The 288,358-nt window shown below is 45.9% G+C and overlaps 2 protein-coding genes across 7 annotated transcripts; one reads left to right on the top strand and one right to left on the bottom strand.

The window, feature by feature from the left end:
• The first annotated feature begins 61,079 nt into the window (after positions 1-61,079).
• hmga1a (high mobility group AT-hook 1a) lies at positions 61,080-188,421 on the top strand. Of its 6 annotated transcripts, none has more exons than XM_038820107.1 (6): positions 61,240-61,638; positions 61,857-61,968; positions 66,003-66,086; positions 89,640-89,690; positions 131,663-131,713; positions 188,178-188,421. In XM_038820107.1, exons 2-6 carry the CDS (start codon positions 61,867-61,869, stop codon positions 188,238-188,240), a joined length of 351 nt encoding a protein of 116 aa, XP_038676035.1. In that variant the 5' UTR covers positions 61,240-61,638; positions 61,857-61,866; the 3' UTR covers positions 188,241-188,421. The 6 variants fall into 6 exon arrangements, with proteins under 6 accessions (XP_038676034.1, XP_038676035.1, XP_038676037.1 ...); XM_038820108.1 differs by lacking the exons at positions 131,663-131,713; positions 188,178-188,421 and adding exons at positions 104,468-104,502; positions 105,488-105,736 and having other exon boundaries at positions 61,242-61,638; XM_038820106.1 differs by lacking the exons at positions 61,240-61,638; positions 131,663-131,713; positions 188,178-188,421 and adding exons at positions 61,080-61,219; positions 105,488-106,155.
• A 28,741-nt stretch (positions 188,422-217,162) lies between these two features.
• smim29 (small integral membrane protein 29) lies at positions 217,163-242,200 on the bottom strand. The gene is made up of 5 exons (XM_038820579.1): positions 242,105-242,200; positions 229,697-230,012; positions 226,865-226,890; positions 224,932-225,037; positions 217,163-217,877 (listed from the first exon to the last, which is right to left on the bottom strand). The coding sequence occupies exons 2-5, from the start codon at positions 229,805-229,807 to the stop codon at positions 217,809-217,811; spliced, it is 312 nt and encodes a 103-aa protein (XP_038676507.1). The 5' UTR covers positions 229,808-230,012; positions 242,105-242,200; the 3' UTR covers positions 217,163-217,808.
• Between the last annotated feature and the right edge of the window lie 46,158 nt (positions 242,201-288,358).

Raw genomic sequence — 288,358 nt, 5'->3', positions numbered from 1 at the left:
TGTATATGCTGATTAGTGTGAGGTGTGTGTATGCTGATTAGTGTGAGGAGTGTGTATGCTGATTAGTTTCAGATGTGTGAGTGCTGATTGGTGTGAGGTGTGAATGCTGATTGGTGCGAAGTGTGTGTATGCTGATTAGTGTAAGAAGTGTGTATGCTGATTAGTGTGAGATGTGAATGCTGATTGGTGCGAAGTGTGTGTATGCTGATTGGTGTGAGGTGTGTGTATGCTGATTGGTGTGTTGTGTGTGTATGCTGATTGGTGTGAAGTGTGTGTGTATGCTGATTAGTGTGAGGTGTGTGTATGCTGATTAGTGTGAGGAGTGTTTATGCTGATTGGTGTCAGATGTGTGAGTGCTGATTGGTGTGAGGTGTGTGTATGCTGATTGGTGTGTTGTGTGTGTATGCTGATTGGTGTGAGGTATGCGTATGCTGATTGGTGTGAGGTGTGTATATGCTTATTGGTGTGTTGTGTGTGTATGCTGATTGGTGTGTTGTGTGTGTATGCTGATTGGTGTGAGGTGTATGTATGCTGATTGGTGTGTTGTGTATGTATGCTGATTGGTGTGTTGTGTGTGAATGCTGATTGGTGTGTTGTGTGTGTATGCTGATTGGTGTGTTGTGTGTGTATGCTGGTTGGTGTGTTGTGTGTGTGTGCTGATTGGTGTGTTGTGTGTGTATGCTGATTGGTGTGTTGTGTGTGTATGCTGATTGGTGTGTTGCGTGTGTATGCTGATTGATGTGAGGTGTGTGTATGATGATCGGTGTGTTGAGTGTGTATGCTGATTGGTGTGTTGTGTGGGTATGCTGATTGGTGTGTTGTGTATGTATGCTGATTGTGTGTTGTGTGTGTATGCTGATTGGTGTGTTGTGTGTGTATGCTGGTTGGTGTGTTGTGTGTGTGTGCTGATTGGTGTGTTGTGTGTGTCTGCTGATTGGTGTGTTGTGTGTGTATGCTGATTGGTGTGTTGCGTGTGTATGCTGATTGGTGTGTTGTGTGTGTATGCTGATTGTGTGTTGTGTGTGTATGCTGATTGGTGTGTTGTGTGTGTATGCTGGTTGGTGTGTTGTGTGTGTGTGCTGATTGGTGTGTTGTGTGTGTATGCTGATTGGTGTGTTGTGTGTGTATGCTGATTGGTGTGTTGCGTGTGTATGCTGATTGATGTGAGGTGTGTGTATGATGATCCGTGTGTTGCGTGTGTATGCTGATTGATGTGAGGTGTGTGTATGCTGATTGGTGTGAGGTGTGTGTATGCTGATTGATGTGAGGTGTGTGTATGCTGATTGGTGTGAGGTATGTGTATGCTGATTGGTGTGAAGTGTGTGTGTATGCTGATTGGTGTGAGGTGTGTGTATGCTGATTGATGTGAGGTGTGTGTATGCTGATTGGTGTGAGGTGTGTGTATGCTGATTGGTGTGCGGTGTGTGTATGCTGATTGGTGTGTGGTGTGTGTATGCTGATTGGGATGAGGTATATGTACGCTGATTGATGTGAGGTGTGTGTATGCTGATTGGTGTGAGGTGTGTGTATGCTGATTGGTGTGAGGTGTGTGTATGCTGATTGGTGTAAGGTATGTGTATGCTGATTGGTGTGAAGAGTGTGTGTATGCTGATTGGTGTAAGGTATGTGTATGCTGATTGGTGTTAGGTATGTGTATGCTGATTGGTGTAAGGTATGTGTATGCTGATTGATGTGAGGTATGTGTATGCTGATTGGTGTTAGGTATGTGTATGCTGATTGGTGTGAGGTGTGTGTATGCTGATTGGTGTGAGGTATGTGTGTGCTGATTGGTGTAAGGTATGTGTATGCCGATTGGTGTGAGGATTTTATGCTTATTGGTGTGAAATGTGCGAAGGAATATTGGTGTGAAATGTGTGAGTGCTAATTGGTGTGTGAGTGCTGATTGTTGGGAGATGTGAGTGCTGATTGGTGTGGGATTTGAATGCTGATTGGTGCGGTGTGTGTATTATGGTTGGTGTGAAGTGTGTGAATGCTGATTGGTGTGAGATGTCTGAAAGAATATTTGTGTGAAATGTGTGAAGGCTAATTGGTGTGCGATGTGAATGCTGATTGATGTGAGTGCTGATTGGCGTGAATGCAGATTGTGAGAGGTGTGAGTTCTGACTGGTGTGAGATGTGTGAGTGCTGATTGGGGTGAGGTGTGAGTGCTGATTAGTGTGAATGCTGATTAGTGTGAATGCTGATTGGTGTGAAAGGTATTTGTGTGAATACTGATTGGTGTGAGCTGTGAGTGCTGATTGGTGTGAGGTGTGAATGGTGATTAGTGTGAGATGTGAATGATGATTGGAGTGAAAAGTGTGAATGCTGATTGGTGTGAGCTGTGAGTGTTGATTGGTGTCAGATGTGTGAATGGTGATTGGTGTGAAATGTGAATGCTGATTGGTGTAAGATGTGTGAATGTTGATTTATGCAAGATGTGAATGTCGTTTGGTGTGATGTATAAGTGCTGATCAGTGTGAAATGTGTGAGTGCTGATTGGTGTGTTGTGTGTGTATGCTGATTGGTGTGAGGTGTATGTATGCTGATTGGTGTGAGATGTGTGAGTGCTGATTGGTGCGAAATGCGTGAGTGCTGATCGGTGTGAGATGTGAGTGTTGATTGGTGCAAATTGTGTGAGTGCTGATTGGTGTGAGATGTGTGAGTGCTGATTGGTGTGAGATGTGTGAGTGCTGATTGGTGCGAAATGTGTGAGTGCTGATTGGTGTGAGATGTGAGTGTTGATTGGTGCGAATTGTGTGAGTGCTGATTGGTGCGAAATGTGTGAGTGCTGATTGGTGTGAGATGTGTGAATGCTGATTGGTGTGAGATGTGAGTGTCGATTGGTGTGAGATGTGTGAATGCTGATTGGTGTGAGATGTGAGTGTCGATTGGTGTGAGATGTGTGAGTGCTGATTGGTGTGAGATGTGAGTGTTGATTGGTTGAGATGTGTGAGTGCTGATTGGTGTGAGGTATGAGTGCTGATTGGTGTGAGGTATCAGTGCTGATTGGTGTGAGGTATGAGTGCTGATTGGTGTGAGGTGTGTGAGTGCTGTTTGGTGTGAGTTGCGTGTATGCCGATTGGTGTGAGATGTGAGTGTTAATTGGTTGAGATGTGTGAGTGCTGATTGGTGTGAGATGTGTGAACACTGATTAGTGTGAGAAGTGAGTGCTAATTTGTGTGCAATGTCAGAATGCTGATTGGTGTGTGGTGCCTGTCTGCGGATTGATGCAATATGTGTGAGATGTGTGTATTATGATTGATGTGAGGTGTGTGTATGCTGATTAGTGTGAGGTGTGTGTATGCTGATTGGTGTGAAGTGTGTGTATGCTGATTGGCTGATTGCTGTGAAGTGTGTGTATATGCTGATTAGTGTGAGGTGTGTGTATGCTGATTAGTGTGAGGAGTGTGTATGCTGATTAGTTTCAGATGTGTGAGTGCTGATTGGTGTGAGGTGTGAATGCTGATTGGTGCGAAGTGTGTGTATGCTGATTAGTGTAAGAAGTGTGTATGCTGATTAGTGTGAGATGTGAATGCTGATTGGTGCGAAGTGTGTGTATGCTGATTGGTGTGAGGTGTGTGTATGCTGATTGGTGTGTTGTGTGTGTATGCTGATTGGTGTGAAGTGTGTGTGTATGCTGATTAGTGTGAGGTGTGTGTATGCTGATTAGTGTGAGGAGTGTTTATGCTGATTGGTGTCAGATGTGTGAGTGCTGATTGGTGTGAGGTGTGTGTATGCTGATTGGTGTGTTGTGTGTGTATGCTGATTGGTGTGAGGTATGCGTATGCTGATTGGTGTGAGGTGTGTGTATGCTTATTGGTGTGTTGTGTGTGTATGCTGATTGGTGTGTTGTGTGTGTATGCTGATTGGTGTGAGGTATATGTATGCTGATTGGTGTGTTGTGTATGTATGCTGATTGGTGTGTTGTGTGTGAATGCTGATTGGTGTGTTGTGTGTGTATGCTGATTGGTGTGTTGTGTGTGTATGCTGGTTGGTGTGTTGTGTGTGTGTGCTGATTGGTGTGTTGTGTGTGTATGCTGATTGGTGTGTTGTGTGTGTATGCTGATTGGTGTGTTGCGTGTGTATGCTGATTGATGTGAGGTGTGTGTATGATGATCGGTGTGTTGAGTGTGTATGCTGATTGGTGTGTTGTGTGGGTATGCTGATTGGTGTGTTGTGTATGTATGCTGATTGTGTGTTGTGTGTGTATGCTGATTGGTGTGTTGTGTGTGTATGCTGGTTGGTGTGTTGTGTGTGTGTGCTGATTGGTGTGTTGTGTGTGTCTGCTGATTGGTGTGTTGTGTGTGTATGCTGATTGGTGTGTTGCGTGTGTATGCTGATTGGTGTGTTGTGTGTGTATGCTGATTGTGTGTTGTGTGTGTATGCTGATTGGTGTGTTGTGTGTGTATGCTGGTTGGTGTGTTGTGTGTGTGTGCTGATTGGTGTGTTGTGTGTGTATGCTGATTGGTGTGTTGTGTGTGTATGCTGATTGGTGTGTTGCGTGTGTATGCTGATTGATGTGAGGTGTGTGTATGATGATCCGTGTGTTGAGTGTGTATGCTGATTGGTGTGTTGTGTGGGTATGCTGATTGGTGTGTTGCGTATGTATGCTGATTGTGTGTTGTGTGTGTATGCTGATTGGTGTGTTGTGTGTGTATGTTGGTTGGTGTGTTGTGTGTGTGTGCTGATTGGTGTGTTGTGTGTGTCTGCTGATTGGTGTGTTGTGTGTGTATGCTGATTGGTGTGTTGCGTGTGTATGCTGATTGGTGTGTTGTGTGTGTATGCTGATTGTGTGTTGTGTGTGTATGCTGATTGGTGTGTTGTGTGTGTATGCTGGTTGGTGTGTTGTGTGTGTGTGCTGATTGGTGTGTTGTGTGTGTATGCTGATTGGTGTGTTGTGTGTGTATGCTGATTGGTGTGTTGCGTGTGTATGCTGATTGATGTGAGGTGTGTGTATGATGATCCGTGTGTTGAGTGTGTATGCTGATTGGTGTGTTGTGTGGGTATGCTGATTGGTGTGTTGTGTGTGTATGCTGATTGTGTGTTGTGTGTGTATGCTGATTGGTGTGTTGTGTGTGTATGCTGATTGTGTGTTGTGTGTGTATGCCGATTGGTGTGTTGTGTGTGTATGCTGATTGGTGTGAGGTATGTGTATGCTGATTGATGTGAGGTATGTGTTTGCTGATTGGTGTGAGGTGTGTGTATGCTGATTGGTGTGAGGTGTGTGTATGCTAATTGGTGTGAGGTGTGTGTATGCTGATTGGTGTGAGATGTGAGTGTTGATTGGTGCGAATTGTGTGAGTGCTGATTGGTGCGAAATGTGTGAGTGCTGATTGGTGTGAGATGTGTGAATGCTGATTGGTGTGAGATGTGAGTGTCGATTGGTGTGAGATGTGTGAATGCTGATTGGTGTGAGATGTGAGTGTCGATTGGTGTGAGATGTGTGAGTGCTGATTGGTGTGAGATGTGTGTATGCTGATTGGTGTGTGGTGTGTGTATGCTGATTGGGATGAGGTATATGTACGCTGATTGATGTGAGGTGTGTGTATGCTGATTGGTGTGAGGTGTGTGTATGCTGATTGGTGTGAGGTGTGTGTATGCTGATTGGTGTAAGGTATGTGTATGCTGATTGGTGTGAAGAGTGTGTGTATGCTGATTGGTGTAAGGTATGTGTATGCTGATTGGTGTTAGGTATGTGTATGCTGATTGGTGTAAGGTATGTGTATGCTGATTGATGTGAGGTATGTGTATGCTGATTGGTGTTAGGTATGTGTATGCTGATTGGTGTGAGGTGTGTGTATGCTGATTGGTGTGAGGTATGTGTGTGCTGATTGGTGTAAGGTATGTGTATGCCGATTGGTGTGAGGATTTTATGCTTATTGGTGTGAAATGTGCGAAGGAATATTGGTGTGAAATGTGTGAGTGCTAATTGGTGTGTGAGTGCTGATTGTTGGGAGATGTGAGTGCTGATTGGTGTGGGATTTGAATGCTGATTGGTGCGGTGTGTGTATTATGGTTGGTGTGAAGTGTGTGAATGCTGATTGGTGTGAGATGTCTGAAAGAATATTTGTGTGAAATGTGTGAAGGCTAATTGGTGTGCGATGTGAATGCTGATTGATGTGAGTGCTGATTGGCGTGAATGCAGATTGTGAGAGGTGTGAGTTCTGACTGGTGTGAGATGTGTGAGTGCTGATTGGGGTGAGGTGTGAGTGCTGATTAGTGTGAATGCTGATTAGTGTGAATGCTGATTGGTGTGAAAGGTATTTGTGTGAATACTGATTGGTGTGAGCTGTGAGTGCTGATTGGTGTGAGGTGTGAATGGTGATTAGTGTGAGATGTGAATGATGATTGGAGTGAAAAGTGTGAATGCTGATTGGTGTGAGCTGTGAGTGTTGATTGGTGTCAGATGTGTGAATGGTGATTGGTGTGAAATGTGAATGCTGATTGGTGTAAGATGTGTGAATGTTGATTTATGCAAGATGTGAATGCCGTTTGGTGTGATGTATAAGTGCTGATCAGTGTGAAATGTGTGAGTGCTGATTGGTGTGAGGTGTGAGTGTCATTGGTGTGAGTTATGTAAGAGGTGATTGGTGTGAGGTATGATTGGAGTGAGTTGTGAATTCTGATTGGTGTGAGGAGTGATTGGTGTGAGGTATGCAAATGCTGATTTGTGGGAGGTGCAAATGCTGATTGGTGTGAGGTATTTGAATGCTGATTGGTGTGAGATATGATGCTGATTGGTGTGAGGTATGATTTGTGTGAGGTGTATGAGTTCTGATTGGAATGAGTGCTGATTGGTGTGTGTGTGAGTGCTAATTGGTGTGACATGTGTGCTGATTGGTGTGAGTGCTGACTGGTTTGAGGTGTGAGTACTGATAGGTGTGAGGTGTGAATTCTGATTGGTGTGAGATGTGATTGCTGATTGGTGTGAGGTTTGAATGCTGTTTGGTGTGAGATGTGAATGCTGATTGGTGTGAGGTGTGAATGCTGATTGTTGTGAGGTGTGAGTGCTGATTGTTGTGAGGTGTGAGTGATGATTGGTGTGAGGTGTGAATGCTGATTGTTGTGAGGTGCGAGTGATGATTGGTATGAAGTGTGGTTGTCGTGGGGTGTTATTGGTATGCAGTATGATTGGTGTGAGATATCTGAGTGCTCATTGGTGCGAGATGTGATTAGTGTGAGGTGTGTGAGTGCTGATTGGTGTGAGATGTGTGAGAGTTGATTGGTGCAAAATGTATGAGTGCTAATTGGTGTGAGGTGTGAATGCCGATTGTTACGAAATGCGTGATTGCTGATTGGTGTGAGTTGTGAATGCTGATTTCTGTAAGATGTGTGAATGCTGATTGGTGTAATATGTGTGAGTGCTGATTGATGCGAGATGTGAATGGTGATTGTTGTGAGGTGTGAGTGCTGATTGGTGTGAGGTGTGCGAGTTCTGATTCGCATAAGCGGTGATTGGTGTGGTGTGTGATTGGTGTGAGGTGTGCATGCTGATTGGTGTGAATGCAGATTGGTGTGAGTGCTAATTGGTGTGAGCTATGATTGAGGTGGGGTGTGAATGTTGATTGGTGTGCACGCAGATTTGTAAGGCGTAAAAGTTGATTGGTGCGAGGTGTGTGACTTGGATTTGGTGCACAATCTGAAACAAGCAATCTCGTTGTAGAGTACGACATTTGAAGATGAATTCAGTACATTGATGACTCATGTGGGGCCACCAAACTTGTTTGTACCTTGACTCTTGCGGTTTGACACATGCCACTGATCTGCCCCAGTGCCTGCTGTGCATTTATCTGGAGTGCCTCCAGACTTTCTGTGAATCAAGCGCATCGCTCATACTTTGCTCTTTCTCATCCAATGGTCTGAGAACCTCGGATATAGCTCTTTCCCAAGTTATTCCATTATTCAGTCTTTTACACAAGAGTGACTTATACAAGTAAGTCCACCACTTGTTTCAGCCACGACAGGTCTCACATTGAAAAGATATAGGCAGTCTTTAAGTTGTGTCAGTTAGTTTTAACTCTCACTTGTCTCTCAATGATTTTGGACCCCCTTCTGAGGTTTGCAGCTAGCCAACAGAGCAGTTAGCACCAGCTTCAATCACAGTGAAGAGCAAACACCAGGGAGTTGGTATGCTGACTGTAACACATTGACCAGCTGTGAGGTAATCGTTTATGGTGAGCCCTGTATTCATTCGCATCCAAATTAGCCCCCATCCTATTTTTGTTTTCTTTCATAAGTGAGCTAAATATTAGACATTGTGGTGAAAAATTCCACTTGATTTCACATCTGGTAGAAGTTATGAACTGGCGGAAAATAAACTAAAACTGAAATTTTGAAACTTCTGTCTAAAATTCAATGTTCTGTCTAGAGAATTTATTGGCAATGCTCGCCAAAGGATGGCAGCTTTTGTGGACAAAAGATTAAGGTGCAGAATATCCTCAGTAAAGTATAAAACAGAACATGCTACTGCAGGAATAGTTGAGGGGAATAGCAAGGAAATGTTACATATACCCACGAGGGACAAAGGAAAGGAAGATTGTGGAGGCAGTGTTAGATGAAGTCCGTAAGTCCGTAAGATGTAGGAGCAGAAGTAGGCCATTTGGCCCATCGAATCTGCTCCACCGTTCTATGAGATCATGACTGATCTGATATTATAATCAACTCCACTTTCCCACATTATCATCATAACCCTTGATTCCCTTAATGCTTAAAAATCTGTCTATCTCAACCTTGAACATACTTAACGATTCAATCTCTACAACTCCCTGCGGTAAAGAATTCCACAGATTTAGTCTTTTATGAGAACAGAAATTTCTTCTCATCTCTCTTAAATGAATAGCCCCTGACTCTTGAGATTACACCCTCCTGTCCTAGACTTTCCCATAATAATAATAATCTTTATTATTGTCACAATTAGATTTACATTAACACTGCAATGAAATTACTGTGAAAAGTCCCTATTCGTCACACTCCGACACTGAGGGAGAACTCAGATTGTCCAATTCACCCAACAAGCACGTCTTTCGGAACTTGTGGGAGGAAACTGGAGCACCCGGAGGAAACCCACGCAGACACGGGGAGAAAATGCAGACGCTGCACAAACACCCAAGCCGGGAATCGATCCTGGGACCCTGACGCTGCGAAGCAACAGTGCTAACCACTGTGCTACCGTGCCGCCCAGGATAAGAGGAAGCTGGTGTGGTGCATAAACATTGTCGTGGACCAATTGGGCCTGTTTCTGTGGTATAAATTCTAAACAATTCCGTGTAAATTGCAACCCAATGTAAAGCACGATAGACACGGACCTTCTTTCTACTGCTGTCTTGTGGGCAATGTGTATTCTGAGGAAGTTTAATCTGGTTTTCCCATTTACAATATAGCCAGAACTTGGGATGTATGGGGGCTTTAGATGGTTACACTGATGTTTGAGCATTTTTAAAATAACTAAATGCAAAATGCGAGTTTGGTATTTCCATCCCTGTACATGTATCTGCAAGTTCTCTTTCAAGTGGTTTCACCGACTCTCTCCGAAATACCACAGTTAAAACCTAGTTGGAATGAAATCAGGATTCCTGCACCAGCTGGCCTGCATTTTCAAAACAGTACTCATAAAGGAACATCTGGCTCTGTTTCAAAAATAAAATATGGAACCAGCAGAAGAAAAAATACACTGGTTGAAAGTAACATACATCAGGGTAGCACATGCCAAGAATAACATACGCTGCAGAAGATGGAATTTATGAACTGGGTTCAGAAAAAAAACATGAAAGTGGTTTTAGTTCCGTACAAACTGATATGACTACAGAAGTCACTTTTCTTTCCTGTTTTGCTCTAATGTGTCTGTATTGGTGGGGCTCCAGGTGGTGAATTTGAGGAGACGGAACTATTGTTGGGTGAGAGGCGCAGTACTTTCAAATCACTGTCAGCAAAACCTAGTCTGCACAACACTCACTTAACGGCAACTTTGCTTCTTTGTTAAAACAGCACTTTGGAACGGTATATTTTGTGCAAGGCTTTCCAAAAAATTTGCAAAATAATGCAGTCCTGATTTCTAAATTAGTCTTAAAATAAGAACAGTCAGAAGTATTTACCTTTGATTCAGTCTAATCATTTATTGCACAGTAGAAACCTCTCAATGGGAACAACCTGATGGTGAATGAAACATTCCCTTTACCCAAATGTTCCGACTTAACAAAGAGTGTTGCATGAATGGGAAATGAGTCAGTTCCTGAGTAAATGTTCCAATAGCAGGGTGCCCATTAACGGGTATGTATTGTAGCATGGAATGTCATTACAATAAACGTTAGGTGATGAAAAATGAAACTGTGGCCTGCAAAGTGATGGCTTTAATAGATTTTAGATCACAAAGATGATAACATTTACTTTATAGGTTTGAGTTGGATATTGTGCTGCACTATTGACATTTTCATTCATTACAATTGCGTACACCAATGGATTTCTCATTGCGACACTTAACAGATTTATTGGCAAACATCCTTACTTTCCCTTTGTCACATATTGGACTATGTTCACAGTAATTTGCTATCACCCATGGTTTGTGCAAATGCGTGTCTCTTCAATGTGGATATGTATGATTTTCCTTCTAGCAGTCAGAACTGACGTAGAAACATAGAAAATAGGAACAGGAGGAGGCCATTCGGTCCGTCGAACCTGCTCTGCCAGTCATTTTAATTATAGCTGATCATCCAATTTAATAGTCTGATCCCGCCTACTCCTCATATCCTTTCATCCCATTCACCCAAGGACTATATCTAACTGCTTCTTAAAAACATACAAGGTGGGATTCTCCATCGGCCGACGGCGGAATCGGGAAACAGGAATGAGCAGAGAATTGTGTGTCAGCTACAGATCGAGGTTGGCACCGGGTGCTCGATGGAATACCATGCTCCGGTGCCCAGGCAGTGGCGTGAATGCGTTCTACCCCTCAGGCAGAGTGAATGCCGTTGGCATACCATTAATGGGCCCCTGCGGTATCCTCCGGGGTTCCCGCGATGCTACGCCTCCGCCAGGAGGAATTACCGACGATTGGTTCAGTTGAGATTTTAAAAATCGGGAAACATTTGCAGTGGCTTCCGAGGGAGAGAGCGGAGGTAGGACATGTTCCCAGAGGTGCTACCATGGCTGGCTGAGTGGTATGGGAGGCATCTGCCAGAGCCAGCGGGTAGTAGTGGCGGGTGACCAGGGGATGAGCCATGGTCTCGAGGTGACTCCCAACACCAGGGTGTCCAGGCACGGACAGCCATTACCATGGCCTGCAAGGTAGCCGCCTTACTGTGCACCCCACTGACCGCCCACCGTAGCCAGTGGTTACGTAGAGTAACACAGGCCATATGAGTGCACCCACGCAACCCCTTCTCACACCCCACCTCCACCCCACAAACCCCACCCCAAATCCACAACAGGCAGCACCCGTCGGCCGTAACGGTGGCCCTATATGCCTGATCGGCACAATACATCAAATTTAATATGGACCGAGCCAACCAGGATGCCTGGGCAGCTGGGTTCACCACCATTGCAGGCATGCGCCAGGTCCAGGGGGTGATCGACGGGACGCATGTCCACCTACGAGCACCAGCGCATGACGGGGCGGTCTTCGCAAATCAAAAGGCGTACCACTCCATGAATGTGCAGCTGGTGTATGACCACGGAATGCACATCATGCATGTCTGTGCCCAATACCCAGCACTGTGCACGAAACCTTCATCCTGCACACTCAATGTTTCCTGACACCTTCAAGGTGCACCTTCCGGTGAGGGGTCTTGGGTGACAGGGTTTATTCACTGTGGCCGTGGCTGATGGCGTCTATCCGTAGGCCACACACTGACGCAGAGACCCACTACAACGCAGCTCATACCACTACCAGGGGCATGATCGAGTGGTGTATCGGCATCCCGAAGATGCGGTTCAGGTGCCTGGACCACTCTGAAGGGGCCCTCCAGTATAGGGCTAGGAGAGTCTCACATATCGTGGTGGCCTGCTGCATCCTCCACAACACTGCGTGACACCAGGGTGACATGCTGGAAGAGGGGGATGAACACCAGACCTCGTCTGACAAGGGGGATACGGGAAAGGGCCAAGATGGGCAGGGCATGGGACCTGGGCAGGCACAAGAAGACACACAACATGTGCACAAGGGCTGGCTCTAATCGCCTTGGGGTTCGCTGACTAGGTGGCCTGGGCGAAGGCGAAATGAACATCCCACCCCACCCCACCCCCACATTTCCTCCCCCTGCCCCCGCACTTGCAGCCCCCTCTGTTATTTCTATCTGCCTCACTATGGGTCTGGTCCACGGGATGGAGGATGATGACCACCCGCTCCGTGATGAGCTCTGGTGCTCCGCATCATTCGACAATGTCTGACTCCTGTCCATGGTAGTACTTTCCACTGTCCACCTGGGTGATCCCTGCATGTGAGCTGACATTCCATCACACAGTCCCACCAAACCCTTGGGGTGGCGGAGGTGAGGACGGGGTGCTGTATGGGGGGGTGGGGGGTGGAATGGGGGTAGGACTGGGTACCGGGGTGGTGAACAGTGGCTGACCTAGGGGCCCTGGCCCGTACCCTGCTCTAACAGAAGCCCACCCCCCTCTCCATACCCTCTCTGCAGCCAGCCCAGCCCATCCCTCACACCCTCTGACAGAGCACCAGGACAGGTCGATGTGTTTGCGAACAGGTGTTTCTTGTGAACAGGTGAACACGTATCAACATGTTTGTGCCCTAGCCCGTCATGCTATCCTGCGTGCTGCACCCATGCCAACTTAACTAGTGTCTACATTTCTGACCCTATGAGCCCTAACGCTATGTTTGCGTGGTCCCCATGCATTACATCAGGCATGGAGGTGGCCTGCTGCGATTACCGCCCTGTGAACGGAGGCCGCTTAGGTGCCGTCCTTTAGAGCGACCAGGCCTGGATGGGCCAGGCAGTCTCTTGGGCGGCCCAGTTGGCAAGGTGCCACCCTGTTCTGCCTGCTGCCCATCAGATGCTCAGGGAATATTTAAGCCCCACAGATCCTTGGGGGACACCGTTAGTCTGATATTTCCAATTTCAGCATATGCCCTTTGGCTGGAGTTTGACACCCTGTCCCCTCCACCAGCATAGGAATGGTCTGGGGGAGGCTGGGGGGGATGGGTGCATAAAATCGGGTGAGATGGTGTGGAAGGTGATGCCATAATATACACCAGCATATCATGGTGCAGACACACACTGATGGACACACACAGGGACCAATCAACATGGACAAACATCGCAGCCAATCACCAATTAGAATACACACACTATAAAGGCAGAGGGCACCACGGTTCCCGCTCATTCTGGGTGCTGCCTCTGAGTGTAACAAGAACTCATCCAGCCCAGCACAGACTCAGAACACGTGCTGAGAGAATCAACTGGTTCGGACAAGGCTTACGTTTCTAGTTTAAGTTAGCATCATTTAGACCCACAGTCATCGTGTGTTAGTTAGTTAGAAATAGTTAATAAAATTGAGTTGAACCTTCATCAGTGTTGGAAGTGTCTGTTCATCTCTCAAGTCTACACTAGCCAACACTTCATAGTACCAGGAGTTGAGGGACGCTCGCACTTCTGAGACCTACCTTTCAGTGATCTGCCTTCCACCAGTCTCGCGCCATCCTACAGAAGGGACTCCGTTTGCCCGCCGCCGCCTCTCCGCATTGCAGGGAATCTGGGCTCGAACTGGAAACTTTTCAAACAGCGCTTCCACCTGTACCTCGAAGCCAGGGACCTGGAAGCTGCCTCGGACGCACGGAAGATTGCTCTCTTCCTCTTCATAGCTGATGACCACGCTCTGCACATTTACAACTCGTTCACCTTCGATGAGGGGGAGGACAAATCGAAGTTCAAGACTGTAATTCTGAAGTTCGACAGCCACTGCGCGGTCGCGGTCAACGAGAGCTTCGAGAGATACATGTTTCAGCAGCGAATTCAGGGTAAGGACGAGCCTTTCCAGTCCTTTATTACCCACCTCCGCGTCCTTGCGCTGTCTTGCAACTACGGGTCCACCTCTGACTCCATGCTCCGTGACCAGATTGTTTTTTGTGTTCAATCTGAGCCCTTGCTCCAGCAGCTACTAAAAGTAAAGCAGCTCACCCTCTCTACGGCCATTGAGACCTGTGTACTTCATGAACATGCCTCCACGCGCTACTCCTGCATACAGGCCGCTGAAACGGCGCAGCAAGCCCCTTACGAGGCAGAACGGGTCCAAATGATTAAATCTTTTCAGGCTCTGGATCTGAACGATGGCAGCCATTTTGCGCGCTTTTCGAGGAGTCCCGCGCTTACACGCAGTGAGCGTGCTGACGTCACCGACTGCTTCGTGCAAGTGCGCGCTACGCTGGATCGCCCGCACATGCGCAGTGGCGCGACGAACGTCCCGACGCTCCGGTGTGCGGCAACTGCGGCTCCGCCCACTTAAAGCAGCAATGTCCCGCGAAGTCCCGACACTGCCTGCAGTGTGGCAAACGAGGCCACTACACTACAATGTGCAGATCTTCCATGCCTGCTATTTTTAGGAGGTCCACCCAGCCCCACAGAGACGTCAGGGATATCCAGCCTGCCATCAATAAACCTACTCTAGACCTTGATTCTGACTGTGCCTGTAATGACCCACAGGTCCCGTTCCAAATCGAAGTTGTTACTACGAACAGGATGTCCCCCAAGCGTGGCACTGAACCCGTCCACGTTCACAGCGTCAGCCAGGACGATGAGTGGTGTGCCACCCTTACGGTCAACCAGTCCCCTGTCAGGTTCCGCCTGGACACTGGCGCTTCTGCCGATCTCATCGCGTCGTCTGATTTTCGCGAGCTCTGCGTACAGCCTGCTGTCCTGCCATCTGCGTGTAAATTGCTGGACTACAATGGCAATGCCATCGCCGCCAGCGGCTCCTGCCGCCTTGAGGTGACACATCCTCTGACACAGACTTCAGGGCGCAACTCGACTCCATCATCCAGCAATACCATGATGTTTTCGAAGGCATGGGCACGGTCCCGTACACGTATAAAATCTTACTCAAGCCCAACGCCACGCCTGTCGTTCACACACCTCGCAGAGTCCCAGCGCCCCTCAAGGACAGCCTCAAGCAACAGCTCCAGGACCTCCAGGACCAAGGAGGCATCTCTAGGGTCACGGAACCCACAAACTGGGTAAGCTCCATGGTCTGCGTCAAGAAACCGTCCGGCGAGCTGCGGATCTGTATTGATCCTAAAGATCTGAATCAGAATATCATGCGGGAACACTACCCGATTCCGAAACGGGAGGAGCTCACGTCCGAGATGGCCCACGCCAAGCTATTCTCAAAACTGGATGCCTCGAAGGTGAGTCAAGCAGGAAGCTGTGTACGTTCAACACACCCTTTGGCAGATTCTGCTACAACCGGATGCCATTCGGCATCATCTCTGCGTCCAAAGTTTTCCACCGGATCATGGAGCAGATGATGGAGGGGATCGACGTTGTCTGGGTTTATGTCGATGACATTATTATCTGGTCAACCACCCCGCAGGAACACATTGCCCGCTTTCAGCGTGTTTTCAGGCGCATCCACGAACATGACCTCCACCTCAATAGGGCCAAATGCTTCTTCGGCCAGTCGAGTATCAAGTTTCTGGGGCATTACATCTCCCACCAGGGGGTGCGTCTGGATGAGGACAAGATTGCAGCAATCACGTCCATGAAGACGCCCGAGGACAACAAAGCGGTCCTCCGGTTCCTGGATATGGTGAATTTCCTCGGGAAGTTCATCCCGAATCTCGCCTCACACACCACGGCCCTCAGAGACCTGATTCGCAACACCACAGATTTCCGATGGCTCACCCCTCACGAGCGTGAATGGCAGGAGCTGAAGGCCAAGCTTTCCACGGCCCCAGTGTTGGCCTTTTTCGACCCGACCAAAGAGACCAAAATCTCTATTGATGCCAGTCAGTCGGGGATTGGTGCCATGCTCCTGCAACGAGACGAGGCCTCGTCATGGGCCCCTGTTGCATATGAATCATGGGCGATGACTCCCACAGAGCAGCCCTATGCGCAAATTGAGAAAGAGTGTCTCGGCCTTCTCACTGGAGTCGTGAAGTTCCACGACTATGTCTATGGACTTCCGCAGTTCACGGTTGAAACCGACCACCGCCCCCTTGTAAATATTATCAAAAAGGACTTGAATGACATGATGCCTCGCCTCCAACATATCCTACTCAAGCTGCGCAGGTACGACTTTCAACTGATCTATACCCCTGGCAAGGATCTTGCCGTTACCGATGCCCTCTCAAGGTCAATCACAACTCCGTGTGATCATGACGGCTTCATTTGCCAAATAGACGCTCACGTTCAGTTTGCAGCCTCCCATTTGCCAGCTACGGATGCATGACTGATGCGAATTTAGCGCGAGACAGCGGCTGATCCACTTCTGCAGCGGGTGATGCATCTAATGTCAGTCGGGTGGCTCAAGGGCCAATGCCCGCAATTTTACAACGTCCGCAATGACCTGGCGGTTGTCGATGGGGTGCTCCTGAAATTGGATCGCATCGTCGTTCCACAAAGCATGCGCCAGCTACTGTTGGAGCAACTCCATGAGGCTATTTAGGAATCGAGAAGTGCCGCCGCAGGGCCAGAGCAGCCGTCTACTGGCCGGGCATCAATGATGACATCGCCAATGTGATGCTCAACTGCTCCATCTGCCAGCGCTTTCAGCCCGCCCAACCACGGGAGACCCTGATGCCCCATGAGCTCGTCACATCGCCTTGGACCAAAGTGGGCATCGACTTGTTCCATGCATGTTCCGACTTGTTCCGACTACTTCTCCAGTTACCCGGAGGACATCAGGCTGCACGATCTCACATCCTCGGCTGTGATCTGGGCTTGTAAGGAGACATTTGCCTGTCATGGCACTCCGCTGACGGTCATGTCGGACAATGACCCCTGTTTCGCGAGCCAGGAATGGGCCGGCTTTGCCCGACACTACAACTTCAAGCACGTTACGTCCAGTCCCCTATACCCCCAATCCAATGGGAAGGCGGAAAAGGGGGTCCACATCGTAAAGTGGCTCCTCAGCAAGGATGCTGACGCCAGCTCAGATTTCCATCTTGCTCTGCTAGCCTATCGCTCCGCACCGCTCTCCACCGGCCTGTCGCCTGCTCAGCTGCTAATGAACCACACCCTCAGAACGACGGTGCCATCGATTCTCGCTCCCAACCTCGAATATGTCTCCGTGCTCCACCGCACGCGCATGTCTCAACTGCAGCAGAAAACTTTCTACAACTCACGGGCTGCTGACCTTCCCGACATCCATCCAGGCGATAAGGTTCGCATCCACCTCCCGGATGGTGGCTGGTCTGCGCCTGCTGTCGTTCTAAGGTGGGTGCCCCCCCCACCGCTCCTTCCTGGTACACTTACCGGATGGATCTATTCGGCGCCGCAACAGGGTCGTCACGGGATCCTCCGACCAGCTCTCCTACTGATCCCGCCGTGGACTGTGTGGCGCTTCCGGTCACTCTGCCTGCCCCTGACAGTGCTGCAGCCCTCCCGGCTCCTGAGACGCCAGCCATTGCCCCACCCTTGAGACGGTCAACCAGAGTTCGTCGCCCACCTCAGAGACTGAACTTATGAACTCTGTATACATGTGGACTCTCTGAAATGTTCTTTTTCCTATATCCTTTATTGTTGCATTCGTTATCCAGTGATTTGTAAATAGATTTGTTGGTTGTTCCAGTTCATGGTAGTCATCTGCACCAGGCACCTTCTTCTGTAAATAGTCTTGTTCCCTGTATATAGTTTTGTACATATGTCTTTGCGCCTCACATGTAGCTAGGTACAATCACCACACACCCACACTATTTATTATCACATGCCTATATCTACATTTTTTTAATAAAAGGGGGATGTCATAATATACACCAGCATATCATGGTGCAGACACACACTGATGGACACACACAGGGACCAACATGTACAAACACCGCAGCCAATCACCAGTTAGAATACACGCACTATAAAAGCAGAGGGCACCACGGTTCCCGCTCATTCTGGGTGCTGCCTCTGAGTGTAACAAGAACTCATCCAGCCCAGCACAGACTTACAACACGTGCTGAGAAAATTAATTGGCTCGGACAAGGCTTAGATCTCTAGTTTAAGTTAGCATCATTTAGACCCACAGTCATTGTGTGTTAGTTAGTTAGAAATAGTTAATAAAATTGAGTTGAACCTTCATCAGTGTTGGAAGTGTCTGTTCATCTCTCAAGTCTGCACTAGCCCACACTTCAGGTGAGACCCATTACCTTCCCGTCTCCAGCCGTTTTGCAAATGAAGTTGGGCCTTTAAGCCAATTGGAACCAGGTGGATGGGTCCTTCATCATCTGGGCAGGCTGCCCAGTAAAACCTGGCAGCCTCCCTCTTACACAGGGGGGGGACATTGCTCCTCATGAGCACCCACTCCTCCCCCCAAACCAGAACACCCACTACCGCATTGCCTCCAGTCATGTGCCTCAGGTAGCAGTGTCAGTGGGCAGGGCCTGAATCCTGACTGAACATCCTGCAGCCCACAGAGGGCAACCCAGCACTATGCTGCATCTGCTGGAGTTCCCCCCCCCTCCCCCCTCTCCTCCCCCCCTCTCCCCCCTCTCCCCCTCTCCTCCCCCCCCTCTCCCCCCTCTCCTCCCCCCTCTCCTCCCCCCCTCTCCCCCCTCTCCTCCCCCCCTCTCCCCCCTCTCCTCCCTCTCCCCCCCCCCTCTCCCCCCCCCTCTCCCCCCTCTCCTCCCCCCCTCTCCCCCCTCTCCTCCCCCCCTCTCCCCCCTCTCCTCCCCCCCTCTCCCCCCTCTCCTCCCCCCTCCCTCTCCTCCCCCCCTCTCCCCCCTCTCCTCCCCCCCTCTCCCCCTCTCCTCCCCCCTCTCCTCCCCCCCCCCACACACACACACACACACACACACACACACCACCTATGCTCTCACAATCTACCCCCCTGCCAGAGCCTGCGTGGTTGGCCATGGGGAGCGCTGGCCATGCATACTTGCTCACAATTGCACCGTTATCACTGTTCTGGGGACAGCTGTAGGCTCAACAGTGGCTACTGCTTCCAGCGGCAGTCCTGGGACTGAACAGCTGCCAGCCCTCTGATTGGCCAGCAGCTCTCAGAGGTGGGACATCCTGCCTCAAGGGAGCAGAAGCCCTGACTGTAAGCAACTAATTACCTGAACAATTTAGAATTGACTTGTGACCAAGATGACCGACTATCTGGGAAAGAAATACAGGACACTTTGGCATGGGGGACTGTACCTGCGGGGTTGGGGGGGGGGGGGGGGGGGGGGTATGGCTAATGTCCAGACAGTAGGAGTGGGTGGGGGTGCTGGTGAAATTTCGTGAGGGAGTGGGGTGCAGGTGTAACTGGGAGCAGGGGGTTGTTGCTGTTCAGACGGTGGGAGTTGGGGTGCTGGGGACATTCCCATACCAGCCTCCCTGAACAGGCGCTGGAATGTGGCGAGTAGGGGCTTTTCACAGTAACTTCATTTGAAGCCTACTTGTGACAATAAGCAATTTTCATTTCATTGCCCCAATACAATGACTTCCCACATGAATCACAGTTGGGAAATGCAGGACAGAGGCACTGATGGCAGCAAACAACCCCAGAGATGGGACACTAATCTCAAGTCGCTTGAAATCTGAGCCAACGGAGGTGGACTTGCCCCAGCAAGGCCTCTGCCTCCATGCAAAATCCTGGCCTTTACCTATCGTCTCTGTCTTCAACCTCCTAACTAATCTCATAACTGAGTCAATATTTAGTCTTCAATGCCATGAGCTTTACTTTGAACGGACACTGTCTTTTGAGGAACTTGATTGACTGTCTTCTGAAAATCCATGTAAACTATATCCACACATTCCCCGATCTATTACTTCAGTTACTTACTCAAAAAATTCCATTGGTTCATTGAACATGACCTGCCCATTACAAATATTTATCATTCTCTCCAATTAACTGAAATTTCTCAATGTACTCAGTCGCTCTGGTGGATTGACAGGCTGTCAGGCAAGGATCGACAGGCTGGGTCTCTTCGCTCTTGATAACAGAAGACTGAGGGTGTGGCCTAATGGAGGTATTTAAAGCTATAAAAGGAGTTGATCGGTTGAATGCAGAGAAAATATTTCCTCATGTGGGAACAGCATGACCACAGGCCATAAATATAAGGGCCGGGATTCTCTGACACCCCCCCCCCCCCCCCCCCCCCCGCCGAGTAGGAGAATTCCGGGGGGAGACGCGAATCTCGCCCCCGACACTGGCTGCCCTATTCTCCGGCACTGTTTTTCGGGCGGCAGCAGGATTCCCGCCACGCCAGTCGGGGGGCGTTGACAGCGCCCCCCCCCCCCCCCCCCCCCCCAGTGATTGTCCGGGCCCCGATGGACTGAGTCGCCGTTCAGTCTTGGCCAGTCCCGCCGGCATAAATTACTTACCTCACGCACGGCAGGACCAGGCAGGTGAGTCGGCGGCGGCGGTCCTGGGGGGGAGGGGGGGATCCGACCCCGGGGGGGTGGGGGGGGCGCCATGGTGGCCTGGCCCGCGATCGGGCCTACCGATCCTGTGGGCGGGCTGTTTCCTTGGGGGGCCTTCTTTCCTCCACGCCGGGCCCCTGTAGGGCTCCACCATATTTCCCGGGGCCCGGCGCAGAGAAGAGATCATGCGGGCGTTCCGCGCATGTGCGAACTCCGCTGGCTGGAGCAGCGGGGATGTCTCTGGCAGCAACCTAACCCCCTAGAAAGGCAATAATTCCTCACCTTGGGGGGCCGTTGACGCCGGAGTCATTGGCGCCAGATTTCCCGCCGTCATGGGGACATAGCTCCATTTTCAGAGAATCCTGCCCAAGGAATCCAATAGGCAATTTGGAAGAAACAAGAATAATCTTTAGTGTCACAAGTAGGCTTACATTAACACTGCAACGAAGTTACTGTGAAAATTCCCCAGTTTCCACATTCCAGCGCCTGTTTGGGTACACTGAGGGGGAATTCAGAACGTCCAATTCACTTAATAAGCACGACTTTCGGGACTTGTGGGATGAAACCGGAGCACCCAGAGGAAACCTACCCACACACGGGGAGAAAGCGCAGACTCTGCACAGACAGTGACCCAAGCTGGAAATCAAACCTGGGACCCTGGCATTATGAAGCAACAGTGCTAACCACTGTGCTACCGTACCGCCTGACAGTACCATGCCAAGACTGGCAAGAACACGGAACTGGGTGAACACAGGGAGTCATTGAAGTGAATGGTACCGATGTATATAAGTGGAAATTAGACAAGCTTATGCAAGAGAAGCGAGCAGATGATTTTGATGGTGGATTTATATGAGAAGTGATGATCGGAGTTTTGAGTGTTTTTTTCTGTGCCCATATCATATATATTCCTGGAGTAATGAGGGAATACAATGACTTCCCCACAGCAGATAGCTAAAATTTCCTGGTCTCTCTCTCTCAACTTTCTTAAATAATGGGGATAAATGTGCAATTTTCCAATTGAAATGGGACAATTCCTGAATTGAGGAAGCTTTGGTGAAAGCCCCTGTAATTCCTCACTTAAATTCCTTTGAAACCCTGCAATGAAAAGTGACACGTTCTGTTGTTTAGTCTATTGTCCAGTATTTTTTCTAATACTGCTTTCATGATTATGTTAACTTCATTGTGTTCCAGTCCTTGATTCATTATTAATTTCCCTGGCATGTCCTGCAAACTATCCTCTTCCTCCATTGTGAAGATTGACACAAGGTAATAATTCAATGATCGTCTCCCATTTCCTTATTTTCCTTTTGCAATATTACCAACATCTGTTTTTAAAAGGCCCACATTGCTGTTGACAACCCTTTTTCTTCTCGCATACTTATAAAATGTTTATTTTGATTTTGAGAACATCGCAAGTTTCTTTGTATGTGTGTTTATTTGCAGCTCTTACTATGGGCTGGATTCTCCACCGGCAGGATGTTCCGTTTTACCAGCAGCCCAGGGGTTTCCCAACACCGTGGGGCTGCCCCACAATGGGAAACCCCATCGACTGGCCGGTGTAATGGAGCATCCCGCCGGCGGGGTGAAGCAGAATGTGGTGCGGTGGGACGGTGAATCCAGCCCTATATGTTTTTGGCTTCCTCTACTGTTCCTTATATCTATCCCAGTCCCCATGGACATCTACCATACTTTGCATTTTTATATATTCTTTCTCAAGTTTTATGTTGCCTTTCACCTCTTGTGGACCACAACTATTTTATTCAACAAAGACAGATCTTGCCTCTTCATGGTATATACACATGTCTGCATTAAGGTCAATTATTTATTGAACACCTCCCATTGTTCATCTGTAGTCTTACCCAAAAACAGTTTCGAGCAGTTTGCTATTATCAATTTCTATCTCAATCTGTAAAAATTGGCCTTGCCAAAACCAGGATTTCTGGGCCCAGCATGCCAGGTTCCCCATAGCAGATGTGGCAAGCCAGCTATTACAGCCCCAGACCAGACCCCAGCAGTGGCTAGGATACTGGACAGAAATCCCAATATTTTATTTTAATTTTGCAACTGTGAGACTTTGAGGAAGGGATACCTCGCTCCGGGAGTGATTTCACAAAGAAGTAAGGATACGGTATATTAAAACAACCTTTATTGCTAACACAATATTAAAATATCTTTAACATCACACCAGAAAATAGCTTACAATGCAGTGAATACAGTAACCCTTAACTGCTATCTTTATTCCCACTCAAAAAGCAAAACAAAACATCTCAGCTCTCAATCCACTGTTAAATACAGTTAGCACTTAGGAATATCTGCTTTACAGAGATGCCTGGATACTCTACTTTGAGAAAGAGAAATCTTTTCACACTGCTTTAAAGAAAAGATCTGAATACTGTTAGAACCATGCAGAAACCCCGTCTGTATTTCTTCAGAAGCTGCTTCAGCTCACGTTCTAACCACACTCTTCAGAACTGCCTAGAAAGAAACTGCTAATCTATCTACATACATATCTTTTAACTGAACTGAGATGCTTGACCTCTGCTCACATCTTCAAGCAACACTCAAACTAACACTGCTTTTCTGCAAAAATACCTGATACCTTGGCTCCTCCCAATAATTACATCGCCTTACCAAGCTGGAATTTAATTAACTCTTCCAGGAATCCCCTTCATCCAAACAACATTCCATCAGCCCAAGGTTTTTACAATGCTTGTTTTGGCCTTGGGAACATTCTCTCTGCCGAGTCTGCACTTAGAAGGATTTCCTGCTGTTGAACTGAAGCTTGCAAGCAGGAAAGGCTACTCGCAGATCAGGGCATCATTTTGTCTGGCAGAACAAGGTCCCCCCCCCCCACTTGACTTTCAGGACCCTCCCTACATATTTAACCCCCCCCCCCCCTCTTCACCCTGCCAACTTTGTGGTGGCCCCGGAGAACCTCCCCTATCCCTGCTCCACCTGGCAAGATCCTCCCCCTGTGCCAGGCTGGCAGTGCCTAGGTGTTAAGGTGCCGGGAAATGCCAGGGTGCCACCCTGTGCTGGCCCCGACCACACGAGGCTCGCCAATGACCCAGGAGACTCCCTCAGGTACCATTACGACTGCTTCACCTTTGTGTGAACCAATACTAAATGGCCCCCCCGCAAGGTCTCCCAGGCACCGGGTAAATCCGGCTTCCGGGTATCTAAATGAGCAATTATGCTAATTTAAATATTCAGATTTGGATCTCTCCCAGCGAGAGCGAGATCCAGATCACGCTGGGCGGAGCAAGTCGGGTGACCCATGATTGGCCTGGAGCCCTATTTGGGAGTCATGCGTTCAGATGTGCGACAGACTCAACGGAGTCGCTGAATCGCACCCATAGTGCATTTGGATTTCTAAAAAGGTACTCAATGAGATGCATCATAAAAGGTAAGTGTTCATTGCAAGGAGGGTGTTGAGGGTGATATATTAGCTTGGAGGAGAATTGAATAACTAACAGGAAACAAAGACCCTGGGTAAATTGATCCTTTTCAGATCGGCAAACTAACAAATGGAGTTCCACAGGAATCAATGCTGCGGGCTCTATTATTTATGATCTATATTAATGACTTGCATTAATGACCGACTATGTTGCAGCCAAATTTTTTAATGGTACAATGATAGGTAGGAAAGCAAGGTGTGAAGAGGATACAAAGAGTGTGCAGAGGAATATAGATAGGTTCAATGAGTGGTCAAAAAATTGGCTGATGACATATAATGTGGGTAAATGTGAAGTCTTGCTACAACTGTAGGAAGGGCGTTGGTGAGAACGCAAGGGTACTGTGTACAGCTTTGGCCTATTCACTGAAGTAAAACTACTGGGGAGACTTTCTTGTAAAAATTTATAAAACTGTGCCACAGAATTTCAAAACTCAGCTTGCAGAACCTCTGCTAAGGCAAAATACTGCAGACACTGCAATTTGAAATAAAAACAGAAAATGTTGGAAATACTCTGCAAGTCAGGCAGTATCTGTGGGGAAAGAAATAGAGTGAGCATTTCAGGTCGATAGCATTTCATTAGAATTTCAGAATTTCTACAATTTTTATACTCAACCGATTACAGTTGCTTGTCAATTAAAAGAGGCAGTAAATGCTACCTTCCTAAAGTGGCACCACTAACAAACTAACTTAAGCAGGACATTTAAAGAAAATTTCACCTGAGGGACCATTGCTGAGGCGAACTAATTTCTAAATCTTTTAGAACATAGAACATAGAACACTACAGCGCAGTACGGGCCCTTCGGCCCTCGATGTTGCGCCGACCTGTGAAACCATCTGAAGCCTATCTGACCTACACTATTCCATTTATAGAACATATTTTCTTCAACCAAAGATGACAGGAATGAAGGTGATAGGTGCCCTCTTCTTAAAGGGGTACATATAGAAGGGCATGGCTGCAGAATTGTCTTTCAACGGTTCAACTCTTAAAAAAAGTATTTAGTAGCATTATCCCTGAGAACTCAGTGATATACGAGTTTAATGGTTTTGGACTGGTTTCTTATCACACTGTTACTAACTTTATCTTTGAGCAAATGTTAAGTACACATTCATATTTATGTATATTTATATATTATGCTATGAGTAATATTTTTAACAGAGGATTTCTACTGTTCTGCAGTGTTGAAGCCAAAGATTGGGTATCTTTTCCATTTTATTGATAACAAGAAGAAATCACAAAAAATAACATGTGGAACATGGGAAAAAGTAGTTAGTGTAAATAAGAACAAAGGCTAGTCTCTGAGATAAGACCGGAGGGAAAATCAGAAATAGAGATGGAAAATTCACTGTGTGGGGACAGGAAGTATCCAAGCAATGGGTGTAGTTAAGAATGAAATTTTACTAATACAGTGAATATTTGCATTCGTTCTTATTAGCTCGAGCAAAGCTCCGTTGTATTGATGTATTCACCGGACGTGGCATCATAAGTCCTATTGCGGGAAACAGAGAGAGAACAGCTATGTAAGAGATAACATACTGTATCTAAAGCTGTGTTGTTTTAAACCTCCATGCTCATCTAAAAGTCTAAAACTTTAAAACTCAACGGCAAGAATTCGAGTAAGAGCAATGGGAATAAATATTCAGTTACTATCAGAGCAGCTACTGTGTCAGTTCTGGATCAGTGGTACTATGTCCAGAGGTTGTGGGTTTGGGTTCAATGCAGGTGCTCATAAAATCTCAGCTGACATTTCAATGCAGGACGAAGGGACTGCTGCACTGTTTGAAGTATTGTGTTTCAGATGTAACATTAAAACTGAGTGGACACAAAATACTCCATTGCATCATTTCAAAGAGCAAGGAAATCTCCTGTGTCTTGACCACTGATAACCCCTAATAAGCACATCAAAAAACATCTGGTCATTAGCATGGGCTGAATTTTCAGGATGGCGAGTGCCGAGCGCAACCTGTCCCCATCAATTCTCAGAAGCCCACAGTGCCATTTCATGCTCAATTGAGCTTTGATTAGCAGTGAGTGGGACCTCAGTCCCTGCCCCTGGAAGAAAGTCCCATCTTGGAGAACTGTCGGTCAATCTGATTACCTGTCAGCTCCCAGGCATCAGAGCATAGCGCTGCAGTGGCCAGAAGAGGTACTGCAGTGCTCTGCCTGCAACTAAGTTCTGGGACCATTCTTAAGGTGAACCCTGGAGGTGGGAGGATAGGGCATGCCCTGGGGAGATGATCATAGCATTGCAGGTAGGCCAGAGTGATTGGGAGGAGGGGAAGAAGGGCCAGAGCTCCCAGGTCCTAGACAGCAGAGCACCCCAAATCTGAAAAAGGGCCTTCAGATTGAGATACCTCCTTCCCGCTCAAGATGGAGAATCATTTATTTTCTGCTTCCCACCCTGCTCTGACTCGTGCCCGCTTGCCTAAAAATTGAGGCTGGATGGGAAACGGCCCTTCGGTAACCATAAATTGGTGACTTTAAGGGCCTTAATAGGGGAAATGCTGCAAAATAGCACAGTGGTTAGCACTGTCACTTCACAGCGCCAGAGTCCCAGGTTCTATTCCCGGCTTGGGTTACTGTCTGTGCGGAGTCTGCACGTTTTCCTAAATCTGCGTGGGTTTCCTCTGAGTGCCTCCCCCAAGTCCCAAAAGACGTGCTTGTAAGGTGGATTGGATATTCTGAATGCTCCCTCCATGTACTCGAACAGGCGCCGGAATGTGGCGAATAGGAGCTTTTCACAGTAACTTCATTGCCGTGTTAATGTAAGCCTACTTGTGACAATAAAGATTATTATTATTGAAGAGTATTATTAAATGGTGGGTTTCCCACCTGAGGCCTTGTCCGCCAAAGAGTGAAGAGTGTATGAGCTGAGATGGGCAGGGTCGCTGAGGGAATCGCAATTTTACGCTCTCCCCTACACCTAACCCCTCAGAACCTGCCAGGGAGAGCATAACAATCTGCCCTATGTTGTCATTTATGGGATCTTGCTGTGTGTAAATTAGATATCACGTTTGCTACATTGCAACAGTGACTGAACTTCATTGGCTGTAAATTGCCGCGGCACACGAGGTTGTAAACAATGCCAAATCATTTCCATTTTTGTTACTGTAAGGAATGCTCCCTCACAACTGCTTCATTATTACTATTGATAGTCCTACTGTGAAAAATATCATTTTAGGTTCTCCCTTTCTTCTCTATTGAATACATTCAGCCCTTATTGAGCGATGTCAGCCGAGGTTCAATGATAACAATCTTGTCTCTCCGTTGGAAGCGTTGTGGGTTCAAGTCCCACTCCTTCGGGCGGAATTCTCTGACCCCCCTCAGGGTCGGGGAATCGCCCGAGGCAGGCGGAAATCCCGCCCCCGCCGTGGCCGGAATTCTCCGCCACCCGGGAATCGGCGGGGGCGGGAATCACGGCGCGCCGGTCGGCATGCCCCCCGCAGCAATTCTCCGGCCCGCGATGGGCTGAAGTCCCGCCACTGTCAGGCCTCTCCTGCCGACGTGGTTTAAACCACCTCTGTGCCAGAGGGAGCAGGCGGCACGAGCGGGCCCCGGGGTGGCGGGCGGGCCTGTGCCGTGTGGGCACTCTTTTTCTTCCGCCACCGCCACGGCCTCAACCATGGCGGAGGCGGAAGAGACCTCCTCCACCGCGCATGCGCTGGTGGTGATGCCAGTGGCCACTGACGCTCCGGCGCATGCGCAGACTCACGCCAACCGGCGAAGGCCTTTCGGCCAGCCCCGACGCCGATCGGCGTGGCGCCAAAGGCCGTTCGCGCCGGCTGGCGGAGCGGGAGCCACTCCGGCGCAGGCCTAGCCCCTAAAGGTGCGGAGAATTCCGCACCTTTGGGTAGGCCCGACACTGGAGTGGTTGGCGCCATTCCGCTACGCTGGGACCCCCCGTCCAGCCGGGGTAGGGGAGAATTTCGCCCCAGAGACTTGTGCATAAAATCCAGGCTGTCGCTCTCAGGGGGGTACTGAAGGAATGCTGCACAGCTCAAGATCATTCCATTTTGGTGAGACATTATTTCTGTCTACCCTTTCTGGTGGATGTAAAAGATTTTGTGGCACCATTTCAAAGAAGGACCGGGCAGTTCTCCCGAGGGTACTGCTCAATATTTAGCTCTCAATCAACTTTATTAACACAGATTATCTGCTTATTATCACATTTCTGTTTGTGGGGACTTACTCAGGTGCAAGGGTTTGCTACACTATAACAGTGACTGCACTTTTAATGTGTTTCATTGGTTGTAAAATGTTTTGGGATGTCTTTGTAGTGCTGAAAAGCACTATATACTTGCAAGCCCTTCTTTCTTTACCACTTGCCAGAAGCTGTCTGGATTACTTTGCTAGAGTGGTCATTCTTCTTGTCAGAGTCTCAATGCAGTTAGTAATAATAAAAGCAAAATATGGTGGATACTGGAAAGTTGAAATAAAAACAGAAAATGCTGGAAAAGTGCAGCAGGTCTGGCAGCATCTGTGGAGAGAGAAACAGAGTTTTAATGTTTTGAATCCATATGGCATTTCTTCAGAGCTTAAAGAGTGAAAGAAATGTAATAGATTTTATAAACGGATCTGGAGGGGCGGAACAAAACAGGGGATAGGTGGGAACAGAGAAGATTGGCCTAAGATATTTGGGGCAAAGGATAAAGTGCTAATGATAGTTTCAAGGACTGAATAAGATGCTAATGGCGGCATAAAGGTAAAGCAGCAGAATGTGTTAATAGCAGAACAAAGGTCAGCGCTGTGTGAAAGCAAAACTTAAGAAGAAGTGACAGTTGGTCCTAGTCAATGCTCCTTCAGGGTCATCAGAGCTGAATTCGATCTTATCCTCACTCATTTAGACACACATGTTCTTCCAACAAGAGTACAGAATTTTTCTCTTTTTAATGCGAAACTGATGAGACCAGTCAGAGCAGCCCAACCCCTTTCTCAGCTGAGATCTGCTAATTCTACACTTCATGGTCAGTATGCCTAAATTACTTATATCTTAAAAGCCTGAGCCTTTGGGAAATATGTATCGGCCACATTTCTCACTAAGCAACTAACCACTAGTAACATTATCAAAATATTTTACCGAGGCCAGACCTGGACACAGATGAAGGCAGCCCTGTATCCTGCATTGATACATTTTTAAAAAGGAAACATGTGCAAGTGATTGATCATATGTTGGCATGGAAGCAAAATACTGCAGATGCTGGAAATCTGAAATGAAAACAGAAAATGCTGCCAATATTCAGCAGATCAAGCAGCATCGATGGGGAGAGAAAAACAGTTAATTTTTCAATTGTTAATCTTTCAATGATCACTGACTTGGAAAGTTAACTTTGTTTCTCCCTCCACATATGCTGCCTCACTTGCTGAATATTTCCGGTGTTTCCTGTTTTCAAACTATGCATTGACACTGTTTCTGACTTAAATTAGACACAGCAACACTCAGAGAAAATCAGACAGAGAGACAAGCTGAGAAAAAAATTATTTTTAGAATATGATAGATTGCACGATTTACAATTAATTCGACTGGAAAGATCATTTGAAGAAAAAAAATAAAGACTTATTGGCCTCCATATTCAAACATAGAAATTCATCTGTTCTGATATAAGCTTCAAGAAACCAATTATCCATCACTGAGAAGGAAACTTTATTTAAAATGCAAGTTTGAAACCAACATTCACTGTGCCTGTTGCAACATACCTGAAGCTGTGATTCTACAGGTAAGTAATTGTATTAAAAATGATGCCGAAATGTCAGAAGACTTAAACCCAGAACAATAATACTTTTAAATATCACATTGTTTGTCTTTTTTCTGTACGTGATTCTATTAGTAGCACTCTTGACTGTGAATCACAAGGTCCTGGGTTACACAGAAACATATATAGAAAATAGAAGCAGGAGGCCATTTGGCCCTTCGAGCCTGCTCCGCCATTCATTATGATCATGGCTGATCATCGAGTTCAATACCCTGATCCCGCCTTCCCCCCATATACCTAGACCCCTTTAGCCCCAAGAGCTATATAAAATTCCTTCTTGAAATTACACATTTTGCCTCAACTATTTTTTATGGTAGTGAATTCCACAGGTTCACCACTCTCTGGGTGAAGAAATTCTCTTCACCTCAGTCCTAAACGTTTTATCTCTTATCCTCAAACTCTGACACCTAGTTCTGGACTCCCCCACCATCAGGAACATTCTTTCTGAATCTACCCCATCTAATCCTGTTAGAATTTTATACATTTCTATGAGAACCCCCTCACTCTTCTAAATTTATGGAACATAATCCTAACTGATTTAGTCTTTCCTCATATAACAGTCCTGCCATCCCAAGAATCAGCCTAGTAAACCTTCGCTGCACTCTCTCCATAGCAAGAACATCCTTCCTCAGATAAGGACACTAAAACTACACACAATACTCCAGGTGTGGCCTCACCAATGCCCTATACAATTGTAGGAAACATCCTTATTCCTATACTCGAATTCTCTCGCTATGAAGGTCAACATTCTTAACTGCCTGCTGTACGTGTGCATTTACTTTTAGTGACTGATGCACGAGGACACCAAGGTCTCACTGAGTATCCACCTCCCTCAATTTACACCCATTCAAATAATGATCTGCCTTCCTATTTTTGCTACCAAAGTGGGTAACCTCACATTTATCCACGTTATACTGATCTACCACTCACTCAGCCTGTTCAAATCACACCGAAGCATCTCTGCATCCTCCTCACAGTTCACCTTCCCACGCAACTTTGTATCATTTGCAAATTTGGTAATATTACATTTAGTTTCCTCATCCAAATCAATAACATTTGGGGTCCTAGCACAGATGTGCAGCCCAGTAGCATAGTGATTAGCACGATGGCTTCACAGCGCCAGGGTCCGAGGTTCGATTCCCGGCTTGGGACACTGTCTGTGTGGAGTCTGCATGTTCTCCCCGTGTCTGCGTGGGTTTCTTCCGGGTGCTCCAGTTTCCTCCCAGAAGTCCCAAAAGACATGCTAAGTAATCATAGAATTTACAGTCCAGAAGGAGGCCATTTGGCCCATCGAGTCTGCACCGGTTCTTGGAAAGAGCACCCCACCCAAGCCCACACCACCCTATCCCCATAACCTAGTAACCCCACTCAACCAACACTAAAGGCAATTTTGGACACTAAGGGCAATTTAGCATGGCCAATCCATCTAACCTGCACATCTTTGGACTGTGGGAGGAAACCGGGGCACCTGGAGGAAACCCACATGGGGAGAACGTGCAGACTCCGCACAGACAGTGACCCAAGCCGGGAATCAAACCTGGGACCCTGGAGCTGTGAAGCAATTGTGCTAACCACTATGCTACCGTGCTGCCTACATGCTGTTAGGTAATTTGGACATTCTGAATTCTCCCTCTATGTACCCGAACAGGCACCGGAATGTGGCGACTAGGGGCTTTTCACAGTAACTTTATTGCGGTGTTAATGTAAGCCGACTTGTGACAATACAGATTATTATCACTAGTCACTCCTTGCCAATCGTAAAAAGACCATTTATTACAACTTTTTGCTTCCTCTCTGCTAACCAGCTTTCTGTCCATCACAAGACACTACCCGCAATCCCAATGTTTCCCAGTCCAACATGGCCAACTCATGCCTTATACCACTATAGTTACCTTTATTGAGATTTAGGACCATAGTCTTAGAATCAACAACCTCACAATCCACCATGGTAAATAATTCTATCATATTATGGCCACTCATCCCTAAGGGTTCTCTCACAACTAGGTTGCCAACTAACCCTTTCTGATTGCACAACTGCCAGTCCAAGTTGGCCTGTTCCCTTGTTGATTCCTCAATGTGTTGGTCTAGAAAACCAACGCACTCCAGAAATTCCTCCTCTATTGTACTGTGATTAATTTGACCCACCCAATCAATATGCAGATAAAAGTTAGCCATAATCACAGATGTTCCTTTCACACATGCATCTCTGATTTCCTGTCTAATGCTATTTCCAACATTACCACTGCAGTTTAGTGGTCTGTACACCACCCCTACGAATGTTTTTTTCCTTGTGGTGTTTCTTAACTCAACCCATACAGATTCCACGTTGTCTGTGCTAATATCTTTCTTCAATATTGTATCAATATTTTCTTTAATCAACAATGCAGGTTCACGCCAGGTCTTGAGCACAGAAATCAAGATTGATTCCGCAGTGCAGCATTGAAGGTAAAGTTGCCATAGTCCCAGATGACCATAGACTGCTTTCCCCTTTGAGGGGGAGAGCTGACTTGGGGTGATTTAACCTGAGGATTACCATGCCTCAGGCGAGGGGCAAGGTTGAGAAGACAGGGACTTCATGAGTACTACACACCATTGGAGATGCCAGCTTTTGGATGAGATGTTAAACTGAGGCTTCATCTGCCTGTTCGGGTGGATGTAAAAGATGCCATGGCGCAGGGGAGTTTGAAGTGACTACACTTCAAAAGTACTTCACCATTTATAAAGTGCCTTGAGATATCCGGTGGTTGTGAAAAGCGTTATATAAGCGCAAGTCACATTTCTTAGACCTCGTGACTGTCAGCATGCAACAATTAAAAGTGTAAATCTGTTTTCAATAAGTTCATGATTTTACTTTGAGTGAAACAAAAAAAAAATCTGTCCCACCTAGCGTATGTGTGAACCAGTCACAAACATTCAGGGCAAAAACAAATTCTCACAAACCTGAAAACTATTATTTGATTTCTGAGGATGTTTTTAAAGATAGATTTGATTTTTGGTTGGTTCCTGGACGCAACATACATCGCAAATTCCCAACAATGTCAATGCTTAATGGCTGTCTTGTAGCAATGTGACAATGTTGATGTGGTACATGAAACAGGAGGTGATTCCTTGAGAACTTGAGACACTCTAATAGATTCTAAATTCAACATTATTGCACCCATTTTATTAGCCTAAAGCAAGCAGAGTGAAAATAATTTTCCCAGCACAATGAGCCGCACCCAATTTGGACCTTGGTTGTATTTCAAAAATTGTAACATCACTATATATCCATCACTTATTGTGATAGAGTGGTTGTTTGTCACAGTATTGTTTACCAGACATTAGCAATTTTAATTGGAGGAACTGTAAGAAATAGATTTATCCTTCCAGGATGCACTGAACAGCAAAATGACCACTTGAGTAAATAAACTACTCATCAAAGCGACTGAGTTATTTACCTATTGCATTTTGTGTGTTAAAAGACGTGGAGCAAGCCCAGCCAGCTGTGTCAGGAATGTTTCTCTGACTTGTCCTTGATCTGAGTAGGAATAATTCCTAAAGGAGGTATGCTGGAGTCTGCATTACTCAATAAGGCTGCTTGGGGTTGCAATTTTGAAACGCGGGAGAGATGTTTGACTACAATGCTACAGACCTCCATTATAGAACCACACAAACTGATGCCTATGGCATATTAAAATGTTAGTAATCCTGTTATCAGAGCCTATTTGAACATAGAATAAGACCAATTACATTAATTTAACTGAATAAGTAGGAAGGCCCAAGAGGCTGTTATGAAGCCTTTGATGGTTTATTTCTTTCTCAGATTGAATATTATCAGTACATTATCCGAGACTTGCATTCTTAAGGTGGTTACAATTTGCATTCATGCTTAAAGATTAGAATGTCTCGGAAGTATTTTTTTAAAGTGAATTTTAAAAATGTTTGTTGATTTAAAATTAATCATTGAGAATCAGTTTGACCAGTTTGTTGATCCCTCCACCAAGTATAAATATTGCTGCAAAGTCGGAAAGCTCAGACAATCTCCTTTGGAAAGAACTACAAAAGGATTTCTAAGTGGTTTTGGAAGTTGAACGGAACTACACAATTTGGAAACTGACTTTTTTTTCCCTCAGCAGACGGCATCAGAGTTTCCAAGTTATTTCGGAAAGTTGCAAGTATACCTATTTGGATATTTTACAGAGTGCCAACATTTAGTTATATCATCCAAGTTTAGCTCAGTTGGTGGTATTCTTCCGATGCCTGGACCAGGAGATTGAGTATGAGTTCGATCACCCATACTGAACGAGTGTCGCATGTTGCGGGCACTATTCTTTGAACCGTGCTTAGAGTGTGACTTTCCAACTTGCCAAAAAGTGATGTCTACTAGTAGCACATATCAAACGTTTGGACCCTTGTGGCATATAATTTGGTGAACAAATAACTTGGTGGTTGGAAAATCGTGCACAGCGCGTGCATTTCTAGTATGCACCATCCATTGTAACGCTCCCTACTGGAAGCAAAACGTCAGAAAATACACACAATTAAACCAAGGTCCACGGTGGCCTTTTCTTGTGTTTTTTGAAGAAGGCAAGGCAGTTCTCTAAATGCCATTGTGGAAATAATCTTATTAACTCACAATCAACCTCATTAATCCAAGTGCAGCATCTCTCCCATGTTTGGGCTTCAAAACATATTCTGTTACATGCAGTGCACGATACCTTTTGATGCCACAATGTGCTATTTAGATTTTATTTTAAAACTGTCTTAATAGTGCAGAAGCCACAGGAGATCTTGTTTTGCTTCATATAAGAATAGTTTCAAAAGATACAAAATGGCAAAATGGTGAAATAATGGGCAGCACAGTAGCTGCTTCACAACTCCAGGGCCCCATGTTTGATTCCCGGTTTGGGACAGTGTCAATGCAGAGTCTGCACATTCTCCCAGTGTCTGCGTGAGTGTCCTCCGGGTGCTCCGGTTTCCTCCCACAGTTCAAAGATATGCAGGATACGTGGATTGGTCATGCTAAATTGCCCGGAGTGTTCAAAATGGTTAGGTGGGGTTACTGGGATAAGGTGGAGGCATGGGCTTAAGTAGGGTGCTCTTTTCAAGGGCCGGTGAAGACTCGATGGGCCGAATGGCCTCCTTCTGCACTGTAAATTCTATGGTTTTAAGATTTCAGAAATGTTGTGCTTTGAAGTGTATTAATGTTGTTGGTAGGCAATTTGCACACACTAACGCAGAAATACTGCACCAACGACAAAGGCCCATAACTTCCGGTTTCCCGAGCGGCACAACTGAGAGTCCCTCTCAGAAGCTCTCACGTAAGGGTTTACTCGGAAATTGCCTAGAAGAGCTAACTTCCCCTGGACAATTGCGCTGGGAGCTATCCGACAAAGCGATTTAAATCAATGGTTCTGCCAGGTATTTACTCTGAAAAAGTTAGATGGAAAAAAATTCTAACTCCAGAGTAACTACTTAAACATCCAAACATAACCTTCCACGGGACAACATACACATTCACGACATCCCCCCCCCCCCCGCCCGGCTCACGGGACCGATCTCACCACCCTAACACCTGACCCAACGCCCCCGTGGCCTGACCCAACCGTACCGCCCCCCCCCCCCCCCCCCCCACCCCACCGCCCTTGGCTATACCCATGCCTAGCTGCGCATCTCCTCGGCCCAACCCGACCCCCCCCCACCATCCCATCCTGACCTGAGCCTCTCCCTTGTCCAGCACCCGCCCCGACCAAACCCCCCGGCCCGACACTCCCTGTCGGTACGACCATGTCCAACCTCCCCCTCACTCCCTCTCTACCGGACCGACCCGCTCCCCTTCCTCCCACCCATCCTGCGTTTGATACCTAATCCCCCCCTCCCCCCGGATCTGACAACCTCCGCTGGGTTCGGACCTCCCCCAACCACTAGTTTGACCTCCACCCCTCCGCATCTGACTCCCTCCCATTCCCTAAACTTTAAAACTTACCTGTTCCCTGTAAATTGTCCCTTTATGGTATTTCCTGCCGTAAAAAGGGGGAGTAACATACCTCTCTGTGCCCCAGTTGCTCCATAACCATCCTGTCGCGGGAATGCTTTGTTGCTCCTGTCTCACCCAGCCTGAGTGAGGGAGATTGGGGCGAGACAGGGGCTTTGGAATCCCAGCGAAGGTAAACCTGGTGAGAGTGGCAATCTGCCAGAAATTGTCACTCTGAGGAAGCTACGGGCCATAGCGTCTTTAATGAAATAGAACATCACAAGGTGCGTCACAGAAGCAATATAAAACCAGATCTGACACCAGAACACACAAGCATAGGGGTAGATTTGACTGTTTAGATACAGTGGAGCAGTCGAAAGAGGTGGTGGCGGTGAGGTAACGCTGGGTGTCATCATCATATTGATGTTGTGCTTTAGGCTGTGTAGTAAGAGGAACTCCATCCAAACATCAGCGCAAAACAGCAACAGATTTAGAGGCAAAAACTATTTACAGAAAGTATAAAGGAACATTACAATACCAGCCAGCCACTCCAACTCTTCTCCTACACTAGATCTAATCTGCAGGTTTTAAGGCCCCCAGCTTGTTGGAATCGCTTTGCCCTGATAGGCTGGACATCACATGGCCTCCGGGGTTTGATGAGGCCTCGTTTGGGGAGGTCACGTGACCCTTGATGTTGACTGCAACATCCTTCCCCCCTCAGATCCACTAGAACTTCCCTCCAGGTACTGGAGATCTTGGTCTCAATAGCTCAGTCTATCGGGGCCTCCATTCGCATTGGGAATGACAAAGTACCGCTGGTTGAGGTTCTTCCTTGGGAGTTGTCTTGCTTGGGTCAGACTCTCCAATTTCTTCTGTGGGTATGGGTAGGTCCTTGACCTACGACCCTCCTTGCTCTGTGACCACAGGTTCTGGAGTCATGATGGCCTGTTTGGCCAGTATGAGCCCCTGATCAGTGCTAACCATGGGTAGGTTGGATGTTGAAGAGGCTACCGCCTCTAGTGAAACCAGTCTTCTTAAATGATCCGAATGCTTCTGCAGGATCTTATCATGGGTCCTTACCTCATATGACACGGGGCCTGTCTTGGCTACAACAAACCCAGATACCCTGCAAGGTCCATTTCCAAGGTTCCTCATGAAAACCGGATCATTTATTTCAAATGATCTCTCTGCCCTCGACGAGTCATAGTTCCATTTTTGGAGGTCTTTCCTGGACTCCATCCTCCCCGCCAAATTCGGGAAGACCAGGCTCAGTCGGTTCCACAAATGATGGCCCATACGCAATTCCGCCGGGGCAACTCCCGTGGTGGAATGTGGAGCAATCCTACACGGCAACAAAAACCATGAGATCTTGGTATCCAAGGAAGCCGGTGACGGTTTCCTCATTCTGGCTTTGAAGGTCTGAATAGCGTGTTCCACCAACCTGATTGACGATTGGTGGTGACGATGGGTGGTACGGGGTCGATTTTATGTTACTGATCCTATTGAAAGACTTAACCTGCTGAAATTCCATATTGGTAAATGCAGTACCATTGTCCGAAATGAAGACCTCAGGTACACCATGGACTCAAAAACACTGGTGCAACTGCCCGATGGCTGTGAAAGTTGTAGTGGACTTCATCTGGTCCACATCCAGCCATTTCGAGCAGGCGTCTACCACCAAAAGGAACATGGTCCCCATGTACGGCCCCACAAAGTTGACATATACCCTCACCCAAGGTCTACCAGGCCATTTCCAGGAGTACAGAGGGGCAGAAGTGGGCAAGTTCCGCTGTTCTTCACACTGGCCGCAATGCTCAACCATCCCAGTAATGTCGGCATTGATGCCGGGCCACCACACGTAGCTCTGTGCCAACATCTTCACTTCAGATATGTCCGGGTGGGCATTATGTAACTCCTCCAATAACAACTGTCTACCAGGACCTGGAACGGCCACATGCGATCCCCACAGGAGCACACCGTCTTTGCAGCTCAACTCGTGTCTCATGTCAAATAAGGCTTTAAATTTTCTGAAACAGGACAGGAAACCGATACGGTCTTTTTGTGTCCACGACCAGATTTGTCTCAAGGACACCGGTAACATCTCAGGAAGTTTAAAGTCATCATGACTTCATCAGGCACCAGTGGGGATTGGAGTTTACGGTAATGGTAGATAGCTCAAGGCATTGGCGTGACATATCTGGACCCCAGGCTGGTTCTCCAAGGTGTATATGTAGGCTGACAGTAGCGACAGCTGGTGTTGTATCCGGGCAGAGGCAATGGGGGGTGGTATTTGCTTATCCTCCTTGAATAAATGTGAAATGCCGTCAATGGACGTATTGGTGGAATTTCTTAATTCTGAACACGACCGCCAATGCCTCCTGTTCAATTTGAAAGTACCCTTTTTCTGCCTCAGAGTGGGTTCGGGATACCTAAGCGATGGGCCTGTCTGTTGCATAGGGCAATCGGTAAGAAAGAACAGCCCCAACTTGTCGAGGTGAGGACAAGTTCATTGGAGGGTCAAAATGGTTCAGGAAACTAATGGACTGAAGACGCTGCTCCTGGGGTGCTTTTCAAAACCATTTCTGGTGTTTCTTCAACAAAGCATGCAATGGTGCTGAAGGATGGCCAAATTTAGAAGGAATCTACCATAATAGCTAATTATCTCCGAGAAGGACTTCACACTTTTTGGGGCAGGAACATTTCCAATGGTTTTTATCTTCTCTACCGGGTGCAACCCATTTGTGTCGACCCTGTAGCCCAAACAGGTAACCTTGTTGGCCTGGAATGTACACTTTCTGCTTTTCAAGTGTCGCCAGTGTTTGAGAATCATTTTAGCACTTCTTCCAAGTTGGCTAAGTGTACCTCTTCCATGGAACTGGTAATTAGGACATCATCTAAATAAACAACAACTTTGGACAGTCCTCCAACAAATTTTCCATGGTGCATTGAAAAATTACGCACATTGCCGACACCACAAATGGTAACCGTGTCTACTCATACAAGCCTTTGTGCGTGTTGATGGTAACATCCTCTCGGAATGCCTCATCTAACTCCAGTTGCAAGTAATCATAGCTCATGTCCTCAGGGAAGGTGATAACAGAGTGGGAGGGGTGGCATTGTTAGTCAAGGACAGTATTACGGTGGCTGAGAGGACATTTGATGAGGACTCGAATACTGAGGTAGAATGGGCTGAGTTAAGAAACAGGAAAGGAGAGGTCACCCTGTTAGGGGTTTTCTATAGGCCGCCGAAAAGTTCCAGAGATATAGAGGAAAGGATTGCAAAGATGATTCTGGATAGGAGCGAAAGTAACAGGGTAGTTGTTATGGGGGACTTTAACTTTCCAAATATTGACAGGAAACACTATAGTTCGAGTACTTTAGATGGGTCCCTTTTTGTCCAATGTGTGCAGGAGGGTTTCCTGACGCAGTATGTAGATAGGCCAACGAGAGGCAAGGCCGTATTGGATTTGGTACTGGGTAATGAACCAGGACAGGTGTCAGATCTTCACGTAGGTGAGCATTTTGATGATAGTGACCACAATTCGATTACGTTTACTTTAGTGATGGAAAGGGATAAGTATATACCGCAAGGCAAGTCATATCTGGGGGAAAGGCAATTATGATGCGATGAGGCAAGACATAGGATGCATCGGCTGGAGAAGAAAACTGCAGGGGATGGGCACAATGGAAATGTGGAGCATGTTCAAGGAACAGCTACTATGTGTCCTTGATAAGTATGTACCTGTTAAGCAGGGAGGAAGTGGTCGAGCGAGGGAACCATGGTTTACTAAAGCAGTTGAAACACTTGTCAAGAGGAAGAAGGAGGCTTATGTAAAGATGAGACGTGATGGTTCAGTTAGGGCGCTTGAGAGTTACAAGTTAGCTAGGAAGGTTCTAAAGAGAGAGCTAAGAAGAGCCAGGAGAGGCCATGAGAAGTCTTTGGCAGGTAGGATCAAGGATAACCCTTTCTATAGATATGTCAGGAATAAAAGAATGATAGGGCCAGTCAAGGACAGTAGTGGGAAGTTGTGTGTGGAATCCGAGGAGATAGGAGAAGTGCTAAATGAGTATTTTTCATCTGTATTCATACAGGAAAAAGACAATGTTGTCGAGGAGAATACTGAGATACAGGCTACTAGACTAGAAGGACTTGAGGTTCATAAGAAGGAGGTGTTAGCGATTCTGGAAAGTGTGAAAATAGATAAGTCTCCTGGGCCGGATGGGATTTATCCTAGGATTCTCTGGGAAGCTAGGGAGGAGATTTCTGAGCCTTTGGCTTTGATCTTTAAGTCATCTTTGCCTACAGGAATAGTGCCAGAAGACTGGAGGATAGCAAATGTTGTCCCCTTGTTCAAGAAGGGGAGTAGAGATAACCCCGGTAATTATAGACCAGTGAGCCTTACTTCTGTTGTGGGAAAAGTCTTGGAAAGGTTTTAAAGAGATAGGATGTATAATCATCTGGAAAGGAATAATTTGATTAGAGATAGTCAACATGGTTTTGTGAAGGGTAGGTCGTGCCTCACAAACCTTATTGAGTTCTTCGAGAAGGTGACCAAACAGGTGGATGAGGGTAAAGCAGTTGATGTGGTGTATATGGATTTCAGTAAAGTGTTTGATAAGGTTCCCCACGGTAGGCTATTGCAGAAAATACAGAGGCATGGGATTCAGGGTGATTTAGCAGTTTGGATCAGAAATTGGCTAGCTGGAAGAAGACAATGGGTGGTGGTTGATGGGAAATGTTCAGACTGGTGTCCAGTTACTAGTGGTGTACCACAAGGATCTGTTTTGGGGCCGCTGCTGTTTGTCATTTTTATAAATGACCTGGAGGAGGGGGTAGAAGGATGGGTGAGTAAATTTGCAGATGACACTAATTTCGGTGGAGTTGTGGACAGTGTAGAAGGATGTTACAAGATACAGAGGGACATAGATAAGCTGCAGAGCTGGGCTGACAGGTGGCAAATGGAGTTTAATGCAGAAAAGTGTGAGGTGATTCATTTTGGAAGGAATAACAGGAAGACAGAGTACTGGGCTAATGGTAAGATTCTTGGTAGTGTGAACGAGCAGAGAGATCTCGGTGTCCATGTCCATAGATCCCTGAAAGTTGCCACCCAGGTTGAGAGGGTTGTTAAGAAGGCGTACGGTGTGTTACCTTTTATTGGTAGAGGAATTGAGTTTCGGAGCCATGAGGTCATGTTGCAGTTGTACAAAACTCTGGTGCGGCCGCATTTGGAGTATTGCGTGCAGTTCTGGTCGCCGCATTATAGGAAGGATGTGGAAGCATTGGAAAGGGTACAGAGGAGATTTACAAGGATGTTGCCTGGTATGAAGGGAAGATCTTACGAGGAAAGGCTGAAGGACTTGAGGCTGTTTTCGTTAGGGAGAAGAAGTTTAAGAGGTGACTTAATTGAGGCATACAAGATGATCAGAGGATTAGATAGGGTGGACATTGAGAGCCTTTTTCCTCGGATGGTGATGTCCAGCACGAGGGGACATAGCTTTAAATTGAGGGGAGATAGATATAGGATAGATGTCAGAGGTAGATTCTTTACTCAGAGAGTAGTAAGGGCGTGGAATGCCCTGCCTGCAACAGTCGTGGACTTGCCAACACTAAACGCATTCAAATGGTCATTGGATAGGCATATGGACGATAAGGGAATAGTCTAGATCGGCTTTAGAGGGGTTTCACAGGTCGGCGCAACATCGAGGGCCGAAGGGCCTGTACTGCGCTGTAATGTTATATGTTCTATGTCCAGCTTGCTGAAGGTCAAACCCCCAACGTGTTTAATGTCAGGGCCTCAATCTTAGATGCAGAGTGCCAGTCCAATTTTATTTTCACAGAATTACAGAACTGTTACAACATAGGGGGCATTCAGCCCATCCTGTCTGTGCAAGCTCTCCAAATGAGCATTATGATTTAGTGCCATTTGCTTGCTTTTTCCCCATTACCTTGAATATTGTTTCTGATCAAATAATCATCCAATGCCCCCTTGAATGCCTCGATTGAACCAGCCTCCAACACACTTCCAGGCAGTGCATTCCACTCGTGTTAAAAAGTTTTTTCTCACATCACATTTGCTTTGTTTGCAAATGACTTTAAATCTGCGCCCTCTCGTTCTTGATCCTTTTACAAGCAGGAACATTTTCTCCCTATCTACTCTGCCCAGACTTTTCACCCTTTTCAACACCTCTCACAAATCTCCTCTTAGCCTTCTCCTCTCCAAGGAGAACAGTGCCTACCTTTCTAATCTATCGTCATAAGTTTCTCATCCCTTGAGCCATTCGGGAAAACCTCTTTTACATCCTCTCCAATGCATTCACATCCTTCCTATAATGTGGCATCCAGAATGGTACACAAAACTTCAGCTGAGGTCTAATCAGTGCCTTATATAAGTTCAGTTTAACCCTTTGCTCTTGTACTCTAGACACCTATTAATTAAGCTCACAACACTATATGCTTTATTAACTGCTCTCTCTACCCGTCCTGCCACCTTCAATGATCTGTGTATCTGTTGTAGCCACCTGGGTTGGCCACTTCCCGAGTTTAAAATGGAGATTCGCTAAGAATGCAGGGAAAAATGGACAGGCTCAGAAAAGCAAGCAGAACGCAAAGTGTCCTGTATATTCGAGTTGCACAAAGCAGACAGCACTGAAACTGATGACCATCTACATATTAATGAGCGATCCCTGGGAACAATAGCAACAGTTAAAGATAATCGAGTTAACAGTTAAACAGTTAAAGATAATCGAGGTAAAGCCAGACTCCTCGACGCCAGCAGGAGCCAACACAAAAGAAGCCAACGGACACTTAGGAACCGCCCAGCGATCAGGGAACAGCACCCCTTTAAGAATTGTCCCAGTTATTTTATATTGTCTCGCCATGTTCTTCCTACCAAAATGCATCAAGTCACATTTGTTGCACAGCTCCACGGTCCCAGGTTCGATTCCCGGCTTGGGTCATGTCTGTGCAAAGTCTGCACATTCTCCCCGTGTGTGCGTGGGTTTCCTCCGGGTGCTCCGGTTTCCTCCCACAGTCCAAAGATGTACAGGTTAGGTGGATTGGCCATGCTAAATTGCCCTTAGTGTCCAAAATTGCCCTTAGTGTTGGGTGGGGTTACTGGGTTATGGGGATAGGGTGGAGGTGTGGACCTTGGGTAAGATGCACTTTCCAAGAGCCGGTGCAGAGTCGATGGGCCAAATGGCCACCTTCTGCACTGTAAATTCTATGAATTTCTCCGTCTTGAACATTTACTGCCACCTATCTGCCCACTTCATCAACTTGTCTATGTCCTTTTGAATTTCTACACTGTCCTCTCTACAATTTAAAATACTTCCAAAGTTTATATCATCCGCAACCTTTGAAATTTTTCCCTGCACATCAAGATCTAGGTCATGCATATATGCTGTCATGAGAATGTCATTTTAAGAAATGTCTGTCTGCTAATGTTACTGCAGTGATGTCAGAGTGTGGGTGGAGCTGAGCTCTGGCTCTGCATTTTAGTTTCACTTTGAAAAAAGCTTGTGTGTCTGTGCTTTTTTGGTTTTGTTTTCAATGTTGGAGCTGAAGCCAGACAGAGCAGGTGTACTGCTGTTCTCTCTGCCATAAAAAGACTATCTCTTGATCATTTGGTGAATTCAGAATTATAAATGTTCTCAGTAGTGAATGTAAACCTGATATGCTTCTGTTAAAAGGTGTTTCTTTTGTCTTCTGGATGTTGTTTGGGAAGTTATTAAGGATTACTTAGTGTTGTATTATTTGGGGGTTGTATTCTTTGGGGGTTGTATTTGAATTAATAGTTGCTAAGATGTTCACTGTATGTTTTAAAAAGGTTGTCAGTTCATAGAATACACATTGTTTTGCTTTAAAAAATACTTTTCCATTTCTGCTGTACCACCCCTGTAGAGTGGACCACGTGTTCCCATACCACAATCTATTAAAAGTTGTGGGTCGGGTGAACTCCATGATACACTTTGGGGTTCTCTAAACCCTGGCCCATAACAAACTGGGGGCTCGTCCAGGATAAAAGTCTATCTATTGGATTGGCTTAGCGAACTTGAAGACAGTGAGGAGTGAGCATATTGTAGTTGTTTTTCAGGTGTGGTATTCCAGTTTAAGTGGGGAGTGTGTTGTTGACATTGGCTCTTTCAGAGGCTTTGAAGTTTTTGGGGGTGGAGATGGTCACACGCAGTACCTTACGGACAGAGACTAAAAGCAAACTGTTAGATTTGGCAAAAAACACTGCAGTTAACACTACCTGACAAAATGCGAAAAGGCAAGGTAATTATGGTGGTGGCTAAACATTTAAAATTGCCTGAGATACAGTTTGACTCATTGGAAATGACAAAAATTCTGTTACAACTTAAACAAATGGAAGATGAGAACAAATTAAAGTGGCTTGAATACGAAAGAGAGAGAGAGGAAAAAGAAAGAGAGAGAGAAGAAAAAAGAAAAGAAAGAATAGCCCTAGCAGAACAAAAACAAAGTGAAAGGGAGATACCGATCAGGGAAAGAGATAAAGAGAGAGAGTTTGAACTTCAGAAAATGGCCATGAAACATGACAGTCAGATAGAATTGGCAGATGTAAAGGGAAACATACAGTTGGATGATAGTGATGAGGATAGTGAGAAAAAGTGTCATAGATGAAGGCTTGGTGGGGATCTATTTAAATATGTCCAAGCATTGCCAAGGTATGATGAGAAGGAGGTAGAAGCCTTTTTCATTTCATTTGAGAAGGTAGCTAAACAAATGAAATGGCCACAGGACATGTGGATATTACTGATTCAAACAAAGCTGGTAGGTAGGGCTAGTGAAGTGTTTGCATCATTACAGGAGGAGGTATCTGCGGCATATGGGAGGTGAAAAAATTCAACTTAGGTGCATATGAACTAGTGACTGAAGGCTACAGACAAAGGTTTAGAAATTTAAGGAAAGAATTTGGTCAAACATACATGGAGTTTGAAAGGCTCAAACAGTAATTTTGATATGTGGAAAATAGACCAAACGTATGAAGCTCTCAGAGAAATTATACTTTTGGAGGAGTTTAAAAAATCAATTCCTGATGTGGTGATAACTCATGTGGAAGAGCAGAGGGTTAAAACTGTGAGGCTAGCAGCAGAAATGGCAGATTATTATATATTAGTTCATAAATCAAAGTTTGGATTCCGACATCAGCTTCAGCCTGTGAGATATAGGAAATGGGGATATGAGAAATAATCAAGTGGCAGAAGCAAAGGTGATCTGATGGGAGATAATAAGGAGAGTGTACCTCAGATGAAAAAGGAAATCCAGGAGGGTGTAAAAGAAATGAAAAGTTTAAAATGTTTTCACTGTAATAAACTAGGCCATGTAAAGTCAGAGTGTTGGTGGTTGAAGAAAAGCACTGGGAAGGCTGGCATGAAAAACAGTATAAGACAGTGGGGTTTGTAAAAGTGGTAAAGGAAAGCACAAGTGAAGTGAAGGAGGTGCAAAAGATTGTGCAGCCTGATCAAGAGGTGATTGATAAGAAGGTGCCAGATGTCTTTAAATAATTTACTTGTGTGGGTAAAGTTTACTCATGTGTATCAGGAGGAGCAGGTACAGAAGTCACAATTTAAGAGATACGGGAGCTAGTCAATCTTTAATGGTAAGGGATGAGGAGTTATGTAGTTTGGAAAGAATGTTGCCAGAAAAGGTGGTAATATGTGGAATTCAGGGTGAGAGGAGTAGTGTTCCATTATATAAGGTAAGGTTGGAAACTCCAGTGAAGAGTGGTAATAGGAGTAATAGAGAAACTATCTTGTCCAGGAATACAGTTTATCTTGGGTAATGATGTAGCTGGATCACAGGTGGGAGTGATGCCTACTGTGGTTGATAAGCCAGTGGAAAATCAGACAACTGAAGCATTGAAGGATTTTTTCGGATTGTGTAGTAACAGGTCGCAAAGTCACAGGTTAAGACAAGAGGAGAAATCAAAGAGTGAAGATGAAGTGGAAGTGCAATTATCAGAAACGAATTTTGATCAGATGGTGGAGGATGAGGCGGATATTTTTAGTTCAGGAAAATTGGTGAAGTTACAACAGAAAGATGTACAAATAAAACGGGTGTATTAGAAAGCATATACGGAAGAGGAATCTGAGTGTATAACAGAGTATTATTACTGTAAAAGTGATGTCTTGATGAGAAATGGAGACCTTTACACATGCAGGCGGATGAAAAGTGGGCAGAAGTTCATTAAGTAGTATTGCTGGTAGGGTAAAGAAAGGAGGTGTTGCGAGTTGCAAATGAGGTACCACTGGGAGGTCATTTGGGAATAAGGAAAACTCAAGCTAAAATCCAGAAACATTTTTATTGGCCTGGACTACATAAAGATGTACTTAAATTTTGTCGATCATGACACACATGTCAAGTGATATGGAAACCTCAAGCAGTGATAAAACCAATGCCTTTAATACCCATTCCAGCATTTGAAGAACCTTTTACAAGGGTCCTAATTGATTGTGTAGGACCGCTTCCTAAAACAAAAAGTGGAATCAATATCTTTTGACAATAATGGATGTGTCTACGAGGTTTCCAGAGGCCATTCCAGTACGCAATAATACAGCTAAAAAGAGTGTGGAGGAGATACTTAAATTCTTTACGAGATATGGACTACCCACAGAAATACAATCAGATGAAGGATCAAATTTTATCTCAAGGTTATTCAAAGAAGTTATGGATAGCTTCAGAATAAAACAATTTTAATCAACTGCGTACCATCCAGAATTGCAGGGAGCGTTAGAAAGGTGGCATCAGACGTTAAAGTCAATGTTGAGGGCTTATTGTCATGATTATCCAGAGGATTGGGATAAAAGAATTCCATTCGTACTGTTTGCAATTAAGGATGCACCGAATGGGTCAACCAAATTTAGTCCTTTTGAACTAATTTTTGGTCATGAGGTAAGAGGACCACTTAAATTGTTTAAGGAAAAATTGGTGAGTGAGAAATCAGAACTTACATTATTGGATTAGTGTCAAATTTTAGGGAACGATTAAATAGAGCAGGTGAATTGGCTAGACAACATTTAAAGGTTGCACAAAATGTGATGAAACGGGTAGCGGACAAGAAATCCAAAGTTCGTAGTTTTGCCAGTGGAGATAAAGTTTTAGTGTTGTTACCAGTGGTCGGTGAATCTTTAAAAGCTAGGTTTTGTGGACCTTATCAGATTGAAAGGAAATTAAGTGAGGTGAATTATGTGGTAAAAACACCAGATAGAAGGAAAACTCACCGAGTGTGTCATGTGAATATGCTTAAAAGGTACTTCGAAAGTGAAGGAGAGAAAAAGGAGGCGGTTTTACTGATTCTAACTCAAAGTGACAAACCAAATCCAGATGACTGTGAATTTGACACACCTCAAATTAAATTGGAAACTGAGGATGTTCTTAAAAATTGGGGATAAATTGTTGAGTTATCTTCCAGCGGAAAAACGGACTGACCCGAAAGAGTTATTTATATTACATAGGCAAGTTTTTAGAGATTAATTGGGAAGTATTAAAATGGCTATAGATGATGTAGATGTGGGAAATGCTGTTCCAATCAAACAACATCCATACGCTTTTAAATTGGCACAGGCTAACAAAGAGATTCAGAGTATGCTTAAAAATGGCATAATTGAAGTGGGTTGCAGCCAATGGAGCTCACCCATAGTGATGGCACCTAAACCAGACGGTACCCAACGGTTGTGTGTGGACTATAGAAAGGTTAATGCAGTTACAAAAACGGACTCTTATCCTATCCCACGTTTGGAGGATTGCACCGAGAAAGTGGGACAATCAGCTTTTATTTCCAAACTGGAATTACTTAAAGGTACCTTTATCCGAAAGGGCGAAGGAGATTTCAGCTTTTGTGACTCCAGATGGTATATACCAATTCAAAGTTATGCCATTTGGCATGAAAAACGCCCCAGCCACATTTCAACGGTTAACTAAAAAATTGTTTCAGGATTACCCAATTGTGCGGTATACATCGATGATCTGGTCATTTTCAGCCAGACATGGAAAGAACATTTAAAACATCTGATGGAGTTATTCGATTGACTTCAGGAGGCAGGCTTGGTGATAAACCTAGCAAAAAGTGAATTTGGAAAAGCCCAAGTCACTTTCCTTGGCCATGCAATGGCAGAGTTAAATGATCACACGGGAAAAAAAAACCCAACAGTTATTGAGGACTTTCCGATACCCTCAAGGCGAAGGGAAATAATGCGATTTCCTGGCATGAGTGGATTTGATCGAACATTTGCGCAAACGCTTTGTAGCGTGATTGCTCCACTGATTAACTTGCTGAAGAAACATCAAAAATTCGAGTGGACAGCAGACTTTCAACAGTCCTGAAAGCTGTGATAACCAATGCTCCTGTGTTGGAGCATTACAAGAGACTCTGTGATCAGATTGAACTAAAGTATCTGACTTTAAAGAGACACGCCGAGGTGTAGAGAAATGGATGGATTGTGCAGAGACCTTCTTGTTCAAAGAGACTGTCAATCGAGAAGGATTTCAGTTGGAGGAAGAACAACAAAAAAAAGGACTATATTATTATACCTGTTTGCGTGTGTTGTTGTTTGGAACTAGAAAGTATATTACTGTGTGCATTTCTTAAAGGATAGTGAGAAGGTGAAAAATGAAACCATCTTGAAGTTGGGTGGCTTTTTTTTCTTGGGGGGAGGTGTCATGAAAATGTCACTTTAAGAAATGCTGGTTTACTCATGTTACTGCAGTGATGTCAGAGTGTGGGTGGAGCTGAGCTCTGGCTCTGCTTTTTAGTTCCACTTTGAGAAAAGCTTGGGTGTTTCTGTGTTTTTTTGGTTTCATTTTCAGTGTTCACTGTATGTTTTAAAAAGGTTAACTTGAGTTCATAGAATAAATATTGCCTTGCTTTAAAAAAATACTTTTCCATTTCTGCTGTACCACACCTGTAGAGTGGGCCATGCGCTCCCCATTCCACAAACTATTAAAAGTTGTGGGTCAGGTGAACTCCATGATACACTTTGGGGTTCTCTAAACCCTGGCCCATAACAATACCAGGAAAAGTCAGTGTCCTAATACCGAATCCTGGGGAACTCCACTACAAACCTTTTACAAACATTCAATTGACACTACATTAAGTTTATGCAAGTCTATAGCATGTTGTGCCTTCTTTGTTACCAATTCAGATTATTATTCAAAGGCTAGGAATCCTGTGGAAAGCAACTCACCTCCTGACCTCCCCCCCCCCCCCCCCCCCTCCCCTTCCCACCCAAAGCCTGTCCACGATCTACAAGGCACATGTCAGGTGTGCAATGGAATACTCTCCACTTGCCAGGATGAGTGCAGCTCCAACAATATTCAAGAAGCTCAACATCACAGAAAAAAGCATCTGCTTGATTGCTCCCCCTTCCACAAACATCGACAAACACTGGCAGCGGGGTGTACCATCCACAGGATGCACAGCAGTAACTCACCAAGGTTCCTTAGTCAGCATCTTCCAAACCCAGAACCATCTAGGACAAGAGCAGCTGATACCTGTAAACCCCACCACCTGGAGGTTCTGCTCAAAGTCACTCACCACTCTGACTTGGAAATATATTGCCGTTCTTTTACTGCTGCTGGAACAAAATCCTGGAACTCCCTCCCTAGCAGCACAGTGTGTGTACCGACACCTCTAGGACTGCAGTGGTTCAAGAAGGCAACTCACCACCACCTTCTGAAGAGCAACTAGGGATAGGCAATAAATGCCGGTCTAACCAATGACGCCCACATCCCGTAAATGAATTTTAATAAATGGCATCAATTCTATTTTAATTATTTTATTCTCCCAATGAAATTAATATCCATTTCCTAATTTTGATTAAATGTGATGGTATCATCAGAGATAAATTTTTGATCAACTACCATGTAATAAACATAAATATGAAACAAATATACTCTTTGTTTGTGAATACAACCCAATTCTCCAAAAGTACTGATTATATTTACAATTTTGGGAAAACTGTAAATAATTTTATCTCTATGATATGACTGTATAATATAGAAAGCAGAAATCATGCTGTGAGACAGTGCAACAGTGTATTTCTTTTTTTTCTGCTACTGGCTCCAACGTCACTGTGTAGCCTAAGTTCCCATGATTAAACATGCATTTGAATTGCAATGATATGAGCTTTATTTTCCCTACACGTTAAAAATAGCAATCTTTGTGGATATTATAAATTTGCATATGTGCATTCTTCAAACATGAGAATGGACAGTGAAGATATGAAAACATCATTGACCAAAAAATTAATTTGGATTCACAGCAAAAACAGACAAAAAAGTAATTTGAAGTGAATAGCAACATGGAAAGCTGATAACAGCAGGCACTGTTGGTGCATTTTAATCCCGGTAAAACCTACCTTCATCTCACTTTGATGGATGTAATATTTTGGATTCTACAGGTTTTGCAATTCTGATGAGCTTTTAATTTACATGTATCTCATTCATGTCCAATTCATTTATGAAATATTTGGGCAGCACGGTAGCATGGTGGTTAGCATAAATGCTTCACAGCTCCAGGGTCCCAGGTTCAGTTCCCGGCTGGGTCACTGTCTATGCGGAGTCTGCACGTCCTCCCCGTGTGTGCGTGGGTTTCCTCCGGGTGCTGCGGTTTCCTCCCACAGTCCAAAGATGTGCGGGTTAGGTAGATTGGCCATGCTAAATTGCCCGTAGTGTCCAAAAAAGTAAGGTTAAGGGGGGTTGGGTTACGGGTATAGAGTGGATACGTGGGTTTGAGTAGGGTGATCATTGCTTGGCACAACATCGAGGGCCGAAGGGCCTGTTCTGTGCTGTACTGTTCTATGTTCTATGTTCTATGACTGTTTTGTTATGCTCTTGATGTAGCATAAGCTGCTTCCTTGATGTGTACTCTGATAAAGGAAGGTTCAGACTTGGGAGATAGCTTCAACTCATTTATTAAACTGTTAACGATTCTCCTACTTGGATTTGACTCTCCTGTACTGAGCTGAGCAGCAACAGTGTCCCTCATGGGCAGAGTTGTACCATGTCGTACCAGTCGTTGTTCCATTGTTGTTGTTTTTGTCGTGCTTGCTGTCGACGTTGTTGCATTTGGTACGCTTCGTGTCGTTGTTTTTGTTGTTGTTTGTGTAGATTTTGTCGTTGAGTTTGTTGCGCTCAATGACCACACTCTGTGGATAATACGAGTCCTTCACACAGGTACTCGTGTCAGCGTCCTTTGTGGCATCTGCTGTTTCCTTGAGCGTGCTGTCACTGAGTTCGCGGCGCTCCCTGTCTGGAGTCATGTCCAGCTTACTTGAATCAGCTTTGGCTTGTCGATGCTCCCCGTCTGGAGTCTGGTCTGTTTCACCTGAGTCAGTTTTGGGTTCTTGATGCTCCACATCCGGAGTCAAAACGTTCAGGAATTCATTTGCTTGTGGAGAGGCTCGAGCGGATGAGGATTGAATTAACGTGGTGTCACCAGAGTCACCAGTAGTCTCACTGTGATTGTTGAGTGCCTCTGTACACACTAGCTGAGGTCTGTCACGTTGCACATCTTGTGCACATACAGTGGGCAGAGCCTCAGTGTCTTCTTGTTGTTCACTTGAGCTGGGTAGACTGTCAGAGTCTTCTTCTGGTGGCTCAAATAATCTGGGTAGACTGTCATAGTCACTTTGTTGTTCACGTGAGCGTGGTAGACTTGCATCGTCTGCTGCTGGTTGCTGAGGAGGTTGCTAGACCCTCATGGTCTTGTTCATGCAAGGACTGCGCTCTGGAGTCTTACGTTGCTTCTATCGTGGAGTCTGTCCATGTGCTCGCTGTGGAGGCTTGTGTCACTCCCTCTGTGGAGTCTTGCAGCGTTTCCTGTGTGGAATCGTGCACTGGTCTCGCTGTGGATTCTGTCATCACTTTCTGTGTGGAGGCTGGGACCCTTCATGGTGCGTGGACCACTCTCTGTGTGGAGTCGGGGACTCTTCACGGTGCGTGGACCACTCTCTGTGTGGCAGTAGGCTGCTCTTTGTGGGCTTGTACCACTCTCTGTCTTTTGGCGTCAGGCCGCAGCATAATCCTGCACTCACGAGTCGGGATGTCATATATGCTGGGCTGAGGATTCCCCAATCCGAAGAACTCATCATCGGGGTCTTCAATGTCTGACACCTCTAGTTGTGGTTCGGATTTGGTACTGGGGTAGCCACCTCCCAAGATGAAATCTTCGTCTGAGTCGTTGTCTTCCAAGACCATATCATCTTCTAGGGCAGTGCTTACTGCATGTTGCAAGGTTCTGCGGAGGTTACTTTCAGCTACGGGTCGAATTTCAGGCATTGTGCTGTCATTCCAGTTGAATGAATCGGGTTTTATGGCTTTAAAACTTTTTTTTCGTGTTTTGGGACATTTCCCCTTTAGGTGGGCGTGGTCCGGGCTTCTGACATCATGAAGCGTGTGACTTAGGTCGTAAGAAACGATTGCGCATGCGCAGATCGCTGTTCCTTTACTTGGGGCCTTTTTCGCAAATGCGCATGCGCGGCTTCTTGCGCATGCGCAAATGGACCTTCCCGTTCAGTGCGCTCTAAGTGCAGCTCCTTTTTCAAGATGGCTGCAAATCAAAACTGCCATTTGTTGCTGCAAGCCTACCTCGTGCTGAGTTTTGGCACCTCTTATACCGTTTTTTCTTGTATCTTCCTCGCAGAATTCTTGGAATTTGTCCAGGACTGCCTGGAAGTCGCTCTTGTTTTGCCCCTTTGAGTATTTGACGGTCTGGAAGATTTCAGCTGCTCTTGGACCCGCGATGGTAAGTAGAAGCTTTATTTTCTCTGCATCCGCCACGCCACCTAAGTCGGACGCTACCAGGTAGATCTCGAATCTCTACCTGAACGCATGCCAGTTTTCACTGAGATTACCTTGGTACCACAATTACATCTCAATATAATTTCATTCCTGCAGTCTGGTGAATCCCATTGGTTTTTAAACTCTGCATGATCAAGCACATGCCTTAAATCTTCACAGGTTTAAAAGTATTTCATTTACCTCTCAATTGAATGGGAAAAACTCTTCTCAATAATTTAGATTTGAATCATCCAATTCTGACTCGAAAATCAATTTGAAAACATTAATGTTCGGAAATGCAACAGCAAATTTGCACACATGGGCCCAGAAATTTAAAAAGCAGATAGATGATGACGTCATTTATTTTCAACAATATTTGTTAGGTAACAAATATTGTCAAAGACCCAAGGAGAGTTCTCATGTTCATGTGCTGCTTTAGAATATTTTCTATCTCATTCAAAGGACAGACAGAACTTCAGTTCAGCATTGCATCCAAAAGATCGGAGGTAAGATTTTAACACATTCAAAACATCATTTTGCATGGATTCATTGAATGTCTGACAGTGCACCGCCTCATTAGAACTCCATTGGAATATCAGCCTGGACGATATGCTCAAGTGCTAGAGTGTAGCATGGAGAAAGAAAGAGTGCTGCCATTAAACCAAAATTTATCATGGCATTTAGAAAATAGATAAATCATATGAATAGGGTGGGATTCTATGAACCTCCCAACCAGTTCTGGATGACCTCCAAATTGACTCCAGGATATGTTTTCTTTGAAGAAATGTGGACATTCGTGTGCAAATGAGTCATTATTTAAAATTGCATACTTTTAATGATTCAAAATGAGATCCTATCATAGAATTTACAGTACAGAAGGAGGCCATTCGGCCCATCGGCTCTGCACCGGCTCTTGGAAAGAGCACACTACCCAAGGTCAACACCTCCACCCTATCCCCATAACCCAGTAACCCCACCCAACACTAAGGGCAATTTTGGACACTAAGGGCAATTTATCACGGCCAATCCACCTAACCTGCACATCTTTGGACTGTGGGAGGAAACCGGAGCACCCGGAGGAAACCCACGCACACACGGGGAGGATGTGCAGACTCCGCACAGACAGTGACCCAAGCTAACTTATTATTTTTAAGTTGTGAAGTTCGAATAATTCATTTGGTCATCATTTTACATATATATTCCACACGTCAATCTAATCTAAAATAGAAATTCAATCTAAGAGCTATTGACAGATGTACATCACTGCAAGTTAAATGTTAATAGATCATGATGCTGCACTATCTGCATCCAATTTATTTGCAAAACAAACTGCAAAGCTCCAAATTAATCTACGAAAAATTAGTAATAAATTAGATCATGGAACCATAGATTCACAGAATGGTTACAGCACAGGAGGTCATTCAGATTGCCGGGCCTGTGCCAATTCTTTGCAATAACAATTTAGCTAATCCTATTCCCCCATGTTGCAAATTGTTGTCTCTTCAGGTGTTTCTCCAATTCCCTGTTGAAAGCTATGATTGAATCGGGCCCCACCACACTCTCAGTCAGTGCATTCCAGATCTTGACCACTTGCTGCTTAAAAAGGGTTTCCCTCATTTTGCCGTTGTTTCTTTTGCAAACCACTTTAAGACATTGTCTTCTAGTTCTTAGCACGTCCACAAATGAGAACAATTTCTCTCTACCCTAGTACTCCATCTGGGTCATTCATAACTTTGAACGCTTCTATTAAATTTCTACCCAACCTTCTCTTGCCTAAGGGGAACAACACCAGCTTCTCCAACTTATCCATGCAAGTGAAATCCCTCATCCGTGGAACCATTCTAGTACTTTCATGTTGTTGCTAAAGTGTGGCATCCTAAATTGGACACAAGGTTGCACCTCCTTTAGAATTGGAGCGGTTAATTTAGATTACCCTTCCTCATTCTTCCTACTAAAATGTATCACTTTATTTCACATGTCTGCCCATTACACCAGCCTGAGGTCTTTCAAAATCCCTACAATTCACAATACTTACTAAATTTTGTGTAATTTGCAAATTTTGACCTTCTACACCCAAATCTAATTGATTAACATATACTGAGAAAAGCAGTGGTTCTAGTGCCTACTCCTGGGGAACCACACTTTATACCTTTCTCTAGTCCGAAAAATGAACATTCGCCATTAATCTTTTTTCCTGTCACTCAGCCGATTTTGTATCCAGGCTGCCATTTTTCCTTTTATTGCATGGGATTCAACTTCAAGTAACACTTCAGTTACTTTTAGTTAAAGTCTGCACAACTTGGCATAAGAACATAAGATGTTCAGGTTAGGTGGATTGACCATGATAAATTGCCCTTAGTGTCCAAAATTGCCCTTAGTGTTGGGTGGGGTTACTGGGTTATTGGGATAGGGTGGAGGTGTTGACCTTGGGTAGGGTGCTCTTTCCAAGAGCTGGTGCAGACTCGATGGGCCGAATGGCCTCCTTCTGTACTGTAAATTCTATGGTAAGAACTAGGAGCAGGAGTAGGCAGTCTGGCCCCTCGAGCCTGCTTTGCCATTCAATAAGATCATGGCTGATCTTTTTGTGGACTCAGCTCCACTTACCTGTCCGCTCACCATAACCTTTTATTCCTTTACATTTCAAAAATCTATCAACCTTTGCCTTAAAATATTTAACGAGGTGGCCTCAGCTTCTTCACTGGGCAGGGAATTCCACAGATTCACAACCCTTTGGGTGAAGAAGTTCCTCCTCAACTCAGTCCTAAATCTGCTCCCCCTTATTTTGCGACTATGCTCCCTAGTTCTAGTTTGATCTGCCAGTGGAAACAACCTCCCTGCTTCTATCCTATCTATTCCCTTCATAATTTTATGTTTCTGTAAGATCTCCCCTCATTCTTCTAAATTCCAATGAGTATAGTCCCAGTCTACTTAGTCTCTCCTCATAAGCTAATTCTCTTAACTCTGGAATCAACCTAGTGAATCTCTTCTGCACGTCCTCCAGTCCCAGTACATCCTTTCTCATCTAAGGAGACCGAAACAGTACACAGTACTCCAGGTGTGGCCTCACCAGCACCCCATATGGATGCAGCATAACTTCCATGCTTTTAAACTCCATTCCTCTAGCAATGAAGGACAAAATTCCATTTGCCTTCTTAATTACTTGCTTCACCTGCAAACCAACTTTTTCCAAATCATGCACAAGGACACCCAGGTCCTTCTGCACAGCAACGTGCTGTAATTTGTTACCATTTAAATAATAGTCCATTTTGCTGTATTTCTGACCAAAATGGATGACCTCACATTGTACTCCATCTGCCAGACCCTTGCCCACTTACTTAAAGTATTTATATCCCTCTGCAGACTTTCAGTGTCCTCTGAATACTTGGCTCTACCACTCATCTTAGTGTCATCTGTGAAGCTGCATTGAAAAGCAGGACGTGGATCTGAACTTGTTTATTCGCCCAAATAGAATGACTGACTTAAACATGTTGCCTATGTAAAAGCAATATAAAAGACTTCATCACAGTGAGGGAAATATCAGAGTGCAAATCAACATGTGCACTATGAAGCTGCCAAATGTGGATGTGCATTACCAAAATCTCGGAATTTATGGGCATGATGCATGTGTGCGGACTTAAGAAATAAAGAAAAAAATCACGTACAAGCAACTGTCAAACACGGCAATTGAATGTACCCATTGCAATAGACCATGGTCAACAGCAAACAGTTTTCAATCATGAATTCCCTACACAGGACATTCTTATCTTACCTACCATGACAGATGCGAGTGGAAAAATGGAAATTAGCCATTTTGCCACTGGGAAAGATTTCGAAACAGAGGGAGAGTCAATTTGGACAATGTTTTTTTTTATAAATTTAGAGTACCCAATTATTTTTTCCAATTAAGGGGCAATTTAGCGTGGCCAATCCACCTAACCTGCACATTTTTGGGTTGTGGGGGCGAAACCCACGCAGACACGGGGAGAATGTGCAAACTCCACACGGACAGTGACCCAGAGCCGGGATCGAACCTGGGACCTCAGCGCCATGAGGCGGTTGTGCTAACCACTAGGCCACCGTGCTGCCCTAATTTGGACAATGTTTATACACTCTGAGCGGCTAGATCAAGGATACCATTGGCAGAAATTGGTAATTGTTTGCCTTGCCTACTTATTTTTGTCTCAGTTTATCTTGGAAATGAACCATATGGGAATGGAAAGTACTTTGTGCATTGTCTATTGTGGAAAAGAAGTAAATGTGACATATCAAGGTAGACATGTACCAACCTCTTCATAAATTAAATGCAGCCTGTTTTGCTAACTTGTGAGCTGTCATTTTTTATTCCCAAACATCAAAAATATTCAACCACTAATAATTTATAGAATAAACTTATTTTATTTTACTATAACTTAGAAGTAAAACAAAAGGAATATTCCACTGAACGTCCAGCATTAAATTGTATCTTTCATTTATAGGCAGCACGGTGGCACAGTGGTTAGCACTGCTGCTTCACAGTGCCAGGGACCCAGGTTCAATTCTGGCCTTGGGTAGTTTGCATGTTCTCCTCGTGCCTGCATGGGTTTCCTCTGGGTGCTTCGGTTTCCTCCTACAGTCCAAGGATGTGCAGCTTAGATGTACTGGCCATGCTAAATTGCCACTTAGTGTCCGTAAAGGTTAGTTAGGAATAGGGGGGGGGGCTTAGGGTGCTCTTTCAGAGGGTCGGTGAAAAGCTGATGGGCCAAATGGCCGCCTTCTGCACTGTAGGGATTCTATGATTTCCTTTATCTAAATAATATAGAAAGCATATGATCACCACTCAGCCTAAAATAAAGATCGATAAAGATTCCTGACAGCCACTTCACTTCTAATTGTTTACATATGCTCAGCTGTCTGCTGTGGTTTGCAAGCCTTTTTCATAGTTACTTGTTTACATAACCATTTAGTGCTGTGAACCAGCTTCCTGCTTTCTCAATGTGCCTGTAACATTGTATTGTATGTGACTGCAAGCTTCAAAAAAAAATCACAGAATTGTCTGAAAAATGAACAAACTTGAGGTAATAGTTTTGCCACAGGACATACCAGATTATCTTTAACGAACAAATATCTTTCATGATTTCAAAAGGCCAAATTCTTATGTTTCCAATTTAGCATGGAGTCTTTACCAAGTACAGGCATGACTCAGTTATTTGACCGCATATCCTGTATAAACAAGGGTGTAGGTTAGGAAGTCAATTTTAAACAGAAAATGACAAAACAGTTTGCATGAAGTGTATTATATAATCGAGAGTTGCTGTGCTATCTGAAATAAAAATTAATGAAGCAAATTTTTTTCAACCATAGCAATATTTCACACCAACCATTCGCAACTGAATCTGGCTAACTGGAGCACAGCCAAAGTGTGTGAATTACCAGAGGGAATTACTTTTTAATTCTTTCTTTGTAACTTGAACATTCCTGCTGGAAAAGGTTGCATTAATACCCAAAAAAATACCATGGACAGCAGCATTCCTGCAACAGTGAACTTCTCTGAAACATTTAACCATTTAAAGCTGTGCAAGTTGTTTTAAACCAGAGGTTATCTTAACACGAGGACACTAGCAGCAAGAAAATAAATTGAAAATAAAATGTTGAACAATAAAACATAATATTTTTCGACAGAGGAAAATATTCTGTTTTGCATGCATAACATCTAATTTCCCCCCAGACTCTGTGTCTTGCAAAAGGAGTCCACACAAAGGAATTCAAAACACATTTAAAATTGTCATTGTGACGAATCGGTACTGAAAATGTCCATGTTATGCTGCCCTACCAACAGTTTCATGATAATGGTATTTGTTTTAATATAAATTTAGAATACCCAATTAATTTTTTCCAATTAAGGGGCAATTTAGCGTGGCCAATCCACCTAACCTGCACATTTTTTGGGTTGTGGGGGTGAAACCCAAGCAAACATGGGGAGAATGTGCTAACTCCACACGGACAGTGACCCAAAGCCGGGATCGAACCTGGGATCTCGGTGCCGTGAGGATGCAGTGCAAGCTCTGTGCGATTATAGTATTTTGCTGTTTGCCTCTCTGTGAAAATGCACCGAGTGCCGTGGTGTTGTTGTATTTGTGCAGTAGGTATGGACTAAACTCACTACAATCATGCCATGACAAGTTTAAGTACCCTTTTAACAATGTGGCAATTAGTAACGACTAGCCACTGAACCTCACTGACGCTGAACATTAACTATTGAAAATTTGGAGTCTCACCATTTCATTTTAATAATGTCAAATTTAAATTAATTTTTCCTTTCCTTTCCGGCTTTTTTTCTCTCTCTATTAATCCAAGCTTTCGTTCCCTCTGTTTATTTCTGAATGAGTTTGTCCACTAATTACACTTCTTGCGGCATTGTTTGCCTGCTAATTTCACATTCATTCAGCTGATTGTTTAAGGACATTCACAGTTGCTGGTCCAGTTTACTCAGGTCCCAGTTGCTCGATTTTCCTCGATTTTCCTCGCTGTAATGTTACCAACATGCCCTTTCTGCACAAAATTTAATAAAAATAAGAAGCAGAGGAAAGTCCAATTGACAGCAGATGCCTTGCCACAGAAAATAAGACCATAAGATATTGGGGCCGAATTAGGCCATTCGGCCGATCGGATTTGCTCTGTCATTCATAGTAATATGAATCTTTATTATCACAAGTAGGCTTACATTAACACTGCAATGAAGTTACTGTGAAAAGCCCCTAGACACCACATTCGGGTACACAGAGGGAGAATTCAGAATATCCAATTCACCTAACAGCACATCTTTCAGGACTTATGGGAGGAAACTGGAGCATCTGGAGGAAACCCACGCAGACATAAGGAGAATGTGCAGGTTCCACACAGACAGTGACCCAAGCCAGGAATCGAACCCGAGACCCTGGAGCTGTGAAGCAACAGTGCCATGGCCCATTATCAGTAAAGTTGGTCACCAAAGTGAGAAGACAGCATTATATTGTTATCACGTCTCAACTTTGGCTTCTGCAATGCATTAAACTGCTCTGTGTTCATACTAGCTTAATTTTTACCAGACCAAGCAGAGCAAGGCACAATGTGAACATGTGGAACTGCACTTTCAATTAAAAATCAATATCTAATTATAAAAACTGGAGTTTACTGTTCAAATATTAAACTTCGTGTGAGTAACAATACTTTGATGAAATAGGTGGCCAAAATCTAAAACTGAGAGAAATAAAAACTGGGACTGTCAAATTTTTTAAAGTTAGAAATACACATCTGTCAGCATGTGAAAGGTAATATTTTGAGCATACCTCGAAATAGAAGTCAAAATAAGATTTTTTTTTTGTTTGATTTAAATCTCCATATTGAGTTTATTTTGAAATATAACTGAGATATGCAAAGAGATAACTCTTTGGCAGCACGGTAGCATTGTGGATAGCACAATCACTTCACAGCTCCAGGGTCCCAGGTTGGATTCCTACTTGGGTCACTGTCTGTGCGGAGTCTGCACATCCTCCCCGTGTGTGCGTGGGTTTCCTCCGGGTGCTCCGGTTTCCTCCCACAGTCCAAAGATGTGCAGGTTAGGTGGATTGGCCATGATAAATTGCCCTTAGTGTACAAAATTGCCCTTAGTGTTGGGTGGGGTTACTGGGTTATGGGATAGGGTGGAGATGTTGACCTTGGGTAGGGTGCTCTTTCCAAGAGCCGGTGCAGACTCGATGGGCCGAATGGCCTCCTTCTGCACTGTAAATTCTATGAACTACTGCCGAGAATATTTGGTTTGCAAGGGAAAATCTACACCACATGTCTTCTGCTTCAAACAGTGATATCAAATGTTATTCGACTCATTCCTTTCAACAGTATTTTGACATATTTAAGAATTCAATATTTATTCTATGCCTGCATTTGAAAATTATATTTTCAGGTTAGCCAAAAGAGAATTCTTGCAAAGATTGTAGTGGATTCAACCTCCGTTACATTATTACCACTTCAGAGCAGAAAGGACACCTTAAATAATAGTTTATATGCACATACCAGTGACCTCCCATACAATAAAATCCCAATCTCAGTGAAGCCAGTTAAAACTCTCCGCAGAAGGAATGTCGAAAATCAAGAGGAGCAATGAACCAAGATCCTCTTGTGCAAAAGTCAAAGGTAGAGGCTGGTGACCAGGGCAATTAGCACCCATTTAGTTGGAGTATGTGAAAAATACTTAAAATGCAAAGGGAAGCAACATTTGTTTTTAAATGAAGTGACATGAAGGTCACAGAAGCCTGATTGATGAACCCTTTTCATAGATTTAATCTGAAGGCTAAACTCTGCTCAAATGTATAAAAATGTTCCCGAGCACCACCCAAGGGCAGCTGCAGTGAAAGTAAAGGTTGTCACCTGCTTAAGAGGGTTAAAGTAGCTCTGATTTTGGCCATGTGAAGACATTCTCCTGCGAATTTCTAGGTGCAGTTCTCGCACATGCCTCGAAGGAGAAAGCGTGTGGACCAAACTGCTCCTTTAAATGCAGGCTAACGTTAATGCTGCTTGTTCGACCTGAGGAAGGCAGCGAGCAATGGGAAGCGGGCGATGGTGTGTTACTGCTGCTGGGATCAAAGGCTCGCCGGTTGGTGGGAGGTGACAATCCGAGTCCAGTCCCAGAGCATGTGATGCTGCAAAATATAAACCTATGAACATCGACATGCGTAACAGAAGCATTGCAACATATTTTAAATAGTGACAATTTGCCTAAAAAAGATTCCCTGTTGAAAATATTAATAGTAAGCGTGCATATTTGAGTGGGTAGATCATCTCTTAGGAGGATTCTGTATAATAACCTGCTGGATGGGATCCAATCAGAACTTGCTTTGCTGCTATGTAACTCGGTCCAGTCTGTGGCAGCTGCTTTGATATTGTTTAGGATTTTTATTTATATATATTTTATACAATATACCATTAGCGTTTACCGTATCGCCCGCCTTTGGATCTGAGCCAAGTGTGTGTTCCTTTTGCATTCTCCGTTTCCTTCCAGCCGCCGTTATTAGAGGCAGTGTGATCATCATTCAGGGTAGGAATCGAGCACAGGAACAGGCCCTAATGTGTGTTTGTATATGTAGACTCTGCCTTTGCACCAGCGTTTAGTTTCATTTCGACCAAGGAGCGAAAAGGCTTTTCTATTCCACACTGACGTTGCATCCTTGTGAGTGTTTTGCCATTTAAGTATAACCGTGCAGAGCTTGTTGCGGTGCACCGATTGCATGCTGATGTGTGACTGTGGGGAAGTTTCAGCTCTTTTATTTGCTGCAGCGAGGCTGTTGAATCCACTTCACCTGCCCGGTTTTCTTGCTAATGAATGGGTTACCCTTTATTTTCCCGTTCACCTGTTTTGTTTCTATTTATTTTATTTTTGTTTTGCAGGGAAATAAGGATGAGTGACACAGGTGCAAAGCCCAGCCAGCCTTTAGCGGCAAAGCAGGAGAAGGATGTCACGCCAAAGAGAGGACGCGGCAGACCCAGGAAGCAACCCCAAGTATGACATGTGTAATTTACATTTGAGTTCTGAGAGCTGGACATCGCGCACCGTCTTCCCTCCCCCCGAAAACACCCCAATTTGACCAGACAAGTGTGTGCACCCGCGTAAAACACAGTCACACGCTGTTCAAAGTTAACAACTTCATTTTTAACCGCATATTTGTTAAATTCTCTTACCGACCCAGGGACACGTTTTTGGATTTTAATGCAAGTTTGTTTGTTTTTCTCTCGCCTATGCGGTCGTCCTGTTTGTTGTTGGCTTTGGTATATTTTGCGTGTTAACAAATACACCATACAGTGAGGCCGTCTTTTGAATAATGTATCGGTGTCCCAATCGCTCCGAATTGCGGAGCACCATCCGGCTTGGGCTGTGAATGAGCCGGTAGAACATTTTATCCCGCCTTGGTTTTAAAAAAAATTTGTACGACCTTCGGAGGTGCATATATTTTTAAAATCTCTATAACAGGGATGTGGGGTGGGGTTGCCCCCAGGTGGTTTCAAAGCGCCCTCTTTTTTTCCCCCGGGTCCCCGCTTTCCTTCGCTTTCACCCTTTGTTACAATGTTGCTTTCAGCACCAGTGCAACGTGAGACCTTTAAACCATCGTGAACCGGTAGTCCCGGCCCCAACCCCTGCCCCGATTGGCCGCCAACGGGGACTGCCCGGCTGCGATTGGCTGAGCGGGCTGTCAATCAACCGGACGGCCTGTCCAATGCGAGGCGACGTTTGGCCTTCCCGTTGACGTCAGTGCGTTGCTCATGGTTGCAGGCCAAACAGGTCTTCCCCCTCTCAGGCCCCCCCCCCCCCCCCCCCCCCCAAACCCCAGTCGGCTGTCAGGATGGCAAGAGGGTCTTGTTGTTTTCTTAATCGACTTCGCAATCCCCCCCCATCTCTTTCCCACCGACTAGAATAAAACCTAACCTTAAAATTTCCACCTCGTAAAATAACCACTCCTTTCTTTCGTTCATAAGGATCATGGGAAGTTTGCGGCACAGGAGAAGGCCCACTTGGCTCTTGGTGCTTGCGGCGGCACCGGCGGCACTTAAAAAAAAAAAGTATACGTTCGGGGCAGCAGGGTAGCACAAGTGGATAGCACTGTGGCTTCACAGCGCCAGGGTCCCAGGTTCGATACCCCACTGGGTCACTGTCTGTGCGGAGTCTGCACGTTCTCCCTGTGTCTGCGTGGGTTTCCTCCGGGTGCTCCGGTTTCCTCCCACAGTCCAAAGACATGCAGGTTAGGTGGATTGGGCATGATAAATTGCCCTTTGTGACCAAAATGGTTAGGAGGGGTTATTAGGTTACAGGGATAGGGTGGAAGTGAGGGCTTAAGTGGGTCGGTGCAGGCTTGATGGGCCAAATGGCCTCCTTCTGCACTGTATGTTCTTTGTATTGTGCTTGAGTTTCCTCCGGGTGTTCCGATATCCACCCACAAGTCTCGAAAGACATACTATTAGGTAATTTGAACATTCTGAATTCTCCCTCTGTGTACCCGAACAGGTGCCGGAATGTGGCGACTAGAGGCTTCATAGATTATCATAGAATTTACAGTGCAGAAGGAGGCCACTCGGCCCATCGAGTCTCCACCGGCTCTTGGAAAGAGCACCCTACCCGAGGTCAACACTTCCACCCTATCCCCATAACCCAGTAACCCCACCCAACACTAAGGGCAATTTTGGACACTAAGGGCAATTTGTCATGGCCAATCCACCTAACCTGCACATCTTTGGATTGTGGGACGAAACCGGAGCACCCGGAGGAAACCCACGCACACACTGGGAGGATGTGCAGACTCCGCACAGACAGTGACCCAAGCTGGGAATTGAACCTGGGACCCTGGAGCTGTGAAGCAATTGTGCTATCCACAATGCTACCGTGCTGCCCTTCACAGTAACTTCATTGCAGTGTTAATGTAAGCCGCCTTGTGACAATAAAGATTATTATCATTATCAAAACCAATGTCGCAAGGGGGACGGGGGCAAGCCCTAATCCGTCTCCTCGCTTGCTCCAAAAAACAGTTCAAATTCACATTGGATCCAATGAGTGAGTGGTCCCCCAAAGAAACTGGATCCAAGCTGACAATAACAACTATTACATCTGATCTCGGGCTGGAGCCTACGCTTGATCTTAGCCAAAAGGCTGAGAACTGGCTGAAAAGAATTGAGCCACCCAGCATAATCCCACTTTCCAACATTCGGCCCATAGCCGTTGCAGTTTACGGCACTTGGGGTGCTTATCCAGATTACTTTTTTAAGTGAGGTGAGGGTTTTTTTTTGGCATCATCTACCACATTTTCAAGCAGTGAGCTCCATACCACCCCTGCCATCCTTCCGGATGGAAAAGGATGTCCTCATCTCCCCTCTAATCCTTCTACGAATCTATGCCCACCAGTCACGACCTCTCCGCTAAGGTAAATAGGCCCTTCTATTGCTCCTTCATCTCAATCAAATCTCCCCTCGGCTTAATCTATTCCATGGAGAACAGCCCCAGGCCGTCCAACCTTTCCTCATAGGTGCAAGGTTCCAGTCCTGGCAACATACTTGTAAACCTCCTCTCTATTTTCTAGTTTTAACATGAAATTGGGGTTTTAAATAAATCTTCCATTAATGAGTGTGAATCATAGTTTTTATGAATAGATGTGAAGGTTTCTAAATCAGATCTATGGTGCGGTGATTGTTTCAAAATGAGGGTAGGTGCCAATTAAAATAAGAATGTCACTGCGTGGTGAGGTCCCAGCTTGATGAATCTTGCAAATTCTTAGATCAACCTATTGAGAGTCTTAGATCAACCTATTGAGAGTCTTAGATCAACCCATAGAAAGTCTGAAAATTGGCTGCCAGAGTATGCTCATGTAGTAGTTTGGTTGCTTGTCTGCTGTTGTGAAAACCGTGGCATCATGTTGTGCCTGTGCTTTATTTAAATAGTGCATTCAGATGTCTTAGAGGAAACTTTATAGGCGTTTTCATAGAAATGCTTGTATATTGGGATGGTTTCAGGCAAGCTAATTTTCTGGAGTAACCAGTTCTGAAATGTATGTTCCTGGAGTAGGTCAGTGTGCTCTTCTCTTTTCCAATTATCGAGAGAGTTTGTTAGCAGATACAATCCATAGAAGTTCTTAATATTGTAATGGCTCATCTACTTTTTAGGGGAAAAAAACTATCTTTGGATGATGGGCCCTTTAAGAACTAGATTGCTTTCCTGGTTTTAAAAAAAGAGCAACTGGCTTCCAGTAAACAGTCATGTGACCAAGTTGCCTGGGAGATGATAAATAGGGAAAAGGGTTCACTATACTTAAATATATTCCACATTACTGACTATTTGAAACAGAATATGGGCATTAGGATTCTTGCTCTTTCATTTTTGGTATCGTAAAATTCTTTTTGATTTAAAGAATTAAAGTTGTGGCTTCATTCTTTCAGTAAATCCTTGGGGTTTGGGATTCTTAAAAACTAAACATGTTATTGGTCTCTAATGAGAGGACAATAATATCACCAACCATAGGTACATTTTCAAATCTAGTAAAATATTTTTCACTTTTATCACATGCCCATAAATTTTCTATGTTTCAGTACATTAATGTTTTATCAGGTTTATGATTCTCATATATATATTCAGAAAGCCTTCTAGTTTGATAATGTTTAAAAGAGCAACAGCAAAAATAGTGGGGGTTTGTTTATCATTCAAAACTATCAATTTTAAGAGGCTCATTTTGTTGCATCAAAATGAATATCATGACAGCTGAAATTGTAGGTGTTACATCGTGAGAAGAGCTGACAACAGGCTGATGTTCCTCCAGCAACTAATCTTTGAAAGGTTAAAAATAAAAAAAATAATAAAATGCAATGACTGTCTTGTGCAGATGGTAGAGCAATCTTGCAACAAAGCATAACACTGGATGAACCAAATAAAACCTTGTCCATTCCCTCGCCCCTTACTAGTACGGGACAGTGAGCAAAACCTACAGGTATCGACATGTAGCTCGTGGTTTGTCTACCATAGCTGTGCTATTAATCTTTTTATTCCCTCAAATTTAATAGGAACCAACTGGAGCTCCTACTCCAAAACGACCACGAGGAAGACCAAAAGGAAGCAAAAACAAAGTTTCTCCTAAATCTGGCAGAGTAAGTACATGTAGTCCATATAATTTTTAAATATTGTATACCCTATCAACGCATCATTAATTTGTTGCACTTTATTTTGTTTACCATTCCTTGACCATTGAATGATCTGATCAAATCATTCACCATTGGCAAGTGGAACCCATTTCATGCAAGCAGTTTTCAGAATAGAGAGTGGGAACAAATTGGTTGTTTTGGGGATGTTAGAAAGTGCTTGGGCCTCGACTGTATCAATTACTTGATGGAGGAATCAAATGTATTGCATGCAAAATTACGAAAATACAAAGAGAGGAGGAAAAGTAAGATGTGAGTAGGGTGCAAAGAGAATGAAAAGGGATAATAGCTTGTTAAATAAAAGCAAAATACTGCAGATGCCAGAAGCTTGAAATAAAAACAGAAAATGCTGGAAATTCTCAGCAGGTCTGGTAGCGTCTATGGAGAGAGGAGCAGAATTAACATTTTTTTTCGAATGTAACTCTTCAGAATTGGAGATATTGCCAGACATGCTGAGTATTTCTGTTTTTAGGCTGGACTAAATGATTGGGAAAGAAGTTGACACCTGGGCCAAGATTCTCCCCTACCCCAGCGGGGCGGGGGGTCCCAGCGTGATGGAGTGGCATGAACCACTCCGGCGTCGGGCCGCCCCAAAGGTGCGGATGTCTCCGCACCTTTAGGGGCCAAGCCCTAACATTGAGGGGCTAGGCCCACGCCGGAGTGGTTCGCGCTCCACCGGCTGGCATGGAAGGCCTTTGGCACCACGCCAGCCGGGGCCAAAGGGACTTCGCCGGCCGGCGGAAGTCCGCGCATGCGCCGGAGCGTCAGTGGCTGCTGACGTCATCCCCGCGCATGCGCAGGGGAGGGGGTCACTTCTGCCTCCGCCATGGTGAAGACCATGGTGCAGGCAGAAGGAAAAGAGTGCCCCCACGGCACAGGCCCGCCTGCCGATCGGTGGCCCCAATCGTGGGCCAGGCCACCGTGGGGGCATCCCCCGGGGCCAGATCGCCCCGCGTTCCCCCAGGACCCCGGAGCCCGCCTGCGCCGCCTGCTCCCGCCGGTAAGGTAGGTGGTTTGATCCACGCCGGTGGGAGAGGCTTGACAGTGGCGGGACTTGGGCCCATCGCGGGCCGGAGAATCGCCGGGGGGGGGCCCGCCGACTGGCGTGGCGCGATTCCCGCCCCCGCCGAATCTCCGGTGCAGGAGAATTCGGGACACGGTGGGGGCGGGATTGACGCCGGCCCCCGACGATTCTCCAACCCGGCGGGGGGTCAAAGAACCCCGACCCTGGAGTATAATGTGGGAATATGGAAAATTATCCATTTTGGTAGGAAGAATGGAAAAGCAGAATGTGTTTTAATAGATGAGACTAGAAAATGTTAGTGCACAGAGGGTTTGGGTGAACACAAATCACAAAGTTGACATTCAGGTACAGCAAGTAAATAGGAATGCAAATGGAATGTCAGCCTTTATTGTTAAAATATAAGGGAGGCGTTGGTGAAGTGGTATTGTCACTGTACTAGTAATCCAGAGGCCAGGATAATTCTCTTGGGTCCTGGGTTTGAATCCCAGCGTGGCAGATGGTGAAATTTGAATTCAATAAAAATCTGGAATTAAACGTGCAGTGATGACCATGAAACCATTGTCGATTGTTGTAAAAGAAAACCCATCTAGTTCTGGAAGGAAATCTTCCCTTCTTACCTGGTCTGGCCCACATGTGACTCCAGATCCATAGTAATGTTGTTGACTCTTAAATGCTTTCTGAAATAACCTAGCAAACCACTCAGTTCAAGAGCAATTAGCGATGGGCAACAAATGATGGACCAGCCAGCAACACTCATATCCCATGAATGAATAAAGACAAAATATTCAGAAATCCTTGCTGAAGTTATATAGGTATTTGGTACTGTAATGGGTCATTTTAAGAGAATTTATTAATGAACAAAAAGGAATTTATTTTCAAGAGCTTTAACTTTTGGTTAAATCTCAGGATAAGGATTGACCATTTAGTGGCAGGTTTCGCTGCTCTTATGCAGTGTGCATATATAGAACACCATGTAAAATAGCTAGATCCAATGTATAGAGATGTGCAGAAGATGTAGTCTCAATATAACCCAATCTCACTATGCCCCTATCTTCCCAGGGTGGCATTTGAGTTTCTTCCTCATGACTGAGTACATTGTCTTATGAATCGGGGCTGAAATTGTGTTCACTTGACACCAGTTGTAGGCTTAGTTCATATATTGGTACCAATATCATTTGGAGAAAAAAATGTGGTCAGCCTGCTTTAGTAATGCTTTAACATCATGATTTTCTTTGATCGTGTAATCCTTTTAATTCATCACCACACATCATCGGCAGTACTTCCGCCTCATGCTGTTTACGTCGGATTACTCACAACCAGTACAAAAGACAAAACTCATTGCTGTACTGCTAAGTGTTTATTTAGCAGGCTGAGCATGCTCATCATGAAAATTTCCCCTTGCTAAAATCCTAATAACAACCCTGATATCAACAGTAACTCAATGAAACCGGTCGCGATGTACAAATAGTTGCTTGGTGGTACAGAACTTGAATATTGCTGAAATAAAGTGATACGCTATTGAAGCTTTTCATCTTGCACTTGTCAGGACAGATGTAAGAATGTAAAATTTCTAAAGCTACCAGAGAAGGAGCCAAGGGCGAGTGTCCGCACAAATAACATCAGTTCGGAATACGTTTATCTTCGCCATGGGACTAGGTGGGGATGTCCTATGTTCCCCCCCCCCCCCCTGGTGTTTGCACTCATGACTGAGCCATTGGCCATCGCGTTAAGAAGTTTGGGGGTATGGAAAGGGATAATGCGGGGAGAGGGGATAGAGCATAGGGTGTCCTTGTATGCCAACGACTTGTTGTTATACGTGTCGGAATAGAGTGTATCAATAGGGGGAATATTGGAGCTGCTTTGGGTGTTTGGGTCTTTCTCGGGGTACAAATTAAATCTAGACAAGAGTGAGTATTTTGTGGTGTCTTGGCTGGGGATGGGGGCTGCCATTCTGTAGGAGCAGAGACTCATTTTAGATAGCTGGGGGTGCTCGGAATTGTGGGGGGTTGGAGGCGGGCTCCATAAGTACATTTCTAGTTTGGTAGGGAGGGTGAAAGCTGAAGCTGATCTGACCCTGTGTAACTGGCGGGTCAGGTACAGACGGTTAAAATGAACGTGTTGCCGCGATTTCTGCTTATTTTCCAATGCCTGCCAATTTTCCTGCCAACGGCATTTTTTTTAAAATAGAGATTGAAGGAATGATTACCTCGTTCATATGGGAAGGGAAGGTGGCCAGAGTTATAAAGGTGATCCTACAGAGAGGAAAGCAGGCAGGGTGTTTGGGTCTTCCGAACCTGATGTATTATTACTGGACGGCGAACGTGGAGAAGGTACGGAGTTGGGTCAGAGGGATTGACTCTCAGTGGGTCAGAATGGAGGAGTTTGTGTCGGGGGTCGGGATTGAAGGCGCTAACAACAGCACCGCTACCGATGGCCCAGGGGAAATATTCAGTAATAGCTTTGTTGAGAATTTGGAGGCAGTTCGGGTTGGGGGCAGGGTCAAGGGAAATGCCGTTTCGGGGGAACCATGGATTTGAGCCAGGGCACCATGGATTTGAGCCAGGGAAGTGGGATGGAAATTTTCAGTGATGGGAGGAGAAAGGCGTTGGGACACTAAAAGATTTGTTTCTTCGGGGTCGGTTTGCATGATTGAAGGAGCTGGGAGTGAAGTATAGGCTGGTGCAGGGGGAAATGTTTTGATACATGCAGGTTCGAAACTTTGCCAGGAAGGAGATGCAGAGCTTCCCGGTAGAGCCGGTCTACACATTGCTGGACGAGGTGCTGACGACAGGTGGAGAAGGGGGTAGTGTCGACGGATTACGGGGCTATTTTGGAAGAGGAGAAGGCACCGGTGGAAAGGATCAAGGCAAAGTGGGAGGAAGAGTTGGGAGAGGGTATGGAGGAGGGGTTCTGGTGTGACGTGCTCCGGAGAGTGAACGCCTCCATCTTATGCACGAGGTTGGGGCTGATACAGCTGAAGGTGGTATGTAGAGCACACCTCACAACGATGAGGATGAGCCGGCTCTTTGAGGGGATAGAAGATGTGTGTGAACATTGCAGGGGGGCCTCACAAACCATGTTCATATGTTTAAGTCCTGTCCAAAGCTGGAGGATTACTGGAAAGAGGTTTTTAGGGTAATCTCTAAAGTGGTGCACGTGAAACTGGACCCGGGTTCCCGGGAGACCATATTCAGGGTGTCGGACCACCCGGGGTTAGAAACGGTGCGGAGGCAGATGTTGTAGCCTTTGCCTCATTGATCGCCCGAAGGCAGATCCTGTTGGGATGGAGATCAACCTCTCTACCCTGTGGCCTTTCAAGAACTGGATTACATCGAACATATAGGGCGGGAAGGGGGGGGGGGGGGGGGGGGGGGAAGGGGTACTGTTATGTGTTAATGGTGACTATGGATGATTCCTGATTCCTTTTTGCTATTTGTTTGTTTATGTTAACATTTGGGCTGCTGTTTGCGAGTTTGGTGGGAGGATGGGATTGTTGGTGTTGATATGGGGATTGACATTGCATTCATTACTGATTATTGTTTATTGTTGGTGGGTGCAAACGTGGGAGAAAATGTGAAAAAGGAGAATAAAATATTTAAAAAGAAAAGAATGTCAAATTTCAACAGTAGCAACAATTTATACCACATGAGAACAGGGTCTGATTGGTTGGCAAGTCAACCTGTTCAATTTTGCCTGAGAGAATGCAACGGGGAACTATTTTCTGCAATGCTTTGATTTAATTCAAAAAAGGTGCAATGCCTGGACATATTCCTTTTGCCTGTAGACAACAGATCCCTCTGTGTGAATATATGTAGCTTCAAGTGAGCCATATTGCAAGCTTGACTGTTAATCGTAAATTGGTTGTTATTGTAATTCCAAGCACATTCTGAATTGTTCCAAAAATGTTGGCCAAGCGTGGAATCACACCTATTAGATTTGACCAAACCTTTTGGACTCTGTATCATTGAAAACTGGAGGTATGATGGGAGAAGGATATCAGGACACTGGAAGTCCTGACCTATTTGGGAATTGTCCAGGAAGTTTCAACTTCTGATGGACAATTCCCCTGTTCCCTGGGACCTCAGCAAATGTCTCTGACTCTGAGCTAGACTTGGAGATTTTGTTCTGTAAAACATACCTCAATAGTTACCCAGGAAATGTTGGATAGAAAAAAAACTAGTCTCACTCTGGAAATGACGAGGGATCATGTGGTAATGGATAGAATATGCATTTATAGTTCTGAGATGGTAATACTCATTGAGGAGTGATGTGGCTGACTCTTAAAATGCCTTCTGAAATGGCATAGCAAACCATTCCGTTCAAGGGCAATAAGGGATGGGCAACAAATGCTGGTCCATGTACCATGAATGGATATCTAAAAGATTGTTCATAAACTGATCACCCTATTGTTAGCAAAACAAATAGAGTTGACCAGTAGTTTGACATTTCGGATAGCCCTCTTGTGTATTTTAATGAACTGTATTCCAAAAACAGTGATGCTTATTAATATAGCGTTTAGAGCAGAGGTTTCTTTGTCATAACGGAGAGCAGTTCGGGCAATTGGAACTTTTGTATCAGTATCAAGAGCAAATATCTGCTGTGGAAAATGTCGCTCCTCCAACTCTCAGTTTAACATCCATCATCTGTTACCGAAAATGGCTGGTAACAAAAGGTAAAAATCAGCAATAGTTTGTAACTGATTAATTTATAAAATACTAATATTTTGTAAATGTACAAGATATGGAAATGTAGAGAACAGCAGGGTGGCATTAGTAATTAGAATATCAGCTCCTTGCAGAGTAAGGGTGAATGGACATTTATTTAGAAATTATTGTCTGAAATGAGGAGGCAAAGGAGATTGAGTATTGTTTAGAATCTTTGTGACTTATTCATTTTTGAAATGCTTTGAAGGATATTTCAAAGTGTTCATATTGATATTCCATTTAATTTCTAACACTTATCATCTAGCTTATATGTCGACATATTGGATATGAAAGATTCCATTCCAAATTGGCGAAAAAATAGTTCTTTGCATCAGTGTGTGTGGGGAAAGATTGATCGAGTGATTTCAGGGTAGTGGTCAAAATGAAGGGACTAGACCCCAAAATGTTAGTCTTTATCTTTTCCGATTTTGATGGATTTGCTGTGTTATTTCAGCATTTTTCATTCCAAATCTCCGTTAAATGTAAAAACTGGATATGATGGCCCAGGTTTGGCAGTGAGTGGTGAAAGAATGGTGCTTGCCATCCATTTCGCTGACAGCTGCCCACAAAGATTTTGTGGACTTAATGTTTATAGTGTAGCAATGTTTATAGTGTAGCCTTGTACTGATCTGGCATCGTTTTTCAGAGCAGCACTCTCTGCAGGAGATCTGTAGTAATAACGATAATCTTTATTGTCACAAGTAGGCTTACATTAACACTGCAACAAAGTTACTGTGGAAAGCCCCTAGTTGCCACATTCTGGTGCCTGTTCGGGTACATGGAGGGAAAATTCAGAATGTCCAAATTACCGAACAGCACATCTTTTGGGACTTGAGGGAGGAAACCGGAGAACCCGGAGAAAGCCCACGCAGACACGGGAAGAACGTACAGACTCCGCACAGACAATGACCCAAGCCGGGAATCGAACCTGGGACCCTGGCGCTGTGAAGAAACAGTGCTAACCACTGTGCTGCCATGCCGCCCACTGAGTGGGCAAGAAACCGATTTAGTCAATCTTCAGTGAGACATGCTGTCTAAACCAGGAAGTATAAAACAGGACATGTATGTTCGATTTAAGTGAAATAAACATTGAGAAATATAGGTAGGATTCCAAACATAAAAGAGGCAGAAAAAAGTGAAAATAAATTAGGCGGTATCCAGCACTAACTTTTTTTTCCTGCAGGAATGAGATTCACAATTTGTAAAAAGATGTTTTTTTTCAGGGCCAAAGAGGTTTTTCAGCAGTATTTATCATGCCCATTTAAAACTCACTTACTCCCAAATGTTTAAGTCCTAACGTCAATACCTATTGGGTTGCATTCATTTTAATGCTGAGTCTCTCAGTGTGGAGTGCAGCTGTTTGTTCTGTGGAGGAATACTGGTATCTATGATAGCAACTTCAGGATTTGTGTTTTTAACTGCATGTGTGAAGAGACCTGATGTTATTGTCCGATGTACCCCTGTTATAACGGTGATTGCTGCTAAAATCGCCATTACTCTTCTCACAAAATATGCCCCATTACTAATCGATTGTATTTCAATTTGTTGAACTGAAATTTGAGGCAGTGCTTTATGATTATCTGTCTATCTTCTTCTTCTGTGAAAAAGCCGGATATTTTTCATGATAGTGTGGCAAAGATCTGGAACTTGCCTTGTGTGTGTGAATCCATGCCTTGTCTTGCCCAACATCATGCATAAAAATGCTGGCACATTGACCACTTCTGCGCACACATACTACAGACAGCACTAGATGGATGGTATAATTTAATATTAATATATTCAACTTCTACATTTACTGTGGTGTGGGGAATGGTGGGAGAAAAATAAGAAAAAAGTCAAGTTGTGAAATACAAATTGTATCTTACATTTGCAGGTGACAGAAAATGAGAACAATTAAAACTGTAGCTGTCATAAATGCCACACAGAGTGCGATTTGATAAGCGGCAAAAGGTTCCTTTCAAAGGTCGTATTCTAACTGCAGGAGTTCCCTGGAATGCAGTGTGGAACTAAGACTGGTTTGAATAATGTGTACTATAACTTTGCTGGTTTGCTACTATATTCTTGACTTGTAAAACAAGAGCATGCCATAAGAAAATGTATAATTTCATTCATGGCTAAGCATGAGTTCCTCATTTAAAAAAAGAAAAATTGCTCTGCTGTAAAGCCACAATGTCAATGCAATGTGTACATGGAGGTGAAAACCTGTATGCACATGTGCAGGCAAGAGGGAAACCACAAATGATAGTATTTTATTGGGTATGGAATGGGTGGAGAGAGAAGGAATTGCTAAATATCAAGAGTAATTCATTCTCGGTACCTTTTTGCTTCAGATTGCCTGTGCACAAACAATAGAAGATTAAACTTGAGTCTGGATGGTGCAGTAGGTTATTACATGATTCCTTTCGTTTTTAGAACCTGTATTTGCATCCAGCTCTAACTGCTGTTACGGAGGTCTTCTCTCTCTCTGCCAGCTGTAAAGGTGTTGTGAAAGAAGTGTGGAAATTTGAACTCCGAAACTGGAACCTTGAGACCCATCGTACAGAATGGCATTCCTTGCCAAACTTGTGTCAAGGCAGCATGCCTGGTACAGGTAAAGGCAGTACTGAATTCCATTGGTACCAGAAGACTTGTAATCTGAAGCTGGGATTTTTTTTATTGAGGCAATGGAAGGAACCGACATCAAGAGATGACACCCTTGTTCCATCAATAATTAATCCAATGTTGAATCTCAAAAGCAGAATTTCCATTCTTCTGACATCCCTGACTTCAATACAAATCGCCAGAGTATAATGAACTTGGCAATTACTTTAAAATTTCATTTCCCTTTCTCAATTCATTAGTCCGTTGATACAATTTGAAAAGTAACAAAATTAATCTACCACAACCCCAGTTGATCAGAATCTAATGTTTCCCGTGTGATTTTTAAGTTTCCAATTGTGTGGATGGACACCCAATGCCTGTGCTCTGAAGGCCACTGCAGCACTAAAATTTATGCCTTGGGATCGTTCCCAGGGCGGTGGGTGATCTTTGCGGAGTCTCTCAGTTAGCTGCACATTGGCTGTTTGCTGCTCCAGTTTGCCTTGATGTGTCATTGAATGGTGACGAGGGTTACCCATTGAAAAGGTGGCTGAGGATGCCTGCCAGTCGCTTGAGGACAAGACGCTGAGAAAGGGTACAACCACTGCCATGTATCCACAAGGGTGGTAGTGGAGAAGGCTATTGGACTGCTGAAGATAAGGTTCAGATACCTTGACTGATCCAGCGGTGCCCTGCAGTATCTGCCTGTGCGAGTGTTGCTCATGGTAATTGTCTGCTGTTCTCATCACAATCTCGCTATCTCCAGCGGGGAACACGTGAACAGAAGTATGCCGGTGCTGCAATACCTGCCTCTGAGGCGCACAACGAGGAAGACTCCGATGCTGATGGCGGGCAGCCAGACAGTGAGGACGGCGAGGGTGCAGGAATCTTCAGAGGGGTCAGGAAACCAGGGACACCTTGATTCAATGGTTCTTCAGATGGGTTGGCATGCCCTGCATCACCAATGTACACTAGGATCATCCCAAACATATAACACTCATTTATTCCTGAGCCCATTCCGTTCTTAATAAAGTTTGACATCCCAGACATCTCTCAACAGGCAATTTTGAGGCTAACCCAAATGAAGCACACAGAACCGTTCTGGTTTGGTTTCAGTGCAATAAAATTATTTATGGTGAGAAAATTAACATGAAACAAATCAAAGTAATCCATCTGGATCCTGAACATAGTTATTTAAACGAAAATAAAACAATAGCACACAATGTGGACTCTTGTTTGTGACTAGTGTGTCTTGAGCTTTCGTTTGCGGGTACTACATCTAGGTGGCCCCCTTCACTGCCAGTGGCCTTTGAGGCAGGTTGATGATCTTGTTGCCCATTGGTACAGATGACCTTGGTAGTCGTTCTCTGGTCAGCAGGGCCTGAGCATGCACCGCTTGGGAGTTTCGCTCAGCAGCACTGTTTAGCAATCCTCAGTTGCCATGGACCTGGGAGATGGAGCGGCGACAGGCAGAGAGACTGAGGAGCTGGTGCCCTCGTCTCGGGCTCCATGAGAAGAGTCCACAGAGATGACCGCCACCTAATCGTTCAATCTGAGGTGAATCCTCACTGCCCTTCTCCCACAGGCATGGACCTCCTGATGTTAGTGCCGATGTGAGGGCTTGCAGGTCTTGAGTGCAACCCCTGTCATGTGTCATTGCAATTCTGGAGCTGCCTCTCCATGAGAGACACCAATCTCTCAACAGTCATTGCCATTTATCTCAAACTTTTGTGCAATTCATACTGGTTCAGAAGTCCCTTTTGTGATGAGAAAACCTAATAAATACTGCATCTATCATTCCTAATTACTACCTTGCAGATATTCAATAAACAAGAACAAAATTGGTCCTTATATAATGAATTGTGATGCGTAATAATAATCTTTATTGTCACAATGTGCTTACATTAATACTGTGTTTAATTACCACATTCCGGCACCTGTTGTGGTACACAGAGGGAGAATTCAGAATATCCAATTCACCGAACAGCACGTCTTTCAGGACTAGTGGGAGGAAACCGGAGCACCCGGAGGAAACCCGCGGAGACACGAGGAGAACGTGCAGACTCCACACAGACAGTGACTCAAGCCGGGAATTGAACCTGGGACCCTGGCGCTGTAAAGCAACAGTGCTACCCACTGTGCTACCGTGCTGCCCTTACTGACTTCAGTAAGAAATGGTCCAGTAGAAAGCGTACCATGTCTCGGGCTAGAATGCTACACCCGTCTTGGGCGAGGATGATACGCCCCCTCCTCCCTGGCAGGGTATTATGGTCCCGCCAAAGTAAAGGGCTATTTAAATGGCCCTGTTGCATCCAATTGGGTATTTAAGTGGCAAGTCTACGCTGTGGGCCCTGCCTGCCCATTCTTTCCAACTTGGCCTCTGGTACATAGCATTTCTCACTTCCCACTGACTGTACTTAACCCTCGAGTCACTTTTTCTGGCAGCCATATTCCATCCAAAGTTACAAGATACATTCAACACCCAACAGCACACCTGCAGACCCTCCACAGGTAGGCTCACAAAAATCTTGATGGCACAGAACCCCCAAAGATTCCCTTGTTGCACCTTTTTGGTTGGCTCTGGCAAAACTGAACCAGCAGTAGTTGTGGTCTTGGCAACAATTGTGGTTAATCCACAATCCTACTTTCCCTGTATTCAGCTCTCTGTCCTTTCCACCTCTATAACACACCATAGTAACACACTCCCTGCCATATTCTTGGAGATATCTACTTGCTTCTTCACCAGGATTAGTTCTGAACTGAAAGTTCTGATTTCAGCTGTAATTCAATAAGCTTTCTGTTTACTCTTTGCTTTATAGCTTTCTTCCCCATAGCACCATCTGGTCAAATGGGCAGTCTCGGAACTAAAATGCTTGCAAGAAGGTCCAATTACAGTCCTTTCAGAGTACAGCTTCACTTTGGAATTAAAGAGACATTTCAACAAGAAAACATGCTTTTCCCCAAAGCGCCAGGGTCAACACACAGGGATTCTACAAACACATGCAGTAGTTGTATTTGTATTCTTTGGGGTTTACCAGTAACCTATGGGGTGACTTTAATTCTGTTTGGCAATGTTGTATGGAACATGCCTATAACTAAAGCACCTGCACCAATCCAGTGGAATCCATACGCCTCAGCCTCCTTTTCATCTCTTTACCCTAGCAATCCTGCAGAAATATATTCAAATCTAAATGCCTATTCTCACTTGGTACATGTGACACAATTACATTATTATTTTAAAAAAATTTAGAGTACCCAATTCATTTTTTCCAGTTAAGGGGCAATTTAGCATGGCCAATCCACCTAACCTGCACATCTTTAGGTTGAAACCCACGCAAACATGGGGAGAATGTGCACACTCCACACAGACAGTGACCCAGAGCCAGAATCGAACCTGGGACTTCGGTGTCATGAGGCAGCAGTGCTAACCACTGTGCCACCATACTGCCCACAATAACATTATTATCTCTCATTTTGATGTCCGTGTACAGGTTAACTTGAGTATTGTTGTCCAGCATGTAACTCAATGCCATTATTTGTTAGGAATAAGGACCCAACTATCATTAAACCAATCATTCAAATCACTCCAGATTTTGGCTGTCATTTTCTTTCGGTATATACGTCTTGAAAGACCAATTAGCAGCATAACAATCCAATTAGGATTACACAGTTTTGAGGGAGTTTTTCTGCATGCGATAATAATTCAATTTTCAAAAGAATGCCTGAAGATGTTTGCCTTGAACTTGCCTGCCTCTGCACTGTGCCTGGGGATCTAACTTCAGCACTAGTCTTCAAGCTTGTGTCTTGGTATTGAACATTTCCAGCTCCTCCAGCAAATTTTGCAGTGGGGCAAGTAGGAGAATCATTGAATTCTTACAGATGCAGCAAATTTTGAAGTATTACACAGAAGGGCAAACTGCCGCCACATTAGACTGCAGTGTGACCTCAGTAAATACCAAAAACAGTGATTAAGATTCTGAATTATGCACAAAATCAATTAGTATTTCAAAAATTTACGTAGGCAACTAACGCAAAATGCCATGTTATGTTACTTGGCGAAGACACAGACCTGCCTTCATGAAAAATGCCACATTCAGCATTATTGCTCCAGCACCACAATTTGCCATCATGAATTCTGGAAATCTGAAAGTCTGATTTTTAAGCTAATCTGTATGGTAAATTGTTTGCCTTATCTAAATCTTGCTAATTCCGCTATGATGCTAGATGCATTCAAACTACTTTAAATTTCAAACCGATTTAGTAACTCCAAACTGGACATCGATGGGGTGCTGTGGGTCATTGGTGTTACGTTCCAGTGCGTTGCAATGATTGAATCAGTGAACCTAAGTACGTCTAGTTCGTGACTAGTTAAGATTTATTAAATTACAATAAGGTGGGTAGAAAACAATACTGATACTACTACTAAAGTACTGGGCGGCACGGTAGCACAATGGTTAGCAGTTTTGCTTCACAGCGCCGGGGACTTGGGTTCGATTCCCGGATTGGGTCACTGACTGTGCGGAGTCTGCATGTTCTCGCTGTGTCTGAGTGGGTTTCCTCTGGGTGCTCCGGTTTCCTCCCACAAGTCCTGAGAGACTTGCTTGTTAGGAAATTTGGACATTCTGAATTCTCCCTCTGTGTACCTGAACAGGTGCCGGAATGTGGCGACTAGAGGATTTTCACAGTAACTTCAATGCAGTGTTAATGTAAGCCGACTTGTGACACTAATAAAGATTATATTAAAAAAAACTGTAAACTGTTAACAACTAACAAGTGTTTCAAAAGCTTCCACACCTAGTAATGATTCACGATCTGTGGCTACAGCTGAAAATTTCACTTTATGGATTCTATCTTTTGACTTGAACTTCAAACTCACACATGCCTAAAGAATTATTCCTTTGACCACTGTAATCTTGTAAAAATACTGGTCTGTTCAAAATCTTGGGCTTGATTCTCATTGCTTCATAATATGAGACTGATGAGATTCGCTATTGCTCGCGTGACGAGTTTGACATATATAAACGTTTGATTTATGAGTAAAGAAACTCCAAGTATTGTTATTTACAGTACATACTTCATTATTGCTACTTCTTATGTTCGTCGATTACATTCCATTTTGCTTGGCCATGTGGTCTTTGATTTTACACTTCGCACACATTTTCCCAAAGGCGGGACACTGCCTCTGTGTAAGTGTCTTATTTCCACACCGCTTACAGAAAATGGTGACATCTGGCAATTGCTTAAAATGGTCGCCGCTGTTGAGACCATGTTTTACTTTTGGGCATCACACCTTCTATTTTTCCCTCCTAAACTTCTCATGTATAAAATGTTGATTTGCATCGCAGCTAACTCGCTGGTGTGGCAAAATTTCATTGCATCTGCGAGCTGGAGCTTATCTCCCTCAAAAGATGTTCATGCACTTTACCGTTTTTTAAATGCTAAATACGATTTGATCATTGATGATTTTAATGTGGAAAATTACAAGTCTGAGTCTTTAATTTTAGATCTGTGAGAAAACTGGCGAATGACTCACTTTTCTGCTGCATGCCCATTCTGAAAATACCTTTCAGAAGTTTTGTTCTTCTTCGGAGTACAATGCTCATCGAACTTTTTAACAATGGCATCAAAGTTCTCACTATCTGCCTCTCACTCAAATACAAACGTGATAAAGATTTTGATTGCCTGTGGACCCTGCTACAGTGAGCAGCAACGCTAATTTTGTTCATCAGGCTGTGCCTGTAAACCTAGAGCCGCTAGGTACAAGGTAAACTGCTGTTTAAAAGCGTGCCAATTTGCATCTACGTTACCAGTTACACAAAGACTTTGTGGTGCTTTCAAGCTATCCATCTTTTTCTTCAGTGACCAGTTGAGCATTGAGATGTGTTCTGCTGATGCTCTTCATCGGGGGCAGCACGGTAGCATGGTGGTTAGCATAAATGTTTCACAGCTCCAGAGTCCCAGGTCCCAGGTTTGTTCCCGGCTTGGGTCACTGTCTGTGCGGAGTCTGCACGTCCTCCCCATGCATGCGTGGGTTTCCTCCGGGTGCTCCGGTTTCCTCCCACAGTCCAAAGATGTGCGGGTTAGGTGGATTGGCCATGCTAAATTGCCCGTAGTGTCCTAAAAAAGTAAGGTTAAGGGGAGGTTCTTGGGTTACGGGTAAAGGGTGGATACCTGGGTTTGAGTAGGGTGATCATTGCTCGGCACAACATCGAGGGCCGAAGGGCCTGTTCTGTGCTGTACTGTTCTATGTTCTATCGATTAGTAGATTTTATTTAGTAGTACCAAATTCTAAGTTCTTCAGATCTTCAATTCGTAGATCATGGCTGGTACCATGTTACGTTCTAGTGCATTACAATGAACTTCTAGTTTGTGACTAGTTAAGATCTATTAAATTACAATAAAGTGGGTAGAAAACAATAACCATACTACTAACGAACTGTAAACTGTTAACAACCAGAATAGAAGAACTAATACTAAATACAACTATCCACAACAACTCCCCACTCAGATTCTCCAAGGTTGCAGTGTCACGTGGTGTAGTTCTACTGCCCCCTGCTGGTTGGAGGTCTAACATATTAACATATAGTATTATTTATGCATATCATTCCAATCAGCAGCAGAATTGTACTCTACCCCAATCTGTAATCTCATGGCCCGGCATGTCCCCCACTCTACCAAGTCAGGGGATCAACCCTGGTTCAATAAGAAGTGCAGGAGGGCATTCCAGGAACAACACCAGGCATATAGTGTTAACCTGATGAAGCTACAACACAGGAATACTTGTCTTCAAAACAGCGAAAGCAGCATGCGATAGATAGAGCTAAGCGATCCCACAACCAGCGGATCAGATCTAAGCCCTGTCATTCTTTAAAAAAAAATTATATATCTTTTAAAAAAAGAAAATTCAAATTAAGGGGCAATTTAACGTGGTCAATCCACCTACCCTGCACATCTTTGGGTTGTGGGAGTTAGACCCACGCAGTCACTGGGAGAATGTGACAACTCCACACGGACAGTGACCCGGGGCCAGGATCGAAGCTCTGCAGTCCTGACACATCCAATCGTGAATGGTAGTGGACAACTAGCAACTAACTGGAGAATGAGGCTCCACAAATATCCCTATCTTTAATGATGGGGGGAGTCTAGCACACAAGTGCAAAAGATGAGGCTGAAGCATTTGCGATGGTTTTCAGCTAGAAGTGCCAAGTGGATGATCCATCTCAACCTACTCCTGAGTCCCTAGCCAGTTTGATTCTTCAGCCAGTTTGATTCACTCCACATGATACTACAAAACGGCTGAAGGCACCGGATACTGCAAAGGTTACGCTTTCTGACGGCAATAATACTGAGGACTTGTGCTCCAGAACAAGTTGTGCCGCCAGCCAAGCTGTTCCAGAACAGCTACAACACTGGCATCTCACAGACAATGTGGAAAATTACCCAGGTATGTCCTGACCACAAAAAGCAGGACAAATCCAACCTAACCAATGACTTCCTCATCAGTAAACACTCGATCGTCAGTGAATAGATGGAAGGTGTTGTCGCTAGTGTTATGAAGTGGCACTTACTCATCAATAACCTGCTCACTGATGCTGCATTTGGATTCCGCCAGGGCCGCTCAGCACTTGACCTCTTACAGCCTTGCTTCAAACGTGTGCCAAAGAGCTGAACTCCAGAGGTGAGATGTCCGTGACTACCCTTGACATCAAGAGTGCATTTAACAGAGTGTGGCATCGAGCAGCCCTAGCAAAAATGGAGTCAGTAGGAATCGGGGAAAATTCTCCAGTAATTGGAGTCCTATTTTGCACAAAGGAAGATGCTTGTGGTTGTTGGAGGTCAATCATTTCAGCCCCAGGAAATTACTGCAGGAGTTCCTCGGAGTAGTGTCCTCGAACCCAACCACCTTCAACGGTTCATTCAATGACCTTCCTTCTATCATAAGGTCAGAATTGGTGATATTTGTGGATGATTGCACAATGTTCAGTACTGCTCGCAATACCTGGAGTACTGAAGCAGCCATAACGTAGCAGCACGGTAGCATGGTGGTTAGCATAAATGCTTCACAGCTCCAGGGTCCCAGGTTCGATTCCCGGCTGGGTTACTGTCTGTGTGGAGTCTGCACGTCCTTCCCGTGTGTGCGTGGGTTTCCTCCGGGTGCTCCGGTTTCCTCCCACAGTCCAAAGATGTGCGGGTTAGGTAGATTGGCCATGCTAAATTGCCCGTAGTGTCCTTAAGGGTAAGGTTAAGGGGGGGTTGTTGGGTTACGGGTATAGGGTGGATACGTGGGTTTGAGTAGGGTGATCATTGCTCGGCACAACATCGAGGGCCGAAGGGCCTGTTCTGTGCTGTACTGTTCTATGTTCTATAACCATATACGGAAAGGCCTGGGCTGATTAAGTGGCAAGCCCATCTACAAGACACAAGTCAGGAGTGTGATGGAATACTCTTCACTTGCCTGGATGAATGTAGCATCGACAACACTCCAGAAGCTTGATGCCACCCAGAACTAAGCAGCCTACTTGATAAGCACCCCACCCCATTCACTCCCTCCACGGGTGATGTGACGAGTGATGCATAGTGGTAGCTGTGTGTGTACCATCTACAAAATGCACTGCAGGAGCTCACCAAGGCTCCTTCAAAAACACCTTCCAAACCCAGGACCTCTTACTTAGAAGGACAAGGGCAGCAGATGTATAGTAGCACCATCGCATGCATGTTAGCCTGCAAGCCCTACACCACCCTAATTTGGAACTATATCACTGTTCTTTCACTATCACTGGGTCAAAATCCTGGAATTCCCTCCTTAACAGCACTGTGGGTGTACCTACAGCACATAGCCTGTAGAAGTTCAGGATAGCAGTTCACCACTGCCTTCTCAAGGACAATTGGGGATGGGTAATACTGTATATGCTGGCCTAGCCAGTAACACCCAGATCCTGTGAAGAAATAAAAACAAAACACCACTACTTTAAACTGACTGCAGACACGCTACTTTTGTCATCTTAAAGTGTAAATCACTTGACCTAGAATAAACTTGCCGTATCGTAGATGGACTTTAATGGATTACTTGTGTTACAGGCACCAATTTGGGATAAATATGGGGAAATGGTTCCATGTATTTGGTTAAAAGTGGGATTCAGCAGCAAGAGAGAGCCCGGCCATCTCTGCTATTAACTCTAGGACTCAACAGCACTGAGCCCCCCCCCCCCCCCCCCCCCCCCCCCCGCCCCCCCGCAAGGAAATGCTGACTGCGCCCTTGAAGCTGACAGCATGATAATGCAAAATGGGTTGGGTCATCATTTATACTAAAGAGTACAATCATCAGGGTGAGGGGGTACATGTGCAGGGCTGGTGGGCGTATGAGGAGGGGTAAACAGAAATTTTGTCTTGTATCTACAGCGGGTGGCATTTCAACAGTGCAGCCACTCTTGTGTTCCAATCCATGCCAACCTGGGACATACTCATTTGAGTAGAAGGACAAGCTGCGGATGCCAAACAATGATCTTGATATGGCTTTCCCATTCGGGCTGGATAAATTCCATCTGGTTCAAATGCCCAGGTGGCCACAGACGGATCTGGGTGGGATGGGAAGAACGATGTGAACCTAGGTCAACTGCGTCCACAACATTTTTGTCGAGCCAACTCATTTAATAATAATAATCTTTATTGTCACAATTAGGCTGCCATTAAGACTGCAAGATGTTACTGTGAAAAGCCCCTAGTTGCCACATTCTGGCGCCTGTTTGGTTACACAGAGTGCCCAAATTACCTTACAGCACGTCTTTCGGGACTTGTGGGAGGAAACCGGAGCTCCCGGGGAAAAGCCAAGCAGAAACGGGGAGAACGTGCAGACTCCGCACAGACAGTGACCCAATCTGCGAATCGAACCCGGGACCCTGGTGCTGTGAAGCAACAGTGCAAACCACTTGTGCTACCGTGCAGTCCTGATACCTAAACTGGAATCCATAATATTAATTCTGCACTACATTTACACTGGAAAATTTGTGGTCTGAAGTGTCCACTTCCCGCCACCCCCAGCGAGAAATACGATTGGGTGGAGAATAGTGCATAATGGAAAAATCGTGATATGCGCCTGCCGCTGATTCCAACACCATGCACTAGTCCCTGCTGGCGGTGTTATCGAAGTTTACACCCCGTTCCAGTGGGTCCATGCAAAACCGCCACTTGCATGTATTTAAATCTCATTAGTGGACACTTCATGCTCCACCCATAAGCGATACTCCACCGCTCTTTGGCAGAAGTCATGAGGGCAAGAATTGATGCAAGTATTTACAAGCATGGATTGGGTGCCGTGGCTGTTGAGGGAGAGCGAGAGACTAAAAAACAATCTCTCCAACGATGGTGGGGGGTGGTTGCCTGGGCCAGGTGGAGTATCAGAGAATGAGGTACTGCCAAGTTCATGGACTGGGAGTGCCTCCCTCATGATTGGGGTGGCCTGGCTCAGACTGCCATTGCTGCAGTATGTAATTTAAATGTACCAGTCTGGTGCCACTGATAGGCTCCTGGCTGTTCTCACTGCTGAGTGCTCCAGATTCTCTGGTTTGCACATTCTCCCGTGTGTGCATGGGTTTCACCCCACAACCCAAAGATGTGCAGGTTAGGTGGATTGGCAACACTAAATTGCCCCGTAATTGGAAAAAAAAATAATTGGGTACTACGAAATAAAAAAAAGAGTCTCTGGTGATGTGGGCGCCCACCCAGGCTCACCCTCTGGAGATCCTCATACCCCAGCAGTATCATCAAGGGGATGGGAGTGGCCATGCTCAATCACTGGCTCACCAGGTGTTAGCACTCAGAAGTGCAGCCCCACGGCACAGGAAGCAGGAATTAGCAGAGCTCACCCTAACCAAAGGATACCTGCACCGTGGCCTTTGGAACGCTCCCTGGCACACTGCCCCTCTCTGGGCAGAAGCCTCACCAGTGATCCCCACCCCTCAGGATCATGATCTGTCTCCTCCTGGTGAGGCGGGCCTCATTGACTGTCTCTGCCATCACCTCCCAGGCGCTGTTCAGGAGGGCGGGCTTGAGTCTGTGGCCCACCCTGGGGAAGAGGGCGTCCCTCCTCTCCTCCATTGGCATCGAGCAGTGGGTCTACACCGGACTCCTGATATTTGGGGGGGTGGGTGGGAAATAGCGATGTCAGGTCTTCTCTGAGCTATCTTCGTAGATGCAATGAGTGTTTTGTGAGTGGAGCACGTAAAAGCAGCGCCAGCTTGTCAGGCTCTTTAGCGCAAATTCTGGCCCCAGCGGTTACTGCCCGCTGGGTCGGGAATTGCTTCCAATTCATGCCGGCAGAGTGCTGGTTCGTTTGCATGTTCTGAATCGCAGAATGAATAGCGCCCCCAATGGGAACAGGAATTGCAAGCTATTCAGTTCCGGTGGGAACACTTTGCTTTCCAAACGGAGAATCCAGCCCCTTGTCTCCGTGGTGACTAACGAGAAACATTCTATTTCAGAACTCTGTGCCACATTTGTGATTTCTGCTTAGACCAGGAATGCAATTTTTCTGCAGTTGATTTTGTCTCTTTATCAGGTACACTACTGATGGACCTGTTTTCACTTGGAAGCATTTATCTATCATCTTTGAGTGGCTATCGCAGTCCTCCAAATCTGATTGTTAACCTGAATGAACAAATTCAACTATGCAGTAATACAATTTTATTGTGAAAAGTAATGAACAAAAACAGTTGTGTTAACATTCTTTAATTTGCTTGCTTCATTTGTGTGAACCAAACCCTGAGCTGTTTAGATTGCATGCATACATTTCTGAGATTGCTCTTTTTATGCAGCAGAAACTCATCTACGTTGTATATCTTTTGAAATCCTTTGCGGGAGAATTTATTTCAATGGCCAGTTTATATTTTGAAAAAAAGTCCTATTTCTGAATGGAGGTTGCTCATCTATGTCACAACTTTTGAAACCCTTTGCATGATAATTTATTTTCATAGCCAGTTGATATTTTTTTTAAATCACATTTATGAATGGAGGTTGCTAAATGTGAACTATTTGCATTGGAACTTTATTTTCTTAAAGTGCTTGGTTTGTTTTTGTTTTGTCAAAGATCGTGCCAACTGATGCATATCACATGGAATTTCGTGGCCATTTGCCTGACACCTCTGGTTTAAGATTTGGCACTGTGTTACATTCCAACTCTCTGACCAATATGTGTGGTTAACTTCTTTGTCCATTCTTTATCAAGGCAGTTAGTAAAGGAACTCTCCTCCCTTCACAAACCACAAGCCACAGTGGAATCTGTGACCTTGCTGACTAATGTCCAAGCCCAGGGATGGGATGAATTTGAATAGGTTTCAATGTAAAGAGTTTGAAAAGTGAAGTTGCTGGTTGAAAGCTCTTTGCTCATGAATATATTTGTTCCGTTTGCATACTAATTTTTTCCTTCAATCTTGAGCACAATATTTTTATCCATTGTGTATTGTATTTATTCATTTGTTATAATAAAAACTGAAAGCAATGCCCAGAATAACTATCAATCTTTTTATTTTCTCCAAATCACCTTTGTGTAGCATCTCCAAACTTTCTGTAAAGTGGAATATTGTTGTTTGTGCTTTGGAAACTGGAGTTTTTTTGATTTAAAATTTTATATATCTCAGAACTTAATTGTTAAAAGGCCACTACAGTATTAAATGGTTTGTGAGAATTTGCTACTTTTTGATTGCATGCATCTGTTGCTATGAAATGTTTGCTGCGCATAGCTCCACAATGCATTCTTGGGGCATATAGGAAAAGCAGTAGGCTATTTAACCCAGTGAGCAGACTCTTCTTTCTTCTCGAGATGAGAGAAGCCAAGAAGGGTTGTTTATCACAGGGAAGTACATAGTTTACAATGGTCTGTATTAGAACCATTAATAACCTGAACTTGGGAGTTTACAGATGTCACAAGGCTTTGAAATTTGAAATTTAATGCAGAGGGTTATGAAGTGATTATGAAGGGTTTTGGAATGAAAAATGGAGAGAGGCAATAGGTGCGATCTCCTGGCCATGCTGCTGAAAAGCAAGGTGCCGTGGCGCAACATGGCCGTCAAATGACGGGAGACTCTGCTCCCGGGATCTACTTGGCTCACTACTCCTCGGGAGATCTAAAGTGATCTCGTGGGACATTGCGATGTGAAGGCTGCCCATTGTGGGCGGGATCACGTTTTGCCAAATCTGCACGTTAGAGCAAGGCAGCCAGTCTCACTCTGATATGCAGTTCCCTGAGGTATTCTCTTCCCCTTGGAGACCTAGGGCGAGCGCCGTTCAGTGCTGCTCTCCACAAATGGGGATCAGACGGAATGGCACTCTGGGGTCCCCCAGGGGGTCGGAGGCTGCTGTGTGCTTGTCCTCTGGGCAGGGTGGCACCTTGGCACTGCTGGTGCCATCTAGGCAGCCTGGAACCATGGCCCTGCCACCTCAGTACCAGCCTGGCACTGCCAAGGTGCCAAGCTGGCATTTTTCACTTGGTGGTGATTGGGCCAGCGGGGTGCACTGTGTTGGGTGTGGGGGGGTTCGGGGATCATGTTGGGAACTGGAGAGATCGGGATGCCATTTTTAAATGTGTCCTAATCTCTCGCTGCACTAAGGAGTTCTGGCAAGCATGTTCCTCAGAGCAGAAAACCGGGTTGAGTGTGGCCTCGGCCGCGCAATCACTACTAAGGCTCCGTATCTAACCGGATGGGCGTTAGTGAGTTTCTCGGTGCTGCAAGCTATGGGACTCTGATCCCATTTGGTTAGATCGGGTCTAGTATAAATTAAATGGTTCAATTTTAAAGGGGTACAGAAATAGTAAGGCAAGGGTTTCACCTTTGAGGGTGGCTGAACAATCAGTGAAGATTTTTAAAAAGCTTATATGATCCTTTGCTACATATAGAGGCATAGCATACAAAAGCAAAGCTGTTATGGCAAACTTTCCTGAATTGCAGATTAAACCTCTCTTGGCGTCTGGCTGCTGTACTTCAGGAAGAGTGTCAAGGCTTGGAAAGGGTGGAGAGGAGAATTGCTAGACTGGGAGCGTGGATGAGGCATTTCAGTTTTGTGGAGTGACAAGAGAAATTGGGAGTTCTCCCCTTGGAACAGGTTAAGGAGTACTAATTGGAGATATTAAAAATGATGAATGATTTTAATTTAGAGAAACTGTTTCCATTTGAACAAAGGATCAGTAGCTGGTGGGAAGAGATTTAGGATATTTTAGGATAATAAAAACCCCGGAGGGGAAATGAAGAAAAATAATTTTGAGGAGGCTTGTTATCATTTGGAATGCACTACCTAAAAGATTAATGCATGCAGATTCAATAACTTTCAAAAGGGATCTTGATATATATTAGAAAATAGAGGAATTTGTAGAGCTATAATGAAAAGACCAGGGTAGTGATTGGATAGCCCTTCAAGGAGCTACCACAGATATGATGGGCTGAATGGCACGCTTCTGTGCTCTGCAGTACTGTGCATGGGCAACTCTGCCAAGGCAACATTACTTGCCCATTCGTATTAATCTTGATGCAATTAAGGCCAGAAATTGGGCAGCGGTCAGTTTAAAATGAGGTCAGGCACTTCCTACCTCTGGTCTCATTGTATTCTCTCTCTGTGTCCTAATCTTGACCTGTTTTGAGCAGGAGAACTGGACCCCCACTAGAAGACAGTAAGTGGGAATCAGTGACAGCTTCCCTGAATGTCCAGACTTGTTGTGAGGGGGCTCTTGGGTCAGATTAGCCTATCAAAAAAGGCCTGGCTGGGTTTTGGTCTCTGTAGAATATTGATTCATATGAGGCCCTGGTGTTGCATATGTCCAGGGATTGCCATCTCTTTTGGGGTTCCTTTGCACTATTCCTACCCTCCTTTTAAAATCAATCATGTAGTTTGGGGTAGAGTTCCTGAGTAGCCCCTGAAATGGCAGGGGTGGCAGGTCCCCTTGCCTTCCCTGAGGGGCCTTTTCATTATCCTTGCAAGGTTTCTTAAAAGGTTGAGAGAAAAGCAGCAGAATGCACTGTGTGATGAATATGTTTCGCATCACCTAAGTCCCTTTCAACAATATTTTCCCCATTACCCATGTCACTTAATTTGCCACTTGAAGATGGCTCTTGGGTGGATGTGCACAAGAGTACTTGTGGAATGTGTTTGTAAAGAAATTTGCACACTCTCTCTAGATTTGTTTTTTTTTCACATACCTTGTTTCTTTTCTAGAAATCTGGAGCTGCAGGAGGAGCAAAGCCCAGAGGTAGACCCAAGAAACTGGTAGGATACATGTTTGTTTCTAATGTTACAAATGGTGCTGGGTTGAACAACACTATACATTGATGATTGTTACTTCACGGAAATTGGCATCAGCATCCTAATCAGCAAAATTACGCAGTCAAGGGCATAGTGATTTCAAGTTATTCACGTCTTTCTTGGTGACGTGATACATCCTCACTAGTGAAACCCCCATGAGTATTAGTGAAGTTAACCCAATGCTAATTGTATAAAAATGTAAATCTGTGACGCTAAATATAACAAGCTCATCTATAGTTTTGGTGCGAGGTTCTTCAGAAATATGATTTGTAGGTTAAATTGACCAGATTTTGAGGCCTGTGAAACGCTGCATTTTGCGACTGTTTGTGATATGCATTTACATATGCGAAGTAGGGAAGGGCATGAAGTTATACTAACCTTTTCCACTCTGAAGCTTGCCTACTAGTCCAGGCCAAATCTATTTGGACATCAGGTTTCGCTTTTACTGTTATACCGATTGTATGGAGTAAATTCTAATTTTAAATAAACTTTGTTTTGCACTAATTCTGCTTAACCTGTTGTCCTATTACCTCCGTTTCCAATTTTCTCCTCAGATTTTAATTATTTAACCTATCCTCCCCTAACATTTTCTCCCTTTTAAGAAAATGAAGTTAAATTATTTCAGTTTCCTTGTATTTTCCTTCCGCTTGCTTCTATTATCAATTTTGATCGTGTGAGTTGATTTTTTTTTCCCCTCCCATGTCTAATTACAAACTTAAAAAAAAGCTGGGTTCCAGTCAGTCACCAATCCCGGATGTGAAGGTTAACATTGGTGCATCATACGTGCAGCTAGATCTGTCCATTCTATTTTATTTTCTTGACAATGCTCTTCCCTTCCCTTCCTCTTCTCCAAATTGTCCAAGAGATCATTATTTACATGAGCTTTGGACTTCTTGTCCACATTTGCATGCCAGCAAAGACCACTGAATAAACACACAAGTGTGGCAATCCATCCTACTGAGGCGAACTGCCTCACCACTTCCATAAACTGACTGGGACTCCGCTGATCCATCCAATGCTGTGGGTCTAACCCATAACTTCCCTGACGAGAAGAGCTCGCTGAGCCGTTGACCAGCCCCAGGTCAACCTTTGTTACTCCTGCTTTCAAACTAAGGAAAGGGATATTAAAAAAGGATGTTTGTGGTGGATTCTGCAGTCAATCAGTATCTGGATGAGGAAACTCACCTGCAGTGCTGGAAGAGTTAGAATTTGAGTTCATTTTTGTGCAGCTATGTGGACTGTGTTCCCATGGAGCTGCACAAACCTACTTGTAAAAAGGAAATAAAATGCGTTCCCTGGTCACACCTATCTCTGTATCTGCTGCGGTCATAATTTCTGAGATCTGTATTGTGCACGCCATGAAGATTTCAGAAAAGTGATGCATAATGTTGTAGCAGATTATTAATCTAGTATTGGAGTTTAATCACCTCCTTCCTGATTTTATGGGTCAGTTGTTTCATTTTTGCTCTTGCACATAGGTTTGCTACCTTCCATCAATAAAACCATTTTGTCCCTTAGCTAAACTAATTCCACAGAAGAAGATGGATTCTTATGAGCCACAACAGCAACAGCAATCAACCAGTATTTGACTACTTTCACAAATCCTGGGCTTAGTGCAGTGGAGAATGACTAAAATTAAATCTGAAAAGGATCAAACCCCAAAAACAAGAAGCCTTATGCAGGTTGTGGACTTGCTGATCTGCAACTCTGAATCTTTGAATGGCCTTCAGAGAATAGATGACATGACGGTCATCAATCACAACACCATTTCGAAGAAATGGCTGACAGCAAACATCGTTGCTGTACCAAAACCCAGAAAAGGTCCCATATGAAATCCTAGAACACCTCACCCTTATGCACATATCCCCAAATGCAGAAGAAGTCGTTAGCATTGACCGGGTTGTTTTTTGCAAGGGCCGCAGCATAGGGGAACAGGTAGCGGCCCTTACCCCTTACCACCAACATTGAAAACAGAATTCAGAAAAACTTGAAGACCAGTACTGTGTTCCTCAATCTCACAACAACCTACGACACTGGCCTCCTCTTGAGGCTGTCATGTTTCTGCCCCCCCCACCCAATCTCCCCAGGTGACTAATAGCATTGCAACATTGTTGAACAATCAACGGTTATCTTGGACAGGCAAAAAGTACATGGAAACCAATGGACTCCCCCAAGGCTCTGTACCGGCTCCAACTCTGTGCATAGAAACATACAAATTGGAATAGGAGGAGGCCATTCGGCCCTTCATGCTTGCTCCGCCATTCATTATGATCATGACTGATGATCCAACTCAATAGCCTAATCCCGCTTACTTCCCATATCCTTTGACCCCCCCTTCATCCAAAGCGCTATATCTGACTGCTTCTTGAAAACATCCAATGTTTTGGCCTCTACTATTTCCTGTGGTAACGAATTCCACAGGTTTGCCATTCTCTGGATGAAGAACTTTCTCCTCATCTCTGTCCTAAATGGTGTACCCCGTATCCTCAGACTGTGACCCCTGGTTCTGGACATACTCACCAATGGGAACTTCCTTCCTGCATCTATCCTGTAGTCCTGTTAGAATTTTAAGAGGTTTCTATGAGATCCCCCCCTCATTCTTCTGAACTCCAGAGAATACAATCCTAACCGATTCAATCTCTCTTCAAACGTCAGTCCCTCCATCCCAGGAATCATTCTGGTAAACCTTTGCTGCTCTCCCTTTCGAGCAAGAACATCCTTCCTCAGATAAGGAAACCAAAACTGCAAACAATATTCCAGGTGTGGCCTCACCAAAGCCCTGTATAATTATAGCAAGACATTCCTGCTCCTGTACTCTCATCCTCTTGCGATGAAGGCCAGTTTACCATTTGCCTACTTTACTGCCTGCTGTATCTACATGCTTACCTTCAGTGACTGTTGTACGAGGACACCCAGGTCTCATTGCACATTCCCCTCTCATAATTTATGGCCATTCAGATAATACTCTGCCTTCTCATTTTTGCTACCAAGTGGATAACTTCACACTTATTCAAATTATACTGCATCTACCATTCATTTGCTCACTCACTCAGCCTATCCAAATTCCGCTATAGCATCTCTGCATCCTCCTCACAGCTCACCCTCCCACTTGGTGACACTTGGTGTCATCTGCAATTTTGGAGATATTACATTTTGTTCCCTCATCTAAATCATTAATATATATTGTGAATAGTTGGGGGTCCTAGCTCCGATCCCTGCCATACCCCACTAGTCACTGCCTGCCAATTTGAAAAAGATGCATTAAATCTGACTCTTTATTTCCTGTCTGCCAACCAGTTTTTTATCCATCTCAATACACTACCCCAAATCCCATGCGTTTTAATTTTACACGCTAATCTCTTATGCATAGCCTTCCGAAAATCCAAATAAACCACGTCCCCTGACTCCCCCTCATCAACTTATTAGTTACATCCTCAAAGGATTCCAGTAGATTAGTCGAGCATGATTTCCCCTTCATAAATCCATGCTGACTCTGTCCAAACCTGCCACTATTTTCTAAGTTCTCAGCGACAAAATCTTTGATAATGGATTCTAGAATTTTCCCCACTACCAACATGTAGCTTATTGGTCTATAATTTCCTGTTTTCTCTCTACCTCCCTTATTCAATAGTGGTGTTACATTAGTTACCCTCCAATCTTCAGAAACTGTTCCACAGTCTATAGAAACCTAGAAGATGACCACCAATGCATCCACTGTTTCTTGAGACACTTCCTTAAGTACTTTGATTTGTAGATTATCAAGCCCAGGGGATTTATCAGCCTTGAATCCCATCAATTGCCCCAATACCATTTCTCTACTAATATTGATCTCCTTTAGTTCCTCCCTCTCACTAAGCCCTATGTTCCCCAACATTTCTGGTATCTGATTTGTGTCCTCATTTGTACACAAATGAGCTTCCAAAAACGACCTCCCCAAAATTCATATAACCCGACGACATCTGTCGATCACCTAAAGCCGCTGACTTGAACACCTTGGACCAAACCCTAAATGAGGACTTGCCAAAGCTTGAACAATACAGCAACACATGACAACTCAAGTCAAGCCCTGCAAAAATCCAGCTTAATCCATCTTTACAAGCAAAATCCAATAAAGAGCTTAACATCCAAAGGAATGGTTGCAAGTTAAAGCAGCACCCAACTCCAACATTCCTTAGAGTGACCTTAGACAGGACACTGACCTTCTAGGAACATCTAAAAACAACTGCAGCTAAGGTAAAGCCCAGAAACAACTTGATTGCCAAACTAGCTGGCTGAACGTGTGTGCTGCTACCATCACTCTCCGAACCTCAGCAGTTGAACTCTCATACTCAGTAGCAGAATACTGCACCTTGTTTGGTCTAGATCATCACAAACACACACACTTAACACCCCACTGAATGCTATCATGTGTATCACCACCCTTGGCTCCCTCTCCTGGCAGACATCACTCCTCTGTATCACTTGCAACCCACAAAATCATAAAATTTACAGTGCAGAAGGAGGCCATTTGGCCCATCGAGTCTACACTGTCCCTTGAAAGAGCACCCTCCCTAAGTCTATGCCTCCACCCTTTCCCCGTAACCCAGTAACAGCACCTCACCTGTGGACATTAAGAGGCAATTTAGTGTGGCCAATCCACTTAACCTGCACACCTTTTGGACTGTGGGAGGAAACCGGAGCATGTGGAGGAAAACCACGCATACACCGGGAGAACGTGCAAACTGCACACAGTCACCTGAGGCCGGAATTGAACCCGAGTCCCTGGAGCTGTGAGGCAGCAATGCTAACCACTGTGTCACTGTGCAGCCAAAAATGATACAAATGCACCCCACCTGCCACTTCATGATGATCTATTCAGCCCACCCAAGGTACGACTCCCATAAAGAAGGCCGATCTGAAAAAACTCTCCCACACAGGACTTCAACAGAAATTCCACTTTGGGAAATGAATGTTCATAGTTTATAGAATTTACAGTGCAGAAGGAAGCCACTGGGCCCATCGAGTCTGCACCGGCTCTTGGAAAGAGCACCTGACCCAAGGTCAACACGTCCACTCTATCCCCATAACCCAGTAACCCCACCCAACACTAAGGGCAATTTTGGACACTAAGGGCAATTTATCATGGCCAATCCACCTAACCTAATTGTGGGAGGAAACCGGAGCACCCGGAGGAAACCCACGCACACACGGGGAGGATGTGCAGACCCCGCACAGACAGTGACCCAAGTCGGAATCGAACCTGGAACCTTGGAGCTGTTAAGCATTTGTGCTATCCACAATGCTACCGTGCTGAATGGGAATCATTGGACATGATAAAGCAGTACCTGGTCTCAAACCCAACCCTACAACTACCTGGTTTGAATCAGTACCGGGTCTCAAACGCAACCCTACAACTACCTGGTTTCAATCTTCCAAGGAAAGAGTGGGCCATCCTTAACCGGTTCAGGACTGGGCATGGTCCCTGCTTGGTCAACCTCCACAGATGGGGTATTAGTGCCAGCCCCCATGTGTCTGTGGAAGACAGCAAACTACGCACCATATCATAGAAGAATGTCCAATCCACAGACTCAATGGGGGCCTATCCGCTCTCAACTCAGCAGGACCAGAAGTAGCTGCTTGGCTCAGGGACTTTGCATTCTTTAAATAAATAGATACTCTTCACTAATATTTTTCAAAACGCATACTCCACACTGTAATCTGGTCCATCCATTTGCTTGAATTTTGATAGGAAACTGGTGGGCGGACCAATCCTAAACTACAACTAAGTTCCATTACTTTTTATTTTGAAGTTGTCCTGTTTCCCCATTTTTGATTGCTGAAACTAAACATTTTAGCTCTACATTTGGAGGCTATTTGTTTCCAGGCTATTCCTGGTCCCACTGTATAATGTATATAGAATTAGCTGGAGAAAACACATGGAAGTGATGAGTTGATTTGCGTTTTCCTCATATCCATGCTATAAGATGCATCTTGCCTTTGCTCAGTCTCTCAACATGAACCCACGGCTTGAGGAGCTGCGGGCACTCTTTAATCTCTTTTCGGCTGGTAGTTCTCAGACTCGGTGTGGTTAGAGTGACTGTGCCACGTTTGTGCTTAACAGTCATAATATCGTTCAGATGATTGTGAAGTATAATAACATTGGCAGAAATTCTGAGGAAATGCAGCTTTAAAGCCAGAGCATATGCTAACTGTTAAATCAGCAATAAAAAAAAAGTGGTATCTGAACATACTTGGATGGACTGGATGATGCAGCATTGTCCCAGTGAGCCTCATTTTGACAATATGGAGCTTTTTTCTGTTTTTCTTTCTTTCTTTCTCTCCTGCCATACTTGAGGTATGGCGTTACACTGGGGTACTTGTTCCTTGAAGAGATTCTCTGGTACCATGCCTAATTGGACATCTTCATGTTGCTGCCTATACTACAAGGGTGTTGCCTTGGGGAGACTTCGTAGCTGAGTCTGATCATGTCCTTGACTGGCATTCACCCTTGCTCATGTTCCATCAGTGTGACTGGATAGCGATCGAAATGGGGAACCCCCAATAGATATTTTCTCCTCCTCCAGCATAAGGGCATTGAGGCCAATTGTAGCTGTCCCCTCACTATCTTAACTGAGCTGAAGTAATTTGTGGATTAAAACTGGGACCTTTTGCAGAGTGTATGTCTCAACAACACAATAGGACTGTGCGTTTATCCATCAAGTCATTGGGAGCAACTGAATATGGACATTTTTAAGTGACTCCTTTTTAACAAAAAAAATGCATTAACATTTTCTGAATATCTGATAATTAGCTTCACCATACGAATTGGACTGGATTTTGTTGTATATTTATGATTTCTGCTAAGAGAATTCAGCCTTGCTGCAGTTACACCACGCAAAAGCTAACTGAACAAATATGCAGCTTACAAAAATATTGACTAAGGTTTTGATGGCCAGAAATGTACAAATGTCTGACAACACTTGATCCTCATTCTCATTGCGTTCCACCAGACATTTTCAGAAATTAACACTTGACAGATAATATACAGGTTTTTTTTTAAGTCAGTTTGTGCAGTACTATATTAAAACGTTTCATGAAGGGGTTTCTCTGATACGCTCCCTCATTAAAATAGTAGAGTATTACAATTCTTAGCCCTGCTGACAAAAATGAAACCTCAATTGGCGAATGGGTTCATTTAATTGCCATTGAAGGAGTTTCATGTTTCACTAAAGCTTCATAGTAGCCTTTCTTAACATAGTAACTGGAGTCCTCAAACTCATTGTAAATGCCTCGCTCATAACATTTTTGTAGACATTTGCTGTGTAAAATGAATGTTGTAACAGTTTACCACCGATCTCCATTCAATCAACTTTAAGTTTAGTTAGCTACTGTTATATATTGGTGCATTATCTGTAAATAGGTATGAACTGATGTGTAAGACTTCCAGGGGCCACGTTTCAGTAACCATTTCTGGGATCGAGCTTGCTGAATACCTATGCCCCTGCCAGTGCTGGTGTCTCTTCCAGTGTTGAAGTGACTTGATTAAGATCTTTGGGATCAAAGCAAATTCTTAACTGTCCATTTGGCTTCTCTCTCACCAGAATGGAATTTACCCACTCTGCAGGCTCTGTGACCTTCTTTTCTTCCATCTCTTGGAGTTCTCTTTCAAGCTTTCCTTTTAGTTCTATTGGTACTTTTACACGAGGGAATGATGAATCAATAGTTTCAGTATTGGGTCAATAATAATGTGATAATCTTCAAAGCATCCGATAGTCTCACTGAAACATTCTAGGAACATGTGCACCAGATCCTTTGCTGAAATAATCTGCAGCCCTTCACAACTGCTCAAACCCAGGTAGCAGGACCATCTGTTTTGGTGACATAGAACATCTTTGCCTCTCCTTATTTGGGTTGTTCCGAGTTGTCGAATCACAGTTTCTCCATTATGCTGTTAGCATGACATTTTTGGTTTCAGAACACCTTTCTTTGGATAACTCATTTTCTTCCCAATTTTTAGGAAAGATCTTCTGGTGTAGTCTGAGCAATATGATCTAAGTCTGCACTCAGTTATCAATCTTCACCTTCAGACAAACATTGCAGGCTTTCTTACCTTCTTGCTGATCTGAATGATTGTGTAAATTTATTTTCTCTGGGAACTGTTGAATCCAGCCATTTCATGCTGTTGTATGGTCCCTATGTCTATCATTTCTCTCATTCACCATCATCTACCAGATTTGGACCTTTTTTGGTTTCTTTTCCTGTCCATTCACCCTGTTGCTCTGGTGCCTCATCTACCTCCTTTTATCTTTGTTCTATATATTTTTGCCCAATGATTGGCCTTTGCAAAAGCTTTGCAGATCAATCCGTGTGCTGGACATTTCCTGCCGTCTGTGAATTAATATGTTCATCCGTATTGGCACTGTAGCACAGTGGTTAGCACTGTCATTTCACAGCTCCAGGGCCCCAGGTTCGATTCCCGGCTTGAGTCACTGTCTGTGTGGAGTCTGCACGTTCTCCCTATGTCTGCGTGGGTTTCCTCCGGGTGATCCGGTTTCTTCCCACAAGTCCCGAAAGACGTGCTGTTAGGTAATTTGGACATTTTGAATTCTCCCTCCTGTGTACCTGAACAGGCGCGCAATGTGGCAATGAGGGACTTTTCACAGTAACTTCATTGTAGTATTAATGTAAGCCTACTTGTGACAATAATGATTATTATTATCTCCTGCACAGCTACCCCTCAGTTTGTTGCACATTCATTTGTTTCTGCATCAATTTTGCCATCTTTTTTAGGTTTACTGAAGGCTAGCCTTAGGATAGTCAGTGACTTCATCTGTCTGCTTATGGCTTTGTGTATTTTGGCAGTGTCTACAGCTCGTCCACCCCAATGAGCACTTTCTGTATTTCAGAGTGTGTAGAATCCCAAATTAGTTGATCTATCAGCCTTTCATCTGTAGCCGTAAAATGTTTAAAACTGGTTACAAAGTTCTCAATAGGCTCACCTAATTTCTGCCTGGTGCCTTGAAATTCAGACTGATAGATGTGATGATTCGACTTTGACTGTAGACGGACGTTGAATTCTTCAATATGTTTGTCCAGATTTTTGCTGTCCTCTTCAGTAAGCTTCCGGCTGTTAAGTAAATTTGTTTCGATATCTCTTGCCCAAAGAAGGATACAGCTGACCCTCTCGTCATTTCTAGTATGTTTTAGTAAACTACTGAATACCAATCCACACTTTTGGTTAAACTTTGATATCCAAGCACCTGTATGCTTATCAGCAGATGTGTCGCAGCACTGACTCGGAGCAGTGTACATCCACCATGGCAGACCAGTGGCTTTTGCATCAAGTGCTCTCACTGACACTGAAACTAATTATGCCCAGGTCAAGAAGGAAATCCTTGCCCGAGTATTCGCATGTCACAAATTTCATGATGTCATTTACGGCCATTTTAACTTCAAAACTGATCACCAGCCACTTATCACCACCCGTAAAAATTCCCTCCATGCTGCATCAACACGTCTGCAGAGGACGATGCTCCAGATCCAACACTACTGCCTCACTCTGATCTACAAGCGGGGTAAAGAACTGTAACCTCGCTGATGCCATTTCCAGGGTTTATTTACCCACCACTAAGCATGCTGATTGTAAGGAGGACATTGATATGATTCAAGTGCTGCCATCGCGTGAAACTGATTCACTCAAAGTTCCACTTCAAGTGGACCACACTTGCAGACAACTCCATGACATCATCAATGAAGGATGGGCCTCAATGTCAAAAGAATGTCCCCATCAGCTCTGCACTTTTTCACCATGAGAGAGGAGTTAACCATACAGGATGGACTGGTACTGTGTGGCCAGAGATTTGTAATCTCTTACTCTCTACAGAAATACTGCACCCAGCAGCTTCACCAAGCAAACCCACGAGTTGCAACAACAAAGTGTAGCATAAAGGAGAGTATGTACTGGCCCTCAATGTATGCTAACATAGAGAAGTGTCCAGGTACGCACCATGTAACGTACTTGGACCTCTCCAAATCAAAGAATCACTGCACTTTCATGAGACCCCAAACCTTCCATGATCACTCATGGGCTACAGCTGTACATTCATTGCTCTGCCAGGCAGCATTTTGTTTTTAGTTCTCGCACAATTCACTAGGTTTCCCTTCTGGTTGGTCTGCCATGGTTTTAAGATTAAATCTGCAGGCCTCAGAAGTTCAAACAAACAAAGAGCTTTATTAAAAGGTGTTAACACTACAGGCTGCTGTGTAACACCGCCCGTTTGCCTGCGCAAACGGCCATTGAGGATGACAACATGTGATTACGGCCATTGAGGATGACAACATGTGATTGGTCTCTTTAAAGTGCCCTTGTTCCACTGCAAAGCTGCTAGTGAGGAAACACTAGAAATACTTCGAATACATGGAAATACCGTGAGTCCTCCTTTAAATTAAAGGTTCCTGACACAATAAACAGTATAACATTAACAATCAATTAACAATAGCAGTCAGTACGTCAGGCGTTCCAGAGGCCGCGTTCTGTGTGGTTGTTGGCGAGCCTCCGGCTTCTGCCTTTTCGTGCTTGTTGCAATCTCTGGTGCCTTTAATTTGGTTTGTACGTTGTCCGTGGCCATCTTAACCAGAGTCGAGGTCGTGTTCTGAGGTTGTTCAGTGTGTAGTTCTCCACTGACATACTACTTTCCCCAATTGGTTTGATTAGTGTAAGCTTCTTGGGAAGGTCCAGGTCCGCTTGATTTGGACTCTGTCAGTTCTGTCTCTGGCAGATTGGTTCTTGTTGCCAAGTTGATTCGCAAGTCACCTCCATATTATATCGTCTTGGGTTTGTACGGTGTAGCAGAGCAGTCCTGTCTGTGCTAAATGGTGGCGGGTATCTACTTTTCACCTGTGGTACGGTTACTTGCCAGAATTTCTTCACCCTGGTGAAAAGCACAATGTTTTGCCTTGCTCTCCCACCATGTGACCTGAACCTGGTGCTTTCTCTTGACAATTTATTTTGCCTTGGGTGGTTTTAGTAAATCAAACGCTGTGCATAGTTGATGTCTAACCATTAGCTGTGCCGGAAGAACTTGGGTTGTTGAGTGCGCAGCATTCCTGTACATGAGCAGAAATTGGCTCAAGCATTTAGACAATGAACCTTGTTCATGAGTTACCTTCTATGAATGTCTCATTGTCCGTATCAGCCCATTTGTGGCAGGATGATAAGGAGAGGATATGTTGAATTCTGTTCTCCTTCAAACTTTTGCAAAAAGAACTGCAGCACATTATCACTCGCTAGTTTTTCAAGGTAACGTAATCTGCTGAGGATTTCACCCAATTTCTCAATTGCTTTCTCCGCTGACGTCTTCATGATAGTAACTCCAGGCCATTTCGAGTGAACATCAATTAGATTGAGAAACATATGCCTTTCAAGCGGTCCGGCATAATCAACATGTACCCATTGCCAGACCTCTTATGGCCATTCCCATGGGTGTAATGGGGCTAATGCCAGCAGGTTTCATACTTTTGCACAAGATTAACACATTCCTGCCTTCTCCTCAATTTCTGCCTTCTCCTCAATTTCTGTATCTAGCCCTGGCCACCATAGCCTCTAGCTATCTCCTTCATCCTTATAATACCATAATAGCCTTTGTGTAATTGATTTAATAGAAACTTTTTAATAGTGGTGGACTGATGACTCTCATTCGCAAGAGGAGTCCACCTGTCTGTACCGATAATTCAAGTCTTCAAGTAGATTATGGCATTAACTCAGGGTTTGCTCCTGAAGTCTTGCCTCACGTTTCCACACAAACTGCTTACCGACAAACTATTTGGTAATGGTAGTTGGGAAAGCCAATCTGCATTTCCATCAAGGCTTGACTGATACTCAACTGTGCATGTGTGTGCTGATAAGAGAAATACCTACCTTTGCATCCTGCCTCGCTGCCAGTGATGGAAAGTGGGGCTGGTTTAGCACACTGGGCTAAATCGCTGGCTTTTAAAGCAAACCAAGGCAGGCCAACAGCATGGTTCAATTCCAGTACCAGCCTCCCCGAACAGGCGCCAGAATGTGGCAACTAGGGGCTTTTCACAGTAACTTCATTTGAAGCCTACTTGTGACAATAAGAGATTTTCATTTCATTTTCATTTCAATACCAGTATGAGGTCCAAGAAACGTTGTTAATGGATGATGGTCCATCAATAAAGTACATTTCCTCCCTTACAGGAATTCAAAGAAGATGATAGAATCCCTACCATGCAGAAGGGGGTCATTCGGCCCATCGGGTCTGCACTGACCTTCCAAACGAGCACCATAGCTAGGCCCAATCTCCCGCCCTATCCCCATAACCCCACCTAACCTTTTGGACACTAAGGGGCAATTTATCATAGCCAATCCACCTAACCTGCACATCTTTGGACTGTGGGAGGAAACCGGAGCACCTGGAGGAAACCCATGCAGACACTGGGAGAATATGCAAACTCCACACACCGTCACCAGAGGCTGGAATTGAACCTGGGTCCCTGGCACTGTGAGACAGCAGTGCGAACCACTGTGCTACCCTGTCGCCATTGGTAGAACTGTTTTATGCCAAATAATGATTCCTCGGGCTTCTTTCTCTATCTGCGTACAATTGATTTTTGTTGTATTCAAGCTCCTGGACACGAAGACTATCAGCTTCTCTTCACCTGTGGGAATTATGTGGGAAACCACCACCCCAACCCCATACGGTAATGTGTCACTTGCCAGTTGCAGGGGTAAATTTGGATCAAAATGTGACCGGACCTCTGACTTGAGTAGTGCCTCTGTGGCTTTCATGAATGTTCTCTCACATTGATCCAACCATGTCCACTTTTTATTTAGACATAGTAAGTTGTGCAAGGGTTTTGGAACAGTAGCCAGATTGAGGACAAACCTTCCATAATAATTTGGTAATCGTAAAAGAGATGGAAGTTGTTTCACATTCTGAGGTGCGGGTGTCCCGGTAACGGCTTAGACTTTCAAAGGTGACTTAAGGAGTCCTTGACATCGATGACATGTCCCCGATATTCGACTGAAGATTGGAAAAATTCACATTTTTCTTTTCAGATTCTTGATCTATAATCTTCTGATCTCTGGACTATATCTAGGTTCCGGAAATGTTCTTCCACATTCTTTCCAGTAACCAAAATGTTGTCTAAGTAACACTGGATTCCATCTAATCCGCTTAAAATTTGATCTGTTGCTCTTTGGAACAACGCTGGTGAGGAAAGTGATGCCAAATGGTAGTCTTTTATATCAAAATAACCCTGTGTGTGTCACGATTATCAAGAATGAATCTGGATACATGTTTATTTGAAGATATACTTGACTAAGGTCTCTTTTACTGAGGTGTTGGCCTCCAGCCAACCCAGCGAATAGGTCATTAACCGAGGACAGAGAAAATTGCTCTGCAAACGGTACAGAATTAATAGTGGCTTTAAAATCGCCACAAATGTGTACCGATCCGCCTTTTTTCATCTCTGGTATGATTGCCCTGGTCCAGTCACTCACGCTAATGGGTTCAAGGACTCCTGTTTAGTCAATCCACCTACCTGCAAAACTTTGGACTTTGGGAGTAAACCGGAACACCCGGAGGAAACCCACTCAGACAAGGGGAAAACGTGCAAACTCCACACAGTCACCCAAGGCCGGAATTGAACTCTGGTCCCTGGCACTGTGAGGCAGGAACGCTAACCACTGCCACTATCTCGCTCTAATGATGTCCTTGCACCATCAATCAGCTCCAGAGTACTCGGTTTTTGCACATCGATGCAGTCTGTGTCTATTCGGTGAATGTCCTGCAATATTGCCACAATTTCTTTGTATACTTTTGTGTCTGGCTTTTCCAGCTGTACCAGACTCCTCAGGAGGTTAAATATCCCCCTCCCCCCGCCCCCCATTATGCTCAGGAAAGTAAGTACTTTTATATCTGCTGCTATTTTGTTTATTTGAGCAAAATAGTCTATTCTCTGTATATGAACTTCATCGCTCTGTTTTCTCATCAAACAGTCCCATGCAGTCAAAACCCACTATCATTTTTCATTATGGAATGACTTGCGTGTGCATGATGTGTGAAGCCAAACCTGCGCTTTTTTCTTTGGTTTTGCCATGCCCCCAAATTGAAATTTATTTTCGCAGGGTAAGGTGCTCCTGGTACTTGTACTGTTATGGATTGTGTCGGGCAGAGTGCACAGCGAACTTCTTTCCAAAGTTGTTTTCTTCTGATTCCTCAATTTTTTCCTCTGGTGGCTGCAACCATTGTTTGGTTCCAACTTTCGAGTACTGCGATTTTAATTATTTCTTTTTCTTTTTGGGTGCTTACCAACGCTGTTTGCCTACCTCGTTATGTGGTCGTTTTAAGATTAGGTCTGCAAACCTCAAAGGTTCAAACAAATGTAGCGCTTATTAGAAGTTGTTACCACTACAGGCTGTTATGTTACACTGCCCATTTGCCCATACAAACGGCCGATCCAATGACGTCCTGTGATCGGTCTTTTAAAGTGCCTTGCTTCACTGCAATGCTGCTCGTGAGGAAACACTTGAAATACCATGAACACAACAGGGTTAGTATTCCAAATCAGCACTAAATTAATTTCAAATGCTTTAAATTTACTCACAGACACTTGCTGCCACCATGCTATGTGTTCCTGTTGTCTGATTATTCCCAGATGTTGTTAATAATCACATTTACAAGCTTGGAAAGATCAAAATTCCTTTTATGTTTAATTTTGCCATGCTGTCTGATACAAAGGAGGACCAGATTGAACTGCTTCTGTTCCACTTCACGTGAGTGTCTGTACAGCTGTGAAATGTGCCCCCCGGAACACTTACACATACATATTAGTTCCTAGCTAAGTATTTTGTAGCTATTTACAGATAACACAACAATATATAAGGCTATGTAAATATGTCTGCTAATACCTTGCAGTTCTAAAATCCTTTCCGTAAAACACGTAGACGTGTTTACGAACCTTTGCTCTATATACATTTTCAAATTTGGTGTAATTTTGTTGCTTTAGAAATTATTTGTAATTAGGACTATTTTTTGTTGTTTTGCAACTGAACCACTGGTTCTTCAAGAGACATTCCATTCAAGTATATGATCTGTTTGTTCTATGGCAGGGAGAATCTATTTTGCAGACAAGGCAGCACTTTGTACAGAGAGCATCTCTGTTGGGGCAAGCTCTGTCTTTCATGTCGAGGATAGAACAAAAAAGCCCTGAGTTGAGGAAAGCTCTTCCCTTACCAAAATTCTCACAAGTGATATAAATGCAACTTCCAATAACAAAAGTACAGTCCTGCGTGATGAGAATAATCAAAGATACCACTGTCGTTGGAGGACAGGGCAACACCTAATATGAGACAGATGTGAGACTCTTCCATGTCCCTTCCCCACTCCAAATATTGAAAAATAGTTTGCAAAACTGGAATAAGTAATTGCTCATGCCTCTAGCTGAAGCTTTTCAAATGGGTGGCGGGTAGGATGTAGCATTGATATCTTCTGGTCAGACCAGCAGCAACACCCTGAGACCCAGCAGGATGCATGACGCCCCTTTCCCAAGAACGACACAAGCGCCTTGGTAGGTTTCAATCTGTTATAACACACGTTCTTGACAGTCTCTTAATGCAGTTAGCAAATGGTTTACTTGTATTCATGTGATTGCAAATTCTGTCCAAATGTTTGGCAAATCAAACCTTAAAAAGTGTGTCCGCTATGACATTAGTTCTGTTTATCTGTGATACATTGGGTTAATTTTCTTTCTTTGAATAGATGTCCCCTAAGAAATTCCAGTTCTTTACCTTGAGGCCATTGGGGAACAAACTGAATCATTGTATCGACCCCTGTAGCACCCTCCACTCCAATTCCTCTGATCTGGAGACGCTTCCTAGACGAAGAAGGAGACTAACAGGAAATTGTGCTGCTGAAGATGTCCCAATGGCAATCCAAAAGGCAGAAAGTGTTCTCCCAATACACGGCATCAGTAGGATAGAAAGGCAACTTCAAGATCTCCAGGGAGGTGTGATGAGGGAATTGGAGGGGATACAAAGGGCCATTAAAGCCCTAGAGGATACTGTTAACACGGCCTTATTGGATATCCGTCAGGTTATCCAAGAAACCTGAATCGGGCACTGGGAACGAAGTCTGGGAGGTATTGTTGCAAGCTGGCATCATGGACAGACCGTATCTTTCTGGAGTTGCTTAAAGGCACATGGCCTGTAACTGCCACCCTCTAACTTTTTTTTTAACTAGCAGGCCAATTGATTTTACTTCTTGCAGGTTATTTGTTTGGTATTTATATTATTCCCCCTCTGTCTCCATTGTTAGAACTTGTTGTGATTGTAGACTGTGCAAAAGTCCTCGTACTCTTGATTCATGGAAAATCTATTTACCGTAATTAGTTCTGAGACAAGGAAATAAAAACTTTATAAACTTACAAACTGTGTCTTTGATTCTTTTTCTGTCCGCCTCTTTCTCCTCCAAATTCTGCAAAACACTGGTATTTCTGCACTTATTTTGTGACCAAAACTGTTCAGAATAACTGTGTCGAACCGATTTAATCTCAGAATAACTCTTTATGGAACCTATCTAACCTCAGAGTAACTCTGAATAGAACCTATTTAATGACTCTACCAATCAAAGGTGTGTGACTGTGTAACAGTAAATTGCCTGAACTATGTGGCTCTCTTTGGAAAGGGGCATTGTAAATTTGTAGAAACGATAGATTGGAATCTATTAAGGGTCACTGTTCCCTGCCTGTCCGGTGTTGAGCTGTAATTTACTGAGTAGTGAGTCCTGTGGGTTCTCCAGGCACATATTCAGAACTGTCCCCAGCTCATATGGGCAAGAGAGATGAATGAAGTGAAGACAGAATGGGCATCTAGACAAGGCTGTGTCAGTTTGGCAAGGTACAGTTGGCTCTGTCGCTTCCATAGCAAGGGTTGCATATCTCAAAACCTGACCTAACCCCAATTAATAAAGCTGTCAGTGGCACCTCCTCACCAAGGTTGAGTTCAACACTATGTTGGGCTAAATATTCTACTTCCACAAAAACAGCCTACACTTTCCCTAAGTAGCATATAGATCTTGTCTGTATAACTCTAGAAATGTTTTCAAAGAGTATGTATGGATGCTATCTTTGGTCTGCTTATCAAAGCAGACATTTGGCAGAAGTCCCCAGTGTTCTAAGCCTGAATGATCCTGAGGGTGTCAGGCTCTTTCATGAAATACTATCTATCCTTATTCTTTATTTCCCATTTGAATCAGTCATGATTTTGCTACCTTTGCTCCCGTTCCATGTTTTGGTTGCAGTTCAATCAGTTCTTGGCTCTTATATATCCACTGTGAATGGTTTGAAATAGAGTAGACCTATGATTTCAAGGTTATGATAGGAAAAGTTTGAAAATGACATGGAAGTGAAATAAGACACACTTGCGACCAAACATTTATTTTCATTCAGCTTTACAAACTGGTAAATCTGTGAGAGATTATGAATATGCACATTATATTTAAAATGTACTCTAACAATGTGATCCCTATGTTACTTGACTTGAAGGATGTGCCATGTTAAATAGAATATTAGATTATGAATGGAAACAAGTTGTTGTAACAAATATAGAAACTTATTTTACATATACACACTGACTTCTTCTGCACAAAGCATATAATGCCACTATAGTCCGAGTCCGTTACTATAGTCCAAGTCCATTACTATATTTCTGGTCCTTTACTAACATTAATACCATTGAGTTATACTTATAACCAAACACTATGTCTACTGTACTCTAACATGACTGTTTACTTATACCAATTTCAACACAATGTTGTAAAGTGCTTTTTGGATGCCTGAGGTCATGATAGCAACAATTTCATTTGTCTAGCACCTTTAACCTAATTATGCATCCCAAGGTACATCACAGGAGGCTATTAACCAACACTTGATGTTGGATCACATAAGGAGTTATTAAGATAGATGGTCCAAAGTCTGCTCAAAGAGGTGGGTTTTAAGGAGCATCTTAAAGGAATGAGGAGACAGACAGAGAATTTGGGGAAGGAATTCAGAGCTTAAAGGCCAAGGCAGCTGAGGGCTATGTTGCTAAAGGTAGAAATTTAAAACCAGAGATGCACAAGAAGCCAGAACTGGTGAAACACAGGAGTTTCTTGAGGAGTTGTAGGGTTAGATGGGGGTCACGTAGCGAGCTTTGAGAGATTTGGAAAAGGGGGGCAGAATTTTATTGCCTCAAGTCAGGAAGGCTGCTGCTCCCTCACGTAAATGAAATAAGGCATGGTGACGTGCCTTCAGGTTGGCAATGGGATGTCATCATGCAGTCTCTGAAATTATACAAGATGGGCAGGTGTGGAAATCGGAAGCACACCCACCGTTTTGAAACTACTAATTAACAAGCTTGTTAACGACCCAATTGTCTGCAATTTTTTTGCCTGCTTCATTTTTCGGGTGTTGGACGTGTTTTACAGCAGCTATGAAGAGGCTGCACAAGATCAGAAGGAAAGGTCTGCTACAGGGACCATGGCTGAATGTAGCAGCAGATTCTGCTGCTGGAAGATGGCAACATCGGTATGTTTTAACATTTTTTAACAGCTTTTTTGAGCCTTCAATTAAAAATAAAGTCAGAATCAGAGATCATGGGGCTTTAAATTTGCAGCCGTGACTGACTTCCTGTTCATGTATAACCCATCTGCTGCATGACGTCCCTTCCTGGACTCTCAGTTAAGCAAGAGACCCCCACCCCATCCTCCCACTGCCCTTGCACCTTTAACTGGCTGCCTCCTTGGTGGACTAATTGGACAGTGAATGCCTGATTCTACGAGCTGTTATGGCGGGGCGGGAGCGAGGGGTACGCTCAAGGCTGGATTTTCTGAATCAAGGCAAGCAGTCGGAGTCTGGTAATTGCCGGCTCGGCCTACCTGCATTGGGAGAAAGTGCCTGCAAAGGCGGGATGTTCATTGTCAGAGTGCAAGTGTGGGCTGAATTTGAGCCAGTCGACCTGGGAGAGATCCCTGAGACCTCGGGAGGCAGCCACAGGAGTTGCCGGGTGCAGAGGCAGACTGTTTAAGAAGCCCATCCTGGTGCTGTGGGACTTTGTATTTTAATTTTAACTGGGGAAAAAGGCCATCTGGTCCCTACCCCTCATGCCTCCTCACATTGCAAACTTGTGCTAATCCCCTTCTCCCAACCCCCTTATCCTCTCATGCCCCATGCCAAGCCATATCCCCGTGCAAAGCTATGGCATTTTCACATCCACTGACCCACTATGCACCATACAGAACCAATGAATCATATAGTGACAATGCAGTGTGTAAAATAACTTTTTTAAATAAGTAATTAATTCATGTATTTTATTGTGTAAAAGGAAATTGCCATTATGTGTATGAAAAAAATGCCATTTCACTACAGGGCAATAAAACATCAATCATCCAGATCCTTTAAAGTATCAATAACAGAAACCACAAGCCCTTGAAACCACTTAACCTGGTGCAAATAATCATTGTGACATTGACAGCAGAGACCAAAGATCCTGAGCTGTCAATCAAGCAATGGTTTCTCTGGAGCTTGGGTGTTTCATCAAGAGTAATGGACTTCTGTGCTCATCGAGCCTCATTACTGCATGAGGGAACATGGGGGAGGGGTGAATGGAGTGGCATGGCTAGGGGAAAAGAGAGGCCATGAGGTGTGGGGAGGGCCTTTGCCTTGGTATGAAGGCGGCCTGCTAAGGATCTTTTAAATTGGCCTTTTAAAAGGTCTCTTCATGCAGACAAGAGTTCACGAATCCTCTTGAGTGGCTGTGAACAACGACTATTTAAAAAACCCAGCAGACCCCCTGAAAATTACAGAGGACAAAGATGTGCCTATTCCCCTTATGGAGCCAGCCAGATTGGAAGTTTTGGGTGCAGTGAACCAGCCTCACCTTTTAAAGGCACTCCTGAAAATCCAACTAATCAAGAACTGGGTCGGGAACCATGGAATCGGGACCAGCCTGTCATTTTAAAGAGCACCAGAGTCATCCCGACTCTTGTGAAAATTCAACACTCTGTTTTCATTCAGCCTTCATCACCACAACAAAAGATCTCCAATCCAGACGAAGGGTGTAAAAATTAAAATAAAAGCATTTGCAGATCAGAGCTGATTCCGGTCGGCAAGCACTAGTAATGGGCGAGCATGACCTAGGGACCAGTTAGGCTATGTGCAGCAGATGCTTAGTCCCACTCCCCTTTAGGACAGATACAAGATGGGAGGCTTTCAAGGACAAGATTGGAATTTTCCAGCCCAAAGGGATCAAGAGTACTGGATGAGGGTTTCAGTGTCAGATGAGTTAAGGCAGTGGTGGAGCTGGTCAGTGATACAGTGGTGGGAGTATGCTGTCTTGGCGATGGTGTGGATATGGGATTGGAAGCTCACTTTGGAGTCCCATAGGATGCTAACATTGTGAATGGTCTGGTTCAGCCTCGGCAAGGAGGGATGGAGTTGGTGACGGGGATTGATAATGGCTTTAGACTTCGCAATATTTTGTTGGAGGAAATTTCTGCTCATCCAGCATTAGCTATCAGATAGCAGCATGAGAAATCCGTAAGACCGGAGGAATCCAGAGAGGGGGCAATGAGGTAAAACTGGGTATCTTTGATGTACATGTGGAACTTGACGTGTTTTTAGATTATATCATTAAGGCGGCAGCATTAAGGTGAGAAATAGGGGTGGGCTGGTAGCCCAGCAGTAGAAGTGCAATATAAATATAAGTGCTTTTTTCTTTCTTACTCTTGTGCCTAGACTCCAAGCTTATTGCTTTTCCATGTTTGGTGCAAACATACTGGTTAGAAAGTGAGTTCTGGCAAAGGTAGTAGTTTCAACCTGATGTTCCTGTGGTAGCATAAGCTGCATGCAACAAAGAGATGGCAGACCTGTTGAACAAATACTTTGGATCTGCCTTCATTAAAGAGGACACCAAATAACCTTTCGGAAATACCAGAGAACAGACAGTCTAGCATGAAGAAGGAACTGAAGGAAATCCTTATTAGTCAGGAAATTGTATTGGGGAAATTGATGGGATCAAAACCCAATAAGTCTCCAGGGCCTGATGGTCTGCATCCTAGAGTACTTAAGGGAGTGGCCCTAGAAATGGTGGATGCATTGGTGATCATTTTCCAGCATTCTATAAACTCTGGAAGAGTTCCAATAGATTGAAGGGTAGCTAATGTAACCCAATTTTTTTGAAAAGGTGGGGGAGAGAAAACGGGGAATAATACACTGGTTAGCCTAACATCGGTGGTGGGTAAGATGCTGGAGTCAATTATTAAGGATGAAATAACTGAGAATTTGAAAAGCAGGGACTTGATCGGTCCAAGTCAGCATGGATTCACTAAAGGAAAATCATGCTTGACAAATCTTCTGGATTTTTTTGAAGATGTGACCAATAGAGTGGACAGTGGATGTTGTGTATCTGGACTTTCAAAAGACTTTTGACAAGGTCCCACACAAGAGGTTAGTGAACAAAATTAAAGCTCATGGTATTGGGGGTAATAGAAACTGGTTGGCAGACAGGAAACAGAGAGTAGGAATAAATGGGTCCTTTTCAGAGTGGCAGGCAGTGATTAGTGGGGTAGCTCAGGGTTCAGTGCTGGGACCCCAGTTGTTTACAATACACATTAATGATTTGGATGAAGGAATTTCACGAACTATTTCCAAATTTGCAGACGACACTAAGCTGGGTAGCAGTTTGTGCTATGAGGAGGATGTAAAGAGGCTGCAGGGTGACGGGCAGGCTGGCTGAGTGGGAAAATACTTGGCAAATGCAATATAATGTGGGTAAATGTGAGGTTATCCACTTTGGTGGCAAAAACAGGGAGGCAAATTATTATCTGAATGGTGGCAGTTTAGGAACGTACAACAAGATTTGGGTGTCATGGTGGAACAGTCGCTGACCGTTGGCATGCAGGTGCAGCAGGTGGTGAGGAAAGCTAATGGCATGCTGGCCTTCATAGCCAGAGGATTTGAGTATAGGAGTAGGGATGAAGAAAGACTGGATCGACTGGGCTTGTAATCACTGGAGTTTAGAAGAATGAGAGTGGATCGCATAAAAACATATAAAATCCGATTGGGACTGGCCAGGCTAGATATGGGAAGAATGTTCCTGATGTTGGGGACGTCCAGAACTAGGGTCACAGCCTAAAAATAAGGGGTAAGCCATTCAGGACTGAGATGAGAAAGAACTTCTTCTCTCAGAGAGTTGTGAACTTGTGGAAAACTGTTGGGGTCAGTTCATTTGACATATTCCAAGAAGGAGCTGGACATGGCCCTTGCGCTAAAAGGATCAAAGGGTATCGAGATAAAATGGGAGTGGAATGCTGAATTTGTATGATCAGCCATGATCATATTGAATGGTGGTGCAGGCTCAAAGGGCCGAATGGCCGACTCCACCTATTTTCTATGTGTCTATGCTGTAATTCTGAGGTTTGACCTTCTCACTTGTGGGTCCTAATATCCTCTGGTTTGGTGATAGGTCTGATGAGTCAGCCTGCTCTTTGTATCTTCCCGAGTGCATTGTGAGGAAATGCAGCTTGTTGCAACGATTCCTCCAAGTATCAATGGTGCTCAACTTTACTGGAACCAGAGAACCAAAAGTCATTTTATAAACTATACAGTTCCCCATGGTCCCTCAAACTGCCTAAACTATATACTAGAGTCGTTTGCTTTTAAATTTTAATTTGGAGTCTCTCAGAATCAAGTCTCATATTGTCTCACTTATCGCCCTTTTAACACATGCTCAGTGCAGAAACAGATCTAAGAATGACAATTACAAATGTTGTTCAGAACATAATGAACATTTTAAAATTAAACTCCAAGCTCTGTTTTTACCTTGTTTTCAGCTGTCTTATTTCTCTTCATTGTTGCATGATTTTTATTGATGTGATTATAGATGATGTGCTCTTGCTATTTATTATCTACTCATTAGCTGTGATCATAGAGCTTGTTCTTTTTTTGTTCACAAGTAGAATTGCATCTGCTTTGTGGAGTTATTCCTGCTGTGACTGTTTTCATGGCAGCACAGTGGTTAGCATTGTTGCTTCACAGCGTCAGGGACCCGGGTTCGATTCCCGGCTTGGGTGACTGTCTGTGCGGCATCTGCATGTTCTCCCTGTGTCCGCGTGGGTTTCCTCCAGATGCTCTGGTTTCCTTCCACAAGTCCCAAAAGAAGTGCAGGTTAGGTGGATTGGCCATGCTAAATTGCCCCGTAGTGGCCAAACTGGGTTACGGGGATAGGGTGGAGGTGTGGGCTTAAGTAGGGTACTCTTTCCAAGGGCTGATGCAGACTCGATGGGCCGAATGGCCTCCTTCTGCACTGTAAATTCTATGAATCTTCCAGGCTCCACAATTGCTAAACCTTTTCATTCTGCATGGAACTGTTGATCTGTTGCAAGCCTTCTGCTAAGGAAACAACTCATCATTGAGTGAGTGTGACCCTTAAAATAGTCTAGACATTTTGAACCAATTAACTAAGAAATGTGAGGATTCCGCTGCTAATGATCCTGCCATGGAAACTTTTTTTTGAGCTGCGTGAAGGCCTATTTACTAGATTAGAATTCTAATTTATGAAAGGAAATTGTGGGGAAACTATTATCTGACACCAATTTGATGGGTGAGCAACATTTGAAATGTTGGACTGTGTATGTTAAAAACTGGGCTGCTTCAAAGATTAAATGATCATCTTGTGAAGTCTTCTGAAAAGTAAAGATGGGTACCAGTAAGTATTAATTTTGTTAATGAATTTCAAATGACTACAATTAAAAAGTATAATGAAATAACACAGTAACTAATAAGACCAGAGATGAACATCAAAAACGATGGACTGCATTATACCAAAGTAATTAACTTTTAGAGGTCACATCCCTTTTGTAAGATAAATTTTGTGGTTCAAGATGTCTGATAATTTATTTCTTTCACACAGGATATATCGTTGTAATGACTATTTTGTTATCTTAATAACTAGTGATCCAAACCGATTACCCACAAAAAGCTGCCTTGTGGGTGGGTTTTCATGCCTGTGGCTTTCAATTAGACAAATATTGTTAACCATTTCACGTTGATTTTTGTACCACACACAAGGCGAATTAAAGAAAACTTTGGCCTCTTTCAGTGACTGCATTACACAGCTTTGTTTACCCCAACTGGTTCGAGGTTGGAATGATCAAACTGACCTTGGTTCAGAATTTCACTAAGCCTGGAACTTGAGCTGATATCAGTAGACCACAGATCTTGTACATTTAAAAGGCATGGATACCAAGCAGCTGACTAGGATTAAACACATTGCTCTTTCAGAGGCTGAGTATGGGTCTAATGGGCCAAATGGATTTCTTCAGTGTGGTAAAATGTATTGATTCTTACATCTTTAAGTGTTTATTACAGGACTTTTAAAAACATTTTTTAATACTTTCGTTTCTTCTATTTCTTTTCATAATTTTTATTTGTCATGGTTTAATTTATTTATGTCTGTTTTATTTAATTTGAACTCCTTATCATATGCAGACTCCATTTTAAACCATGTTCATTAAAGCTTTAATTCTGTTTTATGTCCTCTGCTATTGACGCACAACATTAAATTTGAAGAAATAGAATTTAATAAGTTTCCATTTTATGCCCGGTAAAAGCCCGACCTGTATGTATCCAAGGCGCAGTAACTGTTTTGTTCTGGTCTCTGAACAGTTGCATTGTATGATATATGTCTGCCTGGCATTTGTGCATTCTGCTGTATTTATGAGATGTTACATTAGTGCAAAACTTGTTCCTAATCAGATGTGATACGGATTTGATTTTGAGCAAAGCCAACCCAAGAGTCTAATCTCGGCCTCCGAGGAGTAATCATTCTTGTGAATTTTTTTTTAAATTACTCATCTCACTAGAAGGTATTTGCCTATTTTCAGTTGGTATTGAATTACGGGATTAAATTATGGGTTCCTTTTTGAACAAGGTTGCCTTACCAAACTGTTAGTTTGTGGTACTTGTAGATGGCAGTAAGAGGAGACTTTTATCTCATCAGTCTGGGCTGGGCTCAAGCTCCAGAGGATGTTAGTATCCCTGGCTTTTGAGTGTGCTAGCAATTTGCCCTATACCATTGTGCAGATCCAGACAGTGAGTTTTGGCAGTCAATGTAACTGTGGGTAAGCATCAAAATGTGGTCGAGCCCCGACGTTGCAGACCAACGTTTTCAATAGCAACCTATATTGGATAACCTTGCTGATTATCTTTCTTGCTCCTGGCACAGGTATTAAAATCAATGATAATTGTTGCGCAGATGATATCAGCTCGTTAGCATATACCTAGTAGAACCTAGGATATTCTATATGTTTTAGTACTGCATCTGGCAATGCCTTTGCTGATCAGACTCTCGGGAGTTCAGTGGCATCATTTATTGAAACATTTAAGTAAGACATTTTAAACGACTCAAGCCTACATTGATTGATTTTTGTGTTAGTGAAAAGTGATGATGTTTCCTGCTTCAAAACTATTTGAATGAATATAGCATCTTGGGATAGATTTGACAAAGTGACACTGAAGTTAGTGGTGGGATTCAAAGATGCTGGGCAGGATGTTCGCCCACAAGTGGAGGGTAGCCATTTAAGCAGGGTAAATGACCTCTTTATGCTTATTATCAGAGGCCAGATATAATCTGTGAGTGAGTATGCAGGCCCTCTGAGGCACTGGGAATATGTCAATCTGCCTGGAGGCAGCCTTCCAGTGGCAGACTGAGGCACCCATGCACCAGGCAGGTCTTCAGGCTCTTCCTGCCTACCTGCCATCAGATTGCTCTGGGGAAGGGATCGGTGGCCTGGCTGCTGAGATTGTTTTAAGTTAAACATTTCAGGATGTGCAGAGGGAGGCACCTAAAAATTAATTAATTCATTCATTCATCATTTCTCTATCGCTCTTTCTTGCCAGAATTGCTGGTTTCATCTCCTTTCAAACTGGAGGGTCTCCTATTTTTTTGTTTTAAATTACTTTTTCTGAGTTACAAAGCCAGAGCTCAGAGTGTGGACAGGAGCAAACTCCTAATCCAGCTCCTTGCCTGCTCCAAAAACCAATTCAAATTGAATCCAATTCATGGTCCCTCTCAAGCTTAACTATCTCCGCCACCTTCCTTTATCGGATGGCAAGCGCACCCTCTGGCCACTAACTGGCCAATTCAAAGAAAATCGCAGTCGGTTGACTTTCCCATACAGCCATACCCTGTCGTGTTGTGACCCTATTTGATCCAGACAAAGGGAGTCCAACTAAAAATCTTGCCCAATGGCTTTGGTCTTCTCAAACTTTAGCTGTAGAAAATTGCAGCTCATCAAAAGTGCATATCAGGCAGCAGTCTACCAAAGCAGAGCAGTGCAATTTTTGAAAAGAATAATGAAGAATTAGAGCTTCCTTTTTTAATTATTATTATTATTATTATCACAAGTAGGCTTACATTAACACTGCAATGAAGTTATTGTGAAAAGCCCCTAGTCACCACATTCCGGCACCTGTTCGAGTACACCGAGGGAGAATTCAGAATGTACAATTCACCTAACAAGCACATCTTTCGGGACTTGTGGGAGGAAACCGGGTTGCCCGGAGGAAACCCACACAGACACGAGGAGAATGTGCAAACTCCGGACAGACAGTGACCCAAGCCGGGAATCGAACCTGGAACTCTGGTGCTGTGAAGCAACAGTGCTAACTGAGCTACCGTGCTGGGTACCCTCAGGATGTATGAGAGCCTTGGTGACTATGTTATTGGAGTAGTAGTCCAGGGGCCTTGAATAATAATCCAAAGAGACAAGTTCAAAGCCAAACATGGCAGGTGGAGAATTTAGATTCAGTTAATTAAGTAAAGCTGGTATCAATAATGATGACAATGGGGCAGCACGATGGCACAGTGGTAGCACTGCAGTCTTACGGCGCTGAGGTCCCAGGTCCAATCCCGGCTCTGGGTCACTGTCCGTGTGGAGATTGCACATTCTCCCCGTGTTTGCGTGGGTTTGGCCCCCACAACCCAAAGATGTGCAAGGTAGGTGAATTGAACATGCTAAATTGCCCCTTAATTGGAAAAAATTAATTGGGTACTCTAAATTTATAAAACAAAAATAATGATGACAATGAAACTTCCAGATTGTCATGAAAACCCATCTATTGGGAAGATAATCAGTTATCCATATTTCGTTTGGCCTATATGTGCCTTGAGATCCAGAACAATGCCTTTGACTGGTCACTCGCCTAACAAGCCACTCAGCTGCTGAATGTACTCAACACCACCTCTCCGGGGCAGTTAGGGATGGGTAATAACTCCTGGCCTTGCCAGTTATTCTGTGACTGAATTTATTTTAAAAATGTTGATTAAGAGCAGAATAAGAGATTCCACAGATAAAACCATAAGACATAGGAGCAGAGTTAGGCCACTCGGCCCATCGAGTCTGCTCCGCCATTCAATCATGACTGATATTTTCTCATCCCTATTCTCCTGCCTTCTCCCCATAACCACTGATCTCGTGATTAATCAATAACCTATCTATCTCTGTCTTAAAGACACTCAGTGATTTAAAAAAAAAAAATTTAGAGTACCCAATTTTTTTTTCCAATTAAGGGGCAATTTAGCATGGCCAATCCACCGAACCTGTACATCTTTGGAACCACGCAGACATGGGGAGAATGTGCAAACTCCGCACGGACAGTGTCCCAGGGCCGGGATTCGAACCCGGGTCCTCAGCGCCGCAGTCCCAGTGCTATCCACTGCGCCACATGCCGCCCTGACACTCGGTGATTTGGTCTCCACAATCTTCTGCAGCAAAGAGTTCCACAGATTCACCACCCTCTGGCTGAAGAAATTCCTCCTCATCCCTCTTTTAAAGGATCGTCCCTTTAGTCTGAGATGGTGGTCTCTGGTTCTAGTTTTTCCTACAAGTGGAAACATTCTCTCCACGTCCACTCTATCCAGGCCTTGCAGTATCCTATAAGTTTCAATACGATCTCATCCTTCTAAACTCCGAGTACAGCCCCAGAATCCTCAACCTTTCCTCCAATGACAAGTTCTTCATTCCGGGGATCATTCTTGTGAACCTCCTCTGGATCCTTTCCAAGGCCAGCACATCCTTCCTTGGATACGGGGCCCAAAACTGCTCACAATACTCCAACTGGGGTCTGATCAGAGCCTTATACAGCCTCAGAAGTACATCACTGGTCTTGTATTCTAGCCCTCTTGACATGAATACGAACATTGCATTTGCCTTCTTAACTGCCGACTGAACCTGCATGTTAACCTTAAGAGAATGGTGAACAAGGACTCCTAAGTCCCTCTGTGCTTCTGATTTCCTAAGTATTTTCCCATTTAGAAAATAGTCTATGCCTAAATTCTTCCTTCCAAAGTGCTTAACCTCACACTTTTCCACATTGTATTTCATCTGCCACTTCTTTGCCCACTCTCCTTGCTAGTCCAAATCCTTCTGAAGCCCCCTTGCTTCCTCGATACTACCCGACCCTCTATAGATCTTTGTATCATCTGCAAACGTAGCAAAAGTGCCTTCAGTTCCTTCTTCCAGATCATTAATGTATATTATGAAAAGTTGTGGCCCCAGCACAGACCCCTGAGGCACACCACTAGTCACCAGCTGCCATCCTCAAAAAGACCCCTTTATCCCCACTCTCTGCCTTCTGCCAGTCAGCCAATTCTCTATCCATGCCAGGATCTTACCCTTAACACCATGGGCTCTTATTTAACAGTCTCCTATGCGGCACCTTGTCAAAGGCCTTCTGGAAATCTAAATAAATCACGTCCATTGGTTCTCCTTTGTCTAACTTCCTTCTTACCTCCTCAAAGAACTCTAACAGATTTGTCAGACAAGACCTCCCTTTGACAAAGCCGTGCTGACTCAGTCCTATTTTACCATGCACTTCCAAGTACTTTGCGATCTCATCTTTAATAACCGACTCTAAAATCTTACCAATGACCGAAGTCAGGCTAACCAGCCTATAATTTCCCATCCTCTGCCTACCTACCCTTCTTAAACAGTGGTGTTACATTAGCTACTTTCCAGTCCTCTGGGACCCTTCCTGCCTCCAGTGATTCCTGAAAGATCACCACTAATGCCTCCACAATTTCCTCAGCTATCTCTTTTAGGACCGTGGGGTGTAGTCCATATGGTCCAGGTGACTTATCCACCTTCAGACCTTTCAGTTTCCCCAGAACCTTCTCCTTCGTGATGGCCACTGCATTCACCTCTGAACCCTGGTTCCCCTGGAGCTCTGGCATCCCACTTGTGTCTTCCACCGTGAAGACTGATGCAAGGTAACTATTCTAGTTCGTCTGCCATTTCTTTGTGTCCTATTATTATTTCTCCAGCCACGTTTTCCAGTGGTCTAATGTCTATATTTGCCTCTCTCTTACCTTTTATATATTGAAAGAAACTGGTACAGAGTTGAGATTGGAGGCTGCTGCTGGATATGCTCTGGCAAGGATTGAAGAGGCAAGAGTGGAACTAACAGTAAATGTTATATTTATGTTGAACTTTTGATGTAAAGAAATGTTCCCAATGATGGCAACTTCAATGAACAGGGCAGAGAAGAATGGTGTAGTTGACCATGTCAAAGGATTAGGGGAAAACAGAAAGAATCGTGTGCCATGATCACAGAGAGAGAAAATGTCACATTATGAGGTTGTGGAAGGGTGGAAAACTAATTTCAGAAATTCAAATGTTGGAAAGCAAGTAAACAAAAGATTTTTCAGGAAAGGTGTGACAGGTGCAACAAGGTGAGTTGTATGCCAGTGGCGTAAGGAGGTAGCGACTATGGGTGAAATTCTCCCAACCAGCCTGCGGTGGGTTTGGTGGCGGGTGAGCACGGTGAATCTGGCAGGAGCCAAAAAGTCAGAAATCTGGTAACTTAAAATCATGATTCAATCCTCCGAATGACAGGTTAATGGCGGGTCACCCTTCCTGCTGACAAGTGGCACAAAGGCCATTTGCATCTCAGGAATGCTCATTAAAACAGCTGCCCACCGGCATCCCATCAGGCCTTTCAATCTTCCGTCACGACAACGGGAAATCACATCGGCATCAAATCAGATTGTTAATGGGTGCCGTGCACAAGGCTGTCCTCTGGTCAGCGGAAACTTTGGGGTGAGTGTAACAACTTTCTGCCATAGTGCTGCGCTATTTCTAATGTGCTGTTCACCATTCCGCCGGGGCAGCTTGTTCCATCCCTCCATCTCCATGCTGAGCTGCTCTTCATGGACAGCACCATGCTGCTGGACCCATGGACACTCCTTTGTCAATGAGTCGGATAAGTACTGTGGGGTTGAGGAATAGAGGGGTCTCCTTCCCTTCTGGTGCCATATACCAGTGTCTATCTGGACAGCTCTGAGCTGCAGGACACATAAAGCCACTGGTCCAAAGTTTGCCTGGGAATAGGGTATGAGGTGAGGCGAGGGGAGTGTGGCCTAACAAAGGCAAGGAGGGGTAATGTGGAAGGATGGCTGGAGGTGGGTGCATGAGGACGAAGGCTCTTGAATGCACACATAGGGTCAAAGGGATACTATATTGTTTACTGAAAGGGGATGCATGAAGACTCCAGATGCAGTGGGTAGAGGTCCAAGTTGGGCATGGCCACCTTGGAGGTGATGGGCTTGGGGAGAGGGAGATTGAATTGAGGAACAGATTTCTTCTTGAGGCACCGGCCTGTCCCCTATGGGTTGCTGACATCCTGCACAGCCTGGTGAAGGCAGGTGGGCTTGAAAGAGTGATATGAGTGTGCTGGACTGGTATTTAAATATGGCACCGGGACCTTCAAACCCATCAGCTAACAGCCGGTGAGCGAATCAGCTGTTGGCCCGCCAGGAGAGTCATAGAGGGGAACGCGCTTGTGAACAATTAATGAGGTTCCAAACACTGAATCTGGCTTGAGATCCTGCTATTCTTGTTAGCGGAACAGGCACTGCCAGAGCCTCCTGCTGCCTCACACTCGTCTCAAAGTGGGAGAATTCCACCCTGTGACTTGTCGATGGAACTAAGGTCACCACCTCAGTGGTCTAGGTGGGTCAAGTAGTGGCATGTATGGGGGAAGGGATGGGTGAAGCTTCAATATGAAGCAAGCTGTAGGCATGTGCGAGCTACATTTCAGTCAAAGATAAGATGCCACTGCAATCATTCACAATAGGTTTGTCAATGTAAGTCTGCCATCTCTTTGATCTTGGGAACGAATATGTTTCTGGCAGGCCGGTGTGGGTGACGATCCAAGTGGATTAGACCAAAAATCTTTGAATTGCAGGAAAGTCCAAATGGCACTGACAGGCCTGAACACTTTTAGTGCCATAATTCTTATTGTTGTATTTCTAATAGACAGCACTATTATTCAAAAACCATCATCAAGAACAACTTGTATATAGAGCCTTTCGCATAATGAAACATAAGGCTTCACAGAAACATTATGAAACGAAGTATGACACTGACCACATAAGGAGTAATTATGTCAGATGACCAAAAATGTGGCCATCGAGTCGGTTTTGAGGAGTGCCTGATAGGAGCAAAGTGAGATGGAGAGGAGTACTGAGAGGAGACCAACGCTATTGATTCTATAAATAAAGAAAGTCTTGTTGGCGATACACTTGTGAACGTTCCACATTGCCCCAGAGTTGCACAGCCTCCTGGTTCAATATCTTGTCAGTGTCGACAATAAATTGACCCAATTAATTACACGTATGCCTTCAAAAATGGACTGAACTGGGTCTTGAAAAATGGACCTGTCTGAAATTTGTAAAATTATAAATGCAGCGCTCGGGGCCAGTGATCCTGATTGTTGGAGATCTTATCATTCACTTGTGGTCGTGATTCTTGTGTACGTTCACTGATTTGCAGAGTTGCCCACATAGGAATCCAAGGGTTTAATCTGATCATGCTATCTTTTTACATTTAAGTAGGTGCCAAGTTATCTCTCCACTCCAGATCAGCTTTGATCAGCTGGGATGGTTTTTCACTTCTTGACCCAATAGTTTGACCGTTGAACCGGCATCATTTAAAAAAAAAAAAAAAAAAAAAATTTCACAGGACATGGGTAACGCTGGCTAGCATGTTATCATCGAATCATCGGACCTCTACAGTGCACAAAGAGGCCACTTGGCCCATCGAGGCTGCAGTGACCCTTGGAAAGAGCACCCTATGTAAGCCACGCCCCACTGTATCCCAGTAACCCCAGCTAACCGCTAACCTTTTGGATACCAAGGGGTAATTTAGCATGACCAATCCAACTGCCCCACACATCTTTGGATTGGTTTATCCAACCATAATTGGCATTAGTAAGGTGGTGGTGAGCTGCCTTCTTGAACTGCTACAGTCCATGTCGTCTAGGTACACCCACTGTGCTATTAGCAAGGGGTTTCAGGATTTTGACTCGGTGAAAGAACGGTGATATTGCTCCAAGTCAGGGTGGTGCGTTGTTTGGAGGGGAACTTGCAGGTGATGGTGTTTCTGTGCATCTATTGCCCTTGTCCTGGTAGTGATTTGGAAGGTGGTGTCAAGAGACCCTTGGTGAGTTCCTGCAGTGCATCTTGTAGATGTTAGACACTGCTACCACTGTGCCTCAGTGGTGGAATGAGTGTGCTGAACTGGTATTTAAATATGGCACGGGGAACCTTCAAACCTGTCGGCTGACGGCGGGTAAACTAATCTGCTGTCTGCCTGCCAGGAGAGTCCAAGTGGAACTCCCTTGTGCATAATTAATGAACCTCCCATTGTTGCACTTAGTCTCAAAAGGGGAGAATTCCACCCAATTATCCAGTGCAGTTGACAACTTAAGAAATGTTCTTTTCGATTCTGCTTCTGATTTGAAGTGAAAACTATTTCAATTACTTGGTTAACAGATAGGCTAGACTCAATCTTGTGAGTTCTTGATATTAATGAATTTTTTAATGAATTGCAATCGCAGCAGTGCGCATTTTGGAGTTTAGAGAAACATATTCTGTACCTAATTTGAAAAAGGCTTTTAGAGATCTCTGCTTTCATTCCAATTACTGATAAACGAGCCTTGTCCTTTTGAACTATTAAATTTCGATAAGGTGATTTTTGTTTTTGCTGTCTGGCCCACGCCAAATCAAGTATGGCTGGTCAACTATGCCATTCACGTGACTAAATGATATCTGCCAAGGTGATGGGTTCTTCTCAGCTTTATGTGAACAGTTGTTTAAAACCTCTAATAATTCAGTCTCTCTTGGATTGCCGAGATGCAAAACGTCAAACAGTTTTCAATGAGCTTCCAGTGTGGAAGGAGATGTAAATGTATATGTCATAAAATCCCTACAGTGCAGAAGGAGGCCATTTGTCCCATCGAGTTTGCACCGACCTCCGAAAGAGCAACAATCCCTACAGTGCAGAAGGAGGCTATTTGGCCCATCGAGTTTGCACCAACCTCCGAAAGAGCACCCTACCTAGGCTCAATCCCCTGCCCCACAACTCCACCTAACCATTGGGCACTAAATTGGACAATTTAGTCTGGCCAATCCACTTAACCTGCACATCTTTGGACTGTGGGAGGAAACCGGAGCACTCAGAGGAAACCCACGTAGACACTGGGAGAACCAAGGTCAGAATTGAACCCTGGTCCTTGGTGTTGAGAGGCAGCAGTGCTAATCACTGCCACCATGCCACCATCATACTGAATATATAGATCAGTGCAATGACTTTGGAACTGTTATATTCCAACTTTGCTTAATTTGATAAAGAGCATCGCAGATGTTTTGTCGGTGTAATTTTTTTTCCTGTTGCAGAAAATATTCAACAGTTTCTTGACTCAACCAGACACATCATTGAAGAAATATACCAGAAGGGTGGAATCATGTTGATTACCAGAACAAATTTTAGTGAATGGGAGGCAGTGTTGAATTCTTATAAATAGTATTTGATTTTGGTTGAATTGTAATTGAATCATATTTTATTTATAATTTTTATTATAAATACTTATTTCCATCACTGACTCAGAATTTTCATAATTATATTTATAAAACATTGAGATGATCTCCACCTGAAACCAGTGATAAAATGTAGCTTCAAATTGCCTTTGCAAAGCATAAGAAGGTACTACAATTTAGAGAAAATCTCTTTCCGTTAAAAGTGGAATTCACAAAGCTCTAGTGGTGAAGAATTTTATTTTCAAAGGACAGGTTATTAATCGCATGTTAAACAATATTAAAAATATGTTTATTTTAAAGTATGTTTTCATTGTTGTAAATTAGTCTTAAACTGTCCTCTTAAGACTTAAAATATGCCTCTTTGCATGCTTGAGTTCATCAAATCTTTGGAAGGAAAGTATACTTTGTGGTTTTTCCTGGCGTTATTGTGGTCAGTTATACACGCCAGAATTCCTGTTTCTGGATTTTTGTCATGCTAGGTCAGCTTCCCCACAGACTTGGGGCATCCTGGCTCTTCTGTGTGACTTGGTATTTACCACTGAATGAAAAGAAAATGATGTTTTGCTATTAATATACAAATGTAAATAATCCTGGAGAGAGAATGAAGAGGTAGATGCAAAATTACATAGGGTATAACAATCTGAAAATTATATTTTGCGTTTAGAAATTCTTTTCTGTTCTAAAGAACCAGTTTAGTCTTGAGTCTGATCTTTATAGCAGCCTCTGACTGTAAATCCGTCATTATTTCTGACTTTTTGAAAGTCTGTTGTAGCAACAATGCTGTCAGAATAACTCCGACAATCAGGGTGTTACTTTTGTCTGTTAATTTTTGATGATCTCTACCAAATTGCATCATATAATTCACAGAATGTTGCGCAGTTGTGAAATGCAATTGTACTTTGCTGTTTGTTTTAAACAGAAACATACAGGAGGTGTTTAGTGCATGTAGTTCAAGCACACATTTAGTTTCATTCTGTTCCTGTTAATTGAAAGCTTTTTCTTTTGTTCAAGTAAATTATCCAGTAATTTATACTAAGCCGTGTAAATAAAATAGGAACAAAGCTCCCAGCCTGGCATGCACACTTGCAGAATAACCCTTGAGGTTTGAGCAGGCTGTTCTTCCATTGGGGGAATCCATCACCAAGATCAGCCTCACCTTAAGATGAGTTTGGACTTGGCCACAAGTGTGTGTGCACGCATGCCCGTGTTTCAACAGGAGTAGCTGGAATGCAGTCTGCAGTGGGAACCCTGGCTTATTTCCCTCTCGCTAACCCCAATAAGAAGGCACAGACAACAGTCGTACTGCCCAACGACTGCCCTGGCAAAGATTAGATCATTCCGCTCAGAGCCGAGATTGAACCTGGCTGTGTTCTGGTCTGTGTGGCTCAGACCTATACTAGACCTTGTAACAGAATCATTAGGAAATTCTTGCAGAATTTTTAAAGGGTCTAGGCTCTTGTAGCAGCATCAAGATAATCATAATGGTGCACATCTATTGTTTTCCGTTTGAGTTGATGAGGGGTCCTGTTGCAACATAAATAACTAGAATAATAGATTTCTGCATTACTTTGTTGGACCAACATACAAATTTGGCTTTCTACGTTATTTGTCTTGGTATCTAGTGGACAGTTTTGGAGATACTGACAACTTTAAGGGTAAACTCTAACAGCACAGACAGATTGTTAAATTCTTGCTAGAGCTCTCATTTGCACAACTTTCTGACTTATGAGACATTATAAGTGTTCAAAGTATTTTGCCTATTTAGACTGATAAGGGTTCACTAGTTGTATTCCATTCCAGGATGCTTTCGCTGTTTTAGCCTAACCTCGCTCTCTCAATCTTGCCTTTTAGAATCCATTCAATTTGGTTTTAGTCCAGTCCCATCACTGAAACGAGCCTAGGCAAATATCCTGTCTGAGTGTGGTTGTGAAGGTTTATCCATCCTCATTACCTCAACCTTTTTCACAGCCTTTGCTAGTTGGTCATTCCATCTTTACTTGTTGCCTCTCCTCCGTGGTGAAACTTCAAAAAAATGCCTCTTTTAAATTTTCTTGCCATCTATTCTGGTGAACCCAGCACAGCTCTTCAGGATTCATGATTTAGTTTGGCTGAAGACGCCAACTTTCTCCCCATCCGTGGGACCCAATTCCCAATGTATTACTCTAGAACATACAGTGCAGAAGGAGGCCATTCGGCCCATCGAGTCTGCACCGACCCACTTAAGCCCTCACATCCACCCTATCCCTGTAACCTAATAACTCCTAACCTTTTTAGTCACTAAAGGCAATTTATCATGGCCAATCCACCTAACCTGCACATCTTTGGACTGTGGGAAGAAACCGGAGCACCCGGAGGAAACCCACGCAGACACTATGAGAACATGCAGACTCCGCACAGACAGTGACCCATTCAGGTGTTTACTGTGTCCGAAGTGATAGAGTGTCACTATGACCTTTCGCTTTACAAGAATCACAAAATTGTTTCAGTGCAGGCCATTTGGCCCATCATGTCTGCACAGGCTCTTTGGATGAGCAAATCCCTTTGTGTCATCCTCCTGCCTTTATCCCGTGGCCCTGCACATTCTTCGCTTTCAGGTAACAATTTATTTCCCTTTTGGAAACTTCTGCCACACCCTCAAGCAGTGCATTCCAGACCTTAACCACTCATGGCGTGAAAAAGTTTATTCTTGTATCGATTTTGCTTCTTTTGCCAGTCACTTTAAACGTGTGCCCTCACTCTCGATCCTTCCATATGTGGGAAATGTTTCTCCCTATCTACTCTGTCTGAATTTTCAAAGCTCACATCCATTCCAAATCCAAGACCACATTTTCTCATCATTGAAACATTACCTCCTTGGCCTGTACTTTGCCCCAGTGGCACTGACATTCGCAATCACCTCTTTGTGACTCAGGAATTGACCATTCTGACACCCTCTGAATTTTCATCATGTGCTCCACGCCCCTTTTAACCTCCAAATGAACCAAAATGTCAGCTTTTGTAAGCCGGCCCAAACGAGAAGAATTTTTTTCTCGGAGGGTCGTGAGTCGTTTGAACTCTCATCCTCAAAAGGTGCTAGAAAACAGTCTGAATATTTTTAAGGCAGAGGTAGGTCAATTCTTGCAAAGCAGAGGGGATAAAAGGTGGGAATGTGGAGTTGAGATTGCGAATGTGGAGAGATGAGGTTGTAATCAGATCAGCCTATGATCTTTTATTGAATAGCAGAGCAGGCTCGAGGCTCCAGAGAAGTGGAATGGAAATTTTCGGAGATGTGAGGAGAAAGGAATTAGGACACTAAAAGATTTGTTTCTTCGGAGTTGTTTTGCGGGATTGAAGGAGCTGTGAACTAAGTATGGGCTGGAGCAGGGGAAATATTTAGATACATGCAGGTTCGAAACTTTGCCAGAAAGGAGATACAGAGCTTCCCAGTAGAGTCGGCTTCCACATTGCTGAAGGAGGTGCTGACGACCGGGGGACTGGAGAAGGGGGTTGTATCGGCAGTTTATGGGCTATTTTGGAAGAGGAGCCTACTCCTGCTCCAAATTCATACGTTCGTATCTTCGTAAACCATGTTAATGCATCTGTTCTGCACTCAGCAACCTCTACTGCCTGGATTCATTTAAAAATCCTCATCCGTACTTAACAAATTTCTCCATAGTGTTTCTGAATTCTAAATCCTCCAACAACCCTATTTCCTAACTCACATCCTCCATTCTTCTGCGCCTGAACTACTACGATCCATCTATTTCTCCTGCACTGGAGATTCCTGTTCCTGCTTGTAGCCACTCCTACCAGGAGATCTGCTGTCATGGTATGTCACGCTTCTGTGCCTAGCACCATCGTCATGGCAACTACTCTGTAACATCCATCATCCAACTACACCTAGGTCGACCCCTCTTTGTGCTGCCCTCTACTTTGTCCGCGCGAAGAGATCTCTGTAGCTTTTCAAATGGTGAAATACTGACATTTTCTTATCTGGATGTCACTTTTTAGAGTTCTATTTGTGCTTGCATTTTCAAGCACAAGCAGAAATAATTGAGGGTGATTGATGGCGCTAGCGACAGCGCCGCTCCCGACGGCCCCAGGGAGATACTCTGGGAGTCCCTTAGTTTTAGCTTCGTTGAGAATTTGGAGGCAGTTTCGACAGCACTTCGGATTGGGGGCAAGGTCAAGGGAAATGCAGATTTGGGGAAACCATACATTTGAGCCAAGGAAGTGGAATGGAAATTTTCGGAGATGTGAGGAGAAAGGAATTAGGACACTAAAAGATTTGTTTCTTCGGAGTTGTTTTGCGGGATTGAAGGAGCTGTGAACGAAGTATGGGCTGGAGCAGGGGGAAATATTTAGATATATGCAGGTTCGAAACTTTGCCAGAAAGGAGATACAGAGCTTCCCAGTAGAACCGGCTTCCACATTGCTGGAGGAGGTGCTGACGACAGGGGGACTGGAGAAGGGGGTAGTATCGGCGGTTTATGGGCTATTTTGGAAGAGGAGAAGGCGCCGCTAGAAGGGATCAAGGCAAAGTGGGAGGAAGAGTTGGGAGAGGGTATGGAGGAGGGGTGCTGGTGTGAGGTGCTCCGGAGGGTTAATGCCTCCACCTCGTGTGCGAGGTTGGGGCTGCTATAGCTGAAGGTGGTGTATAGAGTGCACCTTACTAGAGCGAGGATGAGCCGGCTCTTTGAGGGGGTAGAAGATGTGTGTGAACATTGCGGGGGAGGGGGGGGGGGGGGGCTGCAAACCACGCTCATATGTTTTGGTCCTGTCCAACGCTGGAGGATTACTGGCAGGAGGTGTTTAGGATAGTGGTGCACGTGAAACTGGACCCGAGCCCTCGGGAGGCCATATTTGGGGTGTTGGACTAGCCGGGGCTGGAAACGGGTGCGGAGGCAGATGTTGTAGCCTTCGCCTCATTGATCGCCCGAAGGAGGATCCTGTTAGAGTGGAGATCATCCTCTCCACACTGTGCCCTGGCGTGGTGGGGGGACCTGCTGGAACTCATGAGTGAGAGTGTGACATGAGTGCGGCCTCAACCGGGATCTGGGATTCATGTCACATTACATTGATCCCCCACCATCTGGCCTGGGCTTGCGAAATCCTACCAACTGTTCTGGCTTGAGACAATTCACACCTCTTTAACTAGGGGTTACCCCTATCTCTGGATCTGTAAAGACTTAATTACCTGCAAATGCTCGCATTCTAAGCATTGTCTTGCATCTTTGAATTTGTCTATATATATGTTTCTGGAACATATCTCTTCATTCACCTGAAGAAGCAGCAGTGCTCCAAAAGCTAGTGTTTGAAACAAACCTGTTGGACTTTAACCTTGTGTTGTAAGACTTCTTACTCTTATCAATGAAGGTAGCGAATATTTAACTTCATCCAAGAGACTGATTTCTCTCAGCGCCCCGGAGGTAGTTTAACTTCAAATGCATGTACCCACCTATTAAAATTGTTCTGCTTTTGGGTGGCACTGTGTCGCAGTAGTTAGCACAGCTGTCTCACTGCCGGGCCCGGGTTCAATCCCGGCCCCGGGTCACTTGCCGTGTGGAGTTTGCACGTTCTCCCCGTGTCTGCGTGGGTCTCAGCCCCACAACCCAAAGATGTGCAGAGTAGGTGGATTGGCAATGCTAAATTGCCCTTAATTGGAAAAAAATTGTTCTGCTTAACCCTTTCAAATTCAAAATAAGTCTGTCCCAGCTGTTGCCTTAAATTCTGAAACCTATGTCTCTATATGTCGCCGGAACTAATTCATATGCACCCAAGAATAGACTTTGTTACTCTGTGTAATCCTTCAACACCCCCTCTGATAGGGAAGCATAAACCTCCTGCGCCTGCCCCATCAGTTTACTTTGCACGGGTAATGCCCACTTTTCCTTCAGCCACCCCATTTGAGTTGCTATTTTCTCAAACGCCACGAAGAATGTCTCTACGACCTTTTCTTCAAATCTTGGAAGGGCCTGTACATGTTTAAATATGTACCCACTAGGATTTGGACTGGGAAGGGTTACTCCTCCCTTTTGACGTTCCTCAACCTCTGTCTTTAACTCCAACGTTTCCCTTTTCCCTTTCTTCTCTTGCTCAGCTTTCCATTTCCACATCAGGTTTCCTCATTTCAAATGCTCTTGGTTTATATTTTTCCCCACATCTTCATTTCTTTTCATTCCTTCTCTCAAACTACAACCAAATTCTCCCAGATTGGGGTCCCCACCAGAAAGTGCTTTGGATGCTACACTACCTGGACTACTTGCTCATGGACTTGCCTGTGTTTTTAACAGACCCAAATACTCAACTAATTCTCACATACCTCTGCCTTCCCAGCTTTAACCGGCACCTCTACTTTTAATTCACTTGCCAATTCAATTAACTTGTCTTTCCGAACTGCTTGTAATTCAACCAAAGACACATCCTCCACCTGAAGGGAGACTTTAGCAGCTTCCAGAGCCACCCTATTATGCTAGTAGAAACATGGTGTCTCTTTAAAATATACTGTATCCCAAATCATCGCTGTCTATTGTTCGAAAGATCCCGGAGGAGCCCCCAAAAATGTCACAACACTCTGGAATAGTCCACAGTCAATTCCAGCTCTACTTCACGCGGAGTCACAACACAGCTAAAATTAGATTTTCTGAGATTTTAATAAAATTAAAATACACGAGGTCCTTGTTTGAACCTAATAAACTACAGTCACCAGGTTTGTAACTTTAAAACACAAGTAACCTTTTATTATGTACAGTATTATAAGTAAACAGACCGAAAATGTAACTATCTACTACCCCTTTCCCGAGCCCCCCTTTCCTATCTCGCCCCACTCTCTATACACACACTGACAAACAACAGAGGGAAAGGGTGGTGGAAAGGGAAATAAAGACAAAAGGATATGGATCTTTGCACTGGGATCACTTTAGTAAATATCTTTCTGAGGTTCGAGCTTTCTTTTTGGTACTTCTTCCTTCTAGGCTTGAGATGATTTTCTCTGGCAAGGTTGTCTACTTTCTCTGCAGGCTCAGCATAATTTCAGGTTTACAGCAAAGGATGTGCCAGGTGCTCACTACTTTCAGAACAATAGAGCAGTTCTTTCACTTAAACAAGCAGGAGAGAGAGAGAGTTCCTTTCACTTCCAAGGTGTAAACATTTCTGCTAATTTCTCTGAGAAAGCATCATGCAGGAACAAATCACTGACTGTTGTCCGGCAGAATGCTGTCCCTGGCCAACCCACCGGTTTCCAATTAACCAATCGAACCTATTCCCTCAAAAGCTGGCTCCTAAGGTCAACTCGATGCCAAAGAGGTTGGCTTCTCCTCTCTAAAATAAAAAACCAGGGAACACAATGTCCTGGTGGGCAGGCTGTTTGAGTCTTTGAATCTTCTGCTTAAAGGCACATCCTAATTAGGCATCCACGGACTAAAATAATAAAATAAAAGAAATGAGACAAAGGAAATAAACAAGGAAGGACTCTTACAATATGTGGACGTTTTAGCATGTGCTTTAGCATCCATATTTCAAAGCCTTCCATTTTCTTCCACAGATCTTTATGTATTGTCCGGCTTTATGAGGATTACAGGAAAGTGGCTAGAATGCAACATATTTTAATTTCTTTTCTCTTGTTATAAGTTTGATTTTTCTTGTTAACATATCCTCCACCTTCACAAAATTACTTCTGGCAATCCCTCTCCTCCTACTTTGGCATCACATCTACCATCTTTGTTTATCATTTGTCTGAAGAAGACAAACGTATCTACTTTTACCATGTGTGTCACTATCCATTTTAATCTTCACTCTAGTTCCTTGTATCTACTGTCATCTTTGTCTTTATGGATTTTATTTTATCCTCCAAACCTACCTCCTTGATTTCCATCTTTGGTCACCTACCCTGCTTGATTTGTGAAGCATCTAAGGCGTTTTTTTTTATTGCTGCATTATATGCTGCTGTGTAAGTACAAGTTATTGTGAGAAATAAACAGATTCTTAAACCAGAGTCATAACATCATTGTTTTCCATGCTAACTATCTTTTCCATGGAATTCCAGAAAGGTGAAACGTCAGGAACAAAAAAACCCAGAGGTAGACCAAGAAAAAGGGTAAGCAATTTGTTTCCCCCGTGAAAAACATTGCTTCACTAACTGTGTTTGCTACTTTTTTGCGCCTTTTCGCCAGTTTAAATCTTGCTTTGCCTGCTTTAGTGATTTAGTTGTTTCAAAGACTTGTAAATCGCTATTGCAGCTCCAAAAAGTTTATTTCCCATTCACGCCGGTATTCTGCATAAATGAAATACACAATATAAGATGCTACCTATCGTACAAAGCCAGATTTCTTTTGATATGAAACTTTGCGTGTTATGTCATGTCTGCTTTGCTTAACCCAAAGAAAATATAGAAGCAATAACTGGCAATGCATTTAAAGCAACTGATTCAATTTGTCCAATCTTTCTTCTGATTTACTTTGTTCTTTTTTATATCTACTAACTTGGTGCTTTATGTTAAATGTAACTATTTGCTTTTTGAGTGCATTGATTTTTGTATGAAGGAATTATGGCTACCAGTGTCAATTACCAGTCTGTGACACGTGCTCACACTTCTGGAGTAAGCCATTGGTGATGCCATTAATAGTGTGCAGGAAGGACCTGCTGGAAGTGCGCAGAGTAAGCAGATTGCAATGCCGGTCCTTCCTGCTGCTGAATGCAGGTTCAGCTGTGGGTGCCGGTGCAGAGCGGGCATCCATTCAGAATTACATGCTGATTGACATTGCAATCTGCGACGTTTCCAACATCTCCCAGTTCATTGTCCACTATTGCATGAGGAAGATCATCTAGGTTCTGTATTTCAAATGGGCAGAATATATTTCATTCTCTCTTGCCAGAGAGAAGCAGGCAGAATGAGTACATCACTTCATGAGGGTGAATACATCACTTCATGGTAGAGGGTGCCACTGACTACACTTTGTGGACGCTGCATGTCAACACTGAGAGGAGCCACAACCAGAAAGGATTCCACTCCCTCAATGTCCAGCGGGTGTATGACGATGAACAGTGTATCCTGTTGGATAATGCCTGGGTTCCTGGCAGATTCATGATGCCTTTATTCTGCGACATTCCACAGTGTCATTTTTATCGAGCCAGACCTTTACTGGATGTTGAGGGCTATGTTTTGATGACAAAGTTCACGGAACTGATACTAAACTTGCATAAACTTAATCCCTCGCTGAGGCATACAGCCACTCATCAGCATGTTCATTGCGGTCTGCGTGCATTTATTGTGCAAATTAGCAGACAGCATGATGTTGCAGGGCTGCAATCGTCAAGAGGCAAATTCTGCACCATGATACCAGCGCCTGTCTTCAGAAGCTGGACAGATTAATCCCATCAACCCAAATCTAATGGATGTTAAACTCCCTGCAAATAAATTAATTTTAATGCCAACCCTGAATGGAAATTAAGAGACACTGGAACATAGTTTATCTATAGAAAGTTACGAAGCATTCTCAGTTTGGTGGCCTTTGCAAATTTTACCAACAGTTATTATCTCTACCATAGTAACTTCCACCAGTTGAAATTAAATATTAGATGAAGATGTTTTTTTTTCTTCTTTCAATGAATATGCAGCCTACATAGCTGCCAAATCCGTTGCTTTCACTCTGAACCATGGTGGGTTTCAAAGGCACAGAAGTGAGGATTGATTCAAAATTTAACGATTGAGGACACGATGAGCAGGATTCTCCGCCCAGCCGTGCCACATTTCCACCCCGACCGGCCGGCGGGATTCTCTGTTACGCCAGCTGGTCAATGGGGTTTCCCATTGTGGGGCAGCCCCACGCCATCGAGAAACCCCCGGGCGCTGGCATAACGGAGAATCATGCCAGCGGAGAATCCCGGCCAATGTATTGTTACTAAGTATACACCTTATGTTTAGTAAATATCAAGGTCCCAGGCCAGATCCCAACAGTGGCTCGGATACAGGACAGAAACCCATATAATTTATTTTAATTTTATAAGACTGTGAGGAAAGGATACCTCACTCCAGTAGTAATTTCACACAAAATAGGGATATTGTATATTAAAACAAACTTTATCACTAACAATGTATGAAAATATCTTGAACATCACACAGGAGAATAGCTTACAAATACCCTTTAAATAATGCTAATCAATAGAGTGACACAATAATCCTTAACTGCCATCTTTATTCCCACTCAAACAGCAAAACCAACTCTAGTCACAATATACTTTTAAATACAGTTGGCAGACTCTGGATACTTGCTTTATAGAGATATCTTGTACACTCCACTTTGGGAAAGAGGAATCTTTTGAGTCTGCTTGAAAAAAAGGGGCCTGACACCTATTCAGAAAAATGCAGATTCTCAGCTCCCCTTCAATTACTTCAATTGCATCTCTCGTCATCAAAAAGCCAAGTTGTCTTTCAAACCGGAATTTTTTTTGAAACATGGCTGTAGCTGTCACATTCAAAACCAGGCTTTTAACCCTGACTGCATCAACTACATGTAATACGATGGGTTTGACGTTCCGTTGAGAAGGCTATCGTAATATTGCGTTCAATCTCGCGAGACATTGCAATGAGACGTATGCGATGTATAGCAAATCTGTATATTAGAGTGGGGCAGTATGCCTCACTCTAATGTGCAGATTCCCGAGGTACCTGAGGCTTGGGGATTGAATGCCTTCGCCGCAAGAGACCTGGGGCGAGTGCCATTCAGCATTGGTTCCCACAAACGGGGACCAGATGGAACAGCACTCAGTGGGGTTTCCCAGGGGACCGGGGCCCCCAGCTGCATGCCATAGAATCATAGAATTTACAGTGCAGAAGGAGGCCATTCGGCCCATCGAGTCGGCAACAGCGCTTGGAAAGGGCACCCTAATTAAGCCCACACCTCCACTCTAACCCCGTAAACCAATAACCCCACCTATCCTTTTTTGGACACTTAAGGTCAATTTAACATGGCCAATCCACCTAACCTGCACATCTTTGGACTGTGGGAGGAAACTGGAGCACCCGGAGGAAACCCACACAGACATGGAGAGAATACATAGGGGCTGATTTAGCTCACTGGGCTAAATCGCTGGCTTTTAAAGCAGCACGGTTCGATTCCCGTATCAGCCTCCCCGGACAGGCGCCGGAATGTGGCAACTAGGGGCTTTTCACAGTAACTTAATTGAAGCCTACTCGTGACAATAAGCGATTTTCATTTTCATTTTCACGTGCAGACTCCGCACAGACGGTGACCCAAGCCGGGAATCGAACCTGGGACCCTGGAACTGTGAAGCAACTATGCTAACCACTGTGTTGCCCTGGCAATGCTGGTGACACCTGGGCATCCTGTCGGTGCTGGCCCGGCACTGCGAAGGTGCCAAGCTGGCATTTTGTTGCAAGTGTGCGATGGGCCGGGGTTTCCCGGCGTGGGTGTTGGGGGGACGTGGGGGGGAGGGGGGGGGGGGTGCTGGAGACCGGGGATTGTTTCGGGGGCCCCTGAGATCAGGATGTCATTTTAAAATGCATCCCTAGCTGTCGCTAAAATGGGGAGCCTGACGAGCGGAGCTCCCCACTGTACAAAATGAGGCTATGTGCGGCCTCGGCCCCCTGTTGCCCATTCAGGCCCCTTTCTCAATGCGCGTCTTGTTGAACAGCCCAGTGTTTCTCGGCACCGTGAGTGCTGGAAAACATGCAGCTAAACACACAAACTAGGAGACTTTGTTCCCTTTTGGGAGAATCGCGCCCTGTGTTCTCCCGCCGGAGGTGAATTGGAACTGAAATCAGGAAGCAATTCAGTATCCCTCGGCGTTCAATTTTATGCATGGCAAGGAATACAAGGGAATCCCGCTATCGGGCTGCCATTTTGTGCGGCGGGCGGCCCAATAGCAAGGCCCTGCGGCTGGTCACCTACCCCCTCCCCTCACAAGAGATCCCCTGATCCCCTCCGAGATCCCTAGATAGGAAGACCACCCGAACAGAGATCCCCTCGGTCGGGAGGCCCCCCCCCCCCCCCGCCGCACAGATACATAGATAGGGAGATATCCCCCACAGCTGTCCCGTGGATAAGGAGACCCTCATGATAGGGAGATTCCCCCACAGGTACCCACTAGATAAGGAAACCCCCCCCCCAAAGACTACCTGGATAGGGGGACCCACCCTAAGACCCCCTGATTAGGGGTATACCCACTGAGACTTCCTAATTAGTGGGTCCCCGATACCCTTTACAAAGGGACCCTCACAGAGACCCCCTCAATAAAGGGACCCTCACATAGATCCCCGTAATAAAGGCACCCCCCTCCACAGATACCCACTAACTAAAGGGACCCCCCAAAAAGAAACCCTGAATAAATGAACCTCTCCCGGCGACTCCCAACGGGACCCCCCCCAAGGGACCCCCTATCTAATGGGACCCCCCCGCAGAGACCTCCTAACTCAAGATACCCCCCCCCCCCAAGACCTCCTGAATAAATGAACCTCCCCCGAAGACTCCCAATGGGACTCTTTCTCCCCGCCCCCCCCCCCCCTCCAGAGACCCACTATCTAAAGTAAACCCCCCTCACAGACCCGCTAACTAAAGGAACACCCCCCCATAGACCCTCAGAAAAGAGCCCCCTGTCTGGATGTTAGAGAGCAGTCCAGACAGGGGCAGTGAAAAAGACTACTTTTGCAGCACTCACCTGGGCATAGTACATGCTGTATCAGACAGAGGAAGCACCACGTGTCTATTCCTGGAATGTGAAAAGCAGTGACTTGTGTTTAAAACCCTTGGATCCTTTAGCTGAAAGCCAATCATTCATTTCTCCCTGTGCGCGGTGATTGACAGCTTCAAAAAACACTGGTGTCAGCCTTGCTGGCGTCGCGGGGTGGAAAATCCTGGCTAATAAAGCTGAAATTCTGACATTTATCACACAAAGAAGATGAGCTCACAACAACAGTAATTTCATATGGAGCCGAAATGTAATAAAATGTCATATGCAAGATGCTTCATAGGAGCATGATAAAACAAAATGTGACCTCAATCCACATCAGGAGGTGAGGTGACCAAAACTTCAATTAAGAGCAGCAGCTTAGAAGGAGTGTCTTAGAGGCGTAAGGTGAGGGTGGTGATAGGAGGAGATATGTAAGGAAGATATCCCAGAGCTGAGAGTTTAGGCAACTGAAGGCACAGCCACCAATGGTGGTGCGATTAAAATTGGGGATGCTCAGGAAACCAGAGTTAGAGGAGTACAGATATTTCAGAGGGTTGGAGGAGATTACAGAGGTAGGGAGGAGGCATGGCACTGGAGAGATTAGAAAACTAGAAGAGGGTAGAAAGAAAATTCTATCTCACCCAGCAGTGATCTAAAAACAGATGCTGACAAGCAGATGGTAGATTTGCTATGTGTCAGTTTTTCACATCCCACCTGATTTCTCTTGTATTGGCTTCAAAATTGAAATGCAAATCTGTTTCAATGTTGAGGTCCAGCCTCTTTGTCATGAATTTCAGGATATTTTTTCTCTAACATGGAATGCAAAAGCCTTGAAGATGAAAGAGTGCTGACTGCCAGTAATATTGAGTGTCGGGCAGTGCCTATTGGAAAAGCACCTATGCTGAACTGGCTTGATGACGAACCCTGTTGAGTTTGAAGATGAGGAGTTAGGGTCATCGGCAAACTTCCTCCCTCACTTTATGCAGTGGCCCCTTCTTCGAGAGGATTTCAAAGAACCTTTTGACCATTAATGTAGGTGAGTAAGGTGAAACAGTTCAATAGAGCTGAATGTTTCAATTACAGAAGGAGAGACAGGAAAAGGAAAACTAAGATTTGACGAATAAAATAAATTAATGAGTGACTTGGAGAAGACCTCATTTTGATGCAACTGCAATTCAACAAAATTGTGAAAACAGGTGCTAAATGCGCGTAGTGCTGGTAAATCAACCCTTTATAAGTCTGGATTTAGCAACTAATTTTCTTTCTAAATCCTTATTGCCATAATTTGAACTTGCGAGAAGGTGCTAAACCAGAAAATTGCAGGTTTAGCACTAAGTACTGATTCGGTGCAATGTTTGCGGGGGAGTCTATGTAGGTTCCTCACACTCGCTTCTACTGAAGGTTGTGATCTGATCTGGCTGGCACACACCAGCCTGCTGCAGGATGGCGGAGGTTCAGAAAAGTGGACACAAAACTGGCTGAATAATAGGAAGCAGAGAGCGACAACTAAGGGGTCAGCATTGGGACCTATACTTCTCTTGATATATATTAATGATCTAGGTCTTGGTTTTAAACACATTTCAAACTTTGAAGATGATATAAAACTTGGAGGTATTGTAAAATGTGACGAGATCAGTGTAGAACTTCAATAGGACATAGACAAGTTGGTGGAGTGTGCAGATAGATGGCAGATGAAGTTCAATGCAGAGAAGTGGGAGGTGATGCATTTTGGTAAGAATAACATGGAAATAAAATATAAAATATGAGGTACGATTCTTAAGAGGGTGCAGGAGCAGTAGGACTGGGTGTATATGTGCACAGAGCATTGAAGGTAGCAGTTCAGGTGGAGAGAGCAGTTATATAGCATATAGTATCCTGGGCTTTATTAATAGGGGCACAGAGCACAAAAGCAAGGAGGTTATCATGAAATGAAAATCGCTTATTGTCACAAGTACGCTTCAGTGAAGTTACTGTGAAAAGCCCCTAGTCACCACATTCCGCCTGTTCGGGGAGGCTGGTACGGGAATTGAACCATGCTGCTGGCCTGCCTCGGAGTGCTTTAAAAGCCAGCTCTTTAGCCCTGTGCTAAACCAGCCCAAATTTATACAAGACCCCGGTTTGACCTGATTGTGTACAGTTCTGCGCATCTTGCTACAGGGAGGATGTGAGTGCATTGGAGTGAGTGCCAAAGACGTTTCCACGAATGGGTTCAGGGGTGAGAAACTTCAGTTATGAGGATAGATTGGAGATGGTGGAAAGTTGACCTCGGGGAGAAGAAGGCTGAGAGGAGATCCGATAGAGATGTTCAAAATCACGAGGAGACTGGACAGAGTAGAGAGGAAGAAAGTTTTCCCACTCGCAAAAGGATCAAGAACAAGAGGGCACAGATTTAAAGTGATTTGCCAAAGAAGCAAATGTGGCATGAGAAAAAACTTTTCAACACAGCCCGTGGTTCAGGTCTGGAATGCTCTGCCTAGAAATGTGAATGAGGCAGGTTCAGTTGAGGCATTAAAGAGGGCATTATTTGAATAAAAACATATATGCAAGGGTACGGGGAAAAGGCAGGGGAATGGTACTAAGTCATGATGCTCGTTAGGGTGCTCGGTCATATGGCCTACTTATGTGCCATAATGGTATCATCTGTGGAGAGAGAATCAGAGATAACCTTTTACGTCGGTATGACTTCTTCAGAGCTAAAGAATGGGAGAAAGTTAATGGGTTCACGATGGGCTGGAACAGTTGGAGCAAAAACGGTCAGGGTTAGGCGGGAGTTGAGGTGAAATTTGACTGGTGTCATGCAACTGAAGTCAAAAGGAATGTTAATGGTAGCATTAAAGGAGGTGCTGATAGTTGCATAGAGATAAAATAGCAGAATGTGATAATAGCAGTACATGGGTCAGTACTCCGTGAAAGCAAAACTTCAGATCCAAATTTTTCCTGGTCTCCTATAAGGTGGAGCAGCACAGGACTTGATTTTCGGTGGGGTCCTCGGAGAAGTTCCAGAACATATGTTGCTGAAGTGTTGCTGAAGTCTTGATGAAGTGTTACAGAAAGCCTCTCAACATGTCGCAGAGGTCCTCTTCACACCTGCAGCAGTAACCAACATGAAATGGTGAACATCTCTTGAAGTAGCGCTTGCAATCAAAACCAGCACTGTGTTTACTCCCAAACAGCTGGTCACTGTTTTTTTTTTCTAATTAAGTGGCAATTTAGTGTGGCCAATCCACCTAACCTGCTCATCATTGGGTTGGGGTGAAACCCACACAGACATGGGGAGAATGTGCAAACTCCACACGGACAGTGACCCAGGGGTCACTGTTAGGAGAGAGGGTGCCAGTTGGAGGGTTAGGAGAGAGGGTGCCAGTTGGAGGGTTAAGCCCCAAAATGTTGTGCAACCTCATTAATAAGTGCTCGCAAGCATTTCAAGTGGCAATCAGTTTTGGAGGCGCCTTTGAGCAGCCGCTCCTAGCATTGAGTTCAGTTCTTTTACCAACTCTTGCGCTAAACTGGAGAGTCAGCTCAAGACACCATTGGCTGCTTCAGAGGATTGTCAGTGCCTGAATACACTATTGAAAATTCTCCTCCATATGTCTTAGTTAAGAATAACTTCCCTCAGTTTTAAGAGGTAATAAAAGCCATGGACACTTTGTCACCAATTTCCAAATTAATCTGCTCCTTCTCTCTTTCCCATTGTTTGTTAAGAACATTTGCTCTCTCCCTACCTCTGTTCTTTCTCGATTTTTCCACACCCATCTTTCCCCTCAGCTGTCTCCAAGTTCACCTCAAGCATGAGACCTAATTCCTGCCCTCTTGGCCCATTCCCATGAATCAGCCAATGACCGCATACCCTTTTCAGTCTCCCTTTTTAGATAAATGGTTATGATTCCCCCTTCTTGGGCATTGACTCCAGCTGTCCATATCCCCTCTCAGAAATACAGCCCTCTGCCCGTGTGCCCTTGTAAACTATCTCTCCATCTCCAATTTGTTTCCTCTTGTCTTTGAATGTGTTGTCACCTCCCAGATGTGTGCTCCCGTCTACCTTAACTTCCGGTGTGACTCCTAATAATTAAATCGCTGCACTTCCCCCAACAGCTATACCACCCAAACAACATCAGTGTGACAAACTCCGTGAATGTGACCATCTTTAACTTCCTTGATTTCGTTAAGGAGTTGGGCCATACCATCCTCCTTCTAGTACCTATCTTCTGTTGTTCAGCTCAGTCAGACATGCACATTTTATTACTTGGAGCATCTCTCATAATTGTTTCACTTCCGACCCCATATTCTGCTGTTATTTGATGACTTTTTCTGCAAACAAGAGGTCAGCCTCTGCATGTATGCCCGGATACCCAGTTCGACCTTTTCACCACATCTCTCAAATCCACCCCTGCACCTGTGCTTTTTCAAGACTTCTGACATCCAGTGTTGGAAGGTTTACGATTTACAGCAGCTAAGCATTGGGATGATCAATGGCTTCAGTGTCTGCCACAAACTCCACAATCTTGCAATCAATTCCGTCCACTCTTCCTGACCACGTCAGTGTCAACCACAAGTTTGCAACCTCAGCATCCTGTTTCATCGCCGTATTTGCTACTTTTACTGCTGAATCATTGCGTAACTTGATCTTTACCTCAGCCCGTCCTTTGCTGAAACCCTCATCCATTCTTTTTCCATCTCTAGACTCTATTACTCCATTGCTGTCATCTACAACCTTCAAAGGTTCTAGTTCATCCAAAACTCTGTTGATGTATTCTATCCTGCACCAAGTTCTACTCGCCCATCTTTTACCCTACTGTTAGCAATTGTCCATTCAGCTGCCTCCATTCCATCCATGAAATCCCGATCCTGGTTAATATCTATCCTTGTGATTACTTTTATGACTCAATATCTTTTTCACTTTATGAATCTATGAGTCACCTTGAGATGTTTTTGTACATCCAAGGGACATTATGAATATAAGCTGTTTTTAGTTTCTTTTATATAGTTGTAATTGCCAAGAAACTCCTTCTCAAGTGGACAGTCGAATTTTCCAACCCATAGTCATGCTGCTTTCCAGACCCCTGCGTGGACACTGCGGGCAGGGTCCGGAAAAGCTAAGAGCCACACAAATAGTCAGAAGTTGGTAACCATGTCTTATGTATTTGCATCTCTCACTGTTTGCTGCCTGATCAGCATTTATCTCATCAACTTCAAATTATCGATCATCCAAAGTGATGAGGAAGATTTAGCGAAAACTGAGTAATGGTGGGAGCTGATACTTCAGGATGTGCATAATGAACAAGATATTTCACGGAGAAACAAACTGAATCGTGAAATGTGATCCCAAAACACTAATATGAGTTTTGAAATCCCAAGTGACAATGGAATTACCCGATGGAGTGACCTTGCCCACAAGTTTTTATTCAGGCCTGCTTTTGTTTGTTGTATTTTGAGTTGTCAGACGTTTTGGGGTTATGGCAGATTTTCTAAGTTTCGAAATGCTCCGGTTCTGTAGGTTCATGGTTGGACCCATCTGGAGTAACATACTCAGCTTTGTCTACATCACCTTGGGAAGGAGTGGTTAAACTCTCAGCACATGCAAAACGCAGATTATATCAGAACAATGATGTGGTTTGTGAGGACCAGTAGTCTAATTTAAAACATTGAGGGCCAATCTGATTGAGGTGTGTAAAATATTAAAATGTTAGCTTAGATACAGGAAAACCATTGCCTCTGTTGGGAGAATCAAGAACAAAGGGACAAAATAAAACAAATTGAGACAAGCTAAGGGTGAAATCGTAGCAATCTTCAGGGTCTTTGAAGAAGACATTTGGAACACCCTCTTTCTCCCCCCCCCCCCCCCCCCCCCCCCCCCCCCCAATGCTGTGAGTGCCGGGACAATTGGAGCTTGCAAGATTGTAATTGGTAGATATTGATAGATTTTTGTTGGTTTAGATTATCAGGAGATGGAAGTGGCTAAATGGAATCCAGCTGTATATTAGTTATGCTACCACTGTTTCTAACTCCACCTGGTCATAGTAATCAGGACACTCCTTCGATCTGCTTCCAGGTGAACCCCTGCATTTCTTACAAAGTGAAGTGGAAGCAATCTCCTGGTCGGTGAATTCTAATGAGACGATTGGACCTAATCAAACCCCCAAAAGCATAACGAGGTGTTAGCACATAGAAACAAAGTAGCTAAACTGATAAAACTGTTGGAAGTATTTTGGGTTATCAGCTATATTTACATGATCATTAATTATGCAAAAATACTGTCTCAGAAAAGGGGAGGCGGGGTGGTGGGAAGGGAGCACGCGGCATCCATTTTTGAAGGAACAGAGAAAAATTTGGGGAGACTTTGAATCAGACCAAAGACGAAATATGCTTTCCTCGTTCATGAATGTTCTTTGCAAACAAGATTCCTCGCAATTCAAAAAATACCAAATTCTTGTTCTGCTAGTGTTTATAAATCGACATAGTCTTGGTGCCTAATGTAAAGTTTTCACGCACTTTTGAACTAATCAATGACCACAAAATTGTCTGGAATGTTTGTAGGAGGCAACAGAGTTGTAAATCCTTTGTTAAATCTTAGCCGGTAGTCATTGTGGTGTGTTGATGTGGGGTCTTCATAGTTTCAGGATGAGTACACCTGCAGAGTATAAGGAGCCATAATTCGGAAGACATGTTCAGACTCTGAAACAACCAAGTGTCCTCTGAATACAAAGGGAACAATTTAGCTGCATGTCCTATGAGTAAATGTGAAATTGTTCGTACCAATTGTTTGATGTTACAATTGTAATTTATATTTGTGCAAAATTATGAGGATCTCCCATCAAGGAATTTAAATTCTTTGTGTTGGATCAGGGAAACGATAAAGGGCTTCAATGACTCATGGAATTATAGAATTTTACAGCACATTTTGCTCCCATTTCCTGCCCTATTCCCATTGACGTTTTCTTTTATTTTTATGAATATTTATTTCCTTCTCTTTAAATGTGATCATGAATTCTCTTTCCATGAGTGTTCTCCTAATCTGTCCCTGCATTATTATACTGATGGTCATACACTTGTCTTCTAGATGCTGATACGCCAAGCAGCAGAAATAGCTTTTCCTTATTTACTGCATCTTTTTCAGATCTCAATTGTCTCCACGCTGATTTAAGAAACCTCAGTCTCTCTTTCCATAAATGAGAGTACCAATAAGTCCAGACCTTTTCTCAAATCCATCCCTTCGCCAGCTGCTCATCAGGCAGAACCAGATAATGACCATCAGCCAAAGTTTCGAATCCCACATCCTAGCCACTTCCAGAACTGCTTACTTCCATCTCCATAACATTGCCCACATAATTCATCTCTACTGTTGCTGAAATCCCAACCATTTTTTCATTAATGTACAGGATGTGGGCATTGCTGGTTAGGCTGGAACCTCTCTTACCAATGTACTGAATGAGCCCCTTATTAAGAGTGCTATCCTACCTCCTTTTCCTTTTCACCTAATAGTCGTAAATGCCGAATATCTTTGGGTATTCAGTTCCCAAACTTGGTCACCCTGTAGCCACTTCTCAGTAATGGCAATTAAATCATATCCAAAGATATGCTGGTTAGGTGGATTAGCCATGCTAATATTGCCCCTTAGTGTCCAAAAGATGTGCAGGTTAGATGGGGCTATGGGAATAGGACAAACTTAATATTTTCCAACCTTGGAAATTCCGACAGATCACTCACCTACAACCCCCTTCCGGTGGCTTTGAGTCCCTCCATCCAAGCAAATTCTGTCTCCGGGTTATCAGGGAGGTAAAGGATCGCTCTCTCTCACCCCCTGGGCTCCCGGATTTTCCGACACAGCAAATATTGTTACCTCTGGGCTGGGATCACCTTTACCCCCAACACCTCGGACATTATGTCCGCAAACCCCTGCCAGAAACCCTTCAGTTTCAGACATGACGAAAACATGTGGGCATGGTTTGCAGGCATCCCTGCGCACCGTCCACACCTATCCTCTACTCCTAAAAACCTACTGACACCACCCTCACTAACCGTTGCCTAACTGTAGTGATGTTAGCCACCCAGAAATAATTCATTATATTCTGCAGCGCTAGCCCTCCCGCTCCTCGCCTCCATTTCCAAAACGGCCTCTTGACCTGCGGGGTCTTCCCCGCCCACACAAACCCCGAGATCAGCACGTTGACATTTTTTATTAAAAAATGACTTTGGAACGAAGATCGGGAGGTTCTGAAATACAAACAAGAGCCTTGGCAGCACCGTCAACTTCACTGTCTTCACCCGCCCTGCCAATGATAATGGAACCACATCCCACCTATTAAAATCCCCCTTCATCTGCTGCACCAGAGTCAAATTCAACTTATGCAGCTGAGCCCCCTGCACCACCTAGATGCCCAAGTACCGGAAACTAGCCCCCACCACCTTGAACGGCAGCTCTCCTCTAACCTCAACCGGGAACACCTCGCTCTTTCCCATGTTCGGCTTGTATCCGGAGAAATGACCAAAGTCCTCCAAAATTCCGCATAATTCTGCTAATGCTCCCCCCCCACCCCCCCACAGCAAAATCCTGTGCTTGACCCCCACCCCCACACCACACAATCCCTTCCCAACCCCTCAACGCTCTAAGCGGCATTGCCAATGGCTCTACCCTCAATGCTCTAAGCGCCATAGCCAATGGCTCTAGAGCCAAGGCAAAAAGCAATGGGGAGAGCGGCCACCTCTGCCTTGTCCCACAGCGCAATCCAAAATATCCCGAGCTCACCCGGTTTGTCCGCATGCTTGCTACCGTCGCCTTATACAACAACTGGACTCAATCCACAAACCCCTGCCTGAACCCAAACTGTCCCAACACCTCCCACAGATATTCCCACTCCATCCAGTCGACAGCCTTCTCTGCATCCACTCCCACCTCCACTTCCTGCAAAATCACATTAAGCAACCTCCTTACATTTGACGACAACTGCCTCCTGTTCACAAACCCCTTTTGATCCTACCACCCCCGGAACACAGTCCTCGATTCACGAGGCCAGTACCTTCGCCAGAAACATTTAGCAACGATATCGGACGATAGGACCAGCACTGCTCTGGATCCTTATCTTTCATCAGTATCAGGGAAATAGATGCCTGCGATGGTGTAGGGGGGGAGCTCCCGCTCTCCCCAGCCTCGTTATGTGCCCTCACCAGCAGAGGCTCCAGATCCCTCCCGAACTCCACCGTGAACCCAACTGGGCCCGCCGCCTTCCCTGTCTGCATTGCCCCCATACTCTCCATCACCTCCATCAACTCAAACGGGTGCCCCCAGCCCCTCCACCAGGTCCTCATCCACATTGGGAAACTCCAACCCAACCAGAAAACGCTGAGGAGCTCCGACTCATATCCTTTCCTCAAACTCCTTGAACACTCCATTCACCCTCACTGGGTCCAGTACCGCCCCTTCCGTCCCATCCTTCACTCTTGCAATCTCCATCCTGCTTCCTAAGTTGGTGGGTTGGCATTCTGCTCACCTTATCTCCATACTTGTACATTGCCCCCCCCCCCCCCCCCCCCCCCCCCCCCCAACCCGGCCCTCTGCTAGTGCTCTACTGCCTTCTCCGTAGACTCCAGCTCAAACTCCATCTGGAGCCTCTGCCTCTCCTTCAACAACCCTGCCTCCGTAGCATACGAGTACCTTGTATTGATCCACCAACCTTGCCATATCTGCTCGTTCCAACTTTGCCCTGTGCACCCGAATCACAATAAACTCCTTCCTAACCACCGCCTTGAGTGTCTCCCAGGTTGTGGCAGCCGTAACCTCCCCTGTATCGTGAGTTCCACATATCCCGGATGGCAGCCCTCACCCGCTCGTGCACCTCTTCATCTGCCAACAACCCTACATCTAGCCTCCACTGCGGGTGATGCTACTCCGTCACTCGCAAATCCACCCAGTTGGCGCATGGTCTTAAACCACAATCACTGAATACCCCAAATCGACCACCCCCGCCAGCAATGCCTTGTCCACTACAAAGAAATCAATCCGGGAGTACACCCGGTGCACATGAGAAAAGTACAAAAACTCCTGCCGTCTCAGCCACCCAATCCTCCATGGGTCTACCCCTCCCATGTGCTCCATAAACTCCTTCAGCTCCTCAGCCAATGCCACCACCTTCCCCGATCTCTGGCTCGAGCGGTCTAAGCTTGGTTCAATGACCGTGTTAGGTTCCCCACCCCCCATGATCAACCGGTGCAAGACCAGGTCAGGAAATACCCCAGCAACCGCCTCAAAAACAGCACATCATCAGTTTGGGGCATTTACCAACACCACCGGCATCTCCTCCAGGTACCCACTAACCATCATGAACCTCCCCCCTGCAATCTGCCACAATGTTCCCCACCTCGAACACCTCCAGCTTGTTTACCAGCACCGCCACCCCACTCGTCTTCATGTCCAGTCCCGAATGAAAAACCTGCCCCACCCAGTCTTGTCTGATCCCCTATCTTTCAATGCTTCTTTTGCAAAAAAGCCACATCCACCTTCAGACTTCTCAGGTGCGTGAACACACATGACCGTTTGACTGGTCCATTCAGCCCCCTCACATTCCATGTGACCAGCCTGGTTGGGAGGTTCCACGTCCACGCCCCTACCCTCCCCTGCCGATGAACCATATCCCTTTCTGGGCCAGTCCCCGGCCCATGTCATGCGACCCTCCAGGTCCATCCTCGGATGTCCACCATCATCACTCCCTTTCCCGTTGCGCCACCACATCCTTGTCAGCAGTCCCCCTCTTTCCCCCCCCCCCCCCCCCCCCCCCCAACAGCTAGCCTGGCAGCCCGCACCCAAGACCTACTAGCCTCCTACCCCACATTGGTTCCCCTCTTTCCCCCCCCCCCATTCGCACTCCCCCACGAAACATAAAAAAGAGGCACTCATCCTTGATGCTCCCCAAACATCTCAGCACCAAGCACAACAACACATATCAAAGGAGAAAAGCTTTCCAACCATCAAAAGAAAGCATCTCCTCAAAGTTCAATGTCCTCCTTCTCCTGCCAGTCCATCGTCTCACAAAAATTCCACTGCCTCCTCTGGCGTTCCAAAATAATATTCCCGATTCTGGAAGCTCATCCAGAGGCGGGCCAGGTACATCATCCCAAACTTCACCCCTTTCTTAAAGCCTCCTCATCTGCTTCACCCATTGCAAAATCTTTTCCTTGTCCAGGAAATGATCCAGCCGCACAACCATCGCCCTCGGCGGCTCACCCACCTGTGGCCTCCTCATTAGCACCCTGTGTGCTTGGTGACCTGCAGAGACCAATCAAAGGCCCCCTCCCCATCAACTTTTCCAACATTTTGGCCACATACGTGCAAGCGTCCGCTCCTTCAATGCCTTCGGGTATCCCCATGATCTCCAGATCCTCCACCTTCTCCTTCAGCCGCTTTTGGGTCGCCTGCATTACTCCCATCTCGGCCACCAATGAGGCAAGTGCACCTCATACTTCCCCACCGTCTCCTCCACTTTTTGGATTGCCTGGCCCTGGGACTCCAACCTCTGCTCCACATGGTCAATCCCTGCTTTCAGCGGCTCTACCACCTTGGCTAGGTCCTCGTCGACTTCCCTCCTCTGCTGGCTGAACTTCTCATTTAAGACATCTACCAGCTGCTCCGTTGACCACGGGGCGGGCAGAGCAAGCCCTTTATTGTAGAATCATAGAATTTACAGTGTAGAAGGAGGCCATTTAGCCCATCAAATCTACACCAGCCCCTGTAAGAGCACCCTACCAAGCCCAAACCTCCACCCTATCCCCAAAACCCAGCAATCCCATCTAAACTTTGGACACTACGGGGCAATTTAGTGTGACCAAACTACCTAACCTGCAAATCTTTGATCTGTGGGAGGAAACCGGTGCACCCATATGGAAACCCACACAGACACGGAGAGAACATGCAGACTCCGCACAGACAGTGACCCAAGATGGGAATCGAACCAGGGTCCCTGGCATTGTGAAGCATCAGTGTTAACCACTGTGCTATCATGCCGCCCTCCGCCATCTCGACCTGTGGGACGCTAAGATTCTCCTGCTCCACCAGCTCCCTTCTCGACCCACATTTGGTCCATGGATCCATCCACCAGCCACACCAGTGGAGTTTCACTTTCTCCTATCACTCCTGCACTTTTTTCCATCCAAATTTCCACCCTACGAACAGGAAATGGTCAAAAAAATCCACCTTGAGCAGGAGCTACCAAATGTGCGACCGCTTATTCCATGGCCGCCACCGGATGTCCACCTCTTCACATTGCTGCTTTACTCCCAAGTGTTTTAAGCTTCCTTAAAACTAATTTTCCAGTTGTGCTGTCATTCCATCCCACTGTACAATTACTGTTCAGTGTCACGCTAATCTACATTAAACGTTTTGCACCATTTCATTATGTTAAAAGCATGCTAAAAATGTTCATGGTGTTATAAACATGTAGGCATTGTTGTTTGACTGGAGTCCATAGATTAGTCCAGAATAAAGATGATAATGTAAAGCATCACGGACGAGCTTATCATTCTATCTGGTTGCCTGGTCTCGGTGGAATTGAGCAAAATCGTTTACTACCTGTTGGGGTGTCCAGCAGCTCCAGTGTACTGATTTTGAAATCTCACAATCTCTTCTATCAACTGATGTTGCTGAGGAAAACTGTGTTGCCGTTAGTGCAAACCAGATTGACCCTATGTTTACAACAATCGTGGGCATTTACAAACCATCATAAAGGATATAAGTCATATAGAAAGTGAGAATTACTGTGTAAAAATACAACTTTTTTTTCAATGCATGGGATCATGATTTTGTTTATTTGGGCTTTTGTGAAGTTGCTATTTTTTCCTTTGTGCTTAATATTGAAATGTCAATGAAGAAAATCATGAGGAAATTGTGCCCTTGATATTAATCCCTTCAAGACAGACATTAGTATTATGATCTGGCAGGTAGTAATTGTTGTGCTAACCATATCCCAAGGGGAAACTAGGCAAGCTATCACAACAATTTTCAATTTGTATTTTACTACAAGAAGACAGATGTGCTGAAGTCAGGAGTCACAGATTCTAACGATACTTTTGGAAATTTTAAATAGTAAATCGAAACATATTTATTATCAAAAGAAAATAAAACTTAAACATACACAGGATTTATTTGCAGTCTTGCAAAACGTTTCCCCCAAAGAGATTTCTACTTGGTTGGACTCACAAATAAACACTCCCCTTTATGCAGCAGATAGTTAATCTATAGAATTTCTAGTGATATTGTCACAAAGCACCCACTATTGATATAGGGAGATTTGTCACAGGGATTATCTCTTTCCCTCTTGCTCAGTCCATTGCGGAGAATTCTAAAATCTTTAGAACGAAACCTGGTTTAAAAGGTTAGCACGGTTATAAGAGATGTAGGAAGAGGACCTGCAGGCGAGAGCTCGCAAAGAGTCACCATGCTCCAGTGCATATTGTGTTTACCTGTAGAATATCCAACTTGGCCCTGTTCATTTCAGGTGCCTGCTTTTCACACCTAACCTCTGTGATGTTTTCAGTTCTGTAGATGCTCTGGGCACAATCTACCGGCCACGTTGCGTCTGAACGTCAGTGTGCTGTGGCACAATGTGGCTGGAAGACTCCACTCCCGACTCACTACCTCTAACTGGGTGCCAGGCTGGAACTACCAAGGTGCCCAGGTAGCACTGCCAAATGGCAGGGCACTGCCAGGGTGCCAGGCAGGCACTGCCAAGGTGCCCAGCTGGCATTTATGTACTAACTGGACCTGGCCTGGGATGCCATGTGCATGCGTGGTGGGATGGAAGGGGGCCCCCGAGGACCCCCTTATAGGTGAATCGGGGCTTTGGGGAGGCTCAGGGGTCGTGTCGGTGGCTTGCATTTAAAAATGGCGTTCCAATTTCCCTGCACTGAGGAGTTTTGGCAGGAGGGGCTCCTCAGTGCAGGAAACGGGACTGAGTGCAGACTTGGCTGCGCGTTTCCCACTGAGGCCCTGTATCTAACTGGAGTCACATTGGATAGCGTTGTGCTTCTCGGCATTGTGAGGGCGGGGGACACACAGCTAAATGCGCCCGCTATGGGGCTCTGTTCCCACTTGTTTGGATCAGGCCCTCTGTCTTCAGTTTATTTAAATCAGTCAGTCTCACGCACACACTCATCTGCCTCCCAGAATACCACAGTAGACCCGAAAAATATTTTAAAAAATAACATTGGGGGGGATTCTCCCAAATGGAGCCCAAGTGTTTGCGCCGTCGTGAACGCCATCACGATTCACGACGGCGTGAAACGGGCACAGGGACGACCGATTCTGGTGGTTCACGCCACTCCAGCCTCCCTTCCCGGCACCAAATGGGCGCTGTGCCAATCTGCGCATGCGAAGTTGGGCCGCGCCAACCTGCGCATGCGCGGGGGACTTCTTCAGCGCGCCGGCCCCGACTCATCATGGCGTCGGTGTTCAGGGGCCGGCCGCTCAGGAAAGTAGGCCCGGTGGGGGAGAGGCCGGCCCGCCGATTGGTGGGCCCCGATCGCTGGCCAGACCTCATCGGAGGCCCCCAACCCCCCCCTCCCGGGGACCGAGCCCCCCCCTCCCCCCACAGGCGCGCCCCGTCCGTAAGCGCAGAGTTCCCGCTGGCAGCGACCGGGGGTGAACGGCGCCGGCAGGACTCTGTCCCCGCTGCTCGGCCCATCCGGGCTGGAGAATCGGCAGCCCTGCTCATTCCAGCGGCCCGGCGCAAACGGCGGCAATTCTCCGCACCTCGGAGAATCGCGCGCCGGCATCGGGACGTCGTGGCGCGGTTGCGCCGATTCTCCGGCCCGGTGCGGGGCTCGGAGAATCGCCCCCATTGTCCTCACAATTGAAAGTTAGATTCAGACCATGAAACTATCATCGATTGTCGTTTTGTAAAAAAAAAACAACCAGCTTTGCTGATGTCCTTTAGGGAAGCCAATCTGCCATCCTAACCTGGTCTGGACGACACATGACTGCAGATCCACAGCAATGTGGTTGACACTCTGAAATGGCCGAGCAAACCACTCAGTTGGAGGGCAATTAGGGATGGGCGACAAATCCTGGCCTGACCAGTGAAGCCCAGATCCCATCAAAGAATCAGAAAAATCTAGTGGGACATTCCATTAATGTGCTATGAGTGGTTTGTGCTCACTGCACGTGTAGATTAGCTGCACCAGCCTGGAAATTTACCACAAGGTGAACGTTTCACCAGTGCTCTTACACCACCACAAGACAGCATTTAAGAGCCTTAATTTTTCTCCTCTCATTAGAGGTTATAAATTGTGTAAGAGGATATCTTTTGCTTCACTTAGAAGAATTGTCATTGATAATAGCACTGCATAAATTTCAAGGCAAGCATGAATTGGTTGCATTTCAGGCATTTTCAGAAAATGCTTTATGCCGGAGAAGTAAAAGGATATTTTATTCAGCAATAGAACTGGGATATTTTTTTCCTGTCTGGAAGCTTGCATTCGTAGTTCATGATCTGCTGCTCACTCTTGCTCATCAGGGTTATCGGATTTTTAAGTTGGTAGTCAACGATGTGGTGTGAGTCTGATCTCAATCAGCATTTCTTCCTGTTTCCTGTGAGAGTCAGCCATTAGTCATAAGGGTTCCCATTTCCTCAAACTCGCCACAAAATAAACAGGGTGTCTTACTCACACTGAATGGGCAGTGAGCCAGAGTTTCTTTTGCTCGCTCTGTCGACAGAATTGCTTCCCACTTTTGGCACAGAACGTATCTTTTTCTCCGCTGGTTTAATCAACAGAATAATTTTTTTAAAAATGCTTTCATAAAAGGAGACTGTACGAATAATAGAATCGTAGAATTTACAGTGCAGATGCAGAAGGAGGCCATTCGGCCCATCGAGTCTGTACCGGCCCTTGGAAAGAGCATCCCACTTAGGCCCACGCCTCCACCCTATCCCCGTAACCCAGTAACCCCACCTAACCTTTTTGGACACTAAGGGCAATTTAGCATGGCCAATCCACCTAACCTGCACATCTTTGGACTGTGGAAGGAAACCGGAGCATCCGGAGGAAGCCCACGCACACACTGGGAGAAAGTGCAGATCCTGGAGCTGTGAAGCAACTGTGCTAACCACGGTACTACCGTGGTGCCCACAGCAACTACCATTATTTTCTGTTAACCCGTGTTTACGGAAGATAGGCTGGAATTATTTTAAGCAAAATGAAGCAGTTTTCTCATTTTAAAAAGAAAGTTGAAGATTCTGTCATTAATGTCCAGCCATCATAACACAAGACAATACCCAACCTGTGGCTGTAGGAGATTGCAGAGATAGGGAAAGAAAGGTGAAATCATGGAGGGATTTGAAAACTAGAAGAATAATTTTAAAATTTAGACATTGCTTGAGGGACAGCTAATGTAGGCTAGCGAGCACAGCAGTATTGGTGAATGGGACCTGGTGCAATTAAGGACATGGGAAGTAGGGTGACCATGGGGACGAATATGGAATAGTTAAGTCCAGAGATAGAAAAAGCATGAATGAGGGTTTCAGCAGCAGATGAAAAGAGAGGTGAAGTTAAATTACATTGCAGAGGTGGAAACAGGTGGCGCAAATATATCATTGCTCATCTCGGGGTCAAATATGACACAGAAATGTAAACAGTCTGGTTTTATCTCAGACAGTTGTTCGGGCGCCAAATATTATATGGGAGGAAATTTCTGCTCCTCTACTACTGGATGTTAAATAAGCAATCCGACAACCTCAAATATGATGGCTGAAAGTGAAAAACCTTACTTTGCTCTTTCAGTACGATGGGTAGTTTTAGTGAATGCCCAACAAACCGGATGTAGATCCTAGAGGTGGAACACACATTGAGACCCAAATCCAAGATTAGTCCATGTTGTGCACAGGAATTCCATGAGCATAAACACACTGGATTAAAAACCTTGCAAAAAATCAATGAACGCAACCAAATTGGGCTTCCTTTGTGCCTTGTGACCCATCTGGCCTCAACAATGCAAAGAACTACCATCAAGTTCACTGATCTTCAAAAGATTCCAGATAGTTGTCAACCTCGCCAGATTCTCCTCTGTAGATAGAAAGAGCAACTTCTCTCTGGAATACTGCGGGGGTGTACGCCTCAAACAGAACTCCATTCTTCAGCCCCAGGAAATGCAGCTCCTTTGTTTCAAGTGTTGCAATGGTACTGTTTTTCAATACCTTTGCCCCATTTCATATTTGTTGGATGGCATGCATGTACATTGCACCTGTGTGTATTTCACACCATTATCTCTGGAGCATATCGTCCCTTGATACATTTGAACTCCTCTCCTGCTACAATTCACGAGAGGGAAGAACGTCTGTCCGGGTGTGGAGCCATGCCAGTTTTAGTTGCAACCTTACAATAGTTGCTGAAAGACAGAAGAATTCCTAGTCACTCTTGATAGTAATAATAATGTTTATTCTTCCTTTCCAATCTGTTGATTGTTGTTGGTGATCTCTCGTGCATTCATGTCTGTGTGTAGTGACTTTGTGTAGAAGCATTTGAATCCCATATGGCATTTTTGGAAACATCACAGGGATGGATACTGGAAAAGACAGGAGGCTCTGAGTTTTGTCTATAAATGCTGACACCTAGACAGACAAAACATTAAAGCACGTCATTTGTGTCCCCACCTGGAAAGAGGTGGGGGGGTTTTTTGTGGAGTTTCCCTCCTGTGGAAACCCCAACAGTTTTTTTTTGTTTTACCCAGCGCTGGCCCTCTTACAAAGTTGCAGGGTTGACTCGTAGGTCAGGTGGTGCTGTAGGTCATAGAACATAGAATAGGTCATGCTGCTATTACACCAAATTTGGCCAAGTGAGGTGTTATATTGCAAGGCAGTTGTCGAGGCGGTGTTAAAACGCAACAGAGGTTTATTGAACTAAGAAGTACTATATACACAGGACAACACATCTACTACACAGGTCTTGTCCCCACAGCTTCCGGACTAACTCTGACCAAGCCCGAACAGCCAGACCCACACCTAAACACCTGATAAGCTAACGTTCGCCTGCTCTGTCCCGATAGGCTCAGGGCCCGTCACTTGGCCCACTAAATATCGCCCCTTAAAGGAGCCATACCACCACATGAGGCATATCCCAGTTTTAACCTACTGAAGCTTTTCTGAGAAACACACACATGAAGCACCTCTGTTCATGAGCAATTATTGAAAAAGACAGATCTCCACAGGAGAGGAAATTACCGAGAAGTCATACACCGAGTTGGCCTAATTGGTCATGCTGGTCTATGCTCCAGACAGAATGTGCTGTGAAAATGATTCAATAGCACCTATGTAAATAATACACTGAAAATACTGCCCTTTAGCTTTGCCTGCCCTTTCACCATAACAATTAATATGAAAATTCTTTTTGGGGGAGTTTTGGGCATTATTAAAATTCTTTCATGGGATGTGGGCATCGCTGGCTAGGCTAGCATTTATTGCCCATCCCTAATTGCCCTTGAGAAGGTGGCAATGGGCCGCCTTCATGGCTGCAGTCCATATGGTGTAGGTACACCCATAGTGTTGTTAGGAAGGGCTGAAGCCTATGAAGTTGTAAAACAGTAATACCCTAAGTGATACCTCTGCTGACGTATATAATGTATAAAATGTCATGGATTAGCAAACAAGCAAATCGGAAATAATGAGGGTGGGGGGGGGGGGGGGGGGGGGTGCATTTTAACCTCATGGGAAGGGTTTGTGGTGGTAAATCATCAAATATTGCAAACCACCCTTCCCAACTGGGGAGGGAAAGACCTTGGACGGGAAACCTGCCCTTACTCCAGTTAAGATCCGTAAGTGGCTAATTATTGGCCCTTAAGGGCTGTTTCCCACTCAGCCTCACTTTAAGTCTGGCAGAAGGACTGAACCTCTGTGAGGGAACCCTGAAATAAAAGTTACATTCTCTGTGCGAAAGGGTGGGCACACCCCTTAAAGTCAGTTGCCCTCTGTTCCTCTTTTACACCCTCACCCTGGGCTCTCTCCTGACATCCTAATTACGCCCTGTGCACCCTCTCCGCCCTGGGACCTCTTGATCTTACCTGGGCCTCCTGTCTCCTGGGCGGACTTCCCACCTGCAGTTACTCCATGCTCATTCAGGAGTAAAATAGCTGTGAAGCATCTGAGTCAACAGGGAAACAAGACTCCACCATCTGAAAAATTCAGACCTTTGGAGTAGATTCCAATTCCATGCACCTTTTTGCCATCATTCCTATCCTGGGGTGAGGCACATAACTGCTCCCACTCTGCTGGATAGCAGCTGGGTGAAGGAACAGTGATGACTTGACAAGGCTCCTGTCAGCTAATGTAAAGTCGTGTCTATAGTCTGCACAATGTTGTTCAGGCCTGCATGAACTGGTTTGATAGCCATGATTTGAAATGCTATGGAGGCAGCCATGACAGACATTCTCATGATGGCCTGCAACACTAACCCACAGATTATTGAGCTAGGCTCCTCCATCCTCTCTGCTGTTGTGGAGAGTGTGCACGATAAAGCTGCTAGTGTATTGTAAATTTGCTGCTGTCTTCAATGGCTCTCCTTTTCATGGACAGTCCTCAGAGGCTAGTATCTATGTCTCATGGAGTAGAGTTTGTAGAGGATTGCATCTCCCCTGACATCATTTCTCCACAGCTGTTACAAACATACAAATTAGGAGCAGGATTAGGCCACTCAGCCTCTCAAACCTGCTCCACCATTCACTAACCACATGGCTGATCTGATTGTCGGTGCAGACTCGATGGGCCGAATGGCCTCCTTCTGCACTGTATGTTCTATGTAACCTTCTACCTACCGTCAATAACCTTTCGCCCCCTTGTTTATCAAGAATCTATCTCCCTCTGCCTTAAAAACATGCAAAGGCTCTGCTTCAACTACCTTTTGAGGAAGGCATTTCCAAAGTCTCGCCACCGTCTCTTTCTGCTACCTGTATCTGCTTGTGAGCTGGGAGTCACCAAATGGAATCCCAACCAATTGCCTAAGTGGACAAAGTGTGAGTAACTGGTGAATGGTAGTATGTCCTGTGATTCTGCACTTTTGGAAGCAATCAGGTCCTTTGAGAAATTGTCATCAAGAAAGTCAACAGACTGCTTCTCTGCAACAGACTGCTTCCCGTACCGGCCTCCCCGAACAGGTGCCGGAATGTGGCGACTGGGGGCTTTTCACAGTAACTTCATTGAAGCCTACTTGTGACAATTGTGGTGAATGTATTACTGCTACCATTCACCATTGTATTGCATTACACTGTATTGTATTATGTTGATGTCCTTGTGGGCTCCGCCTATGGCTCCGCCCCCTCGGGGGTGGTATATAGATCTGCAGCCGATAGGTGGCTCTCCGTACAGAGCAGGCACAGATCTAGCTGATTCAAACCACTGTTCACTTCTACTCATCGTCTCGTGTGAATTGATGGTCGCATCAACAATAAGCGATTATTATTATTACAAATGAAAATTCATTCTGAAGGAATGAAGAAATGGATATCAATTAGTCCTGGCAATGCAGCAATATTACTACCCGGCAAAATAATTAATTTTCATCACTCGCTGATGAACATAAATTACTGTGTCTTGTATGGGATGTGGATCGGGAGTTATTTAATTCTGTTACCAGGCAGCTGTGAAATCCCAGTCCCTCGGTCACTGGTAAGGGGGGTAGAGATGCCACTGATCTCTTGTCAGTTGCACAACCTGTGGCAGGTCAGCTCCTAGTCTGCTCCCTCTCGCTAGTGTCCCATGCAACAGGGGAAAGAACAGAGCTGTGAGTGACTGTAAGGTCACGTGTTCTCCTGAGTGATGCAATGCATTTGTGAAGGTGGCGGTCAAACGGATGCATCACATTGCAGAAGGGTTATGTTGAGCGGTAGTGGGAGATGGATAAATGGGGCTGTGAGGGAGTGCATCAAAATGAACGATGGAAGACATTTTAAACTTAAGTGGGTGTGAGGAGTGATGGCACACTTGACAAGACAGAGTGATGGACGAGGTGTGATGTGCACAACAGGATCTAGGTGAGGCTGCAATTCGACTCACCAATCCTACCTTCATTAGGTCATTAAATTATATAGAATAGAACAGTACAGCACAGAACAGGCCCTTCGGCCCTCGATGTTGTGCCGAGCAATGATCACCCTACTTAAACCCACGTAACCCGTATACCCGTAACCCAACAAACCCCCCATTAACCTTACACTACGGGCAATTTAGCATGGCCAATCCACCTAACCCACACATCTTTGGACTGTGGGAGGAAACCGGAGCACCCGGAGGAAACCCACGCACACACGGGGAGGACGTGCAGACTCCACACAGACAGTGACCCAGCCGGGAATCGAACCTGGGACCCTGGAGCTGTGAAGCATTGATGCTAACCACCATGCTACCGTGAGGCTCCCAAATTGTTCTTGGATCTGAGGAATTGGCTACAATCCTGGTGATTTTTACCTCCTCAGCCACCTCATAACCACACCACAGTGTCCGCAGAAGATCTGAGGCCAGAAGCTGGCATGTCATTCTGGATTTGCCTCTTTGGCTTTACTCTTTTTCATTAAATTAAATTTTTTGTAATGCTGCTTTTGTTCATCTAATGTGTCTTTGGCACAGCCTGGCGAGACTTTCTATCCCCTTAATGGAAGCAGAATACACCCCATAGATCAAAGAGAATTTAATTGCTCTGTAACCACTTTACTGCTCAATGAAAGTCAAAGGCTTCCTCACTGACAGTTGAAGAGGTGGTTTTATATTTATGACGCGGTGTTTATGTGCAGTTATTGGTTTAAATGTCAATCACTAGTGTACATTACTGGCAACAATATTCTAATCTGCAACAACCTCTGATCGACTGAAGAAAGTTATTAAACAGCAGTGCAGCAAACTGCTCTTTCAATGGATCTAGAGAGATGATTTACTGCTTCTGTGTCAACTGTATTTTAAGATAAAACAAAAACACATTGGTTCTGCTAGTTTCAAAATGCCCAAGTTCTTAACTTTGTTAGACAATTATGTTAGTACATAGATACATAGAACATACAGTGCAGAAGGAGGCCATTCGGCCCATCCAGTCTGCACCGACCCGCTTAAGCCCTCACTTCCATCCTATCCCCATAATCCAATAACCCCTCCTTACCTTTTTGGACACTAAGGGCAATTTAACATGGCCAATCCACCTAACCTGCATGTCTTTGGACTGTGGGAGGAAATCAGAGCACCCGGAGGAAACCCACACAGACACGGGGAGAATGTGCAGACTCAGCACAGACAGTGACCCAGCAGGGAATCGAACCTGGGACCCTGGCACTGTGATGACATAGTGCTAGCCACGTGTGCTACCGTGCTGCCCAATGTTGGGGAAGAAAGAGGGTGGGTAAGAGTAATTGGGCTCTTCTTAATAGACATTTGTCATCCAAATGAGTTTTGTTGTCACCATTCCAGATTTATTTAATTAATTGAATTTAAACTTTTCTCTGTTGTGGTGGGATTTGAACTCGTGTCTCCAGACCATTATTCAGGCCTCCGGAAGCTAGTCCAATAATACAGCTAAAATTAAAATAAGGAAAATGTTGCCGATGTTGAGCAATTACTTTGTGGTGCCATTTACTGGAGTGGTTCAGTTCTTTACTTGGAGATTGTTAGCTGTCTGATACCGAGGAGTACTAAGGATGTAGGGCAATGACTTATGGAGATTGGTCATTAATCAGTCATGACCCTCATTGAATAATGGGACAGGGTGGAGAGGCTAAATGGGCTACTCTTGTTCCTGCATTCATACGATCTAAAATTCTGAATAATATGCCTTAATATTTTTTATGTTTTGCCAATCTCTATGTTACAATATTTTTAAAATTCTCTCACAAAGTGCCACTATTGATACCCCTTCTGGGATGTGCTAAAGCAGTTCTTTACCAGGAAGGAAATCTGTTGAAGGCAACACCTGGTTGATGCCCTGCAGTTGCCCTTTCTGTGGACAAAATGCCAGGGGAAGGAAAAGCAACCAGGGGGTGAGTAATTCTGTTACTCTATAGTCACAGTCCTTCAACCTTACCTTGCACTGTGTGTTGGTATCTTTAGAAGGCATGGAGCCATTCTTACAGATGTTATGTGATTAATAACACACACATTTGAAACTAAGAAAGAAATTCAATGGGCACAATGTTTAATGCTTAAGGCCCCTTTGCATAACTTCCTGCTACATAACAGTGATAAGCTGTTGGGAGAAAAATGTTCCCACAGATGTAGAACTTCACTGGTGAACAGATGTGTCTGAAGCACCCTAGGCATTTTTCCAGTGTGCTCTGGTGCTGATGTTGAGCCAATAGACTGCACGTTTTTTTGAAGCTTAGCATTCAGTGCATTTAATTGAGAAGGGGAAACAACGTTTCCGCTCTTGTTCATGGGTATTTTTCAACTGTTGAAATGGTTGTATAAATAATTTTCAAAAAACTATCCTATAAAAGTGTTTTTCAAACTTTTTTTCCGGGGACCCATTTTTACCAACCGGCCAACCTTCGGGACCCAACCCGGTCGACCTTCGCGACCCACGCTGGCCGACCTCCGTGGCCCACGCTGGCCGACCTCCGCGGCCCACGCCGGCCGATCTGCGCGACCCACCATTTTCTCTTACCTTGTTGTTGCTGACAAAAATGGAGGAAATGGTTTTGTGTCCCTTTGGCTCCAATGGTCCCCTTGGCCCCCCGAACTTGGAAAAAAAAAGGCTGCGACCATATAACAAAACTGCGGCCGCACTGCACATGCGTGCCAAATCATCAGTGAGCATGTACATAGTTTTGCGCATGCGCTCCGATGATTGGGCACGCCTGCGCTGTGCGGTCAGATTTTTAAAAAATCTGTTCCTGGCCATTTTGAAGGCCGTTCGCAGCTGGCGTTATTAAAAGCCAACTGCTGCGGCTGTTGCACACGGATTTGTGGGTTCGGGATTCACCGCGACAGACGGCTCAGCGCCCCTAGGTTTGACAATGCCTGCCCTAAAAGATGGCATGGATTGATGCAGTTTGTTGGTTTTGTATGAAGGGGAGATAATACAAATTTATAGTAGTATGCTTCCGGAATAGAACTTCAGCTATAAAATGAATCGTCGGAAAATCGTGACACATATATGCCCAAATTCACCGTCACACTTTTTGTCTCTAGATGGAAAACAGTTTTAGAATAGTATCCTGGGGAAATTATTGCATTTCTGATGAATATAAGAAATTGTCATATTTTATAGTTTGTGTTTTTGCAGTAAAGTAGGTTAAAATGCTTACAGACAGTATATAGGCTAGAGCATATTAAAAGTGAAGTAATCAGTGATTTTTGCAGGGGGTTTTCCGAATAGATATTAAAAACTATTTTGCCTGTTAGCAGATAGAGAGCTAATGTAATGTTGTAACAGTTTGGTTTGGTAAGCAATTCAAGGCACATCTTGTTACAAGAGACAAAAGGATGCTGGGTGCTTTAGACGCAGCTGGTGTAGCTAGTGAAATTGGCCAGGTCTGTCTGGAAAGCAGGAGATGCTTCCAGAGCTCTAAGCTGAGCAGAAGGCTTTCAACTTAGTCCTAAAAAGGTTTTCTCAATCCAAGGACTCTGCACCAAGATAAGCAAATAAAACATGGTTATCAACTTTATACATAAGGGGTATTTGAAATATATGGATTTGCTTAATTGGAATGTAGAGGCAGGTTTCAGGAAGCAAGATAAGATGTTGTACCTGTTAACTGCAAAGCTATCTCATGATCATAAAGAATGACGGAGCAGGCTCGAAGGGCCAAATGGGCCTCTCCTCTCCTGCTCTGATTTTCTATGTTTCCTTGTTGCTTATGTGATTAATTCTGTGTTTGAATCAATGTTTGGTCAGTGTTATCATTTTTGTGGCGCAGTAACATATCCTCACAGTTTTACCAAATGCAAGTTGTTGGGTTCTAGTCCAGAATCTTAACCAAAATTAGTGTTCTGGTCTAGACCCATAACACACTGATGTGTTGGCGCACTAAAGGCCTACTGTATTTTTGGTAACAGTGCATCGTGGACACCTAATATGATTGCATTGTTGCAATGATAAACTGGAGAAGTAGGAGACTTTTAGCATTGTTGCAATAGCTGATTGGAAGATTTTAAGATTATAGTACAGTATACTCAGTAGGCAGGAGGAGCCGAGCTCTGTGAACTGACAGGTGGTCCTGGTTGAGTGTGATGAAGGGTACATGTAGGAAAATCGGCAGCAGAAGTCGCAAATATTGTAATTGCAATCATGAAATAAAATGTAATAAGTTTCTCTTGGAATGTACAGATGAAGCAGAAGGAGGGGAAGGTGTGATATATGTGTGCGAGATTTTTAAATGTGTCTCTCTCTGAGGAAAGGATAGGGGAGATAACATGAATAGGCTGAGTGAAAGATAAAATTATATTTTAGACACTAGGGTTTTACTTTAATTTTCATGTAGTTTAGTGCTCTTGAGCTGCTGTGTTTTGATGGCAAGGAAATTGATTGTGGTCTTGTTTTGTACCTAGAGAATTATACAAATTAAATGCAGTGCCAAGTGAGCAGTACGGTTCCTTCTCAGAGACTGGCTGTGGCACAAGATTAATTCCTGCACTGCTTCTGTGCTACTTTGAAAATAGATTCATGATTGTTATCAAATATTTTTTACAATTGTGTTACCATTTGCGGCAATGTATTGTTCTGTTCTGTATTTTGACCTATTAAACACCAGTAGTGTTCTGAATAAGAAAAATCATGTTTTCAGTGGTCTTGCTTTGTGTTTTGTAGTGTGTTTTGATTGCTCTTTGACATTGTTGCAAATTACGGGCGGGATTTACCGGCTGTTCACGCCGGTGGGCAATTCCGGTCCCATGCCGGCACTCTGGTTTCTCGGTGACGAGGGATGTTGTCACCGGGAAATCCCGTCAACAACGGCGGGGTCGGTAGATCCCACTGGTGGGCCGCCTCCACCGCTGTAAATCACGCAGCAGGGTGATCAGTAAATCCCGCCCTTCACTTGTCAATATGCTTTTTACAGTTAGATTGCTGGGGCCCCAGCTCGCTGGTTGGTAGTTTCTGTTGAATAATTAGAATCTATTAACCAAAAGCATCCATGATTTAATTTGTCCAGTTTGCAGGATACAATCATGGAATGTCTTCCCTTTCTGCTCTGGAGGTTAGTGTCAATGCAGTCCATACTAACTGGTATCTATCTAATTTTTCTTTTCAATTCCACAGACAGCAGCAACCTCAACACTTTTCCTGTGAGTCCACAATAATGTGTCCATCACTTCACTCACTTCATGCTAATTCAAGGATCTCTCAAGAGTAATTCATCTTGTTTAACTAATTTTCTACATAGGTTGTAACTCCGCAATTCAACTGCTTCCAGTCTTTTTAGTTTGGTGTTCAGGGTCTAGTTTTCACATGCATACAATGGTGTCAACCACATTTGAGCGTTCCACTTCTTAGTCGAGATCTAATACATTTTTTTTCCTTTGGCAAACTAATCTTCAGACAAATCTATGTTATCCAGATGAGACTTGCATTAAAAGGGTCATTGTACAGATTTATTCGCTTGCAAGTCACAAATTCCATGTGAATTATTGTAGGGCTTTGAAGTGACGGTGCTGATCAACCTTTCAGCCAGTGCAAAAGCAGAATAAGTACTTAGAAAAAAAACAACTTGATGAAATGGGACTGATCAAACTTATGTCAGTACTAACTGGGCTTGTTTCATATTTGCACAAAACACGAGTGTCCTGTTTTACACGTGTACAATAGGCTCCATTTTGTGGTTTACATTTAAAATCCAGCATTGGAAAAACTAGACATTTTCTAAGCAGCATATAAATAGGCCAACTATAATGCGGCTATGTTCCAGAACTAGATATCGGGTTCGAAATAGATATATGTTCAAACCATTTTAAGGGCACTAAACAGACACGAGGGGCGCGATTCTCCGAGCCCCGCGCCGGAGAATCGGCGCAACTGCACCATGCTGCCCCGCGCCGGCGCGTGCTTCTCCAAGGTGCGGAGCATCGGCGCCATTTGTGCCGGCGCGTTTGATGCGGCGTGGCCGCGGGCCGCTGGAATGAGCAGGGCTGCCGATTCTCCGGTCCGAATGGGCCGAGCAACCGTGCGGAAAAAGCAGAGTCCCACCGGCGGTGCTCACCCCAGTTGCTGCCAGCGGGAACTCTGCACGAAGGGTCGGGGGGCGGCCTGTGGGGTAGGGAAAAGCGGGGGGGCCTCTGATGGGGTCTGGCCTGCGATCGGGGCCCACCAATCGGCGGGCCAGCCTCTTTCCCCCCCCTCCCCCGGGCCTACTTTGTTGCGCAGCTGGCCCCTGAACCCCATGCCATGTTGCATCAGGGCTATTGCTGAAGTCCCCCGCGCATGCGCGGGTTGGCGCAGCCCAACTGCGCATGCGTGGGTTGGCGCGGTGCCCATTTGGCGCCGGGAAGGGAGGCTGGAGGGGCGTGAACCGCTCCAGCGCCGTGCTGGCCTCCTGTGGGGGCCAGAATTGATTCGTCCCTGCACCCATTTTGTGCTGTTGTGAAATGCGACGGCGTTCACGATGGCGCGAATACCCTGTCTCCATTTCGGAGAATCGCGCTCCTTATTTACAAATTTAGCAGTGGAAATGCCTGTGCCCATTCTGTGCAAGCATTGGGCTCCCTTCTAAATTGTTAGCCCATTATTTTACTCACTTCAGGAAACCGTCTAAAATGGGCATTAGGCCTCTTGCATATTACATTTAATTAGGGGCCTACCCTGTTAAATGACCCCTCTAAAAATGTGTTACTGACAAATGGGGGTGGGAGTTGATGCTGCCCTGCTTATCAGATTCAGAAATAAATTTATTCTCCATTTGTGTGGAGCCAGAAGGAACAAGCTTCTTCCCGCCCCCCTCCCCCACCACCCACTCTACGATTCACAATTTTCTCCTTGCTTCTAATACAGTTTGACTTTCAAGGTAGAGCACTAGCTCCACAGTATTTGTCATAATTGAAAACCTGACAGTAAAATTCTTGGCATGCCCACCTATAGCACCGGATAAAATGGTGGTCATCAGCTTCGGGAGGGAAGAATGAGCAAGATATTCGCATCCCTGATTATTATTCACTGCTGAAAAGCGCACTGGTGAATATTGGGAGAGTATTAGGCTTGGCTGTGTCAAGACTCTCACATGGAGAATGCTTCCCGTTCCCCATCTAGTTGTGCCGCAGTATGACCAATCAAATGAGAAGAGGGCAAATTATTTGAGAAGAGGGTCAGGAGGATGAAATGGCTAAAATGCTATGCACTAGAAGTCAATTCCAAAATTACTCCCATAAACCCTTTGACTGCACTTTGTAACAGTGTCGTCAAATGCCATCACCAGTGTTAAATGAAAATTGCGCTCATTATTATGCTCTGTGTTAAGGTTCTTCTTTGTTGAATTGTACATTCATTCTATGCAGAGCTTTTGTGAAAGAAATTTAGTTTTCTTACACATAGCAATTGTACTTTTCCTTGGAGTTGACATATGTCACAACAGATCTACATCTTATCCAGTGTTACAAGGCAACGTGAACTAATGCTGACTTGAATAGAGACTTTTTAAATGCAGGAATTTCCACAGAATGCCAAGTATGTTTTCATTAGTCCAGAATCTTATACCACCCACCAGTCACAGTTTCACTAGTGCTAAGCAAACAAAATGATACTTCCAAACAGATGTCCCATTGATCCATTCTAAAAGAATTTGGGATCTTTTGGATGTTGATATTTTCACAGAAGATTGTTATGTCGTGAACTCCCTTTTTCCCCTCGGAGGAAAGGACAGTCTGGTTTTCCAAATCTTTGCCTTACTACCCTTGCTGAATACTGATTTTGCCCTATTGGCCCCTCTTTCAACCCGGGTCCCCTTTCCAACCATCACCACCATCATTGTTCTTAATCTACATAGGAGAAGGAATACATTGCACGGACCTAATAGATAAAATGCCTGTATTCCATCTGCTCTCACTCAGCCTCGAACACTGGACAAACAGCCATCCTGTTTCAGTCCTTTTGTAGAACGACTTCCAATTGTGCCAAACCGTCTACACGTCTCCATGAATTAATAAACACATATCATCTTTTTATTTGTTCACCCTGTAGAAGAGCTTTTCTTACTTGAGATTAAATAGATTTCACACCTCTCTCATTACTAGTAAAGTAAATCACTTTGAAAATAGTCATCAGTAACTCCGTTAGTTCATTGTGATGGTGTAACCAATTTAACAAAGTTTGTTGACTTCGAGAATGAATGACTGATGTGGATTTAACCAAATTTCCACTAAATGGTGGGGCATGTCGCACAATCTGTTTTTGGTGGTTTTAATGTGACAAATACTCTGCATCAGGCTTAGTCTCATCACCAAAGATCCCACTACGGGCCTGAATTTTGGTATCTTTGTAGTTGATTGCAACATGCAAATAATATCTTGGGGGTGGGACTATCAAAAAAGAAAAACCATTAATTTTTGCCGATTTCTTCTAATTTACAATTTAGAAACGTTCCTCAGCAAAAGCCGCACCTATTTGAGGGTGGGGATGTGTCATTCAGATTGTGCGTTTATTCTCCTAGGGACACATATTTATTTTTGTTGATACTTTTGGATGTTGACCTCATTTTCTAAAGACTTCAAGACTGGGCCTTTTTCTGGCAACATAGGAGTTTATTAGTAAAAAGCAGCTAGAGCCAAACACTCCAAGAGTTGTTTGATTTTAGATGGTAATATATTCAGTGAAGCTGTGTTTCAAAACCAGTAAATCTCCAGTGAAGACAGATGAATTGAGACAGAAGTGCAAAGCAGAGAGATCTAACAGGGTGAGGTGGTACATGGATTGGCCAAATCACTTGTTACAACATGAGCAGTTGTGTTTTGTTTCATTTGGACCTCATTCTTAACATGCCACAAAGATGTAAATTTTTATTGTTAGCTCTTTATTGGGGTTAAAACTCAGTTTGTGCTGGGTACATTTTAATGTCCGTTGCTCTTTCGTTCCGCAAGGTCTTTCTTTTAGGGAAAGTGTCAGGGTCGAAGTTGGTCTTGGGTGGCATTGAATTAACTATATTCTCCCACTCGATAGTCAGTTTCATTGATGTCAATTAACTGAATATAGGGTGGGGTTTTGTCAAGCATATAATCACTCCTCACACTCGCACACGTTTTAAATGTCTTCCATTGTTCATTTTCTGTGCAGTTCCTCAAACCCCCATTTAAACATCCACCATTGCCTCTCAACTTAATCCTTCTGTAATCTGATTCACCTGCCTGGCAGCCACCTTCACAAATGCACAGCATCCCTCAGGAGAACACGTGCCCTGACAGTCACTCATGGCTCTTTCCACAGCTGCATGGGACACAAGGGAGAGGATGAGGACTCTGAGTTGACCTGGCACAAGTTGTACAACTGACAACAGAAGAGAAAGAGGTCAATGGAAATCAATGGCATCTCTATATCCTTGACCAGTGGTTGAAGGACCTGGATTTCACCGCTGCCTGGTAACAGAATTAAGTTTTGATTTGGCTTTATTGTCACGTGTACCGAGGTACAGTGAAAAGTATTGTTCTGCGTACAGTCCAGACAGATCGCTTCCTACATGGAAAAATATAGGACATACGATAAATACACAATACCTCCCAACCCACATCTCTCAAACGTTAATTCCATCAACGAGTGATGAAAATGGATTATTTTGCTCAGTAGCATTATTGCTACATTTCCAGTACAAATTCATATCCAGTTCTTCGCTTCTTCAGGCTTGATTTTCATTTTTGGAGAAGCAGTCTGTGCTATCGCTCAAGACTGATTTCTACCCTTCATTGTCCATCCCTGTCTTGTGTCTTTGTGGATTATTTTGATCTGCCTCTGGATTATTTTGCTCTGCTCATAGATTATTGTGCTCTGTTATCAGCCTGTGGAATTTGTTACCACAGGAAGTAGTTGAGGCCAAAACATTGCATAGTTTCAAGAAGCAGTTAGATATAGCAATTAGGACGAAGGGATAGGGGGGGTAAAGTGGTATTAGTCTAGTTGGATCATCAGCTATGATCATCATGAATAGCGGAGCAGGCTCGAAGGGTCGAATGGCCTCCTCCTGCTCCTATTATATGATCCATTTGGTCAACCCGTTATCAATTGGATTTCCCATTGAATTCACTCCACGCCGCCTGCAGTGGGTTTATGCCATCGGTGGATCGGGAAGATCCTGCCGGTGTGAACAGCCAGAAGATCTCGCCCAGTATGTAAATACAAGTTATTGTTATTGTTGGACAATTCTAAAATGTCAATGCTTCGCATAACTCTGTGAATGGGAAAAGTGAGGGGGCGAAATTGGACTTTAGCGGTGCCTTGAAGCTGGTTCGGAGTGAATCAGCAGCTCACTGTACTGCTGATTTTTGTTTCCGTTTACTTCTAATCGAAACAAAAGTCAGACAGTGTGCCAAATATGTTGCGAATTGCTATGAGCACGTTCCCCACTACTGGCAGGAAACACCAATTCATCCGCAGAAAGTACATAAACTCATGGAATAAATTGGTTTAGAGTATTTTTTAATACATGCTTGTTTTTAGACACACATCTCTGCATTACAAGGATGAAAACAATTTGCATTTGTATAGCACCCTCAAAGTAAAATAAAATTCTCGTACTTCCCCAAGGCAGAAATAAACAGATATCAGGGCCGGGATTCTCCCCTACCCAGCGGGGTGGGGGGTCCCGGCATGTTGGAGTGGCGTGAACCACTCCGCCGTCGGGCCGACTTCTGCACCTTTAGGGGCCAAGCCCTCACATTGAGGGGCTAGGCCCGCGCCGGAGTGGTTCCCGCTCCATCGGCTGGCGTGAACGGCCTTCGGCGCTACGCCCGTGCCGCCAATCCCGCCGGTCAGGTAGGTGTTTTGATTCTCGCTGGCGAGAGAGGCTTGACAGCGGCGGGACGTAGGCCCATTGTGGGCCGGAGAATCGCCGCGGGGGGCCCGCTGACTGGCGCGGCGCGATTCCCGCCCCCGCCGAATCTCTGGTGGCGGAGAATTCGGGACACGGCGGGGGCGGGATTGATGCCGGCCCCGGGCGATTCTCCGCCCCGGCGGGGGGTCGGAGAATCCCGTCCCAGGTTAATGAAGGAGATAAAGTGGGAGATGTCTGAACTTTCAACGCAGATGTGTGTCATAATGAGGACCATTAAAGCAGGAGAGAAGGGGGTGGAGAGGTACAGGACTTTGCAAGCAACATCAGAGCGTTGAACTGAAATGGCCAAAGACATGCCTTGCAGTGGAGGGGATGAAGAAGGGAGCACTGCAGCAAAGGCTGAATTCAGAGGCAGAGAGAGTTTTTGGGAGAGAAGATTACAGAGATGAGGAAGGAAGAGGCTCTGAAGATACAGAAACATGGGGATGAAACTTTAAAATTTGAGATTTTTTCAAACCGGGAGCAAATATAGGTCTGGGAAGCGAGGAGCAGTATGTATGTTTATAAATCTCCATTTAAGGGCAGCACGGTGGCCTAGTGGTTAGCACAACCGCCTCATGGCGCTGAGGTCCCAGATTCGATCCCGGCTCTGGGTCACGGTCCGTGTGGAGTTTGCACATTCTCCCCGTGTCTGCGTGGGTTTCGCCCCCACAACCCAAAAATGTGCAGAGTAGGTGGATTGGCCACGCTAAATTGCCCCTTAATTGGAAAAAATAATTGGGTAATCTAAATTTAAAAAAATAAAAAAATAAAAATAAATAAATCTCCATTCAATAAGTTTGTGGATTAATTAAAACACCCAAAAAAAAAACTCACCTGGCAGAGTCTTGTATCCAGTGGCTACATTTAATGTGTCCATGCCAGGCATTTTATCGGCTGGTGTGGGGAGGGGCACATAAAATAGGATGGCAACCATCCTGCTCACCCCCGTAAGACAGGGGCTGAGCAGACACTGAAGTGAGATGCCCGCCTGCCATATTTAAATAGATGATCACGGTTAATTAGGCTTGTTACCTGGCCAACTGCCCCACCCCCCCCCCCCCAACACCCCCCCCTCCCCCCCCCCCCCCCCCCCCCCCCAACCAAACAGTCCGTGGTAAGACAAAACCCCAGGATTTGGCAAAAGTTTTGAATGGCATCTTTGTATCAGTCCTCAATCCAGCAGACGATTCCCAGCTATCAGTGTGGAGCTGACTTGAAAGAATGGGTCAGCCTGCTGGTCTGGATGACATTCACCTATGATGCGTGCTCAAAGCAATGGAAACTGTTTTATAAGCTCCTTGCTCATAGCTTTTCCAGCTGACTAGGGTGCGGGATTGCTCAAATGGAAGCGGGCCTGTGTGCCAGTATTTAAAAAGAGCAACTGATGAGAATAGGGAATTTCTATGATTTCCTGGGGAACACTGGGCAGTGGGAAGTCATAATGGAGTGGGGAACACACGTACACCTTTCCCACCTTGTTCTGATTGACTGTAGTACTTAAATGGGCACGGTCACATTGAAATATGCATATTGGGCTCCGATGATGTCCATCTGTACAGAATCATAGAATACCTACAGTGCAGAAGGAGGCCATTTGGCCCATCAAGTCTGCACTTAGGCAGGCCTACTCCCTCCCCCCAGTCCCATAACCCCACCTAACCTTTGGACACAAACCGCAATTTAGCTTGGCCAATCCACCTAACCTGCACACCTTTGGACTGTGGGAGGAAACCGAACCACCCGGAGGAAACCCATGCAGAAACAGGGAGAATGTGCAAACTTCACACAGAAAGCCACGTAAGGTCGGAATTGAACCCAGGTTTCTGGCGCTGTGAGGGAGCAGTGCTAACCACTGTGCCATTTGTTTCCAAAGGGAGCAGGATGGGTTTCTAACAGTGGCTGATAGACTATTTAAAATATAAGTAGGATATGGGGCAGAGTGTCTCATGGTCATTATGATCTCCTGGAATGTTTTTCTCGCCTTCAAGGGTTGGAGAGCAATATCTCCGATATTGTTCCCTGAATCAACCTTGGGTTTTCCGTTCCTTTTTCTTGTTTTGACTCATCCAGGATATCACATGGCCGATGGTTGGTATTGGGGAAAGTGGTTGATCGGGGTCATTATGCGTCGTTGCGCGATAATGATATGGGTCCAGCTCACATGGTGCCATTTTTAATTGTAAATGGATTGATTGGGCAGGAGGTGAGCTTGGAGTCTAGGCACCAAGTTCTCCTGGGAGGTGGGAACTGCCTGCCTGCTGGCAGCCAGCAGCTATGTTGGGGGCCGCTTCTGCCTTGCACAGGCGAGCTGGACCAGAAAACATAAAGTCGATGTGCAACATTCAACCTGGCCTCAAATAAGCTTATTTTTGCCCGTGGAAAACCCAACTGCCAGAAACTAATGTGCATTGGAATGTTCAGCTTTATCTGGGAAAAGGATCAAACACCCAATTCTGTTCCGGGCAGGCTCCTTAACTGGGGCCATTAATTGGTTGCCAGTTGGTTTCTTGTTCCTTCCTTCCTACAGGCTCTTTGAAAATTGCATATTGTTCCTGAGGCACTGCAATTCAGTGCCACCCTCCAGTACTGCAATTTTCAAATCACCTCATTCCCGCCTCCAAAGGCAATTTAAAATCAGCCCAATTAGCGGGGGATTGGGAGGGGAGAGGAACTTTCCTCACCCAAGTGCGGCTGGAGGTGGCCCGCTGTTGGCCGGCGGTGGGTTTGTCTTGTTCCACTGTCAATGGGATTTTCCATTGAATCTACCCCACGAGATCGGGATTCACTTTTGGCAAGACCGGAAGAAGATCCCGCTGGGGAGATCGGCCGGAATTCTCCCCCCCACCCCCCATGGTGTTACATTTTAGAAGGGTATTGGAGATGTCTGCCAAAACTGTGTGATGTTTTCTCAAATTTCCGTCCGCACCTGATTAATAACACAAACTCTGACCGTAACAGACCCTCGGTCAAGAGCAAAATATGTGATGGTGGGGAAAATATAAAATACCTGAAGTGTTTCTAAACATGCTTCTAAATTGCAGTGACTGTCATGCACAGTTTGAAACCAGAGTGATGGGGTACGTTTATGTTGAATGTTCAGTTTTGTGTCTTTGTTGTGGTGTCTTCATTTTAACAAATAATTATATTGGATTTTGTAAACTATGGTCTCACATCAAAATGGTTCAGCAGGCAGGGACCTGGAGGTAAAAAGTAGAGAGGAATTTTGTGAAATAATAATAAGAAACTAACTTCGGCGATGTAGTGGAAAAATATATCAAAATGCAGAAAGGTAAGGAATGGGACTGAGAAATTCACATGCTTTCTGGCATGAACTAAGAAGGATTAATAGTTGGCACCCAGCTGAAGTTCTCTGTTAGGCTTGTGTATGTCAATGAAGACTGAAGAGTTGGCCTACTATAGGTCCTGTTTTTACTCAGTGAATTTTCTTCATCTGATTCTCTTAACTATTGTGCCAAGGAGGAAGTGGCCACACTGACTCAGAGTCACATTTCAAACTGACTCATCTGTTTTCTACATAGCTGTAGTTTGGAACAAGCAGCCTTGTCAAGCACCACAATGTTTTACTATAGAAATCCACTTAATAAATCTTTCTGGCAAGGGAAATATTATGAGGAGCCAATGATCACATGTAGGCTTCCCTTCAGTTTTAAGTGCCATGAACTGAAATCTGGAACTTCTAAAGTGCTTAGATTATCCAAGCAGTATTTCTTTCCCCTGCTTTTGCAATGAATGATTAAATCCCATTATATATCCACACCTCTGTGTGGACAGAGTATATTTGTAAGTCCGAATAGGACTTGTATCACCTATTGATTGATATTGGAAATCCTTGCACATGAGCAACCGTGGTTCAAGAGTAATTTCCTGTCCCATTAAAGCCGGAAATTAATCATCGCAGTGAACTGGACATGAGGGAATGCTGGAAATAGTCTCTTTGCTGAAGTAGGGTCTCAGAACACAAGTTTAAAAACTCAACAGTTGCAGTTCCAGTGTTGTATGTGTGCTGCATCAGCTCTGCTGATGATCCCGCACACCATGGATCTTTAACCATATTGGGGGCATAGCATGGACGCTTGGAGGTTACAAATCACAATGACATGCATATTTGAGACCGCATGTAACTCATCTAAGACATTGGCGTATCTCTGCTGTCTCCGCATCTTTTCATGCCTCTCTTTACATTGAAACATTGAAAATAGGAGCGGGGGAGGCCCTTAAACCCTTCGAGCCTACTCCGCCATTCATGATCATGCCTGATCATCCAACTTAAAAGCCTGATCCTGCCTGCCCCCCCCCCCCCCCCATATCCTTTGATTCCCTTTGCGTCAAGTGCTACATGTAACTGCTTCTTGAAAACAAACAATATTTTGACCTCAACTACTTGATGTGGGAGTGAATTCCATAGGCCGACCATTCTCTGGGTGAAGAAATTTCTCATCTCTGACCTAAACGGTCTATCTCATATCCTCAGACTGTGACTCCTGGTTCTGGACATCCCAACCATCGGGAACATCCTTCTTGCAACTACCCTGTCTAGCCCTGTTAGAATTTTAAACTCCTCCTGTGAATACAATCCTAACCAATTCAATCTCTCCCCTTACTTCAGTCCTATAATCCCAGGAATCAGTCTGGTGAACCTTCAATATACTCCCTTTGTGGGCAGCATGGTAGCGCAAGTAGACAGCACTGTGGCTTCACAGCGCCAGGGTCCCAGGGTCAGTTCCCCGCTGGATCACTGTCTGTGCGGAGTCTGCACGTTCTCCCCATGTTTGCGTGGGTTTCCTCCAGGTGCTCCGCTTTCCTCCCACAGTCCAACGACATGCAGGTTAGCTGGATTGGCCATGATAAATTGCCCTTAAGTGACCAAAAAAGTTAGGTGGGGTTATTGGGTTAAGGGGATAGGGTGGAGGTGAGGGCTTAAATGGGTCAGTGCAGACTCAATGGGCCGAATGGCCTCCTTCTGCATTGTATGTTCTATGTCCTTCTAGAGCAAGAACATCCTTCCTCAGAAAAGGAGACCAAATCTGCTTGCAATATTCCAAGGCCTTGTATTATTGCAAAAAGACATCCCTGCTTCTGTATTCAGGTCCTCTCCCTACGAAGGCCAACATACCATTTGCCTTCTTTACTGCTTGCTGCACCTGCATGCTTACCTGCAATGACTGGTGTATGAGGACAGCCAGATCTTGTTGTATGTCCCCCTTCCTGATATATGGCATTTGGGTAATACTATGCCTTCCTGTTTTTGCTAACCTCACATTTATCCACATTAAACTGCATCTGTCATTCATTTTCCCACTCACTCAACCTGTCCGAATCATTCTGAAGGACCTCTGCATCCTCCTCACAGCTCACCCTCCCATCCAGCTTATTAAATCATTAATATGTAGAGTGAATAATTGGGGTCCTAGCACTCATCCCTGCAGTACCTCACTAGTCACTGTCTGCCATTTGAAAAATACTTTTTACTCCTGCTCTTCATTTCCTGTCTGCCAAACAGTTTTCTATCCATCTCAATACATTACCCCTAATCCCATGCACTTTACTTTTAAATGCTAATCTCTTAACTGGGACTTTGTCAAATGCTTTTTGAAAATCCAAATAAACCGCATCCACTGGCTCCCCCTCATCAACTCTACTAGTTACATCCTCAAAGAATTTTGTAGGTTCAAGCATGATTTTCCTTTCTGAAATCCATGCTGACTCTGTCCGATCCTGCCACCATTTAACAAGTGCTCTGCCATAAAATCTTTGACAATGGATTCTAGAATTTTCCCCACTACCGACATCAGGCTTACTGGTCTGTAATTCCCTCTACCTTCCTTTTTATATGATGGGGTTACATGAGCTGTCCTCCAATCTGTACGAACTATTCCAGAGTCTATAACATTCCTGAGTCTAGAATCTTTGATGATGACTGCCAATGCATCCACTATTTCTTGGGCCACTTCCTTAAGTACTCTGGGATGTAGATTATCAGGTCTTGGGAATTTATAGGCCTTCAGTCCCATCAATTTCCCCAACACCATTTCTCTACTAATATTGATTTCCTGCAATTCCTCCCTCGCATCAAACCGGTATTCCCCAACATTTTTGGTTTCTTACTATTCTCCTCCTTTGTGAGGACAGAAACAAAGTATACATTTAGTTGGTCAGCCATTTCTTTGTTCACCATTATAAATTCCCCTGTTTCTGACTGTAAGGAACCTACACTTGTCTTCACCATTCTTTTTTTGGCTCTTTTATTTAAATATGAAAAATGAATGAAATGAAAATCGCTTATTGTCACAAGTAGGCTTCAATTAAGTTACTGTGAAAAGCCCCTAGTCGCCACATACCGGCGCCTGTCCGGGGAGGCTGGTACGGGAATCGAACCGTGCTGCTGGCCTGCTTGGTCTGTTTAAAAGCCAGTGATTTAGCCCAGTGAGCTAAACTAGCCCTGAGCCATATTGAGCATCGGAAGATTTTTTAAAAATATGTGCTACATCACTGAACCTATAGAAAGGCAAGTTGATGCAAATTAAAATAAACTACCTATAGTGTTTCAGGAAGTTTTGCTGCAATCCAGATTATGATGTGCTGATAGAAATCAGAGGCATCAATGAGGAAAAACAGGAAGATCCAAAAGACAGAAAGCGCAGAATGTGGCACACACACAAGGATACAGAGAACATTATACAAAGCAGCAGAGAAGCAGAGTTATAGTTATGGGGCTTTAACACAGATTAAAATAAAACACACTTCTATAAACAGTTGCAAAGGACCATCCTATCTTTATGTATGTTTACCAGCTTTATTCACCCATCTGAGTCAAAACTTCTTTTTCGGTTAAAATGCAGCCCATGGGTGGGATTTTCTGGCCCCAGTCTTTATGTATGTATACCAAGGTACTTGCATTCAAGCTTGCTGTTAATTGACACCATCCACCGAGCTGAGCTTGTCAGTGCAGGAAATGAGGTAAGCGCAGCCTCGGTGGGGCGTTCCCCGCTGAAGCCAAAAAAACAACAGAATCTAGATTGATAGAGCGCCGAGAAAAGACTCCACTATACCCACCCAAAATAGGGCTCTTTTTAGGGCGGTAATCAGGCCCATAGATGGATGTAAGGCTTTTGACCCATTGTATCTGCACGAGCCCTCTGAAAGAGCACCACACCTAGGCCCACTGCCCCGCCCTATTCCTCTTACCCCATAACCCCACCTAACCTGCACATCTTTGGAAGGTGCAATTTAGCATAGCCAGTCCACCTAACCTGCACATCTTTGAACTGTGGGAGGAAACCGCAGCACCTGGAGGAAACCTACGTGGTTACTAGGAGGAAGTGCAACTCCACAAAGTCACCCAAGGCCAGAATTGAACCCAGGTCCCTGGCACTGTGAAGCAACAATGCTAACCACTGTGCCATTCATAATTCTACCCATAGTTCTACGCAAATTCAGTACAGCAACTCTCAAACTCTTCAGCAATACACACATCAGTTCAAACATAATCCTGTAAAGCAGTGGTTCCCAATTAATGTGCCGAGAAGGTCCCATGCACCTACACAAAAAGCGATAACACAAAAAAGAACGGAAAAGCCCTGGGAGAAGCGGAGAGACGGGGACAAATAGGAGAGAGCACAGGGAGAATTTAAAAACAAACTTCCCAGTAAGAGAAGACAGAGAAAGTAGAAGGTGTGCCTCAAAAGTTTTTTCATAGCATAGTGGTGCACCATGACATTTAAAGGTTGGGAACCACTGCTCTGAAGGTTCTAAAACTTTAATAGAAAGTCAATCCCTTGTATACATCTAGGTGGCTCCAGTACTAACTGGAGTCTTTTACATATTAAAAGCAAATGTTTTTTCTCTGTTCAGTCAGGTATGGGACAGTGTGGTGAGACACCACTATGTCTTCGAAGGACTGAGCAGAGCGTATGTTCCTGTCAAACCTGATGTACCCTTACAGGCATGGATGTCCTTAATTAGCACGGAATAGGGCCTCCGCCCCGGGGGACCAATATCCCTCCCCTTCCCAGTTCTGTAGTCCCAGCAGCACCAGAAGATAATAGTGGCCACTACTCGGTCTACAGGTAGTCCCCACAAAAAAGTGAAGCTACCTCCTGGACGTCAGGTAAGTCTGGGCATTTTTGGCTGGGCATGGCTGGGAGGCCCCAGTGAGGGGTTGAGTGGGGTGAGGCTCAGGATAGAGACACCAAGAAGGGGAGGGACAAAGGTGGACTACCATCTTGAGGGGGTCCCCCCTGGTGGGGACAGGGTGTTAAATGGATCCAAGCTGGATGGTAAAGTATGAAACAGAACACAGATCCTTTCCTTGCTAATGTTTTTTCACAGGATGCAGCATTGCAGATCTCGGCCTACTAACCAATTATTTTGAGTAAAGCAGAAACAAACAAATAAATTAACCAATTAACTAAAGGGCTCTGTAGCAAAAGAATAAAAGCTACAAAAGAAACTTATCAAATTAAACTAAAAGCAAAATATTGCGGATACTGGAAATTTAAAATAAGAACAGAAAATGCTGGGAAAACTCAGTAGGTCTGTGAAGAGAGAAACAGAATTAATGGGAGCAACTTTGAGCTGTGTTAGCATTTGTGGGATTAGCAACACAGGCGGAAAATCTGGAGAGAATCAGGAAGCGCAATTTTCAACGACCATTGCTGGTGAGGTCACCAGGTTCACGCCCACAAAGGGCGAGAACATCATTCTAATGTTTATGAATATATTTCAATGTAATTACCCAGCCCCCGTCACATAAACCCCCCCTCACTGAGTATTCAATCCTCGTCGATGTGATGTGACGTCGGCGAGGTTTATAGCAGCTATTTGAAGGAGTGAATCAGTCGAGAGCTGATGCTTATTGAAGCTTGTACTTAAGAGCTGGGTTTTCCCCAGTAGGTTCAACTGCTGCCTCATAGGGCCAGGAGTAAATTCCAATTGTGTGCAGTTTGTACTTTTTCCCCGTGTCTGCGTGGGTTTCTTCCGGATGCTCCCGTTTCCTTCCACAGTCCAAAAATGTGCAGGTTAGGTGGATTGGCCATGCTAAATTGGCCCTTAGTGTCCAGCAATGTGCAGGTTATGTTATGGGGTTACAGGGAGAGGGCGGGGTGCATGGGGAAGTGGACAGAAGGTGATTGTTCTTTCGAAGGGTTGGTGCAGACTCAATGGGCCGAATGACCTGCTTCTGCATGTAAGCATTCTATAATTCTAGGGGAATGGATTCTTAATAGGGAGAGGATCCAGAAGGGAAGAGTGGAAACTTGGGCTGGTTTAGCACACTGGGCTAAATCGCTGGCTTTTAAAGCAGACCAAGGCAGGCCAGCAGCACGGTTCAATTCCCGTACCAGCCTCCCCGAACAGGCCCCGGAATGTGACTAGGGGCTTTTCACAGTAACTTAATTGAAGCCTACTCGTGACAATAAGCGATTTTCATTTCAGATGTACCACAAAATAGTTGCAAGTACAGGATGGCCCATAACGTCCTGGTTCCCCAGCATCGCATTAACGGGTACGCCAATGATGCACTGGGGAATCCTCTAGGAAGTTCCCACGTAAGAGTCTATCCAGAAATTGCCCAGAAGTGGTAACTTCTTCTGGACAATTGTGCTGGGCTGGGAGAACCATCTGACAGAAAGGATTTAAATTGCCAACTTTGGATGGTTCTGATAGTTATTCTGAAAGAGTTAGAGGAAAAGAATCATTATTCAGTAAAACCCAGGCCTGGCCTCGCATGGGACAGCCCTCACACACACACACAACCCCAGGGGAACCACCATATCACCCCGACCAGACCCAACCCGACCACCGCCTACTAACCCGACCACCCCCACCAGGCCTGATTTCCTCCCAAAAAAAACCCTCCCGGTGTGACCCGGTCCCATCAACCCCCCAATGGACTGACAACCTCCCTTTCCAGACTTACACCTCCCCTCCCAGACAGAACTCGCTCCCCCCGCCAACCCCCCAACAACCCCGGCCCAACCATTTTCAGCTGCTCCATCAATGACCTTTGTTTGGCCGTAAAGTCAGAAGTGGGGATATTCAATGTTCAGCAGCATTTGCGACTTCTCAAACACTGAAGCAGTCCATGTTCACAGGCAGCAAGACAGGAACAATATACAACTTTGGGCTGACAAGTGAAAATAACATTTGCTCCACAAGTGCCAGGCAATAAACATCTCCAAGAAGAGCGGATCTAACCATTGCCCTTTTGACACTCAATGGCATTACTATCATTGGATCCCCCACTATCAATATCCTGGCAGTTACCATTGACCAGAAATTGAACTGGACTGGCCATTTGAATACTGTGGCTACAAGAGCAGGTCAAAGGCTAGGAACCCTGTGGTGAGTAACTCACCTCCTGCCTCCCCACAATATCTTCTTCATTTACAAGGCACAAGTCAGGAATGTGATGGAATACTCTTCACTTGCCTAGATGAGTGCAGCTCCAGTAACACTCCAGAATCTCAACCATCCAGTTCAAAGCAGCTTCCTTGATTGCTACTCGTTCCACAAACATTCATTCCCTCTACCACGAATGAACAACAGCAGCGTGTACCATCTAGAAGATGCACTGCAGGAAGTAACCAAGGTTCCTTCCAAACTCATGACCGCTTCCATCTAGAAAAAGGGAAGCAGATACCTGGGAATACCACCACCTGGAGATTCCCCTCGAAGGAGACCTACCACACCACCTGACACCCGACCCAACCCAAACCCAGCTTGGGTCACTGTCTGTGCGGAGTCTGCATGTTCTCTCCGTGTCTGTGTGGGTTTCCCTCGGTCCTCCTGTTTCCTCCCACAGTCTAAAGATGTGCAGGTTAGGTGGATTGGCCATGCCAAATTGCCTTTTGAGTCCAAAAAAAAGATTAGGTGGGGTTACTGGGTTACGGGGATATGGTGGAGGTGTGAGCTTAAGTAGGGTGATCTTTCCAAGGGCCGGTGCAGACTTGATGGGCAGAACGGCCTCCTTCTGTACTGTAAATTCTATGATTCTACGATCCTGACTTGGAAATATTTCGGCGTTCCTTCACTTTACTGGGTCAAAATCATGAAATTCCCCCCCCTAACAGTACTGTGGGTGTGCCTACACCACATGAACATCAGCAGTTCAAGAAGGCAGCTCACCACCACCTTCTCAAGGGAAACTGGGGATAGGCAATAAATGTTGGTCTAGCCAGTGATACCTACATCCCGTAAATGATTTTTAAAAGAAAGAGAATTTACATAGAATTTACAGTGCAGAAGGAGGCCATTCGGCCCATCGAGTCTGCACCAGCTCCTGGAAAGAGCACCCTACCCAAGGTTAACACCTCCACCCTATCCCCATAACCCAGTAACCCCACTCAACACTAAGGGCAATTTTGGACACGAAGGGCAATTTATCATGGCCAATCCACCTAACCTGCACATCTTTGGACTGTGGGAGGAAACCAGAGCACCCGGAGGAAACCCACGCACACACAGGGAGGATGTGCAGACTCCGCACAGACAGTGACCCAGCCGGGAACCGAACCTGGGACCCTGGAGCTGTGAAGCGATTGTGCTATCTACAATACTACCGTGCTGCCCACCTCCACCCTATCCCCGTAACCCAGTAACCCCACCTAATCTTCCCATTTCAGTCACGGATGATAAACAATTGAAGTATTTTCACACCATATGAGGGGGGAGGTCAGTGCACGTGTCTTCGTAGAATGTAAATTAGGCAGATGTGACTGAATCTCCTCATCTTGCCTGATCTGGTATGAAAATTAAACTTGCCCTTGCTCTCTCTGGTCATGAATGAGTGATTGCGCTTACACTCCTTACAGCTGCCATTCCCCTCTACTGTCCTGAACAACTTTTATTTTTATCTGTCCTACAAAGAACTGTTTTTCTTGGGATAACTTCACTTATACCCATCTGAAGCTGCAATCTAAGGGTTTCTGTACCCTACAGAAGACCGTGTTGATATTTGGATGATAAATTGGGGGGGAGGGGGTTGCATACACACACCAAATTGACTCTGGAAGCAGCTACAGTTCTCGAATCCTGCATGGCCACACTATTTCCTGTCCCCCAGTGGGCAAGCTCCCAATCAGAGGCATTTTCAACATCAGCAGGGCGTAATTATCCAAATGGACTGTGACTCACTGAAGATATGCAAACTGATCCGTGACGATATGTAAACCGCAGCACAAGAACCGGGGTGGGGGGGGGTGCTTAAAAAAAACGTCTGAACTCAGCGGGTGGTTGGGATGTGGAATTCTCAGCCACAAACAATTAGTGATTCATAGTCCATAAGTGCTCTTGAAGAGGAATTAGTTGCATCAAAAAGGGAAGTATTAAGGGCTATTGCAAGTAAATAAGAGCGTGGGATCAAATCCTGTAGCTGACATGAATAAGAGTGCAGATTTAGCTGATCGCGTGACTGCTTTTATGCTCTTAACAATCTATAATTCTAGATTTGTTGTACCTTTGCTGCCACCCTTACTGAAATCAGCTAGGTCAGCACAAGGTTGGAAAAGGATAAATATTTACATTCAGAGTAGATTTATTATCATAGAATTTACAGTGCAGAAGGAGGCCATTTGGCCCATCGAGTCTGCACCGGCTCTTGGAAAGAGCACACTACCCAAGGTCACCACCTCCACCCTATCCCCATAACCCAGTAACCCCACCCAACACTAAGGGCAATTTTGGACACTAAGGGCAATTTATCATGGCCAATCTACCTAACCTGCACATCTTTGGACTGTGGGAGGAAACCGGAGCACCCGGAGGAAACCCACTCACACACGGGGAGGATGTGCAGACTCCGCACAGACAGTGACCCAAGCCGGAATCGAACCTGGGATCCTGGAGCTCTGAAGCAGTTGTGCTATCCACAATGCTATTCCGGAGTGAAATCAGGAAGCAATAGTGGAAATCTAGTACTCATTCTCTGAAAGGTTGCATACTGGGCGTGTCGCGTCTTTTCGTCCGACGTCACTTCGACCAACGACACTTCGTCCACGTCTTTTGGTCCAACGTCTTTTTGTCCACCCGTCTTTTGGTCCAACGTCACTTCATCCAATTATCCAATTATAAATTAACTCCGTATAAAACCATTTAATTGATAAAATGCAAGTACAATACAGCAAGTGAATTTAATTGCTAAAATGCAAGTAATTGATAAAATGCAAGTAAAATGCAAGTTCAAAAATGCAGTTTAAAAAATCTAAAAATGCAGTTAAAAAATATAAAAGTTTACTAATTACTTAAAATTCCCGTAGATATATCGTAGATATAGTTATTTCCATCAGCTACCTTCCGTTTACTCTTCGTTGACACAATGAACTTTGCCATTTCGGGATGGGCGAATTAAGAAAGAGAACGATAATATCTATCCTTTAACGAGGCTCGTTAAAGGAAAGAGAACGATAATAACTATCCTTTAACGAGGCTCGTTAAAGGAAAGAGACCGGTAATAAAAATCCTTTATTGCATATTATACCTTGCTATGTGCATTAGAAAAGATTTCTATTTACAAAAAGTTAATGTGGGGAGTGGAGTGGATTGCTACTAAGCAAGTTACAAAAAGTCAAGTTACAAAAAGTCTTTTACAAAAAAAATCATCCGACAAAAAAACGTAACAAGTCACAAAAAGTCTTTGACGAAAAAAATCATCGGACAAAAAGACATTGGACCAAAAGACGTGCGGACAAAAAGACGTTGGACCAAAAGACGTGGACGAAGTGTCGTTGGACGAAATGACGTCGGACGAAAAGACATAGCACCATACTGGGTCAGTTGAAATATTCAAGACTGAGATCCATAGACACTTGTTGGATGAGGATTAAAGACTTGTCATTTTTAGCCACGATCTCTCTGGATGGTAGAACACTGGAGGGTATTGCTGGCCTAATCCTGTTTCCATGTTCCTATGTTTTAATATTCCTGTTAATATGGGAAGATTCTCTACCAGGAAAGGAGATGGTACCATGTTCATTGATTTGTATATTTAAGCAGACTGTGGTAGTTAGGCTATGGGAGGGGGAGGGGGGGAGCAAAGGAAAAGACTTCAGACCTATTACAATTTTGCAAACCAGAAAAACCTTCTTCAAAACGGATCCTACTATTCACCAGCACCACACAGAGAGGATATGTTACTTATAAGATTGGTCTTTTTTCTAATATTGCGGCTTGACGTTTAAGTCTGTTTATGATAACCACATGTCTGCGTCTCAAGAGCTTAGCCTTTACCCACATCTGGGCAGCTTTCTTGTAAGATCATATTTCCGGACAGATTGAGGGATATGTTCCCCATTCATTAACCACTCATGACACATGAACTTTTGAAGTTGTAAATGGAAATCCCAGCATCCTATCAGAATGGAAACATGGGCAGGATTCTCCGCTTGGGAGATTATGCGCGGATTTTCTGTCCCGCCTTACCCATTTTCTAGTGTGGCGCACCCCCACCGGCAACAGGATACACTTTTCCGACAGCCGGCCTTTGAAGTTTCCCATTGTGGGCACCCTCACGCTGTTGGGAAATCTGCGGGCGTGAGTGCGCTGCCAGCGAAACGGAGTATCCCGCTGGTGGTGAATCCAGCCCTATGTTCTCCCACCGGAAGTGAATCGCTCCTGGTTTACACTGGCACTAGGAACAACACCCAGAACGATTCCCTCTCCATTGCGATGCAGTTTATACAGGGAGCATCAAGGATTCTGTTCCCAATCCCTCCATTGGGCAGCAATTCTTAAGAGTACGGCCCGCCAGTGACTCCCCCCCCCCCCCCCCCCCGAATGCAAATCCTGCACCACCCCCTCCCCCAGCTGACAAGTAGATGCACCCTCCCCTACCAAGGGAATTGCTCGGTCACGCCCCTCTACACAGCACGCATGCATGACGGTGACACAAGAGACCCACCAGTACCCCTCCATGTCAGAGATTCCCCCCATGTCAGAGATTTCCCCCCCATGTCAGAGATTTCCCCCCATGTCAGAGATCCCCCCCCATGTCAGAGATCCACCCATGTCAGAGATTCCCCCCATGTCAGAGATTCCCCCCATGTCAGAGATTCCCCCCATGTCAGAGATTCCCCCCATGTCAGAGATTCCCCCCATGTCAGAGATTCCCCCCATGTCAGAGATCCCCCCCGTGTCAGAGATCCCCCCCGTGTCAGAGATCCCCCCCGTGTCAGAGATCCCCCCCGTGTCAGAGATCCCCCCCGTGTCAGAGATCCCCCCCATGTCAGAGATCCCCCCCATGTCAGAGATCCCCCCATGTCAGAGATCCCCCCCCATGTCAGAGATCCACCCATGTCAGAGATTCCCCCCGTGTCAGAGATCCCCCCCGTGTCAGAGATCCCCCCCGTGTCAGAGATCCCCCCCGTGTCAGAGATCCCCCCCGTGTCAGAGATCCCCCCCGTGTCAGAGATCCCCCCCCCGTGTCAGAGATCCCCCCCCGTGTCAGAGATCCCCCCCCGTGTCAGAGATCCCCCCCGTGTCAGAGATCCCCCCGTGTCAGAGATCCCCCCCGTGTCAGAGATCCCCCCGTGTCAGAGATCCCCCCGTGTCAGAGATCCCCCCGTGTCAGAGATCCCCCCGTGTCAGAGATCCCCCCCGTGTCAGAGACCCCCCCCGTGTCAGAGATCCCCCCCGTGTCAGAGATCCCCCCCGTGTCAGAGATCCCCCCCGTGTCAGAGATCCCCCCCGTGTCAGAGATCCCCCCCCGTGTCAGAGATCCCCCCCGTGTCAGAGACCCCCCCCGTGTCAGAGATCCCCCCCGTGTCAGAGATCCCCCCCGTGTCAGAGATCCCCCCCGTGTCAGAGATCCCCCCCCGTGTCAGAGATCCCCCCCGTGTCAGAGATCCCCCCCGTGTCAGAGATCCCCCCCTTGTCAGAGATCCCCCCCTTGTCAGAGATCCCCCCCTTGTCAGAGATCCCCCCCTTGTCAGAGATCCCCCCCTTGTCAGAGATCCCCCCCTTGTCAGAGATCCCCCCCTTGTCAGAGATCCCCCCCTTGTCAGAGATCCCCCCCTTGTCAGAGATCCCCCCCTTGTCAGAGATCCCCCCCTTGTCAGAGATCCCCCCCTTGTCAGAGATCCCCCCCTTGTCAGAGATCCCCCCCTTGTCAGAGATCCCCCCCTTGTCAGAGATCCCCCCCTTGTCAGAGATCCCCCCCTTGTCAGAGATCCCCCCTTGTCAGAGATCCCCCCCATGTCAGAGATCCCCCCCATGTCAGAGACGACACTCCATATCAGAGACGACACTCCATATCAGAGACGACACTCCATATCAGAGACGACCCTGCCATTACGGGCAGCACGGTGGCATTGTGGATAGCACAATTGCTTCACAGCTCCAGGGTCCCAGGTTCGATTCCGGCTTGGGTCACTGTCTGTGCGGAGTCTGCACATCCTCCCCGTGTGTGCGTGGGTTTCCTCCGGGTGCTCCGGTTTCCTCCCACAGTCCTAAGATGTGCAGGTTAGGTGGATTGGCCATGATAAATTGCCCTTAGTGTCAAAAATTGCCCTTAGTGTTGGGTGGGGTTACTGGGTTATGGGGATAGGGTGGAGGTGTTGACCTTGGGTAGGGTGCTCTTTCCAAGAGCCGGTGCAGACTCGATGGGCCGAATGGCCTCCTTCTGCAATGTAAATTCTATGAAACACTCTATGAAATATCAGAGACGACCCTCCATATCAGAGACGACACCCCTTATACCAGAAATGACTCCCCTCATCAGAGACAACCCCCCATATCAGAGACGACCCCCCAGGATGGATGCCGCCCTCAACCCTGAAGCCCAGAACGGCATAGCAGTAGTTGGGGGAAACATCTGCAGGTGGACCTTCCTGATTCAGGAGAGTGTCTATCTTCCATCCTCAAAATGTTCCTGCGGATTCATCTTCATTTCCAGGAGGTCCATCTTCTTTCTTCAACAGTGGGTCAGTGATGTCGGGCACATTTTAAATATGGCACCCAGATACGATGGCAGACTCTGCGGCATCAGACCTGCCTCTTCACGGAATATGGCGCTAAACTCCCGGTTGCATAATTAATTAGGCCAGGGCCCAGACAATATGGCGATTGTTCCCACCCCGCTATGGATTTAGTCCAAGAATGGGAGAATTCCACCCGTTGTCTTCGTAATCAATTATTATTGGATTTGGAGTGGAGTTGCTTTATTGTCACGTGTACTGAGGTACAGTGAAAAGTATTGTTTTGTGTACAGTCCAGACAGATCATTCCATACATGAAAAAAAACATAGGACATACAATAATACACAATGTAAATACATAGACACCGGTGTCGGGTGAAGCATACTGAGTGCAGTACTACTCGGCAGAGAAGATATTTGAAGAGATCAGATCAGTCCATAAGAGAGTCATTCAAGAGTCCGGTAACAGCGGGGAAGAAGCTGTTTTTAACCTGTTTTGCATGTTCTCAGACTTTTGTATCTCCTGCCCTATGGAAAAAGTTGGAAGAGTGAAAACCTGGGTGGATTGGATTGGATTTGTTTATTGTCACATGTACAGAGGTACAGTGAAAAGTGGTGTTCTGCATGCAACTCAGACAGATCATTCTGTACATGGAAAGAAAATACATAATAGGGCAAACATAAAATACACAGTTAAATACATAGACACAGTCTTCGGGTGAAGCATACAGGAGTGCAGTACTACTCAGTAGAGAAGATGTGTGAAGTGATCAGGGCGGTCTACAAGAGGTCATTCAGGAGTCTGGTAACAGCGGGGAAGAAGCTGTTTTTGAATCTGGCAGTGTGTGTTCTCAAACTTTTGTATCTCCTGCCCGATGGAAGAAATTGGAAGAGTAAGTAAGTAGGGTGGGAGGGGTCTTTAATTACGCTGCCCGCTTTCCCAAGGCAGCATGAGATGCAGACAGAGTCAATGGATGGGAGGCAGGTTCACATGATGGACTGGGCTGTGTTCACGACTCTCTGTAGTTTCTTACGGTCTTGGGCTGAGCAGTTGCCATACCAGGCTGTGATGCAGCCAGATAGGATGCTTTCTGTGTTGCATCTGTAACAATTTGTAAGAGTCAATGTGGACATGCCAAATTCCCTTAGTTTCCTGAGGGTATTCTATCGGCGCAATTGTAATTTCTTGGTCATAGTGTTGATGTAGGTGGACCAGGACAGAGTGTTGGTGATGTGCACACCTCGGAATTATTTGAAGCTACCCACCATCTCCACCTCAGCACCATTGATGCTGAAAGGGGTGTGCACAATACTTGCCTCCTGAAGTCAATGACCAGCTTTTTAGTTTTGCTGAGATTGAGGAAGAGATTGTTGGCGTTGCACCACTCCACTAGGTTCTCTATCTCCCTCCTGTCTTCTGACTCGTCGGTGTTTGAGATCCGACCCACTACGATGGTTGTGTCAATAGCAAACCTGTAGATGGAGTTGGAGCCAAATTTTGCCACACAGTTGTGTGTGTACAGGGTGTACAGTAGGGGGCTAAGTATTTAGCTTTGCAGGGCCCCAGTATTGAGGACTATTTTGGAGGAGGTGTTATGTTTATCCTTATTGATTGTGGTCTATGGGTCAGGAGGTCGAGGATCCAGTTGCAGAGGGAGGAGCCAAGTCCTAGGTTTTGAAGCTTTGATATGAACCTGGCTGAGATTATGAGCTGTAGTCAATGAATAGGAGTCTGACGTAGGAGTCCTTATTGTCGAGATGTTCCACGGATGAATGTAGGGCCTGGGAGATGGCGTCTGCTGTGGACCGGTTGTGGTGGTATGCGAATTGCAGTGGATCAAGGCAGTCCGGAAGTGTGGAGTTGATGTGTCTCATGACCAACCTCTTAGAGCACTTCATAATGATCGATGTCAAGGCCATCAGATGGTAATTGTTGAGGCACAATGCCTGGTTCTTCTTTGGTACCGGTGTGATGGTGGTCTTCTTGAAGCAGGTGGGAACCTTGGAACGGAGTAGCGAGAGGTTGAAGATGTCTGTAAACACATCCGCCAGTTGGTCCACGCATGATCTGAGTGCACGTCCAGGGACCCTGTCAGGACCAGTCGCTTTCCGAGGCGTCACTTTCAACAGGGCCGATCTGACTTCGGAAGCTGTTTTAGTAGGTATGGGTGTGTCTGAGGATGCTGGGGCAGTTGACAGCGGTTTGATGGTTTCCTGCCCATTGAGTTGATCAGGGAGGGATGTGCTACTGCCAGAGATTCTACTCAGCTTTGCTTTGTAGCCCATTATGTTGTTTAAGCCTTGTCACAACCGACTAGAATCCATGATGTTTGTCTGTGACGCAAGCTTAGTCTGGTATAACAGAAGAACATTTGGATAAATGTATGTTGTCAGTGCTAGGATTGACTCCTGTTGTCTTCTTGGTATCTCACCTGGAATGCCTAATCCTTCAAGTGAAGTTTTACAGTTGAATTATTTCTTCATGGAGATGTTGCTGTTTAGTAATTGTTCACTTGGCTTTTGTTTTAAATTTGGAAGTTTGTAATTCATGAAGACAAAGCAAATACCTTGAAAAATATGCACTAGGGTATTTTTTTAAAGTAAATGTGCACAAAGTATTCCCAACTGACGAGGGCATTTTCTGGCCTTATCTTTTATGGCATTTAACGTAACTTTCCTTTCCATGCTTCCCCCCCCCCCCCCCCCCCCCCCACCACCACCACCCCCTGCCCAGCTCATTCCAATTCAGAGATCACCGTTCAATTTTCTTGCGTACTTTGTATTTCTCTGTTTCTTCCTTCTTACTGATCAGTCTTGCACTCTTTCACTTTCATTTCACAATTACATCACAGTCCTGTAAATTGGCCTGGATTCTGTAGTGCAAGCGACGAGGAAATGCACTTGGAAGCCAAAATCAAACCGATTTACGGGGATTTTATTTCTACAAATTCTCTATCCAAGTGCTTTGATGGCAACTCTCATTTTTATTTTTGCAGGAAAAGCTGGAGCAAGAAGAAGAGAAACATGCTTCACCAGAGTCCTCAGAAGATGATCAATAAATCTGCAAGACTGCCACTACCTCATTCAACAGATGGCTCCTGTCAATAGCTGGACTAAAAACCCTATCACACTGTTTTCATCATAGTCTTAACAGCACTGGAACACTACAGGACTTTTTTCTTTTAGTACAGTTCAAGGTATTTCAAAGAAACTGACATTCAATAAAGGGTGAAGTCTAAATCTTGAGACTCCCATCACACGTTTTTCATTCAAGCTTCTCAGCTTCGAGTTAAACCAGCTAATAGGACCATGCCGATCAACATCTTCATTCAACAAAAATAGTGTACATTTGTTCAGTTGCTGACGGTTCACATAGAAATATTCATCACATATTGGAGGTGATGACCTTGGCTAACATGAAGATAATTGTAGTGGCTATTATAATGGTACTTCCAAATTGCAACTCTTCAAACTTGCAACATTTTAATAGAATGTCAACCCAAGCTTTGCATTGAAATTCCATTCTAGCTTGTAGAATGATCTTCCACAAAACTATCCACTTGTGTATTTGCTTTTCTTTCGCAAATCTTATTTTTGTTTAAGACATGGCTTAGAATGCCGTGTTTTTTGGCATGGCTTAGGAGAGTGTAGTTAAACCTATGTTAGCCTTTGAAATAGATTATGATCTCTTATTTTATACTAATTGTCTTTCTGAATTTAAGAGGACTAGGCATTTCTCTAGGCTCTATATAATAGATAACAGTTAGCCTGGAGCTAGTAATTTTTATACTACATTATCGATTAACTTTTACGTTAATATATACCATTCTTTGTGACATGCAAATACACTTTAAGTGACGTGCGAAACTTAAAAGAGCAACATTTTTTCAGCAAGGACTTTTCACTATTCCATTGTTTTTGTATTTGAATGCATGTTTGATTTTCCGTAATATGAAGCAGCAAAATCTCTTCTACCCAAAGAAAGGCATTTGACCAGAGAATCTCTGAACTGCACGCAAGTGGATTAGGATTAGGTCTGTCGCTAAACACGCTTGTAGTGCAGTAATGTGCCGTCAACAGTGGCCATGCAGGCAAAGATTATTTTCCCTCCTCTGTAGTGATATTTAGTCCATAAGAACTTCACGAGGCACAACACCAATAAGAAAATTGTTTCACTCTAAACCATAATAGTTTAAGAGCCTCTAGTAAGACCAGCAAAATAAAAGTATTTGCTTATGGAGACCAATCCATTTCTCCATTTTCTAAAACTCCTATGTCAAAAGTAATGTTAGTTTTATAAATAGGTTCTGACAGTAATTGCACACTTTTGCCTGGCCCAGAACAACATAGTGCCCGACTGTTGGTTTGTGCTTCAACTGACTTTCCTCAGCTTTATTAATTAATATGTATTCAAACACAAAAGCTAAGGTGGGTTTATTGGCCCCCTTCAGTGGAAGACTATAATTGCTGCATTGCTTCTAGCCCATTTAGAGTAATATAAAGATTTATACTCTGACAACACAGTTTAATGTTTTTTATTATTATTCAAGTAAGATAAAGTATCCCGTTTGCTGGATCATATAGACTGTCTTTAACAAATTGGGTATACTGGACCAGATGCAAAATCCCTCGAAATTCATTGACTAATCAAGTAGAAAGATTGTAAGATGCTGAAAATTTAGCCACGTTGAAGTAGATATTGGGTTCAGGTTTAATAAAGGGGTAAACATGCATTAAAAGTTCTACTTCAATTTTTGCTACTCTTGCATGTCTGGGTTTTAGGCTCCTAACTTATGACATGCTGAAGAAAATGTGACTAGTGGTAAAATGGCATTAATAACTGCATCTGGAATACAGTGCTTGAAGTATTAATTGAAAATAAAGTGCTTTATAAAGTACCTTCTGATATAGATTTATAATACCTGTCGCCAACTAAAATCAAGTTATATTGCTAAATATTGCTTTAATGTAACAAACACCACAAAGACTAGAGATAAGAGCTGGAATTCTCTGGCCTTTGGGATTCTCTTTTCCCGCCGTCAGCCCATGGGCTTTTCGGTGGCGTGAGGTGGCTTCAATGGAAAATCCCATTGATGAGCAGCAGGTGTAGAGAATCCCGCCGTCAGCGAATGAGACATGGCCAAAAAACACGCGGCTGGGGGACCGGAGAATCCCACTCGATGTGATTCTACTTTATCCATCCATGGTCGGACATGGCAAATTGTGCTTGTTTAATCAATTTATTCCAACATTACATAGACGGAACTCACAGTTGAACCTAAAGAGGACCAAGTTATTTGTTGTTATCATCTGCTTTTCTGCATCACGAATACTGGAAACAAGTCTTTGGTCATCATTGAACAAATGCATACATTTAAATATTTGCAAATATCAACCCACTCATTACATATTGCTGAGGGACCGATTCTCATTGGATATGGATTTAAAGCATTGTAATAGAATAGAACAGAACCAAGGAAAGGAATGCTTATTTTCTTTAAGTCCTTTTTAAAAACTAAACATTATGGACAATTGGTGATAGCTTCATTAGATATGCTTTGTCAAGATGTCATAGCAGATTATTCCATGTCCCATGATAGTGTATTTAATTTATAATTAATTACTGTTATGACAATTTACAATATTGTGCACTTATAAATGTCGCTTAACATACAAGCCAGTACTGATCAACAAACAGTTGTTCTATGATAAAGTATTTTTTCATAGTCTACTGTGACTTCCAACCATCAGAATTTTGAATCCATGAAATCTCTTCTACAAAATTTTCAGACTGTTGAATTGAACAATTTGGGCTCTGTGCCCTTTCATAAAGTTTGAACAAATACTGAGAATTTTTGCAATAAATAAAAATGACCACCAGATTGTAGTCCTGCTACTATTAATTGTGGTGTGGTTTTTTTCTCGGTTCTTAATGAAAAAAACACACTTGAATTAAATAGGAGCTTCGCATTGAAACAAATTGGTACTATTGGGAAGTGATTCAATGTCCAGTCTAAGGGAAAGCAAATGGGATATTTCTACTTAAGTGATAATAGATGTAAAGAGGCAAATGAAATGGCAACATAACATACCACGTTGCTGATTATAAAAAATATTGGCAAAGTACAACTTTCTTTACTACTTAGTGAAATCTGCCTAATAGGTTGTTCAGCAGGAGTCAGTTCATTACTCAGTTTTCATATAATTTTGCAGTATTAATACTGTACTGAACAGTTGGAAATTCTTTGGTTTCCTTAATCACAACTACCTCTCTTAGTTTCAGTCTCTCGGTTGGTTGCTGCTGTACACAAAATACAATTCATTTGTGCTTCTCCCCAACTACAGTGAATAATGTTGTTTCTGAATTATTGTCTACAGGTTACATGCACAATTCATGATTGAGAGGAAAAAATAATTGTTAAAACAGTTCTGAATTTGCTGCTTACCACATTGCAAAAACAAACCGTAAGTTGGTAAAAGGAGGGAGGGAAAGAAGGGGGATTTACAATGTAAATTTTGAGTTAATGTCAAGAAAATGTTCTAGATGCCCATCTGTAGTTAACATGAAGGACACTGGAGGCGTATTAAGAACTGGCATCAAGAGAGGTTCCTAAATGCTCGAATTTCAAGTGTCTAAAAATTCAGATGTGTAGTTAAAACAAAAGATGGAACCTCTTATTACAAACTAATAGTGGTGTTTGGGCTGTGGCATTCCCAGGGCAGTTAGTGGCTGGTGGATGTTCATATACGTCAGGCAAATTTCCCCATGTTCTGCTTAATTCTGGAGATTTCCAACATCATGGATGGGAATTTGACAAATATGACAAAATGCAAATTCCCAAATAGATACTTTAAAAATAATTTCTGGAAAACAAATCATAAATCTAAATTATTGCATCCGGGTTTCTTCCTAAACCTGATTGTTCTCCCCTCCAGTCTGGAAGACTTATGGTAGATATGTTGTCCAGCTGCCAGTAGTTCTCTAATTCCTTCTCTGAATGACAATTGAACACTCCACGTGTAAGCCCAGTCAGTTAAGTGTTGCCAACCTTTTTGACTACAGTGGGTGTCACTGGTTTCATATTACAAATGTAATTCTAATCAGGGACCACTGGATTGCGTTAAGGATTGCAAATCCTGGCTGATTTTGTTGTCCCAATGCTCCTCCTCCAGCCAACTCGACATAGAACAGGGATTAAACAGGGACATTGTTGCTCTAGGTAGCTCACTACCAAATCGTATGATGCATTTGAATGATGAGGAGAGCCTTGTATCCAGTTCAACAATGGGAGCCAACGAGTTTTGTTACAGCAGAGGTAGGACTGAAAGATGGGTAAAAAGAGAAAGTTGTTTGGTGGTGTAAGATTATTGTTACTGATGGCACGTTTTGTGAACCTTACATCTACGTTGGCATTCTGGCACCTGGGGAACAGTTGAATTCTGATGACAGTCGCCACAAAGGTGCTTCTGGCAGTAATTACAGCCTCAAGCCCTATCAATGTGGTGGTGGGAAATTAATAGTGCTTCACAACCACTGAAACTGTCATGATACGAAATGCATGCAAAACATGCTAGATGAATGGAATTTTAATTTAAAGCCTGTTACCCTGGACGAAGATTTTTTTGTGTGTGCAACCTGGAGAATTAAAATGCAAGCACTTTTATAAAGGCCTGTAGTTTTGTTGCATATAACCTTTAGAAAATATCTTTCTCTCTTGCCCACCATGTCAAAATCAGTAAGTTCGGTTTCAAGATATATAGCATCTGTTCTGATGCTTGCTTAGAATTTGTTCTTGTGCATCACCCTCCTCTGCCAAAAGGAACGGTAATATCCACAAGACTGAATGAGATGATATACATGTTATATGATTTTACCAACTTACTGTTTGAATTTGTGGAATTTAATTATGTTGTGCATCTTTAAGTTGATGGATATTTGAATGTCAGTGAGGTGCTAATTGTTATATTAAAATGAAAGAAAATTCCTGGAGGGTATTACAGATTTTTTCCCCCCAAATCACTTGTTATCCAAAGGGGATATGGCACAGATTTGTATTGTACCTCAGTTAAGTACAAATCGTGGTTACATTTAAGGCAAATCACACATTTAAGTAAACCTACCTCAGGAGAAATTTTGGTGATCCTGCTGACTTAACACAAAGTTTAGAAAGTTTTACTGAAAACTCATTTTTACTGATTGAAGCAAAGAGCAATTGTCAGAGAAACATTTTATATTCATAAAAACTTGAAGCATTGCTTGTGAAAAATGGAGATTCAAGATAAATGTGTGCAATTAAGGACTCAACAATTATACATTATGATCGGTGAAATGTTTTCCCATCAGAAATATGCATTCCGGTCATTTTTAAATCTAATCTCTTGGCACTCTTGTGGGAGTTCGGTACTTTAACATATACTGATCAATAAAATGTGGCAGATGATTTGTCCATGAATCCCCTAATTGTGTTTAATTGTGAAAATTCTTGGTCCAATAAGATTTTTATTTGAATGGTGTTTGGTGCAACAATAAAGTTAAAATTTAGACAAACCCCTATGGACTTGTGTGCACTTTTAAACCAAAATCACACCTCTGGAGCACCATCTGCTGGAATATGCATGATATTACAAGCTGTTGCCAAAACAGATGCTTGATTTACCTTAGAGCTTCATAAGTGGTACAAATTGTTGTAGAACTGAGCGGCCTAGAATTTCAGTAAGGACAAACAAACTGACAAATGATGGTTTATACAATGGGTTTACTTTGACTTTCTGGTCAATCAAACACATTATCCCTTGAAAGCACTTAAATAGCACCTTAAAATACCTCACAGCACTTTACACAATGAATTACTTATGGCAATCATGTTTTGATTGTATTCTTTGGTGACACAGTCACTAATTTACACTTGTTATTCATTATTAACAGAACATCTAGGAAAATTAATTAAATCCCGTTTGAAATTGCAAGCATGTAATAAATACTCCATCGTTACCTCAAAGAAGCAGGCTTTCTCCAGCTCAGACAACCACATGAACTACTCAAACTTAATTGTTCATGTTATGTCATCCTTAGAATTACAGAATTAGAATTATTTCTTCAATATGAGCCGGTGTTGGCCATTTACTTAACGCAGCGTATTCCAAAATCTTCTAGTTTATTGTGCCTGTGCTAGCTCTTTGAAAAGTTATACAATTTAGTCCCTCACCCTAGCTTTCTCCCCATAATCTCGCAAATTAGTTGTATGATATAAATGTTCAATCAACTTTCTGAAGTTCCTGTGCAATCTGATTCCATCAACCTTTCAGGCAGTGCATTCCAAATCATAACAACTTCCTGCATAGGAATAACTTCTCCTCCTTTCCCGTTTAGTCCTGTTGCCAATTATTTTAAATCTGTGACCTCTAGTTATCAACCATTTATCAGAGAAGATATTCTCTCTCTCCTTTTTCTATCAAATATTTTGACTTCCTCTATCATTTCTCCCCTTAGCGTTCTTTGTTCTATGGGAACCGCAATCCTAGCTTCACCAAGCTGTACATAACACAAGTGCCTCACCTCCAGTCTTATCATAGTCAACTTAATTTCCAAGGACTTAACATTCTTCCGATCATGCCCAGAATTGTACACAATATTCCAACTCAGTGATAAAGGTTCAGAATGACTTCCTGCTTTTGCAATCACTGTCCCTAATTACAAAGCTAAGATTCACATATATTTTCTTAATTACCCTTTCTATCCATATACCTCTGCTCTTGCATCCCCATCAGAAGTACTACCTTTTAGATTAGACTGTCTCTGTTGTCGTTTCCCCCCCCCCCCCCCCCCCAAAGCAGATCACTTCACATTTAAACTGCATCTTCCATGTGTCTGCCATTTCACCAATGGGCAGCACAGTGATTAGGACTGCTGCCTCACAGCGCCAGGGACCTGGGTTTAACTCCACCCTTAGATGATTGCCTGTGTGGAGTTTACGCTTTCCCCCCGTATCTGTGTGCATTTCATCCGGGTGCTCCGGTTCCCTCCCAAAGTCCAAAGGTGTGCAGGTTAGGTAGAATTCTGGGGTTATGGGGGGAGGGGGGGGGGGGGAAGGGGGGGGGGGAGGGGGGGAGTGGGCCTGGGTAGGTGCTCTTTCAGATCGGTGCAGACTCTATAGGCCGAATGGTTGTCTTCTGCACTGTAGTGATTCTATCTCCACCTGAGGCCTGCTGCTATCCTGCTTACTATTTACTGTGTGAAGTTTTGTATCAGCGACAAACTTTGAAATTGTAATACCTTAGACAAATGCTCGGATTATTTTTATATAAAAAAAGAAAGCAATAACTTTAGAGGACCCCACTGCGTACTGCTGTCCAGTCTGAAAACCATGCGCTCACCACTAATCTCGCCCTCCTATTAGTAGCCAATTACATGGTCAAGTACCCACTGTCCTATTTTTGGTTCCATGGAATAACTTTTGTCTTTGACAATGATCTTGTAGTTTCCCCACCACTGATATCAGGTTGCAGGTAATGGTTCTGCCTTGTTAACTTTGAGTGATGCCAACCTGGCCTTTCTATTCTTTTTTTGATCCTATCTAATATCTCTTAATCTATTCTCCTTTACTCCCATTTTAACTTCATCCTCATTTATGATAGACAAATGTAAAGTACTCATTCGGTGCCTGAGTCACATTTTCTGCCTCCGTAAGTAGGTTTTCCTCTTTGTCCCTAATCAACCCCACTATTCCTTTGACTATCGTTTAACTTTTTTTATATTAATCAAGATTTTGTGGTTTCCTTTTACACTCCCCTCTAACCTTTTCTCATATTCTCTCTTGCCCTTCTTCAATCCTTTTTCAATTCCCCTGTCACTTTACATTCTGTCTGATTTTCTTTTGTATTCTTTACCTGACCAACCTTTTCCTAATTTATTTTAACCTCTATTTCCTTGTAAAGCACAGAACTGTGACTTTAAATGCCCATCTTTCCTCTTTTTGTGAATAGGCTTAGTCTGAACCTGAAACGTATCCCCTTTGAAGTCCTGTCACTGCTCACTTCTGTCAGTCCTTCAGCTGCACCCACGCGCACTTATTCTGTCTGTCTGTTGGGGCAGCACGGTAGCATTGTGGATAGCACAATTGCTTCACAGCTCCAGGGTCCCAGGTTTGATTCCGGCTTGGGTCACTGTCTGTGTGGAGTCTGCACATCCTCCCCGTGTGTGCGTGGGTTTCCTCCGGGTGCTCCGGTTTCCTCCCACAGTCCAAAGATGTGCACATTAGATGGATTGGCCATGATAAATTGCCCTTAGTGTCCAAAATTGCCCTTAGTGTTGGGTGGGATTACTGGGTTATGGGGATAGGGTGGAGGTGTTGACCTTGGGTAGGGTGCTCTTTCCAAGAGCCGGTGCAGACTCGATGGGCCGAATGGCCTCCTTCTGCACTGTAAATTCTATGATAAAATCACCTTGAGACTGATTTCTCAGTATTGGGTTCCAAAACGTATTTTGGTGCTAAATTAGAAATGTATTCAAATCATCTTAAAAGTAAATTTGCCAATTTTCTTAAATACCTCATTGCGTTCCTCTTATTATGCACCATTTATAATGCAAAGTAAAATCAAACCAAAGTGAGTGTTGCATTTCATGGCTTAAAACTTAATTATTCAACTAAACATTTTGTCGAATTATGGAATGGTTACAGCACAGATGGAGGCCGCTCAGCCTGTTGTGTCTGTGCCAACTCATTGCAAGACCAAGTCGCCTAGTCCTGCTCCCCTTCTGACCATTTTCTGTGTTAATTCAAATTTCAAAGACCTTCTTCTTGAAATGAAGCTTTTTCACAACCTCAGTGGCATCATTAATCCTGCACAAAAATTATTATTAGGAGTGTGATATTGGAAAATTAACCAAAATATCATCTATATGGTTCTCTCTTTCTATCACTGATTTATAGATCTTAACTACTGGGCTAAAGTTATGCGGGCACCAGCTCCCCACTGGCAAGTGATGTTTATTCTTGTGTGAGTTTGACAGCAGGCTATTTGACTGCAGCACATGGATTGGACGTGCTAAATTGCCCCTTAGTGCCCAGGGTTATGCAGTTAGGTTATGGGGTTATGGGGATAGGATGGGGTGGACATGGGTAGAGTGCATATTGGAAGGGTTGGTGCAGACTCAATGGACCGAATGACCTCCTTCTGCACTGTGGGGATGCTATCACAGCTGAACCAGATCCTATTGTTATCTGACATCCAGTCAGCGATTCTAGATAGTAGTCAGAGCCAGGGATCAAATCTGGAACCGTCCTGATCTGTGTTGCAGTTACTAATCAGTTACTAAACAATCACTAAGTTAATGGGAAACCTGAATGAAATATTTTTAACTTTCATCTCTTAAATAATAAACTTATCAACTTGCATAACCCTGAATATAAATAATATACAATCATGCTGAACTGAACCTTGAGAAGATTAAAGATTTCTGTCAATGCACCCTCTATTTTCTCCTTTGATTTACGTATACTGTTACATTGAAATGAATTTCATAGTTAATAAGGCACATCCAGATATTTGATGGATAATTTTAGATTAAGAGTCCCTGAAAAGGTGGATCTCCAAACCCAATGCCCCGCTTGTCTCTTTCAGGCTCGAGGGGCCAGATGGCCTACTCCTGCTCCTAGTTCTTATGTTCAAGTCTAAACAAGTTCAGGCACTGCAGGAGGTATATATTGAATGTGTCAGTGTAAACTAGGAACAGCATTTTGTTCTCTAGGACTCAAAATTACACTGTACAAAGATTAGTGTGTACAGAATTGACCTGTTCATTTTTTGTTCCTTTGGCAACTATATCAATGGAATTTTGATTTGACATTATTATCTACTGAGCAAAGGAATACATTCATAAACTAATCTACTGCAGATATTTTAAGGCTGCAGTGTTATCTAGAGTGGAAGCATTACTTCTGCCTCTGGATGGTGAACGTTGAACCTATTTCCACCTTTATAACATTTCATGACTCTGCCCCTGTCTTAACTCTTCTACAGTTGAAACCCTCATCCATGCTTTTGTTATCTCCAAGATCTGACTAATCCAATGCAGTCAAGGCTGGCCTCTCGCATCCTACTTTCCGTAAGCTTGAGGTCATCCAAACCTTGCTGCCCATGTCAAACCCGTACTAAATCCTGTTCAGCCATCACCCCTGTCTTCGCTGACCTGCACTGGCTCTCGGTTAACTATTTCTCTCCTTACAGTTGCTGCCTGGTCTGCTGAGTTTTTCAAGCATCCTGTGTTCTTGCCTCAGTTTGAAAGATCTCCATCTTGTTTTCAAAGTTCCCCATGTCTTGGCCCCTCCCTATCTCTGTTACCTCCTCCAGCCTTTCAACTCTCTTGAGGTATCTAATTCCAGTGTCTAAAAACAATCCCAATTTGAATTACTCCTTAATGAAGGCCTTGCCTTTAGCTACCTAGCCCCAAGCTCTGGAAGACCCTCCCAAGACTTCTCTCTTTTTCGCTTCTGTCCTTTAAGATACTCCTTTCAACCTATCTCTTTGATTAAGCTTTTGGTCATCTGTCCTAATATCTGCTTAAGTGGCTCAATGCCATATTCTGAAGCACCTTGGGATCTTTTATTACATTAAAAAGAGGTATATCTATATAAGCTGTTGTTGTTCACTTTTTCAGTTCATTTTTAAAAGAACAAAAAACATACTGGAAATACATGGATAACAATGTTACACAAATTTTAACCAATAATACATTGGGGCAGGATTCTCTGGTCCTTCAGCCGCGTTTTCCTGTGCAGCGTGCACCCGCCGGCATCGGGATTCTCCCTGCCCGCAGCCGGCCACTGGGGTTTCCCATTGTGGACACCCTACGCCTTCGGGAAACCCACGGGCGTGGTTGCACTGCCGGTGGACCGGAGGATCCAGCCAGGGGATAATTCCGCTGCAGGCATAATTGAGGAATAACTTTGAACTTTGACAATTATTCATCACTTGATAGGTATGAGGTGCGATTGTACATGAATGAACATTCCTTCAATATCTCTTTGGTGCAATTTATTAATTAAAATATTTCATTACCCCCGTCCCAGGAAACAAAAAGTTTCCTTCACTGCCATGCTCTCTACAGCCATGGTATAATTGTATCCTTAATAGCATTACATGTTTGAGAATTTGGTTCAGCAGCTAACTTGAATTTTATGTCTTTGTTGCGATTATGTGCTTTCCACCTCATTTGCACAGTTTGATTTGCCATAATGTTTACACCAGTTGAAACATCTGATTCTCTGGAAGTTCCGTTACAGCCATAATCACAGATCATAGCATAACTGATGACCAAAAGTTGTCGACCAAAACAGACTTGTGTGTGTCGAAGTCACTGCCACATTGCTTGGCTGAATAACATGGCTGACTAATTTTTTATACTGTAAATGAATTGTCCCTCAACTGTTAATAACAGTTGCTATAAAAGTGTATGTAATAGGTTTATTTGTATGTACAACTGCTGAGTCTCTGGTATTGCATCTTCGTTTTGTTACAAATATTATTCACGATCATGATCTGAAAATGCCATGGCTTTTCTTGAAAGTAGAAATTACATTAACACAGCAACAAGAGTAGGCCAGCAAAGTATCCTTTATATATAATATAAATACAGAAAATGCTGGATAAACTCGGCAGATCTGACAGCATCTGTAGATAAAGAAACAGTTAATGTTTCGCGTATTCTTTGCACAGAACTTCTTAGGAATAAGTGCTAAAGCTGAACTTTTTAAATAGTTCTTCGGCAGCGAACATTAGTCAGTTTTGTAGCTAAATCAATTAAAAATGATTTATTTAGGTAAAGTGTTATCGTTAACCAGAAATCCTTTTAGCTTAACATGCCGAGGGCAAATTTTAATATATCTACTTTTAAAATTGTTATCGCAACTTGTCCTGTCAGAAAATGTGACTGCTTCAAAGTGGACTGAAATGGACAGACAATTCTGTTATACCAAGAGCAGATTTGAAAAAAAAAACATTTGATTCATATAGTGCAAAACCTAGTTTTAAATCAATGAAACTTGGCTCACAAGACCATTCCACAACCAAACTCTACTGTGAATATAAACTATTAAACCAGTAAAATCTCACCAATATTTACAAGGGTTTTCTTTGTTTTATTCATGGGACATGAGCATCACTGGCAAGGCCAGCATTTGATGCTCATCATTTGTTGCCCAATTTTCAATTCCAGATTGAATTTAAATTCCACCAGCTGCCATGATGGGATTTGAACCCATGTCCTCTGAGCTTTTACTGGATTACTAGTCCAGTGACATTACCACCACGGTGCCATCTCCCCATAAGGCTGCTAATACTCTTAAGAGCATGTTCTTGCCTGGGATTTTAAAGTAGCAGTTTAAAATGAATCATACTTTAGTAGCTGTTCCCTGCTCTTGTTAATAGTGTAATGTCAATTGTCAAGATTGAAGGGCAGTGTTTTGCCATGCTGTTTCTCTGCTAAAAATCATATTCTTCCTTACTGGGTACGGTGAAAATCTGTACCAAGCCACTTTGAATTAAATGGTCCTGTTTATAAAGTCAGATTTGAAAGTAAGCACCCTTTCATAATTTCCCTTATTCCTTCCTTCTTTCACTGAGAAGCGGGTAATTACAAAATATTTTGTGACAATTCGACATTTGGATATAACCTTTTGATGCAGGATTCAGTGTAACTTCATTGAAAACCTTTAAATTACTCTTATGGCAAGATAAATGGATACAGATGTCTAATAAAGCAGAGTCCTCACAATCAAGTTCTGAAACCGATAATCGATAAAATAGTAATATGGCAATACTTCAGTGATGATTGTGACTCTCTCTTTGGCCTGGACTTTGTCTCATGTACTAGTTGAAGGTAGGGAAAAAGATAAACTTAAACGCTCAAAATCTGTCACTTATTTTAAGTAGTGTTTAGAAGTACAAATATTTAGTTTTACAATGTTTTCCTAATTATTGGACAGCACATTTGAGTTATCAAAAGCAAATATAGTCAGTCTCTCGAACAAGCTGGCCTGCCGCATTATCATTGCTGTGACAAATTCAAATGGATCATGTAACATACTGTTTGGTATCTCACAGGCTGGTTTCTCCTGTGTTTGAAAGAAAAGAAAAAGTATTTTTAAACAATTCAGTTCATCAAGTTGGCTTTTGACATAAAGCTTTTCCTTTTTGGTTGCATCTTTCTTTGTAAAAGAATATATTGAGCTTTGAAAATATATCCACACAGTCTGTGAACAATCTTTGTTTGCCTCCAAAATGGTTGATTATATGCTGTGAATGGAAGGTTACAAATAAATATCATTTTGCTCTCCAGCTTGTCAGTTTTATTTTTCAAAGCTTCTCAAATTTTTGAGCTCCATGGTTGGGTATTAGCCAACCCAATTCAAGTAGGAGTAGGGGTATTTATTTTTTTGCATGCGTGAATTTTGTGCTCAAGGAGAGGAATGTTAGTGCTGTGAAGTGAAACATGTACCTCATTGGCCATTTAGGGCTGAATTTGCGCTGCAGCAACAGGAAACAGGTTTGTTCAGGAGAACGCCTCTGGTGAGAAACTGATAGTTAAAGGTTTCACATGGATGAACTCTTTTTTTTTTCTTTTAAATTTAGAGTACACACTTCATTTTTTCCAATTAAGGAGCAATTTAGCGTGGCCAATCCACCTAGCCTGCACATCTTTGGGTTGTGGGGGCAAAACCCACACAAACACGGGGAGAATATGCAAACTGCACACAGACAGTGACCCAGAGCCGAGATCGAACCTGGGACCTCAGCGCCGTGAGACAACAGGGCTAACCCACTGTGCCACCGTGCTGCCCTCACATGGATGAACTCTTAATTGGCATTGTAAGGACCCTTCCTGTCTGTTCCTGTTTATTCCCTATTTATTCCCTTGTTTCCCCTTTCTTTTATTTTTGATCCATGGACATGTGTCTTTAAGGCACCCTGTGCCTTTAATTCAAACAGCAGGATCCAGAAGGCTGTGCTGAATTAGATTGCTGATTGACCAGTGTTGGTGATGACTCAGTTGGATTGATTTGGTCAATGGCTGATGAATGGGCCTCAGAGGCTGTGCCCTGCCTGGTAACAGGCGGTGGTCAGGTTTGATCCCACTGGAATCAAGAAGTTCCAGCCTGGCTTCATTTTTGATTCTGCAGCTTGGATGAAGCGTTCTAATTAATTATCTCCAAAATTATCTGACTATTCCTCTCCAAAAGGTAACTGTGAGGGCTGATTCTCCCTCCAGTAAGACTGGGTGTCATTCCCTTGAGACTGCAGCGACTTGAAGTCCAACCACAAACTGGAAGCAGGGTTTGATGTGAAATATAGTGACGCAAGAAAGAAAAAGGCCTGAGCCTCAAGCTGAAGGCCCACTCTGATAAGAAATAAGGTGTCTCCCCAGAAAGCCTGCTGCTAGTATTTCCTAACCTGCTGGGACCCTAAATGAATGACTCTGCAAGGAAGACCATTCCCCGCTGTAAACGAGAGACTTTAATCAGCGAGCGTGCTGTGAGGAAAGTGCTAGAAAACTGCCTTTGGGAGCAAAGATTTTTATCTTTTGACCTTCATCCTTAATATTTTTACCCCTTGCCCCCTCTGTGTGTGTGTGTGTGTGTGTGTGTGTGTGTGTGTTGGGGGGGGGGGGGACGGACAGTTAAAAGGGATAGTAGATTAGCTTGTCGTTATCCATTGGGTTAACTGCATATTTCATCATTCTTGTTATAAATAAATAGTAATTGTGTTTCTGGTGACTGTAAGTATTGGTCAGCTAAGGGCGAAACACTTAGGGATTTTTAATAAGCATTATTGGTTAATTCACTTGTGCTGTGACTCCAGGGCGAAAGGAGCTGCAATTGACTGTGCACTTGCCCAGGGTCATGCAGCAGCATCGAGGTGGGTATACTTGGAGGGATGGTGGGCTCTTGGAAGCTGGAGGGCTTCAAGATTTAGATGTGCACCCAACTGGCGGGGGGGGGGGGGGGGCGCACCACAGAAGGTGCACCACAGAAGGTGCACCACAGAAGGTGCACTTTCAGTCATCTTTTACAGGAAAGGCAGCCAGGTTTCCACTGTGGGGAGTGTGGTGCTGATGGTGGGCACCCCTCTACTGCCAGGGCTGATATTTTCACCTGTCCCCCCCCCCCCCCCCCCAATAAAATGTAGGAGCAGAATTAGGCCATTCGGCCCATCGGCTGTGTTCCACCATTCGATCATGGCTATTATGTTTCTCATTCCCATTCTCCTGCCTTCTCCCCGTAACGCCTGATCCATCGCCCCCAACTCCATTCGAAACCTTGAGCATTTCTAGGTCAGATATGGTGTGATTAGATACAGGGTGAGATCTTCCCAAAGGGGAACAAAGTCGCCTAGCGAGCACGTTTAGCCGTGTGTTTCCTGGTACTCACAACGCGATTCACGTTGAATAAGGGGCCTGAATGGGAATAAGGGGCCGAGACGGCACATAACCCTGTTTTGTACTGTGGGGACTCCGCCCATTGTAGTGAGAGGCATACAGCTGGTGACGTCAGACCGCCATGGGTGCCGTTCCATCTGGTCCCGTTTGCCCAAGGTCTCTGAGGCAAAGAGAATGAATCCAAAGCTGTTTTTCTCTAATGTGCAGATTTGCTAAAAAGTGATCCCACCCATTGTGGACGGCTTTCACATTGCAACGTCTCATGAGATTGCGTTGAATCTCGCGTGGCGTTGCGCTTCGGGTGGTGTGGTGGGGCGGGGTGAGGAGTGTGATAAGGGGCGGGGAGATTTAATGGAGGCAATGCCACCTCTTTTGGCGAAGGCCCACTTCAGAATCATGAGCCAACCAGGCAGCAAAGAGTCTGCAGTGGGCCTTTTGTGTGATCATGTCCCAGGATTGGGCGCAGGAGATTCTGTCCACTGGGAGATGCTGGCTCTTTTGCTCAGCAGCGTAATCGGGGAGGCGGTGGCTGCTGCCAGAATGATGCCGCCCAAGGTCCAGCTTTGAGAAAAGACCCAGGCCTGGGCTAAGTGATGGCAGCAGAGTTGTCGCAGCGAGGGGTGGCAGCAAGGGATGAGCCCCGACTCTTGTGTCCCTTCCTACTTCTGGGTCCCTCAATCTCAGGCACTGAATGAATTTGAACAAGGACATGCCCCCAATACCCCAGAGACTGCAAGCAATCCCGAGAAGATTTTCTTTTCATGGGCCTTGCACAGCAACAGGCCCAACCTCACTGGGTTAATACTAACAGTAGCAAAATGAAGCCCTTTGGCATTAATTACCACTTAAGAGCATCAGTTGGCAGAGGGGCAGGAAGGCTGTCCATGGCCTTCCTGTCCTGCATTTAATTGGGATGGACTTTGGAAGGTGACAGGTCTCCAGCAACCCCCAGCCTCCCATCCGAGTAAATGCTCTCTGCACCAGCAAGGCAGTGATGTGGCATAAAATCTCCACTCAGTCTGTCATGTTTGTCTCTGAGTGCGATTGCAAATTAGACTGAGCCCAGGCCTCATCTGCTATCCGAACTTCATCCCAATGATCTAGAACGGATGTGAATGTAGGTTTTGGAGATGAAGGTCTCACTGCAGTAACTGCACAGTATTCTTTCACACAGATATATGTCCAGGAACCAAACTCCCCATGCAGCAGTGTTTGCAGAGCTGGAATCTCTCAGTTTAAAGATGACACACTAAGTAGGTGAGATGTCAGCTATTGAATTGCTTTACCCAAACCAATGACTGAGCTTTTAACTCACTGAAATTGCCAATAGTTAACGCCCCACTCCCTTATAAGATTTCTGCAATGATTTAGGCCAAGCCTTTGAGATTGGCCAATTAGAATACGAGTTCCCTGATTAGTGGCCCAATCAGGGATCCCCTTTCTGTGTATATAACAGGGAGTGAACGCATGTAACTGTGGTTTATGGAGAGCAACTGGTTAGACTGTCTTTAATGGTAGTGAAAGGTGTGGGGCCAAGCTTATTGGGACAAAACAGGCTAAAAGAGACCTAGCTGGATTGGGTAAACTTTTCCAGTTAGAAAGCAACCGCCTGAGCGAACTCCTACGCAAATACCCAGAGGTTTTCCGAGAAGAGCTTGGAACAATAAAGGGAGCAAAGGTGACATTGCATGTAGTTCCAGAGGCAGTCCCAAAATTCTACAAAGCCCAACCAGTGCCCTTCGCATTAAGGCAGAAAGTCGACATGGAAATAAAACGTTTAGAGCGTGAGGGAATAATAAAATTGGTCCAGTTTGCAGAGTGGGCAGGACCTGTGGTGCCTATCCATAAGTCAGACCGCTCGGTCCGCATTTGTGGAGATTTCAAACAAACGATTAATCGCTACTCACAACTGGACAAATACCCAATTCCCCGGATTGAGGATTTGTATGCAAAGCTGGTTGAAGGGCTCCTATTCTCAAAGCTAGATATGAGCCATGCATATCTACAGCTGGAGCTGGACGAAGAGTCCCAAAAATTCTCAACGATAAACACCCTGAAGTGCCTTTTTCACTATACAAGATTACCCTTCGGGTATCGGCAGCTTGTGCGATATTCCAGAGGACAATGAAGAATATATTGCAAGGGCTACCACAAGTCGCCATTTACCTGGACGACGTCCTCATTACAGGAAAAACAAAGGCATAACACCTGCAAAACCGGGAGGAAGTCCTTAGGAGGTTTTCAGCAGCAGGCGTGCGCCGAAAGAGGGAGAAATGTATTTTCCTAGCACCTCAAGTAACCTATCTGGGGCACAAGGTTGACAAATCAGGGCTACACCCTTTGGAGGATCGGGTGAGGGTGATTAAAGATGCCCCAGCCCCCACCACAATCCAGGAATTAAGATCCTTTTTAGGACTGGTGACATATTATGGAAAGTTCATACAGAACAAAGCTTCCATCTTGGACTCCCTAAACCAATTACTAAAAAAGGGGCAAGCCTGGGAGTGGTCCGCCCGCCAAGACAGGGCTTTCAAGAAGATAAAAGAACAGCTTTCCTCAGAAAACAACGTGGCACTATGACCCCAGGAAAGAGTTGGTCCTCACCTGCGACGCGTCTTCATATGGCGCTGGTGCAGTTTTGGCACATAGAGGGCAAAACGGACAGGTACGACCTATAGCGTTTGCTTACAGGACGCTGGCAGCAGCAGAATGAAAGTACGCCCAAATCGAAAAGGAAGGACTGGCTGTGATCTTCGTGGTGAAGAAATTTCACCAGTACTTGTACAGGCGGAAATTCATGATAGTTACAGACCACAAGCCATTGCTGGGTTTGTTGAAAGAAGACAAAGCAATACCACTAATAGCTTTGGCCCAGATCCAACGCTGTGCCCTACTACTGGTGGCGTACCAGTATCAACTGGAGCATCAGCAGGAACCCGGGAGGCAAAGGCTGATGCACTAAGCAGGCTGCCATTACCGGACGCCCCGCCTTTAGTACCCAAAATAGAGGAAACGGCAATGACATTACATTTCCTGGACACCCCTCCAGTGGCCACACAAAACATTTGTTTATGCGCCCAAAGGGACCCGGTTTTATCAAAAATAAAACACATGGTGCTAACTGGGGAGATGGAAAGACCGGTCCAGGCGGAATTCCACCCTTACTGGAGCAGAAGAGACCAGATCAGGGTGCCCATTAAAGATGGTGCCCGGATCTCTATGTAGCCCGGCTTGCCATCTCTAAGAGGCCCTGCCCCACTAAATTGATCATTTACACTAACGGCATTTGACTAATGGCTGGAAGCTCAATTCTCCAGCCCTGTGGTGCTGCAGCCTTACAGCCAGGAGTTACATGGGCATGAATTTGTGCAAGTATTTACAAGGAGGGCCTGTTTGCCATGGCAGTTGAGAGGAAGTAAGGAGGGAAGTTTTTGAACTTTTCGGATTGCTGGGTGGTGTATGCCTGGACCTCGGGGAGTAGCGGGGAGCAACTTGGTGCCAACTACGTGTGCTCGGATTATCCCTTCGGGATCGGAGTGACCTGGCTGAGACCCCATTGCTGCATATATTCATTTAAACTCACCCCTTAGCTGCAACTTCCAGGTACCTGGCCGTTCACACTGTTGACTGCTGACAGTATCCTGCAAGTGTTCTGAGAGCTTCTGGTCATGTGGAAACCCACTCATCCCGCGCATCTGGAAATCCTCATATCCCAGCAGTATCATCAAGGAATGGGTGTGGCCATGCTCAATTGCCGGCCCACCAGCTGTTGGCACTCCTTAGTGTACACCTCAGGAATGCAGCCCCGCAGCAGAGGAAGCAGGGGATTAGCAGACCTTACCTGAAACAAAGGACACATGCACCATTGCCACTGGAAAGCTACCTGGCACACAGTCCCTCTCAAAGTAAAAGCCTCACCAGTGACACTAATCAGCTAGACCGCCCTAAGGATCACAAGGTGTCTCCAAGCCCTGCCTGTCAACCGGGCCCTGATCCCATCCATCCTTCCCCATGCCAGAAAGCCTGACCAGCTCCGTCACAATCTGTGTGTAAAACCCAGACTACATAACACTGCAGTAATGGTCCCAACAAACCCATACATCTTTCACCCACCCCCATTTCTAGGAACTGCCAGCAAACCAGGCTCTTAACACCGGTACCCATGTTGGCAGGGACAGGTGGTGAGGATAGAAGCTCCCCACATCACAGGCTGGCTGCCAGTCACTGATGGGGACAGTGATGCTGTGCAGACTATATCATCTCAAAGGGCCATAGGAGGAAGATGGAGGACATGCTGAGGGTGGCAGAGCAGTACAACTCACAGTTACCCTGTAACCTGGTGGCATTGGATGGTCAAGGGAATCCTCATTTTGCTAACATTTGCTATCTCTCCCCCTCCAAAGGTGGGCGGCACAGTAGCACAGTGATTAGTACTGTTGCCTCACAGCTCCAGGGTCCCAGGTTTGACTCCCACTTGGGTCACTGTCTGCGGAGTTTGCACGTTCTCCCTATGTTGCGTGGGTTTCCTCCGGTTTCCTCCCACAGTCCAAAGATGTGCGCATTAGGTGGATTTGCCATGCTAAATTGCCCTTAGTGTCCAAAAAGTTAGATGGGGTTACTGGGTTATGGGGATAGGGTGCTCTTTCCAAGAGCTGGTGAAGACTCAATGGGCTGAATGGCCTCCTTCTGCACTGTAAATTCTATGATTCATAAGCGCATCACCACAGTGTTGACCATGTGGTCTTGTCTGCGGAACAGAGACTAGGTTATGACGACTCACTCTGAGATGAGCTCTGCTGCTCCTCATTGTCTGACTCCTGTCTTAAAGATAACATACCACAGTCTGGCTGAATGATCCCTGCATGTGTGCTGGCCATTCCTCCTCACTGGCCCTAAAATGTTGGGGGACTGGTTGTTGGAGATGGTGAAGGGTTAGGGCTCAGTCAATGGGGATGCTATTATATAAGGTGCATTCACACTGCTGCCCCCATGCCCTGCCACCTCTCGGTGTGGGTGTAGCTATGTGGGACCTTCATGTGCCATGGGTGCCCTGCCCCACTTCAACCTCCAACGCCCCCCTCGGCCCACTCCTTTCACAGCAAAAAACACTTTGCTGCTTTTGATGTGGTGAAGAGCTGTCAATCATAGCAAATGTTTCTAAACATTGTGGTTAGCATCAAAGCATGGTAATGGGGATATATTCAAGCGTGTAGGGAAAGATAGATCAACACCCCAGCAAACAGCTGTCTCTAGAGTAAATCACTGTGCAGACATAGGCAACAGTCCCAACCCTTGACCCCGGAGGGGCAATCTCCACCCCGTCACTAAATGTCCTTGTCAAGCCCCCGCTAACATGCGTGAGGGTGACCCAGCCCACCCCCAAATCCCCCCAATCAATCCTTGCCACCATTGGTGCTTCGGTCCTCCCCAGGTGAGTGATACCCCGTTCTGAGGTCGCAGAGCCCCCCCCCCCCCCCTCTCTTAAGGCCCCTCTCCTTTCAGCCGCCTCCTCCATGCGCTGCCTTCAGGGCCTCCCGCATGCTCCCTGGCAGCGGTAGGGTGCCAGGGAGCACTGCCCTGCCCTGTCACCCAGCCAGGTGCTCCAATTGTCTCCGAGCCCCGTTTTTGGAAACTAGTGCTGATTCCTGCTGTCCTCACGTTGCACCTGTGCCGGGAGGTCGGGGGGGGGGGGGGGGGGGTTGACTCGTTGATATATTGGAAACCCGGCACGAACCCCGTTTAGGGACCCTCCCCGTATTCTCCGCGAACAGCAGGAGGTGCACTGGGCGCAATGGGGGCGTTAGAATCGTACCCCAAATTTTTAGAACTGTAAATGAGACAGAGCCACTCCTCACCAACCAAGCGCCCCCCCCCCCCCCCCCCCCCGTCCCCCCGATTATTTGGAAAACTCCGGGAATTAACTGTTCGTCTCCCAGACACTGCAGCTGACAAACAGGGTGAACCTTTGCGATGGCAGTGACTGCATGCTTTCACTGCTCGCGGGTCAAAGACAGGCTAGCACTGATATCAAGGAATTCCGAGTAATTGATCGATTGCAAAAGTGAAAGGAAAATTATAACATTTCAATTAAAAACCCCTCTGACAGTTACCAAAGTGGCCGAGTAGCTGTGACGTTATACGTGGATTTTTGGTGCCCTGCGCAGTGCCAAAGGTATTCAGGTTTCTGTTTATTTCCTTTATTTCGGGATCTGTCCCTCGTTTCCTGCTTCTCCCCGGCCTCAGTTTGAATTCCTATGATCCATTATTCATGTAGCTAATGGAGGATGTGGCTACCCAGAATGCACGGCGCGCGGGAATACCCCCTATTCACTTGCGTGGAAACACGCGCAACCGCAGAAGGATCAGATGATGTTGACAAATTCACTTTGCCACTGGGGATTGGGCAATAAATGGCACCTCGTAAACATCTCATCTCCAAGAGGAGAAACACAACCTCCTTGTTCTTTTGATGATGTGGTTATTTGCTGGTTCTGGGTGGTACTATAATTAATTGCCTTTTCTCATCCTAAGGCAAAATGTACATTTAGTCCACCTCTAGGTTGGCATCTGAAGATGGCTGCACTCTGGCTGTGAAGTCCCGTGCTTCTACAATTAGCTTATTTCTATGCATTCATTCTTGGGTTGTGGGCATTACAACCCACATCTCCTGTCCTCAAGTGTCAGTCTTCAAATCACAAATCAACCACTTCAGAACCTATCGAACTGCAGTGGAAGCAAGTCACCCTCGATCCTGAGGGACTGTCTAAGAAGACTAAACTCACATTGTTTTGTTTCTCATCCAGGTCCTGCAGCTGTTTCTCAAGGGCTTCCTTTTATCAGTTGGGAACTGGAATCACTGGTATTGCTTGCTTGATGAACAGGGTTTTCTTGACAGTTTAGTATTTGAATCCTCAGCTTTCAGGTACATGACAGTGTAGGGTAAATTCAAGAGATTCATGCATCCCTCACAGACACTGTCCTTTTGTACTACCATTCCTGACAGTGATACCATATGCATTTCAGACAGGCAGTGTTTATACTTCTGGGCTAAACCTACACTGTTCTTACCTTTATAACTCTCATCGCGACCAAGTCCAGATGGGTGAATACATTTCTATTTCTCGCTCCTGAATTTGGCTAGAACTTGGTTTGAATTTTTCAGTTCAGTGTTTACCTGACCATATGTAAAACTATATGAAAAAATAAGCCAGCCCGAGATCTTGAGTTAACAAGTAAGGAGGTTGTTTTATTGTTAAAACTCACTCAGATAAAAGTATAAGACTTATTAAAAATACATCCCAAATCCCACAACATACACACGCACGGACATACAAAACAGAACAAGTTAGAGGGTGTAGGAGGTGGAATTGATCAGTGCTAATATCTGTAAGAGAAAAAAAAATGTTCTAATATTCCTTTTGGTCATCTAGAAATTCCAGGGATATTGCGGCCAAAGATGATTGTGTTTCTGGAGACAACCTCTTTTAAACTGTAATCTGTCTTTTTCCAATACTTAGGCACTTGAAGTTCCTTTTGATTAAAATTCTTTATCTCTGTGATGAACTTCAAAAGGTAACAGAGGGAGGGTCTGGAATTTGAGAATAACAGGGAGGCAGAGATGGTGGCAGAATCTTATCAGAATTTGGCAAAGTGTCAGGCTCAGACTGAAAACTGGTGTGTAACTCTCCAGTTACACAGACAAGTTCTCTCGAGAACCTAAGACTCTTTAAAGAAACAAATGAGGGGAATGGCTTATGTTGTCACTCTGGTGGGGAGGGCCCTGTTGGATTAAAGAATTTACAGTGCAGAAGGAGGCCATGCAGCCCATCGAGTCTGCACTGGCCCATGGAAAGAGCACCCTATTTAAGCCCACACCTCCACACTATCCCCATAACCCAGTAACCTCACCTCACCTTTTTGGACACAAGGGAAATTTAACATAGCCAATAAACCGAACCTGCATGTCTTTGGACTGTGGGAGGAAACTGGAGATTGTGGAGGAAACCCATGCAGACACAGGGAGAACGTGCAGACTCCACACAGACAGTGACCCAAACAGGAATCGAATCTGGGACCCTGGAAGTGAGAGTGCTAACCACTATGCTACCGTGGCGCCCAGAGCCAGCAACTGGCTCCATAGAGATCAGGGCGCCATCTTTAAAGATCACCCTGATTGGAACCGTAAGGGCCCTTCTTGTTGATCCCCTTATTTTCCCTTTATTTTTGCTGTTATCACTTTGATCTATGGATGCTTAATGGACTTTAAGTCGAGCAGGGGAAGAAAGGAATTAAAAAGTTACAAAACAGAACACTGTGCTAGCCTTCAGACAGCAGAACTCAGACTTCTCGGCACCCAAGAGATCGGTGGGCCTTGATTCGATTGGTTGGCTGGAGCCAATGGATTGGCCAAAAGGCCGTATTCTGCCCAGTAACATGCGGTGATTGGGTCCTGCCTGAGTGGGGTGATTTTCAGAGAACCAAGGGAAAGGCAGTGGAGACTTGGACACCCAGAAGAAAGGACCTGCTCTTTCTCTCCTTTGTGCTTTCTCCAGAAAAGTTGCTGTATTTCTGAAATGCCTTAATGAATCTACGGTGAAAATCATTGCAGACTAGAAACAGGAATCGCGAACTGAAAACCTAGATTGTGGAAAGGTGTGCAAGCAACAACCATCTGAAACTAAGACTTTTTTTTTACTTTCATTATTTTTGCACATCTCTTCTCCACTCTGTCTGTCTTGTGTGTTTGCAGAGGGGGAGGCGAGTTTAGTGGTGTGTGTGTGGGGGGGGGGGGGGGGGGGGGGTGGAGTTTGGGATTAGGTCATAGTTAACCTGTTGTATATGCTGCGTATTTAATTATAGTTAGTTATTAATCAACTTAATTATTTAAATTTCCAAATCTGGTGACTGTGGTTATTGGGCAGCTAAGTGCCAAAGACTAACGAATTTATTTATTAATTTCAATTGTGTTGCAACCCCAGGTCACGTGTGGCAGGAATTGACCGCGCACTAACCCAGGGGTTTGTAACAGCACTGACACCTAACAGTTCCCACCACAGAGGTATCGGGAGCTCTCACTCCCCCCACCGATAATCATCGGCAGCAGTTTCACAACCACCCCGCAAGAATCATTACCGGCATTCCAAACCCCTCACCACCGCAGAAGTATTGCCACCATAAACCCCCTCAGTGCCCACTCTTGAACTGCCACTCAACATTAATGAACCCCCCTCCCATGGGGTTATCACTAGGGCTCACTCCTAGCACAGGTTGGCACAGTGCAAGTTAGTGAGGGGGGGGGGGGGGGGGGATCATAATGCAGGGGACTCATGAATAATATTTAAATGCATCAAAATCTATTTAAATTAGGTCCCAGCCCTTTTTGGGCGTGAAACTCGTGACTTCGTTGACAAGGAATGTGGAAAGTCGGGGAACCGAGTCTCTGAACAATCCGTCCGCGTCGCTGTTCTCTCAGATGGTGATGACAGGATGTAACTCACCCCCGATGTTGCATTCTAGTCTCCTTCTGGATGTTACTGGTGCCTTCTGTAGGCTCCGATTTTTGCAGCAACAAACTGACCAAGCTTAAACTCATCGAATTTCACAAGTGGGGTTCTGGCCATTGGCCAGCTACTATTGGCACACAATAGAGGCCAATTCATATTATGAAAGAAGCTTCAATCTCCCATTGTCAATCGGAACAGATGGGGCGGGGGGGGGGGGGGGGCTTCATACCCTCCTTGCATAACAAGTTGCATTAGTCATTCTTTGTTCGTGGCAGTTTCTGAAGTCTGACTCTTGTTCCTCGCGCTTCGCAGAGTTCAAGCAATGTCAGGTGTGAAGTCCATCAAGCAAACTATTTAACATGTCCCCTGGTAACCCATGTTTAAAGGCTTCTAAAAAATATGGCAAATTTATAAGTCAGGTAACACTGCAGCCATTTTAAAGCACAGTATCACAGTTCTAGCTGTTTCCTTCCTTTTTAAAACCAGTTCAAGGCATTACATCAGCCAACCAACTGAACAATTAATATTCCACATTACACATGGCACATCTTTGTGATCTCAGAAAATCTTTATTGAATGCGTGTCGAATGATGAGTTCCAATTCAAAAATGTTATTTCTAATGTCTTATTTTCATATATGCTCTGAACTGTTCAAATGTATATGAGAAAGAATACATGAATGACAAAAAAAATCATCTATCTGTATATTGTATTTTTATTTACTAATCTTGCCCCACCAACAGTTATCACCATCAGTAATTTCAACATTGAATATTACAGATTTTCTTTGTGGCGGTTCTATACCATAACTAATATAACATAGTATATTGTTCCTGCAACAAGGTATTGGTGAGACCTCACCTGATTGATTTTGATTTAATTTATTGTCACATACCAAAGTACAGTGCAAAGTATTTTTCTGCAGCCATGGGAACGTACACAGTACGTACATTGTAGACAAAAAAAGAATAATCGAAGAGTACATTGACAAATGGGATATTGACAAAGAGTGATTGGTTACAGTGCGGAACAAGGGCCCAAACAAAGCAAATACGTGAGCAAGAGCAGCATAGGGCATTGTGTGTAGTGTTCTTACAGGGAACTGATCAGTCCGAAGGAGTCTAGTAGCTGTGGGGAAGAAGCTGTTCCTATGTCTGAATGTTTGGGTCTTCAGACTTATGTATCTTCTGCCTGATGGAAGCGTCTGGAAGATGGCAAAGCCTGGGTGGGAGGGGTCTCTTTAGTACGGTGTACAGATTTTGTCACCTTACTTGAGAAGGGATGCAGTTGCTAGGAGGCAGATTAGGGGAGGTTCACTAGATTGATTCCAGAGATAAGGAGATGAGGGGTTTGTCTTATGAAGAGATATTGAGCAGTTTAGGCCTATACTCTCTTGAGTTTTGAAGAATGAGAAGACCTAATGGAGGTATATAATATGATAAATGGTATTGACAAAGTAGGCATAGAGCGGATGCTTCCTGTTGTTGGGCAATCTAAAACGAGAGGTCATAGTTTTAGGATAAGGGGAGAAAACGTATAACAGAGAGGACAAATTATTTCTCTCAAATGGTTGTGAATCTGGAATTCACTATCCCACAGTGCGTTGGATGCTGAAACACTGAGTAAATTTAAGGATAGGACAGACAGATTTTTAATTAGTAATGGGTTGATGGGTTATGGAGAATGGGCAGGAAAAATGGAGTCAAGGCTGAGATAAGATCAGCAATGATTGTATTGAATGGTGGATCAGGCTCGAGGGGCTGAACTGCCTATTCTTGCTTCTAGTTCTTATATATCTGATCTGGCTTCATTGAGATTTAGTCTCGGATCAGATGATTATGTTCATAGGTTCATGGAAGACAAATCACAGCGCCAGAGTGGATTCACAGCTTGGGTCACTGTCTTTGTGGAGCCTACACGTTCTCCCCGTGTCTGCGTGGGTTTCCTCCAGGTGCTCCAGTTTTCTCCCGAAAGATGTGCTATTAGGTAATTTGGACATTCTGAATTCTCCCTCTGTGTACCCGAACAAGCGCTGGAATGTGGCGCCTAGGGGCTTTTCACAGTAACATCATTGCAGGGTTAATGTAAGCCTACTTGTGACACAAATAAAGATCATCATAAAATTTCTACAGTGCAGGATGCCATTTGGCACTCTGAAAGGACCCAGTACCCCACCCACCCACCCCACCCTATCCCCATAACCCAGAAACCTAACCTGCACATGGACACTAACGGCAATTTAGTATGGCCAATCCACCTAACCTCCACATCTTTGGACTCTGGGAGGAAACTGAAGCACCCAGTAGAAACCCGCACAGACACGGGGAGAATGAGCAAACTCCACCCAGCCAAGGCTGGATCTTTATGGTCCAGGTCCATTCCCAAATAATTTAGACAAAAATGAATTATTAGTAATGTATGGGCCAGCAAGCTGGGAGACTCAGGAAGGCCAGGTATACAATTATCAGCTACAAGGGCAAAATTACCTGACAGCCTCAAGCATTGCTGATTGCTGGAGTTAGATGCAAGTGTGAAAATAAACAGTGGGAACAAACACTCATTGCCAAAAACTTGATCAGCAGGGGAAAATTGATGGGTTGGTTATAAAATTCACACACTCCAACTCAATTGTCACTTCGTATTACGGGCAAGTCCCACACTGGGGTTGAAAGTGTGAAAGCAGGTGGCAGGGCCTCAGGTGGCATATTGCCAGTGGTGGCACAAGTAAGGATGGCAACCTGCCTTTACGGGCCGCCAGCTGCATAGCACTACCACTGGTATTAGCCATTGCTAAGGCAGCGGCTTCGATGGTCTGGCACTCTCAAAACCAGGTAAGGTCGGGGAATGCCAGGGCCTGGCAGCCAGGCCCATGTGAAGTGGCTGGGCAGAAGGGGTGCAGTTTCTTGGAACACCAGCAGAGGCTTTGCTGTAAAGTGACCATTGGCTTGGCGGCCCCTCTGGAACCATGGAGTGCCCAGCAAGGAGGCAACCCCCCAGAAACTGGTGGAAAGCGGCCAGCATGTGACAGCACCCTCCTGTGACACAGGCAAAAATGGCCATGTGGACAGGAAGTCATTCAAGTGGCTTAATTGGTCTCACAACAGGCACCCAAGTTAGCAACCTTCCTGCTGCTGGGAATATAACATGGCAGCAGGAAGGGCCTGGGCTCCCCCCACTAGCTCCTGATGCCTTCCCCATCATCTGCCATGTTGCTTGTGCTCCCGACTCCCAGCCTGAAAAATTCAGCTCTTTGCAAACAGGATGAAATGAAAAATATTCTGCTTGTGCTTCAGAATTGATGCCACAGTAACCTCTCTCTTTGCTCTCCTGACATGACCATGCACAATTATTTTAAGAGAAAAAGAGTGTGGATGTTTGTGCTGGGACAAAACTGACAATCATTATTAAATTACTAAAGACCAGTTTAGAATACTTTCTACCAATACCTCACACAATCATTCTAATCACTACGATTAATGGTGTTATTTTTAAATAAGCTGCTAAAGAGCCCTTTCTGTTCAGCTTTTACATGTAATTGCAGTCTAGATGGATTGTTGTTCAACTATTCCTCTGAATCTCTCACGTTACAGATACAAATGTATCGCTTGAATGATGAATTTTTATTGGAAAGTCGAGAGAAGACAGTGAACAATGCTCACCATAAATAGCTATAAAGATGTTAAGCTCTATTTAATATTTTTCTAAAATAGCTGGCTACCCAAGCGTCAACGATCCAGTCAGCTCTTCATACAATTATTAGCCACAATGGCAAAATTGGCCGATAGCAATCATTACTGGTAATGTTAAAAATGAATACCTTTTTGGATGCTGATAAGGGGATATCAATGAAGCACTGAAAAATCCACATAAGGAAATCTGATCTCACCCAGGAGAAGTACAAAGCCAGCAGTCCAGATCTATATAGATGCATAACAGAGCATCCTTCAGTGCAAGAGACCAGAGGAGTGCAGAAAATTGTGCTTCTGGGCTGCCCGAGGGCTCTTCAATGTACATTTAATTTAAAATTTTGGTAAATCAGTAATTGTTCAAGGCAGAATGTGGTTTATTATGTAAAACACACATCAGTATAAACCTCAACACATATGCCCTCAAGCTGGCAGCTAATTTTCGAGCACTGTACTGACCACTCAAAAATGTATGCATTACATGAAAACAATTTTTTTTCAAATCACTTCTCGGTATACAGAATCTGAGTAAGGTTCTCAAAACAAAACAATACCCAACAGACCAAATAACCCACAAATCCTGCAGCCAGCATGAGGGGCTAAAATACTCAATTCTATCATAATTATACACTGAAATTAAAGTTTAAAACAAAAATCTTAAATGAAAAATATATCTCTTTTAATGGTATTGTACATTGATACAGTTATTGCAAACTTGCCAGAGATCAATACTGCCTCTACTACATACATCACAGCATAATCGTACCACAGCCGTCCCTCTGCAAGGCAAATGAAATATACACTGTGGTCTCCACATTTGCATCAAACATGCCATCCCATTATATATTTCACTTGTACGTAAGGCCACCTGGCAATATGCAAGATTCACTTCTGCACACCATTTTTTATAAACAGTACTTTGGAGGCATCCTTCTGTGAAAACATATGGACCTGCAATCGCCAGGTGCCTTTGAACTCGCCAAGTAAAAAATGGAACTGAAAATATCAGGCTTTCATGTCCTTTGTGAAAAATGCTCTTCTATATTGTTGTGATGTCCCCCAGGCTTGTATAACCTGTCAAAACAAGAAGCATAAAAACACTAGTTCCACTTTTCACACTGAATTGGAACCTGTGGGCGAGGACAGAAACACCACTTCTTTGAGCTAAGTACTTCAGCAATTTGTAGTCTGTTTATAGAAATATTTGATTTTAGGAATTTAGTTCGGAACCCAAAGGACTTACTTGACAACATGCCAAACAAAAGCACATTTTGCCAGCTCACCCTTTGTTCTGCCATTAGTGGTCGTGTGTTTGGAAGGTGCTGACGAAGGAACCTTGGCGAGTTACGGTAATGTATCTTGTAGATGGTACACACAGTTGCCACTGTTAGTCGGTGGTGGAGGGTTTGAATGTTTGTGGAAGGGGGAGCAATCAAGCCGGCTGCTTTGTCCTGGATGGTGCTGAGCTTCTTTGTTGGAGCTGCACTTATCCAGGCAAGTGGAGAGTATTGCATTACATTCATCACTTGTGCCTTGTAGTTGGTGGACAGGCTTTGGGTGGTCAGGAGGGGAGTTACTTGCTGTAGGTTTCCTAGCTTATGACCTTCCCTAGTAGCCACAGTATTAATATAGCAAGTCCAGTTCAGTTTCTGATCAATGGTAACCCCCAGGATGTTGGTAGTGGGGGATTCAGTAATTTTGTTAAATGTCATGGAGCGGTGGTTAGATCCAGCGATTAATTTTGTTAAATGTCATGGAGCGGTGGTTAGATCCAGCGATTAATTTTGTTAAATGTCATGGAGCGGTGGTTAGATCCTCTTTAGGAGATGGTTATTGCCAGGCACTTGTTTAGCATGAATTTAACTTGCCACTTGTCAGCCCAAGTCTGGATATTGTCCAGGTCTTGTTGCATTTGGACATGGACTGCTTCATTATCTGAGACACCACGAATGGTGCTGAATATTGCGCAGTCATCTGCGAACATCCCCACTTCTAACCTTATGATGGAGAGAGGTCATTGATGAAGCACCTGAAGATGGTTGGGCCTAGGACACAGCCCAGAGGAATTCCTGCAGTGATATCCTGGAGCGGAGATGATTGACCTCCAACCACCACAACCATCTTCCTTTGTGCCAGCAGAGAGTTTCCCCTCCCTGATTCCCAATTACTCCAGATTTGCCAGGGATCCTTGATGCCATACTCGGTCAAATGCTGCTTTGATCTCAAGGGCAGCCACTCTCACCTCAAGCATTCAGCTCTTTGGGCCAAGTTTGAACCAAGGCTGTAATGAGGTTTGTAGCTGAGTAATCCTGGTGGAACCCAAACTGAGTGTACATGGAGCAGGTTATTGCTGAGTAAGTGCTGCTTGATAGCACTGTTGATGACTCCTTCTATCACTTTGATGATGGAGAGTAGACTGATCGGACAATTATTGGCTGGGTTGGATTTGTCCTGTTTCTTGTTTGTAGGGCGCACCTGGGAGATTTTCCACATTGCCGGATAGATGCCAGTGTTGTAGCTGTACTGGAACAGCTTGGCTAGGGATGCGGCAAGTTCTGAGAGCACAAGTCTTCAGTACTACTGCCAGAATATTATCAGGGCCTATAGCCTTTGCAGTATCCAGTACATTCAGCCATTTCTTGATGTCACGTGGAGTGAATCGTATTGGCTGAAGAGTGACATCTGTGATGCTGGTGACCTCCGGAGGAGACCAAGATAAATTATCCACTTTGCACTTCTGGCTGAATGCCTCAGCCTTGTCTTGTGACAATAAGCAATTCTTCTTCTTATTATTATTGTGCACAGATGTCCTGGGCTCCTTCATCACTGAGAATGGGGATATTTGTGGCGCCTCATCTAGGGCAACACGGTAGCATTGTGGCTAGCACAATTACTTCACAGCTCCAGGGTCCCAGGTTCGATTCTGGCTTGGGTCACTGTCTGTGCGGAGTCTGCACATCCTCCCCGTGTGTGCGTGGGTTTCCTCCGGGTGCTCTGGTTTCCTCCCACAGTCCAAAGATGTGCAGGTTAGGTGGATTAGCCATGATAAATTGCCCTTAGTGTCCAAAATTGCCCTTAGTGATAGGTGGGGTTACTGGGTTATGGGGATAGGGTGGAGGTGTTGACCTTGGGTAGGGTGCTCTTTCCAAGAGCTGGTGCAGACTCGATGGGCCAAATGGCCTCCTTCTGCACTGTAAATTCTATGATAATTGTCCACCACCATTCACGGCTCGCTGTGGCAGGACTGCAGAGCTTAGAATTGCTTAGCTCAGTCTATTGCTGCTTGGCACACAAGTAGTCCTGTGTTATAGCTTCACCAGGCTGACACCTCATTTTTTGGTGTGCCTGGAGTTGCTCCTGGCATGCTCTCCTGCACTCTTCATTGAACCAGGGTTGATTCCCTGGCTTGGTGGTCCTGGTAGAGTGGGGGATATGCCGGACCATGGGGTTGCAGATTCTGGTTGAATACTATTCTGCTTCTGCTGCTGATGGCCCACAATGCCTCATGGATGCCCAGTCTCGAGTTGCTAGATCTGTTCGAAGTCTATCCCATTTAGCACAGTGGTAGTTCCACACAACACGAAGGAGGGTATCCTCAATGTGAAGATGGGATTTTTCTCTCCACAAGCATTGTGCAGACAGATGCATTGGCAGCAGGCAGGTTGGTGAGGACAATGTCAAGTATATTTTTCCTTCCTGGTGGTTCCCTCACCATCTGCTGCAGCCCCAGTCTAGAAACTATGTCCTTTAGGACCCGGGCATCTTGATCTGGGGTGGTACTACCGAGCCACTCTTGGTGACAAGACACTGATGTCCCCCACCCAGAGCATATTCTGCACCCCTGCCACCCTCCGAATAGTGGTGTTCAACATAGAACATACAATGCAGAAGGAGGAGGAGGCCATTCGGCCCATCGAGTCTGCACCGACACTCTTAAGCCCTCACTTCCACCCTATCCCCGTAACCCAATAACCTTTCCTAATCTTTTTTGGTCACTAAGGGCAATTTATCATGGCCAATCCACCTAACCTGCACGTCTTTGGACTGTGGGAGGAAACCGGAGCACCCGGAGGAAACCCACACAGGAACGGGGAGAACGTGCAGACTCCGCACAGACAGTGGCCCAGCAGGGAATCGAACCTGGGACCCTGGCGCTGTGAAGCCACAGTGCTAATTACTTGTGCTACCGTGCTGCCCAAGATGGAGGAGTGGTGTTCAACATGGCCAGCACGTGGTAATCAGTAGGTGGTTCATTGCCCACGTTTAACCTGAAGCACCAGAGGACACCCAGGGCAAATCACTCCTGACAGTATATCACTGTGCTGCCACCACCTCTGCTGTCAGTCCTGCTTGTAAGACAGGACATACCATGGCATGGTGATAGTGGTATCTGGGACATTGCCTTTAAGGTATAATTCTGACTGTCAGGCTGTTGCTTGACTAGACTGTGAGAAAGCTCTCCCAAATTTGGCGCAAGTCCCCAGATGTTATCAAGGAGGATTTTGCAGGGTCGACATGGTTGGGGTTTGCCGCTGTTGTTACCAGTGCCTGCTGGGTGGTTTGTCCGGTTTCATTCCTTTTTTGTTTTTTTTTCCATAGTGGTTGAATACAACTGAGTGGTTTGCTGGACCATTTCAGAAAGCATTTAAGAATCAGGAGTTAAGAGTCTGGGGCGCAATTCTCCGGACTTATGAAAAATCGGAGAATAGCAGGCGGCATAAATTTTTACGGACACGCTGGTCCGACGCCCTCCCGCTATTCTTCCCCCCCCCCCCCCCCACGAATTGCTACTCGCCGTTTTTTTACGGCGTGCAGAGATTCTCCCCTGGCCGATGGGCCGATTTCCAATGCCTTTACGGCCGTTTTCATGAACGTAAAACACACCTGGTCTGACCGTTCGTAAAAACGGCCGTAAAGTCCCGATCTGGGGAACCATGGCACCGATTGGCACGACCGTACCACGGGTACTTACCCCGCGCACTTTCTCCCTCCGCCGCCCCGCTGGATCCATTCGCGGGGCGGCTGAGGGGCATACCGGCCCGCGCATGCGTGGGTTTCACGCATATGCGTGATGACGTCATCCGCGCATACGCGGGTTGGAGTCGTCCAATCCGCGCATGCGCGGCTGACGTCATCTGACGCGTCAGCCATCGCTAACTTTGGCTAGCGGGCTTAACGAAATTCGTTAAGCCCGCGATGCCGGAGTTCACGGCCGCGCGATGCTAGCCCCGACCGGGGAGCAGAATCGGTTCCCGGTCGGGGGGGGGGGGGGGGGCAGAGGCTGGCGTCAAACGTGCCCGTTTTTGACGCCAGCTTCCCGATTTTTCGTAACTCGGGAGAATCGCGCCCCTGGAGTCGCATGTCAGCCAGACCAGGTAAGGATGGCAAATTTCCTCCCCTGGTCTGGATGGGACTTTTTACAGATGGGTTTTTACAATTGATAATGGTTCATGGTCACCATCACATTAATTTTGAGTTTTTAAAATTCCACCACGACTCGGGTCCCCAGATCATTATCCTGGGTCTCTGGATTAGTAGCCCAGCAACAATGGGGCTGGTTTAGCTCACCAGGCTAAATCGCTGGCTTTTAAAGCAGACCAAGGCAGGCCAGCAGCACGGTTCGATTCCCGTACCAGCCTCCCCGGACAGGCGCCGGAATGTGGCGACTAGGGGCTTTTCACAGTAACTTCATTGAAGCCTACTCGTGACAATAAGCGATTTTCATTCATTTCATTTTCATACCACTATGCCACGCCACCGCGTCCCCCAGGCTTATGCCAACGGACAGGGTGAAATAACAGAATGTATTTTTAAAAAATCACTCCAGAAACATTGAAGATTTAAAAGGGTAGAAGTTTTAAAAGCCTCGACAGCGGTCTTTTACATTTCATTTTGACATTTCTAATGTGCTTGACAATTAATGATTTTATGGACTTTTTAATGCACATTCATACCCAAGTTTAACAATCCCAAGGGACACCTAACCTCCCCAGAAGGGCACTGTCCTCCCCCAAGGGTGTGACAGGGTCATATGCAAATTGGTCCCTGCCTCTCCAAAGGACTCCATAAAATTCACACCTGCTCCTATCAGGTCTAAACTGCATACAGCAGGCACGATTTAATGGGTCACGTTTTGGGCGTGTTTAACGGGGTTTTTCCCGGCGTTCCCACTATTTAACTGCACTTAAACTTTTTGTTTCTTTTTGGCCTTGGCAGGGAACGCCCCGTCGAGGCTGCACTGACATAATTTCCTGCAGGATGACTCACGTATTGGGGTGCAATTTTTAAATTCTGTCCCGATCTTTTGACCCCCCCTCAGCTACTCCACTGCAGCCTCTGGATCCCCAACCCACCCTGCACCGGTCCGACGTTCTCGAGCCCCCTTCACCTCAACTCTTTAGTGCAAGGCACCCCTGGACCCGATCCCCGTCATGGGAAACCTGGCACCTGGGCAGCCCCAGGTGATAGTGTCATGGTGTCCAACTGCCAGCAGTTCAGGGTATCACCTTGCCCAGTGGCTGACCACCCAGGGGTCTCTAACGGCCTGGGAGACCTTCCTCAGGTGCCATTACACCTGGTCCAATATGCGGAAATCAGAGCTAAACAGCGCCCTGGTGAGGTCTCCCAGGCAAGGCCGCAAGGTCTCGGGCGCCGAGAGAATCCGGCGCAGATATTTTTAAATGAGCCTCATGGCTCACTTAAATATGCTAACCTGGATCTCGCCCAGCAAGGGTGGGATCCAGAACACAACATCGTGCGACATTGAGGGTCGCAAATCTTTAGAGAGGCATCTAACGAGATTCAACTACCTCATCGCGTCACCAACTCGGGCGCGATGAGGCAGTTAAACCTGGCCCAGCATGTTTCATACACGTTGGTCACCAAAAGTAGACACGAGTGGAAGAAGCTATTGTTTAATATGGGCAGTTCCCTCCACAAAACGTGCATGCACAAATCCTGACCTGGGCCTATTTCTGCGGAAATGGTTGGCTCAGGGGCGAGACTTGAATTTTGGCCCCTTCTGCTATTTTTGCTATCCTTGGGAAAATCCAGGCCCCAGAAGTCCAATGGGGAAATGAGGATAAAACTACAGGGAGGATGGAAGGGCGGAAAGTGTAATTAAAAGGAGGAGAGAGAAAGTGTGCGTGTGAGAAAGAAAAATCATTTTCCATATAATTTATTTTAGCTACATTTTCATCACGTTGCTTCTCTTCTATAGCCTTCATCCCTGATCACCAATCTCCTCCTGAACACCAGCCCCAGTGAAAAAGGGCAAACAGACATGATTAGACGCTTCCAAATTTTCAGTAACTGTATTTTATGAAATGCACATCAAAAGTTGTGAACTAGTTCATCAACAATATGGCATGTTATAAATGTGAGGCTTTATAAGTTTAAAAATGTCTCCGTGAAAAACAGACTGATCCCAAAACACCGAATGTGCATTCTCCATGTTACACCTTGCATGTATTTATAATATCTCCTGTATTTTGTGGTGTGGAAGAGTGATGGAAATAGATTCAGTTGTATCTTTCCAAATAGCTGGATATATATTTAAAAAGAGGCATTTGCAGGGCCATGTCGAATTGGGGAAAATTGGGTAGCTCTTTGAAAGAGTGGGCAAGGGCAGCACGGTGGCCTAGTGGTTAGCACAACCGCCTCACGGCGCTGAGGTCCCAGGTTCGATCCCGGCTCTGGGTCACTGTCCGTGTGGAGTTTGCACATTCTCCCCGTGTCTGCGTGGGTTTCGCCCCCACAACCCAAAAATGTGCAGTGTAGGTGGATTGGCCACGCTAAATTGCCCCTTAATTGGAAAAAATAATTGGGTAATCTAAATTTATAAAAAAAGAAAAAAAAAAAAAGAAAGAGTGGGCTACACAATAGACTGAATGGTCTCCTGTACTGCATGATTCTGTTCTACTCGCGGTCGAATTGAAATTAGCTGACTGAAGAGTCAAATCTGGCACACCCCTGTCAGCGTGGTTCAGTTCTCTATTGAACCTTTGAGGGAATTTTTGATGGTTTCTTCGATACTACATTGATGCAAATTCAATGTTTTTTTTTTAAATAATAAAGCCAGAACAGAAGTGAACTGATCCATTTCCCTCACACACAACTCTGTACTCACTTGTGGTTCATCACTGTCCAGGAGAAGCTCTTCCTCAGCTTCATTCACCTCCTCAGTGGGGTCATAGGTGTAAACAGGCAGTAGCTGATGTCGCAGCTTGTCCAACCTTAGAATGAGATGAGGCAAGAAACAAAAGAATTCATAATCAAACCCAGGGATATTTTTCTGTTGCTGTTGTCGGTTACGTATTCTTAAGAAAAAGCAATAAGTAACGAGATGTATTTATAATTATCCAGTCAAATGCAAGAAAAGTCAATTCTATTGATTGATTAATAATACGTTACAATGTTAAAAACCCATTTTTTCCCCCAGGATGTTCTCGCATCCCTCCCTCTCACAGTGACAATAAAACCTGCTGGCTCAACTTGGCTGTGTTATGAGAGACTGAGAAGCATAATAGAACAAAGAACAAAGAAACGTACAGCACAGGACTGTGTTTCAGGTCCGTGCCGACCATGCTGCCCGTCTAAACTAAAATCTTCTACACTTCCTGGGTCCGTATCCCTCTATTCCCATCCTATTCATGTATTTGTCAAGATGCCCCTTAAATGTCACTATCGTCCCTGCTTCCACCACCTCCTCCGGCAGCGAGTTCTAGGCACCCACTACCTGATTTCAACCTGCTGCAATTCACTCAGGAGAGGTAAAGGGAAGAGGTTTGGAGAGAAGGAAAGCATTACACTGGTGTGACTAAAGATTACATTGGGCCAACACATCCGTTTGCCTCACTACATGAAAATGCAGCCAATGTTCCCTGCCTCTTCCAATTGCTAAAGAATACAATGCATTATGCAATATAAATGCAGTGATAGGATTAACGTTCTTACATATGGGATAATCTATGATAGCATAACATAGAAAGCCTGCAGGCTTTTCCCTCTCCCCTTCATCACTTAGTTTTCAAAGGTATCCTGGCAGGAAACTAAAGATGAGTTCCTTATGACTTCAAAATCAACAGCTGCTTTATTTAATTTTCTCAGTGAACTATCAAACTTGAACATTTTTTTCCCCTGCCTGGAAACAACACAGTACAAACGGATGTGATTGTCTGCAGCTGAATCACAAGGTCATTTAATGTCATTAGTTTGAGTCACTTGATCTGCAGCATCTCGGTTGCAGTTCTCTCAACAGCAAGAAACTACTTCTGTTGATTCAGGAGTCTAGGATTAGGGGACACAGCCTAAAGATTAGAGCCTGATCAGTCAGGAGTGAAGTTAGGAAATGCATTTACATTCAATGTGTGGTAGCAATTTGAAACACCTTTGTAAAAGGCAGTCAATGGTATTTTGCTCATTTTAAATAAGAGATTGGTTGATAACCAAAGATATTGGGATTTGTGACAAAGATGGGTTTATGGAGTGAAGTTGCAATTGATGGCCTACTCCTGTTCCTATCTTTAAACCGTGGTCATTGTCATCTTTCATTTTGCATTTCTTTCCCCACACTTCCTCTTGTTCCTCACAATATTTTCCCCTGCTCTTCCAAAGGTGCTGATCCAATTGAGTGGGGTGTTCACCATGTGTCAGCCCTCCTGAATACCATTCATCACAAATTCTAATTAAAAGAATATTGGGAATTACATTTGATGTGTATATGAAAGTACTCCGATTCCCAAAATGATACACTGTACTCAGCAGTATGCTCACTGACTAGCAAATGGATTTTGTCTCAAATAGACAGCGACTTGATCTTCAGGTGGCAAACTTATGTTTATTAACTAGTGCATTCATATCAGATTTCATATTTCCTGGAAACATCCTATTTATGAAGAATTTATAAACTGCTGCATCCTTTTGAACTATATCAAGATATGAAAAAAAAAATCACATGCATTTGCTAGATACAGAAGTCATATAAATCATGGTGTAAACTATATTGAGATACCAAACAGAAAAGTTCAGCTTTGTAATTACGTAAGATTGTTATTAATTACCTGCGTCTCTTCCGAAGATACATCACCTGATTAAACAAACAAAAGTAGACAATGGTTAATATTTTTTTCTAAATTTGTCCAATAAATATATGCAACGGAGCACAAAATATAATGTATAAACAATCATAGACACAAGCAAGTCTGCTATATGCATAGCTTCAGTAGAAATACTGCTGTTTCACTTTTGCTAATCGTATACCTATGTACTGAACAAAAAGACAGAGATGAGACAGGTGGAATGGGAGGAGACTCAGGCACAGTATACACTAGAAGGGCCAAATAGCCTGGTTCACTTTCTGATTTTTCATATTTATACAGAGTTATGACTCCTCTTTATTTTCAAGCGAAGTATCCGTAACATTCAAGTCCTCAAATAACAATTATACTAGAATATCCTCAATAATCCGCTGAGGTATATGAACAATCTTTTATGAGTAAGAGAGAAAAGCACAGGAAATATTAAATTTCCTTCGAAATCCAAGGGTTTTTGTGCAAGTGTCTGGGATGTTATGTAGAAAATAAGATTAGGCCATTCAGCCCTTCGAGCCTGCTCCACCATTCATTATTATGGCTGATCATCCAACAACATACAACATACAGCTTTCGGAGGTAGCAAATTCCACAGGCCACCGCTCTCTAGGTGAATAAATTTCTCCTCATCTCGGTCTAAATGGCTTAACCTGTATCCTCACTGACCCCGGATCCTGGACTCCCCCACTATCGAGAACATCCTCCTGCATCTACCTGCCTTATCCGGTTACAATTTCATAGGATCCCCCCCTCATTCTTATGAACTCCAGCGAATATAATCTTAACCAACTCAATCTCGCCTCAATCGTCAGTCCTGCAATTCCATTAATCAGTCTGGTAAACCTTTGATGCACTCCCTCTATAGCAAGAACATCCTTCCTCACATAAGGAGACCAAAACTGCACACAATATTCCAGGTGTGGTCTCACCAAGGTCCTTTATAGTTGCAGCAGGACATCCCTGCTTCTGCTCGAAACCTCTTGCTATGAAGGCCAACATACAATTTGCTTTCTTTGGCGCCTGCTGCAACTGCATGCTTACTTTCACCCAGGTCTTTTTGCACATTCCCCTCTCTCTCCATCTATTGCCATTCAGATAATAATCCGCCTTCTTGTCTTTTGCTACCTAAGTGGATAACCTCACATTATAGTCCATTTGCCCGCTTATTCAACTTGTCCACATCACAATGAAGCATCTCTGCATTCTCCTCACAGCTCACCCTCCCACCCAGCTTTGCGTCATCTCTAGATTTGAATATTTTACATTTAGTTCCCTTATTTAAATCATGAATATATATTGTGAATAGCTAGGGTCCAGCACGGACCCCTCCAGTAGAATTAATACAGTGCGGAAGGCCCATCGAGTCTGCACCAACCCATTGAAAGAGCACCCTACATTGTCCCACTCCCCCACCCTACCCCAAAACCCCATAACCTAAAACTTCCACATCTTTGGACACCAAGGGACAATATAGAATGGTCAATCCACCTAACTTGCACACTTTTGTACTATGGGAGGAAACCGGAGCACCCGGAGGAAACCCATCCACACACGGCGAGCATTTTCAAACTCTGCCCAGACAGTCACCCAAGGTCAGAATCGAATCCAGGCTCTGTGAGGCAGCAGCGTTAATCACTGTGCCACCGTTCCACATCATTGGTCACTGCTTGCCTTTTAGAAAAAAAAAATTTATTCCTACTCTCTGCTTCCTGTCTGCCAACTAGCTTTCTATCCATCTCAATACACTACCCCATCCCATGCGCTTTCTTTTTACGTGCTAATATGTGGGTCTTTGTCAAAAACCTTCTGAAAGTCCAAAAAACCACATCCACTGGCTCCCCCTCGTCAAATCTACGAGTTACATCCTCAAAGAATTCCAGTAGATTTGTCAAACATTATTTCCATTTCATAAATCGATGCTGTCTCTGTCCGATCCTGCCATTGTTTTCCAAGGGCTCTGCTATTTAATATTTTAAGATGTTAGTGGGCTTACCTTAGCTACTCTCCAATATTTAGGAATTGTTCCAGAGTCTATAGAGTCTGCGAAGATGACCACCAATGCATACATTATTTCTCGGGCCACTTTCTTAAGTACTACAGGATATAGATGATCAGGTCCTGGGGATTTATCGGCCTTCAATATAATCAATTTCCCCAATACCATTTCTCTACTAAATACTTACTTCCTTCAGTCTCTCTCTCTCTCACTAAACCCCGAGTTTCACATTTCTTGTATATTATTTGTGTCCTCCTTTGTGACAACAGCACTGTAGCACAGAGGTTAGCACAGTTGCTTCACAGCTCCAGGGTCCCAGGTTTGATTCACGGCTTGGGACACTGTGTGCGGAGTCTGCACATTTTCCCCGTGTCTGCGTGGGTTTCCTCCGGGTGCTCCGGTTTCCTCCCACAGTCCAAAGGTGTGCAGGTTAGGTAGATTGGCCATGATAAATTGCCCTAAGTGTACAAAAGGGTTAGGTGGGGTTACGGGGATAGGGTGGAGGGGTGGGCTTAAGTCACACATTGTGGTACACACTCAGAAATCTTATAAAGTTTAGCACTGCTGCCTCACGGCGCCGAGGTCCCAGGTTCAATCCCGGCTCTGGGTCACCGTCCGTGTGGAGTTTGCACATTCTCCCCATGTTTGCGTGAGTTTCGCCCCCACAACCGAAAGATGTGCAGGCTAGGTGGATTGGCCATGCCAAATTGCCCCTTAATTGGTAAAAATGAATTGGATACTCTAAATTTATTTTTTAAAAATCTTAAAAAAGCCAAAACTATATGCAGATAGGAAATGTACTTTACCATGGCAACAGCGATACCAATTAATGTCAGAAGGAAGAAAGGCACGAGAACAGATCTTGCAACTGTATTACTTTTGACAGCAGGAGGAACAATCGTTGAAGAGTTATTCATTGCCAAATGTGTCTTTCACTGGAATAATGTTCATCTGCAGTAGAACCATGGGTGTTCATTCATAAGATTTTTGAGAATGGAGTCTTACTGGAGTGGTGCGACCTTTTGGTTTCATTAAGATGATGCATCAAAACTCACAGCTAAGTCATTCTAGTTTGTCTTCGTTTCTCTGTTTAAAGCCATTTTCCACCTGTGTCCCGTATATCTAAAATAAAAGACAAAACAGGTTAAAGAGCCGAGAAATTAGAGTTTCCAGAAACACCCAGAAAAAAGTGGCACCCAATTTGTAATGCAGCCGTTTAGAATCTAGAGTACAAGAATCCACTGTGTTGCTGCAAAGGTAATTCAAATTGAAACATTAATAAATTCCAGTTACAAGTCCTTACCCTGGAGCACAGGCAAATATTTGGATGCAGCGTTTGCAACATCAAATAATGTGGATGCAGTAAAAAAAAACTAGGAGGGAAGGAGGAAAACAATGAGGTCTAAAAATACGTTTAGTTACTCTAATTCTTAACAAGCTGGTTTGCAATATCAGCAACAGTGCATGTTTATATAGTACGTACATTGTCCTGTCCTGTGGTGTTTTGCACATAGTTATATAGATATAGACAATGCTCACTATTGAGGAGGGATGATCCGCTGGTATAGGGCCAGGAAGGAAAAGTTTGCTGATTTGGGATTGAGTGGAAAGGAGATGGAGTGGAGCCTCAAAATGAGGTGAATTTTAAGAAAGAAGAGCAGCCCCTCTCCCCACCCCCTCCAGCGGAGTGTTTTTCAATGGCAAAGGACGTCTCTGGGGTTGTGTGTGGCTCATACCCTCCGCCGCTGGGGGACCCGTCACCGGGGGAGGGGTCGCCATCTGCAGGACTGGAAGATCCTTCCGGCGGGAAGGACCAGAAACTTCAGCCCTAAGATAACTTAAAACCATTGGGAGGGGGGGGGGGGGGGGGGGGGGGGGGGGAAAGAGAGTGGGAGGTGACACGAAAGGTCTCAATCCTGATGATGGAGCAAGTTGGAAACTCCTTGCACTAGATATTTCAAGTGTTTCTGCAGAGGAGGAGAGTGTATAACAAGGTGGATGAATAACCAGAGGGTTATCCTCGCCATCCAGGTTGGCCCCTTGTTCAAGCCAAACCTGCTGATGTACGACTTGGCAAGTGGCAGACCAGATATTCTTACATTTATATCCTGGAGATTTGAAGGAGTGAAGGCGGGAGCTATATTAGTAGACTAATAGCGGTGGAAAACAGTGATATATTTGCCGGGAGCAAATATATAAGTAGGAGGTGACAATACAGTTAAGTAGATCAACTATGCTCAGGAAGTCCTTTTGATTTACAGCTACAAACAGGCAAATAGATTGGATTGGAAGGACCCGAAGTTGAGTTTCTGTTTCATGATAAACAGAAGTCAAAATTCTTCAATCCTTCTCCAGCAGGACAGAATTCTAATGCACCTCCTCTCCTATCCCCAAAGTATCAGATAATTTAAATAATTCCAGCTAGGCGGGAGTAACGAGGAAGATACAACATGGAGAGGCAAGTGTGCAGAAGAATTCAGAGCTACCATCCGAAAATGGTGCTAATGTTGGTCTCTTTATTTGTGTGTCAACAGTGGCCCGATTGGGAGCACCTCACCTCTGAAGGTTTAGTGTTCAAATCCAACTCTGGGGCTTGGGCACAAAAATCAAGGCTGACACTCCAGGGGTGCACTGCATTGTCAAAGATGCTGGTTTTCAGATGAGGCTTTCAACTAGAGCCTTATCTGCCCACTCAGGCAAGTGTAAAAGGTCCTGTGACACTGAGCGCACTCTTCCAGCCTTGTTATGCTCTCCCAGTGAAACAAGGTCGTTGAATAGCAGGAGGGGCCAAAAATGAGAACCGGGCCAGGCAGCAAACAGTTTGCGATGCAACTGGCCCGCTCCTGTGGGCAATATCGGGATTTCGGTGAGGAAAGAAACCAATTATCATCACTTAAGCCCAATTTCCGTTCAATTAATGAGAGCCACCCCACATCCAACGGCCACCCTGTCATTCAGTGGCCTTCCCAGCAAGTGGTCATGACAGGACCGCACTCGCCAGCCCCCGCTAACAAGGTTGAGCTGCCGATTAACACTCCTTTTGAAAAATGTGATCCTGATGGAATGGCTTCTATAGGGAGCCGAGGAGGTGAGTAGCCATCTCTTCTCGCAGGCAAAGAGCCCAAGGGCGCTCGGCTTGCCACCCCAGTGCCCAGTGAGGAGTGGAGGACCCTTGGCTGGGGATGGGGGACCCTTCGCAGGGGTGGGCGCCATAAGAGGGTGGGTGGGGTGACCACTGGGCAACCGCTTGCGGCACTACCATGCCAATCCCTTTATCATTTACCCGTTCTGGGGGCAACCCTTGTCCCTGCCAGTCTGCCCCAACGAGCACCCATAACCCCCATCGACTGCCGGGGCCTCTGGTCATGTGGCTGAAAGCTATCGCTAATAGGGAATTGGCAATCGTGGTTAAATGAGCACTTCACACATCCCAAGTGGATTCACGTGGGTGGCCGGGCCATATATCACGTGGGAGTCATTGCCAAGCGTATGGGAAGCATTGCCTAGTGTCCCAATCACACCTTGATGTAATGAACGTATGCTTGAACACTGCGGGAGGCAACACCAGACACACAGCAGCCAACATTCGAACATACAGGGGATGGGACACAGCTCCACGGCTGGGTGGTGGGTGGGTGCCACGGGGACGGGGATGCCAGGAGAGATAGGCCAAGGGATCGAAGGTCGGCCCACATTGTGGAAGAAAGTGACAGAGGCATCATACTGATTGTGCACAAGGATGTTTAATGTGTTTTACTCTTTCCCACCCTCCCGATGGTGCATGCACAGCCGTGCCGACCTGTCCCACGTGCTGACTTTGGGACGTGACCTCATCAGAGGGGTGGAACTCGGAACTGTCACCACTCCATGGGATGGTTTTGGGTTGACACTCAGCACCCTCCTGCTTGGTGCCCATAGGGCACTGGGGTTCACCTTGGGACGGAGGGGCAGCTGGTTCGACACCCTCTGTCTCTTTATCATCTGCCAAACCTGGTGGTTCCTCAGGTGTGCATCATTGTGTCGGCACCCTTGGCGATGCTCCTCAGTGACTGAGACATGCTCCGCACACCTCGGCCATTCCCATCGGAGAGTGGGACATGTCCCGTTTAACCTCCTCAAGGTCATACTGGGTGACATCCCCAGCGAGGCGGGCAATCTACCGAGACACTCAGCCATGGCCATCACCAACTGCGTGACACCTTGGGCACCTTCACAATGGTACCACCGTTGTGGCCTGGGTTTCCACTACGGTCACCACCCTAACATTGTTGGCCTCGGTGCCACACATTATCGGCGACATCTCCAGCGCCTGTAGTCTCTGGGACTCCTCCAAACGGCTCTGGATCTACTGGAGTAACGGTGATATCTCCCTCTGAATGTTCCGGTTGCTGCATATCGTCTCAATCAGCTCTGGGTACCTCTGTACCATAGGCTCAACATCAGGTTGGGACCCAGCTGGGTCCAGGGATCCAGCAGACCTCAAACTGCTGTCTCACCTGATGTACATCAGCAGTGTGGTGCTCACCAGATTGCGCCCCAGAAGCCTGACTACTAACATATCCCACCGAGATATGTGTATCTGCGCTGGTGGAGAGTGGGGAAGACAGCTGTGCCGTACAATGGTTGCATCCTTGGAGCTCTCCTCCGAGGTGTTTTCCTGGGAGGCTGGAGAGGGGGCTGCCCAGGGTGGGCAGGCGCCGTTGGCTGTGGGACCTGCAGGAGAATGAGCATGTTGTCAGTGGGATGGATGGGTCAGTCAGTAAAGCAATAATAATTGATGTTTGACTGGTCCTCCAGGTGGATCCCAATGGTTCCTCACCTCTGCTGGGGTGAACGCCCTGTCCTCAGCCACAGCAGTCACCTCCAGACCATGCTCCTCAAAGGAGTGGAGGATTCATATGTCCGGCACATCTCCAGCTATCTGGGCCCTCTCCCGCAGATTGTGGGAGAGCTTTTCCTGAGGAGTCAGAGGGGGCATCAGTAGCCATAAACATGGCTCACAGTGGTGGGAAGTGGGGAGGGTGGAGGGCGTATGCTCCCTTGTTTGGGGGGGGGGGGGGGGGTGGCGGAGAAAGCGTTGGGCTCACTCATGCTGCTCGGTGTAGGTGGTTGACCTTTACTTCAGCACTGAAGGCCAATCCTCCGGGTCACACTCCCCCGAGCTAACAGTTGCCGCCACCTGACCCAGACAGCAGTAGCTGAGCTGTAGCTGACTCTCCTGGACCTTTGAGGAACGAGGAAATCTCTCCTGGCCTCCACAGCGTCCAGCATCCTCCCCAGGTCTGCATCCCCGAATCTTGTGGCTGGCCTCCTCGGCGCCATTATTGCAAGCCGGCTAGAATTGGCTGAGCAAGTGCAGCCTAAGTTCTGCTCGACTTGTTAGCGGGGGGCTTGTGAGTGCGGTCCCTGGCGAATCAGCTGGTGAGCCTTCATTTGCAGCTAGAAAGCCATGCGGCCTTGTTAAGTGCTCCAATTAACGTTGAATAGTGTTGCCGGCTGAGCACGGGGAAGCTCACAGCAATTCCCGCTCACTTCCGCACTTAAGACATTTTTCCAGAGAATCGTGCTCAATATTTCGAAGAAGAGCAGGGGAGTTCCCCTGGTGTTCTAGCCAATATTTATCCCTCACTCCAACATCTCTAAAATCATTATCTGGTAATTGTCACACTGCTGAGCGCATATTGGTTGCCAGGTTTCCTACAGGTGACTTCATTTAAAAAAGTACTTCATTGGCTGCAAAGCATTTAGATGTGTCCAATTGTTGAGAAAAGTACTATATGAATGTTGGTCTTATTTCTTTATGAGACAATCAATCTCCTGGCACTTGTATGCTTGAAGCATTTGAGGCAAAGACCCAGACCCCAAATGGAAGCCACCACCTAGATGTCAGTAACATTCTGGTGTCCAGACCACTGGATGGTCAGGAGGCAGCAAGTGGAAATGATAACTTAGGTATGATGGCATACTGGTGCTGTTACTGAGACCTGGCTCAATAATCTGATGAGCGACAGATTAAATTATATTGTGGCAATTGGAAGAGATTTTTTTTAAATACCAGAAACAAAAAGCTGTCATCTTCAGGCATTAAATTAAGTGAACTACAAGCCCAAACCACAAGCCTCATGAGTTTTGACCAACATCATGGCCCAAAAATAAATCAGGATATTGAAGGGATGGCAATCAGAAAGACGTGAATGTGTAACTCTATAAAATTAGTTTTCCAAATTTTGGGGCCTGTGAGAGCAGCATCCATGGGTTCCTTTAACTACTGCTGATTAGGCTGCTCAAGCCCCCAGTAATGCATGCTGGAGCATTTGTATCACAGATCGGGCATAAGCCTCTGCATGATTTTAAAATGAAAAATTTACATTCCAATGAAGACGCTCCTTCACTTCCTTGCAAATGAAGGTCTTCATCTACAAACGGGGAGGGGGGAAATCACCGTCAGTTGGAACATATCAATAAGAGGAGAGCAAGGGATACGGTAGCAGGGCACTTAGAAATTCACAACAGAATTAAGCAGAGTTGACAGAGATTTATGGACTGAAGATTGTACTGACAAATTTGTTAGGATTTTTGATGATCCAACTAATAGGGCATATAATGGGAAAGTCAGCGGGTTGTGCATTTGTTACACAAAATTAGCACTTCTGCTACTTTCATATGAGCATGAAAGAAGGATTGTTTAATTGACAGAAAATAAGAGTGGGAATAAGCAGGGCATTTTCAAATTGTCAGGTGGTAAGGCTTAATAATTGAGCCCCAGATATTTCCAATCTTTGTTAATGACTTGGATGAGGGACTGCGTGTAATGCATCCAGGTTGGCTGATGATGCAAAGTTAGGTGGGAAAGCAAATGATGTAGAGGAGACAAAGAGACTGCAGAGGATTATACATACATCCAAATTGTGTTAGTCGGGAAGGTTGACATATAATGTGATCATGTGGGCATTTATCCACTTTAGTAGGTAAAATAAAAAAGCAGAATGTTTTGGGAATAGTGAGAGGTGGGAAATGTTTTCATTTAGAGGGACCTGTACACAAAATTGCTGAAAGTGAACATGCAGATACAGCAAACAATTAGGAAAGCACATGGCATGTTTGTTTTTTTATAAAGGGATTGGAGTATAGGAATAAAAAAGTCTTACTACAATGGTGAGGCCATACTTTGAGTACTGTGTACAGTAATTTATCCAAAACAGGACTTCCCTTCCATGGAGTGCAATGCAGATTCACTAAACTGGTTCCTGGAAGAGGGAATTGTCCTACGAGGAGATAGAGTATTAAAAAAATTTGTTCATGGAGGGGCAGCACGGTGGTGCAGTGGTTAGCATTGCTGCCTCACGGCGCTGAGGTCCCAGGTTCAATCCGGGCTCCGGGTGGATTGGTCACGCTAAATTCCCCTTAATTGGAAAAAAATTAATTGGGTACTCAATTTATTTATTTTTAAATTTGCTCATGTGAGCATCATTGGCTGGGCAAGCATGTATTACCTATCCTTGAGGGCATTTAAGAGTTAACCACATTGCTGAGAGTTTGGAGTCACATGTAGGCCAGGCAAGGAGAACAGATTTATTTCCCTAGTGAACCAGACAATCAACAATGGTTTGTTTCATGGTCATCATTTGACATTTTAATTCAAGATTTTTATTGAATTCAAATTCCACCATCTGCCCTGGTAGGATTTGAACCCGGGTCCCCAGAGCATTACCCTGGGTTTCTGGATTATTAGTCCAGTGACAATACCACTACGCCATTGCCTCCCCACTGCCAGAGTAGACTTGGCCTATAATCATTGGAGATTAGAATAATGAAAGGTGATCTCATTGAAACACGTGGAATTCTTAAATGGTTTATCAGGATAGATGCTGAGGAAATTCGCCCGGCTGGAGAAAAGAACACAGGGTCACAGGCTGGGATTTTCTGGCCCAGCCACCAGCAGGCATGATGGGAACATTTGGAGAACCGTTAAACTTTTAGCGGCTCTCCAAACATCCCTGACTGGCCTGCGATGATGCCCGTTGGTGTGAGGGCCAAAAAATCCTGGCCATAGTCTCAGAATAAGCACTTGGCATTTTAGGCCAGAGATGAGGAGAATTTCTTCACTCGAAGAGTTGTGAATCTTTGGAATTCTCTACCAAGAGCTGTGAATGCTCAATCTTAAGTATATTCAAGACAGGGGTCAACAGACTTTTGGGTATTACAGGAATGAAGGAATATAGATTTGGGGCAGGGAAATTAAGTTGAGGCAGAAGATCAGTCACAAACTTACTGAATAGCAGAGCAGGCTGCAAGGGCTAAATGGCCTACCCCTGCTCCTATTTACGTTTTGACAATGAACACACTGTGTACCTAAAATATTTTTAATCTAGCATTTTGATACTTAGGATAAAGGTAAAGTCACCCTAGTCCCAGATGACCATAGGCTGCTTTCCCTTTGAGGAGAGCTGACTGGTGGTGATTAACCCAATGATCACCAAACCTCAAGCGAAGGGCAAGGTTCAGAAGTTGAGGCCTTTGTGAATAACAGTTATTATTTAGGGATCTGAATGGTTTTTCTGCTTTATATCAATAAAGATTTGTTCTCCGTTCACTTACAGTGTCATATAAAACATTCAAATGGGAGTTTCCTGGCAATATGACCCGAGATCTCCTTCAATTTTGCCTTTACATGGGAATAGTGCATGTGAAGCTGTATGGCTCTTATTCTTTGCTGTGACAAGTCACTACACTAAGAATATATGACCTGACCACTTTGATTAAGAGTATTTTATCAAGAAGCTCTGCCAAGCTCCTAATGCTGAGCATTAAGAAGAGTGCTGAATTGCACCATTAAAAGCAGAAATAGATTCAATGCGATGCTACGCAAAATGGTTACTTGCTAAATGTCCAGTGCATTCCATATTTAAAAGTATGTGAAAACAGTTGGTGCATAATTTTAATCGCAGGAAAATACAATGAAGTGAGCTTAGACTTCATCGAAAAAGCAGAAGATTCCACAATTTAGCTGACCCTCCCAATTACATAAACATTGTCTTGACCAGCAGCCTGCCACTGAATCTCACAATAACAAGCATGTCAACCGAAGAAGCTGGCAAGATCTTGCCAACATCAAAAGAAAAGCTGACACGGCCCCCAAAGATCTAACAACCGCAGAAGAGCTTCAAAGTATGGAAAAAATGAGGAAGCAATCCAGAAAAAAAAATAACTTGAATTTACAAAGCATCTTTAATTTTCTCAGGGTACCCAAGTGTTTGGACACCATTGTAATGCAAGTAAACATGGCAGCCAATTTGCCAGGAACAATGTCCCACAAACAACAATGAGATAAATGACAAATACAATGTCATGCTACACAAATAGTTACTTGAAAATTAAATCTGTTTTAATGACAAAAGCAAAAAGCTCTGAAGAAGAGTTGTATGGACTCAAAACTTTAACACTCTCTCTCTCCACAGACGCTGCCAGACCTGTCTTTCCAGCATTTTCTGTTTTTATTTCTGTTTTAATGATGTTGGCCGAGGGATACAGGTTAGCCAGGACAACAGAACAATTTCCCTGCTCATCTTCCTATGGCATCATACAAATTGTTATAACCATTTGAAAGGACAGTCTGGTATTAGTTTCACACCTCATCTGAAAGTGCAGCATGCCCTCCGTACTGCACAACAGTTAACAGCCCAAATATGCTCAAGTCTCTGGAGTGATTTAACCCACAACCTCCTGATGCAAAGGCGAATTCTACTGCTAACTAATTGTGATGCTCAAAACACTGCTGCCCTTAATTAAAAAAAGTATTGCTCACCCCTCCTTGTTGACCCATACTAGCTCCCTGTCCGCAACGTCTCAAATTTAAAATAGTCTTGTTTAAATCCGTTTATGTATTCAGCCATGACAATGTCTGTAACTTCCTCCAGTCCTACAACCCGACCCGCTGAACTCTCTGGGATGGATTCTTCCACCTCGCCCGCCGCAAGAACACCATGGGCGAGCCGCGGACAATGGAGAAGTCCATTGACTTTGGGCAGGCAGGATTCTCCGGTCGCCCATCCATTATTCAGCTGATTTTTGCTTTGCACCATCATTGGCAGCTCTGCCTTCAAGTTGTGTAGTCCCTGTGCTTAAAACCTATCTCTGATGAAGCTTCTGTTTATTCCTGCTATTCGCACATTCTTTGCTTCATGATCCATGTTTTTATTTAAAATTCTGGTTCTGTGAAACATTTTGGGATGCAATTCTATGTTAAGGTGCAATATAAAGGCAAGTTATTGTAATTGGCAAGATTTCAATAGCCACAATGCTCTGCATAGTTATCACTGCATTCGTCATCAATACCTTTCAGGAGCTTACTGAAATAAGCTATACAACTTCCTGAAATCTTGCCAAACAACATTGCTCAAATTTCATCAAACAATGGGGAGGTTTCCTAAGAAATGAGCTTCCTTGATGTAGTAACTCACAAACAGAAATTACAAAAAGGAAAGTGAGATTAAAAATAAAATCTAATTTATGTCAAGGGATTGGTTTGCTATTGACAGTGACCAGTAGCAGCACATATAAGAACATAAGAACTAGGAGCAGGAGTAGGATTTCAGCCCTTAGAGCCTGCTCTGCCATTCAATACAATTCATGGCTGATCTCATCTTGGCCTCAATTCCACTTTCCTGCCAGTTCTTCATAACCCTTCAACCCATTAATTAAAAATCTGTCTTTCTCCCCCTTAAATTTACTCTGATCGCCAGGTATCCACTGCGCTCTGGGGTGGTGAATTCCACTGATTCATGACGCTTTGAGAGTATATGCCTAAACTACTCAATGTCTCTTCATTAAACAAACCGCTCATCTCTGGAACCAATCTAGAGAACCTCCTCTGAACAGCCTCTAATGAAACTACATTCCTCCTCAAATAAGGGGACCAAAATTGTACACAGTACTGCAGGTGAGGTCTCACCAATGCCTTGTACAGTTGCAGCAACACTTCCTTACTTTTACACTTCTCTGTCGACGGGATCCTCCACTCCACCGGCAATGCACCCACGTCCACAGGTTTCCAAGAGCGTGGGGTGGCCACAATGGAAAATCCCATTGGCTGGCTGCAGGAACGGAGAATCCCGCTGCCGTGCAGGAAAACGGGACTGGCGGGATGGCGAATCCGGCTCCCGAAATTTATGGTGCAGTGAAAATGCAGCACTGACTGTCAATTTAAACAGACATTGGCTTTTTCTGGGCTTTGGCACTGGAACTTGGGAAGATCAGAAATCTGTGTGTGTGGCAACATCTGCCGGAAATCCAGAACCATTGTGAAAATGGCAAGCAACTGTGCATCTCCTTAAGTAATCAGATTAAAGGATCCATATTGAGAGATATGCAGAGTCTGAACACAGAAGTGCAAGTTAGACAAGTTAATTAAATGCCAAATCATGGGTGGAAAGCAAAATATAAAGGGGAGGGGGGAGATAGATGGGATTAAGAAAGAAAGATAAAGAGAACCAGAAATAAACTTTTAAAAATTACTTAATTCTAATTTGTTCCAAATCTCCAACGTTAATTAAATTTAAAGGAAGGATTTCTCGACACCTCTAATATCTAATTCTCAGTGCCAGAGAGGATTTTTAAAAGGAATTATCACACCATGAAAAATTACTTACCATAAGAAAGGACAATATCTAACGTTTTGTATTTCGTGGTAATCTACCACACAAGTCCAGCAATTTAACATCCTTTCAGCATTTGCATGCAAAGGGCTGGATTTTTGGGTTGGGCCCTGAAAATGCAAACTGGGCCATTTCCCAGCAATGGAATCCCAAGCCCATCACCTCCGTCCATTTTGGCCATGTTTCGTCACCTTGATTCATGGGCAGGCAGGGTGAGTGTGGGTGCCAAGGTTGGCTGGTTAGACCCACCTCAGTTCATTGGGACATTGGTCCAGCTCTCCACATCATTTTTATGCCCCCTTGCCCTCACCCCACTCCCAAACATCAGGTCCCCTCATTCCCCCATGCTCCCTCATATTCCCCATGGCTCCTCCATGTTTCCTCATACCCCCATGCCCCCTAATATCCTGCACAGCCCTCACCCAGAATCCACTACATACAGTCCTCAGGAGCTATGTAATAGGAGTGGGAATGCTTTGAGGTCGGTTTCCTCCCACAGTCCAAAGAGGTGCAGATTAGGTGGATTGGCTATACTAAATTGCCCCTTAAGTATCCAAAATATTAGGTGGGGCTACTGGGATTGGGTCAGGCTATGGGCAGGATGCGCTTTCCAAGGGCCACGCAGACCCGATGTTCGGCCCAGTGGAGATTCTATGAATATAGGAGGTTTCAAGGAGAGGTGAAAAAGCGAATAAGAGAAGGAAAAAGGGAGTCTGAAAAGAGACCATCAGCAAAGGGAATCCCAAAGTCTTCTATAGGCAGTAGGGCAGATTTGTGAACTCTGGCCCTATAAATGTGAAGTTGAAAACACTGTAGGTGAGGGGCACATTACCGGTGGGCATGATATCACCTGGTTTACAGAGGAGTAATAGCTATGGCACTGATCTTACATTTAAAAATATTCCAAACCTACTTACACACATCACAAATCAGTCCTTCATCACCTACCTACTATTTACATTCTTGCGAAAACCCCAGGAAACTTTTCCGAGTCCTGTAAAGAGCTTCATGGATATCACAAAAAACTCAGCCACTAAAGTGGCTTCTCCCAATAATCTCAAGGAGGGGTCCGCCAAGCATTACTGACGGCCTAATTTAACATGGCATGATATCTGCATTCCTTCCAGGTACAATGTTCTGTCTTAAATTTCCTGATAGAAGATCTAGCACACTGCAGGGTGCTCTTCCTATTTTGGTCCATTAAAATTGTGTGTGGTTTTGATCAAATTAAGTCCTGCGATATAATCACCGAATTAATTGCGAGAGTTAACGAGAGAGCTGTTGTTCCTGGTAAGCAGCTCAGTTACATGCTTCTCGGGGGCCCCAATTAGACTGCAGTCAGGTTGCTTTTAATGCAACAGGTTTAAGGGCTGTTCACAGTGTTCTCCTTTACCGAGGGGGTTAGCTGGCTCCCAAGAGCAGGAAGTCAGTGCACCCTCGGCGGGATGACAGAACAACATCCAGGGCACTGCGCTTCACGGAGCTCTGCAAAGTCAAGCAGCCCCTTCACCCGCATCCCCCGGCAGAGTGCAGCGCAAACCCATCCCAACCCTCTCTTACCTCCACCTCTGATCTTCCCTGCTCCAACAGCGGAAACAAGATCACCCCTGCCACCCCACCCCTGCCTCTCATCTGATTGACAGGTCAGTCCGCCCACTGAGACACCGGGCATGGGAGACGAGTTGTGCACCAATCGGAACAAATCAAAGGCGGTGCTCCAGAGATGCCCGGAAGAGTTGCAGCGCCTGTGCTGGGCAAGAGGGGGGGAGGGCAGCAGTAAATGGCAGGAAGAGTTGAATTAACAGCGATGTCAGCATCCAGGAATTAGGAGCGAGATTTTTAAACGCAAACAGGAAGATAATTTATTTAAACGATTGTGGTTCGGTTTATTCATTTTTAAAGTATGTTTATTAAGGTTTTGCATTTTGACAAATAACGCAACCACAAGAATGACACCGCACAGCAAGCAAGCAAAAAGGCTCAACCTACATGGATACAGAAGGGGACAGGAGAAAAGCAGTATAATTAGCTCGATACAATCTTTAGACATAACTTGGTGGCCCTATTAGCCCAACCAGAGAATAGGGGAGAAACAGGATAAGACCATGAAAATATGATAAAATGGTGCACATCTCCCCACAGATAATTTTTTTGCACCATGTTCGGGCCGGCACCAATATATATCCCCCTAGCATCAACTCTAGAGCCAAAGGCACCAATGACACCGCAGCCCCCTCTCCTCGGATATCAGACCGATCTGCATCCATGCAGGGACCAATGATGGATTCTTTAAATAAAGGAAACATACAATGAAACTATATGAGGATCCCTGTTCTAAAAGAGTGTTCAATATATATTTGCAATTAAGCCCCTAGTTGCCACATTCCAGCGCCTGTTTGGGTGCACAGAGGGAGAATTCAGAATGTCCAATTCACCTAACAGCACTTCTTAGAACATAGAACATACAGTGCAGAAGGAGGCCATTCGGCCCATCGAGTCTACACCGACCCACTTAAGCCCTCACTTCCACCCTATCCCCGTAACCCAATAACCCCTCCTAACCGTTTTGGTCACTACGGGCAATTTATCATGGCCAATCCACCTAACCTGCACGTCTTTGAACTGTGGGAGGAAACCGGAGCACCCGGAGGAAACCCTCGCAGACACGGGGAGAACGTGCAGACTCCGCACAGACTGTGACCCAGCGGGGAAGCTAACCTGGGACTCTGACAGTGCTAACCACTGTGCTACCAGGTCTTGTGGGAGGAAACAGGAGCATCCGGTTATACAGGGAGAGCTAGCAGCAACATGTTCGGATTATGATCAGTGCCATCAACACCTTGCGAGAAAAAACAAAAAAGTAGGAGGACTAGAACTACCAGGAGTGATCACAGGATAACAAAGGATCCGGGCCCTGGGTCCACATTGCCTTGGCACACGCCCATTAATGAAGAAGAGAACAAGCTGCTCATTCAAACAAGAAAGCATCCCGATCGTTAGGGTTGGCGGGGGGAGGGGGGGGGGAGGTAACAGGAGATCAACCAAAGTGCCGGACGCGGCTCAACCCCAGGCCCCTGTGCACAGAAGAAGCAAAACCTAGCCTCTCAGCATGTCCCTTATAAGAACCTTCGAGATGGAACATCCCAAGCTCTGGGGAGCAACAGAGTGCCAAGCACGGACCTAGCCTAGTACAGCACATTCTGACACACAGGAATCAGTACCCCCAGGACCTCCAAGCGTACCCCAAAAACCTAAACCCCAGCCGATCCTGCACCCCACCAACCACACCCAGGGCGCTGCATTTACAATAAAAAAAGTTACGCCAGCTCCAGCTGGGGGGACCCCATCACCGAAGAGAAGCAGTATCACCAGGACACCCAATATTTGGGCGCCTTGGGCAGGGGAGGGGCAAATCCCTCACCCCCCTGGTATAATAGGGGAACTTCCCTTCGACCACTGGACCAGACCAGGATTTCTAACAGTACTTTTCTCACCCGGTGAAGAGGAAAAGAAAAAGTGCCCCTAAGGAAAGAATTGCAGACCTATCCAAAGAATATTAGCCACTGTCCTGCACCTTACGCCATCACAATATCAAAAAAGATATTAAGGGAAAGAACAGCGCTGTCCCAACAGAGACACAAGAAAATGAAATGAAATGAAAATCGCTTATTGTCACGAGTAGGCTTCAAATGAAGTTACTGTGAAAAGCCCCTAGTCGCCACAACTAGGAGAACATGCAGAAAACCTCCATATAAGACCACTTGCAGGAGGGCACCTAACTTCCTTATCAAACCTACCACCACACAAAGAAAGGACTCCAATAATGTTGAGACATGGTAAACAATCTCCCTCTTCAATAAATCAGCCAAGGATTGACCAAGTCCACCTCAGCATGCACTGCCACCCAATTCCTCCTATTTTAATACCTCAAAATCAAAAAGAATTATAAAATACTTTAATCTCAAGGAAAGGTCAGAAGAAACCTTGTCCTCCCCAAATTACATAATCTGCCTGGGCCATCGAAGGATACAAGCGTGGACTCTTAAATTCAAAATAACAGAAAACAAAATAAAGACCCAATACTACTAGCTCTAAGTGGAGGGCTATCCTCAATCTCAGGGAGGACTCAACTAACCCGACCACCCAACTCCACACCAACCAGACACCCATCACCCCACCGTGGCTCCACTCATCATCATTATAAATTAGATAAAGGGGGCTGGATTCTCCATCCCGCCGCGCCACATTTCAGGCTCACCCTGCCGGCGAGATGCCCTGTTACCCTGGCGGGACAATGGGGTTTCCCATTGTGGGGCAGCCCCACGCCGTCGAGAAACCCCCAGGCTGCTGGCAAAACGGAGCAACCCGCCGGCGGAGAATCCAGCCCGAGGTGTCCAAAAGTACTGCCTCCCCACAATCACAAGAATTACAGCACATAATAAAAAGGAGTAAAACTGTGCACAGGCCACATTTCGTACAATTGACTCGATATTGCTTTTTCTAGAACAGGATAACACGCAACACCCGCCCTCGTGCTCACACCTCGCATGCCCTTGCAGGAGAAAAGACAACAATAAAAAATCGACAACATAATCACAAGGGAGTAACATCGAGGATTGTTGAAGAATTGCAGGATAATAACACCATCTATGTTGCTCGAAAAGGCCAAAGCCATGCCAACATCATCGAGCACTCCTCAGGATCTCTCGAGGATACCAACAAATGAAGCATCTTCGCTTTCACCATGCTGCCACCCTGACATCCAAGCGTTCCACAGACTACACTGGCTTGGGAGTGGGAGGGGGCTGGGTTGACTCAACATTATCGGCCACCAACCCTTCGTGACGACCATAGAAAGCAGGATAATATAGAGACAGAAGTCGGGGGGCCCAACCGACTCCAGACCTCGAAGATTGGATACTGTGCTCTCTCGAACCTGAAAGGCCCAGTCTCCAGATCAAGATTACTAAAGCATGGCAGCCAATTTTCAAACTGAGTGGAAACTCACCTCCTACTTCTCACCAGGGACTGGAGCCTTGATCCTCATCTAGAACAAGATCCTCAATGGCAGCCATCATCACAATGCACACAGCACCATAAAGGTGAAGTCCCACTCATCAGCAACAACGCCACAAGGGAAACAGGGGAAATATTGGAACAGATGGGTCAGCAGACAAAAAATAGAAAGTGCTGAAAGCGTCAAACCGAGGTAAAGCCAAAACATCAATGTTAACATTGCTTATTGGATGCTGGCTGCTTTGCTGTGTATTTCCAAAATGATATGCTTATTTTATGATTGCCAATATTTACATATATATATGTTTATTTTCTATCGTAAGTGATGGACATCAGAAACAATACACTGTTAAACAAAATGAATGACTATAAATGCTTACAAATAAAGCACTCTGCTTTTTTATTTTGGAAATGAGTTAGACAAACCAACCAACTTAATGATCCTTCTCAGTCATTGTTCCTCTGGATAACTGTTCCAGTGAAAAACATTTTCTCAATCCCATTGATTTGCTCAGGACGAAGGTGAACCTGTTTCTTTTCTGCATGGCACTGCTATTCTTGCCTCCAGTTTCATGTAACAAGTTAAGACAAGAACACAATGTTTTAACTCAGATTTTACTCATTGCACACAAAAGAAACACTGTGCCTTCTCTTGCTTCCGGATTATGAAGGGCATAACCTTAATTCAAATTTGGATGCAATAGAGTAATCTTTTCAGTGCCTCTATTGTCAACCGCATATCTCTCTCTGTCTAAAAAAAGGCAAGGTCTTGTGAGGTAGAGGGTACCAGAGAGACCTGTATTGTAGACATTAGAAATGTCAACTGACTCATACACCGAGAGAAGAATCAGCCCACCACAACACTTAAATCTGTATCTACTTGATGGTACAATATTGTGACAATTTTTCTCTCTTAATCCACTGTTAGTGGCTTTGAAATCTTCCATATGCCAAGTTGCAGGGGTAGGGTAACGGGCTTAATTGTCACTCAAGAAGTATGTACCTCAACAGCAATGCTTCCAGAAGCGTTCCAATTCCAACCAGTTGTTCATATACAGATGGGGTAGGATGTCAGGCATTCTTTCACAGTGTTTCTGTTCATTTTTCAGCAATGTTAAATGGGGGGGTGGGGTTGGGGAACCAAGTGGAGGAAGAGTACCAGCCTCATCTGGATTGTAGAGGGAGATGATTTCCGGGTTGAACTCAAGGGTAACATGGTTTTTAAAAAATATATTTTTGATAGAGTTTTTCCATATTTACAAATAAGGCAACAAACTCTCAAAATTGGTACAGTGCAGCATGTATGCTTCTCCATGGATACAGAAAAAGACAGGACAATAACACGGTTTAACTTAACCATTAAACACAGTGCCTCTGTGTATACAAGGAATAACAATGAACAATAAGCCAGAGGATGGAGGAGAAAAGGATAAAGCCATGAAAACGATAAATTGGTGCACACCTTCACGTGTAGTGAATTCAAGGTGGTGATAGATAACTTATGGAAAACCCTGTAGGAGCAGGTCAGACGTTACAGAACCTATATATTTGAGATAGGGGTCCCATAAGTTTCGGAATGCACCCGATTTTGAAAGGAGTATGAAAGTTGTGGAGCAGCGCAGGGGCATCATCTGCCCAAGACGAGGGCATCGCCACCCTTCCAGCATTCTGCGACGGTCCTGGCGTGAGGTGGGCACGGCAGTCAGTGCTGTGGGGCAGACCCCTCGGTCTGGGGAGCTGTGCCGCAAGAACTCCACAACCTCACCAGGGCTGCCAGGGTAAGTGCCACGAGGGTGCCCCCGGGCCACAACCCTCCCCACCCCTCCCCCCATGTCCCTCATCACCCACCTCCCCCCCAGGCACGAGTGGGAGGGGGGGCGAGACTGAATGGAGGGTGGTTAACAAAGTTGTCACAGATCCACATGAGCGCTGCGACCCCCTGGAGAGATGCCATTGTGTAGCTGCGACTTCCCCCCCCAACCTGTGCCAATATCGGAACACCCTGATGATACCTGCCGAATTGTGATGATCTATCTATGCCCCCCAACAGGACAAGACTGCTCACAACAGCTGGGAGCACAACATAACTGGAGGGGGTTCACCCATTATGCACCCCCGACAGTGTTCGAGCAGAGGGCACTGGACCTTGCTGGGGGATCTGCCACCCGGGAGGTCGCGCAATGCGAGGTTGGAGGTGCAGAACCAAGTGAGACAACCCTGCATGACAACACCCCCCCCCCCCCCCCCAGCCCCTCCTCTGTCCCCTCACACTCCACCCACTGGACCCCCCATCCTCTGTCCCCTCACACTCTACCCACTGGACCCCCCATCCTCTGTCCCCTCACACTCTACCCACTGGGCTCCCCATCCTCTGTCCCCTCACACTCTACCCACTGGGCTCCCCATCCTCTGTCCCCTCACACTCTACCCACTGGACCCCCCATCCTCTGTCCCCTCACACTCTACCCACTGGACCCCCCATCCTCTGTCCCCTCACTACCCACTGGACCATCCTACGCCCGGCCAAGCGTGTCTAACTAACCCCGTATTATTCTGTTCCCTAGGGCTTGCTGACGAGCGTCCAGGGCCGTCTGCTGCCACACACAGGCGACCATCCACGACAACCACCGCACTCAGGGCCGCACGCCAGAGGGTGGCAGGAGGTCGGCCTGGAGTGCCATCCTCCAAATCCGGGACTCTCGAGCAGGACGTACAGAGGACAGACAGTGACGACTTTCATGGCTGTGCGTTGCCCGAAGGTCGGGCCGTGAGACAGGACAGGATGGGGTCAGTGGACCCAGACGCACAGAGGATGGCGACGCAGTCAACAGACTCACCTGGCGCTGAACCGTACATGGGCCGCGTGCGCCCTGCGCTGGGACATCACTGGGACCAGGACACTCCTGAATCTCTGACGGACGAGGACCTAGAGCTTGCGGCACTGCTGTCTCCCACACCATCCACCATCCCAGAGACACTCACCTCGGTTGGGCAATTAAGTGATGAGGCTCCTGGCTTACGGTCTGGTGTGCACCACACAGCTGAGCCGGTACAGCAGGTGGAGGTCGGAGCAGCCGAGGGGCTGAACGGTCGGAGGGCAGCCCAGGCCCAGCATCCAGCTGCCGCCCAGACGTTTCCCGGGTTCCTGGATTTACTCGACCCACCTGGACAGCCGATGCATTTTGAAACCCAGGGACACAATGACGGGATGAGGGCCGTCTTCCAGCAGCTGCAGACGCAGTTAGAGGAGTCAAACCGAGTCCAGGAGCAGGGAGTGGTGCCGCTCATGGCAGCCACCCAGGCCGACACCGCACGGGTGGCGTCCGCGGTCGAGGCAATGGGTGAAACAGTTTCAGCCATGGGTCAGGTTCTGCAAGGCATTGGGCTTCATGTGCAAGCGTCATCCACGGCCCTGGAGAGGGCTGTCCTCTCACAGGCAGCAATGCGCCAGAGCCAACATTACATTGCCGGCGCGCTACAGGCCCTGGCCAAGTCTCACCAGGCCATGGCCCAGTCCCAGCACGCCATGGCACAGTCCCAGCACGCCATGGCACAGCCCCAGCATGGCATTGCACAGTCCCAGCAGGCCATGGCACAGTCCCAGCAGTCAGTCGCGGAGAGCATTGACTGCCTAACGCACGTGCTGGATGGTGTCGCGCACTCACAGGTTGAGGTCGCATAGTCCCTGGCGGGAATGTCTCCCTCCCTGGACTCCGTCTCTGAATGTTCGGACCCTGGTCGATACCATTGCAGGCCTCCAGGACTGGCAGCGCCAGGTGTTAGTGGGGCGACGGGGCACCTCCCCGCTCGCACCTCCGTCCCACAGTGACGCCCGGGGGCCACCAGGCTCCCCGAGGGAGGAGGGCGTTCCGGGGCCCGTCCCATTAACTCCATCACGGGACGTCCCTGAATGCTCGGCCTCCCCCCGTCCCATCCCGGGTGGGCAGCGGGCAGAGCAGGGTGGCACCACGTCATCTGAAATGCCCACGGAGCAGCCTGGCCCATCAAGGCCGGGTGACCCCAGGAAACGAGTGCCGACGGGGAGACATGTCTTGGGGCGTGATTCTCAGCAGTTGCCACGGGGATCGTGATGGTGACCAAGTGTCGCTGGGGTTGATGAGCGGTGAAACTTCGGTGCCGGGTGTGCAGTCCCTTCCCCCCCCTCCCACAGTTGGACACCGTAGTCCTCGGCACTCCGCGCTAGCTACCCCACACGGGCACGTGATGGAGTGTCCCTGACGAACTCAGTGACCACCGAGATGGATGGTTCAGCTATTGCCATGAGTCAGACTTTGTCTAACGATTCTGAGCTCACAGCTCATCGCAGAGCGGGCTGTCATCATTCAACATTGCACTGATCACACCTGCTGACACAGCCATCAATGTTGTGCCATACCATTTTGCCGCAGTGGTAAGTGTGATCTCGAAGTGGATTAGTGTACACGGAGCGGGGTGGGAGTTGTGTGTTCACTGTCTGCATGACTGGCGATGCATGTGGTAGTGGTAGTGTTCAGCGATGCCGTCGCAAGCGATGCGTGAATCTTGCAGCCACCAATGCATCGCATACCCGCTGTCCTCGCCGGTGCCGTCCTGCAGCCTCCTGGACATTACCTGCACCTGGGTCGTGTGTGTGTGCTGTGCCCGACGCACCACCAACCTCCTCCACCTCCTCCTTCTTCTCCTCCTCCACCTCCTCCTCCTCCTCCTACGTGTTGGCACCACTGCCAGTGGCTTCTCCCTCCGACTCCTCCATCAGGGCATCTCCCCTCTGCATTGCGATGTTGTGCAGCACACAGCAGACCACTACAATGCGAGCAACCCTGTCGGGCTGGTACTGCAGGGCCCCTCCGGAGCGGCCCAGGCACCTGAATCTCATTTTCAGAAGACCCAAGCAACGCTCCACCACACCCCTGGTTGCTGCATGGGCCTCATTGTAAAGGGTCTCCGCGTTGGTCTGAGGCCTCCGTATGGGTGTCATCAGCCAAGACCTCAGTGGATAACCCTTGTCGCCCAGCAACCAGCCCCTCAGCCGTCCCTCACACATTGCAGGGATGAGCGACTGCGCAAGAATGCGCATCATGCACACTCCCAGGGAACATTGCGCACATGTACATGATCTTCATGTGGGGGTCGCATACCACCTGGATGTTCATGGAGTATGTCCCCCTTCTGTTCATGACCACTTCCCTGTTGCCTGCAGGCGAGCGCATGGGGACGTAAACGCAATCAATCACTCCGTGGACCATCGGTATCCCGGCCACGTTGGCAAATGCACGGGCTCATGCTTCTTGATTTGCTCGGTCCTCGGGAAAGGTGATGTAGCGGTCGGCGATGGCAAACAGGACGTCGGTCACATCCCGGATGCACCTGTGGGCCGATGCCTGTGATATCCCGGATAGGTCCCCGCTCGGAGACTGGAAGGAGCCGGTAGCATAAAAGTTAAGTGCCACCGTCACCTTGACGGCAACCGGTATCTCGTGTCCGCCTCCCGTTCCACATGGGGTGAGGTGCGACACGAGTTGGTAGATATGTGCGACCGTCTCTCTGCTGAACCGGAGTCTCCTCCTGCAGGTGATGTCCGGCAGTGTCTCAAAAGAGATCCGGGCACGGTACACCCTAGGCCTCAATCATTGCCTCTGGCACCCTGGCTCCACCATCAGTATCTCCTCCTCCTCCCCCCCAATGCTGCTCGACATCAGTGCCCGCATCCTGTGTCTTCCTCAGCGTTTGGGAGTCAACGTTCCCCTCGGCATCCCCCTGGACATACCGGCCATGAGCGCCTGCGGCCTGTACGGCGACGACGGGCCACTCCGCAGCCATTCCCTCTGCTGCTGCAGCTGCCCCTGCATCCACTGTGGGATGTCGCTCTGGACACTGCTGGATGTCCAACTGCAGTGCAGCAGCCCCAACCACTGCGCTGAACATCGCCATCCTGTTCAAATACATTATGGTCACCTACAGAAGGATGGTGGGGGGCAAAGAAACGACATGTAAGACGGAGGTTATTCGACATCTCGGCAGCCACCTGCCACGGGATACCTGTGTGTCCCGGTGGCCTGGTCGCGCTGCTGACACATGGCCAGCCTAACCCCTGGTCACTTTCTGCAACCAACGGGCAGTTAACAACACATCCTCCTCACCGGTGCATCAGTGGCCTGTGCCCATCAGCCACAGGGCAACCAGCGGCCGTGTACTCGTCACCGTCCTGCCATGGCAGGGCGGCTGAGATGTTGCATCTGGGGGCGGACGACCCATTCCCTCTCACCCTCCCCCCCACTACACGCTCTCTCTCCCCCCTCCCACTACTCCCTCTCCCCCCTCCCATTACTCCCCCTCCCCCTCCCACTACTCCCTCTCTCCCCCCTCCCACTACTCGTTTTCTCCCCCCCTCCCACTACTCGCTCTCATCCCCCTCCCACTACTCGCTCTCTCCCCCTCCCACTACTCGCTCTCTCCCCCTCCCACTACTCGCTCTCTCCCCCTCCCACTACTCGCTCTCTCCCCCTCCCACTACTCGCTCTCTCCCCCTCCCACTACTCGCTCTCTCCCCCTCCCACTACTCACTCTCTCCCTTCCCTCCCACTACTCGCTCTCTCCCCCTCCCACTACTCCCTCTCTCCCCCCTCCCACTACTCGCTCTCTCCCCCTCCCACTACTCCTCTCTCCCCCTCCCACTACTCCCCCTCCCCCCTCCCACTACTCCCTCTCTCCCCCCTCCCACTACTCGCTCTCTCCCCCCCTCCCACTACTCCCTCTCTCCCCCCTCCCACTCCTCCCTCTCTCCCCCTCCCACTCCTCCCTCTCTCCCCCTCCCACTACTCGCTCTCTCCCCCCCACTACTCGCTCTCTCCCCCCTCACACTACTCCCTCTCTCCCCCCACTACTCCCTCTCCTCTCCCCCTCCCACTACTCGCTCTCCTCCCCCCCCACTACTCCCTCTCTCCCCCCTCCCACTACTCCCTCTCTCCCCCCTCCCACTACTCGCTCTCTCCCGCCTCCCACTACTACCTCTCTCCCCCCTCCCACTACTCCCTCTCTCCCCCCTCCCACTACTCCCTCTCTCTCCCCCCTCCCACTACTCGCTCTCTCCCCCCCACTACTCCCTCTCTCCCCCCTCCCACTATTCGCTCTCTCTCTCCCCCTCCCACTACTCGCTCTCTCCCCCCTCCCACTCCTCCCTCTCTCTCCCCCCTCCCACTCCTCCCTCTCTCCCCCCCCTCCCACTACTCACTCTCCCCCTCCCCCCCACTACTCGCTCTCTCCCCCTCCCCCCCCCACTGGCCACTGAACTGGGGTCACGCCGTAGGGACTTCGGCCCATCCGGGTCGGAGAATAGCGGGGCTTCCGGAGAGTCGCCATTTTGGGTGCATCGGGCGATTCTCCGGGTTTTGGCGCGCGGAACATGATGGAACAGATTTAGCCGTTTGGGAGAATAGCGGGAGCGCTTCGGACCGGCGTCGTGTGAAAAACTGGCGCGGCCCGCTATTCTCCCAACCGGCGTGACATCGGAGAATCGCGCCCATGTCTTTGCAATATCCAATAGCTTTGGCGATTTCTTGATAACAAGTGAAACTAATTGAATTGACTGAAGACTGGCATTTGTGATCGAGGAGGCCGAGATGGATCATCCACTCAGCACCGCTGGCTGAAGGTGACTGCAAATGCTTCACCCTTGTCTTTTGCACTGATTGCTGGACTCCCCCATTATTGTTGATGGAGATACTTCTTGAGCTGCCTCCTCCAGTGAGTTGTTTAATTGTCCACCACCATTCACAACTTAATGTGGTAGGAGTGTAGAGCTTAGATCTTATCCTTTGGTTGTGGAATCACTTGGCTCTGTCTGTCACTTTCTGTTTCCACTGTTTGATGTGCAAGTAGTCCTGTGCTTTAGCATCTCAAGATTGATATCTCACTTTTAGCCATGGCTGGTGCTGCTCCTGACATGCTCTCCTGCACGCTTCATTGAACTGGTGTTGATCCCTAGTTTGGTGATGATGATAGGGTGGGGAATTCGCTCGGCCCATCAGGTTACGGATTGTGGTCGAGTACAATTCTGCTCCTGTGGATGGCCTACAGCACCTCATGAATGCCCAGTTTTGAGTTGCTAGATCTGTACAAAACCTATCCCATTTAGCATGGTGGTAGTGCCACACAACACAATGGAAGATATCCTCAATGTGAACACAGTCTTTATCTCCACAAGGACATGGCAGTGGTCACTTCTACCAATACTATCACAGACAGGTGCGCCTGCGACAGGTAGATTGGGGATCATGAGGTTTTCCCTCTTGTTAGTTCCTTCACCACCTGCCGCAGGCCAAGTCAGTAATTATTTCCTTTAGGACTTGGCCAGCCCGGTTAATGGTGGTGCTACTGAGCCACTTTTGATAATGGACATTGAAGTTCCCCAACCAGTGTTCATTATCTGTCTTTGTGACACTCAGTGCTTTTACCAATTGGTGTTCACATGGAGGAGCACTGATTCATCAATTGAGGGATGAAGGTGGTAATTATCAGGTTTCCTTGTCCATTTGTTTAAACTGATGTCATGAGATTTCATATGGTCCAGAGTCGATGTTGAGGACTCCCAGAGTAGTTCCCTCCCGACTCTAAACCATTGTGCCGCCTGCCAACTCTGGTGGGTCTATCCTGCCAGTGGGACAGCACCTGCACAGGGATGATGGTACTTGGCACATTATCTGCAAAGGTGTGATTCCGTGAGTACGACTATGTCAGGGTGTTTGTGAAATTGCAGTCCCAATTTGGGCAAAGCCTCCAGATGTTAGTAAGGGAGACTTTGCAGAGTTGACCATTGTTCTTTCTGGTGCCTAGGTCAGTGCTGGGTGGGCCATCTGGTTTCACTCCTTTTGGACTTTGCAGTGATTTGATATAACAGAGCGGCTTGCGAGGCCATTTAAGAATCAATCATGTTGCCGTCAGTCTGGGGTCACATGTAGGCCAGGCCAGGTCAGGATGACAGATTCGCTAAAGGGCATTACTGAACCAGATTGGGTTTTTACAACAATTGACAATAGTTTCTTGGTCAGTTTTATGGAGACCAGCTTTTTTCAAATTCCAGATTTTTATTAATTGAATTTAAATCCCACCAGCTGCCATGGTGGAATCCGAACGCCTGTCCCCGTGAGAGCCTTCTTTCGCTAGATTGCAGAGGATTTCCAGCATTTGGGAGTTTTGTGTCTCTTGTTCTACACGTTCTGTCCCTCAGCTGCTGCTTACGAAGTTGGATCTTGGCCCTCAGATAAGGAGCAAAATGAGCAGCAACAGCACCAGCCTTATCCTTGCCCACTTGCTGCTCCATTGTGCTGAGGGGATGAGCACAGAGTTGCATCTTACGAGAGGCAATACCCATAACACAGCATTGACAGGTAGAGGATCAGCTTCCTGAACATGTCGAAGCATCGCATCAAGTGGTTGCTAACATCTTTAGGGGGCAGCAGAAAGCTACTAAAAATGCTATAAAGAAGAGTGAGATAGATTATGAGAGTAAACTTGCTCAGAATATAAAAACAGATAGCAAAAATTTCTACAAATATATAAAACAAAAAAGAATGGCTGCAGTAAATATTGGTCCTTTAGAGGGTGAGAAGGGAGGTTTAATAATGGGAGATGAGGAAATGGCTGAGGAACTGAATAGGTTTTTTGGGTCGGTCTTCACAGTGGAAGACACAAATAACATGCCAGCGACGGATAGAAATGAGGCTATGACAGGTGAGGACCTTGAGATGATTGTTATCACTAAGGAGGTAGTGATGGGCAAGCTAATGGGGCTAAAGGTAGACAAGTCTCCTGGCCCTGATGGAATGCATCCCAGAGTGCTAAAAGAGATGGCTAGGGAAATTGCAAATGCACTAGTGGTAATTTACCAAAATTCACTAGACTCTGGGTGGTCCCGGCAGATTGGAAATTAGCAAACGTGACACCACTGTTTAAAAAAGGAGGTAGGCAGAAAGCGGGTAATTATAGGCCAGTTAGCTTAACTTCGGTAGTAGGGAAGATGCTGGAATCTATGATCAAGGAAGAAATAGCGAGGCATCTGGATTGAAATTGTCCCATTGGGCAGAGCAGCATGGGTTCATAAAGGGCAGGTCGTGCCTAACTAATTTAGTGGAATTTTTTGAGGACATTACCAGTGCGGTAGATAACAGGGAGCCAATGGATGTGGTATATCTGGATTTCCAGAAAGCTTTTGACAAGGTGCCACACAAAAGGTTGCTGCATACGTTGAAGATGCATGGCATTAATGGTAAAGTAGTAGCATGAATAGAGGATTGGTTAATTAATAGAAAGCAAAGAGTGCGGATTAATGGGTGTTTCTCTGGTTGGCACTCAGTAGCTAGTGGTGTCCCTCAGGGATCAGTGTTGGGCCCACAATTTTTCACAATTTACATAGATGATTTGGAGTTGGGGACCAAGTGCAATGTGTCCAAGTTTGCAGATGGCACTAAGATGAGTGGTAAGCAAAAAGTGCAGAGGAAATATGCAGGGGAATTTGGATAGGTTAAGTGAATGGGCTAGGGTCTGGCAGATGGAATGCAATGTTGACAAGTGTGAGGTTATCCATTTTGGTAGGAATAACGGCAAAAGGGATTATTATTTAAATGATAAAATATTAAAACATGCTGCTGTGCAGAGAGACCTGGGTGTGCTAGTGCATGAGTCGCAAAAAGTTGGTTTACAGGTGCAACAGGTGATTAAGAAGGCAAATAGAGTTTTGTCCTTCATTGCCAGAGGGATGGAGTTTAAGACTAGCGAGGTTATGCTGCAATTGTATACGGTGTTAGTGAGGCCACACCTGGAGTATTGTGTTCAGTTTTGGTGTCCTTACCTGAGAAAGGACGTACTGGCGCTGGAGGGTGTGCAGAGGAGATTCACTAGGTCAATCCCAGAGTTGAAGGGGTTGGATTACGAGCAGAGGTTCAGTAGACTGGGACTGTACTCATTGGAATTTAGAAAGATGCGGGGGGATCTTATGGAAACATATAAAATTATGAAGGGAATAGATAGGATAGATGCGGGCAGGTTGTTTCCACTGATGATTGAAAGCAGAAGTAGGGGTATAGCCTCAAAATAAGGGGAAGTAGATTTAGGACTGAGTTTAGGAGGAAATTCTTCACCCAAAGGGTTGTAAATCTATGGAATTCCTTGCCCAGTGAAGCAGCTGAGGCTCCTTCATTAAATGTTTTTAAGATAAAGATGGATAGTTTTTTGAAGAATAAAGGGTTATGGTGATCGGGCCAGAAAGTGGAGCTGAGTCCACAAAAGATCAGCCATGATCTCATTGAATAGCGGAGCAGGCTCGAGGGGCCAGATGGCCTACTCCTGCTCCTAGTTCTTATGTTCTTATGTGTGACATCCTGCCAAGTAACTGTTTCATTGTTTTTAATGCATTTATGAGATGTGGGCATCACAGGCTGGATCAACCCATCCCTCATTGCCCTTGAACTGAGTGCTTTATTCAGAGGGAATTCAAGAGTCAACCACATATCTGTAGAACTGGAGTTGCCGGAATCAAGTGCAAGGGTAGGGATAACGGGTGGGATTCTCCAATCCCGCGCCGGGTTGGAGAATCGCCGGGGGGGAGAAGGGGGGGGGGGAATCCCATGACGCTGCTCCGACACCGGGCAGCTGATTCACCAGCGACTAAAGTATCGGCGCCAATGGTGCCGGCGCGGTCGCCGCTGCGCCAGTCGGGGCCCGCTGAATGCGCCCCCCCCCCCCGGCGATTCTCTGCACTCGACGTGCCAAATGCCCACCGAGTTCGGCTGAGTCCAGCCGGCGTCATTCGCGTGTGGTCCGACCCGGCGGGACCTCAGCGTTCTGGCTGTGGGGGCCGTCCTGGTGGGGGGGAGGTGGGGGGGGGGGGTGGAGATGGGAACTGACTCTGGGGGGGGGGGGGGCCTCCACGGTGGCCAGGCCGACGATCGGCTGCTACCGATCGGCTGGCAGGCTAATTCCAGGGGGGGGGCTAATGTTCCTCCGCGCTAGGTCCCTGTAAGGCTCCGCCATGTTGCCCGGGGGCCGGCACGGAGACGGCAACCCACGTGCATGTGCGGACCCACGCCGGCCGTGGCGCGCATGCGCGGACCTGCGCCGCCAGTGCTGGCGCCCGTATCAGCAGCTGGAGCTGTGGGAAATGCTCTAGTGCCATGCTGAGCCCCCTGTGCGGCACAGGGTCGCTACTCCTAGCGGCCAGAAGATGCCGTCGTAAAATGCTCCGCCGTTTACGATACGTCAGCACTTAGCCCCATTATCGGAGAATCCCACCCAACAGGTTTACTTATAAAATACTAAGAGCGTTAGTAAACCAGATGGGTTTGTACGACAATGGATTCATGACCAGACTCAGTTTCTCTCCAGCACCTCCTCCTCGACAACTGTCAGTATGGAAATGACTGGATCACCACCTCCAGTTCACTGTCTCACTCTGGTGTTCTGCGTTCTCTTCTCCAAGGAAGAAAAGAGGAGACTCGTGAGCGAGAGGATTGTACTGAGTGGATAAATGAACAAAGGTTGTTGAGGGTCGCTATGAGGGATAGGTGTGATATCAGACGTAATCTTGTATGGTGACGCCACGGACGCCAGCTGGAGAGCCAGAGAGAACCTCTTTTTGGGAGGGGGTGGGTAATATGGGCAGGGGTGTGGCTCTCCAAAGAAAAAATGCTGGAAAATCTCAGCAGGTCTGGCAGCATCCATAGGGAGAGAAATAAGCTCACGTTTCGAGTCCAGACGACCCTTTGTTAAATCTAAAAGACAGAGAAAGTGGGAAATATTTATACTGTAGAGTGAGAATGAAATCATAGCCACAGTTACCAAGGGAAAGGCGCAAAATCAAGAAGGCAGATTACTACCTGAATGGCTATAAATTGGGAGAGGAGACTGTCCAGCGGGACCTGGGTGTCCTTGTGCACCAGTCGCTGAAAGTAAGCATGCATGCTTACTTTCAGCGACCCCTTTCATGTACCCTCCTACCTACCATCACTCACTTGTGCTTGGATTCTTCCTTGATCCGAGTGGATGGGTGTCATGTCATTGGCAAGCAGTAAAGAAGGCAAGTGGTATGTTGCCTTTCATTGCGAGAGACTTCGAGTACAGGAACAGAGATGTGTTGCTGCAAGTATACAGGGCCGTGGTGAGGCTACACCTAGAATAGTGTGCGCAGTTTTGATCTCCTTTTCTGAGGAAGGATGTTCCTGCTCTCAAAGATGTGCAGCGAAGGTTTACCAGGTTGATTCTGGAGATGGCGGGACTGACGTATGAGGAGAGATTAACTAGGTTAGGATTATTTTTGCTGGAGTTCAGACGAATGAGGGGGCATCTCACAGAGACTTATAAAATTGGGGCTGGTTTAGCTCACTCGGCTAAATCGCTGGCTTTTAAATCAGGCCAGCAGCACGGTTCGATTCCCGTACCAGCCTCCCCGGACAGGCGCTGGAATGTGGCAACTAGGGGCTTTTCACAGTAACTTCATTGAAGCCTACTCATGACAATAAGCGATTTTCATTTCATTTTCATTTTCAAAATTCTAACAGGACTAGATAGAGTGGATGCAGGGAGGATGTTCCCGATGGTGGGTGTGTCCAGAACCAGGGGTCACAGACTGAGGATTCAGGTTCGACCATTTAGGACAGAGATGAAGAGACATTTATTCACTCAAAGAGTGGTGAGCCTGTGGAATTCATTACCACAGGAAGTAGTTGAGGCTAAGACATTGAATACATTCAAGAGGTGGCTAGATATGGCACTTGAGGTGAATGGGATAAAGGGATAAATGGGAGAAAGTAGGATTAGGTTATCGAGTTGGATGGTCAGCCATAATCGTGGCAAATGGTGGAGCAGGCTCAAAGGGCCGAATGGCCTCCTCTTGCTCCTATCTTCTATGTTTCTCTGTTTTTATGTCTTTGTAAATGACATCGTAGACCTCATCATCGGAGTCAATGTCCTCATACTCATCATTGTCCTCATCATCAGAGTCCATATCCTCATACTCGTCATCATCGTCTTCCGCAAAGTGTAACACTGCTCGTCCTATTTTTCAATCAACCGTGAGTCTTGCTGCAGGTCTGTCTTCTAACACTGCATGCTCTGGAGGTTCAATGTGTCATGTGAGAGTACATTTAAGAATTGGGTGTTTATAAATGGGTGTGTACATAAATATCTGTAGTGTGGGTATCTTTAAGAAATGGATGTTTATTACTGCAGTGATGTCAGAGAGTAGGTGGAGCTGGGCTGTCTGTCAGCTTTTTACTTTCGCTTTCGGCTATTTGCTGCAGGGTGGGTTTGGTTTCATTTTAGATTTGGAGAAGCAGGATGTGTATGAATCTCTGCAGGCTCATGAAGGTTCATTTGGGATTTTCAAAGGGGTAACTGCTCTCAATAGTGAATTTAAACCTGATCTTTGTGTTAAAAGGGTCTTTTGGCTTCTAAATGTTGGTAGGGAATTTATTAAGGATTACTTAGTGTCGTATTCTTTGGGGGTTGCATTTGAATTAATGGTTGCTAAGATGTTCACTGTATGTTTTAAAAAGGTTAACTTGAGTTCCCAGAATAAACATTGTTTTGCTTTAAAAAATACTTTTCCATTTCTGATGTATCACACCTGTAGAGTGGGCCATGTGCTCCCCATACCACAATCTATTAAAAGTTGTAGGTCAGGTGAACTCCATGATACACTTTGCGGTTCTCTAAACCCTGGCCCATAACAAGTGGGGGTGAAGAAGTTGAAGAAAGAGTCATTTAAAACACTTTTCCTAACAGTCTTATGAGTGGGCCAACCCTTGGGTGACTGCTTCATTTTAATGGTTTTCAGTGTGACATTTGTTTGTTTCCTCCAGTCGATGTGGCAGCCTGTGCACCCCGTGATTGCAAATATGGGGAAACCTGACCCATCAGGCCACGACTCCATCCAATATGGTTTTCTGAGCACCTCATTTGTGAAGTACTTATTCGATTCAAACTTGAACTCCAGAGTAAAGCTCTTTGGCTGTCCTGAATCTGAGAACCTTATGGCGACATCTTGTAGACGATGCTCCTGTATCACGCCACTGAGCAGATCCTCATTTTTGAAGACCGCTAATCAGAACTCTGAAGTGTCTTTTGGATCCTCCATCACTGTCTTCGGTTGATCTGTGGTTCGTATTTCATTGGATAATTTTGCCCCTGTTTCGAGCTGCGAGTTGCTGTAATCTTCTGCTATCTTGCTGACTGGGATGTACAGCCACTTAACTAGGTTCAGGGCCTCACACGCATCCTCTCCTTTGATGGACTCACGTTTTGTATCTATCATAGAAAATGGCACAAGATACCTTCTGTTGTGTACCCATACTTTGAGTTCACATTCCCCCAGCATCTCAATCTCATTCTCACTGTAATCTATCAACAGTTTTGGTTGACGTACAACTTTCGGTTGAACTTGCAGCCCGTGCAAATCGCACAGGCTGAGGATGTTTGCAATCGTTCCCGTGTCGGGCTTGCATTTTTAAAAAATTACTTTTTCTGAGTTGCAAAGCCAGAGTTCAGAGTATGGACAGAGGTGAACCCATAATCCAGCTCCTTGCCTGCTCCAAAAAAACAATTTAAATTCAAATTGAGTCCAATTCATGGTCCCCACAAAAGAGACATGCGAGATCTTAGCCAAAAGGCCAAGCAGACACTACACTTGATCTTTGCCAAATTGTCATTTAGCATCACTGGAATTATCCATCTGTTTTAGACTGGATAGCTGGATCATCACTATTATTCCAACTAGTTATTTTATATTCAGACTCATTGTGTTCTTGGTTGAAATCAAATCATCAAAAAATAATTCTTCAAGAGGCATCTCATCCATTGCATTGACTGATCCTGTTTTGTCCACTGTAGGACGCAAAAAAAATATTTTTGTAAAATGATCTGTACGGCCACCCCTGGAGCATACTCTTCTATATGCTGGACATTGCCAAGGGCCATGTCGATTGCCACATTGCTGGCATAAGATGGCGGACCCGCTTGGCCATTTAAAATGGCCACTTGCACTGATACCACGTTTTAATTGACCTGTGTCACAGTGTTAATGGCACTGATGTCTTCTTCCATGTTGGCACCAAAATGTTTTGTTGTTGAGCGTACTGGTTGGTACGAATTGAAGTTGGTGGAGTGCCTTTAAACCTTTCATCTCTAACTTCAGCATAATTTACTGCGTGGAGTCGCAAACATCTGTAGTTCACAAGGTTGTTTGAAGAATTTTCCTTTTTACTGTTTTGTTCTTTGGCTGGTTTCCCTTTGTCTTTTCTGCTGTTTGCTTAAATGCTCAACTCCTCTGGTACCATGTTGTGTTCTGTGGCCTTTCTGTAGCAATGGTACTCACAGAACTGTTAATGAGTTATTTAGAATGATGATTTATTATTTAACACGTGGACGGATGACATGCAGAATGCTATACACACTAGGGTGCCTTGGAACTACCCGATGTGCGACTGTCCTTGTGTACACATTACTACCAAGTGATGAGTCTGCCACATCACGTGACCAAGGTCTGACGCCATCAGCTGGTTGGTGGTCGCATTGCTATCTGCATACAATCTTATTCACAGACATACCACCACGGGTATGAAGAGTGATCTGTGTTGGACTGCTTCCTGCCCTATTTCATTGTGTTATTTTGTAGACAACAGTTACAACAACCACAGAATGAGGTGTTTAACAAGTTCATGTCACGCAATACAAAATGAGTATTACTGTGGTAGTCACCACTGTTGTATTATATTGTATATATGGGTATTACGGTAAGGCCCCTGTACTACAGGTATGGGGGTAGATTCCTGCAAGCTGGCTCCACCCAGTAGGCAGAGTATAAATGTGTGTGCTCTCCACACAGCAGCCATTTCGCCAGCTGCTGTAGGAGGCCACACATCTCTGTGTAATAAAGCCTCGATTACATTCTACTCTCATCTCGTTGTAATTGATAGTGCATCAATTTATTACAGAGATTTTTTCAGAGATGGATTTCCGCATCAAGCCAGATCGCCTGCAGCTGCATCCTAAAGCAGACAACGCCATAAAGGACTTTGAACATTGGCTCGCGTGCTTTGAAGCATACATCGGGTCTGCGACAGACCCAATCTCAGAGGCACAGAAGCTCCAGATTCTGTACACGCGACTAAGCTCCAACGTTTTTCCCCTCGTCCGGGACGCGCCTACCTACGCAGAGGCCATGGCGCTACTGAAGGAGAACCACGCTGAGCAAACCAACAAGATCTACGCCAGGCACCTCCTGTCCACGTGGCGCCAACTTCCCGGTGAGTCTGTGGAAGATTTCTGGGGTCTCCTGCTTGTCCTGGTGAGAGACTGTGATTCGTTACGGGCATAAAGTCGAACTACATCCGCCAGCGCCTCGTAGAAGGGGCCACGCTTGACCTCGCCGTGTTCAAGAAACTAGCGTTCTTGCTCACAGTCGCCTCACGCAACATACAGGCTTATGCCCCAACCGCACGGCCCACCCCTCCTGTGCATTGTGGACCCCACCAGTGGCCACCTCATCGTGGACCCCATCAGCAACCGCCCCCAGCCAACCCCACGCCTGCGCCGCACGGCAGCCAACCAACCCCGGGGTACCCAAGTGCTACTTCTGCGGACAGGAAAAACACCCCCGGCAGCGTTGCCCGGCGCGGAGCGCGCTCTGCAAGGCCTGTGGCAAGAAAGGACATTTTGCTGCAGTGTGCCAGGCCCGCTCAATCGCCGCTATTGTCCCGGCACCTCCCACGTGTGACCAGTAGGCTTCGCCATATTCCTCTCCTCAGACCACGTGCGGCCCGTGGGCGTCGCCATCTTACCCGCCTCAGGACCCCTGTCCATCGGGCACCTCATCGGGCTGCTCATTGCCTGCAACCGCCGATGACCAGCCGCGTCTCGCTCACAATCGACCAGTCCCGACCGCACAACCGTGTCGACAAAGGTGAAGGTCGAATGGGCACAAGATTTCCTGCCCTCTGGACTCTGGGAGCACTGAGAGCTTCATCCTCCCGATATGGTAAGGCGCTGCTCCCTCGTGGTACACCCCGCTAACCAAAGAATCTCCCTGGCCTCCGGATCCCACTCTGTGGCGATCTGGGGGTACTGCATCGCCACCCTCACCGTCCAGGGCATAGAGTTCAACGGCTTACGGCTCTACGTCCTCCCCAACCTCTGCGCTGCCTTGCTACTCAGCCTGGACTTCCAGTGCAACCTCCAGAGCTTAGCCCTTAAATTTGGTGGGCCCCTACCACCCCTTACTGTTTGCAGCCTCGGGACCCTTAAGGTCGACCTGCCTTCCCTTTTTGCAGACCTCACCCCGGATTGCAAACCCGTCGCCACCAGGAGCAGATGGTACAGCGCCCAGGACAGGACCTTCATCGGGTATGAGGTCCAGCGGTTGCTGCGGGAAGGTATTATTGAGGCCAGCAATAGCCCCTGGAGAGCCCAAGTGGTAGTAGTGAAAACCAGGGAGAAAAATAGGATGGTCATTGACTACAGTCAGACCATCAATCAGTACACACAGCTCGACACGTACTCCCTCCCACCCATATCTGATATGGTCAATCAGATTGCACAGTACCGGGTTTTCTCAACAGTAGACCTGAAATCTGCCTACCACCAGCTCCCCATCCTTAAGGCGGACCCGTGGGCGCCACCATCTTGCTTGCCTCAGAACCAATGGGCGCCGCCACTGCGTTTGAAGCACTGCGTTTGAAGCAGACGACCGTCTTTACCATTTCCTTTGGCTCCGCCCAGTAGGCGGAGTATAAATGTGTGTGCTCTCCGAACAGCAGCCATTTTGCCAGCTGCTGGAGGAGGTCACACATCTCTGTGTAATAAAGCCTCGATTACATCCTACTCTCGTCTCATTCCACGTCCCTTGACAAATAGTGCATCAATTACATTATTCCAATGTGACTATATTGTTCTTTATTATTGAGTTCATGATTCACTAGAAGAATTCGGGCACATCACACTCCACACATCACAATCCAGTGTGATTATTGTTGTCTATTTAAAACATTTATATCAATTCTACCTTGGATCTCTATATTCCACACATAATAATGCAAACAAAAGATACAAAAACTAGTATCTGATTAACATGGAGCCGGGAAGATACATTTAGCTCATTTTAACTTCTCCCAATCATCCAGTTGCCATGGTCATATGGTCCATGGAGCGTGTTAATAAATTTATTTTTGTAACAAATAACCAAACAACATGCCAGGCCCTCAGGATATCAGTGAGTGAGCTCCACAAATTCCTTGAACTCCTCAACCTTGCCTTTGCCCTGCTTCACAAAACATTATTGTTCAGCAAAGCTGAGAAACTGTTTTAACTCATTGTGCGCTGATCCCTCAAACAGCCCAAGACACTGAGATATGGGGGTATGGGAACAATGTGCAGGAGTCGACTTGAGAAGGCAAAGTTAAACATTTGAGGTTTGATGCACATCAGAATGTATTTTGATGTACCATTGCGCTTATCTTTCTTGACATGATTAAAAATCTTCCAGATAGTATCCAGGAGCATGTTAGCACATTCCTGTTGCTATCCTCCTCTGTAATCTCCAACCATGCCTTCTTGTTTTCTGAGCCGGTTTCTCCCTCATTTATGCAGGGAAGAGAATCTTTTTTGTGGTTCCTGACAGACAACTGCACCGGCTCCAGGGAAGCATCAATGAAGCAAGTGCAGCCTTGCAATTTTGGGAATCCTTTGCCGCTTCCTCTGTTGAAACATCTGGACATTCCTTCACCTTAGCAGGGACCCTTTAAATTCGTCAGCTGACGTAGATTCATCAGGTCATCACCACGCCCGCTCTTGCTAATTGGTCAGGAAATCCAGAGGGCAGATTCTCATGTACTAATTAGTTGGAAAAGCATTGACAAATGTGCTGTTGAAACCTTTGGGTTCCCCGTGAACAACTGGGCTCCCCCGCTAGCGACTCAGTGACTCCTTTCAAAGCTGAAGAAATGTATCACTTCTTTCCAGTCTGGATGGGCCTGACAGGGCACCTAGAGCAGAGCAACTGCTAGACACTCCGCCTTAGAAAACGCAGATTGAGGCAGCGACAATTGAAATGCACTTGTAGGCAGCTGTCTGCTCTGCCAATAGTATTGAGTTTATTCCCACAATCTGGTGCCAGTAGAGCCAGGTTTTTGTTACTCTGTGGCTCAAAACTTCCAAAGAAAGTTACCATTTGTTTGACGCATGCTGAAGTCCTGCCAATGCCTCAATGCCTGCGTTCTAGGGACCTGGCAAACAATAATAGAATACTTAATTTCGGATGGAAAGCTAACAGTTAATAATGATTGGAAATAAAAACTATTGAAATAAAATGCTTTCCGAAAATACCTTTTCCCATTCTCCCCCACGGAAGAAGTTCGACATCAATAAACCCAGGTAGGAAACGGGAAGATGTTAGAAGCAGGAAGTCAGATTTCTGTTAAGAGCTGCCACTACCAGAGACAATTCACCATCCACATACAAAAGTATCGTCTTGCATCGTTGACTTTGTCTATATATATATGTTTCTGGAACCTACCTCTTCATTCACCTGAGGAAGGAGCAGTGCTCCGAAAGCTAGTGATTCGAAACAAACCTGTTGGACTTGTTGCAAGATTTCTTACTGTGCTCACCCCAGTCCAACAGCGGCATCTCCACATCATCACACACAGAAACACACGTACAAAAATAACAACTTGCATGATAAGAGGTCCCAAATTCGGTGTAATGAAAACAGGTGTTGAGTTTGGAAGGCAAAGTTATGGAGAGGAACTGAAAGCCAGGTCAAAGACATAGCCTCCAGGTAAATTTGGAAAACTGGATGGAGGAGCAGTGGGTGAGGGGCTAAGATGGGAGGGGCAAAAGAGTAGGATCATGATTTGCTGAAGGCTTTGCCATCAAAAGTGGGCCGAAGGTAGTGAAGGATCAACATTAAGCATGTTGTTTTCAAAAAGAAAGTACGGGGCTGCAGTGTGTGGTAAACCAGTGTTACACCTGTATTAGGTGATGTAAGGTAGGACCTGTACTACAGGTTCGCCGGTAGCCCCTGCCTGCTGGCTCCTCCCAGTAGGAGGAGCGTGTCCTCTATTCAGCAGCCATTTCGCCAGCTGCTGTGGGAGGCCTCACATCTTAGTGCAATAAAGCCACAGTTGTATCCAACCTTAGTCTTTGTACAATTGATCGTGCATCACAGTGTGAGGGTGAGTCAAGATCATGATGGACTTAATGGTCGGTGATAACAATTTTGAATTCAATGCACTGGGGAATGGAGAACCTGTGTTAGGATTTTCAGCAAACACAGGTGCCTCCGAGAGGTGCTAGATGCTCTGTAAGGCCAGGCATCAGACTGTATTAATTTTGACCTGGAGCAGGCCCACCAAGATGCCTGGGCTGCAGCATTTGCCCCATCGCCGAGATGCCCCAGATTCAGAGGGCAATCGATGGCATGCGTGTTGCCCTGTGAGCACCAGGGCATCAGGGTATGCTCTATATTAACAGGAAGGGCTTTCACTCCCTGAATGTTCAGATCGTGTGCGATCACTGCATCAGAATCATGAATGTATGTGCTTGTTATTCTGGGAAAGTACATGAAAGCTACATCCAGGGGCACTCGGAGATCCCCGGTGTTTTCAAGCCCAGGATGGTGTGTTGGCATGTGGGGGCCAAGGGATAACCACTAAGGTCATGGCTGATGACACGGTGCAGGGGCCTGGGACCGAGGTGCAGATCTGTTACAATGAGGCCCATGTTGCCACCTGTGCTATCGTTGAGTGGTGCACTGGGTTGCTGAAAATGGTTACGGTGCCTGGACTGCTTTGGTGGGGCTCTATAGAACAGCCATCCAGAGGGTCTCTTGCTTTGTGGCGGTCTGCTGTGCCCTCCATGATTGAGCCCAGCAGCAAGGCAACATGCTTGAGGAGGAGGCAGAGGGTCATGTGGCCTTGTCTGAGGTGGAGGAGGTGGACCAGGTGGGAGAGGAGGACAAGCCTGAGGAGGAGCCACAGGATGGAGGACAGGTGGCGCCGAGGGTCTGACGTGGCAGGAGGACTAGGAAGGCCATCATCCAGATTCTCCTATGACGAGGCCTCACGGTAGCATGGTGGTTAGCATCAATGCTTCACAGCTCCAGGGTCCCAGGTTCAATGCCCGGCTGGGTCACTGTCTGTGTGGAGTCTGCACGTCCTCCCCGTGTGTGCGTGGGTTTCCTCCGGGTGCTCCGGTTTCCTCCCACAGTCCAAAGATGTGCGGGTTAGGTGGATTGGCCATGCTAAATTGCCCGTAGTGTAAGGTTAATGGGGGGATTGTTGGGTTACGGGTATACGGGTTACGTGGGTTTAAGTAGGGTGATCATTGCTCGGCACAACATCGAGGGCCGAAGGGCCTGTTCTGTGCTGTACTGTTCTATGAGGCTGTGTCCATCCGCTCAACCATCCGCCCTGCCCCCCCCGCCCCACACACACACATTCCATCCCCTCTCCTCCGATACTCCTGTCTTTCTGCTGGCAACGCGCTAACATCATCCTCATGACAGCGTCTGCACATCGGGGGCTTTTATCTTGAAGCACTGTGGGGGGAGGGGGGAGGGATGCCGGGTGTTGTGGGGGTGGGAGGTGAACGGGGGGACCAGGGGTCGGGGCCGCTGTGAATGTTAAACTGATAGAGGCTACACATGTATCAGGTGTGAAATGTTTAAATGGTGAACATTTTACTGTGACAGATTTCCATTCCCTCTCGGTATGGATAGTGACCTCACCAGTGCCCACTCAGTGATCTCCGCTCTTATTGATCTTCTGTGGTCTACTTCTACATCTAGGTGAGTTCCCAGGATGTACATCAGAACTGGAGGCAGCCTGGTGATTTCTGCACCCTTGGCCTTTGATGCACTGGGCAGACGTCCTCTGGAGGGCCTGGAGTCGGAGGGCCCAGGCCGACTTACAGGTGTCAAAGGTGTTGCTGTGTCACTCTGTTCTGCCCACTGCCCTTGGAATATGCTGGTGTTAGGGGGGAGGAGGTGTTGCGGGTGTGTTGCTACTCGTGTCTTAATAAAGCTCGTAGTCTCAAGTGTGGAGAAGATGCTTTATTGTGAGTTCGTTCAGTTTCCAGAGCTCGACCTAGAACGACCTTCCAGTGCTAACTACCAGCTTTGCTTGCTGTGTGTGTCCTGCTTACCAGCCCGCCTGCTGTGAAGTGTGTATTGTGTATATGTGTTGCTCCAAGTTCTGCCCTCAGTGAAGTGTGTCCTCACTTCCTGTCCTGATCTATTTATATGGCTCTCCCGTGCTCCCTCTAGTGTTTGCTCAGTTGTATTGCATCTAGTTAACTTGTGATCACCACAGCGGGGGGGGGGGGGGGGGGGGGGGGGGGGGGGGGGAATTCAGAAGTACTGGAGACTGCCTTAGTCTTCTTGGTGGAAGGCCATGGGTTGGGCCTCAGTGCTTCCTCCTCCCTGAGGCTGCCGCATGGCCCTGGGTGACTCAATGGGATGGAGGGATAGCTGGAGTGAGCTCCAGAGACGTCTGAGACATCTGACGCTGCCAGTCCTGGAGGAGGCTTCCCACTGTCTACACCATGGCGTTGATGCCCTCAGTGCTCGTGCTCAGTGACTGGGTCACACTCTGGAGTGCCTCACCAGTGTTCACCTGTGTCTGGGACATGCCCTTCATTGACTTAGATATAATGTTGAGGCCCACAGCCATGGTTGTCACCGACTGAGCCATGCCTTGGACACCACCACTGAAGGTGCAGGCGTTATGCTCCAGATTTTCCACTGTGGTTGCCTCCCTATCAGTGTTGGCCTGGATGCCACGCATTGCCGCCACCATCTCATACACCTGAAGGCTTTGGGACTCCTCCAATTGGCCTTGAGGCCACTGGAATGTCGCTGACACCCCCTCCTGAGTGGCACAGCTGTGTCCTATCATCTGCATCAGCTCTGAAAGATCCTAGTCCAGAAAATTGGCATCTCACTGGGACCCAGCTGAATCCTGGGATCCAGCAGACCTCCGACTGGATGTTCCCTCCTCCACTTGCATCAGCAACTCCATGGTGTCCACCAGATTGTGTCCCCAAAGCCTCTCCACTAATTTTGCCCACCGAAGTGTGTGTCCCTGAGCTGGTGGAAGGTGAGGGTGACAGCTGTGATGCCTCACCGGTGTTCTCCTCAGAGCTCCTCTCTTGGGTACCATTCCGGATGGCCTGGCCTCATTAAATGGAAATCCTGAAAGACAATCTGAAAGAAAGGGCAGCAGGGTAGCATGGTGGTTAGCATAAATGCTTCACAGCTCCAGGGTCCCAGGTTCGATTCCCGGCTGGGTCACTGTCTGTGTGGAGTCTGCACGTCCTCCCCCTGTGTGCGTGGGTTTCCTCCGGGTGCTCCGGTTTCCTCCCACAGTCCAAAGATGTGCGGGATAGGTGGATTGGCCATGCTAAATTGCCCGTAGTGTCCTAATAAAAGTAAGGTTAAGGGGGGGTTGTTGGGTAACGGGTATAGGGTGGATACGTGGGTTTGAATAGGGTGATCATGGCTCAGCACAACATTGAGGGCCGAAGGGCCTGTTCTGTGCTGTACTGTTCTATGTTCTATGTTCTACAATGGACATGTGGTCAGTGAGAGAGAAGGATCATTTTGTCTGTCATGAACAATCACTTGAGGCAGGTCATCTGGATGAAGGGACAGTGGATCCTCTCCTCTCTGTCGCAGGCCGACCTCACTGTAGATTACTGCTCTCTCTTTGTGCAACCCCGCGACATCAAAGGCCTGTTCCTCATAGGGGATGTGGACTTGGAACTCTGGCATCCTGCCCTCCGAATTCACACTTTCCCTCTTATTATGGGCTATCTTCACCTGCGGGGACAAAGAGCCGCACACTTGATAGGTCAAGGAGGTCTCTGGCATGTGGCCTGTGTGGGCATTACCTGGCAGCATCACAGCCTGGTATGGCAACTGCTCGGCCCAAGACCGCAAGAAACTTCAGAGAGTCGTGAACACAGCCCATCCATCACACAAACCTGCCTGCTATCCATTGACTCTATCTGCACCTCCCGCTCCCTGGGGAAAGCGGGCAGCATACTCAAAGACCCCTCCCACCCGGCTTACTCACTCTTCCAACTTCTTCCATCGGGCTGGAGATACAATAGTCTGAGAACACGCACCAACAGACTCAAAAACAGCTTCTTCCCCGCTGCTACCAGACTCCTAAACGACCCTCTTATGGACTGACCTCATTAACACTACACCCCTGTATGTTTCACCCGATGCCGGTGTTATGTAGTTACACTGTGTACCTTGTGTTGCCCCATTATGTACTTTCTTTTATTTCTTTTTCTTTTCAAGTACTTAATGATCTGTTGAACTGCTCGCAGAAGAATACTTTTCACTGTACCTTGGTACACGTGACAATAAACAAAATCCAAATCCAGACATGAAGGGGGGTGCTGATGGGTGCCAGGGGGTTCTGAGGAACTTGCTCAAACATTGGATGCAGGGAGGGTGCGAGGTGGATTGGGGGAGGGGGGGGGGGGCAGGGGGGAGATTTTAGGAAATTGAGGAATGGCAGGCGGGACTGATGCCAGGAGAAAGGTGGTAATTTACCCTTGAAGCTCTTTGGAGGTCGTTAATCTTCTCCGACAGTGGACAGTGGTCGTCCTGGTCGTGCTGCCCCCACTCACTGCAGCCGCCACCGCCTCTCAGGTAACGTTCCACTTGCAGTAATAGGGTGCCCTGCCTCTCAGCAACAGCATCAAGAGGTCTGGTCAGGTCGGCATCCCCAAAGTGAGGTGACACCCTTGTTTCGTGATGGGAGTGGGCAGTGAGGCAGCCTTTAAAAGCAGCTCCCACTTGTCAGCGGCGAGCAGCTGAGGCACGAGTTGTGCGTTAGTCTGAGAACAGCTATATATGTAGAACAGATTGGCAAAAAAGGTGAGAGAAGCTGACTGGTGAATTATTTGATTCATGACACAATTAGTGGGAGTTTATTCACCACATCTTGCAAAAGAACTGGTTTAAATTCTGATCAAAATATACCTGCTGTTGTTGAAGCAACTTACAACTCGGGGCGAAAATACTAATATTGCACCAGCAGGTGGCGATATTATCATTCATTAAACTGCTCAAAACACTGAACTATCAGATCAGGAAAATGAGGCTGAATTACGAGGCTTCTAACTAACTGTTATGAATGATGTGATGACCAGAGGCCATGAGCACCGTGCCTTTATTTGCAATGTATTGATGAGATCCCCAGCTGTGCTGTTAAATACATTATTTTAAACAGTACAAAACTACAGATAAAGTAAATTAATACTGCTATATTTATCTAAGTACACATTTAAAGCTTATTCAGAACGCGTATATTTACATTTATAATGACTGATTTCCCAATCAGAGTTGCTGCGGGCGCGATTCTCCGCAAATGCGGAGAGTCGTAAAGGCTGCCGTGAAACTGGCCGTGTTTCACGGCAGCCTCCGCACCCCCTCCCGGGACCCGATTCTCCCCCGCGGTCGGGGCTAGCAGCGCGGCCCCGCGAAGCACGGCATCGCAGGCTTAGCGACCGTCGCTAAGCCCGCACGCCAAGGGTCACGGCGGCTGACGCGCACGATGACGTCAGCCGCGCATGCGCGGATTGGACGGCTCCAACCCCGCGCATGCGCAGATGACGTCATCACGCATATGCGTCAAACCCGCGCATGCGCGGGCCGTCATGCCCCTCAGCCGCCCCGCGGACTGATCCTGCGGGGCGGCGGAGGAAAAAAGAGTGCGCGGGTTTCGGTGCCCACCGATTGCGGGCCTATGCCACCCTTGGCACGGCCGTGCCAATCGGTGCCATGGTTGTCGGGAACGGCACTTTGCGGCCGTTTTCACGAACGGTGAGAGCAGGTGTGTTTGCGTTCGTGAAAAGGCCTGGGAACTCAGCCCATCGGCTAGGGGAGAATCGCTGTTCGCCGTAAAAAAACGGCGAGCGGCGATTCGTGTCGTGGTGCGGCCATGGGGGGGGGGGAGAATAGCGGGAGGTCGGGATAAATGTCGGTAAGGCCCTCCCGCTATTCTCCGACCCGTCGTGGGCAGCGGAGAATCGCGCCCGCTATTCTTGACAGTTGACCAACAATGCCAGTACTATGGCTCCTTAATGGTGAAAAGGTCACTATGAATTAAGGTATGCTAATAATTATTATGCAATATGTATCTACACCCTAATTATTGAAATACTATCATATAATGGAGAAATGCTAAATCCACGTTAAATTAGTTAAATTCTACACAACTCTATATATAACTTATATGTGATCAGGACAAAGATACCTTCAACAATGAGATCTTGTGGAACAGTGATGGGCAGGATTCTCCGCTTCCCCAGCCGCGTGTATTTTGGCAGCGGCGTTCGTTAGTGGTGGGATTTTGCCTTCCTGCCGCTTGTCAGTGGAATTTCCTTTTGAAGCCATCCCCATGTTGCCCAAAAACCTGTGGGCGGGGATGCACTGCCAGCAGGAAAAGTGAATTGCAATGGCTGGAGAATTCCAGCTAATGAGCTGGATTCTCTGCACCCTGACGCTGAAATCGTGGGAGTGGAGAGTCCATTTTCCTGCAAGAAATCAGGACTGGCACCGCTTCCACGATTCTGCGGGCCCCGAAAAGTGGCGTACTCGGGTAGTACTCCCGCCGCCTGGGACCTACCTGGGGCCATTGCCAGATGCCCGCTCCGCCATTCTCCGCCCCCGACCGGCCAAAGTCCTTATGGCGTGGATCTAATGTGCTCCTGCCGGTTGGGATACTCGCGTGGCGGCTGTGGACACAGTCCTCGGCCGCCCTGGTCCGGGGGGGGCTGATCAGAGGGTGGGGGAGGGGGGGGGGTCTTATAGGTGGCTGGTAACTGCTTGTGCGGGGGTTGAGGGTCGGGCGTGCAGCCGATTGGGGTGTTTCTTTTTTGGGTCCAGCTCCGAGTCTGCCATGTAGCAAGGTGCGGCTGCTGGAGGCCGCTGCAGCGCGCGTGCGCGGCCTCCGACCCGGACATGTGGGGGCCCGTATCTGCAGCAAAAGCTGCAAGATCTACTCCTGGCCCCTGCTAGCCCCCTGCAGGGCTAATTTATCTGGTGTGAAACTCTACCGTTTTGACGCCGGCATGGGACATAGTCCCAATAATGGAGAACCCAGCCCAATGTCTCTCAGATCAAATCCCACACCAAGCCATGGAAGGTGTATTTATGATGCTCTTCAAATGGCTAATAATCAGCCTCGGACTCCTTCCACTACCTCCCTGTTGTCCGCTGAGGGGAGAAATGTGCGTGTGAAGGAAAATGAACAAAACCTTGCGGTGGCTTTAATGAGGTGAAGTATCCCCAGGCACTTTGCATTATCCAACAAAAGTTGACACCAAACTACATAAAGAGTTATGAAGAGAAGTAAGAAAAGCTTGGTCAAAGAGTAGGCTTTAGGGAATATCTAAAATTGGGAGTGAGAAGGAGAGATGCAGAGACCAACCCTCTTGGTTGTTGACGTCCTGCAGGGTCTGGTGAAGACAGGTGGGTCGGAGAGAGTGATGTGAATGTGCGAGAGTGGTATTTAAATATGGCACCGGGACCTTCAAACCCATTGGCTTATGGCGAGCGGATGAATCAGCTGCCGGCCCAACAGGAGAGTTGGAGGGGAATTCACCTGCACATAATTAATGAGCTTCCAAGCAGTGAATCTGGCCTGGGATTGCACCATTCTGGTCGATGGGGCAGGTGTCATCAGAGCTCCCCACAACCAGGCCTAGTCTCAAAATGGGAGAATTCCACACTACAAATCCAGGGAAACCCCCCAGTTTTTTTTTATTATTAGAAATTTAGAGTACCCAATTCATTTTTTCCAATTAAGGGCAATTTAGCGTGGCCGATCCACCTACCCTGCACATCTTTGGGTTGTGGGGGTGAAACCCACGCGAACACGGGGAGAATGTGCAAACTCCACACGGACAGTGACCCAGAGCCGGGACCGAACCTGGGACCTCGGCGCCGTGAGGCAGCAGTGCTAACTACTGCGCCATCGTGCTGCTCCGGAAACCCCAAAATAAGGCAAACGGAAACAAGGGCAGGCTCAGCCAAATAAATCTCCAGCCATTTTCCCTGGCCTTTGCACCAGGGCAGAAGACGTTTTCCAGAGGCAAGAAAATATGTCCTGCAGTTATAATCAAAATTGTCTCGCCATTGCCACAAAAGGTCATATTCCATTGTGCTATGGTGCAACACTGTATCCCACATGGACAACAGAATTGCACATAGATTTCCAAGCCATGCAACATAGTAGGCAAGTAAGTGACCCAATTTCCCAGTACTTGAAATTATAGAATAAAAACAGCACATACTGGAAAATGCAATAGATTATTTCAGATTCTCGGACTAAGGTCCAAATAATAGAGTTTAATAATTCAAATTTCACATGTGTACCACTTATAAGATGCACTGCATTGTAGTGATATGTATATGTGAAGATATATAAAGGGTTGTCTTACATCATAGTGGAAGACAACCACTAGATGACAGCACTAGATATACATATGTGGACTCAAAGGATCTTGGGTCTCTTTGAACCAGGAGTGACTAGACAGCAGAGTGTTAGAAAGATATAGCACAGTTAGCACGTGTAGTTAAATATAGTTAATACTTATTTTGAGTTACTTTATCACCATTTATAGTTCTGTCAGAGTGAACAAACTCAACTCAGCATTATTTAATTTGTTATTTAATTAAACCTATTTGCTTTAAGTTGAAGATTGAATCTTTGGAATCTAGTCATCAGACCATTCTGGAAGTGTAAAGCAAAGAGTAATGACATATTACAAACATGTAATGTAACATGCATGAACTCACCAAGGATCCTTGGGCAGCTCCCTCCAAACCCACAATGGCTACCATTTAGAAGGAATAAACACGGGAAGTCCACCACCTGGAAGTTCCCCTCTAAGTCACTCACATTCCTGCCATACCTTCACTGTCGCTGGATCAAAATTCTGGAACTCACTCCCTAACAGCACTGTGGATGTACCTACACCACATGGATTGCAGAGGTTAAAGAATGCAGCTCATAACAACCCTCTCAAGGTCAATTAGGGATGGGCAATAAATGCTGGCCTAGCCAGCGACGCCCACATCCCATGAATGAATGATAAAAAAAATTGGTGATGGGATTTTAGTTGCGATTTATGATTCTGCCATTCCACAATTCAGGCCATTTCTCCAAACACTGTACAAATTCTTATAGCAAAGGGATATTTTCGTCATTAAAAATTACTTGACAATCTGGTTCTTCTTCAGGGAAGCAATGGAGTAAGACATCTTTATTACATTGGTGTTACGTGTGTCTGCACACACAAAAAATCAGATCGTTTGCTGGTATCTTTGATGAAAGTGATGATTTAGAGAGATGAACTAAAATGGATTGATCATCACTTTATTTCATCTTGTAGCTTTTATCTTTTAATTTTGTTATCCTATAAATTTAGGGCAAAACCATCCCATCATTCTGACTATTTGGGCCATAAATATGATGCCATTAACAGCGTCTAGCATGTTCATGGTTTTGTGCCTTGTATATTCAAAGCTCTGAATTTATCCAGTCATTGGAAGATTAGCTAGAATTATACAAATCGAACATTTAACAAGTAGGAACAGACCATTTGACTTATATTGTCCAGTTTTATTTTGCACTGTCATGACTGAAACAGAAGTTCTTAACCAAACCCCTGAAAAGGTGGTTTTGTATTTTATTGAAAGACAAGAAATAAACTAGAAAAACATTAGTCATCAACATCCTCTACACGAGTTCTTGTTTGTGCGCACAGTAATGTTGGGCACCAGTAATGAATGCATTCATCTAATTTTGTCAAATGAGTGTGTTTACAGTTCAACACAGATCAAGAACAACTTGCCTGATCAGGAGGGAGGATGTGGCTAGCTCAGTCATCTTCATATCAGGCTTGCTAATTTCACTAATGGTTATCTCTGCTCAAGGATACCCTGCTGCCAATTCTGCATTCCCCTCTTATCTGAAATAGCTGCAAGTAAGCTGCCATTTACTTCAACAAAGAGCATCTGTTTACAGTTATTTCCTTGTTATCTCGACTCGGTTCCAACTTTCCCACGAAGAACACCTGTTTTGTGTTCCAAATTTGCACAATTAGTTTGCGTAAGCTCAATCCAATTATGAATGCGGCTACCTACACCATTAAAGTAGATCCTGAATTAGGCGATTAGCCCACATGAGCAGAACCTAATTACAAACATCCTAACCTTGCAGCAATGAGGCTCAATTCGAGATCAAAGGTATAATGGCTACCATCTTGGTGAGTTTGCAGCGCAACAGTGTAGTGGTCTAGTTACTGAAATCGGCATATGAGAGTGAGGCAGCTAATCTCACTCTAAAGTTCAGCTTGCCTGTTCTACCGAGGCCCTGGGATCTAACCCCTCTGCCTAGTTCACAGATTGGAGCCTGTTGTGCAAGAGTAAGGGCACCATCTAACCAAATTGCACAGAATTTTGGATCGAGTACGTTTAGCTGGGTGTCTCCCAGCGCTCGCAATGCCTGGGAACACTACGCTATCCAACAGGACTTTGTTGCAATCCGGGGCTTCAGCGGAGAACGCCCCGCTGAGGTCGCACTTAGTCCCTGTGGTGAATGCGATTCACACTGGATTATAATATACATGTGTCTGTATTGTAAGTGCAGTTGCACTACCTGTCCTCCAGGGGGAGTAGCTCTGGGAATGCTCGAGTTGTACGGGGCTTCTCCCTTGGCTCTGCCCAGGACTCCTCCCCTGGAAGCTGCTGTATAAAAGATCAGTGCCTCATGGTCAGCCGGCCAGTTCACCAAACGTTCAATGGCTAATAGGCTGGCTCTGTTGTGAGTATATTAAAACCGCTATTCTAATCCTACAAGCACGTGTCCATAGAATTGTTGGTTCCAACAGTCCCGTGATCGAACCACCATTTTTAAATGGCATCCCAATATCTTGACCTCCCCCTTCCACTCGACCCTCGGACCTCCCCAAATCCCTAACTCACCTATAAGGGGGTCCTTGGCCGCCCGGCCCCCCGCACACCATCTCACACAGACAACCCAGGCCTGATCCTCGCCGTGGGGAAAAATACCAACCTAGCCCTACCAGCCTGGTACCCAGCCAGTGCCCTGCCATCTGGCAATGCCAGGCTGGCACCCAGGTGACACTGCCAAGGTGCCGGTGCCAATGTGCTCAGGTGGCACCAGCAGTGCCTGGGTGTCACTCTGCCCAGAGGGCAACCACATTGGGGCCCCTGATCCCTTGGGAGACCCCCCCCCCCCATGTACTGTTCCATTTGGTCCCTATTTGTGGGGACTAGCATTGAACAGCACTCACCTAAGGTGTCCGAGGCAGAGGGGTTAGATCCCAGGGCCTCGGTAGAAAAGGCAAACTGAACTTTAGAGTGAGATTAGTTACCTCACTCTAATATGCAGATTTGCCAAATAATAATCCTGCCCACAATGGGTGGGATTCAGATCACAAAGTCGCGCGAGATCCCATTGGATCTCTTGAGCCATGGTGAGCCTGGTAGATCCTGAAAGAGGGATCTCCAAGCATCTACCATCTGGTCTGCTGTTTGGGCACAATGCAGCTGGTAGATCGTGCCCTAAGTTGAACATTGTGCCAATAACAGAAAGCATCAAGTGGAAGCAACAGTACTTCTCCACCGTCTTCAACTTCTAGTTAGTCTATTTTAAACATTTTTAAATAATTTGCCACAGCATTTAATGCACATAAGAGCTATCATAGAAAATGTAGGCTGTGGTTGCAACCAGTGCAGGAAAATATTGTATGAATTGGCAGTAGTGTTAGATTGCACAATCTACAGTATATCTCACTAAGGATGGTAACGGTGTATGAGGCACATAATCAGAGAAATTTGATTGTCCAGTGTCTGATTTGCAAGCGTGAATCAGACTGCTCGGGGTCAAGTATGGCATGCAGGTATTCGATCTGGAATGGACTGCTGGTCAGGCAGTTGACCAGGGGAAATATGCATTTAACTAATTTAGGATGTAAATAAAGATCCAATAATGATTCTTGGACCTTTCTACGAAATTATTACATCCCCGCACCTCATTAATATTTTAATAAGTACACGGGGAGTCCACACTGAATAAAATAAAAAAACATAGTTTATTTACACACAGTATTTACACTGCCGGTAGATCCCTACCGGGTCCCTGTTTTGGTCAGTGCCTTACTGGCCGACCTTTTATACGGAGGTTTATAGAGACTCCCCCCCCCTCCCCCTTCTCCCGCCTTGCAGGGGTGTTCGTACTCCGCAATGACCATGGGGAAGATAATCATCCCCACCCCGTAGGCCGTTGCAGCTATCACAGGCATTTCATCAACTCGTTCAGCAAATGATGATGCTTGGAGTTGGATAGAGGTTTGCAGGAACACGGTTTAAAGAGATAATGGGCCAGATTTTCCAGGTCCCCAGCCGTGCTTCTCGGTGGTGTGCCATTCGCCTAGCAGTGGGATTTTATATTCCACTGTTTGTCAATGGGAAATCCCATTGAAGGCACCCCGTGCCGTTGGGAATCCTGCGGGCGGGAGTGCGCTGACTACCTTTGCCTACAAAAGTGAATTGCAAGGGCCGGAGAATTCCCGCCCATTTATCCTGTACAAATAAGTGTCTGATTTGTTCTGTCTTGCTCCTGTTGGCCTCTCAGCTTTCTGCTGCCGCACTGCTCTGGAGCACTTCAGCTTTGCTCAACCTCAATTGCCTATTTTGTGTGCTTGCTTATCTATCGTGATGCTCTTTGCAAGTACATCCGCCGTACCTGCAGCTTGGGAGGTGGAAGGCTGTTGAGCTTCCTTTGCGGACACTTCAGCTTGTAGTGGTGGGCAATCTTCAGCAGCCCTTGAGGCTCCAGCTGCAGAGTGGAACATTTTGGTATGGGTGGGGCTGTCTGCCACAGTTAGTTGTGTGACACTAACAACTTCCTGGAGGGAAGCTGGTGAGGAAAAGAAATTGGCCCAGATTCTCCGATTCTGAGGCTAAGTGCGGAGGATCCGTGGCGTTTTACGTGGAAAAAATTGGCCCGCCCCCTCACCGATGCTGCAACTGGTGAGGAGCCAGCAGCCGTGCTGCATAAAATGCCCTGCCTCCACGAAATAAATGGAAATGAAAATCGCTTATTGCCACAAGTAGGTTTCAAACGAAGTTACTGTGAAAAGCCCCTAGTCGCCACATTCCGGCGCCTGTTCGGGGAAGCTGGTACGGGAATTGAACCCGTGCTGCTGGCTTTGTTCTGCTTTACATGTCAACTGTTTAGCCCACTATGCTAAACCAACCCCTATGGTTAGATAGTCGGATAATTGCTCTGTCCGCAGCCGTCATGCATACGGCGACAACATCTCGCAACCCCCCTGCCACCCCCACCAGTCCCCCCCAGCCCTCACTGAAGCCCTCCCCAGCCAACAGCACGACTTCGCCCGACTGTGGCGAAGCTGGACACAGTTTGCAGCCACCAAGCCGGGTTCCCACAAGGCTGGGACCAGGGCTATTACGGAGGGGACAGAGCATGCAAAACCTGCGTAAAACAGGCGCCTCCCCCGATTCTATCGTAAAGAGGGATTCTCCGTTCAATCGCCGATTATGAAATCGGCATCGGGAAACAGAGAATCTCAGCCATGGTGTCATTGCAAGAAACAGCAGCAGATCTCAATAGATCCCAATTGGGGAGATGGTGGTGCAGTGATAATGTTACTGGACTAGTAATCCAGAGGGCCAGGCAAATCAGGGCAGGGGTTCAAATCCCACCATGACACCTGATGCAATTTATAATCTTAGGTTTTTTTTTACACAGAGGGGAGTGGGTGCCTGGAACTTGCTACCGGAGGAGGTGGTGGAAGCAGGGACGATAGTGACATTTAAGGGGCATCTTGACAAATACATGAATAGGATGCGAATAGAGGGATACGGACCCAGGAAGTGTAGAAGAATTTAGTTTAGACGGGCAGCATAGTCGGCACGGGCTTGGAGGGCCGAAAGGCCTGTTCCTGTGCTGTACTTTTCTTTGTACTTTGTTGTTCTTTATATCACTCCCATGGAACAGTGCCAAACGAGTGCAGGAGTGGGGTGATGCCCCTCTCCACTCAGGAACCTGGAACCAAAATAGCAGCAGTGTGGCAGCAGGCCATTGCCACCAAGAGGCTTCAACATAGTGGGCCCCATTGTAATATACTTGGATCTAACCACTTACTCTGTGGTTACCTGAATGGTAGTGTTGGTTTCCGTGAAGCCATAACAGGAGGTGAGATACACATGTCCATACTGTGTACCTCTAGACAATAGCTCAGTGGCATCACAGTACAACCATCAGCTCACTTCTGTAATTTGACACTTGAAGATTTGGGATGCAAGGGCACATCTGACAAATTACTCTCTGTGCTGTCCCGAGCTCATGCACTTGTGATTGGCGATGACACACAAATGAGACGAAAATTGGTGGCGTGGTAAATAGGAAGGAGGAAAACTTCAGATGACAGGACGATATAGACACTTTCAATGGAAGATCGGGAGTGAGGAACTATTTATATTTAAATTCTGTTCTCCAGCTCAAGCGCAAAGCCCAGCAGGGAGTCAGGCTGCTCATGCTTGGTTTCCCAGTTGGGCTACAGCAGTGCAATTGAAGGAGTTTGTTCAGCAGCCAGAAAACAAAATGATCCGAGTTAAGCAAGTGGACGGTGCCCTGTCTGCAATGTGGGACGTTCTTTATGCGCATAGTAAATTTCTTCATTAACAATGCCCTGAGGGGGAGACACACCAGGCACTGCTTCTGCAGTGCAGTAGGGGCAGCAGGGTAGCATGGTGGTTAGCATAAATGCTTCACAGCTCCAGGGTCCCAGGTTCGATTCCCGGCTGGGTCACTGTCTGTGTGGAGTCTGCACGTCCTCCCCCTGTGTGCGTGGGTTTCCTCCGGGTGCTCCGGTTTCCTCCCACAGTCCAAAGATGTGCGGGTTAGGTGGATTGGCCATGCTAAATTGCCCGTAGTGTCCTAATAAAAGTAAGGTTACGGGTATAGGGTGGATACGTGGGTTTGAGTAGGGTGATCATGGCTCGGCACAACATTGAGGGCCGAAGGGCCTGTTCTGTGCTGTACTGTTCTATGTTCATTGTAGTGTGGCACAGAACAATGCCCACAGGACCTGTTGTGGCATGAAAAAAGAATGAGCCCACGTGGTAAGTTTAGCCTAGAGATGCAAAGGCAGCAGAAGGTCATTAACTGCGTGCAGCCGGAGGTCAGAGGACCCCCGGCGGGGGGAGTTGGGTTTCAGAAGCACAGCATCAGTTCAAACTGCCAATGTAGAGCAGGCAGGCTCAGTGAAGCTGAAAGAGTGCCAGCTCAAGGAGTTGTTGGTTGAAGCATGGACCTGGGATCATAGCTGTATTTAGACCCCAGCGTGTAGAGTGGTACCTATGAAAGGGTTAATCTAAAAAGAATATGGCAGAAAACAGCAGTTTACAGAGAGATCAACAGTAGCGTGACCAACACAGCAAGATGCAGTCTCCAAAGCTGATCATGTCAGCTGGAGAAGGAGATCAAGGGGCTGGATCTGGGAGAAGATCTGAGAGAGATCTAGAACAGTGTACCTTTGGTGGGGATTGTACCCATAGAACTTGGATGGAATAGAACTGCTGTCACCTGGGGATCAGAATAGCTCTTTGAACGAAAGGAGTTGAAAATCCTCGTGAGGAAGACATAGGGTGGGATTCTCCATTAATCGGCGCGCTGGCCCGAACCCGGCGCAAAAAACGGCGCGAATTACTCCGGCGTCGGGCCGCCCGAAACTTTCTGAATTCTCCGGCCGGGAATGGGCTAGCTTAGCGCGACGCCATTCGCGACAGCGTTGCGCGTCAAGGACATGCGTGGCGTCACTGCACAAAAGACCCCACCCAGAGACCCGGCAAAATGGCCGCCCGCCACACAGCGCCAAGTATCCCCTCATATCACCCTTCCCCAAATCCCCCTTCCCCATATCCCCCCTTCCCCATATCCCCGTTCCCCCATATCCCCCTTCCCCATACCCCCTTCCCCCATATCCCCCCTTCCCCATATCCCGCCTTCCCCCATATCCCCTTCCCCATATCCCCCTTCCCCATATCCCCCCTTCCCCATATCCCCTTCTCCATATCCCCATTCCCCATATCCCCTTCCCCATATCCCCCTTCCTCCATATCCCGCCTTCCCCATATCCCCTTCCCCATATCCCCCCTTCCCCCATATCCACCCTTCCCCCATACCCCCTCCCCATATCTCCTTCTCCCATATCCCCATTCCCCCATAATCCCCTTCCCCCATGTCCCCATTCCCCCATATTCCGCCCTTCATCCCTATCCCCTTCCTCCATATCCGCTCTCCCCATATCCCCCCATATCCCGCCTTCCCCATATCCCCCATATACCCCCTTCCACCATATCCCTTTCCCCCATATCCCCCTTCCCCATATCCCCTTCCCCATATCCCGCCTTCCCCCATATCCCCCCATATACCCCCATCCGCCATATCCCCTTCCCCCATATCCCCCCTTCCCCCATATCCCGCCTTCCCCCATACACCCTTCCCCCATATCTCCTTCTCCCATATCCCCATTCCCCCATATCCCCTTCCTCCATGTCCCCCACACTCCATATCCCCATTCCCCCATATTCCGCCCTTCCCCCTATCCCCTTCCCCCATATCCGCCCTCCCCATATCCCCCCATATCCCCCCTTTCCCATATCTCCCTTCCCCCATCCCCTCTTCTCCCATATCCCCCTTCCCCCATATCTCCCTTCACCTATGTTCCCCCATATGGGGGTATGGGGACATGGCGGTTATGGGAAGGGGGATATGGGGGAAGCGGGGATATGGGGGAAGGGAATATGGGGGCTGTGGGGGAAGGGGGAATATGGTGGAAGAGGGTATATGGGGGGATATGGGGAAGGGGATATGGGGTAGGAGGGATATGGGGAAGGGGGATATGGGGGAAGGTGGATATGGGGAAGGGGGATATGGGGGAAGGGGGATATGAAGAAGGGGGATATGGGGGGAAGGGGGGACAGACCTGGCCCATCAGGCATACGACCCCCCAGGATGTTCCAGGGTGGCCACGATCCAGGGGCAGACCCGGAAAACCAGGTGGACGCCGCCCTCAGGACATTCCAGGGCAGCCACGAGCCAGGGACAGACCCGGAACACCAGGTAGACTCCGCCCCCATGATGTTCCAAGGCGGCCATGAGCCAGGGACAGACCCGGAGCACCAGGCGGACGCTGCCCACATATAGTGCAAGTGCGGCGACGCTGGCGGGCCACACCCAGCGACGAGGAGGGCAGCCACAGCAACAGGCCACTGTCGCAGCTGACCCTGGACACCGACACACTGGGCCCTAACACACAGGACACTGACACACAGGACGCCGACACACAGGACGCCGGCACACAGGACCCTAACACACAGGACACTGACGCACACGACACCCACACACAGGGGACGGATGGACAGGAATCACCACTCCAGGGGAACCCGGACTTCGGGTCGGATGAGGAGCACGCCATTACGCCACTGCTATCTCCTATACCCTTCACCATCGCAGAGACAGTCACCTCGGTTGGGCACTTTAGCGATGAGGAATCTGGGACACTAACTGGTGTGCACAACACAGCCGTCCCGATACAGCAGGTGGAGGCAGGAGCAGCCGTGGGGCCGGGCGGTCGGAGGGCAGCCGGCGCAGGCAACCATTTGCCGCCCAGACGGATCCCGGGTTCCTGTAGTTACCACACTTACCCATTGACCCGATGCAGTCACGGACCAAGGGATGAACGAAGTAGGTAACGGCCGGCTTACGGCAACTGCAGACAAAGGTGGAGGAGTCCACGGCGTGCAAGAGCAGGGAGTGGTGCCGGTCATGCGTGCCACCCAGGCTGACACCGCACAGGTGGCGTCCGCGGTGGAGGCAATGGGTGCGGCGGTGTCAGACATGGGTCACAGTATGCAAGGTGTGGGGCTTTCCGTGCAGGCGGCGTCCGAAGCCCAGGACATGGCTGCCCTCTCACAGGCAGCCATGAGCCAGAGCCAGCAGCAGATAGGAGGCGCCCAACGCCGTAGCCGAGTCTCAGCAGGCCTTAGCCCAGTCTCGACAGACCATCGCTGAGGGCATCGGCACCATTGCCCAGGTGCTGGACGGCGTCGCCCAGACACAGACAGGGATGGCCAACTCCCTGAGCTCCATGGCTGAAAACTTGCAGACCCTTGTCGAATCCAGGGCCGGCCTCCAGGACTGGCAGTCGAGGGGACGTCAGGTGCTCAGTCCGTTATCATCCCCGATCCATGTAGAGGCCTGGGGGCCATCGGGCACCTCGAGGGAGGAGGAGGTGCTGGAGCCCATTCTGGGTCCTCCTGTAGGGGAGGTCCCGGTACACTGCGACACCTTAAGTCCCAGGTGCATCTGGTAAGCAGCAGGCAGGACAGGCTGGCAGCTCGCCATCCCAGTAGCCCGAGCCGCAGCCTGACCCATCTAGGCCGGGCCGCCCCAGGAAACGACCAAAGGGGTCCCTAGTCACAGGGCAGGAATCACAGGAGTCCATCTCCAGTTCTGCTGTACCGTCTGGGGAACCACCTAGACGTAATCATAGGGCCCGTAAGGCCAAAAAATTAGACACTGAGTAAGTTGGCACAGGTGCAGGACAAAGATTAGTTCTGGGGCTAGGGCACATGTATGAACTGTTTGTTATTAAAATCACTTTCACACCTGCAGAAGCTGTCTTTGTGCTCTGTCCGATGCGTGAGGGGGCGTGGTGTGAGGTGAGCACCAGTGTGTGTGTGTGAGGGGTGATAGAACGTCGACCTCAGGTGAGTGTTCCCCCACTCCCCCCGGGTCGCCCCGCCATTCCTCGGGCAGACGACATGACCGTGCGCTGCAGTGTCACGGCCTCATGCAGGGACAGTCCGGGTGGAGGGTGGTACTGTGGCCATGGGTCAGACATTGTCCAACGATGTAGAGCCCAGAGCTTATCGCAGAGCGGGTTGTCATCATCCTCCATGGCCTGCAATAGACACGCATCCACCGGCGACTGTGTGAGCCCGGCCCGTTGTGCCGCAGGTGGATGTGCAATGGAGGGGTGATGTGCATGAGGGTGGGGTGAGTGTGGTTGGTGTTGGGTGGGTGGGGTGAGGGTGGTAGGCTGGTGCAGTAGTGTGCAGACTGTGCCCATACTCGGCGATTCCCACGCCCCCAGCCCGTGAACTGGGCGGCTATCAACCTGTCCCGTGCCCGCTGGCCCAGCTGGTAACGGTGGGCAGCCTCCCATCCATGTCCAGCCCGTGTGTCCTGACCATTGCCCCCATCCTCCTCATCTGGGGAGGACTGCGCCACGTCCTGCTGCTCCTCCACTCCCCCCTCCTCTGCCTGCAGCACATCACCCTTCTGCTGGGCTATATTGTGCAGGACGCAACAGACCACAACGATGCGGCCGACCCTATTTGACGGGTACTGGAGGGCCCCTCCAGAGTGGTACAGGCACCTGAAGCGCATCTTCAGCAGCCCATAGGACCTCCCTATCACACCCCTGGTTGCTGCATGGGCATCGTTGTAGCGGTTCTCCGTGTCAGTTTGTGGCCTCCGGATAGGCGTCATCAGCCACGACCACAACAGGTAACCTGTCGCCCAGCAACCAGCCCCTCAGCCGGGGTGGGGGGGTGGGGGGGGGGGGGGGGGGGGGTGCCTCCCTCGAACATGGTGGGGATGAAAGATTGTGCCAATACGGATGAGTCATATACACTGCCCTGGTACCGGGCGCAGACGTGCAGGATCCTCATGCGGTGGTCACAGACCACCTGCATATTCATGGAATAGGTCCCTTTCCTATTCGTGAACACTGCCCTGTTACCCAACGATTGCCCCCTGCCCAGGGATCCTGGCTGGTCCAGTCCACAGGGAACTGGATGTAGCAGTCCGCAATGGCATACAGGGTGTCCGTCACTGCCCAGATGCACCGGTGCACCAACGCCTGCGAGATGCCGGACAGGACCCCACACGGTGCCTGGAATGACCCCGTGGCATAAACGTTCAGGGTCACCGTAACGTTGATGGCCATGGGGAGAAGATGTCCTCCCCCAGTGCCACGCGGTGCCAGGTGAGATATGGGCGACGGTTTCCCAGATCATCCGGAGCCCCTCCTGCATGCCCGGTCCGTGAGGTCCTGGTACGACGAGCGGGACCGGTACACATGGGGCCTCATTGAGCGTCTCTGTTGCCGTGGCACCACCACCACCACCTCCTCCTCCTCGTCCTGTCGTGCGGGTGGCCCTACAACCTGGACGGCTGCCACCTGCCTCCGTGTGGCACGCTCCGCTGAGGCAGCCTCCGACGCCTCCCTGGCACGCTCCTGCTCCAGCTCCCCCAGGGCAACATGTAGAAGTACGGCTACCGCCACGCCGGCCAACATCGCTGGGTGATGACCAAACATAACGGCCTGCTGGAGGTGGGGGTGATAGACGACATGTCATCATTGCCCATACACCCACCCCTGCAGCCAGTTGCCATGGGCTGCATGGTCGCGACTGTCACCAGCTGGCACATGGCCAGGTAGGCACCCCCCCCCTCCCCGGCCCGCACCATCCCCAAACCCCAAACCACCCCCCTCCTCCTCAGCATGCACCCTCTCCATCACTCGCCCTGCCTGGCCCTCCTCTGCTCCCCGACAGGCACCCTCCCCAACTCCCCACCCTCTCCTCCACGGCACGTACCCTCTCAATCTCTCGCCCTCCTCGGCCTCCCCCTCTCCTCCCCGGCACTTACCCTCTCCATCACGCAACCTCCCCAACATCCCCATCTCCTCCCCAGCCCCTCCCCCCACCAGCCCCTCCCCAAACCCTCACCCCCAAGCCCCTCCCCTAGCCCCACCCCAACCCCTCCCTCTCTAGCCCCTCCCCCAACCCCTCCCCCCAGCCTCTACCCCCCAACCCCTCCACCACAGCCCCTTCCCCAGCCCCTCCTCCAGCCCCTTCCCCTCCCCCCTCCCCCCAGGCATCCCCCCTTCCCAGCGACCCCCCCACCACCTGCGACCATGCCGTCACTTCTCCGGTGCCTGCTGCACGCCGACCCCTACCTCCGCACTGGGCGACGTCAACCAGCATGACTGGTTGACGCCGTTAATAGGTGGCTTGATTTACGCCGGGACTTTGGCCCATCCGGCCCGGTGAATTGGGGCGGCGCCGGGGCCCATTGTGTCGTGCCGGTCCTCGACATTCTCCAAGGCGCACGGCGCGATTGACGTTGATGGGATTTTTGGGGCCCGGAGAATATCGCGGGGCGGCCGGGCGGGATTTACGCCGCACCACGACGATTCTCCGACCCGCCGGGAGGTCGGAGAATCCCGCCCATAGTTTTGCAGGATCTTTGGTCACTAAGTGATAACTTATATCTGGGTAGGTTGCTGAGAAAATCCATTGAATCTGTCTTGGTGGTGCTTGCCATTTAACACTCAGTTTGCAGTGTGTTCAGCCATAGTTTGCCTGCTCATTCACATTCATCTGATATTAATTCATGTTGGCCTCGTGTTAATTCTGGATGTTAGGGAATAAGATAGATGGTATTGACTGTTTTCTTTGTTGATTCTTGTATAGTATTATATATCTATTTGTTTAAAACCATAAATCTTGGGGCATTATTCTCTTAGTAAATACTGGGGAATTCAAATTTTTCTACCTTACAACAAAAGTTACTAGTTCTGACTGTATTGTAACAAAATTGG

This window comes from Scyliorhinus canicula, chromosome 15 (genome assembly GCF_902713615.1).
Source record: "Scyliorhinus canicula chromosome 15, sScyCan1.1, whole genome shotgun sequence".
NCBI lineage: Eukaryota > Metazoa > Chordata > Chondrichthyes > Carcharhiniformes > Scyliorhinidae > Scyliorhinus > Scyliorhinus canicula.
This window is presented reverse-complemented; position numbering and strand designations above follow the sequence as displayed.

Bases quoted from the DNA above. Each gene is read 5' to 3' on its own strand.
- smim29 (XM_038820579.1), bottom strand. From the start codon at position 229,807: ATGAATAACTCTTCAACGATTGTTCCTCCTGCTGTCAAAAGTAATACA. The intron at 225,038-226,864 runs GTAATTAATAAC...TCTCATTCTAAG, and splicing joins TATCTTCGGAAGAGACGCAG to GTTGGACAAGCTGCGACATC. The intron at 217,878-224,931 runs GTGAGTACAGAG...TTGTTTTGACAG, and splicing joins TGGACAGTGATGAACCACAA to GTTATACAAGCCTGGGGGAC.
- hmga1a (XM_038820106.1), top strand. From the start codon at position 61,867: ATGAGTGACACAGGTGCAAAGCCCAGCCAGCCTTTAGCGGCAAAGCAG. The intron at 66,087-89,639 runs GTAAGTACATGT...TTTCTTTTCTAG, and splicing joins TTTCTCCTAAATCTGGCAGA to AAATCTGGAGCTGCAGGAGG. The intron at 89,691-105,487 runs GTAGGATACATG...TTCTTTGAATAG, and splicing joins GAGGTAGACCCAAGAAACTG to ATGTCCCCTAAGAAATTCCA.